Raw genomic sequence first — 288,358 nt, forward strand, 5'->3', positions numbered from 1 at the left:
CAGTGGAAACGAATCCGACTAGGTACCATGAGGTGCAGGTTTGATCCCTGGCCTTGCTCACTGGGTTAAGGATCCTGCGTGGCTGCAGCTGTCTGTGGCCGGCAGCTACAGCTCCGATTTGACCCCTAGCCTGGCAACCTTCCATATGCCTTGCGTGCGGCCCTAAAAAGACCAAAAAAAAAAAAAAAAAAAAAAGTTTTAGAGCAATTTTAGTTTCCTGGCAAAATTGGGCAAAAAGTTCAGAATCCCCCCACTCCCACCTGCCCAGCCTTCCCCACTATCAACATTCAGCACTGGAGTGAACAAATGCTATTTTGATTTTTTCCAGTTGCTTCTCTTGCCAAGGAGTTATCTCCCCCTTGACTCCATTGAGTCCTCCAGCTTGTTCTGTCAGTCTTCTAGCACTTCTCTACAGCATAACCCTGTTACTGTTTTCCTACAGTGGAAGACACAGTGTGCTATTGTTTGCTTCAGTGGTCTCTTCGGTTATTCTGTAAAGCCCTAAAACCTCTGTGGTTTCATGTGGTCCTAACACAGCCCCTGGGAGGTAGCTGGTGCAAATGAGATTACCTCCATTTTTGGGAGGAGAAAACAAGCCCACAGAAGTCAGGTGGCTCGAGCAGGTCACATAACCATTTGGGAACCAGAAGCTAAGACCCTGGCACTTTTTGGAAATCAGGTAGTTGCCCTATTTGGGTAAGTCTCTCATTCCTTTCCCTTTAGCCATTTAGCATCTTCTTAATATGGATATATATGTGTCCTGCCTGGGGTAAGAGCTAGATGTTGAGGTCCAAATGCAGTTACCAGGCCAACTTGAGTTATTTTCCCTCTATCCCAAAACAGCCTGTCTTCTCTCAGCAGTAGGTGATCCTGGGCTTGCTGCATCTTCTTGGGAGGAGCATCCCTGGTCTCCATAGGGGAGATGCTTTGCCTGGCCACAGCTCTGAGTCTGTTCGGGGCCCAGCCAGAGAGAGCAGCATGGCAGTTTAGGAGACAGGAGGGAGAATGACTGAAGGGTTAAGTCTGCAGGGGCAGCGTCAGGTCATAACCCATAAGATACAGACCTGGGTGTAGATGGCCTAAGTCGAGTGAAGAGGGACACCAGAGGTGAGGAAGACCAGGAACTAGAAGACTGAACGGTCAATAGCTTTTAGATGAAATCTAGACATTGGAGTTGGGAAGGCCAGAAGCCAGAGGTCTCGGAACTAGCTTGTGCTAATGTGGTATGTGAATGTCCATGATGCTGTGGGATTGCTCGAAGTCTAACTCCTATACATGGGGAATGAGGGACCACTAATCATGAGAGACGATGACCAGAGGTGGAGGTAAAGTGCTTTAGAAGGAGAAATGAAAACAAAGCTCCTCTATGTGATTCGGTCACACAGAAGTCAAAACAGAAAAGGTTATTAAATCTAGAAAAGAATAGAGAAAGACAATCTTTTTACAAGGAAAGATTTAGAAAATGTGGTTCAAGGTAGCAAAGCATTTAAACAAAAAGACAAATTCAGGATATCTTAAAACAACCAAATTCTTTAATTAGAAAGCAACAAACATGCAAATGGCAAGTGTAGAAATTTATTTGAACCAACATTTTCACTATAATGAAAATTACTCTTCAACATTGATCCAAGCTCCCACATCTGAAGGTTAGGGAAAATATTGCACTTTGCATTTTCTAGCACTCCTCATACACGGCAAAAAGTTTTTAAAACATTTTGCTAGTTTTGTATTACACACGCTCCCAAATTCATGCACACAATCATTTCAAATCAATGTTAGGTTATCCCCCCAAAAGGGAAAAACTCCAAAAAAACCCATAACCTTTAAAATTGCACTAAAGCTCTGTAAAGGAAAAAATATAATAAATGTCTTATACAAATTTCAGAACATCTAAGTGCTTGCCAATAAGAGTTGATTATTCCTCATCCTCATTTTCATTCTCCTGACCAGAGCCTTCCGATCTGTCACCCTCCAGTCGGTCTGGAAAACACAGATATGAGACAGAAAGAAACACCTTTAATATTACAATTAAATAATTTTCAGTGCCTTTTACTTAAAATTAACTAGAATTTATGTAATTCCACACAGCATCATGTAAAAGTCAATTCACAGCTGTGTGTAGGTAAGTTATTTTTTTTTTTTTGGCCTCTAGAGACAAAAGACTAAAGGAAACACAGCATTATTAACTTTGAGTATTCATAACTTAAAAGATATGAAAATTATTTAAAAAAAAAAGCCAAACCCTAAAGATCTACAGCAGTGGTTTTCACACTGTTCCTTGGCACCTAGGAGCCCAAGGAGGTGTATCAGTTGTCACCAAGGGGAGTTTGAGGGAAGCTGTGTGAGAGAACCTGGGGACCATTCATGAGGGTCTGTGTATTTCTGTTTATAAAAATATTTCTTAAACATCTGCTGTGTTCCAGGAGACAATGGTGACCAAAATAGTCACAGTCTCTGACCTCAAGGAGCTTATCTAGACTGAACACTCAAGTGCGCGTATAATTACAACCTGGCAGGCGGGCACAGCATGTCCTCTCGAGTTTCCTGATTTACACTTGCTGTTCCTCTGCTTGGGACACTTTCACCCAGTTCTTCGGCTATAAAGGTTCTGCTTACTCATCGCCATACAACCGTTATCCCCCTCTGTGAAACTCTTCCTAGAATTTTTACAGCACCCAACTGGCAGAATTATAAACTAACTCCTTCATTCACATTCCAGAATATTTTACCTGTACAAAGATGATTCTAATTGCTATAATGGTTAGACTGCAAATCTTCTTGCAGCCTAGTCTGAGCTCTTGGGAGAGGAGTTTTTTTGGGTTTTTTTTTTCTTCTTTTATGGTTGCACCCACAGCAATGTAAATTCCCAGGCCAGGAACTGAATCCCAACCACAGCTACAGCAACACCAGATCTTTTGACCCATTGCACCACAGTGGGAACGCCTAGGAGTTATCTCTTTTTATCTTTATTGCCTCAGAACCTATTACAAGATGGTCAGTGAAAGTTTACCAATAGGGAGTTGCTGTTGCGGCTCAGCGGAAATAAATCTGACTAGTGCCCATGAAGATGTAGGTTAGATCCCTGATCTCACTCAGTGGGTTGGGGATCTGGCGTTGCTGTAAGCTGTGGTATAGGCCAGCAGCTATAGCTTTGATTCCCCTGGGAACTTCCGTGTGCCGTGGGTACTACACTCAAAAGCAAAATAAATAAGCAAACAGTTACCAGATAAATGAATATAAGTTTTACTAAGAAAATATACATTACATTAGCTTATGTAAAAAAGGCAACAGTATCAAATCTCTACCACCACTAAGATGGAAACCTTTCTGCTACAGAAACATTCCTCCAAGGTAACCTGGGGGAAAAAAGATTAGACCTAGGGGATGTTCAATCCCACTATCAATACCAAGAGAAGACTGAATCCTGAGATTTTATTTATTATCTACAGAAGCTTAAACACTTGCACTGATTCTAGGTCAGTGACACCTTTGTACAGAATGGACTGGATGTTTAATTATCCATGTGAATTAACAGATAAATCCTCGCTATGCTGATTCCATTTTGATGTCAAACTAATGAGCTATGTATGTGCGTATGACCTGTAACCTGAATTACATAAATTGTAGTTATTATTTTGGGTCTCACCTGCAGCATGTGGAAATTCCCAGGCCAGGAACCGAACCTGTGCCACAGCAGCGACCTGAGCTGCTGCAGTGACAATGCCAGATCCTTAACCTGATGTGCCACAAGGTAACTTCAAATTTTAACTGTTATTATATAAAAAGTATTCAATACATATTTGTAAGACAAATGAACACAAAAGATTATAACAGACCTTCACAGATCTATGGAATCTCGACACAGTGGAAGACTTTCTGATCAATAAAGGGCTATTTAAGGATGTTAGTAGAAAAGAGATTATACTGTTTTTATTGTGTGATACACTTCTATAAGAGAACAAAACATGACGATGCTATTCTGCTTAACTAGAGTATCATGGGTAGGATACAAATGATGATATTTAACACACCTATTCTGTCATATTAGTGGAGCATGAGGAAGCAGTACCAGCCTTTCTTGAAATGTGCAAGGTTCCCCGAGTTCTTTTTGGTTGTCGCACTATGAACGAAGCTGGGGAAGTGGAGGGTTAAAAAATGTCACGGCTTTCAAATCAGGGAGAATTAGAATTCTCAGGAGTATAAAAGCAAGCGATAAGGAGTCAGGTGAGGGCCTGGAGTCTCTTACAGAGGGCACAGAACGACTGACAGTGGCTGCTGGAATGAAGAAGAGGGCAGAACATTTGTTCTTACATCCTTCTCACTTAACTGCTGCAGAGTCATTTCTCTCAGAATATAAACCCAATTTCTAAGAATAAATTAAATGAATCTTTTGTTCACAGAGTGCTACTGAGGTAGTAAAACTGCAGAGCAGTTCAACAGTTTCACAAATCTCTGTTTGGCAAACATAGACCATGGAGGTCTGAGGAACACTGTGTTCTTATAAATGAAACCTAGAAATAAGAATCGCTTCTATATCCACTGTTTTCAAAAGCAGACAACACCAAACTGCTTTTGTAAATAAGGTTTACATTTGCAGAAAGGTTCCTTTTATTCTCTGTTAGAAATATTTATTTAAGAAATTATGTTTTTTTTTTACCAGGGAAGATAAGATATGAAGAGAAAATAAGGTTGCTGGGAGGGTGGGGTAGGAGGGGGAGGGGACAGGGAAATCTGAAAAAAACTTTCCAAAGGAAACTTGTGTTCCACCAAAAAGAATCTAACACTCATTGTTAGCTAGAGGTTTGATACTAGAGCTTCACTCATTCATTCATTCATTCATTCACCCACCCATTTGTTCCTCAAACATCTACTGGGTACCTATCTTATGCTAGGTACTTGTCTAGCAGGTAGATATCCAGCTGTGAATAAGACAAACTAGGTCTCGGTTCTTAATGAGCTCACTTTCTAGAGGAGAAAAATAGAAAACTAATGGGTTCTCTTTCAATCTGTGTAACAAGACAACAAATGAAGAAATGAAGTTAGAGTAAGACAAAGAAAACAGACATTGCCCAGAAAGTGACAGAGTAAAAAGGAGGGTGTGAGAAGGCCTATGAAGCAACTTCATAGTGGGTGACTAGGGGAGACCTTTCTCAGGAGGTAACACTGGAGCTGAGACCTCAATTGTGTGTTCAATTATTAGGGAAGCTGGGGGACAACTTTAAGCTTTTTAGGCAGAGAAAACAGCCAGTGAAAAGGTCCTGAATATGCTAACAAGCTTCACAAGTCCAAGGAGGAGAAAAGTAGCCGTTTATGGATGAAATGTGGTAAGCTCAGGGACTCAGAAGCTGGCAGGTCAAGGTCATGCAGGACCTTGCGTGCAGACCTACATCTTGTAGACCAGAGTATGAAGTCTGAGTTTTATCTTAGGAGCCATGGGGAACCCCTGACAATTTTAAACAGGAATGACATAATCTATATTTTAAAGAAGGGGGTCAGCAAACTATGGCCCCTGAGCAAATCCACTCACAGCCTATTTCTGTAAATAATAAAGTTTTATTAGAACAGAGCCATGCCCTTCACCTATGTATTATCTATGGCTTCTCTGAACAACGTCAGAGATGAGTACAGAAACCACATGGCTCACAAAGCCTATTTCCTCTCTGGCCAATAAAAAAAACAAAAAGTTTACTGACCCACATTTTAAAAAGATCCCTCCAGCTGCTATGTGGAAATCAGACTGTATGAAGGTAAGATGAGAAGCAGGGAGACCAAGGGTAAATGGATATGATTATATTCTGGAGTAAAACTACCATAATTTACTGATGGAGTGAATTTACTGATGGATGACTTGGTAAGTGATTGTGAGCTCAACAGGATGCTAGGCTCTACAGATCCATCATGGACATGTGCCAAGATCCAAAGGTATGAAGGGATGCTTCAGGGTTTCATAAATAGTGTTAACACATCTGGACTCCATCCTAAGAGAATGGGGAGGCACAGGAGAATCTGAAGGCGAGAAACTGATCAGATTCTAATATATTCTAGAAGAGCTCAGAATATTTAACACATACAATTATCATCTCTCCAAAGCCTATCAAAGCTTCTGGGGATCTCAGAACTGCCTTTATCTCTCAAGACATTGCTTAGACTAAAAGTCCTTACTATAGCATTCTTGAAAATAATTTTGGTTCCTTTTTTAAAATGCAGAAGCTCAAACCCTATTCAGATAAAACAAATCAGAATCTTTAATGGATAGGAACCAAGTACTTATAATTTTAAAAGGGGAATTTGAAGTACACCCTTGATTAAAAATCACAGCTTTAACAGGAAGGAGCTGTCTAGTATCTATTCCCTGGACTTCTGAGGAAGCCTCGCAGAGTAATGGAGGAGCTGAAGTATTCTGTGGCTAACTGATGCTTCTTTGATCAAAGTCCACTAACTCTCCTTGAATATGCTTACATTACTGTACTTGGAATACAGGACAAAGAAGAAGATAGGAAAGGAATAGCTGACTGACTCATCAAATAAATAGATATCTTAAGGATAAAAGCAGCAGAAATACAAACTCTTGGGCCCTTTTTTTTTTTCTTTTGGCCATGCCTAAAAGTTCCTGGGCAAGGGGCTAAACCTGTGCCACAGTAGCCACCCAAGCCACTGCAGTGACAACACCAGATCCTTAACCCACTGCACCACAACAGAACTCCGTGGGTAGCTTTTCCTATCTAGTCTTTTACATAAGAGAAATAAGAGGGTGAGTTAAGCTGACTAAACCAACTAGAAATTGTCTCTTTTTGATTGCTGGCAAAAAACAGAAGAAAGGGAACCTTTATATTATAAAATATCTAATTCTAAAATCAAAGGACAGTAATAACTATTAACTAACAAACTGTTGCCACATTAGCACCCATTTAAAACAGATTCTTGCACAAATGAAGGAAAATTAGTTTCCTCTGGAAAACTCAGGAAGAGTTCTTAACTCTTAAGAACAAGCAAATTTTAGTTTTCATAATCAGTGAATGTTTTTCTTGTTCTATAAAATGCTGCCTCAAATCTGAAATCCAAATGGATGAACTTTAAGGGTTACTGTAACTGAAGAAAACAGATCAAAAGATGTTACAGTGATTAATAACACGAGAACACAGAGAAGTACTGCACAAATATTTTGTTGGACTACTAACAGTGTTTACATTTTTAGGTTTATTTTTTGTTTTGACCATTTGAAATTTTCACTCTTTCCTTGTCATAGGTTAATATTTACAATTTGAGGGTTATTTTCTCTCCAGCTCTATTTATTACAGACCTAAGAGGCTTCTTTCAATTTCTCAGATGTACTACATCTCTCCCCTCCAGGACTTGGACGAATGCTACCTACTATTTACTCTGCCTGGAATACTTCTCTCTCCCTTTCCCACTCTGAGGAAGAGACATGCAGTCTGCTGCTTATTTAGACCTGAAGGATAAGTAGAAGTTACCCTAACAAAGAGTGAGGACCAGAGGGAACAGCATGATTATAAAGATCCTGAGATGGGAAAGAGTTTGATGTACTCCCCAATTCAGAGAGTGCCAGAGGGGATGGAGTGGACAGAAAAGGAAAGCATGAACTAGAAAAGCAGTTTGAGAACAGCTCGTCCAGAGGCCTGCATGTCTTATCCATAACTTGAATATGTTCCCACAAGTGAAATTTATAGGTAAAAGCAGAGTAAACATTTGGAAGATAGTTTCAAATTCAGGCTTTACCATTTATCAGTAGTGTGACTTGGGGTAAATTATCACAAATAATCTATTTTGTAAAATGTTGGAGCTAAGAAGGGATAAATTTGAGAAATGACTAGTATCCTGCCTGATACAAGCACACTATAGATGGTGGTGGTTGTATTATTAAGTAATACCCAATATGTGAAAAAATATGTGATACCAGTGAGGAATGATAAACATTAATTGTAATATATGCATTTTATGTATCTGTGGCATTGAACCTCACAGTTTTTTACCTAAAACAAAAAAATATTGAAAAAAACACTGAACTGTTTCAACCCTTTTGGTAGCATGTTACATTCATACATTCATTTTTGTCTGGGCTGTGACTGATTTTGACTAACTCTACCATTAAGGGGTACTTACTATAACATATTTTAAGGTTTATGGTATGATCTTCCACTCTGAGAAGAAAAAGCACATTTGGTAAGTTTTCAAGTGACTTCATCTTTTCATTTTGACACCTTTCAATAAATTTGGCTCATGGGGATATAAATTACTAAGATCCAGAACTCACAGAACTCCTAGTTCAGAAGTTAAGCTGCCTTCATTTTGTAATTTATATAAATCCCTTTAAAGTAGATCTTAAATAATAATAGTAATACTTTTTCAACTCTAATAATGACTTTATTAGCACACCTACAGCTCTTACCAGCTCGGATATGATTCAGTGAAGCCAACATCCTCAACATGAAAGAGGCTGGAACTGTAATGGTATTTCTTGTCTCTTCCAGCATGAGTTCATTTCGAGTTATAACCTATGAGGCAAGTTAAATAACCATGTTAAAGACCACAGAGTAACTGAATCTCTTCCTTAAACATTAGAACAGTGAAGAATCAGCAGGTCCTAGGAGGAATTACTTCATTCTTCATATATATCTATATATGTCTTAATATCCACCTTAAGGCTACTCAGTGCCAAATAATTTAACTTGCATTCAATGGAGTAAGATCAGAAAACACGACTCTTTCAACTGGCAGAAAAACAGGTGAAACTTTGAGGCTACTTAAAACATTCAAGAATTCAATTTATTTCTACTTATAATTTGTTTTCCAGAGCAGTCTACTTTGTGTCCACTTAGTATTTTCCCCTCTAGCAGGACTGATACTTTACAGATTAGTGTTAAAATTATTATCCCTGGGGTCACTTGGGTTCCTCAAGAAAACATTCCCTTGATTAAAGCAAAGTAATCTTGAAAACAAAACCTTTGGACAAGAGTGACCAAAAGAGTGACCAAAGAGTGACCAAATGTCTTAAGTACCAAGAATAGGACTAAATGAACATCCATGAACATCTAGGGATCTGATGTATAATCACAGGCAAAGGAAAAAAGAAAAAGGAAAAGCAAAGAGTGTGGCAAAGGAAAAACAGGAAGAAAGGAAAGCATGAGAGGAAAAAAGATATTAATCTGATCAGCAGTCCTCCAGTGATATTACAGTACATTTTAAACTGATTAGGGTGCCCCTCTGGGCCTTTTACTCTCTTGCCCCAACCTGGCTTTTTAGTCCCAATGAGCTATTCTGGGTTTCAGCACACTGCCAGTTCATTTACCTGACAATAACGTGAAACATGATGATCCTTCTGTCTCAAATGTTCCTTTGCTCCTTGTCTGCCTGGCAATCTTAGTCCAATTTTGTTTCCTCTGTGAGTATTTTCCCATCCCATCTCCTCCATTTGCAAGCACAGCTGTTCCTTTCTACTGGGTTCCCAAACACCAAACATGTGTGCATCGCTGACACTGACCACACTGTCGTCTAGCCATCTGTATGCCTGTTAGTCCCACCAGTCTTTAAGTTCTGAAGGAAGGGTTTATCTTTTTAAATTCAGCACTGTGCCTGACATATACCAAGTGTTTTATAAATGTCTATTAAATGAATAAAAGTACATGTGGAAGTTTTGCTATGACCTGTCAGCTTTGGTTTAGAGTACAAGTTTTCCAACTCACTAATATTTTTAGCAATGACATTATTTTAAGAGGATGTAGTATCAAACTGAGTTGTACTCACCTCCTCATAGAAAGTAAACAATTAGTTAGTAGCTAATTAATGCAATGGACCCTTATTTTCCTAAGAAATCTTATGTAGAAACCCACAAATGAAAACCCTGGTTGAAGCTGAGGAGAAAATCCCCAGTGTTTACCTTTCATATCTTCCATCTTCCTGCTTCAAATCCTTTAAAAAACCTAGAGCTTCAGAGAACTTAGTCTGGAAACTACTGATTTAATAAGAAGCTGAGGAAAACTTGAAATATAATCATACAGGAAAAGATTCTCCAATCATTTGTTCTGCTAACTATTTGGCTATGTTTATGGAGAACAGCTATGGTAAAGCTATTTTCTTAAAAGAAAAGAACAGAGGTTTTTTTTTTTGTTGTTGTTGTTGTTGTTTAATGATTCTTCATTGCAATAAGCACAAAAAGTCAACCTATTTTTCTTAAACTACAAAACACTAAATCTATTATTACTGACAATCAATATTCTAATTAATTGTTGCCTCTCTAGTTACTGCAGTCATGTTGTATTCTTAACTTTCCTTTTTTTCTTAAAATTTGACCTCATTAAATGCATTAACTTGTTTTATGTTAACAACTAATACCAAAATGAGCTGCTTTGATTCTTTTTAAGACAGCACTTAAGGAACAAAGTGAAATATGAAATATAATAAGTATAATAAAAATCTTACTTCATCAGCAAGTTTTCGGTTAAAAATCCTGGACTCTTCTAGTGGTGACCAGATCTTTATGTCATAATCTATTCCAGATGAGGCTAGAACTAGAAATAAGATGGTCATATTAATATAAGGCTAAGAAATAAGCCATTAATTCATATAAATGTATAATGTATATATGCATGTATGTATATGTACAGCAAAATTGAGCTAGAATGGAAACTGTACCAACACATTTAACTGTTAACTGAGAATATTATTTTGAGAATTTCCTAAAAGTTACCTTAAACACAATTTTAAGATCATCTTGAAATCACATTTTTTTTTTCTTATTTACTGCTTCTTTATGAGAAATATGGGCAATTTCAAATGGAAGGCAAGAACAAGCCAATACTCCTTTGTTCTGATAAATTAATTCAGACAAGTGAAGATTAAAAGATTTGAGAATGTTCAGTTTGGATAAGTAGTAAAAAGTTTAATCAGCTGAACCTCTCACAGCTGATAAAACTTAGAACTATTAGGAAGACAAACTCTATAATTTCTTTTCCCATATTTTCTGCCAAAAGCAGGCTATAGATATCTCTTTTGTTTTAAACCCAAGAAGAGCAATACTTGATCCTAGTGGCTGCCTACTAGGATAATTTGGGTTATTCTTATATTAACACGAGAAAAGAGCTGAAGCTGATTAATCATACTAATGATTTCTAGCTCTTGCCTGATAAAACATTATCTTACTTGGGTCAAACGGATGTGGCTGCAGGCAGTTTACCACGTGATTATCAGCTTCCAGAAGCATTAAATGCTCAGCAGTGTGACGATCCCAGATGAAGATATGGCCACAGTCAGAACCACTCATTACAAAGTTAGCACCCCAGAAGTTGGCTTCTTTTATCTAGGGTTTTAAACAAGGAAATTATAAGAGAATTCAAATCAAACTTAATTTATAGTGCCTAAAACAGTACTTGGCACAGTAGGTGCTGCATTAATAACTGTTAAATGAATGGATGGGATTTCTGAATTTTAGACAGTATAATGGAAGTTTATAGATACGTTGTGGAACCTTTTCAAAATGGTCCTATTTTAGCTTTACAAGACAGTAAACACAATTCACAGGAAAAAAATGAATTGTTTCCTCCCATATTTTGCTTTATGCCAAAAGAACAAAAAGTACAGATCTTTTCATGAGCTATTAGAAGCTCTCACAATTGAGAAGGAAAGATAAATACATATTTACTTTTATGAAACAATGAGAAAAAGGATATATTCGCATGGTTATGATGGAATTTTTTAGCAGATGCACATGAATGAACCATCGAAACTCTGTGTACTTTTATCATTTTATCTGCAGCTGCTACTTTGCTATTTTTGGCAAAGCAATGAAGGGGAGCCAATTCTGTTGTTACTTGGAACTACTATTATATTTACTTACCTTCTATTTTTTTCCCATTCCTATCTCTATTTTTATTCAAAATTTTAACCAGCAAAATAAAAGAAATATAAATTGGTTACTCCTATTAATAATGAGTATTCTTTTTACAATGATTAAATTGTTACTACCAAAGTTACTGTTTGCCTTGACTCTAAATGAAGCAGATTAAGACCAATTCTAGATACTTTTTGATGACTCAATGAATACAGGAGAATACTTTCTAGATATGAATAGTTCAGAGTTACAGTTATGTTAATCATCTCACAAGATTTTCTTAGTAAATAATTAATATTGCATTGGATGTATAGACTTCTAGATTATAAAAACTTGAAAGATCTCAGAGATCAACTGGTTTATTCTTATTTCATAGTTGAGGAAATGAAAGTCAAGAAAGACGAAGTAACTAAAATCTTTACTTATCAATCTTTAAAAAAGAGTTATAATTAATCTGACTATATTTTGCAATGAACCGAGATTTCAAATACCCAAATCTTTCTCTCCAAAAGCAACAAAGGGCACTAATATAAGCTAAAAATCTACTAGTGTGAGAAAGCAAAAAAGATGCAATGGTTACTTGCACAAGCTAAAATTTTTTAAATTCTACAACAGTTCCTCAATAAGGTAGTTTTCTTGTAAAAAAATAATGGTCTTTCACAAGACATTATAGGGTGAAAACAATTACTTTGGGTAGAGGTAACTTTGAAGATGCAATAATTGTTACATTAAAATCATACTGGAGGAGTTCCTGTCGTGGCACACCGGAAACATCTGATTAGGAACCGTGAGGTTTCGGGTTCGATCCTGGCCTCACTCAGTGTGTTAAGGATCTGGCGTCGCCATGAGCTGTGGTATAGGCTGCAGATGTGGCTTGGATCCTGCACTGCTGTGGCTGTGGTGTAGGCCAGCAGCTGTAGCTCCGATTGGACCCCTAGCCTGGGAACCGCCATATGCTGTGGGTGTGGCCTCTAAAAAGCAAATAGATACATAAAGACGAAAGCAGAAATTAAAAAAAAAAAAGAATCACACTGGTATATATAAAAATAATCATTATGGAAAAAAATTCATATTATGAAACTGCAATTCTTCCAAAGAATGCCATGAGCCTTTGGTACCATTGTCCTGGAGTTGCGATGGCCCTTATAAACCATCTTTACTAGTGGCCTTCTAATGTTCAGAGTATCCAGTTCTTCCATTTCTTTCCTTTCTTTTCTCCGCCTGAAGAACTCCTGAATGCGGGCCACAGCAGAGCGTCTATGAGTTACATATTAAAAGAAAAAACAGAAATAAATTAAAAACATTCATAGGCCACTACAGAATGAAAATGAGCAAGATTAAAATACAGTAAAGTCTAGAAAATATTTAAACTAAACATTATTTCAATAAGGCATCCCCAACCAAAAGCATAAGAAGGCAGACACAATAGTGAGACTACATCAGACTAGTTGAGTTACTAAAACAAAATGTTTTAGTTAAGAGATCACTTAGAAACTTGGTACTGGTTGAGACAGTAAAGGAAATAGCATGCGGCACACTGGTTTTTAAAAGGCTACTTTATAAAAACAATACAGACAAAATATGCAATTTACTACAAATAAAATCTATTCAACGTTATTTGTCCTCTCCTTATTATGGAAATGCAAAGGCATAAAGAGAAACCAAAAGAAACTAAAGTTAATATATAATTGCAGTGGATAAATTTATGTTTTGTTTTGTTTTGTTTTGTTTTGTCTTTTGCCATTTGTTGGGTCGCTCCCGCGGCATATGGAGGTTCCCAGGCTAGGGGTCTAATTGGAGCTGTTGACACCAGCCTACGCCAGAGCCACAGCAACGTGGGATCCGAGCTGCGTCTGCGACCCACACCACAGTTCATGGCAATACCGGATCGTTAACCCACTGAGCAAGGGCAGGGACCGAACCCACAACCTCATGGTTCCCAGTCGGATTCGTTAACCACTGCGCCATGACAGGAACTCCTTTTTTTTTTTTTTTTTTAATTTACGTTTTAAGGTTTTGTTTAAAGACGTCTGTTCTCAGCAAAGAATAGACTAGTCAAGAAAAACAGAATATAAATGAATAAAACAAGGATCTTCAAATAGGATCTACTCCATATGAAATTCATATCAGAATAAAGATTTGGAGCTAATGAGGCAGATTGACTCTCCTAAGAACTGACTTGATCACAAAGCTGGAGAATCAAGAAAAATGGACTCTCTTTTAAAGACTGATTTAATTATTAGAAGAAACATTTCCAAATATACAATATTACTTAATAAGTTTGCTAGTTTGAACTTGGTATTTAAAACATTCTATTTTCACATATAATAGACCAAAAATCCAAAATATATGTCAGTATGAAAAATGAATACTATAACAGAAAAATAACTAAAGCACATGAATAAGGAAACTGCAGAAAAAATTGTTAATAAATATATAAAAAGATGCTCAGCCTCACTAATAATAAGATAAAAAATAAAAACAAATGGGTCTTTCTGTGTGTCTATCAGATTAAAAAGTTTCTACATCAGAGTGGCAAGAGTACAGGAAAATATGTTCTACTGGTAGAAGCTTGAAAGTGGTTTTATATATTAAAAAGTACATTCTTTTATATATTAAAACGTGTATTTACATTTTGTTATAAATGTTTCACTGAAGTAGAACACATATACAGGAAGCTATAAAATCATAACATATGTAGCTCGATGCATTTTCACAAAACAGACCCAGGTAACCAGCACCAGTATTGAGAAATAGCATAAACAGAATTCCCGAAGTCTCCCTGTGCTCCATTCCCATTATTATGTTCCCCTTATAGGGAAGCACTATTCTGACTTCTAACATCAAGGATTAATTTTGCCTGTTTGTGAATATTAATTAAATGGAATCATACAACACATATTTTGTGTCTAGCTTCTTTAACTCAACGTTAGTTTGTAAGATTCATCCATGTTGTTTAATTTAGCTGTAGTTCACACTTCCTCTTTGCTGTAGAGGACTACTTTGTATGAATATAACTATTCAACTATTGTTGGACCTTGGGTTGTATGTAGCTTTTGATTACTGCTGTAGTGTATTAGTAAACATATGTAGATATTTCCGTTGAGTATATGTCTAGGAGTAGAACTGCTAGACCATGGTATGTGTATATGGTTAGCTTATAGATTCTCCAAAACAATTTTTCAAAGTGGTTACAGCAATTGACAGACCCACTAGCAATATATTAGCATTTCAGTATAATATATTTTCAAGGAGAAATTAAATAATATCCATTAAATTTTAAAAATGTACTTGCTTTGAAACAGCAATTTTATCTTTTAAAAATGTATGCTGTAGAGAAATAAATATACATACACACACATATATATGTGCTTTGAGAAACACTGGAAGTAATCTAAATGTTTTATACATAGAAAGGATAGGTAAAATAAATTATGCTACATTCATATAGTGGAATACTTATGCCACCATTAAAAAATGATAAAAAAGATCTGGAGTTCCCCTTGTGACGCAGTGGAAACGAATCCGACTAGGAACCATGAGGTTGCGGGTTCGATCCCTGGCCTCGCTCAGTACATTAAGGATCCGGCGTGGCTGTGAGCTGTGGTGTAGGTCACAGACATGGCTCAGATCTGGCATTGCTGTGGCTGTGGCGTAGGCCAGCAGCTGTAGCTCTCATTAGACCCCTAGCCTGGGAACTTCCATATGCCACAGGAGCGGCCTTAAAAAGACAAAAAAAATAAAAGACAAGAAAGATCCATAATTAAGGACATGAAAAATGTCAGCATTATACTGTCATTATCTACAACATAGGTTAAAAAATAATTCATATGGGAAAACTTTACATACGTAGAAAGAGTCTAGAAGCAAAAAAAAAAAAAAAAAGTGGTGCAGCAGGTTAAGAATCCAGCATTGTTACTTCAGTGTCTTGGGTCACTGCTGTGGCATGGGTTCGATCCCTGACTCAGGAACTTCTACATGCCACAGGCACAGCCAAAAAAAGAAAAAAGAAAAAAGGAAAAACTACAGAAAACCAGACATTAAATTGTTAATAACACTTTCTAAAAGAATTATTTAACAGTTATGTAGTTTTACTTTTATAATAAAAGTTATTTTCTCTTTCATAAATGGTACATTACAAATTCTGTAGGCTTATTTTTAAAATGCTTAAAAAACTTTAACCTATGCTATGTATACTTTAAAAGGGGGAGGGGTCTAAAATTTTAAGTTAGATATTATTAGGAATTTCCAGACAGAAAGCTGACATGTTAAGTATATTCTGATTATCTCTTTCTGATTGGGAAATGATAAATGGGAAGTGAGAGTTCAAATTCTCTCAAAAGTAACAAAATATGATTGAACCTCTTTCTCTTTTCTAAAGTGTAAGAAAAAAGGACAATCAGTTAAAAAATGTGATAAACAAGAAACCAATAGAGAAAAAACTCTTGCTAATAAAGCTGAGTATTAGGTAGCAGAGGAAATAGAAATAATCCTGCTAATAAATCAAAGGCCTTAGGATCTGTAATTGGAAAAAGAAGAAATATGACGAATCAAGAATTAGATGGAAGTTCAAATCATTTAAAACAAGATGTGCGGCAAAATTACAGCTGATGAGTAATGACATGATAATAATTAAGAATTAGTGAGGATGGTATCAAATCATAAATGTTTATTTCACTTACAAGTTTGCTCTAGAATATAGTCTAATTTACTACTTGGTGTTTGTATAGCTTGGTCATCCTGATAAAGAAAAATTCTGAAATCTGGATCTCAAACTATGCAGTTTGTATTGTATAGTTCAGATGAGATATTAGGGCACCTACCACTATCCCACTGTAGACAAAGCTTCAAGTGCACAAATTTCAAATTAGATGATTAAAAAGTAACAGTAGATGCTATACTTTTATACATAATTGGGCAATGTCCAATTCAATAAAAATTTTTAAAGAAATGAATAAACTAAGAAGGAATACATGAAACTACTTTCCTGGAGGATATCCATAAAAAACACACAGAAAAAAAAATGCTGAAAATAATAAATTTAAATTATATTCCTTTGCAAATTTAATAAAATTAAAATGATATATACATACAAAGAACACCAATAGCAAACAAATATACATTAAAAGCCTATTGTGGGTTGGAAATCCTATAAAACTGGATTGTGATGATCACTACAACTATAAAGGTAATAAATTCATTGAGTAATCAAAAAAAAGGAATAAAATCATGAACGAGTCTTTAAAAAAAAAGCCTACAAGTTTCAAAGGTTTTTTTTTTGAGATATATTAGTTATCAGTTCTCTTATATGTATAAGCCTGCTTATGCTGATTTGGCATATGATTTTAAATTTATAAAAGACATTATAAAGCTAAATAAGCACAGAAAATTATAGAAGTGAATAAAACAGTAGTAATAAAGAGTACAGATTTCAACTCAATAGAGCAAAAAAAAAGGGAAAAAGACAAAAACAATTTTTAAAAAAGGATAAAAATCTTAATCCTAAAAAAGCTAGAAACAAGTCCAAAAATAGGCATGAAAATGATAAAGAGACTAAATTCACCAAAAGAGAAAAAAAAAGAGATTGTCCCAGACACACCTAAAGTATAAGGACAAGGACAAGTTTCAAGGAAAAGGATACAGTGTAGGGTACTGTGCAGATTCGTCAAATGAAAGACAGCAAAGCTTTACTATGTATGAGACAAAATAGACTGAGACAAAAAGCAGCATTAAAGGTAGAAAGAATTACTACGTATGTAGTAAGTTCAGTTTACTAGGAAGACAAAATTTAACACATATGTACCCAATAAAAAAACCTCACTTCATTAAAAAAGAAAATGATAGAACTATAAGGGCATTAAGACAGATACACCATTATATATAATAATATTGAAAACAATAGAATGCTGCTGTGATAATGGAGAAAAAATTGAAGGGGTTCAAATACATAATGTTATGAATGTAAAAGGTGGCTATGGAGTTCCTGTCGTGGCACAGTGGTTAACGAATTCGACTAGGAACCATGAGGTTGCGGGTTTGATCCCTGGCCTTGCTCAGTGGGTTAAGGATCCAGCGTTGCCGTGAGCTGTGGTGTAGGTCACATACTTGGCTCAGATCCCGCATTGCTGTGGCTCTGGCGTAGGCCAATGGCTACAGCTCTGATTCGACCCCTAGCCTGGGAACCTCCACATGACGCAGGAGCGGCCCCAGAAAAGGCAAAAAGCCAAAACAAACAAACAAACAAAAAGGTGGCTATAACTAAAGACAGAGCAGGAATTAAAAAGATGAAATAATATTATAAATTTGAAAATTCAGATGAATTTACAAATTGAAAAAAATCACCTAAAACTAACTAAAGAAGAGATAGTTCAAATAGTTCTATAACTGGTAAATAATTGAAATAATACTTAAAAACCATACCCCCCCAAAAAAAACACCAGTTCCAGATGGTTTGAAAAGTATGGCCTACTAAAATTTTCAAAGAAAAGATCATTCCAATCTTCTACAAACTCTGCCACAGAAAAGAAAAAGAAGAAATATTTTTCTACCCTTTCTCTGAGGCTAATGTAACTTTTTTTAAAAAGGGTCAAGAGAAGGAAATTCATTCGGAATATAGATGAAAAAATTCCTTCAAAAGAGGTCATAAAATCACTCCCTACAAATAAAAGTCCAGGACCAGATGGCTTCACAGGGAAATTCTATCAAACATATAAAGAGGAACTGGTGCCCATCCTCCTTAAACTCTTTCAAAAGGTTGAAGAAGAAGGAATACTCCCAAAGACATTCTAGGATGCCACTATCACCCTAATTCCAAAACCAGACAGAGATACCACCAAAAAAGAAAACTATCGCCCAATATCATTGATGAATATAGATGCAAAAATCCTCAACAAAATTTTAGTCAACCGAATCCAACAACATATCAAAAAAATTATACACCATGACCAGGTTGGGTTCATCCCAGGCTCACAAGGATGGTTCAACATACGCAAATCAATCAGCATCATACACATTAACAAAAAAAAAGTCAAAAATCATATGATCATCTCAAGAGACACAGAAAAAGCATTTGACAAAGTCCAACATCCATTCACGATCAAGACCCTCGCCAAACTGAGTATAGAGGGAACATTCCTGAATATAATCAAAGCCATTTAGGATAAACCCACAGCAAATATAATACTCAATGGGGAAAAACTGAAAGCCTTCTGACTCAAATCTGGAACAAGACAGGGATGCCCACTCTCACCACTGCTCTTCAACATCGTTTTGGAAGTCCTAGCCACAGCAATTAGACAAACAAAAGAAATAAAAGGCATCCATATAGGAAGAGAAGAGATCAAACTGTCACTGTATGCAGATGACATGATACTATACATAGAAAACCCTAAGGACTCAACCCCAAAACTACTTGAACTGATTAATAAATTCAGCAAAGTAGCAGGATATAAGATTAACATTCAGAAATCAGTTGCATTTCTGTATACCAGCAATGAAATATTAGAAAAGGAATACAAAAATACGATACCTTTTAAAATTGCACCTCACAAAATCAAATACCTCGGAATACACCTGGCCAAGGAGGTAAAGGACCTATATGCTGAGAACTATAAAAATTTAATCAAAGAAATCAAAGAAGATGTAAAGAAATGGAAATATATTCCATGTTCTTGGATTGGAAAAATCAATATTGTAAAAATGGCCATACTACGCAAAGCAATCTACAGATTCAATGCAATCCCTAGCAAATTACCCAGGACATTTTTCACAGAACTAGAACAAACAATCCAAACAGTTATATGGAACAACAAAAGACCCAGAATCGCCAAAGCAATCCTGAGAAACAAAAACCAAGCAGGAGGCATAACACTCCCAGACTTCAAGAAACACTACAAAGCCACAGTCATCAAAACAGTGTGGTCCTGGTATCAAAACAGACAGACCAATGGAACAGAATAGAGAACCCGGATATAAACCCTGACACCTATGGTCAATTAATCTTTGACAAGGGAGGCAAGAACATAAAATGGGAAAAAGAAAGTCTATTCAGCAAGCATTGCTGGGAAACCTGGACAGCTGCATGCAAAGCAATGAAACTAGAACACACCCTCACACCATGCACAAAAATAAACTCAAAATGGCTGAAAGACTTAAATATACGACAGGACGCCATCAAACTCCTAGAAGAAAACATAGGCAAAACACTCTCTGACATCAACATCATGAATATTTTCTCAGGTCAGTCTCCCAAAGCAATAGAAATTAGAGCAAAAATAAACCCATGGGACCTCATCAAACTGAAAAGCTTTTGCACAGCAAAGGAAATCAAAAAGAAAACAAAAAGACAACTTACCGAATGGGAGAAAATAGTTCCATCTGATGCAACGGACAAGGGCTTAATCTCTAGTACATATAAGCAACTTATACAGCTCGACAGCAAAAAAGCCAATCAATCAATGGAAAAATGGGCAAAAGACCTGAATAGACATTTCTCCAAAGAAGATATACAGATGGCCAGCAAACACATGAAAAAATGCTCAACATCGCTGATTATAAGAGAAATGCAAATCAAAACTACCATGAGATACCATCTCACACGAGTCAGAATGGCCATCATTAATAAATCCACAAATAACAAGTGCTGGAGGGGCTGTGGAGAAAAGGGAACCCTCCTGCACTGTTGGTGGGAATGTGAACTGGTACAGCCACTATGGAGAACAGTTTGGAGATACCTTAGAAATCTATACATAGAACTTCCATATGACCCCGCAATCCCACTCTTAGGCATCTATCCGGACAAAACTCTACTTAAAAGAGACACATGCACCCGCATGTTCATTGCAGCACTATTCACAATAGCCAGGACATGGAAACAACCCAAATGTCCATCGACAGATGATTGGATTAGGAAGATATGGTACATATACACAATGGAATACTACTCAGCCATAAAAAGGAACAAAATAATGCCATTTGCAGCAACATGGATGGAACTAGAGAATCTCATACTGGGTGAAATGAGCCAGAAAGACAAAGACAAATACCATATGATATCACTTATAACTGGAATCTAATATCCAGTACAAATGAACGTCTCCTCAGAAAAGAAAATTATGGACTTGGAGAAAAGACTTGTGGCTGCTGATGGGAGGGGGAGGGAGTGGGAGGGATCGGGAGCTTGGACTTAGCAGACACAACTTAGAATAGATTTACAAGGAGATCCTACTGAATAGCATTGAGAACTTTGTCTAGATACTCGTGTTGCAACAGAAGAAAGGGTGGGGGAAAAAATGTAATTGTAATGTATACCTGTAAGAATAACCTGACCCCCTTGCTGTACTGTGGGAAAATAAAAAAATTAAAAAAAAAAAACAAAAAACAACAGATGTTCACTCACTGCTGAAAAGAGACCAGCAAATAGTACATTCTGATTAAAAATGTAAGCTGCTTAAAGGGGAATTAAAAGGGATAGCTCTAGAAATACAATTTGGGGCCAGATTGTGAAGTACCTTGAATAGGAGACTAAGATGTTTTAGACTTTAATTTGGTGGGGTACACTGTAAACCAACTACAATGGAAAAAATAAAAATCATTTAAAAAAATATATATTAGCAAAAAAAATCCAATAACATATCCAGAAGATAATATGTCATGACCAAGTTGGGTTTATCTTAGGAATATAAGGATTGTTTAATCTGGATCCACATGCAAGAAGCTTGAAAGGTCCCACTTTGCAACTAACAAGTAAAAAGCTGAATGGACTGAAAAATCAACAACTCTTCTTGGATACCAGGACAAGGGAGGACACCAAGGCACCACAGGACTCTTGAATAGTTCCCCTCTTTCACACTTCACCACATTACCAAAGGCCTATTTACAGCAGCTCCTATTACCTAGTACATCATATACAGCTATAAAAAAAAAAAAATGCAAAAAACACAATCTGAATAGACAGAAAAGCGCTATCCTAAATACCAGGGATGATGGAATTCTCAGACTAGAAATTTAAAACAACTATGATTAATATACTAAGGGTCATAATGAATAGAGAGCATGGAAGAGCAGATGGGGGAAAATCCTATGAGAGAAACAAAAAGAAATGTGAGAGATCAAAAACACTGTTAAAAGAAATGAAAACTACCTTTGATGGGCTTATTAGTAGACTGGACATGGCTGAGAAAAGAATCTTTGAGCCAGAGGACATATCAACAGAATCCTTTAAAATGAAAAAGTAAAGAGCAAAGATTGAAAAAAACCCAAACAGAATAGCCAAGACTGTGTGATACCTATAGAAGGTATAACATACGCATAATAGGAATACCAAAGGGAGAAGAAAGAAAGGATAAGAAGAAATATTTGAAACAATAATGACAGAGAATTTCCCTAAGTTAAGGCCACATAGATCCTAGCAGCTCAGAGAACACCATGCAGGATAAACGCAAAAAAGAATTACACCTTGGTATATCATTTACAAAATACAAAAATCAAAGATGAAAAAAATCCTGGAAGAAGTCAAAGGAAAAAAATAAACTTACTGGAGTTCCCATCGTGGTTCAGCAGAAATGAATCTGACTAGCATCCATGAGGACACAGGTTCCATTCCTGGCCTTGCTCAGTGGGTTACGGATCCGGCAATGCCATGAGCTGTGGTGTAGGTTGCAGACATGGCTTGGACCCTGCGTTGCTGTGGCTATGGCACAGGCCAGCAGTTCCAGCTCTGATTCAACCCCTAGCCTGGGAACCTCCATATGCCACGGTGTGGCCCTAAAAAGTCAAAAAATAAATAAATTAAAAATAAATAAACTTACTTATAAAGGAATAAAGAATCTTATCCAACTTCTTAGAAACCAAGAAGCAAAAAGAGAATGGAGGAGTTCCTGCAGTGGTGCAACAGGATCGGTGGCATCTGTTTGATCCCCAGCACAGCACGGTGGGTTAAGGATGTGGCTTTGCTGCAGCTATGGCATAGGCTGCAACTGCAGCTCTGATCTAATCCCTGGTCCACGAATGCCATATGCTGCAGGGTAGCCACAGAGAGAGAAAGAGAGAGAGAATGGACTGAAATAATTAGAAGTGTTGAGAGAAAAAAAAACCACCAACCTAAAATTCTGTATACCCTGTTAAATTATCCTTCTAAAGTGAATGAGAAATGAAGTCCTTCTCAAACAAAAATTGAGGGAATTTGGTGCCAGTAGACTTGCCTTGCAAATGTTAGCAAATGTTCCTTAGAAAGAAGGAAAACAATAATAATAGCAACAATGCATTCCATTATGTATCCATATGTATAGCCATAAAAAACAAAAACAAAAATAAAAAAAACTACAATGTGGTATGGCCTCACAGCAGTCATAATGGCCATCATCAAAATGTCTACAAATAATAAGAGCTGGAGAGGGTGTGGAGAAAATGGAACCACTAAAAATGGAACTACCATATGATCCAGCAATCCCACTCCGGGAAATATGTTAGAAGGAAACCGTAATTCAAAAAGGTACATGCACCCCAATGTTTACTGCAGCACTATTTACAACAGCTAAGACATGGAAGCAATCAAAATGTCCATCAACAGAGGAATGGATAAAGAAGATGTGGTACATATACACAATGGAATATTACTGAGCCACAAAAAAGAATGAAATAATGCCATTTGCAGCAGCATGAATGGGCTTAGAGATTATCATATTAAGTAATAAAAGTCAAATATCATGATATCACTTATATGTAAATCTAAAAAAAGATACAAATGAACTTTTATACAAACTTATTAAATCTCTCATTATATTGTCCATTATTGTTCAATATTATATTGTTCAATATTATATTGTTCATTATACAAATGAACTTATTGAGAAACCGACTCAAGACTTTGAAAACAAACCTGTGGTTACCAAAAAGGAAGGATGGTGTTGGTGGGGAGGAGGGAAGGATTGGGAGCTTGGAATGGCACATGCACATTATGGTATATGGAATGGACGGTCAACAGGAACCTGCTGTATAACACAGGGAAACCTACTCAATGTTCTATGATAACCTATATGGGAGTGGATATGTGTATACATATAACTGAATCACTTTGCTGTACAGTAGAAATCAATACAACATTGTAAGTCAAGTAAATGTCAATAAAATTTTAATGTGACAATACCAAGTATTAGAGATCAATGAGATTACTAGTGATTGTACTAATTTACACTTAAACTTTGGAAAAAAATTTGAGATTATCTCATAAAATTAAACATTCCATTCCTAGATATGTATCCAAGAAAAACCCAGGAAGACGTTTCAGAACACTCAAAGCAACCGTGTTAGCAACAGCTAAAACTGGTGTAAAAAATTAAAAAACAGAAACCTCAATAGAGTTGGAAGACAAAGAGGGGGAGCTTTCTTTCCCCGTGACAGTAACAGCCCAATAGAAGAGGAAAGACTTCTCTTCTTTCCTGGCAAGAGCTCAGGCAATAAAAAGCCATGGACTCTGTTTACTTCCAACTTCCTTTTCCTCTCTAGAAGGAGTTTTTCCCTTGCCCACACTTGGCACCTGGCTCACCATGTTGGCAGATCCTAAAGTGCAATTCTTTGCTGATCCCAAATAAACCCATTTTTGCTGAAGAAATATCTGGCAGTCTGTCTGCTTTGCTTTAGGTCAGCATTTTGATGGCTCCAATGGGGTAACTCTGGGTGAGCAAACAGGTGCAGTATCCCCAGTTGATCACTGTCACCACTGCTTTTCTCACTAACACTAGAGTTTGAAGTTATGTCCTCTTGATCTAGCTCATGCCCTCTTTATGCTTGAAGCTCTTTAGGCTTTATTCGGGATCTATTTAAAGATTTATCTTACTGGTTAAGGCCTTGTTCTCCATGTACTCCTTTGGTGTCCATTTTGGATTTTGCAATCAGACTGTTTTCACTGAAACTAGTTAGCCTTCAGCCTAGTCCCTTCAAAACAGGGGACACTTCTCCTGAACCTGGCTAGCCTTAGACCCACTCCTTCAGAAACAGGGGTTGTTTCTGGAAACCATGCTGGGTTTTTTGTTTGTTTGTTTGTTTTAACCTTTGGCCTATTTTTTTGGAAGGGCTGTTCTCTAGAGACTGGCTAAAAAAAGTCTTTGTCCTTGCTCCTCCAGGACAAAGCTGCTGCCTTTGAATTGACTGGAACTGGCCGGTCAGTTGTTTGAATTGAGCTGTTTTGCTGTTAAACTGTCTGAAAAAATGTTTTCTCTAGATGAAAAACCTCTTAAAAATGGGATCCTGGAGTTCCTGTTGTGGCGCAGTGGTTAACGAATCCGACTAGGAACCATGAGGTTGCGGGTTCGGTCCCTGCCCTTGCTCAGTGGGTTAACGATCCGGCGTTGCCGTGAGCTGTGGTGTAGGTTGCAGACGCGGCTTGGATCCTGCGTTGCTGTGGCTCTGGTGTAGGCCGGTGGCTACAGCTCCGATTCAACCCCTAGCCTGGGAACCTCCATATGCCGCGGGAGCGGCCCAAGAAATAGCTAAAAAAAAAAAAAAAAAAAAAAAAAGGGATCCTAATTATCTAAGTATTAGGGAAGCTCCTCTTATGGGGACTGTGGCTAATTTTTATGTTTAAAAAACAGGTCCATTCTTATGAGCATTTCTAACTAACTGGATTGACCTGACCAAAGGCAATTTAAAATATCAACAGCCATTAAGGGGAACTTTTAAAATCCCCAAACTTAATTTTCTTAAAACCAAACTGGACTATAGCAGTTCAGAGTATTCCAGAATAGAGTAGATGGCTTATTTTGTTATTTTGAGGCTCCCTGACTTTACAGGAGTCCAAAATTGTCTCTCTGCAAAACAGGATTTCAAGACAAAGGATTACAGAAAGATAAAATGGCTCCCAAAGACCCAGGCTCTTCTTCCTTGGCTTCTTTGTCTCAGGCTCTGCCTTCAGCACCATTCTGCCTTTCTCCCTAGGCTCCCTGAATCCATACTGCCTCTGGTGCCATCTTCCTCCTTCCTTCTATGCCACCTATGCCTTCACCATACCTTCAAATGCCTATACTAATTTTCTTGCCAAATCTTCTCTTTTCTCTGAAATTCTCCCCATTCCCTTTTCCTCTGAACTTTACAGAAGCTGTTCTTTTCAAATGAAGTCTTCTGGGGATTTCGCATGGTGCAACGAGACTGGCAGCATCTCTAGAGTGCTGGGATGTAGGTTTGATCCCTGGCTCAGCTCAGTGGATTGAGGATCCAGGGTTTCTGCAGCTGCACCATGGATCATAGCTATGGCTGGGATCTGATCCCTGGCCTAGGAACTCCATATGCCATGGGGCAGCTAAAAAAGAAAAAAAAAAAGTTAAGTCTCCCAAAGATCCAGAGGCTAGAATTCTTTATACTCCCTGGACTAAAACTGAATGGCGAGCCACAGTCAGATTTCCCCAAAGTATCTAAAGATCTTCAAAGATTGTTGAGGAACTTAATATAGGTATTCAAACTTACCAACCTGGTTTCTAGGACCTATATAAGCTAGTTCATATGCTTGTTAGTGAAGGCCAGGTCCAGCAATGGATGAAAACTGTTGAGACCATATGAACTCATCATATGATCAGGCTCAGGCAATCACTAATTAACTTCATTAAGCAATTCCTAGGTGATAATGGCAAATACTGTGCTGGACATGCTACTGCAATTCCTTTTGATGTTGTTGAGTAGCATCTTTTCCTCTGGCTACTTTGACCCAAGAGACGGAATGATACACTCAAAGAGGATTATACCTTAGCCAAGGATAAAACTATGAACATTATACTAATAGTAGACATGCTTTTGGAGTAGCTCAAGATTTTGCAATGTTGTGGAAGCAGTGCGGCTTCCTTACTTCTAGTGGACATACAATTTAAAATGGCCCATATGGGGAGTTCTTTGGTGGTCTAGTAGTTGGGACTCAGTGCTTTCCACCATCGTGGCCTGAGTTCAATCCCCAGTCTGGGAACTGAGATCCCACATCAAGCTGCTGCATGTGGCAGCCAATAAATAAAGAACAGAAAATGGCCCCTATGTTCAGAAATTACTGAATGCAACACTTTTATGTGCCACTTTCAGCTATTATTAAGATTATGGTGCATTCCAAACTTGACTCTCTGGAGGCAAATAGAAATCACCCGGCCAGTATTTCTGAAAGGAATGCTACCCTTAAAGGACCCAAGAGCAGCCAAACCATTGTCATAGTCCAAAGGGATATTTCCTTAAATGATAACTTAAAAAACTGGCTAGAGGGTCCAAACAATCGATCTCAGAAAAGGAAAAACAAGACTGAAAATTCAACAACTGTTGGTGTGGTAAAAAGAAAAAGCTCTGGTTTAGACCAAATAACAATCCAGTTTTACCAAGGACTCAAAAATTCCCACTCACCACTGTACCTGCTTAAAACCATTGCTCCACTGCCAAAATGATAAACTTCATTAATCAATACTGATGGGGAAACATTAATAAGGCTGCAAAAAGTACCTACTTCACTTGCCCCACCTGTCCAAAGTATAACCCAGCTCCTGAATTAATTATTCAACTAATTATTATTATTAAATATTAATATATAAGATATTAGTACATATATTATTATTTGACTAATGCCATTAGTTGACTCCACTAATGGCATTATTAAAATTCAGTTGGGAGTTCCTGCTGTGGTGCAGCAGCAGGTTAAGGATCCAGTGTTGTTTCTGGGGTAGCATGGGTTTGATCCCCAGCCCAGTGCAGTGGGTTAGGGATCGGGTGTTGCTGCAGCTGTGGCAAAGGTCACAGCTGTGGCTTGGATTTGATGCCTGGCCCAGGAACTTCCAGATGCCATGGGTGCAGCCATTAAAAAAAAAAAAAAAAGATTCAATTGGCAAAGGCCTCCAAATACAGTGGCCAAAAGCACGGCTACTTAAATCTCAGGTCTGCCCCTTTTAAAATTCATAAGCTATTTATCCTTTGGGATAGTCACAAGATGTCCAACACTTGTCTCCTGCTTTTTTTTGACCTACATCTGATAAAAAGGGAGATACTCTAGTATTGCAAAAGCCTAACTGCTTCTATCAAAGATAAAGTTCTAGTAGAGCAATCTTCTCACCCTTGCCCTCAAGAGACAAAAACCTTAAGTATCACACTGCACAAGTTGGAAATTTTGTCTATTAAAAGAAAACTTCCAGCAGTTCCATTGTGGCAAGGTGGGTTAAGGATTCAGCACTGTCACTGCAGCGGCTTGGACCACTGATGTGGCATAGGCTTGATCCCTGGTCCAGGAACGTCCACATGCCACAGGTGCAGCCCAAAACAAACACTTTCAGAAGAACTCTTATCCACCTTGCGGAAAAGGCCCCTATCAAGTACTGCTAATCAACCCTTGTGCTGTCAAATTCCAAGGAATAGACTTTCAGATTCATCTGACACACCTAAGGAAAGCACTAAACCCTCACTGGACCTGCACATAATCTGGTGACCTGAAACAAAAGATTTCCTGGCACTGAAGCACATCGGATGAGACAGCTTCCCAAGACATCCAGAACAAGCCTGTTGGAAGTTTGTTACCAAATCGCTGATGATGACATAATGCTTCAGATATCTCCAAAATCGATGATCTTGATAACGTATGGACTTTAGATAAAAAGTACCTGAGACTCTTCCCTCCTAGTGACTCAGATGTGACCTTAATGGATTTCTTCTTATTATTTTTGGCATGGGGATGTGGGATCTGTTCTCAACTAGGGACTGAACCTGGACCCCAGAGGTTAAAGTACCAATCCCTAAACACCAGACCACCAGGGAATTCCCAAAAGGGACCTTAACAGGTTTCTAATCTGTGCGCTTTCCCCTGATGTGAGATGCTACATCCAGGAAAGGACCTTCCTGACACTCAAGGACTAAAAGCTAAAACTAGAAAAACCTGGACTCTTGATCATGCTTTCAGAGAAAGACCTTGATCAAAAGGAGGAAATGTAAAAAATTAATACACAGAAACCTATATTAAATACAGCTGGAGACCAGGATGGGGAGATCTCATGTCCTGTGAGCCCAACAGGAAGAAGAAAGACTCCTCTCCTTTCTAACAAAGACTCAGCCAATGAAAAGCCAAACTCTTCGTTTACCACAGCCCTCCCACCTTCCTTTTCCTAAGAAAGCATTATCCTTCCCTCTCTTGGGGTGGGGGTTGGGGAGCCACCCGCATGTGGCTCCTTGTGGTTGCAGACTCCAAACTGCAACTTTCTGACTGATCCAAAATAAACTCATCTTTGCTGAAGAAAGACCAAGCAGTCTATTTGTTACAGGTCAACACTGGAAACAACCTAAACACCCATTAATAGGAAAAAGGATAAATTATGGTATAGTCAGTCATACAATAAGTTATAATACAGCAGTAAAAGTGACTGAGCAATAGCTGTACGTAACAACATGGATCAATCTTAGTAACGTAATGTTGACTGGAAAAAAAAGATAGCAAGCCCAAGTTCCATTTACAGCAGGACATCCTTTTTTAAATAAAACTCAAAAGTAGGTAAAACAAATTAAGTAACACATTGTTTTGGCCTTTATGTTTATATGATAATTCTTCATTTTTTTTTTTTTAAGCAAGGCATTATACATATAACATTCAAGAAAGTGGTTACTGCTGGTATAGTGGGCAGGGGGACAGAATAGGGAGAAGTATAGGTAGATCTAAAGTACTAGTAATTTTCTAGTTCTTGGGTTGGATGATAGGTTCATGGGCATTTATTACATTATTAACTATATGAATAAAGAAAATGAGCCACATGTCAATCAACAATGATAGTGTCAGAAGCCAAAGATTATAAAAACATAATTCTCCCTTTCCTTAGATTAGGTTAGGAGCCCTTAATAATCCCATTGCTAATGCACCGTTCTATCACTGCAATTACTGTGTTGTAATTATTTATGCATGTCTGTGTATGCCACTGAGCCGACAGCTCAGAGAGGATGTGTTTTCATTATCCTTCTATCACCAGCATCCACAAGGGTCTGGTTCATATAGTTTACTAAATTAATTCATTAATAAATACGAAACTGATTCATCCAAGAATTTCAAAGAAAAACATCAAAGTATTAGCCGTTATTCTATTTCAAAGACAGTATTTAAAAGATGGGGAAAAAAAGTCTTTATATTTTAACACTTCATATTCTAGAAAACTGTTTCTAAAATGGTCAGCACAATTTCTTAAGATGACTCTAAGCTTAAATTTGCAAGTTATACCAATCAGAAATAATCCATATGTGTTAATTTTAAAAAATACTAAACTGGCACATTTAGTAGCTAAAAAGCTAGGCTAAAACATAAAGAGACATTCTTAAACAGCACTAAAAATATAAAAGTGAATTAATTTGCCTATTGTTTTCAACGGGAAAATCCTTCTATAAAACACCTTTACATAAAGGTAGAGTGGTACATATTAATCAGTACTATTGATCTTATTGAGACAGCTTGTAGAAGAACAAAATCTTAGGGGAGAGAAACATGGTTTAATCAGAGATTAGGAGAGAACTGATTTATTCAACCTGGAATTAAATGACTTTTTAAAAGAGTAATTCAGTAGCCAAAAGAGGTTAATATAAAAGGATACCATCCTAAGGACAGAACATGAGGACATGACTAGAACTACAGCATGTGAATTCTGAATTAAACTGAACAAAGATGTGTGAAATGCAGGTATGAAATACTGAAAGAAAGCCTAAGAGTCTCCTAGTCTAATGAAATTGATAGTCACAATCTGGAATATAAATTGTAATAACCTAAAAGAGCATTTTCTAAATTGTGGGATTTTTCATTAGGTGTTTCACAAAATATGTTTGTGTTCAAACAAATGTGGAAAACAAAAAGATTTCCTTGTTGCAAGTTTTCTCAGAGGCTTTATTTTACTAATGTTGTTTATAAATTTGAAAAAGAAGAATAGACAATGTACTATTTCCCAAACTCTGTGACATCACTATAGGGTATCAGAACACCTGTGGCAAGAGTAACCTCCACTTTGCTAATTTCAAAATTAAATTCTTCCACCTTAAAATAAACTGAGTTTGCATTTATTTTACAAAATTTGAGACTGACTTTAGGTTTTTATAAACACAGGAATGCTAGTCTCAATTCCCACATCCTCCCTTGACCTCTGCAATAGGAGAATTTCTGTAATAAATATTACATTTCTATGCTCTATTTTCAGAGCAGTTATAAAACTTTGGTACAAGAACCAAAGTTGCTATGGTATGTGTCAAAGAAAAGATAGTAAAACCAAAGAATAAGTTAAATTCTATTTATTTATGCCTCACTGGGCATGCTCATTTAACTCTGAATACCAGTACACCAAGTTCAAAAATCATAAGTTCTTTTAATTTATATTATACATACTTTTTTTCTCATATTAACTTAGTGGGTTTTTTTGGAAGAAAACCTCACTGATTTGAACCTCTCAATTTAGAATTTGTGATTATCCAGAGTTAAGCTCAAATTTACCATCAAATTATCAATAGAAAGAAGTTTGCTTGGGAGTTTCCATTGCAGTTCAGTGAGTTAAGAACCCAGCATAGTGTCCATGAGGATGCGGGTTCAATCCCTGGCCTCGCACAATGGGTTAAGGATCCAGTGTTGCCACAAGCTGAGGCACAGGTTGCAGATAAGGCTTGCATTCTGCATTGCCGTGGCTGTGGCCCATTTCAGCCCCTAGCCCAGGAACTTCAACATGCTGCAGGTGTGGCCTTAAATAAAATAAATAAATAAATAAAAGTTTGCTGTCTACCAGACAGCTGTAAAAAGGAAAATACAGCTGTAAAAAGGGAAAAAAAAAAAAAAAAGTCTGCTATCCAAACAAACCTGTGAATAATAATTTAGAAAAGATATGTTTTCTTAAAAAATAATACTTTTAAGTGCCCTAAAGCACTTATTTATAGTAAAAGCTATGTTGGTATTAACAAGTCACCTATTGTTAACAACAAGAAAGGTCTCTGGGTTGGAATTTCAGTCATTTCAACACATACTTTGGAGGTCCCTTGTGACAAAAGTGATTAAGGATTCAGCATTGTCACTGTAGTAGCTTTGGTTATGGCAGTAGCATGGGTTTGAGCTCTGGCCCAGGAACTTCCACATACCATGGGTGTGCCCCACCCTCCCAACCCAAACCACGTGTCTTTACAAGTATCTGAAATAGGTGAGTGTCTCGTTTCCACTCCTTCTGCGTATGTGCGGGGAGGTGGAGGGGGGAAGGAGGGTTGCTGAATTCTTTGCCTCAAAATGCATCAGTATGGAGATAAAGGACAGCAGGCCTAGGGCTCTATCTTTAGAAGGGGCTGTTTCCAAGGCTGGTCCTTGGCTGGTGTCTGGGAACTTGACTTTTGGAATGTTGCCTCCATTTTTCTGCCTGTGTGGGACCCTGAACCCTTCTGTACCTGCTTGCCTAGGTAGTCTGTACAAATAATGTGATTTCTGGAGAACATAGGGTCTGGAATTTAGGTAGCTGTGGTTGGGTGCAGAGCGTGCCTATGTGGCCAGCCCCCAGGAAAACTGCAGGCTTCTCTGGGCTGATAAACTATACAAATGTTACCACATTTTATTGCTGGAAGAAGATGCACATTGTATGGCCCATCTTGAGAGAAAGAGTGTTGGAAGCTTATGCTTGGATCTTCTAGGCTCTGTCTGATGTTTCTTTTTTCCCTGTCATAATAAACTATAGCCATGATTACAAGTGACTATTAGTTCTGTCTTTCTAGCAAGTCATCAAATGTGTAGGAAGGTTGTCAGACCCCCTAAAAATTCATAGCTTCTCGTTTCATTTCAAGTTTTAAGAAGCAGACTAAAACAATAAGCCAGCTACTCATCTAAAGAAATATGAATAAAAACTTAGCTAGAGTTTTAGATAAAAAAGGTACCTTTTCTTGGGCCAACTTTTATTTATATATCCATGTATTATGCTGGCCTTAAAGGTGCTTACATGTTACACAGGAAAACATATACATAGATATATGCAATGAAGTGTTACAGACAGCATAACAGATATATTTATAAAGGCACAGAGAAGAATTGTTCAGCCCTACTTGGGATTATGCAATGTACAGGCCAGGACAAGTTTCCAAAGAGAGCAGCTTAAGGTGAATGTTGTTCAAAGATGAGGTGGCCAAAATGATGGTGACAGGAGGTCATTTCAGTTAGAAGGCACAAAGTAAGTAAAGATATGGAGGCCTAAGGTGTATTTAGAGACACTCCAGATGTAGAGCATAGGAGCAATTCTTGGCAAAAGCCGTAAGCACAGGATGCCCTCCATTTCCATTTAGAGCAACATGGTACTTTTAAGTTGCAATCTTTACTGACAAAACAGAAATTGGCCTTGAATGCTTAGGCTACAAGGTGTTAATCAGAAAATTAAAAAGTCTTGAAAGAAATTCCATTCTACTGTTACTTATCTAGAAAGTGATAGCTAGCAACAGACTATTTTTATAAAAAGTTGCTTCAAATACACCTTAATGTTAAAATAACAGCACAAAAACAAAAATAATTTTGAGATTTTATATATAGGAACCCTCGTGAGAATGGGAGTTGATCAGGGATTTTTATACATCTACAATATTTTTTGGCTTCTTTCACCATTTCTGTACTCCCCATCCGGAACTTTACCAATTACACTTCTATTTGTTGCTATATGTTTTATATTCCACTTTGTTTTAGAAACAAATGATAACAAATGACATGTGCCACTAGAAGTATGTACAGGTTGATTTTGTCAGCAAACCAGGTTTAGGGTAAATGAATAATAGAACCGAAGTTCACTTTAAAGTTATATTTAAATTTTACCCCATTGTTAATCTTCAAATTATAGAATTGTCTGAGAATTATGTATCACTTAATATTTAGAGTGTGATATTCTTAAGTTACTAAGCTATTTATGAGAAAACTGCTTTATTTAAAGAAAATCAACTCTTAAACCCATGCACAAAATTAGATTCAAGTCCATTTTTTGTTACTGATCTCAAGGAGAGTGAGTATATTTGATGATACCAGAAAGTTGCTAATTATTACCCCCAATTCTTCAACAAAATATTCAGAGCAAGTAATTAATATTTAAAATATATCATTTCAGATTACAGTTACTTTATCATATGACACACTTGTAGTGAACATCAATTATATCTGCACACAGGAAATTTCTTTTCATTCTATTCCCATGCAGTGCATGCAGCTAAATACAGTTTGTGAAAAGCAACCAGCTTTACAATGCTTAGCACTTAGAGTTCAGTAAGTTCAAAGACGTAAAACTGTTAATAGGAAAGGTGGTTAGCTGTGGAAAAAGAGGACCTGGCAAAAAATTCATCATAAGGAAAAAGTAAAATAATGAAGGAACATACTGAATTACCTCATTATTCTATCACCTATTGTTGTTCCTCTGATATTAAATCTATTGAAGGGAACACAATAACTAAAGTCACTCACAAAGACTTCAAAGAATCAAATATTTAAAGCATTAAGGCCACTACTGTTATCATTAATCATCTAAATCTAAAAAACTTTTGTTTCTCTTTGTGATTTATGGTATTATGTGAGAATATGTCATTCAACTAAATGTGTATGAGGCAATTAAAGAAACAGAAACACCCACTGAAGACAGATTAGAAGGAAGACATTGCACTCAACCCCTTTAATCTTTTAAGTAGACTAGAACCTGACCCTGTTAGAAACTATACGGAACTGCACAGATTCCTATTATCAATACCATCCACTAGAACACCTACATTAGCTCCCCAGGGCTGAGCTGCTCTTTGGGAACTAAATAATTAAGACCTGAGCTGACTCATTTGTCCTAACCATAAGACTATATAATGAGCAAGCAAAGAATAACAGCTTTCAACTCCCTAGGAGTTCAATTCTTTCTCTATGATTACTCTTTTTCTCTGCAATCTTAATAAAGAATAAACTTGAATCATTAGAAATATTGTAAAAGCAATTATAATGATGACTAAATAGATAGTAGCAAATTTATAGTATACAAAGAATTTTGACTTTAAAAATGAAGGCCATATCCACAGAATCCAGAGTAGGTAAATGGAACCAAATTTCTATGCAACTAAGAAAAGCTTTTAGGAAGTTCCCATTGTGGCTCAGCGGTTAATGAAACCAACTAGTATCTATGAAAATTCGTATTCTCGATTCTTGGTCTTGCTCAGTGGGTTAAGGATCTGGCGTTGCCTTGAGCTGTGGTGTAGGTTGCAGATGTGGCTTAAATCCCGCGTTGCTGTGGCTGTGGCTTAGGCCGGCAGCTACAACTCCAACTTGACCCTTAGCCCGGGAACCTCCATGTGCTGCAGGTAAGGCCCTAAAAAGACACCCTACCCCCCCCAAAAAAAAACCAAGAAATGCTTTTTAAAATAGAGTAACAAGCAATACAGAGTTAATATCTTTAATCTTTAAAGAAACAATCTTTAGAGCATCTTAATTGAGTCTATAACTAAAAATCATTCAAAACTATGTGATAACTTATTTTGGAAGCTTACTTAGATATAAGTCTTTTTTTCCAGAGAGCAAAAAACTTGGATTTGGCAAGAGAAAGATACATCAGCCAAGCCATCATACCATGGATTTGGCGCTGTGAAAACAGTTTACATGAAGATCATCTAAATAAAAAAATATGATCACTTTTCTCTCAAGGGCCACTGTTTATGTTTCTAAGTCTAATATATAAAATCACTAAGGGAGAGTGTTCCCTGGTAGCTTGGCAGGTAAGGACTCAGCATTGTCACTGCTGTTGTTTGGATTACTGCTGTGGCTCAGGTTCGATCCCAGGCCCAGGAACTTCCAGATGCTGTGGGCATTGCCAAAAAAAAAAAAAAAATCACTAAGGGATAGATGTACTACTTTTATTTTTGTTTTTAATACCACATTAGAAAGTATATATTTGACTAATTATCTCTTTCTTCAATTTAGTTTCCATTTAATATTCTGTGCTCCTGCTATAGACAAAGTTAAAGGGGACCAAATATGTGGTGATTTACTGATTTCATTGTTTTAAACTCTGGTTATCTGTCAGTAGAGGCACTTTACCATACACTATAGCTTGGTTTCTTGCTCTAAGACCAATTTGCTATAAAACAGGGATCACCAAACTACAGTTCTTGGGCAAAATCTGGCCAGCTGCCTGTTTTTATAATGGCCCATAGGCAAAGAACAATTTTTGTTTGTAAATGGTTATATTTTAAATGATTATATAAATGCCTATAAAATACCCTTCATTTTGCCTCTTTGGCCAGCAAAGCCTAAAATATTCACTATCTGGCTTTTTAGGGAAAAAGTCTGCTGACCTCTGCTACAGAGTCCCAGTTATATTTATACCAAGACAAGCTATAGTTAATGAGAAGAGCATTCTATTTTGAAACATCTATGTTTATTTTCTAAGACATTTCCTTCTCATGCTTGATCTCAGCCCAGAAGTGAAAACCTGGGTCATATTTATTTACTCAAATTATAAGGATGCAAATCTATTAAAAAGTCATAGGAGTCCCCATCATGGCTCAGCAGTAATGAACACGACTAGTCTTTATGAGGATGAGGGTTTGATCCCTGGCCTCGCTCAGTGGATTAAGGATCTGGCATTGCTGTGAGCTATGGTAGGCTGCAGACATGGCTCGGACCATGCATTACTGTGGCTGTGACATAGGCCTGTAGCTATACCTCTGATTCAACCCCTAGCCTGGGAACTCCCTTATACTATGGGTGTGGCCAAAAAAAAAGACAAAAAATAAAAAAGTAAATAAAAAGTCATAACTTTGCATTACAAAGAACTGTTTTGATATTTTTACTAAATCTGTGTCAAAAATGGCTTAGCCATAAACTTTTTAGGTTTCATTAATAAAAATTAAATGTGGGGCAAAAAAGTTATGAGATCCACTGTATAATTCCTTATACAATTAAAGTACAGATCTAAGTACAGACTTTTACTGTCTTAATTTTGGGACCATTCCTCTGACATATCAAACTAATCTAGGTTTCTAAAATGGTGTCAAGGGCAAGGGGTGGGGGAGCTTTAAGATATGCATCCTTTTAGTTGGGCATTTCATCCAAGTGTGAAATGTATCCTTAGATTCTAAGAACCAAATGGTATGATTTTTTTTATAACAGAGCTTTGGAATTCTTTGTCCCTTTGGAAATAGAAATTCTCAAAAACCATATGCCTACTTACAAGCTGGTAGATGATTCTTTTCAGGTTCTTAAGAAGCAAAATTTCTTAAAACTTTCTCTTTAGATTAAAAGTCAACATACCTATTCCTCCAAAACTTAGAAGATAAATGGGCAGTTATCTCAAGTAAGAAGAGTCTTTAGAAAGGTACAGAAAAGTATACTTTGCATAGATAGTTCATGATTTAATGAATATGGTGCTAAGGAAGTTAGAACTATCAAAATTACTTAACAAAAATCAGAAGGAAGATTTTCCATTATTTATAATTTTTTGGTAAATAGCTAGGAAAAAATAATGCAAATTTAAAAGGAAAACTTGATATAATTGTGAAGTAGTCTATAATCACTTTAGCATTACCTCAATATGTATAATTTGGTGTGTGTATGTATATATATAAAATATTATATTTAATTTCACATATTTACTGTATGTGTATTTGTCCTCTCTTCTTCAATAAATTAGTTTTCTCAAAGGAAGGAATTATATTATTCTTCCGTTACTCTTAAGTTTACTACTATGTCCCACAGAATGAAACACAACAGTATACAGAATGAACTAAACTGAGTATAAAGAAGACTGAATAATATTTAGTTAAAAAAAAAAAAGCAGGGAAGCAAATGCAGACTCAGAGGTGGCTTCAAATCTGGCTCTAACCATGAGCACATGAATTTGAGTCCATGTGAGAAATAGGGTCACTTCCAGGCTGCGGCCCCTGATTATCCCACCTCCAAAAGATTCTGCTAGTTTAGTTCAGCACTGGGTTTCTTGGGTCATTAAGGCTATCAGAGGCCACTTTTGTGGCAGATCCAAACCTCAGGAACCCTTAAAACATATAAATCATCTAAGTATTATGAAAATGATAATGCTTAATCAAAAGATCCTCTAGTTTCTAGTAAGACAGCCAAAATAAAAACAATATGCTGCAAGATGTTCTGGATTCTCTAGGACCCGCCCTCTCCCAAAATCCTCCTTTCTCATTCATGTTTTACTACTGTGTGTAAAAAAAAAAAATCTGGGAGTTCCCGTCGTGGCGCAGAGGTTAACGAATCCGACTAGGAACCATGAGGTTGCGGGTTCGGTCCCTGCCCTTGCTCAGTGGGTTAACGATCCGGCGTTGCCGTGAGCTGTGGTGTAGGTTGCAGACACGGCTCGGATCCCGAGTTGCTGTGGCTCTGACGTAGGCCGGTGGCTACAGCTCCAATTCAACCCCTAGCCTGGGAACCTCCATATGCCGCCCAAGAAATAGCAAAAAGACAAAAAAAAAAAAAAAAAATAAAAAAATCTCCTTTGGTCTAGAAAATAAAAAACCCCTCCTAAGCACCTCAGTTTCCTCAGTTGTAAAGCAGACTAGGTGTAAGTGTTAAATAATTGGCCTGACTAGAAGCGGTAAATAATTATGATTTTTTTACAAGTGTCTATATTATTTTCTAGATATATACGATTTCTTACTTAAGCAAACAGATCTGGTAAGTGACATGATGCTTTTTACTAGAAAGTGGATACTTAAATTATATTTTCACTTATGACCTTAGTATGGTTTTTAGCTATGTGAAGTACAGAAAAAAACAGGGACATATGTTTGCTTATATACTTAGAAAGCCATAAATGTACAAGCTTAAAATAATTATAGATGTTAGCTCTCTACCCTTGGTTTTAGAAACCATCAATTTGATTTTCAAATTGTGCCAATCTTATCTGCATATATCAAGTGGTGATAATACTCTAAAGGACTCACTCTGGATATAGAAAAAAATGACATTATGTTTTACTTATCCAAAATACATACTAAGAATATTGAAGCCAATGTGTGGCAGGTAAAGAGAAGATGTTTAATTAATCTCTAAATACAAAGATAGGCAAAGATTACTTCCTCTACATTTGAAAACAGAGTCACTGCAAAGTAAACACCTTGACCAAATATGACTAAAGGAATGTACGTAATTTTTTTTTTTTTGGCCATCCCATGGCATATGGAGTTCCCACGCTAGGTATCAAATCTAAGCCACAGTTGTGATCTAAGCTGCAGCTGCAGCAACATCAGGTCCTTAACCCACTGTGCCGGGCCAAGGATTGAACCTTTGTCCCAGTACTCCCAAAATGTACCTGATCCTGTTATGCCACGGTAGGAACTCTTACCTTTTCATAGTTAAGAAAAAACAATTTCACTGAACTACTACCTATAGTTCAGGAATTCTGCTTGTCCTCTGTTAGTCTTTATCCCTAGAGCTATTCTTACTGTAACTTCTTTTTAAGTCTAAGTAGCTACAGAGAATATCTTGGTTGCTTAATAAAGCTATCATTTATTCAGTGCTTTCAATTTGGACAGGTCTTGATTGGGATTTTTTTCCTAAATTCTGACAATAATTCTAGATAATCATAACCTGAGTTTTACACATAAGGGAACTGAACCTTAAAGAGATATTAAGTAATGTGAATGACTAAATAGCTGGTAAAGGGTAAAACCAGAATCCAAGTCATTATGACCGTGATTATTACATAATCTTGCCATTCTTTAATGGTAAATTAATCTTTTCCTTCTTTTTTTCACTTGACAGAAATATCAGAATATTTCATAAACAGCCAGTTTATTGAGCATAAAAGTAAGTGAGGGATTTCCTATTGTGGCTCAGTGGTAACAACCCGACTAGTATCCATGAGGTTGTGGGTTTGATCCCTGTCCTCACTCAGTGGGTTAAGGATCTGGCATTGCCCTGAGCTGTGGTGTATAACACAGACGTGGCTAGGATCTCGAGTTGCTGACGCTGTGGCATAGGTCAGCAGCTGCAGCTCAGATTTGACCCCTAGCCTGGGAACTTCTGTATACCATGGGTGTGTCTCTAAAAAGCACGAAAAGAAAGAAAGGAAGGAAGGAAGGAGTGAAATGGTTCTTCATACCTGTGTAAACATTTTAAAGATAAAATCTGATTCTTTGGAAGAGGACATAACAAAATGAGATACGATGGCACTAGACACAAATTGTAGAAATAGTTTTAGAAAAGTATGGAATGCACTATACTTTAAAAGATTTACTTTACTTAAAAAATTAAATATATCCTTATGAATATACAAAATGAAAAATGGAAAAAGTATATGAATATGTTAGCAATTTAATTTTATTATAGTTATAATATTTGTTATTTGCTGTGATTTTTCATTTTTGAAACTAAGTTGTTCAGTTTAGTAGAAATCACAGAAAAACATGTCAAAGAGAGAACTACTACTAACACCACCTGAATCCAGCGTCACAAGAAAAGCACAAAAATTGAACACTGAAAAAAAAAAAAAAACACTCAAAACTGGTAAAGGCCAGGGTGTCTACAGGACAATCTGACAACTAAATATAACCCTAACTTTATAAATAACCTGTTGGTCATTCTTAACATTCCTTCTTCTTGATCTATAAATTGAGGAACAAGCCTTAGAGCTGAAGATACAGAACAAGGAGACTTTTTGTTCTCCTCTTAAAGCACAGTTTTCTCAAAGAATGTAATATGTGGAACCATTTACAGTTTAGAAAATTCTGTGAGTTTATACAACTGAAAACACCCTTAGAGGAAGTAAGGGTCAAAAACAGACTCCTTTAATGTGACCAGAAACAAAACCCTGTGAATTATATATATATATATATATATTTTTTTTTTTTTGTCTTTTGTCTTTTTTGTTGTTGTTGTTGTTATTGTTGCTATTTTTTGGGCCGCTCCCGCGGCATATGGAGGTTCCCAGGCTAGGGGTCCAATCGGAGCTGTAGCCACCAGCCTACGCCAGAGCCACAGCAACGCGGGATCCGAGCCGCATCTGCAACCTACACCACAGCTCACGGCAACGCCGGATCGTTAACCCACTGAGCAAGGGCAGGGACCGAACCCGCAACCTCATGGTTCCTAGTCGGATTCATTAACCACTGCGCCACGACGGGAACTCCTGAATTATATTTTTTATAGTTCATGTTGATTAAAAATTTACCAACCTATCACCAGGTGCTGCTCGATACCTTGCCCCTGGGATCAGGACTGGGTCATCGTCACTGTCATCTGTGTCCTGGAGAGCAGAGTCTCTGGCCAATGTTTCCTCCTGAGCTGAAGGTCCAACGGCTTCGGTTTGTGCCTGAGGTTCAGGATGGCTGGTAGCACTTTCAGTGCTAGTTTGATCTGAAGTTCCTGGTTCCTTGTCTTGTTCAGACAAAGTGGATTCTTCTGGAACCCCACAAGGGCCATCAAGATTGAAGTCATTCCTTTCTTCTGAGCTAGAACCCAATGTCTCAGAAGTAAGTTTATCTGATTGTGCTGTTGGAAAACAAAGTAACAATTAGTTACTTCGGCAACACTAATTATTTAATCTAGTTTTAGAGCTGACAAAGACATTTTTTAAGATAAAGTCTAGATGGAGAAGAAAATTCCACAACACATCTATTTGGAAATGATCTTAACTCTGGAGAGACTAACACAGATTAAGGCTTATTATTTTCCTATGAATTACCTAAAGAGACCAAGACAACTCACCTATATCTATATGGTTCTGTACTGTGTTTTCTGCAGATGTACCCTCCTGAAGTGTCACATCCTCTGATGATTCTTCAAGAGATTCTGGGAATTAAACCAAATTATCATTAAATCCTAAATTTGAGGAAAATAAATACCAATTTAATACTCCAGTTTTCCTATGTATAAGCAGTTCTTAACCCCTTTTGGGTCACAGACACTTTTGACACTCACATAGGAGCGGGACCTCCCCATCACCACTCCTTCCCCCAAGGTAAACACTCTGTATGTGCACACACAATTGTACAAACACTATCAGGGAAAGACGTGCAATTGTGCCCACTGCCCCTTCCCAAGGCCTATCAAAGCATGGACCTTCATGAACTCTATATGAAGAACCTCTGCTTTAGATTATCCCTCACAACTGACATTCCTTAATCTTGCTTTTTTTCCCTAATCTTCATAAAATCTAAACTTAAAACTGAGTATTTTTCTGCCCCTTTATCATGCACTTGTTCTAATTTGAACTATCATCAACAAATAATAAAGCTGACCCCACCATAAATTCTGTCAGGCCATTGAAAATACTTATTTTGGGATTTAATTCCAAGACGTGTGAAGGATCAGTATTTTTGTTTCTACCTGGACATCTGCTTACCAGACAGTTATTTTACATACATTTAAATTTCTGTAAACTAAAAAAAAAAAGGAGTTCCCATCGTGGTGCAGCACAAACGAATCCGATGAGGAACCATGAGACTGCAGGTTCAATCCCTGGCCTCACTCAGTGGGTTAAGGATCTGGCATTGCAGTGAGCTGTGATGTAGGTCACAGACACAGCTTGAATCTGGTGTTGCTGTGGCTCTGGTGCAGGCCGGTGGCTACAGTTCTGATTGGACCCCTACCCTGGGGAACCTCCATATGCAGCAGGTGCAGCCCTAAAAAGACAAAAATAAATAAATAAACAAATTCCTGTAAACTCTGTTATAATGAGGCATCTATCCATTTAATGAAAAAGAATCCATTTATTCCTCTTTTTTTTTTGGTCTTTTGTCCTTTTAGGGCCACACCCACGGTATATGGAGGTTCCCAGGCTACAGGTCGAATTGGACCTGTTGCCGCCGGCCTACACCAGAGCCACAGCAACGCCAGATCTGGGGCCACATCTGCGACCTACACACAGCTCATGGCAAGGCAACACCAAATCCTTAACCCACTGAGCGAGGCCAGGGATTGAACCTGCAACCTCATGGTTCCTAGTTGGATTCGTTTCTGCAGCGCCATGACGGGAACTCCATATTCCTTCATTTTCAAGTACTTTTTGAAAATCTACTGTGTTTTAGGCTGTCCTAGCCCCTAAATTTCATATGATTACATAAAAATATTCTACAAAAGGGTTCTAAAAACATTTCCTAAATGGCATTTCCTGTAAGAAATAGGATTCATTCATAGCCTGTTCAGATTTTATTCCTTTTTTCCCCTCCATAAACCACCTATACTCTGAAAAAAATATCAAGACAGATACTCTGGATTTCACTGCTAGGTATAAAAACGCTAAGGATAATTTGAACCAACATTTACATCTCACATATGTTCAGTACGATGACAATCTATCTTGGTAATTGCGTCCACAGAGGGGAACTGTGCTTCACTGTGATGTCCTATCTTAAATGCTTAAGGTCCTCACCTTTTGCATTTTCTGTTTGCTTATTAATAACAATGACTGTACTACTGGGGTAAAACTAATCTACTAAAAATAGGAAACAAAATTGCAGCACTGAGGTAACAGAAAATTAAGTAAACATCCAACACTGGGTTTTGTAATGACAAAAGCAAAATAACACCTTACTTATTTCAGTCTCTCCTTCTGGTGGTTGCACTGAACTCTGTGGGACCAAGGATTCCTCCTGATCCTCAGCTTTGCAGTGGCTTCCATTTCCTCTAGAACTTGAGGCAGTACTGCTCCTACCATCAAGACAAGATAAGTGATTCCATCAAGATGTTAATAAACATAAACTTAGGGTAATTTTTGTATTTTACAACTAGAGAAGTTGATAAAAAAAATTCAGACGACAAATAAAATATTTCATGATTTATTATTTTAATAGTACCTGCAAAACATCACATAAAATCAAGGTGATTATTCTAATCCACTATAATCTTTTAAAAAGACTTAAAAACTTTAAGGATCACTTCTTCATTGTTTTGATGCTTTTATGATCTGGTACATATTTCTACAAGTCTCTCAACTGAATTTTAATTTAATCACATAATCTCTCTTCTCTTCTATGGTAGAGATGGTTCACCATATCCAAATCCTTAATTAATTTACAGGCTTTGAGCACATGCCCTTTTAGACTTTGTTGTTCTAGGCTACTTTTAAATTAATACTTGAAAAGAGGCCTGGAAATTTCTTAGGTCTTTGAACACAGTCTGTGGATCACTGCCTGTTCTAGATAGTTGTTCAGATATGGCAAGTGACTGAGCGCCATGGTTTTGTAGAAGAGAATAATGTTTTCTGTTTTAGTTTTAATACCTACCTGATGATGACCATAACTATGCTAGAATTTATGGCTAGAACAGAATCCCAGACCAATTTAAATAATTTTCAATGAACACTATGTGACAAATCATGACATATGTGTAAGAAGGAGACTGTCTGGGAAAGAAAATAGAGGAAAATGTATAACAATCTGACTAAAGTTAAAATTAAATTCACAGAAATCCAACAATTTCTTAAATTTAGTAGATGTGAACAAGAAAAAGAAACTGAACAGTTACAGTAACTTAAAAAACATTAATTATAGACAAAGAGCAGTGACTCAATAAACAACTCAAAGTATCATGGAGTTTTTGCCCAACTTTTATAAAAACTCTTTTATGCTAATTGCAGAAGTCAATTTGACTTTTTTTTAAAAGGGCAAACATATATAATATGCTTTTTAAAAGACTGTATATCTATATGGGTATATATGCAGAGAAAAATGTCAGAAAGCACATTCACCAACGTTAAGTGTCATCTCAGTAGGACTACTGCAAGAGAATTTTTTCATATTTTTCTCTAGATTCTGATTTTTTTTTTTTTTGCAATGAACATGTGTTTCTTTTTAACCAGAAATAATGTATAGCAATTTTGGTAAAGAGAAGCCAATGTGATAAATAAATCTTTTTTTTCCACTGAGAAAGCTATAACACAGGTTTAAATGAAATGCGCAATGTATAATAGTTATGATAATTAAAACACTAGGGCACTGATGTAGGAACAGAGAGTCATTAGTGGCAAAGACAAAGTAATCAAGTAAATACATTAAGCATGTGTTAACATGGCATTTCAAATCACAGATAAATAACTACATTGTTTGATAAATAGTACTGGGACAAAGGAAAAGCCATGTGGAAAAATAAACTATAAGCTCTACATCATACCTCATGGTAAAATAAATTGTAAAAGGATCAAACATGTATTTTTGATATAAAAAATCACAGAACCGTAAGTGGAAAATAAGAAGAAATCTTCCCCTAATCCTGGGAAGGACAAGGAGCATGAGCTCACAGGCTGAAATCATAAAGTAAAACTACTGTAAGTAAAGTGAAAGACAAACAACAAAACTGAGAAAAATATCTGGAGCAAATGAAAGACAAATGGTATTATCTCATTCAATTCTAATTTTTTTCTCTCACTCAATTCTATAATAAATAACTCTTACAAATCAATAAGAAAAAAATAAACACCACAGTAAAAAACTGGGTAAAGGATCTGAAAGGCAATTTACAAAAAATTACAGTTGTAGCTAACAATTAATTAAAGCCTATCATGTACCAGTCAATGTGCTAAGTGCATGTACTTTTCCTGCATGTTCTCATCTTCCCAACAAATCTTTGAAGTAGCTTCTATTAAATATGCCCATTTTCAGATGAGAAAACTAAGATTCAGAAAGGTTTAACAGCTGGTCAAGTTCAGAGTCCAAACTCTTGGTCAGGGTGTTCTATTGCCTTATCTATCATCAGAGAAATTAAAAAAAAAAAGACACCACACTAGCATAGATGACAGAAGACTGCATACCTTTTTGAATTTTTTTAACAAAAATACAGAATACTTTTGCAATCAGAAAAAAAAATCTAATTACTTTTCTGATAAAGAAATAAACTAGTGAAAAGAGAATGTAATTCATGGTCAATTTTTAAAGAAAGAAAAGCGGCATTCAAAAGAAGAGTGGGACTAAAGATTTTGGTCAAAAAAATGCTCAGATGAGATTCTTTATAAGAAATCAGCCCCTCTGTGCGGAAACATGAGAATAGAAAAGACATAAAGAATAATAATGGCAATCTTCTCTGATCTTAAATTATGTATTAAGAAAAATGGCCATAGATGTCATGATTTTTAGAAGATGAGGTCAATTACTAGAGTAAATAAAGAAATTCTAATAACTGTACCTTCAAATACATATATCCAGAATCCAATCTCTTCTACTGTCTCCACTGCTCCCACTCTGGTCCAAGACAACACTATCTCTCAAGTTGCTTACTGCCAAAGCCTTTTAACTGGTTTCCTGGCTTCTACCTAAGGCCTATTCTCTACACAGCAATTAGAGATATGCTTTATCATTTTAAAGATCCTCCTCACTTACCTGGTTGAACTTATCTGCTACAACTCTCTTCTTTGGTCACTGAACTCCAGTTTTGTGGGGTTTTTTTTTAAGATGCTTGAATATATTAAGACTGCTTCTACTTCAGAGTCTTTGTACTGGCTTTCTGCCTAGAATGCTCTTCCCCAAAATATATGTGGACTTCACTTCTTACCCTTCAAATTGTTCAAATGTCATCTTCTCAACAATGCCTAACACTTCCCTAGGCTTCCCAATCATCCACTCTATTTTCCTCCATAGCACTGAATACCAGCTAACATACTACACAATTTACTTATTTATTATGTTTATTGTCTGTCTCCCCCACCTAGAATGAAAGCTCAAATGGGGCAGGGATTGTCTACTTTCTTTTTCACTGATATATTCTCAGTGTCTTGGACAGTCTTTGGAACATAGAATGTATTCAATAATATTTGAAAATCCTCTTTAATCAAAGATTTTAATATAAAAAACACACAGGAACACAAATGAAAACCAGTGAATTGGAATAAATACCATATATCAACATATAATTAATTATATATTAATAAACAACATATAACTGTATCATATATTATTTATATATGACATATTATATATTATACTAACATATAATATATAATAATATACAATTAGGTATGTTAATATATTAATTATACAGAACAATTAATATATTACTTAAGTGATTAATATAATCACCATATATTAATCACACATATTAGTATATAATTAATTATATATTAAGATGGATTATATTATCTACATATTAGTATAATAACAGTAACAAATACAAAATTTAAAGAATTTTGCAAAGAATTTAAGAAGCTCACATAACTATACTTTTTAATATAAGATTTGCCTAGATTAGTGAGCAATAAATATAATCATAAGTGTCATTAAATCTATTCAACCATTAAATATAAGGTTTAAGCACACTAGTAATCAAATAAAAATAATTTTTTAAAAAGTCAGTATATTAAACACTGGCCTGGAGACAGAAAAATGTATACCTTAATATGCTGTTAAGAGAAATGTAATGACAGATATCTTTTTGAAAGTTAATTTTATAGTATCTTTTGACCTAAACATAGTTTATTTCTGGAAAGATAGACAAAATCAATAATCTTATTTTATTTTATTTTTTTAAGGGCCGCACCTGCAGCGTATGGAAGTTCCCAGGCTAGGGGTTGAATCAGAGCTGCAGCTGCCAGCCTACACCACAGCCACAGCTACACAGGATCTGAGCCACGTCTGTGACCTACACCACAGCTCACAACAATGCCAGATCCTTAACCCATTGAGCAAGGCCAGGGATCGAACCTGCATCCTCACAGATACTAGTCAGGTTCATTAACCCTGAGCCATGATGGAACTCCCCAAATCAATAATCTTAAATGTAAGAAAAAGCTTGTAAACAAAGATATTCACCGTAGCCTTATTTGGTAAGAATAAATAAATAAATTCACTGCCTAATTAAAGGGAAGTGGTTAGGTAAAACTATGGTATATTCACTTGATGGAATCTTTTATACTGCTGGTAAAATAATACCTATGAAAACTAAGGAGTAATGTGGGAACATTTATTATAAAGTTAACGCAAATAAATGCAGGGGAGAATTGAATATATTTGGTATGATTAAAATCATATTTTAAAACTCAAACCAAAAATATTAACGTATATATACACATACACACACTGTACACATAGGACCAAGACTGCAAAAAGCTGCAAAATGTTAGGTTTATTAATTTTTGCACTAATAGTCTATAGGTGATTATTTTTATCTTTTGTATTTTCTATCAGAAGAAATATCACAGGACCAGCAATATCAGTATCACCTGGGAAGTTTCTAGAAATGCAAAGTCTCAGACCCCCACCTCAACTCTGACAGTGGGGTCTAGTAATCTGTGTTTTAACAAGCTCTCCAAGTGATCCTGAAGCACACTAAAGTTTGAGAATCAATGCGTCATTGCAAAACAAAAGATAAAGATGATGAAGTGCTAACAATAATATCTAATACAATCCTACAAAATGGCTAAGAACATCTTTACAAAAATATTAACTTACCATTCATCTGTAAAGTTCAGTTTTATTGTGCTTGTAGTTGTTCCTTCTGTGCTGTAGTGCAAACTTAAAACTGGTTCACCTGTCCCTGGTTTGGGGCTCAGCTTTTCATTATTGTTATCTGAAAATTGTGTTTAAAACATTTGAAAAAAGTCTCTGAAACCAATAAAAAGATGACATTTCCTAAAATTTTAAAACTTAAATTAGGTTGTCCTTGTCATAATTCTTTGTCACATCTGCTATGGTTCTCACTTAAAATTCCAAAGCAAGTGTTATAGAAACACTCCATATTGCAAAGTGGCACTGCATCAAATTCTGGTTTTGTGTACATGACTCCCTTTGATTTAGATGGAAATCACACACATTTGAGAACCATGTTAGGGAATCAAAGAATATTAACATGCAATGACATACTTTATAAACTGGTACTTTTATTTAATGGAATGCTCAGGATTTTATTTTTCAGTTGCTAGAATATCAAGAATGACTAACACTGGCACCTTCGGAAACACTGAGAAGAAGTAAGGGCTCCAAAAGAAGCCATTTGGTAAAAACTTTGCTGCAACGAAATGCTATCATATTCTTTCTGTTCTTTTGAATTCATAGACTATAATCTAGGGAGGGATTACAGCCTGTACTCTATTGGGAAGGCGGCAGAGAAGAAAATTTATTATGCTGTGTTATTTTCTAAAACTCTTTTTGTTATTAAGATCACATGTTTTGGTATAGTTCATCTTCTCCCCCTGACTCACCTTGCAAAAAAATCTGTTTTCTAAATTATGGAAATGGCAATACCACCTTAAGAGTCCACAAATGATGTCCACAATATATATCCATCTCAACATACAAAATCTTTGCAAAATGGCAAATAAAACCAAGAAACTCTACAGAAATTGAATACAGAATACTTTAAAGTCACCTCTCCCTTCCCCCACAAAATGAGAACATGGATATCCAAAGACAAAATTTAACAGGACTTTAAAGGTTTTCCTTTTTATGATGAGTAACAGCTTAGGGGAACATTAAAATGTATAGGGAATAAAAACTGCTTAATAATCAAACATGTAACATTTCTGCCAGTTGCTTACAGAAAGAAAACTTCTGTGACATAATTGCTTTCTAGATACAAGTTCAAGGACTTGATATAATAGTACTAAAAATAAGATTTCTGTCTAGAAAACAGTAACAACAAAAGCAGTAATAACTTAATAAAATCAAAATTACTCAGGATTTTTGGTTATTAGATTTACTTTATATTGCAATGAAGGATTTAATTCTTTCTGCATTCCTCTTGAAGACACTGGAGCACTTATTAAAAGAGAATCTGATAGAATCTCTGCTCCAGCTTTTATTCTGTGAAAGGAGAATTAATAAGACTTAAAAATACAGAACTATAGCAGAAAGGAAAAAAGATTCTCTCCGAGAGATGAGAGGCCAAGCTGATAAAACTCAGGAGCACCAATTCTTATGTCTTTACTTCTAACTCATGAGAAATCTCCTATAAGATTAATTTGAGGGGAAAAAAAGTGGGTATCAATTATAAAGCTGGCCTATCAAATGGTAAAGTCACTTTGTTTCTGTATTACTGTTGTTATGTCTATGTTCTTGATATAAACAGCCGCTGGGAAAAAAAATTAACAATCCATTACAATTTTCAAAGATTCAGTATTATATTCAATGTTTCAGAGGACATATTTTACCAAATGGGATTCTGATAAAATAAATGAATTAATAGATCTTTAGCTTACATAAAATTATCAAGAATGGGACTTTTAAAATATCTATCCTACCCTTGCCAGTCTTTGAAAACTTTGCTGTTACTCATTTGTTCACATATAGTTTTCCCTTATTTTTTAGTTATGTTGCTGAAATTTCTGTCCCGCTGCTGCCAAAATCATAGTTATCCTTAGGAATCTGCAGTTGGTGGAGACAAACAGCTGAAATATTCGATGACCAAAGAGACTAAGAGGTAACACTGGGACTACTTCTTTCATTATCTCTCACAACATTTTATAAAGTGCCTTGCTACTTATTTTCTTTTAAAGTAAAGAAGGAATAAAAAACAAAAGCAGGCCTGAGAGAATTGGAGGACTGAATTTCTTAGATCTACCTTGGTCAGGAGTTTAAGTTTTAAGAAGCCATTTAAATGTTGTATCTTGGAGAAAGCTATAGATATCTGCATACTATGACTATAGGAATATAATAGACAAAGGGCTTTGAGTAAACAAAGATCTAAGAGATCAGAATGGAGTAGAAAACATCTACCAACCTCCAAGGGCACTCCCAAACTCCAAAAGCAAGAAGCTTCCTGAGAGGATCAATGTTAATTAAAACCTTCTTCCTAGGTAATCTACCACCAAATTATTATTTAACCTCTCTTTAATATAATCTACATGTTGTAAAGCATGTAAAACACAGCAGCATTCATTTAACTTATAAATTAACTATAGTTGATAGAATTTGTTCATTTAAGTTGTCAATGAAGTCATTGGCCTCGAGTAGAATTGGCCCATCACTATATTTCTGTTAGCTACAAAAATTTCAGGCCCCCAAGTCCATCTATTTCCTTGCAGACTGCACATAAATAATGCCTCTGGCAGAAACACAATACTGTGTAGAACCTGGTTTCTTGAGGTATTAATGGGAGATTTTTTTTTTTTTTATTAAATGTGAGGTTTACAATTCATTTCCTAGCCTTGTTCCATTCTACTCTTCCTAGCTTAATACTCTTCTTCTTGATCATATACTACCTATCAAACTGAACTGTCTCAGAAATGTAGATCCCTGGCTTACTGGCAAATTAATTAACAAACTGAGTCTGATAAATGAATATTTTTAGCTAAAAAGGTCTACGAAAATCTACTTTAAAGAACTAAAAAATTACAGAGTTACCGCTGTGGTGCAATGGGATCAGTGGCATCTCTGGAGCCCTCGGATAGTTTCAATCCCTGGCCTGACAAAACAGGCTAAGGATCTATCTGGTGTTGCCATGGCTGTGGCATAGATTGTAACTGTGGCTTGGATCTGATTCCTGGCCGGGAAACTCTATATGCCTCAGAACAGCCCAAAAAAGGAAAGAAAAAAAAAAAGAAAGAAAGGAAAGGAAAGGAGAGAGGAAGGGAGGGAAGAAAGAGAGAGAGAGAGAGAGGGAGGGAGAGGGGGAGAGAGAGAGAGAGAGAGAGAGAGAGAGAGAGAGAGAGAGAGAGAGGGAGAGAAAGAAAGAAAGAAAGAAAGAAAGAAAGAAAGAAAGAAAGAAAGAAAGAAAGAAAGAAAGAAAAAGAAAGGAAGAAAGAGGGCGTTCCGGTCATGGCACAGTGGAAACGAATCTGACTAGGAACTATGAGGTTGCAGGTTCGATCCCCAGCCTCACTCAGTGGGTTAAGGATCCGGTGTCCTTGACATGAGCTGTGGTATAGGTGGTAGATACAACTCAGATCTGGTGGTGTTGTGGCCCTGGCATAAGCTGGAAGCTACAGCTCCAATTCGACCCCTAGCCTGAGAACCTCTTCCACATGCCACAGGTGTAGCCTTAAAAAGACAAAGGAAGAAAGGAAGGAAGGAAAATTTTAAACATATTTGTTTTATTTTTACTTTATTTGAAAAAATAGTTGTAACCATTTTAATTTTCACTAACTTGTTCTATGTGTTAAAAGCTGGATCAGCAAACACATTCTAAAAACTGTATTATTCAAAGTCTTACCTCATTAATGTACAAAAATATATCATTGAAATATATTGCTTAACAAGTAGAGAGTTTAAGAGCACTGAGATTTTAGAAAACCTAATCATTGACTTTATATAGAAAGCACCATCATGATAGTAACTAAAATTTATTAAGCATTGCTATGTCCTAGGATATATTAAGTATCCTTTGTAAAACCATATTACTATCTCTATTTTATATATGAGGAAACTGATGATAGATTCTTTATCTCTAGTTACCTAAGTCTCTTTCTATATAAAGATCCTACCTAATATACTATCTTGGAAATAACTTGAATCTAAAGTAGAAAATAAGATGGCTTGAATGACTATTTTAATTAAGAAATATCAATTGTTGGTATTATTATTTCTATCAGCAACTTTAATATAACTGAGCGACGTTCTGGTAGCTCTGGTAGCAAACCGTTACTTTGGTACCAGAGTATTGGAAACTATGCTCTATCTTTTCAGGACAGATCGAACTGCTTCTTCTCCCTCTCAAAAACACTGCAGGGGTCTAAAATTAACTGTCATGCACTCAGCCCAATGCAGTGTAGTGGGGGGGGAAATCACTTTTAACTTGTTTGACACTGCTAGTTTTTTAAAATGCATTCATATTGCTTTGTAATTTAACTATTAAGAATAACTAATGATGTTAGTAGCTTAGAGTGGCCTCGATCTAGACAAACTATCACCTATTTAAAACACATGCTTCCTGATGGAGGCTAATGTGAGAAAAAGACTGTATATATGTGTGTGTGACTGGGTCAATTTGCTGTACAGTAAAAAATTGATAGAATACTGTAAATCAATTATAATAGAAAAACTAAAAAATCATTATAAAAAATAAAACACATGCTTCAGAAGCACAGACATAGTCACATAAAAATCAAGTCAATATATTGTAAAAGACTTTTGTTTTTCAGATTTGGAAGTTAAGAGTCAATAACATGAGATTGTGGAAAGCACACTTAAATAGTCTTTCCAGAAAGAACCCTCAGAAAAAAAAAATCACAGAATGTGATGGAATATAATCTGAAGGCAACTTGTTTGAACATTATTTAATCTGTGCATTTCAATTATGACATTATAACCACTTGTGGTTCTTAAAAAACATGCTCAATATAGTCCAAAATATGCTATCGTGATAACTAGGTTTGTGTATCATCTAAATATTGATATGAGCTTTTGGACTTTTAGCTAGGGTGTCCCTGAAGACCTATCCTATATGTAAATTTAAACAAAGTAATCAAAATGAAGACAATTAATAGAACATGGCCATAATAATTTGTTTAGAGCCACTAGGCCCAATATCTTCTCTCTTGTCCGCTCACTATTATAACTGTAAAATCAACCATTAATCACCTGTAGTAGCTTAGATAAACTGAGATCATATGGAAATAATATATTTTTTGCCTCAGAAATTTTCTATTACACAATTAACTTGTCAACATTTTCCTTCCATTATGCCAAATGTTTAAAATCAAAATCAAATCTAAAAGGAAGCAAAACACATGACAAAATCCTCTGAAAAAATGTTGACATATCAATGATAAAGCTCAACTATCTCCCCAAATTTTGCACCCCAACTTGCCTAGCATACACAGAAGGAAAGGTGAATTTCTCAAGTATAAATTCTAGACCAAGGCAAAATTTCCACTTTTATAGGCCTCTGCATTTCAACCCAGTGAAACTGCTCTCACTAATGAGATTGATAACCTTCCCGATGATTAATTTAGTGGAGAATTTTTAGAACCCAGCAGACAACTCTCTTATATACCACTCTATTTTCCCTATTATTTCTCTCTGTAGTTGTTACTTATGTAACAGCTCTCCTCTAGTAAAATCTTTAATTCTGGAGGAGTTTTTTTTTTTTCTTTTTTTTTTTCTGATTTTTTTGGAGACGTTTTAGAGGTCTCACTTTTTATACTAATCCTAGTTGATTTCATCTATTTTCATGGCTTCAATTATCATTTACATGCAGAAAGTTCTCCAATTAACTTTTCTAGCTCTGACATCTTTGCCAAGTTGCATGACATACAATCAAATGTCCAACAGACTTTTCCACAGGTAATTGAAATTCAACATATTCAAAACCAAGCTTCTGATCTCCACCTCCTTCTACACATCCTCTCCCACATCTTCTTCCTTTTTTTGTTTTTTTGTTTGTTTGTTTGTTTTTTGGTCTCTTTGTCTTTTCTAGGGCCCCACTCGCGGCATATGGAGATTCCCAGGCTAGGCTAGGGGTCTAAATTGGATCTGCAGCCGCTGGCCTACGCCACAGCCACAGCAACGCATGGGATCCAAGCCGAGTCTGTGACCTACACCACAGCTCATGGCAACGCTGGGGATTGAACCCACAACCTCATGGTTCCTAGTCAGATTTGTTAAGCACTGAGCCACTAAGGGAACTCCTCTTCTTCCTTTTCTAGGGCTACCTATTTCAGGAAGTATCCATTCATGTAATTGTACTCAGTCAAAACTTTGGAGTTACTTTTGCTGCACTAGAAATGTCACCTGCTAATCGCTTTCATTGCCTCCCCCAAATCAACACAGATAAACATATAATCTAAGTCAAAATCCTGCATTTACAATATAAAAACAGACTTAAAAACAGCCTGGACCTGCCACTGCCAAATCATCCCCATATAGAAATTTTGGAGTTGTCACTTCAATTTATTCTCTGGACTCCACCTCAATTGTTTGTCTCATTCATCAAATTCTGTACATCTACACTCTAAGTATTTCTTGAATTTCTTCACATCTCTACCTTAATTCCATCATCAGGTCAAAATCCTAATTATCAGGAGAACCTCATAAGTGATTTAGTCTCTAATCAATCCTTTATACTCTATTCAGATCAGGCCCTATTCTGTATTTTTAAATCCTTCATTAGCTATCTACTGTTCCTTTTTTTTTTTTTTCCCTTAGGGCCACACCCAAGGCATATTAAGTTCCTAGGCTAGGGGTCAAATCAGACTGTAGCTGCTGGCCTACACAACAGCCACAGCAATGTGGCATCCGAGCTGCGTCTTCGACATACACCATAGCTCATGGCAATGCCCATTCCTTAACCCACTGAGCAAGGCCAGGGATTGAACTAAAGTTCTCATGGATACTAGGCAGGTTTGTTACCGCTGAACCATGATGGGAACTCCAGCTTCCTACTGTTCTTAAAAGAAATATAAAACCTCTAAAAGTCTAAAAGGTCCTTCTCAATCTGGACTCTACCCATCTCTCGAAGCCAAAGCACACTCTAGCCATGCTGGGATTCTTCTGGTCATTCTAACGTGATTATCTCAGAGCCTCTGCACATGCTATTTACGATCCCCTTTACTTCCTTCTCTGTTGACCTAACTTACCCATACTCATCTTTCAGATTGCAGCTAAAATGTCTCATCCTGAGGAATGCCTTATTTGGCCCCTTACCAGAAGAGATAAGACCTCACTCTTACACGTTCCCCGCGAACCTTATTTCCTGTTTTGTAATACTCATGGCACATATTAATTCTTTTCATCATCTGTCTTTAGTGTTAGATGAGGCAAAGCACAGTAGTTATGACCACAGACACCGGAACCAGTCTGCTTGAGTATGAATCACATTTCTAACACTGATGCATAGTGCGTGACCTTAGACAAGTTTCTTAACCTCTCTTTACCTCAGCTTTCTCATCTGAAAAAAGGGGATAATAATGCTACCTGCTGCATAAGATTGTAGTGAGGATTAAGTAAATTAACATTTAAAAATTGTTCAAAGTAATGTTTGGCACAAAGAAAACGCAGTATTAAGTGTCCAAGTTGTTATTATGGTTAATCAACTCTATTATTGTTGTTGCTGTTGTTACTATTAATCAACTCTATCTTTTAAGCACAGGGAGAATTGGCTTTATTCATTTGTGCATCCTGGTGCTGGGCCCAGTATTTGCCTAAAGGTAACAGGCATCTAAATATAAAGTGAATTAATGAAACAGACATACAAATATGGCTCCACCACTTAACCACAGGTTAAGTCTTCAGATGTTTCTTGGAGTCCTCTTCCTTCCTCAGTAAAATGAGGACCATATTAGTATTCACCTCACTAAATTGCAAAAAATAATATACGTAAAATCCTTAACACAATGCCAGCCACATACTAAATATCAGTAAATTTCAGGGTTTTTTTGGCTTTTGGGTTTTTTTTAGGGCCACTCTCTCAGCATATGGAGATTTCCAGGCTAAGGGTTGAATAGGAGCTATGGCTGCCGGCATACACCACAACCACAGCAACACCAGATCCGAGCTGCATCTGCGACCTACGCCACAGCTCATGACAACGCCAGATCCTTTAACCACTGAGCGAGGCCAGGGATTGAACCCACAAACTCATGGTTCCTAGTCAGATTCGTTTTGGCTGCACCACAACAGGAACTCCTCAGTTATTTTTATTATAGACAATTCTGAGTTAGAAAACAATTTAACTAGATATATAGATATTGATTTGGTTAGCAGGAGAGTGAAACAAGTGAGCATGTTCAATAAAAACTATAGTGTTTAATTTCCAAAGATCAAATATATCACTAATTGCAAGATTTTAGACTTAATAGTTGGATAAAAGAGGACTAGCTACTTCATTCTAAACAATGAAGTAATAACTAGTTCTAAGGAATACAAAAAATCTAGAATGAAGCTTTTTTCCCTACAATTTAAAATATTGTATTTACAGATATATTCCAGTGTGATGGATACTGAACCTACATTTTGCATCAATAGAGCAAATTTCAATAATTAGATATTTTATAAAAATTAGAGTTGTCAAAGTACATTTAATGGCAATTTTAAATACTGCCTGATGTAATACTGTCAAATGATACCACTAAAACAAAATTTCAAGTTGGTGACAGTGTATAATCTTAAGGGAATATTTATGTAATATATGACAGGTCAAATTTCCCCATTCCCAATCTACCCTAGCAGAATTAGTAAAGTCTATTTCACTGGTTTTTGACCATCCACAAGTCCCTTTCTGTAAGTAAACATTTTATTCATGTCAAAAGAAGTCTGCTTATATAACATCATACGTAATAGATAACTAGCATTTACATTTTTAAGGCCTACAAATTAGCATTTTTATTGCTTTAAATCTAGAATAGAAAACAAGTGTCTGACAGATGTACAACTGCCTATAGGTGTACATTTCAAATTTAATAGCATTATCAACTTCCATTTAATTATCAGTATAAAGAATACAAAGCAACTACGAGTTCCCTTCATGGCTCAGTGGTTAACGAATCCGACTAGGAACCACAAGGTTGCAGGTTCAATCCCTGGCCTTGCTCAGTGGGTTGAGAATCTGGCATTGCCGTGAGCTGTGGTGTAGGTCACAGACGTGGCTTGGATCCCGCATTGCTGTGGCTCTGGTGTAGGCCGGTGGCTACAGCTCTGATTAGACCCCTAGCCTGGGAACCTCCACATGCCGCAGGTTTGGCCCCAGAAAAAACAAAAAGGACCAAAAAAAAAAAAAAAGAATACAAAGCAACTTGCTTTAATCATGGCCAAAATTTAAACTCAGGTAAAATTATGTTCTTATACCCTCTCAAAAGTTAAATGTTAATGTAATAGGTTTCTATTGTTATTGTTAATAAAAGAAGGGGGAATTTCTGGTCTAAATATTTTTAACAGGAAAAATTTGTTAGTTTTAGTAGTAGGCAAGAGAAATATATGTCAGAGAGGATTCTTCCCTTAAAGTACAGTAGTTATAACAGAGATATAAATAAAAGGAAAAACAAACATACTCATTAACTGTATTCTTATTTCTCTATCACTTACTTCTTTAGAAAATATTTTGAGGAGTTCCTGTCATGGCGCAGTGGTTAATGAATCCAACTAGGAACCATGAGGTTGCAGGTTCGATCCCTGGCCTTGCTCAGTGGATTAAGGATCTGGCATTGCCGTGAGCTGTGCTGTGGATCACAGACGAGGCTCCGATCCCGCGTTGCTGTGACTCTGGCGTAGGCAGGTGACTACAGTTCGGATTAGACCCCTAGCCTGGGAACCTCCATATGCCGCAGGAGCGGCCCTTGGAAAAGGCAAAAAGTAAAAAAAAAAAAAAAAAAAAAAAAAAATTTTTTTTATAAAACACAATTAAAACTATTGAGGCAGCAAGGCAGCTCCATTATGATCTTAAAGTTTAGACTGAACATTTTAGACTAAATGTGCTTTTTCAAAAATTCAAGATAAACAAAAACACTGATTGCAATTAATCAGTTTAATAATGTATATAATTATTGAAAAAAAATTTTTTCAGTGACAGATGTCAATTACAACTTAAAAAATTTTGCTAGTAACATTTTTATCCTGGTAATCCCTCAAAATAAAGAAAGAAATCTATGACCTACTATGTGAAATTAAATTATGCAACACTTAAAAGCACTTGGACACCTGGGAAGATGAATACTGCCAGGTGAGGGTAAAACTGAATTATCAATTAAAAACATATTAATGTCTCTTTAAAAGTATGAAAGAAAAATTTTAAATATGCTTAAAATAATAATCATTAGAGATATATTAAAAAGAAAACCTTATTAAGTGTACTACTTTTTCCATTCTATGGGATAGAATGGAGAGTAGGGGTCTTGACAAAGATTAAAACTTGAAATATAGCATATCTGGTGATATCAGTTATCCCCTAATATCAGTTATCCCCTATAACTTTAACCTTTTCCACAAAGAGTCTAAGAGTCTTATTCTATAAACATGCTATGTTTGAAATTACAACCGCCCCTTAAACATTGCCTTTCTTCTGTCTTTACATTCTTTTTTTTTTTTTTCCCCCGGTCTTTTTGTCTTTTTAGGGCCACACCCAAGGCATATGGAGGTTCCCAGGCTAGGGGTTGAATGGTAGCTACAGCTGCTGGCCTATAACACAGCCACAGCAACACCAGATCCAAGCCGAATCTGTGACCTACACCACAGCTCACAGCAGCGCCGGATCTGTAACCCACTGAGCATGGCCAGGGATCAAACCCACAACCTCATGGTTCCTAGTTGGATTTGTTTCCCCTGCACAGGTGAACTCCTCTTCTGTCTTTTCATTCTTAATTGAGCTTATTGAAAGAGTGATCTACATATCATTGTCTCCACTTTTATTTTTTCACTCTTTCTTCTCAAACCACTGTTATCTGGCTTCTGCCTCCATATATCACAGACCTGCAGTGCCAAAGCAATCAGTAACTCACATACTGCCAGGTTAAAAAACATTTCTCTGTCCTTTGCATATTTGACATTACTGCTTCACAACACACTGCTGACCAGCTCCTCTGTGACCTTTTCTTTTCCCCTGGTTTTGGATATGACATTCTTTCTGCCTTGCCTATTTCTCTGATCATTCCTTTTCTGACTCCTGAGCCAGATCCTTTTGTCTCTTGCTTCTCGTGCAGACTTTCCTTCTTTATCTTCTTTTCCTTAACAATCTTACCCACTCTCATTGTTTCAACTGTTACCTGTAAATTGACGATTCCTCATTTTTATCTCCACCTCAGACTTCTCTGGTAACAGCGATCCATCTGTCCATGCTATTTCTCCATTTGGATGTCCATAGGTACTTCAAACTCAACGTATCAAGAAAATCTCATGTATCTTTTTCCCCTTACAACCTGTTGTTTCTGCTGAAATCCCTATCTTGGTTCATAGTATTTCCACCATCCTATCAAGATACTTGGATATCCTTCTTTCATTTCTAAAAACTATTCAAAGTCCTATCCATTCTACGTCTGAAATATTAAAAAAAAAAAAAAAAAGTCTGTCCATTCTTCTCATTTCCCACTGCTACCACCTTAGATTGGATCGCTCATAATCTCTCACTTGGCCTACAGTAAGTAATAGCCTCGGATGCGGTGTTGCTGTGTTTAACTTTACTCTCTCCCAACCAACCATCTATATAGCACTGCCAAAATGATCTAAGACATAAATCTGGTTGTGTTTCTCCCAAGCTGTAATAATTTCTATAGCATCCCACTGCTTAAGGAATTAATTTACTCACTCATTCAACAAATATTTACTAATGAAAACAGATATGGTGTTAGGCATTGAAGAAAAACATTTACAGAATACAGAGAAAGATTGGCATTAAACAATCAAATAAAATGTATGATTATAAATTCTGACAAATGCAGTGAAGGAAAATAGTTCGCAAAGAGAAAGAGAACTACTTCAGATTAGAACGTCATATTAATTTTAGCAAAGTAACACCTAAGTGAGATTTGATGAGTAGAAGCTGCTGAAGGGAAAAGCATTTTTGGTGGAGGGAACAGCATAGACAAGAGATCTAAGAGGGAAACAAGCTTAGAGTGTTAGAAGAATTGCAAGGCCTAATTGGCAAGAGCTTAGTGCGTGAGGGAAGGGGCCGGGTCACATAGGCTCTACAAGCCGAGGTATGGATTTAAATTGTTTTAAGGACAAAGGGACAATTTAAAAGTTTTAGGCAGATGAATGACATGATTAGTTTACATTTTAAAGAGTTCATTCTGGCTGCTGGTAGAGAATAGACTATAGCCTGAGTGGATGTGAGGAAACCAGTTAAGAGGTTATTTCATTAGACCAGGTGAGAAAGACAGTAATGGGAAGTTTCTGCTAACTTTTACAGTAGAAGTTATCTTTAGGTAATGTAAACTTATAATACAGAAATCCCCAGTATTTAAAAAACTAATCCTGCTGAACAAAAAGCCATGTTTAAAAGCTTAGGATTTAAATTCATCTGGATATAGTGTCATTAGAATGTTTCTGCTCAGAGAACTTATTACAAAATTACACTGATTATTATCATGTGCTATTCAGTATCTGACCTTTTATATAACATCTCTACTTATATGACTAAAAGGCATACTTTACATGGCCAGAAACCTAAAGAACCTTTCGATTTCTGCCTCTGAACTAGTCTGCCCTTGTAAATGGCATCATCCCGTTATACAGGCACTAATGCCAAACATCTGGGAGTTATCTTTTATTCATCTCTTTCGGTCATAACCCATATCATATGTAAATTAATTACCAACTTAAAATATAATATTCAATATAATTTTGTGAAAATTATTCTATGAGATTAAATAAAATATGAATCTGGCTACAAACTCTCTGGTAGTATTTACATTCATATAGCCTTAACCAAAAAAAGATTATTTGGTTAGAGAGCAATTTTAAACAGTAGTATGATATATTATAATATGGTGTTATGACTGTGTTTTACACCTTAAGGTAATTATTCTTCACTGTTAATACGTTTACAATGAATGTATCAAGATAAAACATGCATAATGTCTTAGTTCTCAAATTCATATACCAATTCATTCATTCGTTCTCAAGAACAGAAAACCTATAGCAAATAACTTGTCATCTCAGAATAATTTAAGAGTAGATGTACATAAGGAGTTTCTAATTTGTTTCAAAATTAGTTTCTGAAAATTCTCCAAAAAGATAAATTAAGATCTATTTCACACTAAATAGGTACTTCAGAAGTATTTCACTTCCTTAATACTGTTGACTAATGAATCATCCTATACATGTAAACTTTCAGGCAACTAAAGCTTATGGCTTTAGTGCTGAATTATTCTTTTTTAATTTTTTGAAAAATACTTGTAAAATCTGTCTCATCAGACTCTGCTCAAAGTTTCAAAGTTGATTCTATGTACCTCTTCTACCTCAAAAGTACAAGTGGAAGGGGACTTTCCTTTTTATTTTCCTTTCTTTTTTTTTTTTTTTTGGCCGCACCACGGCATATGTAAGTTCCCGGGCCAGGGATCAAACCTGAACCACAGCAGTGACCCAAGCCACTGCGGGGACAGTGCCAGACCCTTAACCCACTGAGCCACAAGAGAACTTCCAATTTTCCCTTTTCACTGGGGGCATTGGAGCTTATCTCTGCATTCATAATTGTATTCCATAAAATTAAAGCTGTCAGTTTAACTACCAGATAAGTGAGACATCAAAATATCATTACTACAGCCAATGTCATAATACAGAATATTTCCATGTTCAAATAACTCATTCTAAATTAGCCACTACATAATATGCTAACCTTACATCCACAGTTTCTACACAATTTTATGATAACTAGAATCTTTTAAATGGATCAGTTTTTATATCCATTATAAAACTGTTATAGGAAGAGATTTCAAAGTTGGCATAAAAGCCAAAAGTAGAAATTGGCTTACACTGAAAATAATTTGTATAGGCCAAGGAGGCCCTATTTGCATAATACCATCTAAGATAATTTAGCCCACAAAATACTGTTAGACCATAATTAAAATGAAATGCTATGAAAAAGTGAGAGAAAGCTTGGTTTATGCATTGCAATAAAACTATGGATGGATGGGCATAGCGCATCTCCTGTTGCACGCACCCTGTTGCTCGTCAAGTGACATGGATCCGAGCTGTTTGTTAACCACAGAAGAAGGAGAATCTGAAACAAAAATGAGATTTCAACTTAAAAGTAAGCAGCAGAAAACTGCACAGCAATGTCATGATCATCTCTAAGCTTAAGAAACAAATGTATAAGGGTGGGGAATAGAAGTAAGTACTGTGGTGTGTTTCCCAAGCAGTGAGTAAGCAGGGCCATGTGCTTAAGATATGTTATTCCAGGCAAGCATTTAGCAATTTTGAGAATGAGTTCAGAAAATATTCTTCTACTCCCATGCATACAACTTTTATCAAATTCTTTTAGCACAAGCACAAAGTGCGAGGTAGATAAAAGAGGAACAGGATATCTTCTTCACTAAAAAGAAGATTCTTTGTCCTTCTCAAACCCTCTCTCCAGCTCCTTAAAATGGCTTTTGTTTTGGATTGGAGGAGTCAAAGCATGAAATGAGATGCTCACTACATTGTGCTAGAAGTTATCCTGAGCTAAAAAAAGGAGGTCAAGTGAAGACATTAGACAAAGAAAATGATTTATAAGGGAAATATTCAATGAAGTAATTACCATTACAGAAACACAGATCATGTTTAAAACTCAATGGTATATGGTGCATACTAAAACTGTACTATGAAGACTAAGGTTTCTTTAGGTGCCTGGTGAGAAAAAGAAAAGAGAGGCAAGGAGAAGGCTCATGGTCTCAGCTTCATGCCTTCCACCTTGGCTTCAAATAGAAAATCTTATTTTTATCCGATTGATTCACTAAGTTTCTATGTAAATGACTTTGTTTTATAAACAAATGGGTTCTACTGTTTGAAAAACACTGGTATAAAGGAAGTCTGCATGATAAAATGGAAAAAGCATCTATCTAGAGTTACTAAGTGTTGATTCTAACACTGGTTTTGACAACAATTAGCTATATGACATAGGGTAAGTCACAATATTTTTAAGCCTCAGCTTTTCCTTCCTTCCTGGTCATCCTAGGGACCTGGTAACTAGGGCACTAGAGAACAGAAGGAGGTGCCTACCATTCCTGGCTTGGGTTCCAGTGTCTTAATAGAGCTACAGGAAAAGAGTAAATGTGCATAGCAAGCATAGCTCTCCACTAAATGTAAGAATAATTCCTGGTTTCTAATATTCTATGCTTGGATTCTTAGCAATCATTGTTAATAAAACAAAAACTCTGCACTTTTGGCTGGTCACTCTCTATTCATGTTGACACATGATTCCCCCAAAGGCAAATATACTGAGTTAACAGTGTCCTTAATTCAATAGCTGAGAATTTTTTAAGATAGCCCTGATTCTTAAGCAATTTCATACCACTTTATTGCTTCAATTTGTACATTTAAAAGTCTGAATGCTGCTACCAGTGTATCAATTTTGATTTATCTACCTTCTGAGATAACCAGTTTGCTCAAAGATTTTGTATTACTAGATTCTGATAAAGCATGATCATTACATAAATAGCTTTTACTTATCTTTACTTATCACCTCTTCATCAGAACATTCAGCTCAACAATTTTGTACTAAACAAAAAAGTAGGAATGGTAGTATTTTAATCAGTTCCCTAATCTAGCCATGCTTTACGTTCTTTTATAAGCCTTCTAAAATATCCATTTCAGAGTTAAATACAACATTCCTATGTATGTTCTTTGAGAAAAAGAGATAAATTGGTCTTTAGGAAAAAACAAAATCATATTCTTTGAAGTAAGAAAAACAATAAAAATGTGAGTCACAGTGAAATAAATATTGGAAAATACTCTGAGAAAGTCTCTTACAAAGTGTTTTTCTCATCCCTTTGGATCCGTTACACATTTCATTGTACTCTCATTAAGAACCCTCAGGAGTTCCCATCGTGGCACAGTGGTTAACGAATCTGACTAGGAACCATTAGGTTGCAGGTTTGATCCCTGGCCTCGCTCAGTGGGTTAAGGATCTGGTGTTGCCCTGAGCTGTGGTGTAGGCTGCAGATGCGGCTCAGATCCAGTGTTGCTGTTGCTGTGGCTCTGGCGAAGGCCGGCGGCTACAGCTCCAATTAGACCCCTAGCCTGGGAACCTCCATGTGCTGTGAGTACGGCCCTACAAAGACAGGGGGAAAAAAAAAAAAAGAACCCTCAGAAAAACTATCGACTCTCCAAGTGATCGTTCTTCAAATATTTAATTTTTTCATGAATATTGTGAAATGTACAAATCTTATGAAATAAAGTGCATCTTATATAGTTTTTAAATAAAATTTAGGAAAGAGTAAGTCTCTTAAAAATCACGTTAGTAAAGAATCTAGAATGCTGTCATCTACACAAAATTCTGTATTATCAAACTGCTGAAGTATTTAAAATATTAACAAAGTTTAGGTCAATAATAAACAGAAAGATAATATTAAACTAAAAGGGTTTTTCCCTTTTGGTTTTACAGTCTGTCATATAGATTCTGTATATCCGGGGATTATTTGTCATTCTTCCTATGCTGAAGACCAATCTATAAGAAGTATTCCTTCTTTTTTTTTTTTTGTCTTTTGTTGTTGCTATTTCTTGGGCCGCTCCCGCGGCATATGGAGGTTCCCAGGCCAGGGGTTGAATCGGAGCTGTAGCCACTGGCCTACGCCAGAGCCACAGCAACGCGGGATCCGAGCCGCGTCTGCAACCTACACCGCAGCTCACGGCAACGCCGGATCGTTAACCCACTGAGCAAGGGCAGGGACCGAACCCGCAACCTCATGGTTCCTAGTCGGATTCGTTAACCACTGCGCCATGACGGGAACTCCAGTATTCCTTCTTGATCATTGCTTCCATTCTATTTCAAATCTGGGGTACCATGTAACTGTTTTTGGAAGGATTATTTTCCTGTCACATAAACATTTGAAGTAAAATGTCTTTATATCACTAGACAGTCACCAGAATACATATAATTTCAAACTTACAGAAATATTTCCAAACATTAACACAATAATGAATGGAATATCTAATATTTTAAAAAAATCAAGTATTGGTTCAGGACTTATTGCTTCAGTTGTTTGCAAACTCTACTCCATCTCTCTATAAAATATCTTCTAGAAAGCACTATCACAAAATAAAAGTCTGACTATATGGTCCAATGATAATTTATTACAAATGCAATATGGTTAATCAGTTTATTGGAAGTGTTTACAATTTTTACTACTTTTAGGCAGAGCTTCCTTGCCTGCCTGCTTGCATCTCTCACAAGCGTCCTATCCTAATAAATCTATTTCTTGCCTATCAAAAAAATAAATTAAATTTTTACCATTTTTAAAGTATACATAACCTTTAAGCAAAAGCTCATTCAGTACTAAGCTCAAGGTGCCTCATGGCTAATTACTGTAAATTTCCAAAAACTTTTGTATTTTAGTTTTGAGAAAATTCTTTAGCCCCTTGACATCCAAACTTTGTCAACTATAGAAAAAAATAACAAGGTCTCTTTAGCCAGACTCCCTGGGTTCAAATCTGGCTTTTCCACTCAGTAATATCATAGCTGTGGGCAGGTTATTTAACGTCTCTAAGTCTCTGTTTCTCCATCTATAGAATGGGAATAATTACACTATTTACCACACACTGTCCTTGTGAAGATTTAGTGAGATAATCTATGTAAACTATTCAGGTATCACATAGGAAGAAAAAGTCAAACAAATAATGTTGTTAATTAGTTGCTTGTTTTTCAGAAACATGGTACTTAATGAAAAATAATGACAGGAAGTTGTTCTGAAAAACATGGAGCATATTCCCATATTTAAAGTTCTAAGAGACTCATCACTGTTTTGCTTAGGACCCTATCATTCAAAGTAGTCAAGAAGTATCTGCAAAATTAGGCCCAAATCACATCTGATTTATTAACTGCTTATGTCATAAAGACTAAAAACATGAGTCAATCGCATCTATTTCATTAGTGCTATATGTGACACATCCTAGACACTGTGGGGAACTGGATGTTGAACAGAGCCTGCTTTCACAGGATCGGGTAAGTGCTGATTTTTTCCAATATGGCTCAGTTTTGAAAAGCCCTTTTTCAAAAAATATTCACAATGTTTTATACCCTTTTGGGGTATAAAGATTACTTCTTTTTCTTTTCCAATTGGCAAAACCGTGCCATAAAGTGAAAAAACAGTTCCTACCTGACACCCTCTCTAGGCTGGCTCCATGCTCCAGTGGGGCTCTGTGGTGGTTGGGCCAGTACCAGCAGACTCCACAGGGTGTTGTCACTCTGAGCAGGAGCCAGCAACCCATGACTTCAGGGGACCTGAAATGGAAAAAAAGAGTTGGGTTTAAAATCAGCCATATGCTGAATGCCTTTGCCACAGCTGTTTACGGCATTCATATGATAAGCACACATACAGCTCATTCAAAACCCAGAGTGCATGGCCTTAATAATATGAGGACATTTTAAGGTAGTAAGTTAAAGATACTATAACTAAGATAGTTCGTTATTATGTGTACTACTCTATGTAGAAGTATAAAAACTTCATACAGTATTCGCTACCTTATGCCATCTCTATGAATTATGGCAGGCCACACTTTCCAAATAAATCAGTAATTGGGAAAGACAATTTCAGAGGCATAAAGCCAGGGACAAGAACTCATCCAGTCTAACAACCTAGGCAGTAATCTGATGAAAGCAAATTCATCTCTGTGATTTTTCTTAAGGCTAGAAATAAGTTGTGATTCATTTCCTAAAAGCCTAGGGAAAAAAAATGCCCTTTTTAAATAAAGTGAAAATATTTTGAGGTAATATATAGTGTGTTTGAAAAATAAAAATTTTGAAAGTTAGCTATGAATAATTATCATTTATAGGTGTCAAAATTCTTTTAGACCAGTGGTTTTCAAAACGTGCTTCAGGGAGCAGAGGTGGCAAGAGGCGCAAACAGTTGGGTTGTCATTTCTTAACTCTATATTAAATCACAACAGTGTCACTTTTATATATTTTATATTAGAACTTACTCATGAAATCCTGATTTCACAGCTGAAAAAATGGGGTGGAGGGAACACTTTAAATATATCCTAACATCTATCTTATACAGCTCATTTTAAACAGCATTTGGTACCTTGGAATAATGTTTCAGTTTTTAATTGCCAAGAAATACTGGAATTTGGCCTCTTCCCATTTGATACCCTCAAATGTATATTATTTCTACAAAATGATTTGATGGTTTGATCCTATTTTCCTATAGAAATGAAGTATTATAGATTCATCTTACACTTAGCCTTTCACAGAAGACTTTCCTGAGTCCTATATTTTGAAAAAAGAATAAAATATCTGCCAGGCAATGTAATCATTCAGAAATTCTACACTTGCTAACATTTCTTGGTTTCCAAATCACATTAATGTCTCCTTTGAATAATATACACCTAAAACGCTTAAATAGGTGAGAAGATGATAGAAATATCATTTACTGAGGGTATCATCACTTGCTGGGGATACTGTATAATGATATAACGGGAAAATGCGTTATGAGAATTGTACCCTCTTATATTGTTAAAAAGTTATAATCCAGAATGTTAATTTTTGTGCTACCCTCACTGATGATTTTATTAGTAGCATCTAAACATGAGCAAATGGATCAATTACTATCCATAATACACATAAATAAAATTATCTTTATATATTACGAAATATAACAAAATGTTCTGCCAATTGTTATTCAAATAAAACCTACCTTCCTGTTGAATTTCATAAATTTAATTACTATTCTGTATTTTTATAATTTGAATGTTCTGAAATGAAGAATTTTGCATTAGATCAACTCATCTTTTCTTGTCCATTTACTAAATGGCCAAAATACATAGACTTTATTAGCTGTCCTTTGTAAACAAATAAAACATTATTTAACTGCTGTTAAAGTTTTTAAATACCTGATAGTGTTTCTGACATGTGAGGACAGAATAAGATAAAAATAGCACTAACAAATGAACCCAGGGCATGTTACAGATTAGGCTTTCTAGGGTCTCTTATGAAGGCTATGATAAAAGCATATGGTATAAATGAAGTACTTCACCTTGTAGGTGAAGGTAACAACATACATTGAGTGACAGCACTAAAGGCCACTCAGTATTGGTCCACGTGGAGAGCCTCAGGGGCCCAATATGTTGTTTAATAACAAAACTAAAATAACATGTTTTTCAACTTCAAAACCAAGAAGTGCTTTGGAGTTCCCGTCGTGGCGCAGTGGTTAACGAATCCGACTAGGAACCATGAGGTTGCGGGTTCGGTCCCTGCCCTTGCTCAGTGGGTTAACGATCCGGCGTTGCCGTGAGCTGTGGTGTAGGTTGCAGACGCGGCTCGGATCCCGCGTTGCTGTGGCTCTGGCGTAGGCCGGTGGCTACAGCTCCGATTCAACCCCTAGCCTGGGAACCTCCATATGCCGCAGGAGCGGCCCAAGAAATAGCAAAAAAAGAAGACAAAAAAAAAAAAAAAGTGTTTAACTCAACTGTGGCTTTTTAAAGATCACCAGAAATAGACTAATTGCCAAACTAGATACTATTTAATAAGAATTATGCTCAGATGTTGGAAAACATCATTTTATTTTACAGAGACCATAGAATCACCCTAAAGCTTTCCGATTCTAAAAAGAACTTGCTTCAATTCAAATTGATGAACTGGACATAAAGACTGAGTGTCAACAGTTTCTTAAAATCCACAATGTACATTTCTCTACTGATACTGTAAACAGTTTTGTTTTACATTCAAATTCACTTTAATACTTGGTTGTTATCTGCTAAATTTCAGTATTTTAAAAATATTTATACACATAAGGACATTTTATCTTCCCTCTTTTTGTTTTATATGTTGAAAATTTTTAGTTTTAAAACCCTTGAGCTAGTGCTTAATACATAGCACAAAATCATAGTAAAATGTCTTATTAAATGTCACTTCTGTAATCTAAGCCAAACTCTCATGTCAGTTATAAGTATCAGAAAAGATTTCTTTACATTAAAAAAAAAGTCAGAGAAGAGTTCCCGTTGTGGCTCAGAGATTAACGAATCTGACTAGCAACATGACGTTATGGGTTCATTCCCTGGCCTTGCTCAGAGGGTTAAGGACCCGGCGTTGCTGTGAGCTGTGGTGTAAGTGGTAGACACAGCTCGGATCCCATGTTGCTGTGGTTCTGGCGTAGGCCAGCAGCTACAGCTCCAATTAGACTCCTAGCCTGGGAACCTCCACATGCCACGTGAGTGGCCCTAGAGAAAGCAAAAAACAAAAAAAACAAAACAAAACAAAAAGTCAGAGACATCTTTGCTTAACTGATATTCCCTCTATTAATAGAATATTAAATAAAAAAAATCAGATCCACAATTTGTTCCAAATATCACACCTATAATGCAGTTATTTAAATCTATTTGTATTTCACCATGGTATTATATAATACGCTTTTGTTATCAAAGCACTTAGTGGAGGCTGTCCAGTTTTACTAATACACAAGTTAATTCCAAGTAATTTAATCAGTTTACAAAGTAATTAAGCCCTAAGTTATAACTCATTAGGGTGGCAAAACTAAATCTAGCACAGTAGTGTAATCTTATTAGTATGAGAACCCAGAGACAATCTAATTCCTAAACAAAGGTTTGTAGTACCTACTATAATACCTATAGTACAGAACATATAGTATTTTATCCCATCTTGAAAGAATTAAGTTGAAAGATTATTTTATGCTATATTTTTCACAAATTCTTTGAACAAATATTTATTGAGCATCATGAGCTTTTTGGCCATTAAAAATACTGGGCCACTAAAATACTCAATGAAAAAAAGAGTGGCACAGATTATCACTGTCTTTTCAGAGTTTTATAGCATAAAAACAGGAACATAAGACTAGAGTATTTCTGCTACCCTATAGTCATAAAGTTGATGATGTGTAGGAGGAATAAATAAGTATTAAAATTTCTGAAATAATTACAGAAGGGAATGGTTGATTCAGCATGCTAGTATGGCCAAACAACATTAGAATTCTAAAATCTAGCATTACTAGGTTTATATGAGACTAGAAACAGTGGTTAACTTTCAAAGCAAAAAAAAAAAAAAAAAAAAAAAAAAAAAGAAGTAGTCATATGCATGGATATCATTTCAGCATATAGGGAATTTCAAGAGAAGTATCAATGCAGGCTCTAAATACACTAGATTATTAGATAGTAGCTCATTTGCCATAAAAGTAATAAATATTTGCTCTTATCTAAAATTACAAATAAAATAATGAATTTTTTTATATTCATCTCTCTAGCAAGTGCTGCCACCAGTTTGTCCTTCTAGCCATGTGATGATAAATTTTACCATATGCAAGAAAGGGAGGGAAAAGCTGCAAGCGCATCAGCTCTCTTTGGAAGGGGAAAAGGGAAGCCTCTTATTACACAGCAGCAATGCTAAAACCAACTCTACCAGCTGCTTAAGGACACTTGACATTAATAACCTGAAGCCTGAGGGTCCTGTGAAGAGCCCTCATGAGAAGACTGATGAGAAGTGGAAGGCTGTTTCTGGGTACGCGCAGCGAGCTCCTGCTGCCTCTGCTGCTCAGCCTTCTTAAGCCTCAGTTGTTGCAGGCGCTTACGGAGCAAAGCTATCTCAGGCCCTCTTAGAAATTCTAACACAGATAGGAAAAGAAATGTGAACAGATAGTAACAACATAGAAAATAGTAAGAATCTGATTACACATTAAAGAGAGATGGGTATATAAATAAAACACACATCACACAGAGGAGTACTAAACACAAAGCTACTCATAAAAAATTACTGGTCATTAAATTACAATAAATGATACACACACACCCAAATTCTTGTTTACCTATGATGAGTTAGACATATAGAGTTCTCTAAGAATATTTAAGTAACAGAATGAAAACAAAATCTTTCATAAGCAAAACACTTATAAGTGAACATTCCTAATTTCATTTCTTTTTATAATACTAAGAAAAACTAAAAAATATCAGGTATCCCACCTAATTTATACATAAAAAACTCCTTTACTAATTTCAATCAAATAATTAAAATTATGAAAAAGTTATGCATTTGGAAACAATTCTTGGAATTTATTAAGAAAGCCCTTTAAAAAGTAAAAGTTATATATTTTTCAGCTAAAATGTTTCTTCTTATGTTAGAATTATCATTTACTTCTTTTAAGCTGAAAAATATTTACATAATCTTTAATATTTTCTTAAACTTTATCTGAAGCAGTGGTCATAGATACAACATAACATGAAATTTTGCAGAGATTACCGACTGCCTGCTATGTAGGAGGCATTGTTTTAGCCTTTGGGGAGAAAAAAGTTCCTACTCGTTTGGAGTTTATGTTCTGAGAGGAAAACAGACATCAGTGAACATATATACATATATGTAATATCCATGTATGTATGTGTAGTGTCAAGGGGGATAACTGCTTTGAAGTAAACTGGGCAAAGTAAGGTAGGGGGGACGGAGGTAATGGGGATGTGGTGGTTGTTGTATGTATGGTCAATATGGAAGGCTTCTCATAAGATGATTTCTGAACAAAGACCTCAAAGATATGAAGGAGTAAACCACACAGAATATCTAGAGGGAGAGTGTTTCAAGGGGAGGAAGGAGCAAGTACAAATGTTCAGAGGGGCAAGTGTATCTGGATGTGGGAGATGTATTACCAGTAATGGAAGAAGAATTTGCTGATAGTTCAGATGTAGAATGATCCCAAAGTTTTTGGTGTAAATAACAGTAAAATAGGGTTGCCATTTATTGCAACAGGGAAGAATGGAGAAGGAACAAGTAGCAGTAGAGGGAAGACAACTTACAGATATCCAACTGGAGAAACTGAGTAGGGACTGACTTTAACAGTCTAAAATTCATCAATAAATCTGGATGCCACTGATGATGTTACTTTCAGCCACTTTGAGAATAAGTCTTAGAACTGAACTCTGGTACATTTCTGTGATTAAGAGAAGGAAGAACAGGAAGAGTAAGGAGAAGCCAGTGAGGAGGCTGGAAAACTGAGTGAGCCGAGTTCTGTAGGCTCAGTGATGAAAGTGTGTCAAGAAGGATAAAGTAAGCAGTTATGTCCAATGCTGCTGATAAAATGAAAAAGATACTGAGAACTAATCACACACAAGACCTTGACAAGAGCCATTTCAGTGAAATCACAGGAGCCAAAACCTTACAAGAGAAAGGGGAGGCAATTAAGTAGAGGACGAAGCATATATCCTTTTTTTTTTTTTTTTTTTTTTTTTTTGGTTTTTTTAGGGCCACACCCACAGCATATGCAGGTTTCCAGGCAAGGGGTCCAAACAGAGCTGTAAGTGCCAGCCTACACCACAGCCACAGCAATGCGGGATCTGAGCCACATCTGTGACTCACACCATGGTTCACAGCAATGCAGATCTTTTAACCCACTAAGTGAGGCCAGGGATGGAACTCGTGTCCTCATGGATACTAGTTGGGTTTGTTGCTGCTGAGCCACAATGGGAACTCCAAAGTACATACACTTTCCCTAGGAGTGTTGCTGCTAACGGAGAACAGAGAAATAGGATGAATGTTGGTGGGAGAATAAAGAGCCAAGGGAGGTTTGTTTCAGTGTGGGGGATAATAGACACGTGTGTATGGTGAGGGACAATGTTTAATTAGGAGAAGAAAGAAAGACGATGAAATGGGCAAATGCAGCAACTATGTCCTTGAGTACATCAAGGGAGATGAGCTGCAGTAGAAAAGGGGAGGAATTGGGTTTAGGCAAATGCATAACCAAAAGGGAGGCAGAATATAAGGGCAGAAGATTCAATAGCTGTAGATTTGACAGAGGGAGCACATGAAATTTCTCTCAGTGACACTGACAGCAAATTATACAACCTTTAAATAATTTTCAGCCTTTTTTACATAGATTATAAAAGTGAAAATTTTGGTTTACTGTTTCAGAACCAATCATGCCAGAGACACTAATCTCTTGTTATCATGCCCTATATTTATAAAGAATTTTATTCAATTGGCAATTAAGATTTAACAATGCAAGTATCATCACAGTCCTTCATTGCTAGTTCCTCCTAGAAAATTCTCCAGTACCAAGTAGGATAGTATTCATTAATAAATAAATTGTGATGCTCAATAGTATAGTGCCTTCTTTTTACGTCTATACATATACCATAGTCATTGTCAGCATAATAGTAAGACTTTTAGCAATATAAAATAAAGCACTGTTATACAGCCATCAAGTATTTGTCAATTTATACTTCAAAAGAAATTACCATACAGAGAGAGATTATAGGTATGTCAAGTTTTGTTAAAAATACTGAAAAAACATCACAAAAAAATTCACTCTACTTCACTGTTGTTTCAAATGCTCTCTCTTTCACTGCCAAATGTTTTATGGGGATATGAGTCTCCACCCTAGACCCATTAGGTGACTGGCAAATCAAAAGCAGGCTTTAAGTACAAGTAGTGATTCTCTGTAACTTGGAAAATTAATATTTAGTTATGATAATGTCATGAACCATTAATTTAATGCTTCTAGTGTTTTTCAAAGATGAATTTTTGGTTGTATGTAGCCCCCCGATTCCAGTTTATTAAAAAATGAGGCTAGGGAAAGAAATCATCACACAGCTAACTAGGAAAGGCAAATACTGAATTAAAAATTCCCAGGAGATACACCAGACTAAACAAATAATTCTGCTGGCAGTATGAAATATTCCAGGCACATAAGATACATACACATTACATCCTTTTAAAAAATGTATAAACAAAAATATACTGTATATGAATAAATGCTTGGAGAAATAGTTTTTTGATAACATTAGCCAAAATTAAAAGTGAATACAATGAATACTTTTGGGCTGAATTTTAAAAACAGTAACAAAAAATTATCAACAATGAGTCAGGAGCTGCTAACAGGAAATTTGTACTTTCATCTCCTGAAACTACTAACCCTATTCTTGTTTTCTTCTTAAAGACTCCAGGCTAGTCTCCACAATGGCAATTCCTACTGATATAAAAGAACAATAATCTACAGTTGATCTAACAAAGATCCATTTGGTTCTAACTTTAAGTCCTATCTTTCTTCCAATACATAGGATCTTTTGTCCTGGACTCTGGATTATTTTTATATCTAATTTGTTAGCACTCTACCTGCTTGCTATCAACTGTCCTCTACTCCTAACTTGCTCCTTTGTCCAGGTGATTCTTACGTATTTTTTTTCTTCTAGAACTGGTAACTCTTTTACTGACTTCCAAGTTCTTTGATCTCTTCTTTAGTTTCCCCAGAGTGGTCATTAGCCTAATATTTCCACTTATTTCTAAGCTATAAATTGCCTATACTTTATCTGACTAGACTCTGATCCTATTTAAGGAAACTCTAAACTAAATATCTGGGCTTTGAAAGGTTTGCTTTTCTATGATATACAACAGAGTTCTTACTTTCCCAGGAATTTTTCTACAGAGCTCAATTTAGCTATAAAGATTCTGATAGACCTAAATAAATGTGTAAATCTAAGCAGACACAATAATTTGTACATAAGCAGAAATACATGCATAAGCTATATTATATACTATCATAAAAAAACTCAATGCTCATGGTCTGAGTGGTCCATTAACTGGACCACAGGGATCCTTTAGGTGACTCACTTCTCAAGGCAAGTTCTCCCTATACAATGAATTTTGCAGGTACTGATACTCCCATTCAATCAAAAGACACTACCTCTCTAATCAAATTCTTTTATGTAGAATAAAATAAGACCAAAGCAGGTAATTAAGCTATAACATGATGGAATGACTGCTACATTTAACCCTCTCTTATTATAAGAAGCTCCTTACCATGGGGAAAAAATTACAAAAAACATAGGAAATGAAGATACTTTCAGGCTTAGTTTCAGAAACAACTAAATGTAATGTCTAATAGGCATTAGTGAGAAAAAAAAATATTTTATAGTTATTATGAAATACTTGTTATAAATAGAATTTAGTTTCAAATGGACTATGTGAATCAAAATTCAAGAAAATGAAGGGTGAGGTAAAAATTAAAAAAAAAAGAATCAACTGACTTCAGAATCTACTTGAGTATATTCATTTTCCTAATTCAGCTATAAAACCCAAAGCCAACTCTGTAGCCCCTTTAGACCCACTATTCTTCACATATGCATTTTATAATATTTGCCTCCCTGTAGCTCCACTTTTTTCCTACCTATATTTGTCTGTCCTGGTTTCATCATTTATAAAAATTATTTTAAGTATTTTTGTAAATTATCATAAAATATTTCTGGAATGATGTAAGGAAAAATATCTACTCAGTCTTGTGTGGTCTGGACAGCCAAAGGCACATAATAGATCCAAAGCCAATAAATGACTGGATATCCATTCACAGCATCTCCCCTAGACAGCATCAAATCTGGGGAGACTACTGGAAATATCCAGAACAAATGAAATGTAACTGAAACTGTAAAAACTATTATATAGCTTATACTAGCCTAAACATAACAATCTTAACAGTACGTTTGAAGAGTGACTATTGCTGGGAGGAAAAAGAGGCTTACATAGAACAGGATAGAAAATGTCTATGTCTTTATGAGAGCAAATTCTAAAAAGAGAAAATAAGTCATCAACAAATCAATAAAAGTAAAATACTTACAAATTCTAACACGTGCTTTTCAGGAAATACAGGGCTATATAAAAGAGAATAAAATTTTAAGGCAGGTAGGAAAGGAAGACGAATATATATCTAGGGTCGTTATAAGACTTCCCTTGGGTGACACATGCACTGAGAACCATGAAAAGGAAAAAAGCCAGGGGAAGAGCTCCTCTGGTACACAGATTAATAAGTACAAATGCTCAGACTCAGAAAGAATGAGATAGGAGAAAACTTGCCACATTGAAGGAACTGAAGGAAAACCAGCACAGCTGGAGTATAATGATGATTAGGAACTGAGAAAGTCGTATGAAATGAGGCTAAAGAGGCAAGCAAGGGCCTGGCCATGTTAGGTTCTTCTAGGTCCACAGTAAGGAGTTTGAGCTTTTTCCTTTTGTATTTATATTTCTAACTGCAAAGTTATATAGTTTGATTTGACATTTTAAAATACTCATCCTGGCTACTGTATGGAGAATAAATTATAAGGGAACAAGAGTAAATGAAAGGAGATCAAAAGGTGTACCACAATGATGTGAGATGGAAAGAAGTAGAACATACTTTAGATACAGAACCAACAGGATTGCTGAAGGATTGGGTGTGGAAATCAAGGAATCAATAACTCATTGGCTGTTAAAACAAGCAAATGGGAAGTAATTAAAATTTACTAAGGAATGAAATGACCAAGATGAAACATATCAGTGAAATGGGAAGGGTAGGAGGATAAATTGTTTCAATTTGGACACATTAAACATAAGACGCCTGAAGACAAAGAAAAAGAAATGTCAAATAAACAGTTGAACAAAGGAATCTTTAACCCAAGTAGAAGATCAGACTATCAATATACATTTGGGAGTCAACTTAGAGGAGCCATTAAATGCTTATGGGAATTGATGCAATTAACCAGAGATAGAATGCTTGTAGGGAAGAGAACACAGACTAAGGGGTCCTATCTACTAAAATACTGAGAAGTAATGATAGAACAAGAAACTTAAAAAATGGTTACTGAAAACCAGCCAGAGTTGGTAATAAGAGTAAAAGGGCAAAAGTGGCGTCACAGATGCCAAAAAAGGAAAGTGTTTCAGGAAAGAAGTGACAGACTGTGTTAAAAACAACTGCGTTAAAAAAATCTAGTAACACATATGAGCAATATCACACAGTATTTGTCTTCCTCTGTCTGACATTTTCCTCACTTTTAATAGTGGTTGCCTTTGAGGAGAAAGAACCCCAGTGGGTGGAGAGGGGATTTAATTTACCTTTTGTACTTTTCCATAGTTTGAATTTTATAACCTTAAACAAATATGACTTTTAAAAATTTCCAACACAGTTAAAAAAAAAAAAAATCTAGTAACAAAGAAGAATACTTTTTTTTTTTTAGGGCCGCACCCGTGGCATATGGAGATTCCCAGGCTAGGGCTAATTGGAGCCACAGCTGCCAGCCTACACCACAACCACAGAAATGCCAGATCCGAGCCACATCTGCAACCTACACCACAGCTCATGGCAACACTGGATCATTTACCCACTGAGCAAGGCCAGGGATCAAACCTGCAACCTCATGGTTCCTAGTCGGATTCCTTTCTGCTGCGCCACAAGAGGAACTCCACAAAGAATACTCTAAATTAGGTAAAACGGAAGTCACTGATGACGTTGACAAAAAGTTTCAGTGAAAAAGGAGGGTGAAAGGCAGATTGGAGTTTGCTGATAAATAAGTGGGAGATGAGGGAATTTCCTGGTGGTCCAGTGGTTAAGACTCAGTGCTTTCACCACTGAAGCCCAGGTTCAATTTCTAGTTTGTGAACTGAGGTCCAACATCAAGCTTCTGCATGCCATGAAAAATGGTAAGAAAATGGAGACAATATATGTAAAAGACAGAAGATAATAACAGAGCATGTTTGAAGCAGAAAGGAAAAACTCAGCAGAAAGGTGAGCAATGCAGGAAAAGGAGCAAAGTCCTAGAGAAGTTGGAAAGAAATGGGAACTGCACTGGCTAGCCTTTTTTAGGAGCAGACACACTTCTTCCCCAAATGTGACTGCTTCTGTCACAGACAATGTGAGTACAGTTGGGAGATTTGAAAGTAGGAAAGTGAATGCTTCCCACCCCCCACTGTGAATGAAAGAAGGTTATCTATCACCTGAGGGGTGGGATGAAAGTAAAGGATGGTGCAAAAAGCTTGAGAGAAATGAAGGTGAGAATGAGACATTTTGACCAGTTGTTGAGCAACAGTGTTCAAGACTGCTCTGATGCAGTGTTGAGTACCCAGTGAAATCTGTGGTCATTTTTCCACTAATATTCGGTGACTCAACTGCAGACTGAGAAAAGGCAAATAATTAGGTTCAATCAGAGATGGAGTTTTGCCAGGCAAGTCTTCACAGCACTGTTATCCCTCTCCTTCATGCCAGCAAAACTGACAGAGGAAATGCAAGGGACATGAACCGAAGATACATTTACATACAGAGATATGCACAGCAAGGCAAGAAGTATCCTTTTTCATTTTCTCTATCTCTATGCAAGGCAATAATAGAAATCATGGCTCTAATAGGACACTCCACCTACATGTAAAATTCCTATTATGCACAAATCCATCTGGACTTAGAAGTGAATAAAAGATTGAGAGAAAAACAAAACATAAAAAACATTAAGTCCTTACTGTTAAAATGCTAAACTCTGGGATTATGAAAGGCCTATTCCTACTGTCAAAACATTGGCAGACATAATCTTTGGATGCTATATTATATGTTCCTTAATAGCAATACTATCTTGGTAACATGGAAATATTCCAATTTTCCATAGTTTAGTCAACCAAAGTTCTTTTTATAACCTACTAGGTAAAAGTATTTCCTTACTTCCTTGGGAAAATGTTTAGGCAAAAGTGCCAAGTAATGTTCAAACAATATTATGTGATCATCACCAAAAAAAAAATGCTTTTTTTCTATTTCAATGATTCAATGACTACTGCATTTAATTCTTATGTCAAATACTTTTTAAAAATTTAGTAACCTGAAATGTAATATTAAAATGTCTTAAGTATCTATAACAAAAAGAAAAAAAGAACCTCCAAACTAAGTAGGTTACTTAGAAATGTGTTGGAGAAACAACTGGAATTAGTTAAGATTCAGTAGAATGTGAACATGAGCTAGGGAATCCTCTTGCTAAGTTTTGATCAACTTATAATTGATCAAAATCTTTAAGATTATTCCCAAGAATGCAATCACTTTAAAAAGTCTTTATTTTTAACAATTTTACATGCTTTGAAAAGCAAACTTTTAACTGAGTCCCAACTTCCCAAACCCTAAAAAAAAATATTTATTTTCTCATAACTCAAAATTCTATGTCAATTAGCGTGTGGAAAACCTAATGTTATGGCTCTTCCTTAGGTTATTATTATAGGTAAATTATACACAAGTATTAACAGTTACATAATTGACTCTGGCTTCTATTCCCGTAGAAACTGAAAATTAATTACCAAAAATGGAATACATACTGATAAAAAAATACTTAAATTAAAATACCTCATGTTTGGTGATTTGGCATCAGATTTCAGAGAAGCAAGAATAAGGTGACAACTTGGCAGTTAAACTGTTAGGAATTTTTTTATAGGCTTTAGCTTAGGCCTGCCAACTGTATCTTTAGTTGCAAATATTTTTATTATATGTTGAATAAAATACTTCCTTGGAAAAAACCAAAGAAAGATATGAATAAACAGCTTATTGGTTATTATAAATAAATAAAAACAGTTAAAATGCCAAGTAAACTACAGACATATCTGCTAAAAATTACTGATGTAAATACTAGTACATTCCACAGCTGGGGTGAAGTTTGAACATGAGGAATTATAATACTGAAAGGAAACTGTGTTTTAACAGAATTTAGGAGTTGATTTTTTTCACTAATATCAAATACCAAAACAATAAGGATTTGTAAAAAAAAAAATTTTTTTCATGTAAATACAGGAGAAACATTCTTGTGGTAAATTGTATATATTGTTGACAAGAGATCACATAAAATGCACCATAAAGAATGTATTAAAAATACTTCATGATTTGAGGAAAAATAATAAAAAAATATAAACACAAGTGGGACTAATAATAATCAGGGCTATATTTTCACTATCACTTTAATACAGACTTACAACCAAATAAGTCTAAGAGAGATATTTTGGACTATAATGGTCTATATAAAACTAACAAGTGCATTAAACTATATCAAAAGACTATCTGCTGGTACTTACATCATTTAAAGAACTGTCTTATGTAAACTGAAGATTCCTGCTATTTGTTAAAATTCATGCAAGTTAGGCACACTTGAATTTTGTTTTTAAGTTACACATTCACATATTACATGTCATTTTGATCATTTATTACAGCAAGAACAAGCTGATGTGATTTAGTATCTTTCAAAATAGCTCATAAAGAAATTTTCATTATTAGAAATCATCAGAAACACAGCTATTTAAAAAAAAACATCCTCACCAGACTGATGATGTGTATGATGTCCAGATGCTTCAACAGATTGCCTTTGTTCACTGTCTGGAGAAGGAGAATGAGGGCTTTCTGTAGAAGATGATGCCAAATGTGCCTGAGCTGATGCTGCAGATGATGTAGAAGGTTGAAGAAACTGTTCAGCTGGAGTATCTACTTCCATTGCAGTTTCACCCACTTCTGAATCAGTACTTGATGGGGCCGTAGGAAGAGTTGAAACATCTGACTGAGTTGTTCCACCTTTGAAAAACACAAGTTAATGCAAATGCCAATACTGAATGCTTGCTAAAACCATCTCCTCTAAAGAGATATGTTCAAGAAATACAAGTGCACTTGAGTGTACACACGCACATGAACACACATACACACACAGAGAAACAGATGATTTCAGGATATCAAGTACACCCACTTCCGGTTTACTAGGTCCATCTGGGTAAAAATCCATCCACGGCAAATTCTTATTAAAATAATTTTTCAAGCAAAATGCTTAGTACTGTAGCTTAACTTAGACAAAACTATACGACAGCTTATGAGATGCCTATACATAGTGCCTGGTCCCTTAAATTTGACGATAATAATTATGATTTAATAGCCAGACAACAGAATAATGGATTTATATTAACATATTTCTACTTCATAACATGAGGTCCTTGGTAAAATATTTAATAAAAAATTTTATTGACAAGTAAAGCTACAAATAGGTCAGAATAAGATTAAGTTTCTGATTCCCATTTCATTAATAGCAATGTTTTAACTGCTAAAATCACGATACAGTCATGATTTTAAAAGGCTTGAATGTTTATTATGTGTTGTGCTAGGCCTTGTGCTATCTGCAAAATTAAGAATACTCAATGACCATCCAAAATTTCCCTAATTTTTCAGCTCCTAAAGTAACAGAAATAAAAGTAAAAATAAACAAATGGGACCTAATCAAATTTAAAAGCTTCTGCACAGCAAAGGAAACAAATAAACAAAATGAAAAGACAACCTATAGACCGGGAGAAAATACTTGCAAATAATGTGACCAACAAGGGCTTAATTTCCAAAACACACAAACAGCTCATATGACTCAATAACAACAACAAAAAAAACCCAATCAAAAAGTGGTCAGAAGACCTATATAGACATTTCTCCAAAGGAGACATACAGATAGCCAACAGGTACACGAAAAGATGCCCATCATTGCTAATTATTAGAAAAATGCAAATTAAAATTACAATGAGGTACCTGAAATTGGTCAGAATGGTCATCATTTAAAAAATCTACAGATTATAAACGCTGGAAGGGGTGAGGAGAAAAGGGAATCCTCTTGTATTGTTAGTGGGAATATAAACTGGTACAGCTATTATGGAAAACAGTATGGAAGTTCCTCAGAAAACTAAAAATAGAGTTGCCATATGATCCAGCAATCCCACTCCTGAGCATATATCCCAGCATAATTTCAACTCAAAAAGATACATGCACCCATATATTCATGGCAGCATTGTTTACAATGGCCAAGACATGGAAACAACCTAAATGTCTATTGACTGATGACTGGATAAAGATGTAGTTTATATATATAACAGAATACTATTCAGCCATAAAAAAGAATGAAATAATGCCATTTGCAGAAACATGGATGCAACAAGAGATTATCATACTCAAGTGAAGTAAACAGAAAGAGAAAGACAAATATTATACGTTACCACTTTTATGTGGAATCTAAAACATGACACAAATGAACTTATCTACGAAAGAGAAACAGATGCACAGATAGAGAAGACACATTTTTGCCAAGGCATAAGGAGGGTGGGGGATGGAAGGATAAAGAGTTCGGGATTAGCAGATGCAAACTGCTATATATAAGATGCTCTTGGGACAGAACATGATAGAAGATAGTATGAGAAAAATAATGTGTATATATATATATATATATATAAAACTGTGTCACTATGCTGTACAGCAGAAATTGACACACCACTCTAAATCAATTATACTCTAATAAAAAATAAATTTAAAAAATTAAAAAATATATAGGATGCATAAACAACAAGGTCCTACTATGCAGCATAGGAAACTATATAAATATCCTGTGATAAACATAATGGAAAAGAATACATACGTATTAACTATCATAGCAGAAATTAATACAACACTATAAATCAACTAAACTTCATTTGGGGGAGTTCCCTGGTGGACTAGTGGGTTATAGATCTGATGCTGTCACTGCTGTGCCTTGAGTTGCTGCTGTAGCATAGGTTTGATCCCTGGCCCATGAACCTTGCCATGCCATAGGCGCAGCCCCCAGCCCCAAACAACAACAACAAAAATTTCACTGCATTGATTTTGCTGAAAATCTAGATTACTAAAAGAAAAATGAATGAACTAATCAAGTTCATGTCTTAAAAGATGCAACCATCTGAGTTCCCTTTGTGGCTCAGCAGTAACAAACCCAAATAGTATCCATGAGGACACGGGTTCAATCCATGGCCATGTTCAGTGGATTAAAGGACCCAGTGTTGCTGTGAGCTGTGGTGTAGGTCCCAGTAGCAGATGTGGCTTGGATCCCGCGTTGCTATGCTACAGCAAAGGCTGGCCACTACTGCTCCAATTCAACCCCTACCCTGGGAACTTTCATATGCCACCGTGAGAGCGGCCCTAAAAAAAGACCCAAAAAAAGAAGATGCAACTATCACAAAATATGAAAGTTTTTCTTTCAATCATCTTGATTTAAATACTTCTTAGTTTAAATTCAAGCACAAATTTAATAACTCTTAAGTGAATCTACTGTCTAAGAAATTTAAGTTTATATGCAGAACTTAACTGTTTATGGATGACATTCAATACAATTTTTCATTTTGGGATTTAAAACATTTAACAGTTAACTTTCATACTCCTCATTTTTGACAGAGATAGGTAATTTCCCAAAGACCAAAACTGGAAGGTAGTGAACCAAAATATTAAAACAGGTCAGGGAGTTCCCGTAGTGGCGCAGCGGAGACGAATCCGACTAGGAACCATGAAGTTGCAGGTTTGATCCCTGGCCTCACTCAGTGAGTTAACAATCCAGTGTTGCCGTGAGCTGTGGTGTAAGTCATAGACATGCTCAGATCTGGCGTTACTGTAGCTGAGGTGTAGGCCAGCAACTATAGCTCCGATTAGACCCCTAGCCTGGGAACCACCATATGCCGCAGGTGCAGCCCTAAAAAGACAAAAGACAAAAAAAGAAAACAGGTCAGCAAACACCAGAAACAATAATTAACAGCTGTTGTATATAAGTAACCAAAAGGAGAAACTATTCAGTTATGTAACATTTACATATCTATAGAGTTTTATCTACTTCCATTCTTAGAGTACATACAAAAAGAACTTGCAATGGGGAATAGCAGACTCTTACTTTTTTTGAGAAAAGCAAAAAATTAGGGCTAGATGTAGTAGAACTGGAGGAACAAATTATACCAAATACCTTTTGTCCTATACTGTCCCACACAATACAATAAGAATCTTGTGATTACTAAAGATACAAAACATGGTGCACATCAGATGATATAAATAAAACTGACCTTCATAAATAGTTTTTGTCAGCTTTCTGATAACTTCCAATTAATAAGAAAAATTACCTCTGGGTCGAGGTCTTCCTCGTCCTCTATTGCTTTGTGCAACTTCACTTGCTTCCTCAAACCACCGTGATAACATGTCAGACATTCTCTGCATCAGTGACACATTGGGACTTTGCTCTCCTATGACAACACAGGTCTTATCAGTGAATTTAGTAATAAAGTAAGATTTTTCATTAATGCAAAAACATATTCGAAAGACTTTAAAATGAAAGTAATTTTAAAAAATCAAAATTTTTAAAAACCTCATGGTTACTAGTCAGATTTGTTTCTACTGCGCCACAATGGGAACTCCCCAGTGTAGCAGTTTCTTATGCTTATCAAAGGCACTTTTTAAGGAAGTTCCCGTCGTCGTGGCTCAGTGGTTAACGAATCTGACTAGGAACCATGAAGTTTCAGGTTCGATCCCTGGCCTTGCTCAGTGGGTTAAGGATCCAGAGTTGCTGTGAGCTGTGGTGTAGGTCAGACGCGACTCGACTCGGATCTGGCGTTGAAGTGGCTGTGGCATAGGCCAGCGGCTAAGCTCCAATTAGACCCCTAGCCTGGGAACTTCCATATATTGCAGGTGTGGCCCTGGCAGGGGAGGGGGGAGCACTTCATAGGAAAAAAAATTTTTTTAATGTGCTCTCATAAAACTCTCAGGTTGGAACTGAGAGTTTTCATTTCTCTTTATGATACGTACAAAAGGCAAAAATTAAGAAGTTCAATAATACCCAATGTTTTATGTGGCAACAAACGGAACAGTCTTACATTTTGAGAGAGAATGCAAAGTAGTGCATACTTTTGGAAGGTAATTTGATTACTATCAAAATTAAAATGTACTCATCCAGTGACCCACACATTCATTCCACTTTTAGGAATTTATCCTAAAGCACACTTACTTGTACAAGTACTCTAAGATGTATATACAAAGATGTTGCAGCATCACTTATAATGGCAAAAAAATGGAAACAAGTCTAAACATTAATTTTTACATATCCTATTAAAAAAAAAAAAAGTTGACCGAAGTACAGTTACCATCTCGTTCTCTTTCACTCTCAGGCCTTGCTCGGGGTCCAGTATCTGACCAATCACCACGAAGTCTCAAACGCTTAACTGGAGGCTGTCGTAACTAAAAGATGAGAAGAAAACTCATTTGCTCAATTCTTAAAGCACACTATAAGTCTAGTAGATTCTTTCCATCTTCTCACTTTCTTTACTGAGATGTTAAATCAAAATATCAAAAAAGAGCCATAAATATCCACTGATGTTGACAGCCTATACTTATTATCTTCACCCTAAAGAGTCTGAATGCAACTTTGAAATCATGTAAATGTGGTATCTAATCCTGCTTGTATCACTTTCCAGCAGACAAGAGGAAAGTTATCTAATTATGTTGAACCTAAGTTTTCTTTTATAATAAATATAGTCTAGGTAAAGTACCTACATAACTAACTGGCAATAGGAGTTATTATTTTACTATTATTATTGACAATTTACTCTGATTCTCCCCCCAGCATCTCTTCCAACCCTGCATTACTCACCTCAATGTCTCTTAACTCTACCTTGTTGCTCTCATTCTCAGCTAGTAACTTTTCCTCCTACTTCAGAGAAAATAAAGTCAGTTCCATAGAAATGACATCAATTTCCTCAGCTACATTCTACAAACTTACACTTCTTAATTTCTTCCAACCTTTCGCAAAAGATGTATCACTTGTTTTGTTTAAGCCTAAACTATTCTTTTTCTTTCATTCCCTCAACAATTATTCTTTCTCTACCTACACTCATTTCTTCTTTCTTGGTTCTTCCTTAAAATACGCTAACAATTCTTATTTTTAATAAACAAAACACCCTAATTTCATATTTCTAATGCAGCTACACTCTTTTCTCATGCTTTCTGAAGCTTTACTGTCAAGCTTCTATTTAAAAGTTTATATTCTTTCTATTTTTTTCTACCACTCCTTCCTTAATTCACTGAAATCAACCTTACGCTCCCATTTTTCACTGAATTCATTCTCACCAATGTAACCAGTGAATGATCAATTAAGTGATCAAAAATCAATGTACAATTCAAATGTCACCTTTCAGAGCTTTTTTTTTCTTTTTTGGCTGTGCCCACAGTATGCGAAATTTCCCGAGTTGGGAACTGAACCCACACCACAGCAGAGACCAGAGCTACTGCAGTGACAACTGCCAGATCTTTAAGCCACTGCACCAAAAGGGAACCTCAGAGCTTACTCTTTTTATTTGATGTCTATATCATCTGACACTCTTAATCACTCCCTTTTACTTTTACATTTTTAACAACTTTTTATTGATATAATTAATATTAAAGTATAGAAATCAGTGGTGCATATTCACAAAGCTATGCAACCACCTGCATCACACTAATCCAGAATATTTTCATCACCTTAAAGAAAAAACCCTATACCTATCAGCAGTCACTCCCCTCGTCCCCCTCTACTCACATCTTGGCAACCACTAATCTACTTTCTGTTTCTATGGATATGCTATTCTAGACATCTCCTATAAATGAAATAATATGTGATCTTTTGTATATGGTTTCTTTCACTCAGCATAGTATTTTTTCAAGGTTCATCCACATTGCAGTATGTATCAATATTTCATTTCTTTTTATGGCACAGTAATATTCCATTTTTTTGGATATACATTTTATTTATTCATTCATCAGGTGATTAACATTGAGTTGTTTCCACTTTTTGGCTATTATGATTAATGCTGCTATGAACATACATGCAAGGTTTTGTTTTGTGTTTTTTTTAGGCAGCACTAGTAGCATATGGTGGCTCCCAGGCTAGGGGTCAAATCAGACCTACAGCTGCCAGCTTACACCACACCCATGGTAACGCAGACCCGAGCAGCATCTGCAACCTACACCATAGCTCATGGCAACGCCAGATCCTTAACCCACTGAACAAGGCCAGGGATCGAATCTGCAACCTCATGGTTCCTAGTCAGATTTGTTTCTGCTGTGCCACAATGGGAACTCCACATGCAAGTTTTTATGGAGACATATTTTCAACTTTCCTGGGTATATGTCTAGGAGTGAAAGTGCCGAATCATACAACTTCTACATTTCACTTCTGAGGACCTGCCTCTTTTTTTTTTTTTTTTTTTTTTTTTGGCTTTTTTGTCTTTTTGCCATTTCTTTGGCCGCTCCCTCGGCATGTGGAGGTTCCCAGGCTAGGGGTCGAATCAGAGCTTCAGCCACCGGCCTAAGCCAGAGCCACAGCAATGCGGGACCCGAGCTGCATCTGCAACCTACACCACAGCTCACGGCAACACTGGATCGTTAACCCACTGAGCAAGGCCAGGGATTGAAGCTGCAACCTCATGGTTCCTAGTCGGATTCGTTAACCACTGAGCCACGATGGGAACTCCTAGACCTGCCTATTTTCCAAAGCACCCGGGCTATTTTATATTCCTACCAGTGATATCTGAGGGTACCAATTTTTCCACATTTTCATCAACACTTGTCACTTTTTTATTTTAATCAATCTAGTAAGTGTGAACTGGTCCCTCACTGTGGTTTTGATTAGCATTTCCCTGATAGACAGTGATACTGAACACCTCTTTATGTGCTTACTGGCCATTTGTATATCTTCTTTGGGGAAATGCCTATTCAAATCTTTTACCAGTTTTTAAATAAGGATTTCTGTCTTTTTATTGTTATAGAGTTGTTAGGTATTCCTTATATAACATATTATGGATACTAGATTCTAAATGATAAATCAGATATATGACTTGCAAACATTTTCTCCCATTCTGTGGGTCACTATTTTCTTTAACAAAACAATCACTGATTTTTTTTCCTTCAAAATCAAGCAGATTTTTTTCTGTAAATTTATTTTCTCTAGAAAGCATACCAAGCAACAAGGAAAATGGAAAAAAATAAAACCTCTACATCCTCAGCAAAGGAAACAGGAAAAAAAAAACCCCACAAAATTTCATATTATGTATAAGTATGATTAAGAGCAACTGAGGGAGTTCCCATTGTGGCTCAGCTGTAACGAACCTGACTAGAATCCATGGGATATAGGTTCAATCTCTGGCCTTGCTCAGTGGGTTAAGGATTCGGTGTTGCCATGAGCTGTGGTGTAGGTCGCATACACAGCTTGGATCCTGTGTTGCTGTGGCTGTAGCATACGGCTGGCAGCTGTAGCTCTGATTCGACCCCTAGCATAGGAACTTCCATATGCCAAAGCTGAGGCCCTAAAAAGCAAGAAAAAAAAGCAACTGAGAATAACCAAATCTGCAGAGCAAGTCAAAAATGTGATAGAGAATAATCAGATTACAGGGTGCCTAGTGTGGCAGCTGTCTAAAATCTCAAACAATCATTTCCAGAAAGAGAGAGCCTCACCCTGCATATAAACTGCATTTAGAATAACAAACTAGAGTTCGGTTCCATGGTTATGAGAGAGATTTTTATATTACACAGGCAGAAAAGTAATGTTATATAGCCTCTGCAACTATTTCTGTAAGATCTTTAAGTTAAAAACAGCCCCAAGTTAGATTCTTTTTTGAGACATGCAAAATAGTTTAGTCAAGAAGCCTGATAATAGGTAGTTCCTGTCATGGCTCAGTGGTTAATGAACCCGACTAGAATCCATGAGGATGCAGGTTCAATCCCTGACCTTGCTCAGTGGGTTAAGGATCTGGCGTTGCCGTGAGCTGTGGTGTAGGTCACAGATGTGGCTCAGATCCCTCATTGCTGTGGCTGCAGCATAGGCTGGTGGCTACAGCTCAGATTTGACCTCTAGCCTGGGAACCTCCATATGCCGCGAGTAGGGCCCTAAAAAGACAGGAAAAAAAAAAAAAAAAAGTCCTGATAATAATACAGCATTCATTCAGTCAGTCATTCAATAAATATATTTTTAGCAACTTTTATGTGTTGAGCACTATTCTAGGTATTGGGGAAAGATCAAGGGACAAAACATAAAAATCTCCAATGTCACAGTTTATGGAATATATGAAATAAAAAAGTAAAATATACAAAGAAAGTGATCTGTTACAGAAGGGAAAAAAAAAAGTAGGAAAGGGAGATAGATAGCTAGTACCAGAAAATTAAGGATTACTATTTTAAAGAATGTGGTACGGTAGGATGTAATGGAGAAAATGACAGAAAAAGAAATCCAGATGAGACCATTTCAGGCAAAGTAAATTCAGAAGCACAGTTAGCCTGTCTGAGTAAGTAAGAAAATAGATATGGCTAGAGCAGAGGAAACAAAGGAGAGAGCAGGAGAATAAGAACCGGATGACATAAAATTGTAAAGCCACTTTAAGGACCACAGTTTTGTTTTGACCCAGGTGGGGGGCCACTTGGAGGGAGGATCAGAAAGATGGCATGATTTGACTTAGGTTTTAAAGGGTCACTTTGTCTACAATGTAGCTAAAGGATTGGAGAGAGTGGATGTAATAGCAGGGGACTAGTTAGAAAGCTACCATAATAACACAGGAGGAGAAATGCTGATGCCTTGAATCAGGATAGTAGTGGTAGAGTAGGAAGTAGAATTACAGATTTTGAATATAGGCTTCCTCCGCTATCTGAAAGCAAAATGTTCCTCTGAAAACTTTCCTAAGTCGAAATGGAATAAAGAAGCAATTACCCTAGGACATATCTTGCTAACAGATGCATAAAGTAAATCAAGATAAAGCACAGATGCTTAGAAACACAATTCAAAGCTATGGTGGCCGGATGCTGAAATAGAGATATAAGTCAAAGCTACAGCAGGTTGATGCTGAGATGCCAAGTGTAGTTCCAACGAGGGAGCTTGGCAATGCCACTTGTTGTTCAGGGTGCACACTGCAAAACAAACACTGATTGCTATTTTTGCTTTTCGCCTTTTTTTTTTTTTTTTTGGTAAAAACGAAAATCCTCTTTGGACTTCAGTTAGTGAAAGCAGGTACTAATGTAGGTCTTTAATAAAAGCAAAGTGATAAATAAGCAAGCTTTCAAAAAGTGGAGGATTCTTATAAAACTTTTAGGAGTAAATTATGGGGACCAGGAGAAAATGAGAGATTGGATTTAACAAAGCAGTCCAATAATGGGGTGGGTGAGAAAATTGTCAAAAAGATGTGAGCAAAAGTTAAATAAGACAATAAAAAGGAACACAAAAGTAAAGGAAAATGAGAAGTGGAAAAAATTTAAATAAGACACATGAATATGCTAAATAAAGGGGAAAGGTAAAAGAAATTATTAAATCATATAGGAAATAAAGATATACTTAACAAATTTAGAAAATAGAAAAATATGAAAACATAAGGAAAAAATCATAGATTAAACTTCTATTCATACCTTAAAACCCTTCTCAAGTGTTTTTTACGTGTCCAATTGAAAACAATTATTCCTTCCTTTGGTCAACTTATACAGGACATAATTCTTAAATATAACTCTATTATTTAAGTTCCATATATTAATTTATATTTTATTTATAACTTTATTCATTTATTTGTAAACTCCTGAGTCAGAGATCATGTCTTTGTCATAGTCACCCTTGATTTTTTAAAGTTTAGTACAGTGTACAGTACATAGCATATAGTAGGCACCCAATAAATATTTGGTGAGCTGAGCTGAGTCTGTCTGAATATTACCGTCAAGGACTTAGCATAAAACACTGAAAGAAAAGACAGTGAGATTGAGAGATTTTAATTTCTTCTATATACACCTGTGAACTATTTTGCTTATTACAATAAAAATAAATTATTTTTTTAATCTTAATCCATTTTTAGAATTATTGTTCCTAATTTAGTTCATTCAGAGAATACTGAGAAAAACACGTTCAGAATAAAACCAACTGTTCATGACTCAGCCTCACTGACTCTGATTATATAAACGTCTTTTGGCTAAGTATTCTATGGTATAAAAGCTAGCTGGCTCACTTAAAATGTTTCCACATTTCCCCAACTCTTTCATTATGCAACAGTCACAAAGTTTGACTGCAACTTTACTGAAGCACATTATCTCAAGAGGAAATTACATAGCAACAACAATATGACAAAGCAGATTTCATATATTCAATCAGACCAATAAAGTCAAAAGAGCTTTCACTAGCCATCGTGTCCTCTTCTTCACCAACTGCCTAATTCATTTAAACACAGTGCCACATTTAAAACACTAAAAATAAATTTATAAAGTAATTTTTATTTTTATTTTTAATTTTATAGTCCCTTCAACCAGCAACTGTAAGAACTGGATTTAGTTTTGCATCTCACTAAGAGTTATAAAATTGTCGCTGTTCTTTAGTACCTTTGAAATGTATTCATTCATAAGACTTGGGTCAAAACCATAAAGTCACTGATGATTAACAAAAAGCAATGGTTAATTTCAAAAGATATTTATATTCCAAAGAATAGCATGAATAAACATAGGATATCATAAAATAAAAAAAGCCAAAGTGGAAAACATCTTGGGGAAAGAAGCTTAACAGGTTAAAGCAAACATTTTTCTATCGCTATACTGACCAAGGCATATGATTTCTTTTTTCGTTTTTATTTAAGGATATACTATTTCTGGTTTTCACTCTTCATAAATAAGAAAACAGTTCACTATTTTAGAGTCATGTTAGGGACAATAATTCTTTCACCTATTTTTAATACAAATATATATATATAATGTATAAACTTTCAAGAGACTAAATGCTTATGTTCATGCACCAACAGGAGTTTAAGCGATTATCATTTACTATTTATAAGTGGATAAGAATCTCCTCTCTTGATTATGTACACACACCACACATACAAACACTTTATTTTGCCTTTTTCTCACTCATTCATATGTATTTTCTAAAATGTACCCAGCAATAATATCATATATCACTAGTTCATATTTGTGAAATAGGTAGAATCAGGAGAAGAACTGCTATCCACATATGAATAGTAAACATTGTTATATGAATATAAACATTTAGTCTCTTGGAAGTTTACACATCACATTTATTATTACTTGCTTTTTAGGGCCACACCCGCAGCATATGGAAGTTCCCAGGCTAGCTGAACTGGCACTACAGCTGCAGGTCTACACCACAGGCATAGCAACTCAGGATGTGAGCCGGGTCTGCAACCTACACCACAGCTCACAGCAACACTGGATCCTTAACCGACTGAGCGAGGCCAAATACTGAACCCACATCCTCATGGATCCTAGTAGGGTTCGTTAACTGCTGAGCCAGGAAGGAAACTCCAACATTTTTTATTATCTTAATTGCCCTTTCTGTAACTGTTAGAACTGTTAATTTTTCTTGTTTGCTGCTGTGCATCCATAAACTTGGAGAAACATTTTGCTACTAAATATTTTCTCTTTAAAAGTAAAAAAAATAATAATAATCATTAAAAAATTAAAAAATAAAGGGAAGTCCCATTGTGGCGCAGTGGTTAACAAATCCAACTAGGAACTATGAGGTTGTGGGTTCGATCCCCGGCCTTGCTCAGTAGGTTAAGGATCTGGCATTGCCATGAGATGTGGTGTAGGTCGCAGACATGGCTCAGATCCTGCGTTGCTGTGGCGTATGCCAGCAGCTGAGCTTCAATTCAACCCTTAGCCTGGGAACCTCCATATGCCTCAAGTGCGGCCCTAAAAAGCAAATAAATAAGTAAATAATAAAAAATAAAAGTAAAAATACTTTACAATAAAAAATAATTAAAAATATATTAAAAAATAAAATATTTCACAATACTTTAGTCTAGCACCTTATTTTTAATTATTTATTACTCCTGTTCTTTCATGTATGATTCATGTCCTTGTTCCCTAGACTACAAATGCTTTGAAAATTAACTATTTCCTGAAGCCCTTCAAGCCCCAGGAGTTATAAAATTAATGCTCCAAGAGTTAATGAATTAATGTTTTCTGAAGTGAAAAAAGAACATGGTTTTGAGTAAACTTACTTCTTCTCTTCTCTCTTCTGCAGAAGGAGTTTTAAGTTCTCGTGCTGTATCATCTTTTGGATCAAAAAGATATATGTAATCTGAAGAGTAACTAACAAGAATCTCTTGACCATCTTCACTGTAACACAGAGATGTCACCCTGCAGGACTTATTATTAAGATGGGAAGGGATAAAACGGGCGACCATTCCAGTAGTTCCTCGACCTGCATAATTCCCTAAATAAGAAAATACACAATGCTTAAAATTCATCGTTTTCTTCAAGAAAAACACTTTCAAAACTTCTAATCTGAATTGTGAGATATGTTATTTAATGTAGGAATACAAATCCAAGCTATCATATTCTATTTCTGGAAAAGACTCTTTAGTCAACAGATTTTATAAAAAAAAAAATTAAAAAGAATACAGTACAGAGATTCTTCCAAAAAATATTCATGATTTTCTAGAATTCCAGATTATGTCAATGGTTTCCTGGAAATTTATTATTTAATCTATTGAATGACTTGTGATTATAATCACACTAAATCTTTTTAAATTTCTCCAAATTAAGATAATTTTTATAATATAAATAAGAAAGCTGTAATTACTAGCATACTAGATAAAACAGCATAGTATTTTTTAATGATTTACCTTTTACTTTATGTCCTTAAAAGATTTTTGATTGTCATGAAATTCTCCACTTATAAGCTAACAGAGTGAGAATATCACTCTAATTTTAACTGTTTTGGGTATAATTAACACAACACAATATGACAGGGAAAGGTACAATTGGTACTTTGTGTCCCCTAGGCCCAAGACTGATAAATTTTAAGAATCCCACAGAGTGGTATAATTCTGCACTATGAGGTCTTGCCCTGCCAAAATGTCAATTGTGTCCCATCTGCTGAGAAATTAAAATTAAGCCTATAGTTTCTTAACATATTACATTGTTCCCCTTAAACATGCATATCCAAATAGACAAGCGTCCTCAATCACAGTTCAAAAAGAAAAAAAGATCCCATCTAGTTTTCCCATTTCAATAATCTATGTCCCCTCTCACTGGACATTGCTTGACATTGAGATCAACACTGTTAGTTTCTGCCAGGTTCACTTTTAACAACATAAAATATGCGAATATATATAAATGTGTATAAATGTATATATATTTGCTGGGTGTATGTGTGTCTGCATGAGAGAGAGAGAAATCTTAGCCTTCCTTGATAGAAAATGCTAATGGAAGTTGGCTTTGAATAGACTATTTCAGGAGTGGTTTGATTCCAAAGTGGATGAGGAACATGAGAAGTTAAAGGCAGACTCAAATTCAATAATGCAGTATCATTAACAGTACTTTAGCAAGGCTACTAAGTAGGCATAAACACAGGCTATACACTAACACACAATCAAGTCACTGTTTTTTCCTACTTTTTCTCTCTATCATCCTTACTATTATCCCCTGGATTGAAAAGACAGCACTGAGAAATTAGGAAAGCAAAGTGCTGTGGGCTGAAGAGAAATCCCTGAAAATTCATGTCCACCAAGAACCACAGAACATGATCTTATTTGGAAATAGGGTCTTTCTACATGTAATTAAGATGATATCATACTGGATTGGGGGTAGGTCTTAATCCAATATGACTGTACCCTCATAAGAAGAGGAGAATGTGGACATAGATACACACAGGAGAAAATGGCAAATAAATATGGAAACAGATTGGACTGATGCATTTAAAAGCCAAGGGATGCTAAGGATTGCTAGCAACCACCAAAACCTAGGAGAGAAGCAGGCAACAGATTCTCCTCAAGAGCCTCAAGGAGAAACCCTTGATTTCAGACACTTAGCCCCCAGAAATGTGAGAGAATAAGTTTCTGTTATTTTAAGCCATGGATTTGTGGTAATTTGTTATAAAAGCCCCAGGAAACTAATACATCAAGTGTTATAACTTTTTAAAGTGATAAAATGAAAAAACATCGCCCTGATGGTGGTCATAAAAACTTGGTGAAATCCTATTTTTTATAATAATGCATAGTATTTGAAGACATTCTATTTACAGAATTTTATGTCAAATTAATAAAATTTTAAAACTGCAATACGTCACAAAGATTTATTCTTTGACTGACCCTCTTATGTCTTTTTACCTGTAGCTCTTGTGCCCAGCATTCGCCGATCATATATTCGTACTGAGCTATCAGAACAACCAACAGCAAGATAATACGGTATTGGTGGACAAATAGCTACAGATGTGGCAGCACGTCGGCAGTTAATTAAAATATCCTACAAAAAATAAAAGAATACCAGTTACATAAGCTTAACAATAGAGAATACTCTATTTAAAACATTTTCCTTCAATTAGAAGAAGAAATTCCTTCTCAGGAATCTTAATTCAGTCAGCATGACAATGAGGGAGGAAGAAACAAAAACATGCCTCCTAAATATTCCTATACTCAGGAATATAATGAACACTGTCTTTAGAAATATTTTAAAAACTTAGAAATACTTAAAAAACTCACATATTACCTATGCAATACTTAGTCATTAATGTAATTACTTAGTCATTAATGTCATTAGAAATGCCTGCTATTATTAGTCCACTAGACAGTAAAGATGGAAGTATAATCAACCTTTATCTATGATAAGTATTAATGATTATTTTTATGGTACTCATGATATTTTAATTTTAATTATTGCTATTATAATGTAATAAAATTATCATAACCTGATTTAAAAATTTAATATTTTTCTTTCGGGGGGCTTTTTTTTTTTTCCTTTATTGCCACGCAAGGCAGTATGTGGGCATTCCTGGGCCAGGGATTGAACCTATGCTGCACACAGTAGCAACCAGAGCCACAGTGGTAAAAACACAGGAGCCTCAACCCCCTAGGCCATCAGAGAACTTCCATAAAATTTTATATTTTTCTTAACTTGTAAAATCTTCCTCTTTACCAGCTCAAAAACAATGTACACACATATATACTAACCATGTCAAAGACAGGTTTTACTATAATATCACTACTTATCTCTATAACAAGCACTAGAAAATGTAAGAACTATCACAACAAAGACGTAGAACCTTAAGATAGTCTATAAATTCTATACTATTCTGTCCTTAACTCTAACTCTTCACTCTTAAGTTATACTTATGTTAAGTTTTATAAATTCAGTTACTGTCCTCAGAACACTATTCTTTTTTTCCCTTTTTTTTTTAAATGACCTCATCTGCAGCATACAAAAGTTCCCCAGCCAGAGGGTGAATCTGAGCTGCAGCTGCAACACCAGATCCTTTAACCCACTGTGCCAGGCCAGGGATCAAACCCGTGCCTCTGCAATGACTGGAGTGGCTGCAGAGGGATTCTTACCCCACTGTGCCAAGAACTTAATGAACATTATTTTTTTTTGGCAGGGGGAAGGCTGCACTTGCAGCATATGGAAGTTCCCAGGCTAGGGGTTGAATTGGAGCTACAGCTGCTGGCCTACACCACAGCTCAGGGCAATAGCAGATCCCTGAACCACTGAACGAGGCCAAGGATCGAACCCGCATCCTCATGGATCCTAGTCGGGTTCACTACCTCTGAGCCACGACGGGAACTCCTGAACATTGTTCTTATTACACAAAATTCTTTCACAAAGTACTTCATAATTCTAAATTTTTAATATTTAAGAACTGCCCTAGTTACCAGTTTTTCTTTATGCTCTATCTCTATTCATTTTTACATATAAAGAAATCAATTATCTATTCATTTTTACTATATAAATAAAAGTTTTACTGAGGAAAAGTAACAATATTTCACTTATTAGCTTTGTTTTATTTTTTAGGTTCATGGGGGTTTTGATTATAAAAGCAAAATTAAATCCTACTATATTGTATACTGAAATACAGCTTAAAAGAATTTGATATAACAAATTTTAGTACCTATTATTTACTAAGAAACAGGTATATCAAATGCCCCTAATAAACAACTTGACATTTTAAACTTATTTCTGCTTTTAGTTCAAAGCTTTCCTAGTTATGTATGTCTGTGTGTGTGTGTGTGTATGTACATGCGTGTGTGTGTGTGTGTGTGTGTGTGTAAAATACAACAACTGAATTAATTTTTTTTCTTTTTACAGCTGTACCCGCGGCATATGGAAGTTCTGGAGCCAGGAGTCAAATCAGAGCTGCAGCTGAGGCTTATGCCACAGCCATGGAAACACCTAATCTGAGCTGAATCAGCAAACCACACTGCAGCATGAGGCAATGCCAGATCCTTAACCCACTGAGCAAGGCCAAAGATGAAATCCACGCCTTCATGAAGACAACATGGGAACTCTGACTTAGATGTTTTTAAAATTTTCTCCTGTTTCAATGTATAATTTGTTCTCCACCTAAAGCATGTTAACAATATTAACTATTAAACATGTTAACAGTAGCAACTGGATTAATTAACAAACATTTAACATGAGTACTAGTAATTCTGTTTCTTTTTTGGGGGGGGTAAAGGTCAGTAAAAATATATTTAGCAATATTTTCTTATTTCATTTATTACCCCATGATCTGAAACAAAAGCTACTGTCTCTAAATAACATTTGGGGTTAGTTGTCTGGGGCCTTAAGCTGACTGATTTCTCAGGCCTTGTTCCAAGTTTAAAATACTATTTTAAAAATTACAAAATTGAGGAGTTCCCATTGTGGCTCAGCAGTAATGAACCCAACTAGTATCCTTAAGTGGGTTTGATCCCTGGCCTAGCTCAGTGGGTTAAGATCCAGCACTGCCATGAGGTGCAATGTAGGTCACACATGCGACTGTGACCCCATACTGCTGTGGCTGTAGCATAGGCTGGCAGTTACAGCTCTGATTCGAACCCTAGCCTGGGAACTTCCACATGCTGATGAGGGTGTAGCCATAAAAAGACAAAAATAAATGCAAAATTGATAGTGAAGCTCCATATTTAGAGACGTGAGTTAAATCTGAATGAATGAGTTGATAAAACATCATGTAACTACTGAGAAGAAAACATGTAAATAATTCTCAGTTTAAAGGACGAGGTAAAAGTAAAAAGACACTAACCTACTACATGATTTTATAACTGCTACTGGTAAGCAAAAATTGTCTCCATAACATGGTAAATGGAATGAATTAATACTTCAAGTTCTCACAAGGCTAAAGTATATATCTGACAACTATATAAATTTTCATAAATATATTTGCAAGTTAGGAGTTCCCGTCGTGGCGCAGTGGTTAACGAATCTGACTAGGAACCATGAGGTTGCGGGTTCCATCCCCGCCCTTGCTCAGTGGGTTAACGATCCGGCGTTGCCGTGAGCTGTGGTGTAGGTTGCAGACGCGGCTCGGATCCCGCGTTGCTGTGGCTCTGGCGTAGGCCGGTGGCTACAGCTCCGATTCAACCCCTAGCCTGGGAACCTCCATATGCCGCGGGAGCGGCCCAAGAAATAGCAACAACAACAACAAAAAAAGACAAAAGACAAAAAAATATATATATATATATTTGCAAGTTAAATACACATTCCCTAACTTCACTATTAACATTTTAATTAAGGAGTTCCCACTGTGGCTCAGCAGAAATGAATCTGACTAGTATCCATGAGGACACAGGTTCGATCACTGGCCTCTCTCAGCAGTTTAAGGATCCGGCATTACTGTGAGCTGTGGTGTATGTAGGTCACAGACGCTACTCGGATCCCGTGTTGCTGTTGCTGTGGTGTAGGCCAGTGTCTACAGCTCCGATTCTACCCTTAGCCTGAGAACCTCCATATGCCACGGGTGCAGCCCTAAAAAGACAAAAAAACAATTGTAATTAAACTTTTTTGATTATAATATATACACTAATGAAAGATTTTATAAAAAATAAATAGTTTAATTTACCCATAAACTAATGACCTGATAGATAACATACTGTACAATTTTAATCTTAATTTTTTCATTTGTACAAAAAATTTGATTCTTACATCTTTGCAATCTTCTTTTGTGCAGCTAGTTTTGATGCGTGTATCAAACCACCTAACAGTTCCATCTTCACCACAAGAGAGAAAAGTATACGGGTCATTAGGTACAGTCATAATCTGAAAATGAAAACAAGAGAAAAGGTAATATTGAACATTTAAACCAAAGGCTCTGAAAATCACTGCTGCTATATTACAAAGTGATTTTGGAAAAAGCAACCAAAAATCATTTATTTTAATTATGACTTACTCATACCATAATGCAAAAAGTGTAATACATATAGAAATATACAAGAAGTAATTACTGAATTAATGCTACTCATTACAGTGAAGTTTGAAATTAATGTACCTTCAGACAGAAAGTTCTTTACAATTGTCTAAAAACTTGACAAAAAAATTCTACCCTAGGAAGCTTGTTCAGGCTTTGCATAGACAAATTTTTTATTTCTTGGATGTGGATTTATACTTGTGTTAGAAATACATTATAAAATTTTTTCTCTGATAATGTTTCTAAAAACCATGTGATGCTGAATTATCCTAGTACAATGGACATCCATATACAAATAAGTGAACTTGACTCATACCTTCCAACATACACACACACTTAAAATGGACTGTTGACTTAAACATATATCTAAAACTCTTACAACTTCTACACAAAAATATAGCAGAAATCTTTGTAACCTTGTGCTAGGCGACACTTTCTTAGATATCAAAAGCACAATCATAAGAACAAATTGATTAATTGGACATCATAAAAATTAGAAACTTGTACTGCTTGGGTTTTTTTTGGTCTTTTTAGGGCAGCACTTACTGCATATGGAAGTTTCCAGGGTAGAGGTCCAACCAGAGCTGGAGCCACCAGCCTACACCACAGTCACAGCAACACAGGACCCAAGCCGTGTCTGCGAACTATACCACAGCTCACAGCAACACCGGATCCTTAACCCACTGAACAAGGCCAAGGATTGAACTCGCATCCTCATGGATGCTAGTCGGATTCATTAACCACTGAGTCACAACGGGAACTCCCGAAAGTTGTACTACGTGTAAGATACTATTAGGCATGGTAGAGAGAAAATACTGGCAAATTCTATAATAGAAGAAGAATTTGTATCAAGAATATATAAAGACGTCTCAAAACTTGATGAAAAAAACCCATCATTTTTTTAAAGAGGACAAAAGATTTAAATTGTCACTTTACCAGAAAAAAAAAATGTAAAGATGGCAAGTTATATATATGGAAGAAAGATGCTCAACATCATGTTATTAGGGAAATGCAAACTAAAAACACAAGATACCACTATACACTCACAGAATGACAAAAAAACTTAATGACTGTTAAAACCAAGTTATGACCAGGATATTGAAGAATTAGAACACTCATACATGGTTGGTGGGAATGTAAGTAGCACATTCATTATGAAAAAGTTTGGAATTCCTAAAAAGTCATTCCAGGGTTCTTGTCATGGCTCAGAGGGTTAAGAACCCAGTAATGTCTCTGTGAGAAAGTGGGTTCAATCCCTGGCCTCATTCAGTGGGTTAAGGATCTGGCATTGCTGCAAGCTATGATACAGGTCACAGATGTGGCTCAGATATGGCGTTGTTGTGGTTGTGGCATAGGCCTGCAGCTGCAGCTCCAATTCAACTCCTGGCCTGGGAACTTCCATATGCTGCAGGTATGGCCATAAAAAAGAAAAAACAAAACAAAAGAGTTATTCCTACTAGGTGATCCAGCCATTCTACTCCTAGGTATTTTCCCAAGCGAAAAAAAAAAAATGTATATCCACACAAACACTTGTATACGCATATTCACAGAGCTGTATTTCTAATAGCCAAATACATGAAACCACCCAAATTCCATCTACAGGCAAATGGATAAACAAACTGTGTTATGTCCACATGATGGAATTCTAGCAGCTGAGTAAGGGCTGTTGTAACAATACCACAGACTGGGTGGCTTAAATAAACATTTATTTTTCACAGTTCTGGAGGCTGCCAAAGTGCCAACCATAGCTGTGTTTTGATTAACGTCCAATCCCTGGCTTGCAGACAGCCAACTTCTCATTGTATCCTCACATGGTGGAAAGAGGACTAGCCTCTTCCTCTTCTAATAAGGGCGCTAATCCTTTCATGAGGGCTCCACCCTCATGATGCAGTTACCACCCAAATGCCCTACCTTTACATACTATCTCAATCACGTTAGGACTTCAACATAAGAATTGAGGGGCAGAGGGAGACACAAATATTTATTCCATAAAAACTAGTCATCATTAAAACAGAATAAATGAATGATACATGCTACAACATCGATAAATATCAAAGTAATTATGCTAAATGAAAGAGCCTAGACAAAAAAATACATTCTGTATGATTTCATTTCTATCATATTCTAGATCACCTTTGTGATCAGGGATGATCATCAAAGTGAGGTTACTAAGGGTATGGAAATTTTAAGCAGTAAAGAACATGGCCATTATTTTGATGATGATGGTTTCACTGGTATAAACATGTTATCAAATTATACACATAAAACATGCGGACAAATTATTATTTTATAGGCTACTGAAAAAAATAACTACGCAATGCTGAACTGCTTTAAGCATTTAAACTGACCTCTCAAAATATTATTTTAGTAACGATGATAGTTCTATAACAATGCAAATGTACTAAATGTCACTGAACTGTACAGTTAAAAGTGGTTTGGATGGCAAGTGTTATATTACACATATTTTACCGAAATAAATATTTTTTAAGAAATGAAACATTTTAGATATTCTATATCTATCCACTTCTAGTTTAGTAATAATACTGTAAGTTTAGGCCCTCTGAAAATTGTCCTGTCCAAGATACTCCCCCTTCTCTGTGCTTAGAAGTAGAAACTACCAAATTTGGGTATTTAGCAATCCCACTTGGGGATTTTGTGCACTGATAAACAATGGAAGATATGTTATTATATTTTCAAACTTTGTACATGCAAAAAGGTGCTCAGATCCACTAGCCGTCGAGGAAATAAATACAAATTATAATCCTAAGTAAAAATCTCTACACATCACCAGAATGACCAAAATGAAAGGGACTTGATATCCCATGTCAACGAGGATATGGAGCAACTGGCACTCTCACACATTGTTGATTGGGAGTACAACCACTTTGAAAGAGCATGTGTCCAAATGAACCTTTCCACAGAAAAGAAAATCATGGACATGGAGAACAGATTTGTAGTTGCCAAGGGGAAGGGGAGGGAGTGGGACAGATTGGGAACCTGGGGTTATCAGATGCAAACTATTGCTTTTGGAATGGATAAGCAATGAGATCCTGCTGTATATATAGCTCTGGGAATTCTGTCTAGTCACTTATGATGGAGCATGATAATGTGAGAACAAAGAATATATACATGTATGTGTGACTGGGTCACCTTGCTGTACATTAGAAAATTGACAGAACACTGTAAAACAGCCATAATGGAAAAAATAAAAATCGTTATTAAAAAAAAAAAAAAAAACTATACTTCCTTTAAAAAGTCTATTCAGTTACTGAAAAGGAAAAAAAAAAAAAGAGAGAGAGAGAAAGAGCCTGTGTCAGTATCTACCAAAGCTGGTCATAAGCCTCTTCCATGACCCAGCAATTCCACTACAAATAAATGCCTTCACAAAGGCACCTAAAGATGTATACCAGAATGTTCATAGCAGCCCAATTCATGTTAGCTAAATACTTGAAGCAATCCAAATGACCAGTAAGAGACTAAAGATAGAAACTGTGATATATTCCTAAAATAAAATACTAGAGCAATAAGAATAAACACGTCATTCTCAAATTACATTAAATGAGCCATTAAAAATAAGAACAGAAGATTTCTTGCCAGAAATCAGCTGAGTAACATCTTTAAAGTAGTAAAAGTAGTAAAGCAGTATCGGGAGTTCCTGTTGTGTCTCAGCAGGTAGAGGGCCAGTGTTGTTTCTGTGAGGGTGTGAGTTTGATCCCTGCCTTCCCTCAGCAGGTTAAGCATCTGGCATTGCCATAAGCTTCAGTGAGGTCACAGATACAGCATGGATCTGGTATTGTCATGGCTGTGGCATAGGCCTCAGCTACAGCTCCAATTCAACCCCTGGCCTGGGAATTTACTTCCACATGCTGCAGGTGTGGTCTTAAAAAGAAAAAGCTGTCAAACTAGAATTATATACCCAGAGAAGTATCTTTCCCTAAAAAGGGAAAATAGACTTCTCAGAAATAAGAAAGCTGAAAGGATTATTCAGTGGAAGAGAAGCCAACAAAGGGCACTTCTTACCTAACCATTACCCACTATTTTTGTAAAAAAGAGTTTAAATGAAGCTCAGCCACACTCAATCATTTACATAGTATCCAAGTTTGTTTTTCTGATACAATGGCATATCTGAGTAGTTATGACAAATATAACATGACACACAAAGCCTAAAATATTTACTATTTCATCTTTTACAGGATAATTTTCCAAACCCCTATACTAATAGACTGGCACAATATAAAATATATATATTTTTAAATCCTTCACGTAAAAGGAAAATGATGCCACATAGTAACCTAGATTTATGCAAAGTATTAAAAGACTATAAAAAATAAATACATAAGTAATCATAACACTTTTCTTTGTTTTAATTTTTTTTTTCTTTTTTCTTTTTCCACACCTACAGCATATGGAATTTCCTGGGCGAGGGGTCAAATCAGAACTACAGGTGCCAGCCTACACCACAGCCACAGCAACACCAGATCCCAGCCACATCTGCAAACTACACCACATCTTTTGGCAATGCCAGATCCTTAAACCACTGAGTGAGGCCAGGGACTGAACCCACATCCTCATGGATATTAGTCGGGTTCTTAACCTGCTAAGCCACAACGGGAACTCCTGTTTTAAATTTTTTTTTAAATATAATTGAATGTATCTTCTTCAGAAAACTAAGAGAGATACCATATGATCCCAGCAATCCCAGCCTTGGGCATATATCCAGATAAAACTATAATTCAAAAAGATGCATGTACTCATATGTTCATAGAATCAATATTCACAATAGTGAAGATGGGAACAACCTAAATGTCTATCAAAAGATGAATGGATTAAGACAAAGTGGTACATATATAAAATGGAATACTACTCAGCCATTAAAAAGGCAAGAATGCCATTTGCAGCAACATGAATGCAAATAGAGATTATCACACTGAGTGGTAAGTCAGAAAGAGAAAGACAAATACCATATGAGATTACTTATAAGTGGAATCTAAAAATGGTATAAATGAACCTATCTACAAAACAGAAACAGACTCACTCACAGACATTGTGGTTCCTAGGGACAAAGGGGGATGGGTTGGTAGTGGGATGGACTGGGAGTCTGGGGTTAATAGCTGCAAATTATTACATTTAGAATGGATATACAATGAGGTCCTACTGTATAGTACAGGGAACTATATGGATAGACCATGATGGAAGATAATATAAGAAAGGGAATGTGTGTGTATGTATGTATGTGTGTGTGTGTGTTTATAAATGGCTGGGTGTATATACACATGTGGCTGGGTCACTTTGCTGTACAGAAGAAACTGACACATTGTAACTCATCAACTATAATTTAAAAAAAGATATATGACAACTAAAGGAAGAATATCAACAACATGTTAGGGAGGTTATAAAACATGTAAGAACTGGCATTCCCATCGTGGCTCAGTGGAAATGAATCTAACTAGCATCCATGAGGACACAGGTTCGATCCCTAGCCTCACTCAGGAGGTTAAGGATCCAGCATTGCTGTGAGCTCTGGTGTAGGTTCCAGATGTGGCTTAGATCTGACCTTGCTGTGGTTGTGGCATAGGATGACAGCTACAACTCTGATTCAACCCCTAGGCTGGGAAGTTCCATAAGCCGTGGGTACAACCTAAAAAAAAAAACAGACCAAAAAAAAAGGAAAATCAGTAAGAATATGGAAGGCTTGAGCATAATCATCAGTCACCGTGACATAACTGACATTTATGGAATACTCTACAAACAGAAGAATATGTATTTTTTAAGTGTATAAGATAATTTTACCAATAAACCATATTCTGGGACAATACAACCAGTTTCATTAAAATTAAAAGGATTTGGAGTTCCCACCATGGTGCAGTGGATTACGAATCCTACTGCAGCAGCTTGGGTTGCTGCAGAGGTGTGGTTCAATCCCCAGTGCAACATAGTGGGTTAAAAGGTTCCAGCATTGCCTCAGCTGCAGCTTGGATTCAATCTTTGGCCCAGGAATTTCAATAGACCACAGGTGAAGCCATAAAAAAATAAACTAAATTTAAAAGATTCAAGTCATGCAAATTATGTATTCTGACTGAGAATTGAACTAAATTAATTAGAAATCAGTTACACAAATGATTAAAATAGCTTTGGAGTTTCTGCTGTGGCACAGTGGGACCTGGCTTTGCCGCAGCTGTTGCACAGGTCACAGTTGCAGCTCGAATTCTGTCTCTGGCCTGGGAACTTCCATATGCCACAGGTACGGCCGTACGAGGGAAAAATAAAGCTTCAATTCCAATAACCCCAAACTGAAAAACAACTCAAAAGTACAACTATTTCAAGACATTTGGAAACTAAGTGACACACTTATCAATAAATGATAAATCAAAGAGGAAAATAATGGAAATAAGACAATATATTTAATTGAAATATATTTTTCATTTGAAACTTTAGCATATCAAAATTTGTGAAATTTACCTAAAGAATACTTAATGGAAATGTTATACCAACTTCCTGTATTAGAAAGAATAAAGGTCTCAACAGTGACTTCAGCCTCTACCCTAAGAAACTAGAAGAAAGGGAGCAATGAAACTCACCACAATAAATAGAAGAAAAAAATGGAGATCAAAAATAGAAAAAGGAGGCATTCCCATTGTGGCACAGTGGTTAAGAATCCAACTACAGCAGTTTGGGTCACTGAAGAGGTGCAGGTTCGATCAGCCTGGAGCAGTGAGTTAAAATGGATCTGGCATTGCTGCAGCTGTGGCATAAGTTGTAACTGAGGGTCAGATTCAATCCCTGGCCCAGAACTTCCATATACTGTTGGAGTGGCCATTAAAAAAGAACGAAGAAAGAAAGAAAGAACGAACGAACGAACGAAAGAAAGAAACGAAGAGGAAAACAGAGAAGAGCATGGAAACTAAACTTGGTTCTTAGAGATTAAATCTCTACTCAGATTGATAAAATAGCAAAAGAGAAAACAAGCTCCTAACAGTGATAAAGGCGACATCGCTACAGTTTCTATAGATGTTAAAAATTAAGAGAGTATTATGAACTTAAACCAACAAATTCAGCAATACAGATAAAACGGACAAGTTCCTTGACAACGATAAAATACCAAAGCTTGTTAAAGCAGAAGATGTAACCTAAATAACCAAATATCCATTTTAAGAATTAAAATATGTAGTTATAAACATTCTATAAAGAAAGCACTAGGACCAGTGGCTTTATTGCTAAATGTTCCCAAACATATATGAAATAAATATTACCACTTCTATACAAAGTTTCAGAAAACGGAAGTGGACAAATGTTCCAAGTTATTCCAACAGGTCAATCTTACACAACAAAAAAATCAAAGAAGATGCAAGAAAAGAAAGCTAAAGACCATCTCTCAGGAACATATCCGCCAAAAAAAAAAAAAAAAAAGCCCTTAACAAAATGAATACAACGTAGAAAAAAAGATAATATATCAATGTATGATGATGTAAAATTAACTCATCATATTAAGAAACTAAAAATAAAAATATAGTATTTTTTAAAACGCAGAAAGATATTTGACAAAATCCAATATACATTCCTGTTAAGTATAAGAACAGGAATAGAAAGAATTAACTCAACCTGGCAGAAAAACATCTATGAAGTATACCCACTGTCATACCTACCAGATCGAAGATCAAAACAAGGGAAGGATGTTTAGTTTTACCACTTTTATCCAATACTGGACTGAAAGTTCTAATAAATATGATAAGAGAAAGAAATAAAATGAGTCCAGATGGGAAAACAAGTAAAATTGTCTCCATATTCACAGATGACATAATCTAAGTAGAAAATCCTATGTACTAGTTTTCTTAAAGTTATTACAACTGCTAAGTGCATCAAAACTGCAGAATGTAAGATCAACATGTAAAAATCAACTGTATGCGAAAATGCTAGCAACCAATTAGAAACTGAACAGACATGAGAAAATATGGAATATTTAAGGATAAGTCTTAAGATATATAAACTGAAAATTAAAAAATTTATAAGTAATAAAATGTATTGCAAACATGGATTAGAGGATTTAAAATTGTCATCAATTCTCCCTAAATTGCTATATTCAAATAAATGCCAGGAGGAATTTTGACACTATGATTATCAAATTCATGTGGAAATACAAAAGATCTAAAGTATCTAAAATAATTTTGAAAAAGAAAGAAGAAAGAACTTATACTACTTGGTTTCAAGAGTTAAAATAAAGCTACAGTAATCAAGACAATGTGGCACAGCATAATGATAAATCACCAGAAATAGATCAAAATAGAAATGGTCAATTGATTTTTGATGATGATGCAAAAAAAGTTCATTAGAGAACAATAATGTTGGAAAACTGGATATCCATATGCAAAATACTGAACTTAAAGCAACTATCTCATAGTTTACTTAAAAACTGACACAAAATGGATCACCAATCTAAATGCAAAACTTAAAACTTTTAGGAGAAAACCTTTTTGAGGTTTGGTTAAACAAAGATTTTTTTTTTTTTTTTGTCTTTTTGCTCTTTCTTTGGGCTGCTCCTGCAGCATATGGAGGTTCCCAGGCTAGGGGTCGAATCGGAGTTGTAGCTGCCAGCCTACGCCAGAGCCACAGCAACTCAGGATCCGAGCCGCGTCTGTGACCTACACCACAGCTCACGGCAACGCCGGATCGTTAACCCACTGAGCAAGGGCGGGGATGGAACCCGCAACCTCATGGTTCCTAGTCGGATTCGTTAACCACTGAGCCACAATGGGAACTCCAAACAAAGATTTTTAAAGACAACATTGGTCCCCCTCAAAAATTATACATTTGATAAAATGGGTTTCTCCAAAATTAAAGAACTTCTTTTTGAAAGCTACTTTAAAAAAAAAAATGAAAGGCTAGCCATCAACTCTAAGAAAAAAATTCTAAGTCATTTACTTGAAAAATACACAGAACGTGTTTTTAAAAACCTTCAAAACTCAATAATAAAAAATAAAAGACAAAAGACTGAACAGACAATTTACCAAAGAAGGTACATGAAGAAACAGAAAAACATGGCTCAAATAAAGGAAAAAGTAAATATCCAGAAACCAACTCTAATAAAATGGAGATACATGAATTACCTAAAAAAGAATTCAAAGTACTGGTGATAAAGAAACTAACATGCTACAAGAGAATACAAATAAATAGACAACTAAATAAAATAAGGAAAATAATGATTAAACAAAATAAGAAAATTACCAATGAGAAACTGGAAATATGAGCAAAATAGAAATTTTAGAGCTAAAGAACATAATAAGGACATTTTAAAAGTTACTAAAGGAGGATAAACAACAGGCTCAATCAAGCAGAAAAAAGAATCACCACATTCAAAAACAAATCACTTAAAATTATTAAGTCAGAGGAACAAAGAAGAAAAAGAATGAAGAAAAGTGAAGAAAGCCTAAGGGCCTTATAAAATATTACCAAGACAATCAATATTCCCACTATGGGAGTTCCAGAAGGAGACACTGGTGGTTGGTAGAGAGTTTATCTGAAAAAATAATGGCTGAAAATTTCCCAAATCTGAGACAGAAGATGAACATCCAGATTTAAGAAGTTCAGAGGACTCCAACTAGAATGAGCCCAAAGAGGCCCAAATGGAAACATACTATAAACAATTTGACAAAAGCCAAAGAGTAAATCTTGAAAACAGCAAGATAAATGTGAAATTATTACATACAAGGGGATCCCATTAAATCAGTGGATTTCTCAGCAGAAACATTACAGTCCAGAGGGGAGTGGGATAATATACTCAAAGTACTGAAAAAAAAGACTTACAAACCAAGAATTACTAGAGCCACCAAAACTGCCCTTTAAAAATAAAGGAGAAATAAAGACCTTCCCAGATAAACAAAAGCTGAGGAAGTTTATCACCATAAGACCTGCCTTACAAGAACTGCTAAAGGAAGTTCTTCAGTTGAAATGAAAGGCAGCAACACATAAGCATATAAAAATACAAATACAGAAAACTGTAAATGCTGTAATGGTGATGTATAAATCACTTTTGAGTATAGATTTTAAAAAAGCATTAAAAATGATTATAATACTAATACTATAGAATACTATAGAAAGATGTAGTTTGTTGCACTGACAACAAAGTGAGGAAAGAATATAAATAGTAGAGTTTTTATATGTTTTCAGCTCAAGACAGATTGTTATAACTATGTTTTATATAATCCTCACAGTAGCCACAATGAAAAACCCTATTAAAGATGCCAAATGAAAACGAGAAAGCAATAAAAGCATGTCACTATTTAAAAAAAAGAAAAGAAAAAGAAATCAAAAGATTACAAAGGAAAGCAGCAAGAGGGAAAAGAGTGGCAAAATATCTGCAGGACATATGGAAAAAAAAATTTAATGGCAATAGTGAGTAATTATCAGTAACTACTTTAAATTTAAATGGTACAGTACTAAGTGGGAAAACTATGGTAATAAGATACCTATATTAAAAAAGAAAAAAGATCTGAAATTAACAACTTTATACCTCAAAGAACTGAAAATAGAACAAATTTAAGCCAAAGTTAATAGAGGAATAATAAAAATTAGAGCACAGGAGTACCCACCGTGGCACAGTGGGTAAGGATCCAACCTTGTCTCTGCAATGGCTTTGGTTGCTACTGAGGTGTGAGTTCAATCCCTCGCCCAGCACAGTGGGTTAAGGATCTAGTATTGCCACAGCTGGGGCATAGTTTACAGGCTAGGGGTCAAATCAGAGTTGCAGCTGCCAGCCTACACTACAGCCACGGTAACAATGGATCCAAGCTGCATCTGAGACTGACACCACAGCTCAGGGCAATGCCTGATCCTCAACCCACTGAACAAATCCAGGGATTGAACCAGCATCCTCATGGATACTAGTCAGGTTCTTAACCCACTGGGCCACAATGGGAACTCCCAAGAAGATAGTGATTTCTAATTTTAAGACTTCAATCTTATTTATTTTCAAAAAGTTCCCTCTGGGTAAAAGAGGAAAGTGATGAGAAGAGCAGCTGTGTGTGTTAAATTGTCCCCAGGTGAAGTGGTTCAGAGGTGATCTTTTTTTAAACTACTTAGCAATAACCACATATTGGGGTTTGAGTGCAATTTGAGACAGGTGGGAGGAGGACAAACTTTTGGCCAGACTGTTTCAAACAAAATAAAAAAAACTAAAGAGAGCACTACCATCCCCCGCCACTGCATTTCTGTAGAAAGCAACTTATTTTTTTAGACTTTTTTTTTTTTTTTAAGGAAAAGAAAAAGACCCTAGCAAGTAAAAAAATCTTTTTAAAAATGATTTTTTTTCCTATTTTCTCCTTCTCTACTTTTGGAGAATGAACTTATCATCCTGGCTTCTTACATTAAACCATAGCTGACCTTAATTTGCAATTAGTCTATTAAAGTAAAAAGAGATATTGTGAAAATAGGATTGATGTTGAACCTCAGGGTAGGGGTTAGGAACAATTTATAAAAAGGTAGTTTAGAAAAATATATTTTGGTGAACGAAAACCACAGATCACAGATTCCTCCCAATACGTTGATCTATCTTTGGACTGGCCCCTTTCTCTGACCCAACCTGTTTCCCCACAGGGTTGGGAGTGGATCTGTGAACACAGTAGAGGGAACTTCTTTGCATTCTGCACAAAGCACAAGTCTGGACAGCCTACACTCTGGCCAGCACGATTTAAACTGGAGGACTGATCCTGGACCAATTTCGCTTTTTCTTTAAAATTTTTTTCCCCTGGGAGCAAAAAAGTTAATTATGCAATTGAATATATTCCTGGATGCATTCAAAGAGGAGGAATAAGTGTACTTAAGTGTCAAGTGGGGCTATTTTTCTGTATTTGGATTTCTCTTTTGAGGTATGTACCATAAATCATCCCGCAGAATCTAATTCCCACACCTGATCCAAGGCAGACATGGGCTGGGTGTGTGTGTTAGAGGGACTCACGTTTGCCATATGTTGTTTCTGCCCAATCAGGAAAGATGTCATCCCACCTTCCCCTTGGTAACAGAGCCAGCCAAGACTGTCCTCTTCATTGGAACTGCTCACAGTTTAGAAAATTTGCTCTCTCAACAAAGTTGAAAGTCATTTATTTTCTAAATTTCATTGGCTAATGATTTAATCATTTCCTATGGCTATTAATTCTTAGACCTTTATCTGAAAATAAGTTGGTGTTAAGGAAGCAATGAGGTCAAAGGAGATCAGTTACAAACAAGGCTATGTGTATATTTCTGGACAGGGCTGGGACTCCCTTAGGGCTCAAGGCTTGGGGAAAATGCTGAAATGACTCAAAGATTAAGATAAATACTGTTTTAATGCAGTATTTTTTAAAAATTAATGCAAAGAATCTGTGATGGTCAAAAATATCAAGGGCTTAAAAAGACTGGATCCAACAGAACTGGGATTAGGGGAGGGGAGAAAAGCTGAATTGAACAAGAATGGAACTGAATCCTGCCTTTGTTTAGAATTTTGATACTTTGTTCACTGTGGATTAGTTTTGATTTTCAAAAAATACTGCACTGAAATAGTATCCTGGGGAGTTTTCTTGTAGCACAGTGGGTTAAGGGTCTGGCGTTGTCACTGCAGTGGCGTGGGTTCGATCCCTGGCCCGGTAGCTTGCACATGCCCTGGGTGTGACCAAAAAGAAAAAAATAATAATAATAATAATAGTATCTCGGTTGCTGGGTGCCCAAACCCAGCACCTTAAATTTTGTGTCCAAACTGAGTGCGCCTTGCTCATCTTACCCTGTTTCTGGGTTTAGAACAACATTGGTGAGACCACCATCTGAAGAATTTCTGTCCCCTAACATGCACCTAAACAACAAATAGTTCAAACTCACACCTAGAATTTGCACAGCTCACCTTGCTTTCCCATGGGCATCATGTGTACCATAGGACTGTGGCCTGGACCAAGAGGAAGGGAAACAGACCCAGGTTCTGCCAGGGAATAAAACCAGGGAAATTTTGATTCTCCACTGGACTCCTTTATTTGGATTTAATTTGTCATTAGATTCTAGTTAATATTTTGATTTTAAAAACTGAGGACTGGAGTTCCCGTCATGGTGCAGTGGTTAACGAATCTGACTAGGAACCATGAGGTTGCGGGTTCGGTCCCTGCCCTTGCTCAGTGGGTTAACGATCCAGGGTTGCCGTGAGCTGTGGTGTAGGTTGCAGATGCGGCTTGGATCCAGCGTTGCTGTGGCTCTGGCGTAGGCCGGCAGCTACAGCTCCGATTTGACCCCTAGCCTGGGAAACTCCATATGCCGCGGGAGCGGCCCAATAAATAGCAAAAGACAAAAAAAAAAAAAAATTGTTATTAAAAACTGAGGACAAACATGAACAAAAACGGAAACCTTGTATCATGTTTGCTTTTGCTTTGACTTACAAGTCAACAAATCCCAGTTACTTTTGACTTCTTTTCAAATAAAAAAGTTCCCACTATGCTGCAGTGGGTTAATGAACCGGCATTGTCTCTGCAGAGTGCAGGTTTGATCCCTGGCCCAGAACAGTGGGTTAAGCATCTGGTGTTGCCACAGCTGTGGTGTAGGTTCCAGCTGTGGCTCAGATTTGATTTCTGACCTGGGAACTTCTTTATGCTGTGTGTGCAACCAAAAAAAAAGAAAAAAAATGTAAAAATTCTGGGGGGTGGCCTAGAGGTGAGTATGGTAAAACAGTGCTCTAGGTTCTACAGCTTTTTTTGATTAAGAAATACATTTTTTTTTTGGAGTTCCTGTCATGGTGCAGCGGAAACAAATCCAACTAGGAACCATAAGGTTGCGGATTTGAGCCCTGGCCTCGCTCAGTGGGTTAAGGATCTGGCATTGCCATGAGCTGTGGTGTAGGTTGCAGACATGGCTGGGATCTGGTGTTGCTGTGGCTGTGGTGTAGGCCAGCAGCAACAGCTCTGATTAGACCCCTAGCCTGGGAACTCCTGTATGCTGTGGATGTGGCCCTAAAAAGCAAAAAAAAAAAAAAAAACAAACTCTTTCTCTCTCTCTCTCTCTCTATATATATATATATATATTTTTTAATTTGGAAAGGTTAAAAATAAATAAAAAGTAAGCCTTCACATATATGGTCAAATGATCTTTCAGAAAGATGCCAAGGTTACACAATGGGGAAAAACAATCTCTTCAACAAGTGGTGCTGGGAAACTGGATATTCACATGTCAAGAAGCGAGTTGGACCCTTATTTACGCCACTTACCAAAATTAACTCAAAGCAAATTAAAAACCTAAATGTAATACTTGAAACTATAAAATGCTTAGAAAAAAAACCTGAGAAAAAGCTTCATGACTTTAGATTTGGCAATGATTTCTTAGAACACCAAAAACTTAGGCAATAAAAGCAAAACCAAACAAAATAACACCTAAAAACCTGCAATCCAATTAAAAAATGGGCAAAGGACTTGAACAGACATTTTTCCAAAGACATACAGATGGATTAACATACACCAGAAGAGATAACTGAACATCACTAATTATTAAGGAATGCAGATCAAAACCTCAGTTAGCTCTCTCATCATACTTGGTAGAATGGTCCCTATTTAAATAAACAGAAAAAATAACAAGTGTTGACAAGGATGTGGAGAAACTGCAACCTATGTGCACTGTTATTAGGAACAGAAGATGGCACACCTGCTATGGAAAACAGTATAGAAGTTCCTCAAAAAAATAAAAATTGAATTATGATACGATCCAGCAATCCCAGTTTTGGGTATTTATATCCAAAAGAATTAAAAACAGGATCTTAAAGAACAATTTGCACACCTGTGTTCATTACAGTATTATTCACAACGACTAGAGGTAGAAATCCTAAATGATCACTGATGGGTAAACAGATAAAGAAAATACAGTATGAATATACATGGAATAGTATTAAGCCTTAACAAAGAAGAAAATCCTGTCATATACTACAATACAGATGACCCTTGAGGACATTACGCTAAATAAAATAAGCCAGTCACAAAAAGACAAACACTGCATGATTCTACTTCTATGAGGTATCTGTACTAATCAAATTCTTAGAAACAGAAAGTAAAATGGTAGTTGCCAGGGGCTGGGGTAAGGATGAATGCAAGAATTATTCAATGGATTTTAAAAATTATTTTCCATTCACAGTGTATATGTATTCACCAAAAAACATCTTAAGTAAAAGGATATATACTGCTAAAATATCCTTACATAGGCTGCCTCTTTTGCTTGTATGCTGTTTGGGATTGTGATTTAGTTTTCTAAGAAATGAATTATGCTAATACAAAAAAATCCATGGGGGGGGGAGGTTGACTCCTACTTCATATTACCAATCTGGTTGAATTATCTACATGCAAAAGACAAAACAATAAACTTTCTATAAGAGAACAGAAGAATGTCTCCATAACCTTGAGCTAAGAAAAGATTTTCTGAATAGTATGCATAAAGCATTAATAAAAGAAAAGACCAACACGTTAGACAACACAGAGAACGTTTGTTCATCAAAAGACATCATTAGGAGAGTGAAAATACAACCACAGAGTAGGAAAAGATAGCTTCATATGCAGAAGATGTAATAAACTCTATAAATCATTAATAATGAAATAAGATGGATGATCCAACAGAAAGAAAGATTAAGAAATAAACCTGAATAGACACTTAACAAAACAGGATATCCAAATAACCAATAATCATATAAAGAGACGCTCAACCTCAGCAGTAGCAGCAGGGAAAGGCATTTTAATCCAAAGGAAGATGACACTATATAACCCGCCAAAGTTAGAGATTAACAATACTGTCAGCAAAGATGAGGAGCAATAGGAACTCTCATATGCTACTGGTGTAAATGATATTTCACTGTGGAAAACTATCTGGCACTATCTCTGAAATAAACATGTATCTTCTGATCAAACGAATTTACTTCTAAACATAAATGTACTGAAAGTCATGTACAGGAATGTTCTCCAAACTGGAAATCAAATGTAAAATTTTTGTCAACAAAAAAACAGATTGATCAGCTGTGGTTTATTCACACAATGGAGTACTAAAAAGCAGTGAAAATGAACAAAATTACAGTGGTACTCGACAGATGGATTTCGCAAATATAAGATAAGATTTTGCTTAGCAAAAGACATCAAATTCAAAAAACAAAAACAAAAGACCATTTAATATGGCTTCATTTATATAATGTTCAAAAACAGAAAAACTACAGTGGGTAGAAAAATAAAACACTAGAAATTAGGATAAAGAGGATTCTAGGAAACAACACCTTTTATTTCTTGACCTCTGTGGTTGTTACATGAATAGATTCACTCACTTTGTGAATATTTACTGAGCCATATACTTAATATTATGTACTTATCCTATGTTGTACTTTGTAAGAAAAAAAGTTTAATGGTAGATGGAATAAGAAGGTCTAATATATAACTAATCAGAATTCAAAAAGAAAAAAAATACAGAGAATGGTAAAGAATAACTAAAGACTGATTAACTACAAATTTCCCTCATTTTTAAAGATTTCAATTTCTCAGATCAGAACATCAATAAATTCCAAGAATGAAAAATAAAAAGGAAATTCACACCTAGATACACTGTTGTGACATCAATGAAAGGAAAAAATAAAACAGCAGAGAAAAACAGAATTAAATGCATCAAGGAAGAGAGAGAAATTAACTATAAAGGGATCACAATTAGACTAACGACTGACTTTTCAACTTCAAAAGTAAGTTTAGGAGTTCCCATCGTGGCGCAGTGGTTAACGAATCCGACTAGGAACCACGAGGTTGCGGGTTCGGTCCCTGCCCTTGCTCAGTGGGTTAATGATCCGGCGTTGCCGTGAGCTGTGGTGTAGGTTGCAGATGCGGCTCGGATCCCGCGCTGCTGTGCTCTGGCGTAGGCCAGTGGCTACAGCTCCGATTCAACCCCTAGCCTGGGAACCTCCATATGCTGAGGGAGTGGCCCAAAGAAATAGCAAAAAGACAAAAGAAAAAAAAAAAAAAAAAAAAGTAAGTTTAGAATATAGTGAAATATTGGAGTTCCCATCATGGTGCAGTGGTTAACGAATCCGACTAGGAACCATGAGGTTGCGTGTTCAATCCCTGCCCTTGCTCAGTGGGTTAACGATCCGGCGTTGCCATGAGCTGTGGTGTAGGTCGCAGACATGGCTCGGATCCTGCGTTGCTGTGGCTCTGGCGTAGGCTGGTGGCTACAGCTCTGATTAGACCCCTAACCTGGGAACCTCCATATGCCGCGGGAGCGACCCAAGAAATGGCAAAAAGACCAAAAAAAAAAAAAGAATATAGTGAAATATCATCTGAAATAGAAAAACTATCAAATTAGAGATCTGTACCTATTAAAACTACCTTTGAAGAACTGACAAAAAAGATATTTTCTGGAAAATGATGAAAAGTGAAGAAGGGCATGAAAGAAAAAAAAGAAAAATAGGGAACCAAATTCTCATCTAAAGGAACTGTTAAATAATGTACCTTAGGGAGTTCCTGTTGTGGCTCAGCAGCAACCAAACCAACTAGTATCCATGAGGACGTGGGTTCAACCCCTGGCCCCGCTCAGTAGGTTAAGGATCCAGTGCTGCTGTGAGCTGAAGTGTAGGTTGCAGATGTGGGTCAGATTTGGCGTTGCTGTGGCTGTGGTGTAGTCTGACAGCTGAAGCTCCGATTCAACCCCTAGCCAGGGAACATTCGTATGCCATGGGTGGAGCCCTAAAACACAAAACAAAACAAAAGAATGTACTTTAGGTACAAAATGATCCCACATAGGTAATCTGTAATGGAGGAGCCAAAGTTATTGGTCAGTTAAGTAGGTAAATCTAAACAAACACTATTAAAACAATGATATTTTACAACAAGTGGGAAAATAAGACATAACTACATTTCTGAATATTATAAGCATATAATATTAGCAAGGGAAGAAGAAACTATAATATGATAAGGTACACATTCAGGAAAAGGGCAAAAGTATTCACTGACTTTAAAACTTTGTTAATTATTCTTGTAAAACACGAATGGCTATCATCCTTGCAAGTAGCAGAAACAAAATGGGCCAAAAAAACCTTCAAGCAATTCAAAAGGAAGGCAAAAAGAAGAGGTAAAAATTAATAATGGAAATCTTTTTAAAATAGAAAACTGATAGTAAGATAAATAAACAGATCCAAATACATCAGCACTCTCAATAAACATAAATTGAATCTCCACTTAAAAGCCAACATTGGAGTTCCCATCATGGCTCAGTGGTTAATGAATCTGACTGGGAACCGTGAGGTCATGGGTTCAATTGCTGGCCTCGCTCAGTGGGTCAAGGATCCGGCGTTGCAGTGAGCTGTAGTGTAGGTTGCAGATGCGGTTTGGATCCCGAGTTGCTGTGGCTCTGGTGTAGGCTGGTGGCTACAGCTCTGATTAGACCCCTAGCCTGGGAATGCCCATATGCCGTGGGAGTGGCCCTAGAAAAGGCACAAAAAAAAAAAAAAAAAAAAAAAAAAAAAAAGCCCACATTGTGAGAAATGGATAAGAAAACAAAATCCAGCTATAGGATACTATTTTTATAAGTACACATCATAACATATGGACAAAGAAGAGCTGAGATTCAAGTAATGGAAAAAGATATACCAGGTTAACACAAATAATGGGATGCCAACAAAGGCTTTGATACAAAGAAATGAAATGACAAGATTACAAAGGAGCATTCTGAAGAGTAAGTGATTTTTCCAAACCAAGTATAGCTATTGCTATACATATATATATAAAATATTATTATATATATATATATATAATATAATTGACATTTAGATTCATTTCACCTCATTTAATTCAGCTCAAGGCTTGAGCTTACTAATATCCTCTAAGAAATGGATTCTTTTGTCTAGTATACTAGCATCCCTTTTTGACATGCAAATATTTGATAAACACACCAGCAATGACTTTAGGCAAAACAGTGAGAAAGTAGTCATGACAATGAAGTCTAGTATAGAATCCTGTAGCACAATAACAGAAGCATCTTTAAAAGCTGATACTGTTTGCTTAGAGTGTACCTGCCCAAGTAACTACAAACCCTGTTACGATTACTCACACCTTATTTAACTTTATACACAAGTTAATCAAGAATGATTTTCTCAAATACTTTACTGAAATTTAGACATTCTGTCAACAATATCTTTACCTGTATATGCATGTGTACATACACACATACAAATCTAAACATGTACATACACACATATATCTACACACATGCACACATACAAAACATGCATTTACAAATATGTCATATATATAAATCACAGTACTACTGTACCTCATAGGTAGTTCCATAATGGCACGTAAACTGGCATTGTCTGTTGGTTTCTGCATCTTGCTCAACATTGGTATAAAATATTACTCCATCACCAGAGCAGGATACAATCTGCTTATCATTTGTGCATGGCAAGAACTTTGCACTAAATATATTTGCTCGGTGCCCTGAACGAATTGTTGTCAAAACCTAAAACACACAGAGGAAATAGTTTTTAGTAGTTTATTATTTCCCAGAAAGAAACGTTCATATTTAATACAATCATAGTCAGGAATAAATTCTCATTAACATTCTCATCTCAATGAAAAATTATTATTTGGGAGTTTTCACTGTGGCATAATGGGTATGGCGGCATCTCTGCAATGCCAGAATGCAGGTTTGATCCCCAGCACAGTGGGTTAAAGAATCCAGCGTTGCTGCAGCACAATTGGTGGCCCAGGAACTCCATATGCCATGGAGTGGCCAAAAAAAGAAAAAACAGACAAAAGTACAACTCAAAAAGATATATGCACCCATATGTTCACAGCAGCACTATTCACAACAGCCAAGATATGGAAGCATCCTAAATGTCCATCAAAAGATCAATGGGGAGTTCCCGTTGTGGCGCAGTGGTTAACGAATCTGACTAGGAACCATGAGGTTGCGGGTTCGATCCCTGCCCTTGCTCAGTGGGTTAACAATCCGGCGTTGCCATGAACTGTGGTGTAAGTCGCAGACACGGCTCGGATCCTGCGTTGCTGTGGCTCTGGCGTAGGCTGGTGGCTACAGCTCCGATTAGACCCCTAACCTGGGAACCTCCATATGCCACGGGAGCAGCCCAAAGAAATAGCAAAAAGACCAAAAAAAAAAAAAAAAAAAAAAAAAAAAAAAAAAAAAAAAAAAAAAAATCAATAGATTGAGAAAATATGGTTCATACATGCAATGGAATACTACTCAGCCATAAAAAGGAACAAAAAATGCCATCTGCAGCCACATGGATGAAACTAGGGATTATCATACTAAATGAAGTAAGTCAGCACGAGAAAGACAAATACCATATATGCGGAATCTAAAATATGGCACAAATTAACCTGTCTACAAAACAGAAACAGACTCACATAGAGAACAGACTTGTAGTTGCCAAGAGGGAGAAGGGAAGGAGTGAGATGGACTGGGAGTTTGGGGCTGGCAGGTATAAATTATTATACTTAGAATGGATAAGCAATGAAGTCCTATTGTGTAGCACAGGGAACTATATCCAGTCTCTTGGGATGGACCATGATGGAAGATAATATAAGAAAGGGAGGAGTTCCCGTTGTGGTGCAGTGGTTAACGAATCCAACTAGGAACCATGAGGTTGCGGGTTCGGTCCCTGCCCTTGCTCAGTGGGTTAACGATCCAGCGTTCCCGTGAGCTGTGGTGTAGGTTGCAGACGCGGCTCGGATCCTGCGTTGCTGTGGCTCTGGCGTAGGCCGGTGGCTACAGCTCCGATTCAACCCCTAGCCTGGGAACCTCCATGTGCCGCGGGAGCGGCCCAAGAAATAGCAACAACAACAACAACAAAAGACAAAAAGACAAAAGACAAAAAAAAAAAAAAAAAAAAAAGAAAGGGAGTGTGTGTGTGTGTGTGTGTGTGTGTGTGTGTGTGTGTGTGTGTGAATGACTGGGTTGCTTTGCTGTACGGCAGAAATTGGTACACCACTGTAAGTAAACTATACTTTAATAAAAAATTATCATTTGATTCCAAACTATTATAATTAGGGAAAAAAAGAAATTAATATTTCACATATCACATATTTTCTTCTTTTCCCTCTGAGATGTAAAGAAGATTTAAGTATCATCAATTGGAATAGTGTTGAAATCAAGTCCCCCTAAAACTGAGTTACTATGCTGAGTTCATGATTAACCTCTTTATCCAAAATATTATTTCCTTTCTTGTCCAACACCTGATCCCCTCAAGACTAAGGAGAATGAAAGAAAAGGGGGAACTGAAATTGTGCAGGACCCTATGGGGCCTTCCCAGGCATAAAAGCCTGTCCCCTATTTTTTACTGTAGGAAAAAGGCTTTCAGCCCCTAGACCTTCTCTGAGTTCCAAAGGGCAGAGTCAAGCAGGTACTAACCAGGAGACTGAAGGAATGCAGAAAAACCAAGGCACCAGATTCTGGCTCTTTTTTTCTCTGGCAGGAGGAAAAGAGTTGTGTAGAACAATTCACTACATGTCTCTGAGTTCTACAGGAACTAAGGCCTCCAACGAGGTGGAGGACGCTAACTTCAGGCTGAGCACAAGTATGTGGACCTCAGACTGGTTGGAACCAGAAAGCTGATGACTGGGATTCCTGGAACTTCAACCTGTGACCTCACCACCAGCCAACCAGAGGAGGGTTACACGGCCTGCAGCTCTCCCCCCAAATTTTGTGTATAAGAACGTCTTCCCTGAAACCCATGGGGAGACTAGGTATTCTGAGCAGAGGCCGCCCAATCTCCTTGCATGGTCCTTGCAATAAACCCTTCTCTGCTCCAAACTCCAACATTTTGGTTTGTTGGACCTCACTGTGTGCGAGTCACATGAGCTTGGGACTGACAATAGTGCCTTGAAAATTAAATAAACATATTTTCTTTCACCTACGTGGTATATCTGACACATTCATAAACTCTCAGTAAATACGAAAAAACTATCTTGATTGACTTTTGAAACTATTTACTAGACGATTATTAAGTTACTCCCTTTTAGGATGAAGAAATAAAAATAAACTGAATTTAAAAGAATCATAAAATTAAAGTAATAAAAAAAAAAAAAAAGGAGTTCCTGCTGTGGCGCAGTGGAAATTAATCCGACTAGGAACCATGAGGTTGCAGGTTCAATCCCTGGCCTTGATCAGTGGGTTAAGGATCTGGCGTTGCTGCGGCTGTGGCATAGGCCAGCAGCTACAGCTCCAATTAGACCCCTAGCCTGGGAACCTCCATATGCTGCAGGTGCAGCCCTAAAATAGACAAAAAAATAAATAAATGAAATTAAAGAAATGGTATCCATTAGAACATAGCAAAAGTATAAAATAAACGTTTTAATATCTGCAATATACACTGCAAATGACCAAATCTCCCAACAGCACATAAAAATTGAGAAGGGGGAAAAACTAATTTTTTTTAAAATGGACAAAAGATCTGAATAGATAGTCCAAAGATATAAAATGGCCCTTAGAAGTATGAAAAACTATCCAACTTCATTCAAAAAGCAAATGCAGGAGTTCCCGTCGTGGCACAGTGGTTAACGAATCTGACTAGGAACCATGAGGTTGCGGGTTCGGTCCCTGCCCTTGCTCAGTGGGTTAACGATCCAGCGTTCCCGTGAGCTGTGGTGTAGGTTGCAGACACGGCTCGGATCCCGCGTTGCTGTGGCTCTGGCGTAGGCCGGTGGCTACAGCTCCGATTCAACCCCTGGCCTGGGACCATCCATATGCCGCGGGAGCGGCCCAAGAAATAGCAACAACAACAACAACAGCAACAACAACAACAACAAAAAAAAGACAAAAGACAAAAAAAAAAAAAAAAGCAAATGCAAATTGAAAATACTTTAATATACTAATTCCTACTTTTCAAAGCAAAAATTTACCTTGACAATACACTATACAAGTGAGTATTGGGGGTGGGGGTGGGGGATCACCATACTCTTAAACAATTCTGGTGGGAATGTTAAATGGTATAAGAACCAATGGAGAGGAATTTAGCAATACCTCACAAAACCACATATACATTAACCCTCTGATCAGATAAGTCTATTTCTAGCAATGTACCCTGAAGATACATACGCCTCCAACAATACCAAGAAAAAAAAAAAGCACCAAGTTATTTACTGAGGTATTTAGAACAGCAAAACACAGGAGAATAGCTGAATAAATTATGGTACATCCCCATAATGCATATAGTATGAGAATTTAATGCAATGGGAATATACAGTGTGCTTTCAAAACAAAAACAAACAAACAAAAAAAACTGTGCTAAAAAAAAAAAGGAGTATGTCAAAACAGAAAAAAAGGTTACTTTAGTTCATTTTAAGTGTCTTATCAAACAAACTGGGGCAATTTAACATCAAAAAGAGTATCAGTGATAGATAATGACTTACTGAATAAAAATAAAACTCTAGGAGTTCCTACGGTGGCTCAGAGGTGACGAAGCTGACTAGTACCCATGAGGATACGGGTTCGATTCCCCGCCTCGCTCAGTGGGTTAAGGATCCAGTGTTGCTGTGAGTTGTGGTGTAGGTAACACACGGCTAGGATCCCACGTTGCTGTGACGTAGGCCAACAGCTACAGCTCTGATTCAATCCCTAGCCTGGGAACTTCCATATGTCACAGATGCAGCCCTAAAAAAAAAAAAATCTGTCAACTGATAAATGTAGAAGGAATGACAGAAATAAAAATCACTATTTGTAACAACATAACCACAACTAGTTAAGGCAAGAATCAATGAATACTGAAGCTGCAATATGAAATATTGTTATGGAACAAATTGTTCACTCAATCTCAACACACTACTACAGAGACAGCTTATTAATCACAAAGGGTAAATGTACCTACACACTGGAAAAACCAAACTTAACATCACCAATTAGGGGAAAAATTAATATCGTGTACTACAATGTCACCTATGAAGAATTCTTAGCAAATATGTATAATTCTGTTTGTTTTTTTTTTTTTTTTTTTGTCTTTTTAGGACCACACCCCACAGCTTATGGAGGTTCCCAGGCTAGGGGTCTAATCAGAGCTGTTGCTGCTGGCCTACACCATAGCCACAGCAACGCCAGATCTGAGCCGCATCTGCGACCTACACCACGCTCACGGCAATGCCAGATCCTTAACCCATTCAGCAAGGCCTGGGATCAAACCTGCAACCTCACGGTTCCTAGATGGATTCGTTTCTGATGCGCCATGACGGGGACTCCAAAAATATGTAATTCTAATCTACTCATGAGGAAACAATCAGACAAATCTAAATTGAGAGACATTCTTTAAAAACAACTTGACTAGTATGTCAATACAACAACAAAACAACATATCAATGTCATGAAAGACCAAAAATTTGGATGAATTATTCTAAAGGAGGCTAAAGAAATAAGACAACTAAATGAAATGTGTGATGCTGGATTGGGGGCAAGATTGAAAGAGGCATGGCAGCAATAAAAAATTGCTAAAACAAATGGGAAAATCTGAATATAGACCATATATGTATATATGATTGTGTGTTGTGTTTTTTTTTTGTGTGTGTGTGTGCGTGCACGTGTACGTAATAGGATTTCAGGATTCAGAAACATCAAGTTTCCCTCTGTTAAGTCAGAACCATTAAGTAACGCTATCTCTGAAATAAAACTATGGCCTGTCCTTTAACCAAGAATAGCCTCAATACCAAATGCTTTTTAAGGTGAATAACCACAAATATTTATTTAAATATCTTAACTATTTAAATGTGGGGAAAAAAAATACATGGACAATTTATTCTGTAAGATTGCTAATATTAAACACTTCAGTCTGCCAATCTACCATGTTCTCACTTATATAAAAATATCTGTATACTTAGTCTCCTATACAAAGTGAGAAAAAGAGCCAATAAAAATAAGAATATAATCCTAATTAAAACTTCATCTGAGGAGTTCCCTAGTGGCCTAGCAGCTAAGAATCTGGTGTTTTTCACTGCTGTGGTTCACATAACTGCTGTGGCATGGATTTGATCCTAAGCCCAGTAACTCTTGTATGCCATGGGCACAACCAAAAAAAATACAAAAACAAAAACCTTGATATGACATCAGAGTTTAATGAATTGGATATTATGAAGCATTTCATTAGAACCCAGCCACTGTTTGCAAACCAATAAAATCCAGTTTCTTAAATTGCTTGGCTGAAGATTAGATTCAGAGCATAAAAGAAAAAAAAAAAAAATCACGCTGTCATTTTTTTCCCCACAGACTGGTTTACTGAGATAATGTCACTTTGGGCAATTTTATCCACATGGATAAAATGAGGCATACTTAAATTTTCTAGGGTCAAAAGGCTGAATGAAATCTAATGTTAGCGTAAAGAAACTAGGGAACTTGTATGTGATAACTTTCAAATTATATAACAAACTTTAGCAAAATAAGGATATTCTTTACAAATGCCCACTCCACGATTATTCACTCTTTCTTGATTACCATATTCTTGATTTTTTTCTCCGATTAAGTTGTAGATTTTGAAAAACCACTTTACCTTTCTGCTGTAAGGATTACTAATTACTAACTTGGTGTCATCTGAGCCAGATAAAATATATTCTCCAGTCTCATTCCAACAGATTGTATTAACCTAAAAAGAAAGCAAAAGAAAAATTTAAGCAAACTGAAAATAAAAACAAGCATGCCATCTTCACTTAGCTGATAGTTCAAAATATAAATCACTAATGAGGTTATGTCTATGGTAAAGAGTATTTACCAGGCTACTTACTGAAAATATATACTGAGTGCCATTTAGAAAACACAATGTTCATAAATTCACAATGAAGTATGTCTTTCTTAAGTTTTACCTAAACTTATTTTAGTCTATTTTATATCCAGAGACATAAAACCAAGTCACTTAAAGAGGAATTAGAAAAGCTCACTATGGAGCTATAGTAAACAAGACTGTGTAGTACTGTCATGATCACAGACATAAAGCAGTGGAATGGTATTGAGTCTAGATGTAATGTTTATATTTTTGGTCAGGTAATTCTTGACAGGGGTCCGAGACCACTGAATGGAAGAATAATCTTTTCAACAAAGAGTGCTAGGACAACTGTATATACACAAGCGAAAGAATGAATTTGGACCTCTCCTTCACACCATAAACAAAAATCACTGAAAATGATCAAAGAGTCAAATGTAAGAGCAAAATGTAAAATTTTTTAAATTTTAAAACAAAGGTACCAATCTTCCTGAAAACTAAAACCACAATGAATTACTATTTCACATCCATTAAGATGGCTATAATAATTTAAGAAAAATAAAATACAAAATATAAGAAGAGTTAGAGAGAAGGTCAAGAAACTGGTACCCTGATCCATTTCTAGAAGGAATGCAAAGGAGTACAGCTATTTGGAAACACTGAAAAAGAATTACCATATGAGCCATCAATGCCACAAGATATATATATATGCCACAAGAGAATTAAAAAGATGTCACAAATCACTTGTACACAAACTTGTTCACAGCTGCATTATTCATAATAGCCAAAAATGGAAGCAACTCAAATATTTACCAACTAATGAATAAACAAAATGTGAGAAAAAAAAATGTGAGTAACCCACTTGCTCATAACAAAATATCCATACAATGAAGTATTATTCAGCCATGAAAAGAAATAATGATACATGCTGCAACAAAGATGAACCTTAATAACATTACGCTAAGTGAAAAAAGCCAGTCTGAAAGGCCACATATTATATGGTTCATGTACATAAAAGTCCAGAATAAGTGTATCTACAGAAATAAAAAGCAGACCAGTGACTGCCAATAGTTAGGTGGAGGTGAATGAGAATGTCTGATAATTGGTACGGACTTTCTCTTTTGGATGGTGAAAATATACAGGAATTAAGATAGTGGTGACAGCTATAAAACTTTATGAATACAGTAAAAAGGCAGTGAACTGCACACTTAAAATAGATGAATTTTACAGAATGTGAATATCTACATTAAAAAAAAAATTACTGGGAGTTCCCGTCCTGGCACAGTGGGTTAAGGATCCGGCATTGCCATGAGCTCTGGTGTAGGTTGCAGACATGGCTCAGATCCCGCGTTGCTGTGGCTCTGGTGTAGGCCGGCAGCTACAGCTCCGATTCAACCCCTAGCCTGGGAACCTCCATATGCCGCGGGAGCGGCCCAAGAAATGGCAAAAAGACAAAAAAAAAAAAAAATTACTGACTTCCACTTTCAGTCAAGATGGAGAAACAAGGACCAGATTTACCATCACATCTGAAATAACCAAAAAATAGTAGAATATACATTCTTTTTAAGCATACATGAAATATTTTCCAATATAGAAAATATTTATGGGCTATAAAACATATCTCGATATATGTAAAAGACTTTAAGTTTTACAAAATATGTTCTGTCCAAAATGGAATTAAATTAGAAATCATTAAAACAAATATCTGAAAACCATAAAGTAACAGATGATCAAAAAAGAAATCACAAAATAAATTACAAATTATTTTGAACTGAATGACAATAAAAGCAAAACAATAATTTACTCGTTACAGCTAATGGAGTGCTTGGAAATTTATACCATAAAAACACCTATATTAAAGAAGATAATGGTTCCAAAACGATAACCCAAAAAGCTATAAAGAGAAGACCAATGAAACCAAAAGTCAAAAGAAGACTGGAAGTAACAAATATAAGAGCCGAAATCAATGAAATAGAAAACAGGAAAACACAGAAAATTAAGAGAAACCAGAAACTCATGCTTTGAGAAGACAATCAACAAACCTCTCTATCCAGACTAATCAAGAAAAAGAAGGGGCAAAGAGAGTTCCCACTGTGGCCCAATGGCTGAAAGAGGAAAAAAAAAAAAAAAGAAAAAGAAAAAGAAAAAGATGGGGCAGGGAACTTATTACCGATATCAAGAATGACAGCAGTGACATCATTAACTACACATTCTAAAAATATTTAAACATATAAAAGAATACTGTGAAAAACAATTTTATTCAATAAATTCAATAATTTGGAGAATTGAAAAAAATCCTTGAAAACAAAATTTAATCGATACAAAGTCCATTTTTATTAAGGAATTGTAATTAGAATTTTCAACAAAGAAAACTCCAGGCCCAGACTGCTTCACTGATCAATTACGCCGAATGTTTTCTGGTTTGGTTTTTTTTTTGTTGTTTTTTGGGGGGGCCATGCCTGAGGGATCAAACCCACACCACATCGGCAACCAGAGCTACAGCATGACAATGCAGATCTTTACCCCGACTGAGCCACCAGAGAACTCCTGACAAATATGCATTTTTTTAAATATAATGAAAATTCTATACCAAGTCTTTTAGAAAATTAAGGAGGACCATATACTTCCCAACTCATTGGTACAAGAAAACTATGCAAAAAAAAAAAAAAAAAAAAAAAAAAAAAAGGAGTTCCCGTCGTGGCGCAGTGGTTAACGAATCCGACTAGGAACCATGAGGTTGCGGGTTCGATCCCTGCCCTTGCTCAGTGGGTCAAGGTTCCGGCGTTGCCGTGAGCTGTGGTGTAGGTCACAGACGTGGCTCGGATCCTGCGTTGCTGTGGCTCTGGCGTAGGCTAGCAGCTACAGCTCCGATTCGACCTCTAGCCCGGGAACCTCCATATGCCGCGGGAGCGGCCCAAGAAATGGCAAAAAGACAAAAAAAAAAAAAAAAAAAAAAGAAAACTATGGACCAATATCCTTAATGTACACACAAAAATTCTAAAACAAAACTTCAGAAAACTGAATAAAACAATATATATAAATAGGTAATACAATCATGACTCAAAGAGATTTATCTCTAGAATGCAAGACTGGTTTGACATTCAAATATTAATTAATGTAATTTATGACATTTAGAAACTAAAAAAAAAAAAATCATATGATCACAGAAATAAACACAGAAAAGACATCTGAAAAGGATCCAACAACAATCCATAATAACAGCTCTCAGCAAAGTAGAAAGGATTTTTTTTCAACCTGACAATGAATATCTTATTAGGAAACCATCATAGCTGGGAGTTCCCAAATGGCTCAGCAGCTTACAAACCCAACTAGCATCCATGAGGGCTCAGGTTCAGTCCGTGGCCTTTCTCAGTGAGTTAAGGATCTGGCATTGCTGTGAGCTATGCTGTAGGTTGCAGACATGGATCGGATCCTGCATTACTATGGCTGCATAGCCTGGCAGCTGCAGCTCCAATTCGATCCCTAGCCTGGGATCTTTCATATGCCACAGGTTTGGCCCTAAAAAGCAAAAACAAACAAGCAAAGCCATCATACTTAATAAAAACTGGATACTTTCCCTCTAAGAACAAAAGGAGACAAGGATGTCTGCTCTCACTTCTGTTCAACACTGTCTAGAGTACTAGACAGTGCCATAAGACAAGAAAAAGAAATAAAAGGAAACCAGACAGGAAAAGAATAAAACTATTTTTATTCTGAGAAGACATGCTTCTTTATGTAGAATAACCTATAGAATCTTTTTAAAAGGGATTGAAACTAATAAGTGGTTTAGGAAGTTTGAAGGATACAGATGAATACCATATTCCCTCCGTATCCATGAGGATTGGTTCCAGGACCCCTCGACGAATGCCAAAATCTGCAGATGCTCAAGTCCCTTATATAAAATGGAGCAGTACAGTTGACCCTCGGTACCCACAGATGAGGAACCTGTAGATGTGGAGGGATGACTGTATGTAAAAATAGCACAAGGAAACCACATTTTGATGTCACCAGATATCCATTAGAATGTCTAAAATTAAAAAGAATAACTACATCAGGTCTGAAGGAAGAGACAACAATATAATAGTAACAAACTTCAACACCCCACTTTAAACAATAGATAAATCACAGAGATAGAAAATCAATAAGGAAACATTAGACTTAAACTACACTTTGAATCTAACAGATGTACACAAAAGATTCCATTCCAGAACCAGCAGAACAGACATTCTTCTCTTGTGCACATAGAACATTCTCTAGGATAAATCACGTTAAGATCACAAAAGAAGTATCAGAAAACTTAAAAAAAAAATCATATCAAATATTTTTTCTGACTACAGTGGTATAAAAACAGAAATCAACAGGAGGAAAACTGGAAATTTCACCAGCATGTACAAATTAAGTAACACACTCCTGGACAACATAAGGAAAAAAAAATATATCTTGAGTCAAGTGAAAATGGAAACAAAACATATGGGATGCAGCAAAAACAGTTTTAAGCAGGGAGTTCACAGCAACCAATGCTTACATTAAAAAGAAAGAAAGATCTCAAATAACCTAACTTTACACATTGAGGAAATAGAAAAGAAAAAATCCAAAGTTGGCAGAAGGAAGGATTTAACAAAGATCAGAGCAGAAATGAATAAAATAAAGAATAGGAAAATAAAAGGTCAACAAAGCTAAGAGTTGGATTTTTTTTTTTTTTTCTTAAGGGCTGCACCCACTACATATGGAAGTTCCCAGGGTAGGCATTGAATCCAAGCTACAGTTGCAGGTCTATAGCCACAGCAACGCAGAATCCGAGCCACGTCTATGACCCACACCACATCTCACAGCCACTCCAGATCCCCCGACCTAGTGAGCAAGGCCAGTAATTGAACGTATCTTCAGGGATTCTAGTCAAGATGTGTTTCCACTGTGCCACAAAGGAAACTCCCAAGAGTTCAATTTTTGAAAAGATTAACAAAATTGATAAATCTTTAGATGGACTTAACAAGAAAAAAAAAGACTCAAATAAATAAAATTATAAATGAAAAAAAGACATTACAACTCATACCATAGAAACACAAAGAATCAAAGAGACTACTATGGGCAATTATACATCCACAAATTAGACAACCTAGAATAAATTCCTAGAAACATGTTATTGACCAAGACATATCATGAAAAATAGAAAATGTGAATAGACCAATAATGAGTAAAGAGATTAAATCAAAACCCTTCCAACAATAACAACAACAACAACAAAAGCCTAGGACCAGATGGCTTTACAGGATTTAAATGTTTACTAAACATTAAAAAGAATTAATTAACCCTTCTCAAAGTCTTCCAAAAAAATGAAAAAGGAAAGAACACTCCCAAACTCATTTTCTGAGGCAAGCATAATCCTTATACCAAGGCCAGATAAAGATATTACAAGAAAAGAAAACCATAAGCCAACATTTCTGATGAATATAGAGGCAAAGTTTTTCAACAAAATACTAGAAAATTGAATTCAAAAGCATATTAAAAGGATCATACACCATAATCAAATGGTGTATGATTTATCACTGGGATGCAAGAATGGTTCATTATAAACAAATCAATAAATGTAATACACCATGTTATTGGAATGAAAGCTAAAAATGATCATCTCAATAAATACAGAAAAAGCATTTGACAAAATTCAACATCTTTCATGATAAAAATTCTCAACAAACTAGGTATAGAAGGAACACATCTCAACATAATAAAGGACATATATGATAAGCCCACAGCCAATATCATACTCAATGGTGAAAGAATGAAAGCTTTTCCTCTAGGATCAGGAACAAGACAAGGATGTCAACTCTCATCACTTTTATTCAACATAATACTGAAGTCTCAGCCAGAATAATTAGACAAGAAAAAGAAATATGAAAATTGGAAATAAAGAAGTAAAACTGTCTCCATGTGCAGATGGCCTGACCTTATGCATCGAAAATCCTGAAAACTCCACCAAAAATTTGTTAGCACTAATAAATGAATTCATTAGCATCAAGATATAAAATCAACAAACAAAAAACAGCTGCATTTCTATGCGCTAACAATGAACTATCTGAAAAAGAAATAAAGAAAACAAGCACATTTACAATAGTATCAAAAACAATAAAATACTCAGGAATAAATTTGACCAAGGAGCTGAAATCTATACCACAAAGATGAGAAACACTGATGACAGAAATAAGTGACATATGTCATGTATGAGAAGAGTTGTTATTCTATACTACCCAAAAGCTATCTATAGATTCAAGGCAATCCTTATCAAAATTCCAATGGCAATTTTCACAGAAATAGTAAAGAAATCCTATAATTTGTACCGAACCACAAAAGACCACAAATAGACAAAGCAATCTTGAAAAAGAAAAACAAAGCTGAAGGCATCGAACTTGTTGGCTTCAAACTATATTACAAAGCTGTGTTAATCAAAATAGTATGGTATTTGCCTAAAAACAGACACATAGATCAACAAAACAGAACAGAGGACCCAGAAAATAACCCATGCATACATAGGGTCAATTAATTTACAACAAAGGGAAAAGAACAGTCTCTTCAATAAACAGTGTTGGGAAAACTGGGTGTTCACATGCAAAACAAAATTAACCTGAAACAGATTATGGATTTAAGCATAAGACCTGAAGCAATAAAACTCCTAGAAAAAAATATAGTGAAAAGCTCCTTCACCTTGACCCTGGCAGTGATTTTTTTGGACAGGACACCAAAAACACAAGCAACAGGAATTCCCGCCGTGGCGCAGTGGTTAACGAATCCAACTAGGAACCATGAGGTTGCGGGTTTGGTCCCTGCCCTTGCTCAGTGGGTTAACGATCTGGCGTTGCCGTGAGCTGTGGTGTAGGTTGCAGACACGGCTCGGATCTTGCATTGCGGTGGCTCTGGCATAGGCCGGTGGCTACAGCTCCGATTAGACCCCTATCCTGGGAACCTCCATATGCCGCGGGAGCAGCCCAAGAAATGGCAAAAAGACAAAAAAAAAAAAAAACACAAGCAACAAAAAGAAAAATCAGGGAGTTCCTGTTGTGGCTCAGCAGGTTATAAACCCAACCAGTATCCATAAGAATGTGGGTTCAATCCCTGGTCTCACTCAGTGGGTTAAGGATCTGGCACTGCCATGAGCTGCAGTGTTATTTCCAAAAGCCAAGACATGCAAAGAACCTAGGTGTTTGGCAGTGGGTGAATGAATAAAGAAAATATGATTCACACACACAGATATATATACACACACACTGGAATATTTTTTGGCCATAAAAATAAAGGAAATCCTAATATCTGCAATGTGGATGAACCCTGAGGGCCAGATAAAGAATGAGAAATACTATGCAATACTGCTTATATGTGGAATCTAAAAAATGCTCAACTGACCGAAACACAGAGTACATTGGTGGTTGCCAGAGGCTGGGAAGTTAGAAGAAATGAGATATTCAAAAAGCATAACTTCCAGTTATAAGTGAGTTCTGGGACCCAAGTTCTCCAGTGGCTCAGCGCAGCGACCTGACATTAATACTGCTGCTGTGGCTCGGGTTTGATCCTGGCCTTGGAACTTCCATGTCACAGATAATGGCCAAAAAAAAAGGTTCTGGGATCTAATGTACAGCATGGTGGTTACAGTTAACAATGCTGTGCTGTATATTTGAAAGATGCTAAAAATAAAACTTAAATGTTCTCAACACCATCTCCATGACAATAAAAATGCAATTATGTGAAGTGATAAATGTGTTAACCAAGCTTATTGTTATAATCATTTTGCAATTTATATATGTACCAAATCATCACATTTTACACATTAAACTTATACACTGATATACATAAATGATATGTCAATAAAGATGGGGAAAATAGAGTAGATGGATGCTCATGAAACTAAAATATGTGATTATGTGTATTAGGGAGCAGAAAGAAATGGGGTAGACAGGAACAGGAGTAAGAGCCACACTTCTCAATGTATACTTTTTTACATAATTGATTTTTATATCATGAGAAGGCATTACTTTAAAAATTAAATGCAAAAAAAATAAGAACATAATGTTTAAAAAGTAGTGCAAAAGCCAAAAAGATATCTTTAAGCTTGCAGGAAAAGTTTACCTTCCACTCATTTTTAGAAAAATATTTAAGAATATACCCAGTAAAATCTGAAAGTAAATTCAAAAATGCTAAGATACAGAATCCACAGCTCGTAAAAACTCATAAAAGCATTATACACTATACGTTATGGGAAAATTCGTTTTAAATTAACACTAGAAAATTCTCCTTTGGGTAAAGAGAAAGATTTGACCTTTGGTCCTTAAAGAAGGACATAAAATCCAACTTGCAACACATGGTTTGCCTCTTCAATAAACACTTCATTAAGTGCCAAATGTGTGCTAGCCACTATCTCTCAATTCTAGATGAAGAAAATTAATTTATGAAGATATTTTGGGGGCCAGAGTGTTAGAGTAGAGGGAGGCAAGTATATAGACTACGAACAAATAAATCAATGTATAATTTTAATGTCAGATAGTGACATGAATTACAGGGGGAAAAAACCATAGCAAGGGAAAGATGCTGATCAGGAGTAGGGAGCTATTAGAGTGGCCAGGAAAAGCTTCTCTATTAGGTAATACTTAGAGCTAAATGAAATGAGGAAGTAAGCTTCAAAGATATATGAGGAAGAGAGTTCTAGACAAAAGACATAAAATATATAAGGCAGAGGTGTACCTGGGGTACTTAAAGGAACAGAAAAAGATGAGCTGACTGAAACAAATACGTATCATGGAGAACACAGTAAAGGATGAAATGGAGAAAAAAAAAGCAAGTGCCAAATCATGTAGGGCCTCTGAAGCAATAAGGCTTTTGGGTTTACCCTAAGTAAGCTAGAAACCCATTGGAGGGTTTTGAGCCACTGAGTGTGCTCATCTATAAAACAGGTGATATATTACATAATTTTCTTCATAAATGTTCTTCCTACCCTCTCCTTATTATGAAGAGTTTAACAAAACTTAGAAATGTACATATGTGGAATTCCCAGTGTGGCTCAGTGGTAACGAATTTGACTAGTATCCATGAGGATGTGGGTTTGATCCCTGGTCCCACACAGTGGGTTAAGGATCCAGTGTTGCAGTAAGCTGCGGTGTAGGTAACAGACACAGCTCGAATCTGGCACTGCTGTGGCTGTAGCTATGACTGTGGCATAGGCCAGCAGCTGCAGCTCTGACTAGACCCCTAGCCTAAGAATTTCCACATACAATGGATGCGGACCTAAAAAAAAGAGAAAGAAATGTACATATACATAAAACTTATTAACAATGTTTACTGAATTTCAACTTTTAGAATTAATACACAGACAAATTCCAGAAAGTAACAATGGCTACAGAATACGAGGTAAATGTAATCAACATGACAACATAAAAGCATATGTAGCTGAAAGTGGTGTGAAACAGAAAGAGACAGGAAGGTAGAAGAAAGGGTGAAAGCATTTTAAGTATCTCTATTTTACAGCATCAAATACTGTCTGTGACTCGCAGAAAAAGAAAAAGATGTTTATGTATGTTGTTTAAAGTTATAGTGACCACTGGAGAGACTAAAAACAGTAACAAAATTTCTGAGAAGCCTAAATCTTAGGAAAGTGTATAAATTAGTTAATTCCTCTTCTATCACAGCAAGAAATCAATGGACAAAGCCCAAATTTGACAATTCAAGAAAAACCAGTGTAAGAATATCATATAAAGATAGGACAGCAATCACCAGAAGATGTGAAATAGAAAACAATTAAAAGGAGTTCCCATCATGGTGCAGTGGAAATGAATCTAACAAGGAACCATGAGGTTGCGGGTTCGATCCCTGGCTTCCCAGTGGGTTAAGGATTCGGCGTTGCCATGAGCTGTGGTGTAGGTCAAAGACATGGCTTGGATCTGGCGTTGCTGTGGCTGTGGTTTAGGTCGGCAGCTACAGCTCCAATTCGACCCCTAGCCTGGGAACCTCCATATGCCGCGGGAGCGGCTCAAGAAATGGCAAAAAGACAAAAAAAAAAAAGTTGGATTCCTTAGAGTTAAGGCCTAGACCCCCTTTTCACTTTGCAATTTCTTTCTGTGTTCTCTTCCTAGTCTAATGTTTTCAATTAGCAGCTATAACAGTGTTTTCCAAAGTACAATCCATGGATTACCTACATCAAAATCACCTAAAGTGTTTATCAGACTAGAGTTTTCATTGGCCTTAAAGTCAAGAGATTTGTTCTTCTTTGTTTTGGTGTCTTAATTTCTTAAGAAAAGAAAAAGAAAGAAAGAAAGGAAAGAAAGAAAGGAAGGAAGGAAGGAAGGAAGGAAGGAAGGAAGGAAGGAAGGAAGATGGAGGGAGGGAGGGAGGGAAAAGAAAAGAAAAAAGAAAAGAAAGGAAGGAAGAAAGGTTTAAAAGTAGAATTGAGATAATCGTCTTGTAATGAAATAGGTATCCCAATTGTAATAGGAATAATATATCCTTATGTATGTCAATGAATGTACTCTGATTTTCAGTAATTACTAGCCCTTGTCTATTGACTCTTGGAAATACCAAAAACCAATCTAGCAAACTCAGACCATAGAGCTTATTTGGTAACAAAGTTCCTCAACTCTTCTGCCTTTGTCACCCACACTATTGTAAAAGTCTTGTAAAGGAGAAAATAATGTAAAAGTTACATGACCTGACTTACATGCACAATCTAGGATCTGTGTATTGAATGAATTAGTGGAATAATTAGGGGACTAAAGTGGAGTAAAAGAAACCAAGTAAGAGGATACTGCAGTAGTCCAGAAAAGAGAAGTTAGCTTAAATTAGCACAAAGATAGAAGTGAATGGACTCCAGATATACTCTGCAAGTCTTATTTATTAGAGAATAGACTAGATGTAGAAGTTGAGGGTAATAGGGAGATCAAAGACAACTTGAAAATTTTTAACTTAAATAGCTGGATGAATGATGGTGCTATTTATGGAAATATAGAAGGTTATGGATTTAGCGGAAACAATCAAGTATTTGGTTTAGCTATTTGAATCCTATGATCAATCTTACCATCACTAAAAGAAGGTCACCATCTAACTCTGCATGCCTCTTTAGGCTATATAATATGAAGTGCATAGTATCACCTATCCATCTTTCTTGCCCCCAAAGATGGATCTGAATCTAATCAAACTTCTAGAAGTATCTTCCACTTACAGGAAATACAAAGGATGTAGAAACGAGTTAAATGACACCACAAAAAAAAACAAAAAAAAACAAAAAAAACAGTATCTAGAATGTGGAACAATGTATACGAAAACTGACTCAGTTTCTGCAACAAGTTAATGGGAGGGACAAAAAAAGGGTAAGATTACTCTAGATTAATAGAGGTTTAAGAGGCACATCAATCGAGGTATGGACTTTGCTTGGATCCTCTTTTGAACAAAAAACTAAAAAAGACTTTCTCTTTTTTGGCTATATCCACAGAACATGGAAGTTCCTGGGCCAGGGACCAACACCAGATCCTTAACCCACTACACCAGGCCAGAGATCGAACCTGCGCCTCAGAAGCAACCCAAGCCACTGCAGAGACAATGCCAGATCTTTAACCAGCTGCACCATGGCAAGAAAGCCTCAAAAGACATTTTTAAACAATGAGGGAAATTTGATTATGGACTGAGTATTAGATGATACCAAAAATACACTATTAATATTGTTAAATCATGTAATGGCATTTTAATTACATAAGAAAAATTTCCATTGTTTTTTGGTAACATACAGGGTCAAATGATATTATTTCTGAGCTTTGCTTTAAAATACTTCAGCCAGGAGGAAAAAAAAAAAGAAAAATGAAATGGAAAAAGAACATGTGCCAAAATCTTGGTAACTGCTAAATCCAGGTGCTGAGTATATGAAAAGCATGACTGAAGTTTTCATTAACAAAATTTAAAAACAAAAGAGTTTTGATTTGACCTGGTTAATTTTGGGGTGCTATTAGACATGCTACTGGGAATATTAATAGAGTTATAATATATGAATCTGGAGTTCAAGGAAGAAGTGGCAAGTTGGAAGTCCTGTTTTTTTAGCCACAGGCTACATAGAAACATTTAGAAAAGTGACGTGAAACAGGGTGGGAGGAGTCAAGACAGAGTGTTAGTACAGCTAACGTTTCAAAGTGGAGAAGTGGAGGAGTCAGCTAAGATGAAGATTATGCAGCAAGTAAATGGGATAGAAAGAAAACCAAGACAATGTGGGGTTAGCAGAAACCAAGCAAAAAAATTTTCAAAAAGAAAATGTGTTCAACCAATGCCTAAGGTTTCTGAGAAGTGACCACTAGATTTGCAGAAATGAAGATCACAGTACCAGTAGAGCCAAAGAGATGAAATTCATCTTCTAAATTCAAAAAATAGTTTAAAGTTTTAATGTAAAACTTATTTCTCCCATTTTATTATAGTTAGTCACAATCTCTTCTGGGAGGATTGCAGCATTTCCTCAAACATTTGAACACTTAGTATTAAAGTCCTTCACAGCTGAGAATTAACTATTACTTACACAGCCATCATGCACATTCAGGGTTGCTTCAAGTTTTAATCTTTGGATAAATTCTCTTCTTCCTGTTTAAAAAGAAACAAAGGACTAAATAAATCATAAAATTTACTGCTTAGAAAAGTATAACATGGAAGTTAAGAACCAAGAAATTGGCATGAGGTAAATTCAAGCTCTAATTTCAATTCCTTCATTTATAAGCTGAGTGACACTGGGCAAATTAATTCCTCCTTCGACTAGTTTTCTCAGTAGAGTACCTACCTACCTACCTCATGTGGTTATTGTAAAGATTAAGTGATTCAAGGACAGAATGGGCTTAACACAGTATCTGCCCCACAATAAACATTCAAATGTTCCCTTCATTTATCCATTCACTCAACAAATACATTGCATACTTACTCTCCATTCCTGGTAGTGTTCTAGGAGCTAGGAATACAATGATAATACAAAACAGAAAAATATACCTGACTCTAGTGGGGGTTAATGGAAGACAATAAACAACATGTGATTTCATGAAAGTGCTATGTGGAAAAATAAAGCAGAGAAAGGGGCTAAGAGAAGGCTGGAGGTGAGGGATAGAGTTTTCCATTTTAAATATGGTGGCAAACAGTGTTTGATAAGATGCCACCTATTTTTAAATACATCTGAATTTCAGAAATGTTAAAATATTTAAAAGTCAATTTCACAATGATGAAATGTGGCAATGAAAAAATAAAATCAGCCTAAATGTCCATCAATAAAATAATTATAATACTTCAACAGTAGAATAACTCCTTCTTTGAAAAAGAAGAATATGTTTCTTTAAGAAATGATCATCTTTACCAAAAATGGACCAAAAAGCTCATGTTTATTCAGAAGCTGTAACGAAAGGAAGCTGAATATATGACAAAGAACGGTAATTAGCTAAGTAATCAGGCTGATGAGATTTCAAAATTAAATTTAACTATGCTCTCTGTATACTGTCACAAGGGACAAATTTCTCTATTATGCTTTCTTGAATTCAATGGAAAGAGCAAGATCTTCTTGAAGCCAAATTGTTTTCCTTGTCCTTGCCTGTAAATGGTAAGACGACTAGATAAAGGATAAACATGTGGGTTAAAGATCTAGGGTTGGGAGGGTGGGTACTCTATGGTTCCTAAACTTACTGGAATAAAACAACCTGCAGAAATTCAGTATTTTCATGAATTAGGTTGTACTTTATATAAAACAGATAAAAATGTTTTAAATATTTTCCTTTTGGCTATATGTAGGTGTGGTAATCCTACTGAGTTTTAAATAAAGAGTTAAGAAATTAAGTATTCAAATCAACATGAACATCATTAAAACTCATTAAAATACTAATAAAATAGTATTAAAACATTTTTTTTCCCAAATTTTTTAAATTTGGGTTTGAAAATATGACTATAGCCATTTCCATCTGGAGAAAGTAGTGGTACAATAGGAGCAAACAGAAAATAAAGTAATTCAAGCAAGAACTCTTCTATATGAACTTAAACTTGTACATAAAAACATGCACTGAGACATCATAGCTAGAGACAACACAGCTCCCGAATGATATCCCCATATGTGATTTAGGAGATCAAAATGATTGTCTTGTCACACATTTCACAAATGTGCTTCTAAAACAACCTAGTGTAAAACCTCTACCTTTTTGGTAATTAAATGCACAACACCAAGAAATAGGAGCTGAAAGCTAGCATGGAATAAGAACTGTAAGCTAAAAAAAAAAAAAAAAAAAAAAAAAAACCCTGAGCCCTCTTAAAATAAAAATAAACTCAAACCTCTTACCAAGAACTGTGACGAGTCTGGCCTACTTGCAAGCTAACAAATTACCTGCCACCATTTCATGGATGTTGGCAGAAGATATAAGACTCCTAGGTCAGAGGCAAAGGATTTTACTACCGGAGCAGAATAAGCTTCAGGTTCACACTGGTTCCCTTTGCCTGCTAATTCCCACAGGGTGATACAGAGGGGCCTGGCAGGGTACTGCACTTGCAGTGGGTTTGAATCACAGCTGGGGAACTCTGAACTGAGGGAACTCAAATCTTATCTCAAACAAATGTGCCTAATCTTTGTCCCAAAGGAAGGCATTATCTTCACTATCCTGGACAATAAGTAAATCTGTCCTCTGCTCCAGAGGGAGATACTATATCTCCCAAGGCTGTTCCCTAAATAAACATCCTTGAAAAGATAGTCCAGAACAAAGCGGCCAGTGCCACTGCTCTGTGAAGAAATACAAAAGAGACAGGGAGAACTACCTCCAAAAAATTACATATTTGTTATGGATGAATTTACCTACAACTGTGGCTTCCTAATCAAGTCTTTCCTGCAGCCCGAGCTGCCTCATTTAATTCTGTCTCTACTTTAAATTCTATTCTATATTAATAGACAGTAAGCTCCATTAAAAAGGGGAACATCTTCTGTTCACCTAAGTATCCTAAGTGCCTAGAATAATGCCTAGGAAAAAGTAGGCACTCAATATACATTTGCTGAATCAGTGAATAAATGAATTATAACATTGATTCTGTTCTAACATATTTTCACTCAATAATAAATGATAAACAACTTTCACTGACAATAAATATAGACATATGGCTCATTTTTAATGGCTTTGTAACTTATTAAACAACTTCCTAACTTATTTATTCACAAACCTATCTCATTAGAATACGTTGCTCAGAACAAGAAATAAGAAGTATTTGGTTTAAATATCTAATTTGGAACATGTTACACATACACCAGACAAAACTGAGCCTCTTAGAGCCTTAGTTCTACATTTGTAAAAATGTAATATTTGATAGGAATAATAGCATCCATTTTACGAGGCATGTTGTCAGGAGTAAATTAATTAGCATATGTAAAACTCACAGATGTCTCTGATAGACTATAGACACTTAAGGTTAGCCCTTGCCCTATGTACAGGTGGGATTCTTCTAAGTTAATACTGTCTGAAATAGAGACAGAATAGTACTTTAACAAAAATTCTCACTTTACTTGAATCTATTGCACCTTTGAGCTACTTCTCTTTAATGTCAAACTTAACTGTCTAGTCATCTATAAATGCTGCCTTCTCTAGTTCGTTGTCAGATCTTCCTTTTCCTGCACTGTTTTGCCCTCTTTTATCCATGACTTTGTTCTCAGAAATCATGGGGTATCAGTAAACCCAATGGTCTCTTTCAAGCCACATTTTTCATGACCTCATAGTATCAGCTGTCACAGTAACTGTGTCTCCTTGAAATATTCTTCTTCTTTGGCTCTCAGGACATCTCACCAGATAACCAGGAGAACTAAAAATTAAAGAGTAACAAACTCTGAGAAAAAAAAAAAAAAAAACCCTGTGTTTTCTTTGACAAAACACAGGACAAAGGACTGCTACCAAAATGTGTGAGAAAACAGTGAAAACTCAAATGAATGTTTAAAGGACAACTGTGGGCTAGAGAGGCAGTTTACAATCTCTGGGTTCTCAGGCACAAGCTAAATCTACATTTAGTTACCAGCTCTTTTCCATGACCCTCCCTCAAATACTCATAAGAAACACTGAAAAGAGGGAGTTCCTGTTGTGGTTCAGCAGTAACAAACCCCACTAGTACCCATGAGGACGCAGATTCGATCCCTGCCCTTGCTCAGTGGGTTAAGGATGTTGTTGTGAACTGTGTTGTAGATTGCATATGTGACTTGGATCCCACGTTGCTGTGGCTGTGGTGTAGGCCAGCACCTGCAGCTCCAATTGGACCCCTAGCCTGGGGACCATATGCCATATGTGTGGCCCTAAAAAAAAAGAAAAAAAAAAAAGTAGAGGAAGAAACACTGAAAATAGCAGGGGGACTGAGAGAGTCCTTATCTTGTAAGACTTAGAAAGGAATCCCCAGTCACTTTTCAGGCTTCCCTTCTCTCCTGAGAAACAAGTCTTAAGCCGCAGGGGAAACCCTAATTAAAAAGAGCCTCAGCAAAGGTCTACTAGCTTTAAGAGAGGCAGGAAACCCTCATATCCATTTCAGGCAAAGGCAGTGAACAACCAGCAGCAATAAGTGCTGTGCCTTTGAAATGTGTCAACTCACACTGAACCACGTTTCCCAAAATTTCTTCCCCATATGTTTCATGTGACTTGAATTATCAATCATTTCTGCACAAGACTGGCAGGTGGAAATAAAGCAACAGTACTGATTTTTATGCTCAGAAGGCAGATTCTTAGGTTGCGTGTATATATATATATATATATATACTTGGCTGGTTCACCTTGTTGGAATGAGCAGCAGCCTGGCCTATAATTATCCTGCCTACCCATGGATCCTCTTTTAGCTTGCTGGAATACTAGGCCATGTTAAGCTCCAGGACAAAGGGTGGCAGTTTCTCCTATAGAACATGTACATCTGTAAGACTGGAGATAGTCAGAACTGGCATAGATCCTATGCATTCATGGGTTCAAGCTTGTCCTTCCCACCCCCCATTACCATCATCCCTTCCCAACTGTCTATCTTGAGGATGTCAAGCACCAGCAAACAATATGAAGAGAATAACTTTACAGTTTAAAGAGTTCCCACAATTATATAAAGTCAAATACCAGTAACATATCTTTGTATCTTTGTATGTATGTGTATCTCTCAGTAATTCTGCTTCTTACTCTCATTCATGATTAACACTGCCAGCAAACTAGCAAAAGAGGGAGGGAGTTCCGGTGGTGGCGCAGTGGTTAACGAATCCAACTAGGAACCATGAGGTTGCGGGTTCGGTCCCTGCCCTTGCTCAGTGGGTTAATGATCCGGCATTGCCGTGAGCTGTGGAGTAGGTTGCAGACGTGGCTCGGATCCCGCGTTGCTGTGGCTCTGGAGTAGGCCGTTGGCTACAGCTCCGATTCAACCCCTAGCCTGGGAACCTCCATATGCTGAGGGAGCGGCCCAAGAAATAACTAAAAAGACAAGAAAAAAAAAGCAAAAGAGGGAAACTCCCTCAGTCTGATAAAAAGCACCAATATAAGAGCTAAAACTTACATTTAATGGTAAAAGACTGAACCCTTTCCATATAAAGTCAGGAAAATATAAGGAAGTCCACTCTCACCACTATTAGTAAACACTTTTAGCCATTGGGATGAAGTAAGAAGAAAAAAAAAGATTGGAAAGGAAGAAATAAGACAGTACCTATTGAAAGATGACATGATTTTCCATGTAGAAAAAAAATCTCCTGGAATATACCCAAAAACATCCAGGAATAAGTGAGCTTATTTAGCAAGGTTGTAAGCTACGAAATCAACACAGACTCAAAAAAAAAAAAAAAAAAAAAAAAATCACACTTATATACTATGTGGAAGCTGAACTTAAACACAATCCATTTTAAATTGCTCAAAATATTAAATATTTAGACATAGACATAATAAAACATGCTGAGGATACATATCCTGATAATAACAAAATGCTGATGAAAGAAACCAAAAAACTAAATAAATAAATGCAGTGATATACTGCTTTCATGGATCAGAAGATTCAACATAGTAAAGAGGTGAGTTCTTCCCAAAATGATATATTAAGTCCAATGCAATTCCTATCAATTCCCAGCAAGATATTCTGAAGATATGGACAAGCTTACTCTAAAATTCATATAAAAAAGCAAAAGATCTATAAGAGCTAAAACAATTTTGAAAAAAAGAATTAAGGAGGGAAAAAGTCAATCAACCTGATGTAAAAACTTACTACACAGTAATTTTTTTTTAATTTTTTTATTTTCCCACTGTACAGCAAGGGGGTCAGGTTATCCTTACATGTACATAGTAATTTTTAATGAAGATGCAAAAGCAATACAATAGAGAAATACAGCCTTTGAAACAAATGGTGCTAGAGCAAAGTGGACATTCATAAGCACAAAAAATGAACTTTAAGCTAAACCACACACATCAAACAAAAATGAACAAAATGGATCCTGGATTTAAAAATGTAAAACTATAAAAGTTTAGAGAAAAAAACATAGGCGGTAATCTTCAGTACCTAAGGATAAGTTAGGAGTATTTAAACATGATACCAAAAGAATAATCCACAAAAGAAAAAAATTGATAAATGGGACTTCACCAAAGTTAAAAACCTTTAATTGGAGTTCCCGTCGTGGCGCAGTGGTTAATGAATCCGACTAGGAACCATGAGGTTGCGGGTTCGGTCCCTGCCCTTGCTCAGTGGGTTAACGATCCAGCGTTGCCGTGAGCTGTGGTGTAGGTTGCAGACGTGGCTCGGATCCCACGTTGCTGTGGCTCTGGCGTAGGCCGGTGGCTACAGCTCCGATTGGACCCCTAGCCTGGGAACCTCCATATGCCGCGGGAGCGGCCCAAGAAATAGCAACAGCAACAACAACAACAACAAAAAGACAAAAAGACAAAAAAAAAAAAAAAAAAAAAAAAAAAAAAAACCTTTAATTTACTCCATGAAAAGAAAAAAAAGACAAATTACATACTGGGAGAAAACATTTGCAAACTGCGTATCTCACAAAGGCCTAGTATTTAAACTATATAAATAAGTCTCAAAATACAACAGTTAAAATAATAATAATCCAAGTAGAAAATGAGCGAGAGACAAGAAAGATATATCACTGAAAATATAAAGATGGCAGGACCCCTTCAAGCACCAAAACACCAAAAGTCAGCTGCACTAGGACATGGCCCCACCTGTTAGTGGGCCAGCAGCAGCCCCAGAACTCCCCCACCACACAGCCAGCTACACCATGACCCAGCCCCAGCCACAAGCAGCTGGAAGTTTCCATACTATTCAGTCTGAAGACCAACTGGGGTGGGAGCCAGCCCCACCTTCAAGAGTGCCACAATAGTCAGCCCCATGACAATGAAAAGGCCCACACAACCCACATGGGGGTACCCATAGATCACACATACAGCTCTGGTGACCTGAGGGGAGTGTGCTTATTAGCCCCACAAGGTATCTCATATTAGACCACTTTTCCAAGATCAGAAACAAAATGGATCTATCTAATACATAGAAATAAAAACAGACAATTAAGCAAAAGGAGACTGACGGAGAATTACATTCCAATTGAAAGAACAAGACGAAATCCCAGAAGAAAAACTAAGTAAAATAGAGATAAGCTAAGTGAAATAGAGATAAGCAATCTACCTGATAAAGGGTTCAAGACAATGATATAAAGGTGCTCAATGAACTCTGGAAAAGAATAGATGAAGAGGAGTTCCCATCGTGGCCCAGTGGTTAGTGAATCTGACTAGGAAACATGAGGTTGTGGGTTCGATCCCTGGCCTTGTTCAGTGGGTTAAGGATCCAGCGTTACCATGAGCTATAGTATAGGTTGCAGACGCAGCTCGGATCCTGCCTTGCTGTGGTCCTGGCATAGGCCCGCAGCTATAGCTCCAATTAGACCCCTAGGCTGGGAATCTCCATATGCCACAAGTGTGGCCCTAGAAAAGGCAAAAAAAGACATTAAAAAAGACTGGATGAACACAATGAGAAGCTTGAACAAAGAGTTAGAAAATATGAAGAAGAACAAAACAAAACCAAAGAGTACAAAAACTGAAATAAGTACACTAGAAGGAATCAGCAGTTAATATGATGATACAGAGAAAAGGCTTAGCAGACTGGATGATATAACAGTGGAAATCCCCAAGCTAAACAGAAAAAAGGAAAAAGAATTTTAAAAAGTAAAGACAGTTTAAGAGACCTCAGAAACAACATCAAGCACAATAAAAATCATATTACAGAGAAGAGAGAAACAAGCAGAGACTTTATTTTAAGAAATAAAAACCGAAAATTTCCCTAACCTGGGAGTAAACAAAAAAGAAACCAAGGTCCAAAATAGCAGAGTCTCAAACAAGATCAACTCAAATAAATCCACACCAAGACAAAGAGCAATGGAAATGTCAAAAGTTAAAAAAAAGAAGAAAATCTTAAAAGCAGAAAGGGGAATGCCATCATGTCTCAGTGGTGAACAAACCTGACTAGTATCCAGGAGGACACAGGTTTGATCCTTGGCCTTGCTCAGTGGGTTAAGGATCCGGCATTGCCATGAGCTGTGGTGTAGGTCACAAACAGGGCTCAGCTCCTGTGACACTGTGGCTGTGGTAGGGGCCAGAAGTTGCAGCTCTGACTGGACCCCTAGCCTGAGAACTTCCATATGCCGCAGGTACGGCCCTAAACAAACAAACAAAAAAAGCAGAAAGGGAAAAACAATTAGTTTTCCACAAGGAAACTCCCAAAAGTCTATCAGATTACTTTTCAGCAAAAACTATATAGGTCAGAAGGGAGTGACAATATATATTTAAAGTGATGAAAGGAAGTGGTTAGATTTATTTGACTGTAAAATTATTTATATCTCTCAAGCCTGTCTTTTTATATATATTGATTTCTATATATAAACATCATACTAACCACAAAGCAAAAAATCTATAATAGGAGTTCCTGTCATGGCTCAGCGGTTAACGAATCTGACTAGGAACCATGAGGTTGTGGATTCAATCACTGGCCTCCCTCAGTGGGTAAAGGATCTGGTGTTGCCATGAGCTGTGGTGTAGGTCACAGACATGGCTCAGATCTGGCATTGCTGTGGCTGTGGTGTAGGCCAGCAGCTGCAGCTCTGATTCTACCTGTTGCCTGGGAACCTCCATATGCCACAGGTGCCGCCCTAAAAAGACGAGACAAAAAAAAAAAAAAAAAAAAAAAAAAATTCTATAATAGATACACACACAAAAAAAGGATGCTAAACACTAAAGACAATCATCAAATCAAAAGAAAGCAAAAGAACAACACAACAGGAGTTCCCGTCGTGGCGCAGTGGTTAACGAATCCAACTAGGAACCATGAGGTTGCGGGTTCGGTCCCTGCCCTTGCTCAGTGGGTTAACGATCCGGCGTTCCCGTAAGCTGTGGTGTAGGTTGCAGACGCGGCTCGGATCCCGAGTTGCTGTGGCTCTGGTGTAGGCCGGTGGCTACAGCTCCGATTAGACCCCTAGCCTGGGAACCTCCATATGCCGCAAGAGCGGCCCAAGAAATAGCAAAAAGACAAAAAAAAAAAAAAAAAAAAAAAAAAAGAACAACACAACAATTACAAAAATAACAAATAATTAACAAAATGGTCGTAAGTACATATTTATCAGGAATTTTGGGGGAGGCCACACCTGTGGCATGTGGAAGTTCCCTGGCCAGGTATAGAACCCACATGCTAGATAATTACCTTGCTGAGCCACACAAGAGCTGCTCATAAATAATTTCTTTAGGAGTTCTCACTGTGGTACAACAGGATTGCACATCTTGAGAGCGCTGGGATGCAGGTTTGATCCCCAGCCCAGCATAGTGGGTTAAAGATCTGGCACTGCCACAGCCATGGCTTAGGTTGCAACTGTGGCACAGATCTGACCCCTGGCCAGAGAACTCTACATGCCACAAAGCAGCCAAAAAATAAATAAGTGAAAAAATAACAATTATTATTATTATTATTAATATTTTGCTTTTTAGGGCTGTATCCATGACACATGGAGGTTCCCAGGCTAGGGGTCCAATTGGAGCTACAGCTGCTGGCCTATGCCACAGCCACAGCAATGCAGGATTCGAGCCTTGTCTGTGACACCTCAGCTTGTGGCAACGCTGGATCCTTAACCCACTGAGAGAGGCCAGGGATTGAACCCACAACTTCATGGTTCCTATTCAGATTGTTTCCACTGTACCACAACGGGAACTCCAATAATAATTACTTTAAATGTAAGTGGACTAAATGTTCCAATCTAAAGGCAAAAAAAAAAAAAAATAGATGAGTGGATAAAAAACGAGACCCATGTACATGCTGTCTACAAGAGACATTTCAGATCTAACAACATACAAAGTCTGAAAGTGAGAGGATGGAAAATGAATTCCATGCAAATAAAAACAGAAAGCTGGGATAGCAATGCTTATATTCCACAAAATAGACTTTAAAACTAAGATTATAAAGAGACAAAGAAGGAAATTACATGATAAAAGGATCCATACAAAAACATATACAATTATAAATATATATGTTCATAATATAGGAATACATAAATACATTAAGCAAATATTAACATAAAGAAACTGAAAGTAACATAATAATAGTAGGGAATATTAACACTCCAGTTAAATCAGACAGATCATCCAGAAAGAAAACCAGTAAGGAAACACTGGCAAAAAATCCTCAACAAAATATTAGCAAATCATATTCAACAATACATTATAAGGATCATATACCATGATCACATGGGATTTATTCCAGGGATGCAAGGATGGCTCAACATCTGCAAATCAACCAATGTGATACACATTAACAAACTGAACAATTAAAAATCAATGATCATATCCATATATGCAGAAAAGCTTTTTAAACAAATTCAATATCCACTGATTAAAAAAAACAACTCAACAAAGTGGGTATAAAGGGAACACATCTCAACATAATAAAGGCCCATTTTACTGACAAGTACAACACTAACATCATACTCAAATACTTAGCATTTCCCTAAGATCAGGAACAAGACAAGGATGCTAAATCTCAACATTTTTACACAACAATCAGACAAGAAAAAAAATAAAAATAAAAGGAATGCAAATTGGAAAGAAGTAAAACTGTCACTGCTTGCAAATGACATGATACTATCCAGAAAATCCTAAAGATGCCACCAATGAAACTATTAGAATTACTGAATACAATAATGTTATAGGATACAAAATTAATGTACAGAAATCAGTTGTTTCTACAATCAACAAACCACCAAAAAGAGAAATTAAGAAAACAATCCCATTTACAACTGCATCCAAAAGAAAAAAATACTTAAGAATAAATCGAACCAACAAAATAAAAGAGTGGAAAACTATAAAATATTGATAAAAGAAAATGAAGACGACAAAATTTTAAAGATATAATGTGTTCATGGATTACAAGAACTAATATTTTTTTGTCTTCTTTTTATTTTAGGGCTGTACCCACAGCAAGTTCCCAGGCTAGGGGTCCAATCAGAGCTACAACTGCCGACCACAGCCACAGCCACAGCAACAAGGGATGTGAGCCGCATCTGTGACCTACACCACAGCCCCTGGCATTGCTGGATCCTTAGCCCACTGAGCGAGGCTGGGATCAAACCCGTGTCCTCATGGATACTAGTTGGGTTCATTACCCCTGAGCCATGATGGGAACTCCAGAATTAATATTATTAAATGTTCATAGTACCCATGACATTCTACAGATTCAATGCAATCCCTATCAAAATACCAATGGCATTTTTCACAGAACTAGAACAAGTATTGCTAAAATTTGTATGGAAATACAAAATACCCCAAATAACCAAAACAATCTTCAGTAAGAACAAAGCTGGAGGTATCAAACTCCCTAATTTCACTATACTATAAGGTAAAGCAATCAAACAGTATGGTATTGGCAAAAAAACAGACATATAAATCAATGGGATGAAACAGAAAAGCCAGAAATGAACCCACACGTAGATGGTCAATTAATCTACAATAAAGGAGGCAAGAATACACAATGAGTAAAAGATAGCCTCTTCAATAAATGGTGTTAGGGAAACCATACACCTACATGGAAAAAAGTATCAAACTGAACAAACTTTGTTACATAATATTAAAAACTCAAAATGAATTAAAGACTTAAACGTAAGACCTGAAACTATAAAATTGTCTAGAAGAAAACACAGGCAAGATGCTCTCTGACATCAGTCTTAGTAATATATTTTCAATATGACTCCTCAGCAAGTGAAACAAAAGCAAAAATTTAAAAATGGGACTACATCAAACTAAAAAGCTTTTTGTATAGCAAAGGAAACTATCTACAATATGAAAAGGCCACCAATTGAATGTGAAAAGATTTTTGTAAACAATATATCTCATAAGGGGCTCATATTCAAAATACACAGAGAAAAAAAAACGCAATTACAAAAAGGGCAGAAGCCTCAATGGACATTTTTCTAAGGATGACATAAAGATAGACGGTCAACACACACATAAAAAGATGATCAATGTCATTAAACATCAAGGAAATGCAAATCAAAACCACAATCAGATATCACCTCACACCTGTCAGAACGGCTCTTACCAAAAAGACAACAAATAAGAAGTATAGGACAGACACAACTTAGAATAGATTTACAAAGAGATCCTGCTGAATAGCATTGAGAACTTTGTCTAGATACTCATGTTGCAACAGAATAAATGGTGGGAGAAAAAATGTAATTGTAATGTATACATGTAAGGATAACCTGACCCCCTTGCTGTACAGTGGGAAAATAAAAAAAAAATATTTAAAAAATAAATAAATAAATTTAAAAAATTAAATTAAATTAAATTAAATTTAAAAAAAAGAAGTATAGGAGAGGGTGTGGAGGAATGGAAACCTTTGTTAACTGTTGGTAGGAATGCAAACTGGTACAGTCACTATGGGAAATAGTATAGAGTTTCCTCAAAAAAAACTAAAAAGAAAACTACCATACTATCCAGCTATTTCAATTCTGGATATTTTCCAGAAGAAAACAAAAACACTAATTTGAAACATATGCATTTATATGTTTACTGCAGCATTATTTACAGTAGCCAAGATATGGAAGCAACCTAATTGCCCATCAACAGATGAATGGATAAAAAAGATGTGGCATATATATACACAATAGACTATTACTAAACCATAAAAAAGAATGAAATCTTGCCATTTACAACAACACAGGTGGACCTAGAGGGTATTATGCTAGGTGAAGTCAAAGACAAATATATGATTTCATTACATGTGGAATATTAAAAACAAAACAAACAAATGTAACAAAACAAAAACAGACTCATAGATGGTTGCCTGAGGGGAGGGGGCTGGGAGGGGCGAACAGGTGAGGGAGACTAAGAGTTACAAACTCTCTTATGAGATCCCATTGGTGGCTCAGGGTAAGAACCCAACTAGTATCCATGAGGATGTGGGTTCTACCCCTGGCCTCGCTTGGTGGTTTAAATATCCAGCATTGCTGCAAGCTGCAACGTAGGTTACAGACACAGTTCAAATCATGCATTGCTGTGGCTGTGGTATAGGCTGGCAGCTGCAGCTCCCATTCAATCCTTAACCTGGACTTCCATATGCCGCACATGCAGCCCTAAATGGGGGGGGGGGGGGGGGAAGAGTTACAAACTTCCAATTCCAAAATAAATGAATCACACTGATGAAGCAATGTACAGAATAGTAAACATAGTCAATAATATTGTAATAACTTTGAATGATGACAGATGGTAACTAGACTTCTCCTGATGATTTTGTAATGTACAGAAATACTGAATCACTATGCTGAGACCTGGAAATAATATAGTGTTGTAGGTCAATTAAATACTTCACCTAAAAATTGATACTTCAATTTAAAATAAAATCCTTCAATTAATACAACACTTCAATTTTAAAAAAAGAAAAAGAAAATTAAAGGATAGTTTTAAAAAAGCACATAAAAAGATATTCAACATTAGCAATTAGGGAAAATACAAATTTAAACCACGAGTTATCACTACATAGTTATTAGAATTACTAATTTTTTTTTAAAAAGTGGCAACACCAAATGCTGGTGATAATGCAGAGAAACGGATTACTCATGCATGGGTGATGAGAACATAAAATAGCTCAACCATACTGGAAAAAAGTATGGCAGTTTCTTACAAAAATAAACAATGCACTTATCATACAGTGCAGTAACTATAACTACAATTCTTTTTGGCTCTTTTGGTTTTTTTTTAGGGCAGCACCCAGGGCATAAGGAGGTTCCCAGGCTAGGGAATGAATTGGAGCTGTAGCTGTTGGCCTACATCATAGCCACAACAATGCAGGATCACAAAAATGCAGCATCCGAGCCATCTGAGACCTACACCACAGCTCAAGGCAACGCCAGATCCTTAACCTATTGAGCAAGGCCAGGGACTGAACCTGTGTCCTCATAGATGCTAGTTAGATTCAATAACCCATGAGCCATGAGAGGAACTCTAGTAACTAGCATTCTTGGACATCTATCCCAGAGATTTAAATATATGTTCATATAAAAATCTGTATGTGGATGTTCATAACAGCATTATATTTAATAGTCAAAAACTGGAAATAATACAAATATCTGTCAATCAAATGAATGATTAAATAGTCATACATCCATATCATGAAATACTGACAATAAAAAGAAACTACTGTTACACGCAATAACTTGGATGCACCTTGTACAGAGTGAAAAAAACCAATTTCAAAAGTTAACATACTAGTTATTTATAATATTACATACATATTGTTTATATAACATTCTAGAAATGCAAGAATTATAGAAATGGAGAACAGATTAGTAGTCACCAAGAGTTAGCAGTGGGAGGAAAAGATGTAGCTATGGCTAAAAACAGTATCACAAAAGACTATGGAATTGTTCTGTATCTTAAATGATATTAACCACATCAATTAATCAAAAATTAACACTGATTTACTAAAATTAATTAAAATCAATGTTAAAACTGCATGGAACTAAATATATACCATGCAAAATCCATATATAATTGGAAAAAATCTGAATAAGGTTCATAGATCTATATCACTTTCCTGATTGTGATGTTTTAATATACTGTACAAAATATTACCATTGGGGAACTGATCAAAAAGTACATAGGAATCTCTTTGAAATATTTCTTATAACTGCCAGTGCATCTACAGTTACCTCAAAATTAAAAGTTAAATGCTACCAAACAAAACAAAACCTCCCCACAAAGAAAATTCCAAGCTCACTCAAATGGCCAATGATGAATTCTATCAGACATTTAATGAAAAGGTATTTCAATTCTATACAAACTTTTCAGAAAAAGAAAACACATTCAACTCATTTATGAGGCCAGCACTATCCTGATTACAAAAACAGGCAAAATATAACAAGAAAACCATAAGCTAATATCCCTAATGAACGAAATACAAAATTCTTACCAAAAGTGAAGCTAGCAATATACAAAGGATAACTTATCATAACTAAGAGGTAAATCAATTTAGCCCAGGGAGTGAATATTGTCTCAATATTCAAAAATAAATCAATACATTAATACCTCATATTAACATAATCAATGAAAGAGAAATCATATAATAAACTCAATAGATGCAGAAAAAAAACCCTGACAAAATTCAACAGTTAGTCATGATAAGCACTCTTAGCAATTTAAGAATAAAAGAAATTTCTTCAACAGTTATCTACAAAAACCTAGTCAACAACATACCTACAGTTAAAGACTGAATGCTTTCCAAGATAAGGAATGAGGCAACGACATCCATTCTTACCTACTTCCTTTCAAGATTCTACAGGAGTCCTGGCCAGTGTAATTAAGTAAGAAAATGAAAAAAAGCTAAATACATACAGATGAAAAACTAAACTGTCTTAATAAGCAGTGACATAATCATTCACATAAAGTTTTTTAAAACTTGCAAAAACAATGTTTATGAGAACAAATGAGTAGGGTGAGTAAAGTTGCTGGATGTAAGACCAATTAAAAAATAATCAATTACAGAAGTTCCCTGGCAGCCCAGAGGTTAAGAACTTGACATCACTGCTATGGCTCGGGTTCAGTCCCTGGCCCAAGAACTTCCATATGCTGTGGATACGGCCAAAAAAAAAATCAATTATATTTCTATATATGCATGATGAATAATTTGATATTACTTATAAACTACCTAAAATAATATTTAAAACATTAATATATAAATATAGCAAAATATGTACAAAATTTGTACACTGAAAAATATAAAACATTTCTGAAAGAAATGAAAGAATATCAAAATAAATGGAGAGAAGCCACTATCACGAACTGGAAGATTCAATATTGTAAAGACTACAGTTCTCCCTAAAATAATGTATAGATTCAGCACAGTATCAGTCAAAAACCCAGCAGTCTTTTTTGTAGAAATTGAGATTCTGAAATTTTAAAAATGCAAAGGACTCAATAGCCAAAATAACTTTGAAAAAAAGAACTAAGTTCAAAATATCACACTAGGGAGTTCCCGCCGTGATGCAGCAGAAAGGAATCCAACTGGAACCACGAGGTTGCGGGTTCAATCCTTGGTCTTGCTCAGTGGGTTAAGGATCCGGTGTTGCCCTGAGCTGTGCTGTAGGTCGCAGACGTGGTTAGGATCTGGTGGGGCTGTGGCTATGGCTATGGTGTAGAAGGGCAGCTGTAGCTCAGATTTGACCCCTAATCTGGGAACCTCCATATGCTGCGGATGTGGCCGTAAAAAGCAAAAAAAAAAAAAAAAAAAAAAGAAGAAGAAGAAGAAGAAGAAAAAAAAAATCACACTGGCTTATCTCAATACTCACTATAAAGACCTGAAGTACTGGCATAAAGATAGACACCTCCATTGACGGTATGTGTTAAGAGAAAATGACTTACATACATGTTACATGGTCAACTGATTTTCAACAAAGGGGAAAGGACAGTCTTTTCATAAATGGTGTTGGATCAACTGCACATTCATATGCAAAGAAATTAAATTTGACCTTTACCTCACAACATGTATTAAAACTAATTCAAAATTGTTCACAGACCTAAATGAAAGAGTTAAAAATAGAAAACTAGAAAAAAAAGCATAGTATAAATCTGTCTCTTTGGGTCAGATAAAAATTCTTAAATAGGACACAAAAAAGCATCAACTATGTAAAAGACACCATGAAGAAAAAGACAAAAAAATGTGCAAAAGACATATCTGATTAAGGACATGTATCAAGAATATAAAAAAGAATTCTTACAATATTAAAGAGGTAAATCTAAACATTTAACCAAAGTATACAGATGGCAAATAAGCCATAAAAATATATTCAAAATCATTAATCATTACAATCAAATCAAATGTAAATTTTTTAAATAATAATGCTACCATTATACCTATATACCTACTAGAAAGGCTAAAATTAGGAAGACTCAATGTCAAGTGCTGATGAGAATGTGGAACAAATGGAATTCTCAAACACTACTGATGGGAATGCAGTATGGTACAATTATTTTGGAAAAGTTTGGTAGTTTCTTATGAAATGACACACATTTACCACACAACTCAGCAATCCCACTGTAGGAATTACTCAAGAAATGAGGATTTAAAAATGTCCTACCCTAGTATTTTTTCCAAAGTATAAATTAAAAGTTTGTCTTCTTTATTAGCCACCAGCAGTACTCAAAAAAATTTCTGTTTTCATCTGCTGCAAGTACTTGGGAAACCCACCTACCCTAACCTTGAAGTCAGTAACATTTAATCACGGTTATAAAAAAAAAAATACATACCATCTAGTACAGCTCTGCAAACCCCAAGCCAAGACTCATTAGTGGATATTCCACTGAGTCAATGCCAACGTTTTTAACAACATGATACGGAACAGAAAACAGAATGCCCCATACCTAGTAAGCTTAAATACTATTTGGGGAATCTTTTATTTCAACTATGTGTGTGTTCACAAATTGCCATGTAAATGTATTTTTACTGTGGACTGTGGTTGAACATCTGAAAAATGCTGACATAAAACATACCTGTAATAGAAATTCTATGCTACCGGAAGTTCCTATCCCTTTAAGCACTTTCATCCTATACCAGAGAGGAATTTGAGACCTATAGTAGAGCTATTCAATTGTCTGCAGCTACTATGATTAAAATGTGTTTCCTATCTTCAGGAATTATCAGCATATTCTATTACATGTATTTGTCATATTTGACTGTCCTTATTCACTAAGAAATTCAGACATTTTTCAACTTCCACTGAGTTTTTTTTAGCCACACCCTTGGACCAAAGTTCCTTGGCCGGGGATCGAACCCACACTACAGCAGTGACCTAAGCTTCAGCAGTGACAAAGCCGTATCCTTAACCTACTGAGCCCAGCAGGGAACTCGATCATTGAGATTATAAGAGTAAAAAATATATATACAAATATTTCACTAACTTTTCCATGGTAGACAACAAAGACACAAAAGTCAGAATTTAGTGACCCTCATTAAAATATATTGTAACTTGACAAAACTTTATCACTAAATAACCTGTTAAGTCTAAATGTAGATGTATTCAGGATATGCTAAAGACTAAATGCAAAATTATCCATTTTAATACATATGAGTCTAATGATATTCAAGTGACACAGACTTCCTAATCACCTCACAAAAAGAGATCTCAATCTCCAGTATAAAGTTGTCACTGGCTTTGTGGTATAGTCTGAATGTTCCTGCCCTGCCACCCCCAACCCTGACAAATTCCTCTGTTGAAATCCTAACCCCCAAGGTATTAGGCAGTGGGATCCCTGGGAAGTGATTAGGCTTAGATTAGTACCCTTATAAAAGAGACCCCAGAGAATTAGCTCACCCCTTTTGCCTGTGAGGTTACAGTGAAAAGATGGCTATGAACCAGGAAGCAGGCCCTCTCACCTGACTCAGAACCTACTCATGTGAACACCCTTATCTCAGCTTTCCAAAACTGAAAAATAAATTTCTGCTGTTTATAAGACACCCAGGTTATGGTGTTTTGTTATAGCATCCCAAGCTGACCAAGACATTGCCTAGTCACAGTTCAAACACTTTATATTAAACACATAATACATTAGAGCAAACAGCTCCCTTGAAAATTTCCCTTAAATTGCTTGTTTTAAAAACTGTCTTTAATTTATAAAGGTTAGAAAGTATCAATTCAAATTGTAGACAAGTCCAATTAAAATGAAAGAAATAGGAATGGATAGAAGAAATGTACAGAAACGTTAGTTTCTTTTATAAGCAATGTTTACCTCTATAAAACTGTAATGAAATATGTGTGGCTAATAAATTATTACTATAACAAGCACTGAGTTCCGAAAACACTATTCTATAGCTAGCATATGGTAGTTTGAGAAACTCTGAGACCTACAGGTGTCTCTGACTCTGGACTTTGACAATTAGTCTTTAGAAAAATTAATTCTCCATTGAAATTTAGATCAGACTCATAAATACGTCAATCCCTGGAATGGCCTCTGAATCAGTGCTAGACAAAACAACACTCTACTGGTTCAGGTGCATCTTGTGAATTTGGGGATTATAAGTAAACATATATATACTTTGCCGAAATAACATAGGACAAATTGATTATCTTCATTCCAACTTTTTTTTTTTTTTTTTTTTTTTTGGTCTTTTTAGGGCCACACCCACAGCATAGGGAAGTTCCCAGGCTAGGCCTCAAATCAGGGATACAGGTGGCCTACGTCACAGCCACGGCAATGCCAGATCCTTGACCCACTGAGCAAGGCCAGGGATCAAACCCACGTACCGGTTGGGTTCTTACCACTGAACCACGACGGAACTCCTTTTATTTTTTCATTCCCACAATATAAAAGGATATTTTGTGAACTGTAATTTTCTTTGATTGGAGGAAAAAAAGCAATTAATGACATTTAAATAAAACTACCTGTAAAAATTTTTTCTTAATTACAAAAGAGAAATCACCTGTAAAGCTTGAATACTACTATTGAAAAGACACATGCTATGGTTAACTTGAAATGTGTCTGTTATAAGGAAACCCTGTAGGAGTTCCTGTTGTGGCTCAGTGGTTAACGAATCCGACTAGGAACCATGAGGTTGCGGGTTCAATCCCTGGCCTTGCTCAGTGGGCTATGGATCCAGCGTTGCCGGAGCTGTGGAGTCGCAGACGAGGCTAGGATCTGGCACTGCTGTGGCCGTAGCATAGGCCGGTGGCTACAGCTCAGATTAGACCCCTAGCCTGGGAACCTCCATGTGCCGCGGGTGCAGCCCTAAAAAAGGACAAAAAGCCACACAAAAAAGGAAAAGAAAAATCTGTCAATTCCTTCCATCCCAATTTTACTGTTATTTAGAAGTAATTCATTACCAGAAATACAAAAAATGGAAATTAGAAAAATATTTCATCTACACCACTCTAGATAAACAATCAAAATATTTAAATACTGAAGTCTCCAAAAAAGAAATATATTTACTTTTTAAAACTCTTGGACTTGGACTTTTTAAAAAGAAGACCTTATAAATGTACTTCGAAATATCATTTTTTTAAACATCTCATTAATTCAGCCACTATCAATATGGATTTTTCTGTTTCCTGGATGGTAAGCCAAAATTAGCACTGTGAGTGTGGAAGAGTTGGATAAATGCAAGGTGTAAAGATGGTCTCCTAAGGCCAAGAAATTACAAGCTATTTTCAAATACTTAAAAAACCACTTTTAAGGAAGCTGCTCCAAGAATGTGCTAATTATAATGTATATATTACTAACACATTTAAAATATTATATAACATGGAATTCTCTGTATGAATATACATATATTTGAAAATCTGTAATTTAGACTTTCAACAATAAACAGTGGAATCTTACTCAATTCCCCCTCCACCCAAGACACAAACGCCACTCTCATTAGGGAGCTAAAAGAGGAAGAGAAAAAGAAAACATATAGTTTTATTATATTTTGACTCTATCACAGATACAGCTGAACTGAACCAGACGAAGCATTAATATATAAACCTGCATATAAGTACTACTTATTTAAATGCTCCAACTAATTGAGATAAAGGATCAAATGTAAATTCATTCATGCAGGACAGTGTTAAAGTTCTTTCTCTGCAAGTAAATATTAAAAGAAATACTGCACATCTTTTTAGGTTAATGATTTTAAAAGCACTCTTTACCGATATTTAATTTTAAAATGATTAATCACCACTCCAGGTACTTATCCTAGAACAAATGCACAAAAAGCTTGTACCAGGATATTCCCACTGTAGTGCTGTTGGGGTGATGGGGGGGGCTGAGTCTACCATGACACCTTCATACTGTTAAATATTATGCAATAGTTTAAAAAGCTGAATAGATCTATTTTTACTGACATGGAAAGAATTCCAACATGTACACATGTGCTTGTTAATTCAAAGGAAAAGGTCTGGAAGACTATTCAGGAAACAACACTGTTACTTCTCTAAGGGGGTGTGTGTGTGTGAAATTGGAATGGGAGGAATAATAAGGATTTTTGCTTCATTCTTACTAAGTTTTTACAAGGAGAACATATTCATGTCACTTGAGACACCAAAAAACAAGAGCAAGGGAAAAAAATGCTTGCTAACTTTTCTCAAATAATTCACAAACCAGAACTGTTAGGCGTAATGAGATGTCATTTTCTTTTGATTCTAAGGCAAAACCAAATAACATCAAAAAATACCTAGCAAAAAGCGACAGAATTGGAAAAAAATTAATGCTGTCATTTTCAAATTCAAAGAAAAATTAAAAGAGTAATGAAAAGATTTGCAGAGGAAGAAATAAAATAAATTACTAAATCCGTCCACTTTTAGCTCAGGCGTGACCCAGAATCCTCACAAATCCACTTTCCCCAAAACGAAAAAAAAGTGTAATACTGTTCCCTCAAGTATCAAGGTTGTTTTTAGAAAGCTTAACTAAGAAACAGTAAATGCCAAGTGTGTTTCACAGGGGGGGAATGGGAACGTGAAATCCTACACCTCCTTAAAGCGGTCAAAACGACTGAACACCAGAGTCCAACTGGGAATGCGCGCGGGGGTGGGGAGAGCTCAGCTATCACTTTTAGGTTTGGCTCGGAGCCGCAGGACAGTTTACATAGAGTCTGTTTGGAGCGTAAAGTCCCCGAGGGTGGTCAACGCATCACTGGCGACACCTAAGCCCTCCCGAGACTGTAGGGGAGCGGCGGTCAACACAAACTTAGGTCCTTCGGCGGAGCGAGGACAGCGCTGGAGAAGAGCTAAAGCGCCAACTTTTGCTCTAAACGCTGCAGCACCGGGAGGTTCGACAAGTCTTCTCCCGAGTCCCACTCCAGAAGCCACCCTAACACCAACCTTAGCCACTACTGTCTGCCCCCGGTCCGACCCCCCGAGGAAAACCCAGCAAGGGCGGCGGCTGGCAGCATGCAAAGGGGAGGCTTGGCCGTGGGAGGACACGGGCGCAGAATCCGACGGCCGAGGTCCACCCAGCATCCCTGAGTCTCCGGGGGACCCCTACCAGGCGCTATCCCACCTCCAACAGCCCCCGCGGCGCGGCCCCCTCCCCCACCTCTGGGCGGCGACCTCAGCGCCTCCGCCCCGGGGCCCCTGCTCACCCAGGTAGCGGCTCCGCAGCCGGGAGGGGTCCTCCAGCCCGAGAGACCTTTTCCTCACGTCCCACAACAGGTGTGGGCAGGAACCACCCCGAGACATGGCTCTGCCGGGCCGGGGGAGGAGGGGAGACCACCGCGTGGGGGAGGGGAGGAAGGGGAGGGGACACGCGGCTCAACACCCCAGCCGCACCGGCACCATCCGCGCGCCGAGCCTCGCGGGCGCAGCGAGTTAGATGGCGGCGGCAGGATCGACCCGCGCGCCTTCGCCCCCGAAGCCTGGCCGCACCCGGGCCAGAGCTCGCCTCATACTCTCCCTCTCAGACTACCCAGAACATCCAGAGATCAGCAACAGTCCCCTCCCTCGGCCCCCCTCCAACAGGAGGAGACCGAGGAGGCGGAAGCGGCCTCGACTCCTCCCTCTCCTCGTTCTCTACACCCTCCCTTCCAAGCCTTCTCGCGAGATAACGACCACCTTGGGGACTGAGGCAGGTGTGCGCCAACGCTGCCCTTACCCTAGAAAAATGGGTTCAGACCACTCTAGCCAAATCCTTTATGCTTTTTGGATAAATGAGGACTAGAGGGAGAAGGAGTTGAAATCAGAAGTTTTTCGCTCACGAGTCTCATTCCAAAGGAAGCAAGAGAATTGTGCGGCGTCATCTTTAGTCGGGGCACGGGAAGGCCCGAAAAGCCCATTTTAACTAGGGGCCTCCTTAACCAAAGTGAAAGGGGATCAGAAGCGGTGCAGCTTCACTTTCCCTTCTCCAACATGGCCTCCAGGGCAGCAAGGAGAAATTGGAGGTTTGCTCTGGACCCCGCCCGCGCCTCGGGGCTGGCCAATCACCGCGGACAGTTCTAGTTGCGCAAGCGCACTACAGGTAGGACGCGAGGTTGATTCGGTGAGGCAATCCTTTTGCCACCTGTTTCCATGACCCCTCCTCCTCTTAGGCGGTGGGAGGCCAGTAGGCGGGCTGGGGGCGGGCCATCGCAGTGTCTCCGCCCCGTCCACCTTCTCTGGGTGCGGGCCCGCGGGTAGTTGGAAAGAGGTCAGGCAGAGCTACGGGAAGGGCACCCGGAGGAAGAGGAGGGCGAGAGGCGTTGAGGCAGGGGAGAGTGACGAGGTGCCCTTCATTGTCAGCCAGGGACGAGCACGCGGCCACTCTCCCCTCACTCCGACTGCCCACGATCACTCGTCCGCAGAAATGTCAGCCGCCGGCGCCCGGGGCCTGCGAGCCACCTACCACCGGGTTCTCGATAAAGTGGAGCTCCTACTGCCTGAAAAATTGAGGCCGTTGTACAACCACCCAGCAGGTAATGAACCCAGAGTGGCTCTCACCGAGTCCTTCCCTCCCCGTCCCTCTAAGAGACGTTTAGAGGCCCGCTGACAACTCTGCCGCTGGAGGCGTCACCCACAGCCCCATCCCCTTCCCTTTAAGTGAAACCGTGTACTCTTTCTTGCATTTCACGTTTTCTTTTCCAGCATCTTTCATCAACTCCTAGTTTTCAAGCAAGCGCCCTTTGCGACCTTGGTTGCACCTCATCCCTTAGGCACCATTCACACCCGGACCAGGCCTCTGGGTTTCATCCTTCTCCGTTTCTGCGGCCAGGAAAGGGTCTTGGGCCATTAGGAAACCTCATTTCCTCTTTTCCTCCAAGAGTAGTGGTATATTGACCCACGCGGAGAAGAGCTGTCGTACCGCACCGGCGGATTTAGAGTAAAGGTCGTACTTCCTCAAACTCCAGCTGACAGGCCTGCAGATGTGTTACCCGGGTTTCTGAGTCAGTGTCATTCCTTGTCCCATAGGCCTAGTTTTTTTAAAGTTAACCTTATTTATTAAATTACTACTAAACCAGCTCTCCCTAGACCTTTTTGTGCGGACGGACCTGGATTTAATTCTGCTCAGCTTGCTTACTATAGGTGTGACCTTGGGCGAAATCTTTTATCTTAACTTCTGTAAAATCTGATCGATGTGAGAGTTAAAGATAGCATATGTGTCTGTTTCTTTATAAATTCTCCATAAATACTAGCCCCCTCTTTAACCTATTGGAAAACAATGTTCTTGTGGTTGAAAAAAAATAATTCTATAAGAAACTGGAAGATTCCTAATTCCTCCAACTCAATTTAAGGTCCAGAATTCTGTTACATTGTCTATAAAATGGTTAGTAATAATACTTACTTGGCTGGGAACTAAAACCAGATATATTCTGAATTCACTTTTGAGCCTCAGACTTAGCAAAGGAGAAAATGTATTATAAATGGAAAGACTGAGTACAACTCCAAAGCGGCCCATTTTTCCTACTATCTAAATCTATCTCTGCAGTTGGTGTCATTAGGAAAGCTGTCTAAGTCATATATCTGACTGAAGCAGCTTTTGGAAGTCTGAGATGGTTACTAAATCTGATTTCCAGTTTGATAATGGAATGAATTGTATCTTGGAATTTTACTTTAGTATAATGTAATTTATTGCAGTATTGTATGCTTTATAAAATTGGTTTTTAAGGAGAGGTTTTTGTTGATAAAGAATTTCAGTTTGTTTATCTTTTGATTTTTTTTTTTTTTTAACACTCAATTTTTTGGAATTGTGCTGTTTCGTGGCAGAGATTTTCGGATGGAGAGTTGAGCAACACTTCTGTAATAATCTGGGTTTTAGACTCAACAGAATTCTATGGAGTCCACCCTGACCATTGTTAAGCTTTGTGTTTGGGCTGTAGGATAAAGACAGAGGAGTTTTAAACTACTTTAAAACTGAATTGGAGGGTAGTTCTGTAGTGATCTTTTCCAAGGCCTTGGTTTTAACCACTTAAAATCATTGTTTATAATACTTTATTCAACTTTCAAAATAAAAGTTATTGTAAACCTTTTTTCAGTGTAGTGGAAGGAGCATGGGCTTTGAAGCCACCTTGACCTGGGTTTGAATCTTGGCTCTGTGACCCTGACCTTAAATCCCCCAATCCTTAATTCTAATCTATAAAATGGAGATAATAATCATCACCATTTAAGGATTGTTGTGAAAATCAAGTGATGGTATTGTCTGTAAAACATGTAGCAGTGTTTGCACTTCAACACTCAATAAATGTTAGTATTTGTGCCCTCTTAAGCTTTTCACCAGTATACAGAGTAAGTATATGTATCAGTGCAAAATGATTTGATTAAAAAGTTGTAGGCACACCAATGTAGAAATGAAGAAACATGAAAAATATAACTTGAGATTAATATTGAATAAAATCTGAGGAAAAATGAGTTATCAGACTGAATATTCAAGGTTTTTATGTACTATTTTGCATAATAGTATGTTTCTGGATCATCATTTTATTTCTTTTTTTTTTTTTTCCGGGCTTTTTAGGGCCTCATCTGTGGCATATGGAGGTTCCCAGGCTAGGGGTCTAACTGGAGCTACAGCTGCCGGCCTACTCCAGAGCCACAGCAAGCCAGGTCCAAGCTCCGTCTGTGACCTACACCACAGCTCACCTACACCACAGCTCATGGCAACACCAAATCCTTAACCCACTGAGCGAGGCCAGGGATCAAACCTGCAACCTCATGGTTCCTAGTTGGATTCCTTTCCGCTGCGCCACGACGGGAACTCCGACAGTCACTTTCTTACCATGGTTCAACTTTTTTTCAACTTTATGATGGTTCAAAAGAAATACGAATTTAGTAGAAACAGTACTTTGGATTTTGAATTTTGATCTTTTCCCAGGCTAGTAATATGTGGTATGATGCTCTCATGGTGCTGGGCATCAGCAAGGAACCACAATTCCCAGTCAACCATGTGATTAGGAGGGTAACAACCATTCTACACCCATATCGCATATTGTTTTTCACTTTCAGTACAGTATTTAATAAATTACATGGCATATTCACGAGAAACAGTTTATTATAAAGTAGACTTTGTGTTAGATGATTTTGACCAACTGTTAGCTAATGCTAGTGTCCTGAGCATGTTGAAGGTAGGCTAGCTTAAGTGTGATATTTCAGTAAGTTATTAAATAAATTTTAAGCTTATGGTATTTTCAACCTTCAATGGCTTTGTCAGGATGTAATCCCATCATAAATCAAGGAAAAATCTGTACACAACTGAATTCATGGATTATACACACACAAACTATATATATATGGAATATATGCTCAAATTTTTTTTACGATGGGGCAATGTGTTCAAAAATAAGTTAGGAGACCACAACTCTAAAGAGTCTAAAAATTATCCTAGAAGGTGATCACAGAGGTACTGATGCCCAGTTATAAGATAAGTAAGTTTGGGAGAATGTAATGTACAACCAACATGGTGACTATGGTTAACAATGCTGTATCACGTATTTGAAAGCTGCTAAGAGAGTAGGTATTAAAAGTTCTCATGACAACAAAAAAAGTGTAACAAAGTGAGGTGTTAGATGTTAACTAAGCATAATAATAATTTTGCAATATATATGTATATCATCAAATCATTATGTTGTATACCGTAAATTAATACTGTATTATGTTTCAATTATATCTCAAAACTGGGTGGGAGGATAAAGTAAGAGTCAAATAAATAATAAAAATGAATTAAAACTCTCCTTCAATTAAGTTGGCCCAGAAAACAGGAACTTGAACCGTAAAATTGTTGTTTACTATAGCTTTGCTTCTATTGAATTAAATTTTAGCTCTGTTGTTTACTATAGCTTTGCCTCTATTGAATTAAATTTTAGTTAAGTGGAAGAACTTTTAAAAGAAACTTGCTGCAGTGCTTAGTTTGCTGTTGCTCAGAATATCATTCTCTAGAGTGCATGATGTTCTCTCTGTGAAAACTCATGGGAAAAGTTACTTTATGGTCTTAATAATAGGAATATTCGCATTTTTCCTAGGTAAGAGAATTATTTTTTCTTTTTTATCTTTAGACCTAGAGAATATTTCTTAAATAAAAACACACTAAATGAACTATTACTAGCAATGTAAAAGCAAGCCCTAAAAAAAGTTGTACATAGTTTGTCATTTCCAAGTCGTGTAATAATATTAATTTGGGCACAACAAGGTCCTACTGTATATAGCACAGGGAACTATATTCAGTATTCTGAGGTAAACTATAATGGAAAAAAATATAAAAGAGAATGTATAAATATGTATAACTGAATCACTTTGCTATACAGCAGAAATTAACATTGTAAGTCAACTATACTTCAGTTTTTTAAAGTTTTAGTAAAATATTAATTTTGGCTGTAAGAGAGTGTCTAAAGTGTTTAAACTGTGGTATGGCTTAATAGAAAGAGGACTAGGCTTAAAGAGGTCTATATTCTGGTCTTTGCGTTATCTGGGACTACCCAAGAATGAAACATTACCTAATTTTTAAGTGCCTTTTCTTTTTTTAATATATAAAAATAAAGGAGTTTGGATTTTCTTTAAGGTCCTTTCCAGCTGTAATAATCTACAACTTGGTATTTCTATTATTTCCTAGTTTCAGAGACTTAAAAAAACTCAGATTTCATTGAGGAAAAGCCTATAATTATTATTAGAATTGATTTTAAGGATCTAAGTTTTTATCCTTGCTGTGCTATGTATTTTACACATGTAATTTTACCTCTCTGGACCTCTATCTGGTTTACAAGATGATTGTGTGAACTAGATGCTTTCAACGATCGTTCTAAATCTAGAAGTTATTGATTTCTTGTTATCAAAAAAACATGTAAATTTAGAGTTCCCATTGTGGCACAGCAGAAACAAATCTAACTAGGAACCATGAGGTTGTGGGTTTGCTCCCTGGCCTCACTCAGTGGGTTAAGGATCCGGCATTGCCGTGAGCTGTGGTGTAGGTGGCAGATGTAGCTTGGATCCTGTGTTGCTCTGGCTGTGGCGTAGGTGGGAAGCTGTAGCTCCAATTAGACCCCTAATCTGGGAACTTCCATATGCTATGAGTGTGGCCCTAAGAAAAAAAAGAAAAAAAAAAAAAAGTAAATTTAAAATATATCAATCCTAAAATGCATAATAGCTATCAAAGCTAGTCTCTTCATCTGTATTTTTCTTTGGCATTTTCACCAAAGCCTGTTTTCAAACAATATCTCGTTTTTATTTTGTTTATTTACTTATTTTTTGTCTTTTTGTCTTTTCTAGGGCCGCACTCGAGGCATATGGAAGTTCCCAGGCTAGGGGTCGAATTGGAGGTGTAGCCACCAGCCTACACCACAGCCCACAGCAACTCCAGATCCTTACCCACTGCATGAGGCCTGGGATCAAACCCACAACCTTGTGGTTCCTAGTTGGATTTGTTAACCACTGAGCCACGATGGAAACTCCCCCAAACAATATTTTAAAAAGTATCACAGTCCCATGATGTTCTGGGTACTATTCGAGTGAGCTCTTTCCAAGGAATATGTACGGATAGCCAATGAGCACATGAAAAAATGCTCAACATCCCTGATTATTAGAGAAACGCAAATCACAACTACCACGAGATACCACCTCACACTAGTCAGAATGGCCATCATTAACAAATCCACAAATAACAAATGCTGGAGGGGTGCAGAGAAAAGGGAACCCTCCTGCACTGTTGGTGGGAATGTAAGCTGGTACAACCACTTTGGAGAAAAGTATGGAGGAACCTTAAAAAACTATACACAGAACTACCGTATGACCCAGCAATCCCTCTCTTGGGGATATATCTGGACAAAACTTTCCTTAAAAAAAGACACATGCACCCATATGTTCATTGCAGCTCTATTCACAATAGCCAAGACATGGAAACAAGCCAAATGTCCATCAAAAGATGATTGGGAGTTCCTGTCGTGGCTCAGTGGTAACGAATCTGACTAGGAACCATGAGGTTGTGGGTTTGATCCCTGGCCTTGCTCAGTGGGTTGAGGATCCGGTGTTGCCGTGAGCTGTGGTGTAGGTTGCAGACGAGGCTCGGATCTGGCATTGCTGTGTCTTTGGCGTAGGCCAGCAGCTGCAGCTCCGATTAGACCCCTAGCCTAGGAACCTCCATATATTGTGGGTGTGGTCCTAAAAAAGGACAAGAGACGAAAAAAAAAAAACAGATGATTGGATTAGGAAGATGTGGTATATATACACAATGGAATACTACTCAGCCATAAAAAAAGAATGAAATGATGCCATTTGTAGCAACCTGGATGGAACTAGAGACTCTCATACTGAGTGAAGTAAGTCAGAAAGAGAAAGACAAATACCATATGATATCATTCATATCTGGAATCTAATATAAGGCACAGATGAACCATTCCACAGAAAAGAAAATCATCGACTTGGAGAATAGACTTGTGGTTGCTAAGGGGGAGGGGGAGGGAGTGGGGTGGTTGGGGAGCTTGGGGTTAATAGAAACTATTGCCTTTGCAATGGATTAGCAATGAGATCCTGCTATGTAGCACTGGGAACTATGTCTAGTCACTTATGATGGAGCATGAGAATGTGAGAAAATAGAATGTGTACATGTATGTGTAACTGGGTCACCATGCTGTACAGTAGAAAAAAAATGTATTGGGGAAATAACTATTAAAAAAAAATTCAATATTTGTGTGTGTGTGTATGTTTGCATGTATATAAAAGTAACTTATTCTGGAGTTCCAGTTGTATCTCAGCAGGTAATGAACCCGACTAGTATCCATGAGGATGCAGGTTCGATCCCCGACCTTGATCAGTGGGTTCAGCATCCCATGTTGCTATAAGCCATGATATAGGTCCCAGACTCAGCTTGGATCTGGTATTGCTATGACTGTGCTGTAGGCCAGCAGCTGCAGCTCTGATTCAACCCCTAGCCTAGGAACTTCCATATGCCCCAGGCGTGACCCTAAAAAAATTTTTAAAGCATAAAATGAAAAAAATAAAAGTAATTTACTCTGTTTCAAGAAGTTGGTCTTTCCCTAGGGATTTGTTTCTGCTGAGCCACAAAGGGAGCTCCTCTTTGTGTTTTTTGTTATGCCTGAAAAGTTCATAGTTTTACAGTAAATCCTTGTTGCTTATCTACATTATGTATAGTAGTTTGTATCTTTTAAATCCCATACTCTTAATTTTTCCCTCCCCCTCTCCCCTTTCTAACCGTACATTTGTTTTATAGAATAGTTCATAAAGGGTTTTTTGTTTGTTTTGTTTTACTTGCTTTTTTAGGGCAGCACCGGTGGCATATGGGAGTTCCCAGGCTAGGAGTCGAATCAGAGCTATAGCTGCCAGCCTAGGCCACAGCCACAGCAACGCGAGATCCTTAACCTACTGCGCAAGGCCAGTATCCTCATGGATGCTAGTTGGGTTTGGAACCCACTGAGCCACAACAGGAATCTCTATAAGTTTTTTTGTTTGTTCTGTTTTGGGTTTTTTTTTTTTGGTTGTTTGTTTTTTGTCTTTTGTCCTTTTTTAGGGCCACACCCCTGGCATATGGAGGTTCCCAGGCTAGGGGTCGAATCAGAGCTGTTGCTGCCGACCTGTGCCACAGCCACAGCAACGCCAGATCCGAGCCGAATCTGCGACCTACACCACAGCTCACAGAACGCCAGATCCTGAACCCACTGAGCGAGGCCAGGGATAGAAACTGCAACCCTGTGGTTCCTAGTCAGATTCATTAACCACTGAGCCACTACGGGAACTACCCCCTATCGTTTTTTTAACAATGAAAAAAAACTGCCTGTTTGCGTTTATAGATATCCAACTCTGATTTCTGTCAGTTGTCAGGACCCTCTGATATCTCAGAAAAATTAGAAATTTAGAATGTCTTATTAATATGTATTTGCTACTAATATTTTTAAATTCAGTGCTTAGCATTTGTTAAACTAGTTTAGGGTTTGGTTAGTAGTTTAAATTATTCACTAACTAAAATATTTATACTTCCCTTGGCCCACATTCTAGCAACCATAATTTCATGTCTGAAGTTTTTATGTGATCAGTTGTATGGGAGAAGGGCTGTTAATATTTTAAAACTATCACCTAGCTCAGGGCAGTTGAGTAAATTAGTTACCAAGCAAACTTACTGAAAAGCTTGACTCTTCATTAACCCTGAATGGTCAACTCTTTCAGCGTGTAAAGAAACCAGAACCTTAGAGGCATTGCTCACAAAACAGTTTTTGGGGTGGCAGAGAGGAAGTGTCATGTTTAAAACAGGAAGAAAGGAGTCTGTTGAGAAATTCAAAGCCAGGGACTAAATCAATGTATTGGCTTAACCTTGAGTAATGAAGCCAAGATTCATGCAGGAATGAAAGATAAACTTAGTAATTGGTACTTCCTATGACCCTAAGATTTTGTATGTGACAAAGAAAAATAAACCAGGTGTGATGACAGGAATCTCAGAAGCTCAAGCTGAATAAAAGTTTGAAAAGATTGACTTATAAGATTCAGTGCATTATGGCCTCAGATTCATGGGAAGAATTTTCAAGAGCTAAACGGAGGAGTATCATGGTCTGAGAGCAGAGTAACTAATGGATAAAAGTCGGTAAAAGCCCTGATGTAAAGGGAACATGATGTCCCTAGGGATGAGTAAATAGGAATTCTACCTTCAGGATGAAGTAGTGTGGAAGCAAACCTGCATCAGATGTAAAGTTCGAGTATCTTTTATTGCCATCTCTCCTGGATAAGGTTAATACAATTCATTTCTGTTCAAATATATTATTTGTCAAGGAAAACTTAAAAACAGGCTGACTTCAAGACCTTGTCTAGTGAAAGATCAGTTTAATTGTTAAGTGCAGAAAACAATAAAAGAATAGGCTACTTTGGGAGTTCAGAGAAGGAGCATTTAATATAACTTGGAGCTGTTAAAGAAGGCTTCCTTTAGGAGATGAAACCTACAATGAGTTTTTGAAGGATATTAAGAGTTTGCCAAAGACAAGGCAGAATATTGGAAAGGGACAGTGTAAACTAAGGTTTAGAGCTGTAAAATGGCATGAAACTAGTTGCATGTTTGCCTAGCTTGTTAGTCCAACTAGGCCAGGATTTCTTAACCTTGCACTATACACATCTGGGGGGCTGTGCTATGCATTACAGGGTGTTTAGCAGCATGTCTGGCCTCCACCTAGTAGGTGTCAGTAGCAGCAGCACCATCACTATAGTTGTGACACTAAAAATGTCCCCAACACTACCAAATGTCCCCTGGAGGGTAAAAATCACTCCTGGTTTGAGAACCAGTGACCTGGGCTAAAATTTAATTAAATTAGGATTTAAAATTTATAATCTGAAACTCACTGCTTTTGTGTTTTCTGTTCTTTCAGTTTCTTATTTAACATTTTTTTGAAATTCCAACCTAATCTTAACCAGAGATTTCCATTATCTTGTTCAAATATTGGGAGGAAGGGATCATGTGGCTAGAGTTCTAGAGATGTAATGGTAGCTATGATCACAACAGTACAAAGTTTAGGGGACTGGGTAAAAGTTCAAGTATAGTAACTCAGAAATTGAATATAGGTAGGTAAAAACAACAAAATTTAGCACTCCTCAATGGTTTAATTCTCCCAACAACCATTTCAGCACTGTCTCCAGATTTGCTCTGCAATGTAAAATATAGAAAACTTAAAGGTACACAGTAAAACATGAAAATGACTAGCTTTCACATGTATGTGAGAAGATGAACAATTGTTTTGGCCCATAAAGAAAGACAGGGTCTGTGCCATGATATTCTAGTGTTTGAAGAATTTCTAGTTTAAAAATGGTATTCTGCTCCTTTGAAGATTGAGAAAATAAGACTTAGACTGCAGAAGTACTTTAGGATTAGGTTTAAATATTCTAGGGAATCAGTAAGCTTACTTAACTCATAAGTATAATAAGCCAAACTTATCAGTATGTAGGAATCAGGCTGATAAAAACACTTTAGGATTTTGGAGTTCCCACTGTGGGACAGTAGCTTGGGTCTCTGTGGAGGCACAGCTTCAATCCCTATCCTGGCACAGTGGGTTAAAGGATCTGACATTGCCACAGCCGTGGCTCAGATTTAGCCCCTGGCCTGGAAACTTCCATATGCCATAAAATGGGTGTAGCCATAAAAAAAAAAGAAAGAAAGAAACATCATTTTAAAGAATTTTTTAGTTATTTGCATATGTCTATATATACCTAGATATATGCATATTATATATACACATACTAATTATATATATATTAGTCTAAGCTCCAGTTAATAAATTGCTTCCAGCTATGCTAGCTCTTTTTTTATTTTTTTTTCTTTTTCTTCTTTTTTTTAAGTTGGCATGCAATACTATATTAGTTTCAGGTATACAACACAGTGAGTCAACATTTATATATACTTTTTTTTTTAGGCAAGAAATAGATTTATTAAGATGCTTGTGAGAGATGCAAGTGGGCAGGTGAGGAGGCTGTGACTATACTTTTCTTTTTATTCAACATCTGTTAGGTGGTAGGGATATAAATATGAATATTATTTAGACACTAGCCTCAAGTCATAATTTTGATGCGCAAGTGGATATACAATTAACTACAGTAAAATATTAGTACAATATTAATGAATATTAGTAGTAATGTATCTGATAGATTTTTTTTTTTTTTTAGGGCCACACCCGTGACATATGGAAGTTCCCAAGGCTAGGGTTCTGATAGGAGCTGTAACTGCTGGCCTATATCAGAGCCACAGCAACGCGGGATCTGAGCCACATCTGCGACCTACATCACAGCTCACGGCAAGGCCAGATCCTTAACCCACTGAGTGAGGCCAGGGATTGAACCCTCAACCTCATGGTTCCCAGTAAGATTCGTTAACCACTGAGCCAAGATGGGAACTCCATATCTGATGGATTTTTAAATCCCATTATATTAAAATAACATTGAATTTTTAATGAGTTTAGCCGTAAGAACAATGCAAATTAGTTTGAGAGGAGTAAAAAAAAGTACCAAGAACTGTGTTGAATGATAGTCCAAAATGTGTAACACTGCCATCACTTAATAATGCTGGAGTTTCCTGGTGAGTTAAGGACCCAACGTTGTCACTGCAGAAGCTCAGGTCACCATGTCATAGGTTTGATCCCTGGCTTGGGAACTTCCACATGCCATGGATGTGGCCAAAAACAAAAATGCTAAAAGCGAGCAATGGTTTATACTATTTGATACTTTTCTAGAACTAATTAATAAGCAAAAGTTATACAGGCAGCAGATGCTGTTTTTACATTTCTCAAATTTCTCTCATTATTAAAATTAATGAACTACGTTTGATAATAATTCAGCCAGAAGGCACCCCAAAAAGGAGTATTATCACTGGGTTCCTTTTCACTCTGGGGGGGGTGGATTACCTAAGTGAGAAACTAAAGTGGCTTTGATGAAAAACCCTTTAGAATTAAGTTTCCATAAAATGTTTTTATACAGCTTCCAGATATGATTTTATTTAAACAACCTACCTGTGCTTAGGTCATTAAAAGCCTGATGGCTTAGTAGACTTGACATTATCACTGCTGTGGCATAGGTTCAGTCACTCCTTAATCCAGGAATTTCCACATTCTGTGGGCATGGCCAAAAAAAAAAAAAAAAAGCCAACACTATATTTTATTTACCAGTGTATCTCCAATGTATCTCCAGTACACGATAAAGCATGCAGTGAATGGAGTTCCCATTGTGGCTTTGCAGGTTACAGACCTGACTAGTATCCATGAGGATGCTGGTTTGATCCCTGGCCTTGCTCAGTGGGTTAAGGATCCATCATTGCCTCGAGCTGTGATGTAGGTCACAAAGGCTGCTCAGATCCTACATAGCTGTGGCTGTGGGATAGGCCAGCAGCTGCAGCTCTGATTCAACCCCTAGCCTGGGAACTTCCATATGCCTCAGGTGCAGCCCTAAAAGCAAAAAAAGAAACAAAAACAAAAAACCCAACCATGCAGTAATTGTTATGATTGAATGAATGAATGGTCTTCTCTGCAACAAATTAAACCCAGCACTACAACTGGATCTTAACTTAGGTGCTTTTTCAATTTCACTATCTTTTGCTTCTAAATAATAGGTTTAGGTATTTTAAATGTTGTGTCTGAGCATGTGAACCGAAATATTCCTTTATTATTAATGACGGTGATTGCTCACCTAGTGGGGGGAAAATAAATAAATATATCTTTAACTGATGATGCTATTGAGAAATATTATTGGGAGTAGATGAGAAATAAGTGTGTTACATTTGGGTGATTATGCCATTTTAGATGTGATTTTTGTTATCCATAAAAACAAATAGTTTATTCTTACAAAGTAAAGTGGAATGTTAAGGCAGAAATAATAGTCATGAATATAATTAGATTTTTTTAAAGTCTAAATTTGCTTAAAAATCACTATTGTCTTACTTGAAGTTGATCTATTTTTATGTTAAGAAATAAATGTGTTTTGTTGAACCAGTGTATTGAAAGCGTACATACCCTATTAAGTGCTCTGAAATGTATTGGATTTAGCTTTTAACTTGCCATAGCAAAGCCTATTTCTTTCCTATCACTTATCCCCTGGAAAGTTAAGAGAGACATATGATTTGGAAGAGTTAAAATTGGGCAGAATTAATGTTATGTGATTTAAGAGCACTAGTTTAAGAGTTAAGAGTGGCACAGCAGGTTAAGGATCTGGCATTGTCACTGCAGTGGCTTGGGTTGCTGCCGTTGCATGGGTGTGGCCAACAACAATGACAACAAAAAAAAGGCAAAGTTAGAAGACTGAAGTTCCAGTCATAATTCTGGGCTTACTGGCTGGCTACATGACTTGAGTAGATCATGGAACTTCTCTGAGCCTTATCAGTAAAATGAAGAATTTAGATGTGATCTCTGAGTTTCCTTCCAGCTCCGAAACATCATGCTTCTCAAATCTTAGGTTATCTAAGAAACCAGAATTGTTTTCAGTATTATCAACATATATTGAACATTTTGTATAAGGCGGATGATACCAGGATAACTAAAACAAGTACCCTGCTATAAGGAGCTTATGAATCTAGTCTTTCCTCTTTCTCATGTGACCTTTAAAATTGGGTGTTTGGGGTTTTTTTTTGCTAGAATATATAGAATTTTTACAAGAACTTCGACTAGAATAGATATAGTGAAGTGTCATTTATAAAAATTAATGCATATATAAATATCTACTGAGGCTTGTATCCCAAAATTGCAAAATTTGTCATTTCCCCAACTTGAAGACTATCCATAAGTAAAATAACATTAAGTTGCAAGTTCAAGGCAAAGCACTGAGAATGGTTTCCAAAACCATTTCCATTACACTTTAGCTAATTTTAATAATTCATAAAAATAGAAATAATTGACAGAGATCAAAATAACTTAAATATGAAGTATTCATAAAGTATAGTAAAAATTATTAGAAATAGATTGATAAACCTTTAAGTTTTTTAAATGTAGTGATATTAAAAGACACATAGAAAATGTGTCTCCCATCATGGCGCAGGAACCATGAGGTTGCGGGTTTGATCCCTGGCCTCACTCAGTGGGTTAAGGATCTGGCATTGCCGAGAGCTGTGGTGTAGTTCACAGCCAAGGCTCGGATCTGGCTTTGCTGTGGCTCTGGCGTAGGCCGGCAGCTGTAGCTCCAATTATACCCCTAGTCTGGGAACCTCCTTGTGCTGTGGGTGTGGCCCTAAAAAGAAAAAAAAAAAGACGTAGAAAATAGTTGGGTTTATTGATAAAAATTTTTCCTTTTTCCTTTTTTTTTTTTTTTACTTTTCAGGTCCCAGAACAGTGTTTTTCTGGGCTCCAATTATGAAATGGGTAAGTCTTGAGTTTTTGCAGAAGGTACTGAAAAAAATATTGTTTAAAGGAGCTTATTAATTTGAAGTAACTTTTCTGAAGAATGTACTTCTAAATGTTTATGGAATGCCTTGAAATAATTTCATACAAATACTCTCAGATGTACCATTTGTACACATAAAGCACACTATGGACGGGGTTCCCAGTTTGACTCAGCGGGTTAAGAATCCACAACTGTAGCGTAGGTCACAGGTGAGGCTGGGATTCGATCCCTGGCCTAGGAACTGCCATATGCCACAGGTGCAGCTGTAAAAGAAAAAATAAAAAAAGCCTTTGGGGAGCTTACTGAACTATCAATGGAATTGTTGGAATATATGGTGATTCTATATTTAATCTTTTGATGAACTGTACTGTATTCCACTGTGGCTGCGCTATTTTACATTCCCATCAGCAATTCACAAGGTTTCCAATCTCTCTGCTTCCCACCCAACAGTTACTTTTGTTGTTGTTGTTATTTATAATAGCCATCCTAATGGGTGTGAAGTGGTGTCTCATTATGGTTTTGATGTGCATTTCCCTCATTGTTAACCCACAGTACCTGATATGATTAGTTATGCTGAGCATCTTTTCATGTGCTTATTGACCATTTTTACATTTTCTTTGGAAAAGTATCTATTTAAACTCTTTGTCATGTTTTTTCATAAAGTTTTCTGTTGTTGTTGGGTTGGAGGCTATTTTAATTCTCTTAAATGTACTGTTTTAAATTGTTAGAGTAATTCAGAAACTCAGTTGTAAAACTAAGTAGTTTAAAATGTTAGAGCTGGAATTAGCTGTCCCTCAATTTTATGGCCTTAGTTAGGCAAATTCAATCTCTGCCCTTTTGTCTCATCTATAAAATGACAAGATTAAATTAGTGGATGGGAGCTGTATTTTAGAGAGAACTAGAGAGCAGTTCTCTTTTTAGATTTATATGTTGAGAAAAGGTGCCAGCAGTTTAAAATCAATATATCATCTTTAATGATTGTGCTCACACTCTCAGCATTTAAAAATAGTGTGCTATTTTAAGGGGAAAAAAAAGTATTCTTAAAGGTATATTCCTATTTTCTTCTTCTCTCCCTACCACACTTAAAATTATATATCTATAAAGTGGAATTAATTGCAGAAATATTGTTTTTAGGACCATTATTTGAAAAGTAAGAATGATTTAATGTATTTACAGTATATTTGGTGGTCAGGAGACTACTATTTAGAAGCACTGAATTTACCAATAGCTTTGGTGTTTTCTTTGATCTGGTCTATCAGCGTTTTAAAACACTGACAGTATTATATACCCATAAGTGCTTTCTTGACTGTCTCCTTTAAAAAACATCTATTTTAAGTTCATGTTGACATCATACATAATATCCTGATGACAGCACAGCAATAGAAACTTCTGTGTCTTGCTCTCTGGTGGGGAGACTTGTTGATATTTACCTTATGCTTTCCTTTCCCAGAGCATTTGATAGTAATTAATCTATAGTAGCCTATACATGATACATGACAGTTGCTGCTACAAGCCACACAAGTTCTACATTAAACTTTATTAGACTATACTTCTTTAGACATTTGACTGTGGTCAAATCCTTCTTAGCCACTTTAGTTAAAACCAAATAATTCATCATAAAGGTCCAAGTAAATAATCCTAAAAATCAATACTACATACCCTTAAATATTTTAACTTAAAGGATATAAATTATATTCATTTGTCAATCATTTACTATAGGGCCAAAGATTTTATGTATAGATACACAGATTTTGAGTTCTACATCTTCTATCTTGGATGAATTATACCATAGTACATCTTACATAATTTCAGTTTAGTTTTCATTAAAGCGGAGCAAGTTCATAGACCCTTCATAATAGTTACGTCTTGTTCACCCCAAATTTGACAGCAAGTTTTAAAAACTTGCCTTTATTTAGTCTTTCCAAAACTTTAGTTTTCATAGAAATAACAACCCTCATTTTGTATTTTACCTGTTTACATAGTAGTTCATTAAATTAGGTAGATCTCAGTAACAAGTAAAACTGGTATAAACATGTTTGAGGACAAACACAGTGACCTGACAAAAACTAGTGAGAGCAAAAATGCATGAGTGCAGTACGGAATAAATAGCCTGCTAGCCTTGGGTATTCAGCCCCTGGCATCTGTTAGCTTGTTTACAGAAGGAACGGAGCTCATTGGCTACCTGGGGAAGCTTTTATGTGAAGGTCAGTTAACAGCTTTTCTTTTTGTTCATAGTCTTTTTACACAGACTGGGTCATGTTTAACTCTGGAACAATATTCCATTTGGTATAGCTAATTTTTCTGTTTTCTCCTCTCCTTAGGGATAAGTCAGACTATTTCAAGATTATCTGTGCAGATTTTTAATATCTATCTACTTGTTTTTCCAGCTGGAAGTACTTTTATACACTAATTCACAGTTTAAAATCTTGAGGGCTTTGCTATCTCTAAGCATTTTGGAATTGGAATGTTCCATAGTGGTGTTTCATTTTTATAACATTCCTCTACAAGTGTCATATGACTTTTTTTTTTCCTAAAGGAGAAAATATTGGAAGGAAGGAAGGAAAAAATGTTTTATACTATCTGATGAGTATTTACTCCACCCAGTGGAGATAACCAGATGCCAAAAAGAATCACACACATTTGAAAACCATTTTTTAACCGATGGAAACAGAGTGAACTAACTTGAATCTACTAGATGTCAAACAGTCTGTATCGGGTTAAAACATTATCTCATAGTTAATTTTTACCAGGAAAAAAAAAAAAAAGGGAGATGTAAAGGATACTGACGCTCAAAGAACTAGAACTGTTGTGACAGTCAGGATTTGAACCTTCAGATCTAATTTGACTTCAAAGCTGAGGCTCTTAGATAAGCAATGAGGTCCTACTGTATAGCACAGGGAACTATATCTAGTCACTTGTGATGGAACATGATCAAAGATGATGTGAGAAAAAGAATTATGTATATGTATAACTGGGTCACTTTGCTGTACAGCAGAAATTATCAGAACATTGTAAATCAACTCTAATAAAAAGAATTTTAAGCTGAGTTTCTTAAAGACATACATGACCCTCTTTAAAATATTCACCGTGAATCTTTCTATAATAGGTGCTTTCTTCCTATTTTAGGGAGTATTTTACATAATCCTGTGGTATACTTCAAGCATTCTGACTCCACAGTCCTATTTTCTGAATAAAGTTCATAATAGAGAAGAAAAGAAACATAGACTTTCTGTCCCTGAGGCTAGTAATGGCAGGAAACGGTACAGAGACCAATATCCCTTTATCTCTGCTTCTCTAAAGATATAAGCTACCGGAGTTCCCCCGTCGTGGCGCAGTGGTTAACGAATCCGACTAGGAACCATAAGGTTGCGGGTTCGGTCCCTGCCCTTGCTCAGTGGGTTAACGATCCGGCGTTGCCGTGAGCTGTGGTGTAGGTTGCAGACGCGGCTCGGATCCTGCGTTGCTGTGGCTCTGGCGTAGGCCGGTGGCTACAGCTCTGATTGGACCCCTAGCCTGGGAACCTCCATATGCCGCGGGAGCGGCCCAAGAAATAGCAACAACAACAACAACAACAAAAAAGACAAAAAAAAAAACAAAAAAAAAGATATAAGCTACCATTTGTTGTTGTTAATAATAATATTTCCCAGTCACTATACTAAAACACATTTAATCACATGTCACTGGGTAGCTATTAATATTCTTATTTTATACATGAGGAATTTAAGACAAAGTGTTATGTAGCTTAACCAAAGTCACAGAGCTAGTAAATGGCAGAGATTAGATTAATAAGATTTTCTATGATAGGAGTTCCCATGTGCCTCAACAGTAATGAGCCTGACTAGTATCTTTGAGGATGCAGGTTCAATCCCTGGCCTTGCTTAGTGGGTTAAGGATCCAGCGTTGCCATGAGCTGTAGTGTAGCTCACAGACGAGGCTCAGATCCCAAATTGCTGTGGGTGTGGCTCTGAAAAAAAACCCAGACAAAAGATAAAGTTGAGGGAGTTCTCACTGTGGCTCATCGGGTTAAGAACCCAATTAGTCTCTGTGAGGATGTGGGTTTGATCCCTGCCCTCACTCAGTGGGTTAAGGATCCAGCATTGTCTGAAGCAGCGGTGTCAGTCGCAGATGCAGCTTGGATCCCGCATTGCTGTGGCTGTGGCAGAGCCCAGCTGCTGCAGCTCCGATTTGACCCCTAGCCTGGGTACTTCCAAATGCCACAGGTACAGCCATTAAAAAAAAGAAAATTGAAAGAAAAAAGTTGGAGAACCTAGTATTCCACACTCATGCTTTTTTTTTTCTTTCTGTATGTTAATGTGTATTTCCAGGGGTTGGTGTGTGCTGGCTTGGCTGACATGGCCAGACCTGCAGAAAAACTCAGCACAGCTCAATCTGCTGTTTTGATGGCTACAGGTAAATTAAATGAGTATTTCCTTACAGGGTATTCAATAGTTTTGTTTTACAGCAATTTACTTAACTGTTTAGTGTTTGAAATACATATACACACACAAAGAAATTAACAATGTTATCTCTAGGAAGTTACTAGACTAGAGCTGAAGAAGGCAGAGGAGGGTCATAAAGATTTCCCTTTGACGTAAGAACTGAGTATTTTGTGTAATGCTTTTATTAAGGATTCAGTATAAAATGTCTGTCTTATCTTGTGTTGTCTTATTTGTAGTTATTTTACTCTAATATTAAATGTTCATATAAGATTTCAGCAGTACCTATGCTTTTTTAAAAAGATATTTTATTTCAACAGGATTTATTTGGTCAAGATACTCACTTGTAATTATTCCAAAAAACTGGAGTCTCTTTGCTGTTAACTTCTTTGTTGGGACAGCAGGAGCCTCTCAGCTCTTCCGTATTTGGAGGTAAGCTTACCATAGATGTAAAAAAAAAAAAAAAAAATTCTGCCTCAGAAGCCACCCAGCTAGCAATATGTTTTTCTTTTTCTTTTTTTTTTTTTTAAGATTCACACACAGGAGTTTCCTTCATGGCTCAGTGGTTAACGAACCTGACTAGTATCCATGAAAATGCAGGTTCAATCCCTGGCCTCACTCAGGATCCAGCGTTGCCCCAAGCTGTGTTGTAGGTTGTCCAGCGTTGCCCCAAGCTGTGTTGTAGGTTGCAGGCTTGGCTTGGATCCTGTTGCTGTGGCTCTGATTCAGTGCTTAACCTGGAAACTTCCATATGTTGCAGATGTGGACCTAAAAAGAAAAGAAAAAAAAAATTCACACACAACACTAAGACAGACTGTGCCTGAAGCAGACAATTAATATTTCTAGAAAGTCAGGGGGGTTGAGTTAAAAGTGTTAATAAGCAATATGGTTTTAAATCTGTGTATTATATAGATGTTTAGCCCTTTCATAGAATCTTTTATTAGGATAAGACAACATATATAATTTATGATATATTAGGTAATTTTCTGCATGAACTTTTTATCACTTTAATTATATATAATAAAGTGAGACTTAAATGTATAGTTACATAATATTGGAAATGATGTTTAGAGTGAGGCTGCTTGTTTCACTGGAAAGTAAGTATTCTATGAGCATTAGAAATTTTTAAAACTTTATTCAGTAATTAATTATTTGTCAGTGACTGGTTAACACTGCAGTGAGTTTATCTTAGATGAAGCTCGGGCTTTATCTGAATCATGGAAACTTCCTAAATTATAAAACAATAACAACTTTATTTGACTAGAAAAATTTAGTTATCTCAGTAAAGAAATAGGAAACATTGAGGTATATAATTCACCTTCCTTTCAGAAGGCATTCAGTGCTACAGAATATAGTATATTTTAATTTCATTCATCTGCACCATCCCCAGCTTTTCTAGTAGCTTAATGTAATCTCTTCATAATAATCTAGCATATAAAGATAGTTTAATAAATAACTCACTCATTCTACAGAATGCCTGAAAGCCATTTTTAGGGCTTGCCTACATCAATTTAAACTTCAGTTTGTACAGTGATTTTTTTTTCACAGTACTTTTCTCATACACCATCTCAGTTTAACCTTACATTAACTCATGATAGAGTAGAATTATGAAAACACTTAAGTGCCACAATTAGAACTATTATTTCTAATATCAGAAATTCAGGAATTCCTGTCATGGCACAGTGGAAACAAATCTGACTAGCATCCAGAGAACACAGGTTCAATCCCTGGCCTTGCTCAGTGGGTTGAGGATCCAGCACTGCCGTGAGCTGTGGTGTAGGTCATAGACACGGCTTGGATCTGGCGTTGCTGTGGCTGTGGTGTAGGCCAGCAGCTACAGCTCCAATTTGCCTAGGAACCTCCATATGCCTCATGTGCAGCCCTATTAAAGAAAAAAGAAAAGAAAGAAATTCAGATACAGTTTGACAAAAGGATTTTTGATCTTTTGGTTTCAATAGCAGGTTGGTGGAAGATCTAGTTAAAAATACAAGTGCTGAACTCTGGAGCACTTAGGAAAACACTGTTGAATATTTGAAATCAAATCTTTCTGAGAAATTTAGAAGGTGTGATAGGCTTCATGGAATAAGTTCCTTCTTGTGCTTATTCAGTTTTCCCACTCCACTTTAAGCTGAGAACAGTAAGTGGAGCCCAGGGTACTGTAAAATGGAAAGACTCTGGGGCTTTGTGGTTAATTCTTCTTTGAATTAATGAGAATTTAAGAACTCGTCCTTAGCTTCAGAAAACTTAAGTGTTACAACCTGTTAACTCAATAGTAGCCTGCCTGCATCACAGAATTATATTTTATTTTTATTGGTTAGACAGGTCCATTCCCAATTGATTTTATCCCCAGGAAAAATGCTTTGTGAGTATAAAATTAAAAGTTTTATTTTATTTTTTGGGTTTTTTTTGTTTGTTTTTTTGCCATTTCTTGGGCCGCTCCTGCGGCATATGGAGGTTCCCAGGCTAGGGGTTGAATCGGAGCTGTAGCCACCGGCCTACTCCAGAGCCAGAGCAACGCAGGATCCGAGCCGCGTCTGCAACCTACACCACAGCTCACGGCAACGCCTGATCGTTAACCCACTGAGCAAGGGCAGGGACCGAACCCGCAACCTTATGGTTCCTAGTCGGATTCGTTAACCACTGCGCCACGATGGGAACTCCAAATTAAAAGTTTTAGATGACTATGTTTTGGCAAATTTTATACATAGGTTCACATTTGTTATACTCTTGTATCGTTCAAGAAGGAAAATAATCTTAAAGTAATATCTTTGTATAGAGAACTGTATGTCAGTTAAGTTGGCAAGATATTTTGATATGTAGAAGCCAAATGCAAATAAAGCCCTTGGGTTACTTTGCTGTTTACCTGTTTCTACCTACAAGCCCCTGGGAAGATTGTGTAGCCTCTTGACTAGTGAGAAAGAGGAAATGGAATATGCTTCCCATTCCTTTTTTATTATAATGTATCTATTATGATGCATGATTATTTTTCTGTTTTCTTTATAGATATAACCAAGAACTAAAAGCTAAAGCAAACAAATAAGAGTTCCTGATCACCCTAACCATCTAGATGTGGACATAACCACTGGGACCTAGTTTGATTTATTATTCGGTTATTGTAACTGTGCTAATGTTTGGAAGGCATTTTTAAAAATCTAACTGTAACTGGGAGATAGTACCTGATTCAACAGAAAAATAAAGCAAACTTTTAATAATATTGTCTCTTTACATATGACTTAAAGAATTTATCTATGGATATTAGTAACACTTTTTTCTACTATTTGTCCATAATAAATCATACTTGCTCATACATATCACTGGCCTCTGTTCTAGTCAATCAAAGTTGTATATATAAGAGCAGTCACATTCCAGTGAGTCAAAGATAGTTGAAAGGTTGTACAACTGTTATACAGTGAAAGATGATGAAGTAACTAAAAGTGAACGGAAACAGCTAAAGAGATTGAGAAATGGGTCATGAAATAACTAGCAACATTACCTCAAACCATTTTAAAATATTCTAACTTCAAATAAAGAAACCTGTGAATAATTTTCTTTTTGTATATTGTATGAAATTCTTTTACAACTATAAAATAACAAAGGACTTGTAAATTTTTGAAATGCATTCAATTTCTGATAAAATGTGGCAGAAAACTCTAGAGTCAGACAGACGTGAATTTGAATCCCAGCTCTGTGATTTATAATCTCTGACTTTGGGCAAGTTAAGAAGTGCCTGGGACATAAGTCGGCTTTCTATAAATGTTTGTGACTTTTGTTCCCACTATGAGGAAAGACTGGGCATAGATTACTCCATACTAGAAATAATCAACAGCCTATTTGATTCAAACTGCCATTTAGAGTACTGTGCTTTCTTCTGAAAATTGTAGTAAAACCAGTCCTGGTAAGAACTGTAGTCAGAGGAATCAGCAAAGAAAATTATTTCTAAATTTGAAGAAGCAAGTGACAAAAGAACTTTTTGAATAACAACATAGTATAACTGATCAAAATGTGTCAAGTAGCAATTGAAGAACTTGCACTTTATTTATTTATTTATTTTGCTTTTGTGCTTTTTTAGGGCCACACCTGTGTCATGGTCATTCCCAGGCTAGGGGTCACACCACAGCCGCAGTAATGTGGGATCTGGGCCGAGTCTGTGACCTACACCACAGCTCACGGCAACAATGGATCCTTAACCCACTGAGCGAGGCCAGGAATCGAACCCAAAACCTCATGGTTCCTAGTCAGATTTGTTTCCACGGCACCACAACAGAAATTCCCAAGACCTTGCACTTTATATTTTATCCCCTCAACGTAGTCCATCTTTGAGGAGAAGGATGAAAGAATTTGACACAGGCAAAAATGAAGAGATCCTGAAGGCTCAAATTATTACTGCTTGGCATGTGTGTGCACACATGTACATGTTTCCCAGGGTTAAGCATTTAGAAAAAACATCTATGAAGAAATATGGCATTGACACAAAGTTTATTAAAAATAGTATATGCCAAACAGGTGTTTTGCTTCATTAAAACCTGCTCTTTCCTATATGGGTTCTAAGCACCACTTGTCAGTCAAAGTAATTGTAGCATTTAGATACAATCACAGTCCTCTCGGTTCTCAGAAGCGCCAGTGATAAACTGTCTAATGCTTCCTTTCTGTCCAAAAACTTTCCTCTATCCCATTATTTAATCTTCATAATAAATTTAATGTGTGTCAAATCGAAAACTGCCGGTGATCAGTTTCACAACCACTCTCAAAAACTTAGAATAATCTGTATCCTCAAAGTCCTTACTGTCAATGTAGCTACTAAACTCCATAAAAGAAACTTTCACAATGGTAAAAATCACTTGATCAACTAGTTGAGCTGAAATCTATATCAAAATTTTCTAACAAATTCTTATTGATCACTCCATTAAGTAAGTTTTCTCAAGGCCTGGTCTGACAGGCCTGCATGTCAACTCAACTCTGCCACATATTAGCTGTGAGACCTTGTTAATGTTTGTTTCTGAGCTTTAGTACTTTCAAGAGTAAAGTGGGGATAATAGTACTTACTTAATAGGATTGTCATAAAAATAACTGAGATAATATTTTGAAACAGTGCCTGCCATGAAGGATGTTAAATAAAATGTAGACGTTTTCAGAAATTGGTAAGTTTATTAATTAAAAATAAACCTAAAAAAATAAAAACAGGAGTTCCCGTCGTGGCGCAGTGGTTAACGAATCCGACTAGGAACCATGAGGTTGCAGGTTCGGTCCCTGCCCTTGCTCAGTGGGTTAACGATTCGGTGTTGCCATGAGCTGTGGTGTAGGTCGCAGACGCGGCTCGGATCCCGAGTTGCTGTGGCTCTGGTGTAGGCCGGTGGCTACAGCTCCGATTAGACCCCTAGCCTGGGAACCTCCATATGCCGCGGGAGCGGCCCAAAGAAATAGCAAAAAGATAAAAAAATAAAAATAAAAATAGGAGTTCCCGTCGTGGCGCAGTGGTTAATGAATCCGACTAGGAACCATGAGGTTGCGGGTTCGGTCCCTGCCCTTGCTCAGTGGGTTAACGATTCGGTGTTGCCATGAGCTGTGGTGTAGGTTGCAGACTCGGCTCGGATCCTGCGTTGCTGTGGCTCTGGCGTAGGCCAGTGGCTACAGCTCCGATTTGACCCCTAGCCTGGGAACCTCCATATGCCGAGGGAGCGGCCCAAGAAATAGCAACAACAACAACAACAACAAAATAAATAAATAAATAAATAAAAACAGAACAATTCCTATCATCCCACCAGAAGGAAAAATAAATAAACCTGAAAAGCACTTTCTTAGACAAAGGAGTTTTAATTTAGCTGCAAAAAGGATATACTGTGTTAGCCTATTTGCACTCCTTCTAAGCTAATAACTGTTGGAACTTTTGAGACTTTCACGGATTAAAGCAGAAAGCAAGTCCTTGGGTGGTGGGGTAGAGAGGGCTCAATAAGAGATAAATTCTTAACCCAATGTGTTTTGTGGTTTGGTATTCATTTCAAAGAAAACATTGATCCAAAGTACATCAATATTGTTTCTCCATAGTAAACAGATTGTTTTTTTAATTTGTTAAAATGACGGTGAAAGGTTGGATCTTAACAAGGATTGATCTCAAAGCCCAGATTCCTGGAGTTCCCGTTGTGGCGCAGTGGTTAACGAATCCGACTAGGAACCATGAGGTTGCAGGTTCCATCCCTGCCCTTGCTCAGTGGGTTAAGGAGCTGGCGTTGCCATGAGCTGTGGTGTAGGTCGCAGACGCGGCTCGGATTCCATGTTGCTGTGTCTCCGGCGTAGGCCGGCAGCTACAGCTCCGATTCGACCCCTAGCCTGGGAATCTCCATATGCCACGGGAGCGGCCCAAGAAATGGCAAAAAGACAAAAAAAATAAATAAATAAAAAGCTCAGATTCCTCTCTGTAAAACAGTTTCTACTGCAGCTTGTTTATGTAATGAAACAAAGTACTGGTATTTATTCCAATTGGCTTTCTCCCTAAGGGGACTGTTTAATTATATGAGGTATGATTTTAATAATATTAAGACTCGTTTCCACAACACCAGAAAATTCACTCAGCAAACACATTAAATGAGCCTTTTTCTCCTCCCTTATTAAGACAACTATGTTTTATCACATTTTGAAACACACAGTAAATTTTAGTTTTAGGGCTGGGCTTTATTTGAGAATGTCTGCTTGTTTTTCCAGCTCAGCTTTTTTTTTTTTCTAACTTTTTTGAGGGCCACACCCATGTCACATAGAGGTTCCCAGGCTAGGGGTCTAATCGGAGCTGTTGCCGCCAGCCTACAGCAGAGCCACAGCAACGCCAGATCCGAGCCGCCTCTGCAGCCTATACCACAGCTCATGGCAACACCAGATCCTTAACCCACTGAGTGAGGCCAGGGATCAAATCCACAACCTCATGGTTCCTAGTTGGATTCGTTTCCACTGTGCCACAACAGGAACTCCCAGCTCAATATTTTTTAATTGCAGTTTTAAAAATATGACATTAAATATTAATTGCAATTGTGATATACATAAGAACAACTAGGAAATTGTAACTCAGTTTAAGCTGTTAGAAAATATGACCCTTGGAGTTCCCACTCTGGTGCAATAGGATTGGCAGTGTCTCTGGAGTACTGGGATGCAGGCACAATCCCCAGCCAGCACATTGCTTTAAGGATCCTAAATTGCCACAGCTGTGCAACTGCAGCTTGGATCTGATCCCTGGCCTGGGAACTCCATATGCCATGGGAGGGCTGGAAAAAAATTTTTAAAGTAAGATATATAAAAATAATAATAATAAAAAAGGAAATATGCTCCCCTCCATAAGGCCTAAGCAGACATTTCTCCAAAGAAGACATTTCTCTAAAGAAGACATTTCTCCAAAGAATACAGAAAGCCAACAGGTACATGAAAACTTCACTTATTAGAGAAATGCAAGTCGAAACTACAGTGAGGTACCACCTCACACCCATCAGGATAGCCATCATTAAAAAATCCATAGGAGTTTCCACTGTGGCACAGTGGGTTAAAGATCTGGTATTGCTGCAGCTATAGCACAGGTCACAGTTGCAGCTAGGATTTAATTCCTGGCTTGGAACTTCCATATGCCATGGGTATGGCCAAGAAAGAAAAACAAACTACAAATTACCAATGTTGGAGAGGGTGTAGAGAAAAGGGAACCCTCCTAGATGGTGGGAATGTAAATTGGTACAGTTACTGTGGAAAACAGTATGGAGGTTCCTCAAAAAACTGAAAACAGAGTTGCCATGTGATCCAACAGTCCCACTCTTAGGCATATATCCGTAAAAGATGAAAACTCTAATTTGAAAAGATACATGCACCCCAATGTTCACAGCAGCACAGTTTACCATAGCCAACACATAGAAACAATCTAAATGTCCATCAACGGGATTTCCTTTTATGGCATAGCAGGTTAAGGATCCAGCATTGACTCTGACGCAGCCAGGGTTCAATCTCCAGCCCAGCACAGTGGGTTTAAGGACCCAGCTTTACTGTAGCTGTGACATAGGTCACAGCTGCAGCTCAGATTTGATCCTTGGCCAGGGAACTTACATATGCCATGGGTGGAGCCAAAAAACTAAAATATTTTTAAAAATTAATGTTCATCAATAGATGAATGGATAAAGAAGATGTGGTACATATATACAGGAATACTACCCAGTCATAAAAAAGAATGAAATAATGCAATTTGCAGCAACATGGATGGACCTAGAGATTATTATATTAAGGGAAATAAGTCAGAATGAGAAAGACAAATACCATATGTTATCATTTATATGTGGAATCTAAAATACAACAAATTAACTTATCTATGAAATAGAAATAGAATCACAGACATGGAGAACAGATTTGTGGTTGTCAAGGAGGAGGATGAGTGGTGGAGGGAAGCAATGGGAGTTTGGGATTAGTAGATGCAAACTATTCTATATAGAATGGATAAACAACAAGATCCTACTGTATAACACAGGAAACTATATTCAATACCCTGTGAGAAACCATAATGGTAAAGAATATGAAAAAGAATGTAAAAATAACTGAATCATTTTGTTGTACAGCAGAAATTAACACAACACTGTAAATCAACTATACTTCAATAAAGGAAATTTAACATGAAAATATGCCTCCCTTGTTTTTTGTTTGTTTGTTTTAGTGTTGGTTTGGTTTTTTTTGGCTGCATCCATGGCATATGGAAGTTCCCAAGCCACTGATCAAACCCGTGCAACAGCAGCAACCCAAGCCACTGTAGTGACAGTGACTGATACTTAACCTACTGCACCACAAGGGAACTCCAATATGCCACCCTTCTAAAACACATTTTGGGAGTTCCCATCATGGCTCAGTGGTAACAAACCCTACTAGTATCTATGAAGATGTGGGTTCAATCCCCGGCCTTGCTTAGTGGTTTAAGGATCTGGCATTGCCGTGAGCTGTGGCAGATGTGGCTTGGATCCCTAGTTGCTGTGGCTGTGGCGTAAGCCGGCGGCTGCAGCTCCACTTCAACCCCTGGCCTGAGAACCTCCGTATGCAGCCCTAAAATGACTAAAAACCAAAAACAAACAAACAAACATACACATTTTGCCCATGTCCAGTGGATAAAGAAACAAATCTAGTGCCATACTGAATTGCAAATTATCTTTGGGATGAATCTGATTAAAAATATGCATGTGACCAGTCATCAGGACAAGTCAAAATTTTTTCTCACAATGGAGTTCCCATTGTGGCTTACGGTAACAAACCTGACTAGTATGAGGATGCAGGTTCCATCCCTGACCTTAATCAGTGGATTAAGGATCCGGCATTGCCATGAGCTGTGGCATAGGTCACAGATGCAGCTTAGATCCTGCATTGCTGTGGCTGTGTCATAGGCCAGCAGCTGCAGCTCTGATTCAACCCTTAACCTGGGAACTTACATATGCCACATGTGCGGCCCTAAAAAGAAAAAGAGAAAGAAAAAAAAAAAAAAAATATATATATATATATATATATATATCTTACAAAAATCTCTGATGATAAGTATTACAACTGGTAAATTTCATAGACCTAGTAAAAGTCACAATCATCATTGACCAAAATTGGGTACTTACTCGGGAGATGCTTATCTTTACAATAATTACCTACCAACTATTGCCTAATTTCAACCACCCTCCACACAGGAAGAGAGTTGTGAAGTCTACTTTGGGGTCATATTATTCTTCCTGACTCTTGCCCCAAATATCCAGTCAAGAGAAACTGAAACAGTCTCTGCACAAGCCATTGGCCACTGGGACTGAAGGGGGAGGGGAGGGCAGTGCCAGCCAATCAGAAGTACTATCAGTGCCCGTGAAACAATGAGCTTCTGATGAGGGTGTGGTCAGAAAAACGGCTTTTATACAAAACTGTCATTTTATGGGTCAGCTCTAGACTGACATGGCACTTCTGCTGTCTTCAGAATAATGTCACCAGGCCCCTTTCCTGTTCTCTGCACTCCTGAAAGATCTAGTCCCTAATCTAGGCTCTGGCTTTTCCTCAGCCTTGGAGAAAGAGGAGGTATGTGGCAAAAGAAGTCTTAATAGAAAGAATGGTTGCAGAGCTAAAGATGAGGGCAACCCTCAGGGAAGAAGACAGGTTTTAGAGCTTAGAGAAAAGTAGGAAAGCCTTGCGCTAGGAATGGAGGTTCAACTTGTTCATATCTGTGTCAGTCCTTTAAGTGAGGTTAGAAGGTTGAAGGTTTCAATGTTACCTCATCCTACTTATCCTAAATACTCTATTTTTCTAGCTTACTCTCTGTTTACCTCTCTTTTGCAACTTCTCACATAATCCTCATTATTATCAGTCTTCAAAGAGCAAATGCCTATCATGCGAAGGGATTCTAAGAAAATGCTGAGGAAGAAACAGAGATATATATATATCTATATATAGATATATATGTATCTCTTTGTAGATATATATATAGAATGTGATCTCTAAAACAGAGAAGCTTACAATTCAGAGGAAGACATAATATAAACAAATCAGTAGATAATCAAGGATTTTTTAAATGGATAAAAAAGCACATAGGTTAATGGACATCTGTCCTGGTATATCTTTGGGGCCTTGCTCTTTCACTCTGTCAGATATGCTCATTCCTAGATGTTTTTTTCCTGCCTTCTCAGTGCCCACTCTGTTTAAGCTCTGTTATTGACTATGACTGAATTGGCCAAATAATTGATAAGGGCACCATCAACATGCATTGAAAGTACTCTCAAATTAAATACAGATTTTCTGTAGGTCATAAACATCCCCAAAGTATCATAAAATATATAAATGGGGAGTCCTGTGGTGCATCGGGTTGGGGATCTGGTGTTGTCATTGTAGTGGCTTGGGTCACTGGTGCGGGTTCAATCCCTGACCTAGGAACTTCCACATGCCATGGGTTCGAAAAAAAAAAAAAAAAAACACCATATATATATATATACAAATGGGATGTACCATGGTATAATAAAAAGAGCATAGACTTTCAAATTCCACAGACCTGGGCTTTACAGCTGTGTGACCTAAGGTAAATTCATCTGAGCTTCAGTTTCTCTATCTATAAAATGGGGTTGAAGCCTACTTCACAGTGTTGTTTTGAGGATTAAATGAGGTAACCTAGGTAAAATGCTTCACCTAAAAAGATCTTAATAAATTATCATTACAATGTGGTATGTGTCATATCACTAATCATTTTCTGATGTTGCAGAACTTAAAGCAGAAAACTGAGTCTTCTGAAATAGAAATTTTTGATTGTCTTTTTTTTATTTTGGGGGTTTTTTTTTAGCTGCCACACCTGTGGCTTGTGGAAATTCCCCAGCCAGAGATCAAATGCTAGCCACCAACAGCTAGGCCACCAGGGAACTCCTCAATTGTCTTCTTATGGATATTCATAAGAAAAGTTCAGGTATTCATTTTAGATATCTTTGCCTCTTCAGCCCTGGAGCAAATAATTTTGTTATTCTCGTTTCCCTTCTACCCATTTATCATTTTAATCTCTAAATGCATCTATTTTCCTTGCCTAGTAATCATAAACTTTAGAAAAATCTGGAGTTCCCTTGTGGTGCAGAAGGTTAAGGATCCACTGTTTTCATTGCAGTGGCTTGGGGTGCTGCTGTGGTGCAGGTTCAATCCCTGGCCTGGGGAACTTCTACATGCTGCAGATGTGGCAAAAAAAAGAAAAATCTGTCCATATCCTCAAATCACCTTATATAAAACAATACACAGGGAGTGCCCTAGTGATCTAGTGGCTAGGACTCAGTGTTTTTGCTGTTGCGGTCTAGGTTGAATCCCTGTTCTGGGAGCTGCGATCCCACATCAAGCCACTGCATACTACAGCCAAAGAAAAAAAGACAAGACCCAAAATAATCTATACACAAAACATTTTAAATCAACTATACACAATTTTTAAAAAACAGAATCTTAGCAATCATCTAATTCATCTTTCCACTAAAGACAAGAATCACCTCTACAGTCTTGCTGGCAGAAAGACATACAGTCTCTCACAAGAAATCCAATACTTTCTAAGACTGCCCCATTCAAATATTCATCCTTATATTGTTTAAATTTGTCTCCCAGTGATTGCCAGCCATTGATCTTACTTGATTCTTTTGGAGCAAAAAATAAATAAATCTAACCTGTTTTGGTTTTAGTGTTAAAACTAAAGCAAAACAGTCTGTACTGTGCATGTGAGGAGGGTGTGGTATTACCGAGATGGACGGGGCTGGTAGTAAGGTTGCTAGATAAAAATGCAATATTTGTGATATATTTATACTACAAAATGATTCGCTATTTCAAATTCAATTTGATATCCTATTATTATTTGCTAAATCTGACACTTTTTTTTTTAATTTTTTTTTTAATTTATTAATTTATTTATTTATTTTTTTGTCTTTTTGTCTTTTGTTGTTGTTGCTATTTCTTGGGCCGCTCCCGCAGCATATGGAGGTTCCCAGGCCAGGGGTCGAATCGGAGCTGCAGCCACCGGCCTACGCCAGAGCCACAGCAACGCGGGATCCGAGCCGCGTCTGCAACCTACACCACAGCTCACGGCAACACCGGATCGTTAACCCACTGAGCAAGGGCAGGGACCGAACCCGCAACCTCATGGTTCCTAGTCGGATTCGTTAACCACTGCGCCACGACGGGAACTCCTAAATCTGACACTCTTAACAAGTGATAGTCAAAGAGAGCAAAGTTGAGGAAGTGAACAGGGGCAGGAGAGGGAGGAATACAGCTACACCCTGCTCAGCTCTGCTCAGTTCTCTTTTCATGTACCACTCGGCACCTCTGTGGAAGCCTCCTACAGAAATCATACTATTTAAGGTGGCCTATTCTTTGATAAACTAGTTCCCTCCGATGAGGAAAAAGAATACCAACTTTGCTTTCCCTTTCAACTCTCCCATGAACTTTATTCTTGCCTAGCCAAATCCATTCCCTACCTGAAGGGAAAAGTAGGGGAATTCTTTTACTAAATGCAGGGATCTACAATAGACTTTATACATGCATCTCATGGTGACTCCACAACATTCACAGTTCACTTTAAATATCAGAAGACAACTACCATTTTCACCCAAACATCATCATCTCCTAACTCAATGTTTCCAATCTCTCCCATCCCTCCTCACATTCCATAGACCATGAACTTCAAATAAAGTGGGCAGAACTAAACTCAGAACTCAGAATCAGATTTGAACACTGCTTGCATACCATAAGATTTGCACTGCAAAATCCAAATGGCCAAAAAACATATGAAAATGTGCTTAATTTCATTAGCACCACAAAGGAAACAAAACCACAGATATTACCACTCACCTACCAAAATGGCCAAAATTTTAAAAGACTGACAATAGCAAATGTTAGCTGGGATATGGAGCTTCTGATTGCTCATATCTTGCTTGTGGGTATAAACTGGTACAACACTTTGGAAATATATATATATATTCCACGATCCAGCGTTTCCACTCCTAGCTATATACCCAAGTGAAATGCATACATACATATATTCACCAAAATACATTTATGAGAATGCTCTTAGCAGCATTATTACTAATAGCCTAAAACTGCAAACAACACATAGGTCAATAATAAAGGTCAGGATAAAATAATCTGAGTATAATCAAGTGATACCATACAGCACTGAAAGAGAAAGATTATTGATATATATACATGAACAGCATAAAAATATGTATATATATATATATATAATTCCACTTATATAAAGTTAAAAAATAAGGTAAAGGTGATCTACAGTGTTAGAAGTCAGGAGATAGATTATCTTTGGGGAGAAGTGGGGGGAAGGACTGGGAGATGGCAGAAAGGGGCTTCTGAAGTGCTGGTCATGTTTTGTTTTGTTTTTCCCCTCCCGAGCCACATCTGCAACATGCACCACAACTCACAGCAATGCTGGATCCTTAACCCACTGAGCGAGGCCAGGGATAGAACAGTCGGGTTTGCTACTGCTGAATCATGGCAGGAATGCCTCTTTCTTAACATAGTAAAGATTACATGGATTTGTTTACTTTATAATAATTCATCAAGCTATCCACTTAGGAATGGATAGCTTGCTTTTTTCTGCACATGTGCTATGCTTCAATAAATGTTTTTTTAGGAGTTCCCGTCATGGCGCAGAGGAAATGAATCCAACTAGGAAACATGAGATTGCAGATTCAATCCCTGGCCTAGCTCAGTTGGTTAAGGATCCGGCATTGCCGTGAGCTGTGGTGTAAGCTGGCAGCTATAGCCCCTAACCTGGGAACCTCCATATGCAGTGGGTGCAGCCCTAAAAACACAAAAAGACCCCCAAAAGAATGTTTTTAAAAGATAGCACTGAATTTGCAGTAAATCTAGGCTTTAACACCATATGCTTATACATTTGATTTTGTTAAAATTCTAAGTACAGCACTTATTTGCATTTATTCTTTTGAAATTTCATTATTATTTCAGTTGATGAAGATATTTTAAGATCTTGATTCTATCATTTAGTACACTACCTCTCCTCTAGTTATATCTTTATCTGAGTCTTCCAGGACACTCATGGAGGCTCCTTCTGACTGGACATTAGAACACAAATCAATATCCTTTAGGTCTAATTGTTAACCAGCTAGCTATATTTTCATCACTCCTATAATTTTGTATGGTGTTCACAAAGAGTTGAGAAATTTGGCCAAATGCTTGCCAAAGTCAAGATATACTTTGTCTACAACATTCTCTTGTAAAAATTTTAATAAATCTTCAAAAAAGGACATAAGGCTGGTTTGTTCTTTGCTCTAAATCCATTTTGACTTTTTTGAATAACTTCTTACTGATAAAAGTGCTCACATATTATCAAATATAACTTACAAATATTCCAGCTCTCACTTCCAGTGCACACATGGTAGGATTGCACTTTCCCACTGAGGTGAAATTAGATGTGTGTTATAACTCGCTTTGGCCAATGTCATCTGAGTATAAAATATATCACTTTCTGGGAGAATACATTAAGAATGAGTCTGCTCATTGAATCCGCTTTCCCCACTATCCTGGCAAACAGAATGTCCCAGCCTGGATCCCAAAGTACAAGCAACAATAGTGGGGCCTCAAGCAACCTACAGCGGGCCTTTAGTATGAGTAAGAAATGAGCTTTTGTTATCTCAAACCACTGAGATTTTGTAGTTATTCATCAATGAAGCAAAACCTAGCTTATACTGACTAATATATTATGTTCAGCAGACTCTTTTTTTGTGTGTGTGTGTGTGTTTTTGCTATTTCTTTGGGTCGCTCCTGTGGCATATGGAGGTTCCCAGGCTAGGGGTCGAATCGGAGCCATAGCCACCAGCCTACGCCAGAGCCACAGCAACGCGGGATCTGAGCCACGTCTGCAACCTACACCACAGCTCACGGCAACCCCGGATCGTTAACCCTCTGAGCAAGGGCAGGGACCGAACCTGCAACCTCATGGTTCCTAGTCGGATTCGTTAACCACTGCGCCACGACGGGAACTCTAGCAGACTATTTCTGAAATCCACATCTAGACTCATCTTTTGAAACCTGGAAGAGGATATACCCATCTTTAGCTTTCTAGCCCACCTCTCATTCTCCATTACCTTTTGGTACTGACATTACACCTATTAGTTCTTTCCCTGTATTTCAGTGGATAGAGGTTATCTGGGGATGACTACTGGAATTTAATGACTGGGTGCTTCATCACTGCTTTCTTATCTCAGACTTCAATTCTTTGTTAACATCTGTCATATTTTCAATTCTCCATAGTAGAAAAGGCAAAAACAAAAAAGAGTTGTGTAGTATATCACAGTTAAGCTTTGTCATCATTCCTCTTTTATTAATTACCTTGCTTTCATAAAGTCTAAAGCCCCTCTAGGTATTCTTCACTTCAGCATTTTTCCTAAATCTCAGCTCATTCTGGGCATTCAATTTCCTTCTTCATATTAACATTTATTGAATTCACTATTTGAAATTATTTACTTGATGTATTTGTTATCTATTGATTGTTCCTGGCAAATGCTGTCGCATAACGATGCTTTCTTTTTTAAAACTTAGTTATATGCTTCTCCTTCTACCTTCTGTTCATTTCTTAACATTTGCATTTACCAAGGTTTTTCTTTTCAAAGGTTATCTATTAAGCACCCATTTTTAGAGGTCTCTATTCATTTCAATGTTTGTTAAATATACTATATACTAATATTTTCCCTGATTAAAAAAAAAATACTTCCCTAGAGTCTAAGATATATGTTAACTGTCTCACTTTTTCCTTCTAATACTCTTACATACCCCAGAATGACCAATATCTGGCTGAATTTACTAACCAGTTCCTCTGTGTTGGTGAGTATACGTTCCTTTTTTTTTTTTTTTTTCTTTTTTAATTCACTTATTTTCTGTATCACTTACTCCAGGAACTTGGATTGCTCTGAAAATATTGGCTGCACTATTCCTGTTCAGGGTGGTAGAACGTGATTTTCACAACATTCAGGCATGAGCATTTCATCAGCCCCAGCAGCTAAAGGAAGGCCTTAGGAAATCCTAATTTTCTCAGAACTGACTGGGTAACAAATTAAAATTTCAACATTTCCTTCTACTTATAGTTTGAAGCCTTTCACACCACATAACTCCTTCTAATTCTTTCCCTCTACTTCTATAAGACTATGTCATAAAACACTTAATCATTTGCTTATATATAATATTCCACTTTGCTATTCACCTTTATATAAGTGTTCACATACATAAACTCATGTCTACACTTCCTTTTTTTAATTTTGAAAAAGGAGAAAGAAAAGATGTGAGACAAAAAGGGAGAGGGAGGAAAAGAGGGGACATGAGGACAAAAGGAAAAGGGGCCTGGACTGAGGACTGGTATTACTAGCCCCTCTGCCAGAGCACTTGCACCTGAGGGTTAGATAAAGCAAATAGCGAAGAAGAAATAGGAAAGTGAGTGAATTGCCTCCATTCTCAGCTTTGCTTTCTAGAAGGTCTGTCTGGGGACTGACTGCAGTGACCATAAAATCCTGAACATTTGCCTTGAACATGAACCCTCGAAGAGAAGAATCACAGGACCGGGCCATCGTCAAAATAGCAGCTCATTTACCAGACCTCATTGTCTATGGAGAATTCTCTCCAGAGCGACCCTCTGTGGATTATTTTGATGGAGTCTTGATGTTTGTTGACATTTCAGGCAAGCGCAAAAGGGATGTTTAATGTGGGTGAACAACAGGCTCACAGTGGAATCACACGCCAGGGTGGGGGTGCCGTTTTTGATTTTTTGTGCTGTGACTTTGAATCCTACTGAGAAAACAGGAGCGGGGAGGGGGTAACCTGTGGGCCTGGTTCCCTCTCATTTTCCCTTACCCCTCATGTCCAGTCATGGGCAAATCTTTAAGATGCTCATGTCCCAGGCCTGGAATTTCAGGCTCCAGTATCCCTGTCCCAACTTCACTGACCTAATTCCCCAAGCCCCACACACACCCAGGCAAAACTGACCTCAGGAAACTGTCTCTCCAGATGTTGTTTACAGCTAACAGTAAAATTACCACCTCATCATAAGTCTTTGAGTTTTGCATATTTTCATTACCATGAAATGGAAATTCTATACCTAGTTACAAAAATTGCAGACATCCCTGTACACATTGAGAAATGTGGAGGGAAGAGTTATCTGGAGCCTTTCCTTGACCCCTAAAGCAATAAACATATAAGAGGCCCAATATCTGACACCTGACCAGCTTCAAAGATCATTCAAAATAAACTCTGCCAAGAGGAAAAAAAAAGAAAGAAACTCTGCCAGTTCTTAAAAGTTGAGGCCCCCTGTTCACCAGTTAGTCCTCTTCTCCTGACTCTGTTTGGTTCCTCGAAACACCCAAACTAGCTGCACATTTGTTACAGGTTTTACTGCAATGACTGAGAAGTTCAGCACAGCCATGTACATGGACCGAGGGGCTGAGCAGCTGGTGGAGATCCTCAACCACTACATAAGTGCAATAGTGGAGAGTAAGTGTCCCCATAGACTTCTGGCTTAAGCATATTTTATTGTTTTTCTGTAGTTGTTATAACCTCATAGAGTACTGTTGCTTAGCATGCTTCACTGTCCCTTTAGAAATGTATGAGAAACCAGTCTTCTCTGAAATATAACACAGTATGAGTGAAGCAATGTAATCAAACCTTACCAACACAGACTATTTGAGAAATTTGTTTTGCATTAGTTACAAGACTACTTTTAAAATAACTGTTTTAGGGGAAGTTCCCATTGTGATGTAGCTGGTTAAGGATCCAGTGTTGCCTCTGCAGTGGGCACGGGTTAGATCCCCAGCCCAGTTAAAGTTTGGTGTTGCCACAGCCTATGGTGTAGGTTGCAGATGGGGCATGGATTCGATCCCTGGCCCAGATACTTCCATTTGCCACGGGTACAGCCAAAAATAATAATAATTTTTAAAATAAAAGAACTGTAGTGGTAATACTACTTTAATACTTTTAGGTTTTTTTGTTTGTTTTTGTTTTGGTTGCACCCTCAGCATTTGGAGGTTCCCAGGCCATGGATCAAACCCAAGCCACAGCAGTGACACTGAATCCTTAACCGCTAGGCCACTAGGGAACTCCAGTAATATTTTTAGTTATATTCAATAACTCTAAAAGCTAACATCAGTATAACTCAAAGATAGTCATTAGAAGACTATAATATCAATAGATGAGTGATTTATAACTATCAGTAATTTATGTCCTAATAATGGATTCTGAAGCACTTATAGCCGACTGAAAATTTGCTCTCCTTTACCACCTCTGCCTACCATCCTGTGTGCATGATTAATCTGAACTATTAGTGAAGAAAAGGATTTATTCTATCAAGGTAAAGTCTAGGTCTAGTCTATTATCAGGCTCTGAATTCCCTAGTGATATCGCCCCCTAGACAAAATTTAACCCTCATTAAAAGCAGAAATTGTAAGTTCCTGTCTTGGCGCAGTGGAAACAAATCCGACTAGGAACCATGAGGTTGCGGGTCCAATCCCTGGCCTCGCTTAGTGGGTTAAGGATCCAGCGTTGCTGTGAGCTGTGGTGTAGGTTGCAGACACGGCTCAGATCTGGCGTTGCTGTGGCTGTGGCTGGCAGCTACAGCTCCTATTAGACCCCTGGCCTGGGAACCTCCATATGCCATGGGTGCTGCCCTAAAAGGACAAAAGACAAAAAAAAAAAAAAAAAAAAAAAAGCAGAACCTGTACGTAATTCCTTTCTTCAGTGCACTCAGCATGGCAGTGCTCAACAAATATGTGATGAGGCAAAAATAAGAGGAAAAATGTTCATGCATGTAATAAAGCCTAAATAAGCAAAATCCAAGTTGGTAATAAAACCAGAGTTGACCACAGTTGTGTTTTCGTTTTTGTTTTGGTTTTTTTTTTGTCGTTTAAAGCCATACCTGCGGCATATGGAGGTTTTCCCACGTCTGGGACCTATACCACAGCTCACAGAAATGCTGGACCCTTAACCCACTGAGCGAGGCCAGGGATTGAAACTGCAACCTCATGGTTCCTAGTCGGATTTGTTTCCACTCCACCAAGACAGGAACTCCCTACCGCAGTTTTGTTCTTTTCTGATTTTCAGTTCTTATGGTGTCCTACCATTCATCCACTCAGCTACACTCACTCAGGCCCCTGCTGATAACATACCTAGATCAGTAAAGAGTGTTCCATTATCATGCGAGCAGGGTATCTGCCCTTAGGCCTCATCAGAAATCTCCCTTTCTTCTCTCTTATCTTTTTCCATTTACAGAAACACAGCATGTACATAGTCTAGTTCACTGTGCTCATTCCGCAGTTGAGGAAACAATTCAAATGGGTTGAAATGACTTGTCCGAGATGACCTCTTTAGTATAAATCTATTCTCTTAATTGCTCTTCTCCTGACCTAATTCCTATCCCACTGTTGAAGAGTGAATTCTTTTTCTTTTTTTAAATGGCTGCACCCAAGGCATATGGTCCCAGGCCAGAGACTGAATCTAAGCCTCAGTTGGGGTAAGGTGTACCCTTTAACCCACTGGTCCAGGCCCAGGATTGTACCCTTGCCTCTGCAGCTACCCGAGCACCTGAAGTCAGGTTCTCAACCCACTATACCACAGCAGGAACTCCTCTTTTTATTAGTTTTAAGAAATCAAGGTTATGCTGTACACCTGAAACTTAGATAATTTAAACAGAAAGAAACCGGAGTTTGATTTTACCTTATTTTCTTTTTTTTTCTCAGAAGTGCTGATTTTTGGAGGAGACATCTTAAAATTTGCAGGTATGGGGGCTTCCTGAGAGGGCAGGGGTAGGAAAGGCATGCCCAGGTGTCTGTGCTCTGACAAAGGAGGCATCTCAGTGAGAGCGGTGGCCAGCACAGTGGGTGAACGAATGCTTGAAGAGTGAGTCTCTGTACAAATTACATACAAAATAGGCTGGTCAGGTCAGAAGCCAACGGTGTGTCTCTCTCTTCAAGGTGATGCGCTGCTAGCCCTGTGGAAGGTGGAACGGAGGCAACTGAAAAACATCATCACCGTGGTAATTAAATGTAGCCTGGAGATCCATGGATTGTTTGAGACCCAGGAGTCTGAAGAAGGCCTGGATATCCGAGTCAAGATAGGTAAGCTTTTGAGAAAGGAGAGATACTATAGCAGTTTGATGTGGGTCCTGACTCCTTGAGGCATCTCCCTCCTAAAAAGAAAACAATGGAACATAGTGACTCAGGCCCACCATCCTGTCTTGAGCTTTGGAATTAGGCCCACCAGAATGTAGATTCTGTTTGAGCTTTGGAATTAGGCCCACCAGAATGTAGATTCTGGTTCCCTTACTTATCAGGTAGGAGAATTCAAGTTAAATCCTAACATCTACATCATAAACTCTTACAAAAAGTAAATTTAAGTGTTTAATATAGAACCTGGCACATGGTAATCACTCCATAAAATACTCTTCATCATTACCATTGCTGTTGTTACTGTTAGGTCTTGCTACTGTCAACAATAGGCATCATTAAGTACAAATAAGGAGCAGCTTGTGAGTATACAGATTCAGCAATGTCCTAAGCATTGTCTTCTCCCACTTCATAAGAATCATGTGCAAGAAGAGCTTAAAAAGTCGGCTTGCAACACAACTCCACTTAATGGAGGGTTTCTTAAATCCACACATGCAATAACAATCACTCATATTTCTATACTGTGTTGCAGACTTTACACACACTGTGTCATTTCTGATTCACCACAGTCCTGAGGTCTAAGCCACATAGGCTCTGTTTCACAGGTGGGAAATGAGCTTCTGAAAGGTATAAATGATGAGTTACAGCTGTTGGTGCTGATGGTGTTAGCTTGTAAACTTTAGAATTCTTAAGTATCAGAGGTGATGAGAAGATCAGAGGTTACCCAATTAACTCTTAGTCAGTTTTCTTTAAGTTACTTAGCTTTTCCAAATAAGTTAAATCTTCTGTTGAAAAGATCAAAGTGTTGTAATACTACATCTTTTTTCCAAGGTAAGATCTAGAGAGTTGATGTATTATCCTTCTAGAAAATGATGGGGACCCTTCAGTTGCATGTTTACTGGCTATTAGAGAAGTGGTGTCAGTACCTTTTCTTTTAATGAGCGTAAGCATCAGTGTGCTTCAGAGGGAAAATAAACCATATGTATACATCAGGGGAAATCAGCCTTGACAAATCAGCTCTGCAGAGAGCAAAGATAGAAAACAAAACAAAACAAAACAAAACAAAACCCTTGATTATGTTAATTAGTCATTTAAAAAGACCGTGTATCACTGATGGTTCATTTATACATATATTTTGTATACATGCCATATTTGACAACATTCTGTCTTCAGCTGCTTTGGTACCCAAAACTTCAGCACCCAACTTGAAAACAACCAGAGGACATATTCTTGGGACAGGACATTTGACAGTCAAAATACCAGCTCCTGTCCCCACCTTTCTGTCTACGGCTGTTGCTTGACATTCCACCCTAAGGATTTCTTTTTGGCTAAAGCTTCAATATCTGATAAAATGCAAATCTTTCCTAAACGGAAATTATTCAAATTGTCTCCTGAATATATAGGTAAAGTATAAATCAATTGACGAAAAGCTAAAATAACCTTGGGGACTGACAGGGCCATCTAGGGACCAAAATGTCACAGAAAGGTGAAAACAAGTAGCTAACAATCTAGCTTTAGGAGAAAAGGAGTTTTGGAAGGCCTGGGCCCAAAGAGACATTCCCTGATTTCTATGCAAAGTTTTAGAAACTAGATCGTTGCTCAGAGATGTTCAGGACTCTGATTTTTTTAAGAATCTATATAGCTGGGGGATAAGCCAGAACTTCTCATGCGAACCCACTGCTTGCGCCTCCTCAGGACTGGCTGCCGGCCACATCACCATGTTAGTTTTTGGAGATGAAACTCGCAACTATTTTCTAGTGATTGGTCAGGCGGTGGATGACGTGCGCCGCGCACAGAACATGGCGCAGATGAATGACGTCATTCTCTCGCCTAACTGCTGGCAGCTCTGTGACCGCAGCATGATTGAAATCGAGAGGATTCCGGATCAGAGAGCAGTTAAGGTATGTGCGATGCTGCCAGTCTGTGCCGGGGGTCTCCTGTCAGCAAAGCCACGGATGGTACTGGTTCAATGAAACTTCTGGGCTGGGCTGGAGACTCAGATGGGGTCAGTCTGGGTTAGATTTACGAGGTGTTGTTCCGGGACGCCTCCTCTTGGGGAATCCAAGACAGGTGAGTTTGAGACTTCTCCGTGGTAACTAAGGATGTGGAATTTGGGTATGGAGGCCTTTTGGGGGACTAGTGCCCTTGCCTAGTGAAAGGAAAGGTGTCCTGGCTGTTGCCTAGAAGCAGAGAGGTAGTTTTGAGGGCTGCCATTGGCTCTCATGTTCTCTAGTCAACATTCTCCTAACTCAAGGCCAGAGAGCACCCAAGATTGGACATGAGAAGGGTCAGCAAAGCTTAGTGAGGAAAGAGAGACATTTCCCATGGCTCTGCCCAGTAGAAAATGCTGTGGTTAAGTTTAAGATTGACCATAAGCAGAACTACCCTTCAGATATAGCCAATTAGAGAGAGGAGATGTGTACTGCTAGCTGAACCAGGAACAGGACTGCTTGGTAGATGGAAAGAAAAGATGCCAAACCCATGGAATTGCTGGTAAGGACAAAAGGCACTCCCAACCCCAATGCACTGTGCATCAATCTGTAACCTTCATAGCCCTCCCCTACTCACTCCTCCAGTAATATGCATGCCGGCTGCATGACCTAGCTGGCTGATGGCAATACCCTGTTCCCCATCTCCTTCAATCATTTCTTATACCTATAAAAATTGTTTTAATTTTTATATTTTAGACTCATGGGAAAGTTCAAAAATAATAAAAGAGTGTTACCAGGTGTTCCCATCATGGCTAAGTGGAAACAAATCTGACTAGTATCCATGAGGATGCAGGTTCAATCCCTGGCCTTGCTCAGTGGGTTAAGGATCCCACATTGCCGTGAGCTGTGGTGTAGGTCACAGATCTGGCTTGGATCCTGCATGGGTTAGACCCCTAGCCTGGGAACCTCCATATGCTGTGGGTGCGGCCCTAAAAAGACAAAAAATTAAAAAAATTAAAAATAAAAGTGTTTCCATACATCCCTTACTCAGCTTCCCCAAACAGTAATATTTTTCATAACCAGAGTGCAATAGTCAAAACCAGAAAATTGGGAGTTCCCGTTATGGCTCAGCGGTAACAAACCTGACTAGTATCCATGAGGATGCTGTTCCATCCCTAACCTTGCTCAGTAGGTTAAGGATCCCGCATTGCCATTAGCTGTGGTGTAGGTCGCAGTAGTGACTTGGATCCCACATTACTGTGGCTGCAGTGTAGGCCGGCAGCTACAGCTCCAATTTGATCCCTAGCCTGGGAACTTACATATGCCACTGGTGTGGCCCTCAAAAGACCAAAAACAAACAAACAAACAAAAAATAGATAATTACCATTGGTAAATAATAATCAGTAATTAAAGGCCTTTGCATTTTATCAGTTTTCCCACTAATGTCCTCAGTGGAGGGTTTTCAGGGTTCTATCCATGACCTCACATTGCATTTTTGTTGTTGTTATTGTTATTTAGTGTCCTACAATCTGTAAAACTGTTCTTTAGTTTTTCCTAAAGGAGTGTTAATCAGTTATTTTGTGTGTATGTCCCTCTGTTTGGTTTTGCCTATTTTTTCATTACTGAGCTAAGGTTATCCATTTTTTTGGAGGTAAGAATATCACAGAAATGAGGCTGTACCATTTTCCATGTATTATATCTTGGGGTTCATGATCTTGATATGCTTATTACTGGTGATGTTCCTAATACTTTTTGGGAATCAGCCCCCTTTATCATTTTACATCTGTAAGAAAGAAATGGTATACAGTTTAACCAGGTTTTATTGGAATTAAAATTAATAAAGGGAAAAAACAGGAGAAGAAAGTTCTAAGAGTGGAAGAGTGTACAGGTTAGCCCATGGAATGGCCTTCTGTGTATATATCAAAATTGAGGTTTTAACGACTAATTGGAGAGATTTAATATAGTCACATCCAAATTAAAAATCTCCATTGTTTAAGTATGCCAGTCTCTGTTAATCATGCTGTGAATATTTGAATGTATACTCCCTGCCCTTTCTGTTGAGAAATTACATTCAAAGGACCAGACAACCTTCAAAATAACCAAAAACTTTTCTCTCTCTCTCTCTTTTTTCATTTAGGTTAATTTCTTAAAACCGCCCCCTACTTTTAACTTTGATGAATTTTTCACAAAGTGTATGTCTTTCATGGATTATTATCCTTCTGGTGACCATAAAAGTGAGTACCTTCCATGGACAAGAGCCTTTGCCTCTGCCAGTAGTCAGTATGGTCTTATTCTAATGCCAAAGTTTCCATTACAAGTGGTTGCCCCCTCAATACAGCTCCTAGTCCCAAGCAGCACACAAAAGGGACCCCCTTTCCATTCCCCATAGCAGCTGTTCTAAGTACAGCCTTCCTCATATCCTTGACCTCTCCCTCGGCAATGACTCCTTTCCTTCATCTTCCAAACATTTGCAAGTGTTCCTCATGATTAAAAAAAACAAAAAAAAAACCCAAAAAACCCTTCTATGAACCCTGTTTTCCCTTCTAACCTCCACCACCAAACTTCTCAGAATCTAGTTTCCATCTATCCTCTCCTCTCTCTTCTCATTTATTTATTCACCCAATAAGCATTGATTGCATTTACCTTGGTGGGTGGGGGGGGGCATGTTTCTCCCTACCTATCAGTCTTGAGCCCCTGTAGCTTCTGTCTGCTTCTCCTCCCGACTCCTGGGATTGTTTATGTTAAGGCCTCTAATGATCATCAACTTATCAAAGCAGCTGACCTCTCTTCAGGCCTCATCCTAGGTGGTTGGCCTTAGATTACTCACTTTTTATGGACACTACCCTCTCTTTCCTTAGGTTCAGGAATATTCTTTCCTAGCTTTGCTTTTAGCCCTCAAACCACCCATTTTCAGTGCCCTTTTTATTCCTTAAATGTTGGTGATTCCAGGGATCTGTCCTTGACTGTCTGGTTTTCCCTGCTCACCTTCTGGGGAACCATTAATCTATGCTGGACATCCCTATGATGCCCACATGGGCTGGGACTAGGGCGAGGAAAGCAGGAGCCCAGGGAATGAAATGTAAGGAGGCACTACTTCCAAAGAATTGCAGACTGCTTGAACCAGCCCTAACAGCTGGAATTCAGGCCAGACTTTTGTCCTGATTTCTAAACTAAAAGACTGTCATCTTTCCTGGATGTCAGCCAGGCATTCCAACATTAACATGTTGTTTAAAAATGGTTAAAGAAGACAATTTTGGTAATACAAACTTTATATCAAGTTTGACATGAAGTTGACAGTCTTCTTTTAGAAAACTACAAAATAGGGTGGAAGGCAAGAAGCTTTATAAATAAAGAATACAGACGAGGAGTTCCTGTTGTGGCGCAGTGGTTAACGAATCCATTACAACCATTACAAGTGGTTGCCCCCTCAATACAGCTCCTAGTCCCAAGCAGCACACAAAAGGGACCCCCTTTCCATTCCCCATAGCAGCTGTTCTAAGTACAGCCTTCCTCATATCCTTGACCTCTCCCTCGGCAATGACTCCTTTCCTTCATCTTCCAAACATTTGCAAGTGTTCCTCATGATTAAAAAAAACAAAAAAAAAAACCCAAAAAACCCTTCTATGAACCCTGTTTTCCCTTCTAACCTCCACCACCAAACTTCTCAGAATCTAGTTTCCATCTATCCTCTCCTCTCTCTTCTCATTTATTTATTCACCCAATAAGCATTGATTGCATTTACCTTGGTGGGTGGGGGGGGGCATGTTTCTCCCTACCTATCAGTCTTGAGCCCCTGTAGCTTCTGTCTGCTTCTCCTCCCGACTCCTGGGATTGTTTATGTTAAGGCCTCTAATGATCATCAACTTATCAAAGCAGCTGACCTCTCTTCAGGCCTCATCCTAGGTGGTTGGCCTTAGCTTACTCACTTTTTATGGACACTACCCTCTCTTTCCTTAGGTTCAGGAATATTCTTTCCTAGCTTTGCTTTTAGCCCTCAAACCACCCATTTTCAGTGCCCTTTTTATTCCTTAAATGTTGGTGATTCCAGGGATCTGTCCTTGACTGTCTGGTTTTCCCTGCTCACCTTCTGGGGAACCATTAATCTATGCTGGACATCCCTATGATGCCCACATGGGCTGGGACTAGGGCGAGGAAAGCAGGAGCCCAGGGAATGAAATGTAAGGAGGCACTACTTCCAAAGAATTGCAGACTGCTTGAACCAGCCCTAACAGCTGGAATTCAGGCCAGACTTTTGTCCTGATTTCTAAACTAAAAGACTGTCATCTTTCCTGGATGTCAGCCAGGCATTCCAACATTAACATGTTGTTTAAAAATGGTTAAAGAAGACAATTTTGGTAATACAAACTTTATATCAAGTTTGACATGAAGTTGACAGTCTTCTTTTAGAAAACTACAAAATAGGGTGGAAGGCAAGAAGCTTTATAAATAAAGAATACAGACGAGGAGTTCCTGTTGTGGCGCAGTGGTTAACGAATCCGACTAGGAACCATGAGGTTGCGGGTTCGGTCCCTGCCCTTGCTCAGTGGGTTAACGATCCGGCGTTGCCATGAGCTGTGGTGTAGGTTGCAGACGCGGCTCGGATCCAGCGTTGCTGTGGTTCTGGCGTAGGCCGGTGGCTACAGCTCCGATTCGACCCCTAGCCTGGGAACCTCCATATGCTGCGGGAGCGGCCCAAGAAATAGCCACAACAACAACAAAGACAAAGACAAAAAGACCAAAAAAAAAAAAAAAAAAAAAAAGAATACAGACGAGACAAATAGAAAATATTTGATTGGCTGGGATCACATAGTAAATCTTGTTTGGGGTGAAAAGGCCCAGAGTTGGCTTGGCATCTGGGGACTGACTGCGTTACTGCATTTCTGGTTAAACAGAGCATTTATAGGGACACAAATGTTGCTTAAATCTCAGTATGCTTACATGGCATCCTGGGCAGGGAGCAGTTCCATCTTGGGCCTAGAAATTTATTTCTATAATGTTGCAATTCTATGCTACTTATCCTTCCCTAAAAACTGTTTCTTTATACAAACTAAACACATCAGAAATATCTTTGAATCCTTCTTCTTCCTCATCATTTATGTATAGGTCTCAAATATTTCGAACATCATAAATAGTAGACCATAATTTTATAAAATTGCAATAGGGTTGGAGGGGAGCTGAGGGGAACTGTAGGAAAGTTGACCAGGAAAGGCCAAGAACCCCCAAACTTCAGAGATGGAGAAAGTGTAGTGATGCTCCTTGGGCTCTACCCCATTCCATTTCCTAGATCTTTTTTTTTTTTTTTTTTGTCTTTTTGTCTGTTTTTGTTGTTGTTGCTGTTGTTGCTATTTCTTGGGCCACTCCTGCGGCATATGGAGGTTCCCAGGCTAGGGGTTGAATCGGAGCTGTAGCCACCGGCCTACGCCAGAGCCACAGCAACGCTGGATCCGAGCCATGTCTGCGACCTACACCACAGCTCATGGCAACGCCGGATCGTTAACCCACTGAGCAAGGGCAGGGACCGAACCCGCAACCTCATGGTTCCTAGTCGGATTCGTTAACCACTGCGCCACGACGGGAACTCCCATTTCCTAGATCTTAATGGTGCCTTCAACAAAGGATTTCTTTAAGCCTTAATTTGAGCACTGCAATACCATGCGCTGTGCAGTTCTGGTGCAGCTAACCTGGAGTTAGCATAAATAGGTTGAATCCTCCATAAGACTCACTTCAGACACCAGCTGCAAGTTCTGAGATCACTAGGCCACTTGCATTTCTGACCAACTGGCTACAACTCCTGCACTCTTCGCCTGTCTCCATAGTCTGTTCAGTGTCATTTCTTGTTAGTCTCTAATACTCGCAGGAGATTCTAACCAGGCTAGAGTCTTCACCAGTTCTTTAACAAACTCTGCTCATTCTTGGGTTTTTGGTGTTTTCTAATTTATTTATTTTTCTGTTTTTTCTTTTTAGGGCCAAACTTGTGGCATATGGAAGTTCTCAGGCTAGGGGTCGAATCAGAGCTACAGCTGCTGACCTATGCCACAGCCATAGCAACATGGGATATGAGCCACATCTGTGACCCACACCACAGCTGATGGCAAAGCCGGATCCTTGACCCACTGAGCAGGGCCAGGGATCAAACATGCATCCTCATGGATACTAGATGGGTTCGTTTACCAATGAGCCGCAATGGAAGGAAACTCCCAGTTTTTTTGTGGGGTTTTTGTTTGTTTGTTTGTTTTGTTTTGTTTTGGCCATGCCCATGCCATGTGGAAGTTCCCAGGTCAGGGATTGAACCCATGTTATAGCAGGAACCTGGGCCGCTGCAGTGACAATGCCGGATTCTTAACCCCATGCACCACAAGGGAACTCCTATTTTTGACTTTAACCTACTCAATTCCTTCTGCTAGGCAGGCCCTCATCAATTCTAGTAAAAAGCCACGAGTTATTCAAGATTTAGTAAAATTCCTAGTTCTTCTTCAAACCCTTTTCTTTTTTTTTTTTTTTTTTTTTTTTTTTTGTCTTTTTGCTATTTCTTGGGCTGCTCCCGCAGCATATGGAGGTTCACAGGCTAGGGGTCCAGTTTGAGCTGTAGCTGCCAGCCTATGCCAGAGCCAGAGCAACGCAGGATCCAAGCCACATCTGCGACCTACACCACAGCTCACAGCAGTGCCGGATCGTTAATCCACTGAGCAAGGGCAGGGACCGAACCCGCAACCTCATGGTTCCTAGTTGGATTCATTAACCACTGTGCCACGACGGGAACTCCCTTCAAACCCTTTTCTGATTAAACCAGTTTGTCTGGACTACTGTTTCCTTTGACTTTCTCTGGCCTTTATAATCTTTTAGCCCATTTGGCCTAACTTTTTTCTATTTAAACTTTGTATTCATATTATACTTGAGTATCCTTAAGTAAGTGACTCCAGGAAAAAGCCCAAGTTTCCTAATAACTTTTTAATTCCCACACAGTGTCAAGCGTGGCATTTTATATATACTAGATTTTGAATATATTCAATAAACACTTAAAATTTGCTTCTTAATTTATATCCCTTTCAGACTCCAATTTTATTTTTCATCTAATTTTTTTTTTACATTATCATTATTCTCTTCCTTGATGAAAACCTACCATTATTTCTTCCTATTTTTTGATTTCTTCAAGCTCATTTTTACCACCTCCTGTAAGTCTGTCCTAGAGTATGGAACTATCAACCATTATAGTGAAGAGAACCACAGTGATAATTAAACTCCAGTGCTTTTTTTTCCCAGATGAGGAAATAGGAGACAACTAGGGCAGTGAAGTAACTTGTCCAGGGTTACACAGTGAGTTGGTATCAAACCTGGCATTGGAAGCTAGCCTCCTGAATCTTATTCCTGCTCCTCTTTCAATGCTGTCATCGCCTACATTCTGTTTCCATTGTCCTCTAGTGTCATTCCGTCACCTGTGGCAATATTTTCAGCTCAGGTATGGAGGTGAAAGTCTCCTTAAGTTCTGAAGTGTGGTGACAGTTAGAAAAGCATTTTCAGCTACTTGCAACTGAATTTTGGGAAACCCTCAACTTCCAAGGACCTCTTACTGGATTTCCCTTGGCCCTATTTGGCCACTAGGTAGCCCAGAGTTTCCTAACTGAACAGTGATGACCACTCACTGCCCAAGTGACTGGGGACTGGAGGTGCCTCTCCTAACAGTGTAGAGCCAAGCTTCCCTTTTTGAGCCTGCCCCTTCTCTGCCCTCTTAGACCTCCTGAGGCTGGCTTGCATTCTGGAGTCCGATCCTGAACTGGAGCTGTCCTTGCAAAAGTATGTAATGGAAAGCATATTGAAGCAGGTATTTTCATAAATTCATTCATTCACTTTGGGGGTGTCAGGGATCTTAGCTATTAAAATCAAGAAAATCAGTTTGGTTTTTTTTTTTTGTCTTTTTGTCTTTTTTAGGGCCACACCTGCGGCATATGGAGGTTCTCAAGCTAGGGGTCCAATTGGTACTGTAGCCGCTGACCTATACCACAGCTCACAGCAACACCAAATCCTTAACCGACTGAGTAAGGCCAGGGATCAAACCTGTCTCCTCATGGATGCTAGTCAGGTTTGCTAACCACTGAGCAACAACAGGAACTCCAGTAGCTTATAAATATTTACTGGAAATAAAAAAAGGTGGTGCTGACATTCTCCATGTGTAGGTGACTAAAAATCCAGTTGTTCAAATCAGGATAGTTTTAAGAGTTAAAGGGGGCATTAATCATAATTACACTGTGGCAACAGGCATGAAGTAGGACTGTGTCGTGTTATACCAACTGGTCAGACCAGAACCGCCCAAGCATACCAGACCAAAGGGGTTACCCTTTCTCCATGCCACACAACAGAAAGATGTCAAGTGAAAGATACGGTTTCTCTTAAGTCATTGACTTAGATCTTAAGCTTTGAAAGTTAATACAGATAATTAGAACTCTCAGAACCACCTCTAGCCCCCAACCACTTTCTTTTTTAATCACTTATATCTGGGCTCTCTTAATGTATTTCTCAAAATTCACTGTACACCAGACACTACTCTTTCATGCATTTATTCTTCACAATCCTAGGTAGATATCTCTAGTCCATCTATATGAGAAAACTGGAGACCCAGAAGGATATCAGGAACTTTCCTGAGGTTGTCAAGTAAGAAATGTAGCTAGGATTTGAACCCTCTTCTCTCTGAACCCTACATTTTTTTGGCCACACCAAGGTATGCAGAAGTTCCCGGGCAGGGGATCAAACTTGTACCACAGCAGTGACAACACTGGATCCTTAACTGCTAGGCCACCAGGGAACTCCAGAATCCTACAGTTTTTGTATAGGCTATGCTCCCCATAATGTGTGCCTCTTTCAATACTTAATCCCAACAAAACACAACTGTATCTAGGAGAAAATCTTTTTAGGACAAGCCCGATCAGTGGGCAGCTTACTTCACAGGGTGGGTTGAATAGCTATCAGAATGCTCTGCTCCAGAGTTCCCGTCGTGGCTCAATGGAAGTGAATCTGACTAGCATCCATGAGGATACAGGTTTGATCCCTGCTCTTGCTCATGGGGTTAAGGATCCGGTGTTGCCGTGAGCTGTGGTGAATTTCACAGACGCAGATTGGATCTGGCATTGCTGTGGCTATGCCATAGGCTGGGGGCTACAGCTCCAATTAGACCTCTAGCCTGGGAACTTCCATATGCCATGGCATCCACCCTAAAAAGAAAAAAAAAGAAACACTGTTCCACCTTCAGCCCAATTTAGAAACACCGCCTCTAGTGCCTGAAATTGTTTGACTCTTTTAAGATTTTTTAAGTTCCAGAGAGCCACCCCGTCTTCCCCTCCCTCCCTTTGAGATATAACAACTTAGGCTTCTTCAGCTGCAACCAGCTGAGAGCAAGGTCTACAGGAATCGGATATGAGAGAGTCTCCATGAGTCATTGTGAAACTTGTGGGTAGGAAAGATGCACAAGAGGTAAAGAGAAACAACTAAGGGGGCTAAAAGGAGGCAAAAGACAATGCTTTACAGCTTTATCAAGGCCTGTCCCTGCACTTAAAGAACAGAGATGATGGAGTTCCCTTGTGGAGCAGCAGGTTAAGGATCCAACATTGTCATTGTAGTGGCCCAGGTTGCTGCTATGGCCCAGGAATTTCCACATGCCACAGGTGCAGCCAAAAAAAAAAAAAGAACAGAGATCCTTAGAGATAATATGGTAATATGGTTGCATTTTCCAAACCAAATGTTACATGGCCTGATAGAATAACTTTTTAATATTTAATTAATTTATTTAACATTTAATAGTTAATTTTATGTATTTAATATTTAAATTATTATGTGTACTTAAATCATATATTTAATAACATTTAAGAAATTCATTTGAAAAATCTAAATTATCACATTGGTTAGTTAGAAATGATTAAACCACCTTTTATGAAAGGACTAAAATTGTATGAAACTAGGACTATCTCAGCCAGTTAGGAAGAATGGCTGCAAGATTTCCTATACAGAATTTACTCTTTCATCCAGAAAATGTGTTTCATATTGTTAATGGAGAATGTGACACTTTTGTTGCTATCGGGGTGAGAAAAAAACACATTTTTCCCCTATTGTCATTTAGTTTAACAAAATTTAGAGCTGATGATAAAAGACAGGGATAGCTTGGGAACATTCTCCCTTTCCCTGTGCCTGTTATAGAAAGACTTAGAGATAGATGAATGCTGAATGAAATATACTACCCTAGAGAGGCAGGGGAGTATTGAATGTTGGACTAGAAGTCCATAGATTGCATGCTTGTTTGCTACTGTTTCTCCATGTGCCTTGAGAAAATTGTTTTGTTTCATCATCTCTCAGTTATCTAATTAGTAAGATGGAGATAATGACACTGATTTTATTTTGTTTGAGGATAAAGTAGGATAGAATATGAAAATATAAGGTTATGGAGTTCCCTTGTGACTCCAGTGGTTAAGGAGCCAGCATTGTCACTACAGTGGCTCAGGTCACTGCTGTGGCGCAGGTTCAATCTCTGGCCCAGGAACTTTTGCTTGCCACAGGTGTAGCCAGAAGGAAGGAAAGAAAGAAAGAAAGAAAATATAAGGTTGAATTACATGACATGCTATTGTTATTCTTAAATTGCAAGAGAACCAGAAGGAACAGTAGTCTTTTCTTTTATTGTGATATTGGCATAAGGGAGCTAGCAGTTGGGCAAGGGAGTGGTGGTTGCCACCAAAAATTAGCAGGTGTGTAAGTTTCTAGTGGCAGAGATTTGATAGTGCATTCCATTTCCACCTTTTGACTTTGGGCTGGCTCTGTGGTATTGTACCTCCCAACTTCAGCTTCCCTAGAGAATCTCAAAAGGTTAGTTCCCTCCCAGTGATAATTTAGGGTGTGCAGTGATGTCGGGAGGAAATATCCACTGCCAAGGACACATGTAAAAGGAGAACTTCCTTCTACTTTGCAGATTGATGACAAACAGCTTCGGGGTTATTTGTCTGAGCTTCGCCCAGTGACAATCATGTTTGTGAACCTGATGTTTAAGGACCAAGACAAAGCAGAAGTCATAGGTTCAGCCATTCAGGATGCCTGCGTGCACATCAATTCTGTCCTGAGGGTCTTCCGAGGCCAAATCAACAAAGTCTTCATGTTTGACAAGGTAAATATGAACTAGAGGTGTGGGAACCTACCAATAATTTAAGCTTAGCATTCATGTCCACGGACATGTGGAAGAGGGAGGGAAGAGACACCTTTAACCTAGAACTATCAGTCTTTATTTATAGTTATAACAACAGCTCACATGGTGGGTATGGCACTGACTATGTGCCAGGCATTGTTTTCCACACCTCACATACAATATTACTCATTTCTCTTCATGACTTCTCTAAGAGGTAAGTACTGTTGTTATTGCCCCCATTTTACAGATGAGGATGTTGAGGTAGAGATGAAGGTGCTAAGACTAAATTTTGCTCAGTAAGTGGTGGACTGGGTTTCAAACTCAAGTAGTCTGCCTTCTTGGTGTGTGCTCTTAACCGCTATGCTTGACTAGCTTTCACTATACATATATCTCCAATCCAGGCTATAATGTATCCCTCAGGGGTTTTAGGTCAGGTTTCTAGTAACTATCATAACCCAGAAGCTATAATTTCCTATAATCACCACCTGCCATAACTTTACTTCCAGTTCCCTTTCAGTTTCATGGGACTTGAGGTGGGAGTGGGGTGGGATCACCTCTAGCATTTGGTGTCTTCAATCTGCTCTTAAGCAACTCGGAGAAAAATGATGTGATAACTAATCACAGAAGTGCTAGTGAGAATTGAGCCCTCATCTCAGAGCAATTAATTACTGCCCCACACTCATTCATTTACTAATTCAATAAGCATTTATTGAGCATTTTCTAGTGACTGAAAGCTAGGGCTGGGCTGTAAAGATGAGTAACTTACACATGTTGTTACTCAGCCAGATGGAAAGAACTAATTTTTTTGTACGAAAAATAAACTCTGTGCTACTGATGGAGTGGCGCTGTCCAGCACAGCATGCTCTGGTACTTTCTTCCATATTCATTCATTGGTATTATCAGAAAAGAGATTAGAAGCTGAGAATAGTCTTTAGTGTCTTGCAGACACTTCAGACAAATCCTAGAGAGACAATTCCTGATTCCAACAATGTGAGCTTAGCAAGTCATTGCACTTCTCTGAGACTGGTTTGTTCTTAAATGAAAATAGGGAAATTATTTAAGTGGGGATAATAGTTGCCTCAGATGATTGCTGGAAATTTTAAAAGATATGTTTGTGAAGTGCTTGTTGGGATGCCAGGTCACAGTCAGCGCTCAGCAGAGAACTACTAGTCTCACCACCAGCACACGACCTTGCCAAACCACAGGGCACAATTTCTAGGCAAAGCAGACCCACTGGTTCCCCCAAAGGGGCTGCTTTCTAGTCTCTTAGATCTGGAATCAGGGAGGGCTCCCCTCTCTCGTTATAGCAGAGCCCAGTGCCAGTTAGCATCTAATACTTGGTCAGATTCTTTTTCAAGAGGGTTGAAGAAATTGAAGCATTTTACTTTCTTTTGCATTTCATCAGGATATAACATATATAGACTCAAGTTTTTAACCCATTGGTCTTTATTCATTATGCCCTTTTCTTTTTTTTTCCCTTTCTTTTTAGGGCCACACCCGCAGCATACGGAGGTTCCCAAGGTAGGGGTCTAATCAGAGCTACCTGTGCTGGCCTACACCACAGCCACAGCAACACGGCATCTGAGCTGCATCTGCGACCTACACCACAGCTCACAGAAACACCGGATCCCCAACCCCCTGAGTGAGGCCAGGGATGGAACATGCATTCTCATGGATACTAGCCGGATTCATTTCTCCTGAGCCATGATGGGAACTCCTCTTATGCCCTTTTCTTACAGAAAGCAGCTTCTAACTGAGGTCATTTATTAAGTGACTGATGGTAACAATGCCAAGCTTTAGAGTTTAATCTGTGCTGGAAAGAGTTAATTTTATGCCAAGAAAAACCACTCCCAGCATAAGCCTTTATCCTTAAGAAAAATGAATAACAATATCTGAAAAGAACTTCAGAGTTTATAAAGTATATGTGTATATATGTGTGTGGATGTATATATAACACATTAATTCTCTCAGCAGTCAAACCAACCTCAGCAAGTCTAGGTTATATCCATCCTCAGATTGATAAACTGAAGTTCATGGAATGTAATTGGCTTGTCCATGTTTCTACACTTGGGGTGTGGCCTGAGAACACAGATTTCCTGATTCCAGAGCTGCTACCTCTTCCACTGCTCTGTGCTGTTTCTTGGACTTAAACTTAGTACTTTGCAGCCCAAGACCTTGGCCACAAGAGAGAGTAGATAGGAGGGTGCACACAGGTAGCTCTGTATAACCCACTATCCCTGGAGCAAAAGCAAGCCCCTCTCAGGCTCCAGCTCTACTGCTGATGATGCTCTAGGGGTTATACGAAGTTTACTAAAAAGAAAATAACATATGAGAGAAGTCGTGATGAAATTTGTTTCAGAGAGTGAAAATTGCTGCCTACCCCCCACTGGGCCTTCTAGATGTTCCAGTTTAAAGCTAACTGTCCACCAGCTGTGTTTATTCTCTCCCCCATAGGGCTGCTCCTTTCTCTGTGTCTTTGGTTTCCCTGGGGAAAAGGCACCTGATGAGGTCACTCATGCCTTGGAAAGTGCTGTGGATATATTTGACTTCTGCTCTCAGGTTCACAAAATCCAGTGAGTATTGACCCTGATTCCATCTGGTCCCTAACCCTGTTGTAGGTAGGGGGACACAGGACAAGAGTCAGGGAATAAGAAGGCAGGAGAAGGCTGTCCTTGACTGGGTGCCCTTCTGTCTGCATTCGTCATTCACTTAATGTACAGGCAGAGAGAGCCAACCTAGACCTGACACAGTAAGATGGGGGATGGTCAAGGCCAGATGGAAAAAGGACACTCCTAAAAAGTCAAAATGCATCAGGTTTGTACTGGGTTGTCTCTCTATTCTTCTGGCTTACTTCCTATTAGAGGTCGCACTCCCAATACCATGTTGGAATCTGGACTTGATTTTTAATAGCTGGGAGATAAAATGAGTCTTTTGGTTGGAAATTTATATATTGATCTGGCCTCAAGAAGATCCAGTGAGTAAAACTGTTAAGATAAGGTTTACCCACCTATTGTATAGCACAGGGAACTATATCTAGTCACTTGTGATGGAACATGATGGAGGATAATGTGAGAAAAAGAATATGTGTGTGTGTGTGTATATATATATATGGATCATTTTGCTATACAGCAGAAATTGACAAAATATTGTAAATCAACTATAATAAAAAAATTTTTTTTAAAGATGAGGTTTACCCATCCTCAATCCCAGCTGTCCAGGAGCCTAGTGCTCTCAGGCACCCCCTGCATGGGCATCCCTAGCTTAAGCACCCAGATGACCCTGACTTGCAGCCTACTCTGGTCTCCTCTAATAGATAACACTCCGTGCCCTAAATATTCCATATTCTCAGCCTTTAATCATCTCTATATGCAGCCATCCTGTGTATTAGCAAAGTTAGCTTTTGATGGCACACATTATATCTGAGCTGCTTCCTTTCAAATTAATGACTTTGTTCTTCCTAGCAATCACAAAATATAGTTAACTTGTTTACAACCACAGTCACTCTACACTGAAAGTCCATTCAGGGTGACCAGGTTATTGTCCAGAAAAATAGCAAAGATAAATATCAAAAATAGCAGAAAAGTGAACTGAGTTATCACTTTTAAGAACTTAGTTCTAGGTCTCAGGCCATGTACAGTTGCCCTAAACTAGCTACAAAGGGAAGAGAGTTATTTCTTAAAAATCCTTTCTCACCGCTCCCCACCCCATGCATCACCCTGTCCCTACCCTCCCTGCCTTCCCTGTGCTCATTGTCTTTATCTCTTTCCCTACAACTCTTTCTCCCCGGAGCCAGCACCGTTTCCATCGGCGTGGCCAGCGGGATTGTCTTCTGTGGAATCGTTGGACACTCTGTGAGGCATGAGTACACAGGTGTGCTCTTCTCCATCTTCCTCTCAGCAAACACTGTGCCTCGCCAGTAGGCTTTGTGGGAGGAAAGACAAAGACAGTGAGAGGTGGGCCCTGCCCTCGTAAAATTTATAATCTTCCAGATGGAGCCAAGCCACATGGAGCCTTGCCCCTTGACAGTTCAGTGATTGCAAAGTATACATTTCTGGGACTATAGTTGATTGTAAGAAACATACAGTCATTAGAGGGGAGCAGTGGGAGACCATAAGCTTATGGAACAATGAGCCCATTGTTAATTTCCAGTTAACATTAAACAGCTACTCCTCTTAATTCCTGGGATTAGGTTAGGACTGCTTCTTAAAAATTATGTCTATTGCCGCTACTGCTATATAGTATTAATCTTAAAAGGAAATAGTAAGTAGGTGTTATCTCAAGGTTTTACTACTCTTACTTTCCTTTTCAATCCTATTAGGATTCTAAATGTTCAGAAATAATACATCGAAAATACTGAATGTACCTAAAATTCTGAAATAGTTGTGTCTCAAATGATACAATGTCAGATCTTCAAAATAATATGGGGGAGAGAGTAGGAGAGACTGGGAGTTTGGGATTGGGATTGGTAGATGCAAACTATTACATTTAGAATGGATAAACAGTGAGATCCTACTGTATAGCACAGGGAACTATATCCAGTCTCTTTGGATAGACCATGATGGAAGATAATATAGAAAGGGAGTGTGTGTATAGAAAGGGAGTGTGTGCTATATAGCAGGAAGTGGCACAACATTGAAAATCAGCCATAGTTTAATTTTTTAAAAATGGAAAAAAATAATACAGAGGGAAGAGTGGATGGGAGTGAGGATGAGGCAGGACTGGCCATGGGTTAATGGCTTTGTGACTTGAGTGATGGGTATGTAGAGATTCGTGATACCATGCTTTATTATATGGTCATATTTCCCCTACAGTATACTGTTTCTTTTTAAAGGAATATCTTAATCAGGAATATTCAAGTTTATCTTAAAGTACAGCATTTATTAATACCTAATTAGTAGTAGTATTAACTGAGGGATTACTAGCAGCCCAGCACTGTTCAGAGTCCTTTATGTGTATTAACTCATTCATCTTCATAAATTATGTCAACCTCATTTTATAGATTAGAAAAGTGAGGCATGGAAGAGTTCAACTATTTTGTCCAAGTAATTTGCACATAGTAGCTAGAAGTAGAGCTGAGGTCCAAACCTGCACAGCCTGGTTTCAGCTTCTGTACACTACCGAAGCTACATCTGTACTACATCTCTTAAAACACCCCCTGAACCAATCCTATACAGATACACCCCTTCACCCCTTCCAGCCCCATTTACCCACTCTTAAAAAAAAATAACTAAATGAAGGTTCATCATGCACAGGAACATACAGACCCAATTTTGTGCCTCATTTGAAAGTCAGTGTGCCACGCCCAAGCTTGTGCTTATCATCTTATAGCAGAAGACCAACTATACTTAATCTGAGGGCCCTCAGGCCGTGTCCATTATCTCACTTGCAGAATCCTCTCTTTATTCAAAGCCCTTCTATCCCTGAGCAGATCGTCCCCTTAGCCCCCTAGATGGCCAATTGAGGTAACTCCCTGTATATTCTATAATAGCCCTTGGCTGAATCTGGGTACTTGAAGTTGAGATTGCTGTGTCATCCATGAGAGACAAACAGCATAAAGGGTAAAAATGCCATTTGGGGACAGTATGCCTGAGGTTACACCCAGTTCAATGGCTGTTTTCTCCCTGCTCCTTGTCCTTCTCTCTCCTTTCTATTATAGTCATTGGTCAGAAAGTCAACATAGCTGCCAGGATGATGATGTACTACCCAGGAATCGTGACTTGTGACTCCGTCACCTACAATAGCAGCAACCTACCAGCCTACTTTTTTAAAGAACTTCCAAAGAAAGTTATGAAAGGTGTTGCAGATTCTGGACCAGTATATCAGTGTTTGGGCCTTAATGAGAAAGTGTGAGTGTGGGGTACTGATCTTGCAGTATTTTTTAGTAAAGAAGTGGAGAATTATACAGCAAAACAATACATCACCATTTCAGATTCAAAGCCAGTTCATGGAATTGAAATCTGTTCCTTCTCCTGATCAAGGCCCATATTTAAAATTCCTTCAACTCCTCCATCCTGCTGATGGTATAGCATGGTGGAAGATCCTATTCTACCTTCAGTTCTGAGACTATGAGGATAATTCTTCAAAGGTTGTACAGAGGGAATAGAAAACCCCCTCATTTGCTCACCTATTTGGACCCAGATGGACTGTTAACTGTTGATCATGTCAATTGCATGCTCAGGCATTGATAAGGCTAAAAGAATAGAAGATATTACTCCTCCCCTAGGGGTTTAGTGAAAGACATTCCCCCAAATCCCAACTCTGTCTCACTTTGGGGCTTAAAATCTCTCAGTATCTTCCAACCATTTTCATGATAATGTTCAAATTCCTTGCAAGGACATGCAAGGTAATCACCTGCTTTTCCAACCTCCTCTCCTTCTGTGCCTCTTCCTCTGGGGAGTCTAAGGGGATCATCCTCTCTTTTACTCATTCCATCCCCAGTCTACAGGGAAAATCACATCAATTTCTGAAGTCCAGCTCAAGGATCTGTTCCCCTCAGAAGCTGCCTCTGGAGGCTACCCATTCCCAGCTGAGACAGTTTAGCTCTTTCCTGCTCTGTGCAACTCTGTAGCACACTAGAACACTCACTACTCTCCTCACAACCACTGACTTGAGTGCTTTCACTTACTACACTGAGAGCTTTTTGAGGATAGTGATTACTTCTTGTTCATTCTTATATCCCCAGTAGGCATCGGTAATGATGAATACATGAATGAACAGCATAGAAAGCACTGCATAGTAGTGCTTTGTAGACGGAAAGTGAAAGGACATTATTCTTTACATTAGCAAGTTAGAATCTAGGTCTTAAAGGGTCAGATAAGAGAATCAGGGCTGTAATTGGTTCACCTTTGTATTCCCAGGGCTCAGCACTGTTCTTGGCATGTGTAGATCATCAATAAAATGCTGTTCAAATAAATTAATGAAGAATAATTTTTTGTGAGCCCTTATTAAATATTAGGTACTTTACTTCAATATCAACTATATAATGTAGAAACTATCATTAATCCCATTTTAAAAATTTAAATCCTGAGACTCAGAGATGTTAAATGACTTGTCCCTGGTCATAAATCTAGTAAGCAATGGAGCCAAGTTTCAAACTGCCACAATAATGCTGCAAAGTAGTTACCCACAAAACCTCAGTGGTATACAACACTAAATGTTTACTTATCTCAAGAATATGCGGGATTCAATTGATCTTAGCTGGATTTGACTGATCTTGCCTAGGCTTGTTCACATGCCTGGGGTTCAGTAAGTTGTTGGCTGATACAGGATGACTGCCCCATGAGATAACTGGGAATTTTGGCTGACATAACTGGGACAATTTGGCTCTACGAGTCTCATATTAGGCTAGCCCAGGCATGTTGTCATGGCAATGTCAGAAGACCAAGAAAGAGCGAGCCCAATGCACAAGCATTTTTCAAGCATCTGTGTTGTGTTTGCTAACAACCCACTGGCCAAAACACTCACAATGCTGAGCCCAGAGTGGGTGGGCACTGCAAAAGCACATAGCAAAGAGCATAGATACAAGTAGGGGTAAAGCAGTGAGGCACTTAATGCAGTCACTATACCACAAAAACTATCTACACTTTCTGAAACTACCAGGACTGTCTGATCCCAACCCTGCCCTCTTTATGGGTTCTCTGTCCCATCTCTGTAAATAAGAGGCTGTAGAAATACACATAAAATATGAACAGAGAGAGCCTGGTTCCTATCCTGAAATCTAATAGGAAAGACCAACATACACAAAATTGGCTGTATATAATTACATGGGAGACTTTGGTATGCGCTGTAACAGAGGCATAACAAAGTAGTATGATGGTGTAGTGAAGAGAATGAGCCATTAGTCTGAAAGGGCCCCTGCGGGAGATGATGATATGCAGTGGGCAAGCATACGCCTCTGGCCTAGCCACTAGCCATGGGATCTTGTACAAGTTCAACTCTCTGTACCTCAGGGTTTTTTTATTTGTAAAATGGACACAATAATAATAATACCTTCTTAATAAGGTTTTTTATCAGGAGTAAAGGAAATAATACATAATAAAGCACTTGAAACTGTGCCCGGCACATAGCATGTTCTCCACGAAGGTGAGCTATTATTGTTTGAGGAATTAGTGAAATCTTTCCAGGATGTAAAAGAGTATAGCACATCAAACTTTACTGGGTCCCACAATGAGTGTCTGATTTCCCTAGAAAGGGGTCAGTTCTACCAAGGCAGACTCAACAAGTATTTTCTGAACAAGGTACCAGGCACTATGGTAAAGGCAGCTATATAAGTTATTTGGAGACTCTGTTACCAGGTAAGAACTTCTCCTTTCCCTTCCTCTTGGCATCTGTACCCCTTGAGTTGGAGGATAGACTTTTCTTAGAAATTGAAAAGAGGCTTTCTGGGAATTAAGAACTAGTCCGTCAGACCCTCAGTATTTCCCTGTTTAGACTCTAACCTCTTTTCTTTTCTTCTCTTCAGCATGTTTGGGATGGCATACCTCATCTGCAACAGAAATGAGGGTTACCCTTTGCTGGGTAGGTAGTGGGCCTTGATTTTTAAACCTCTTTATTGAACAAAACATACAGAAAAGTACACCAATAAATCTTCAGCTTAATGAGTTATCACAAAATGAATGTATAATCATCATCCAGGCCAAGAAATAGAAAAATAGAAGTACTCTGGCAACACTTACCTGCTTTATCCCTTTCCCTTTCCCCAAAGATTTCTAACACCCTCAGTTACCTTGGCCAGTTTTAAAAATTTATGTGGATGAAATCATATACTGTGTAATTACATAAGCCTTCTTTTAATCAACATTATGTTGTAGAATTCATCCATGTTGTTGGATGTAGCTATAATTCATTCATTTTCTTTTCTTTTTTTTTTTTTGTCTTTTTGTCTGTTTTTGTTGTTGTTGCTGTTGTTGCTATTTCTTGGGCCGCTCCCGCGGCATATGGAGGTTCCCAGGCTAGGGGTCCAATCGGAGCTGTAGCCACCGGCCTACGCCAGAGCCACAGCAACGCGGGATCCGAGCCGCGTCTGCAACCTACACCACAGCTCACGGCAACGCCGGATCGTTAACCCACTGAGCAAGGGCAGGGACCGAACCCGCAACCTCATGGTTCCTAGTCGGACCCGTTAACCACTGCGCCACGACGGGAACTCCCATTTTCTTTATTTTATTATAGTTGATTTATGATGTTTTGTCAATTTCTGCTATACATCAAAGTGGCCCAGATATGTGTGTGTGTGTGTATATATATATATATATATATATATATATATATATATATATACATTCTTTTTCTCATATTGTCTTTCATCATGTTCCATCACAACTGATTGGATTTAGGTCCCTGCCTTATACAGCAGGACCTCATTGCTTATCCACTCCAAATGCAATAATTTGCATCTACTAACCCCAAACTCCAGTCCATCCGACTCCCTCTGCCACCCCCTTGGCAACCACAAGTCTATTCTCCATGTCCATGAGTTTGTTTCTTTTCTGTAGACAGGTTCATTTGTGCCATATATTAGATTCCAGATATAAGTCATATCATATGGTATTTATCTTCCTCTTTCTGACCTCACTTAGTATGAGAATCTCTAGTTGCATCCATGTTGCCACAAATGGCATTATTTTGTTCCTTTTTATGGTTGAGTAGTATTCCATTGTGTACATGTACCACATCTTCTTAATGCATTCATCTGTTGATGGACATTTAGGTTGTTTCCATGTATTGGCTATTGTGAATAGTGCTGCAGTGAGCATAAAGGTGCATGTAACTTCTTAATTCATTCATTTTCAATGCTATATAGTACAGTCGGCCTTCTGTATCTGTGGGATCTGCAACCATGGATTCAAACAACCACAAATCAAAAAATATTTTTTTTTAAATTTCAGAAAATTCCCAAAAGCAAAACTTGAATTTGCTGCACACTGGCAACTATTTTATTATATTTCCTATCATAATTAATTTTGAGATTATTTAAAGTATACAGGAGGTTATGTATAGGTTATATGCAAATACTGAACCATGTTACCTGAGGGACTTGATCATCTGCAGATTTTGGTATTCCCCAGGGCTCCTGGAACCTATCCCCTGTGAATACTGGGGTGGTTATATTCCATTTTAGAAAGATATAACAGTGCATTCATTCTGCCTTCATACCACATTTGAGTTGTTTCCAGTTTTGGTTGTTATGAATAATACTACTGTGAAGGTTCTTGTACAAGTTTTATGATGAACATATGATGCATTTCTGCTGTTGAGTGTGTGTGTGTGTGTGTGTTTGAATGTGTATATACCTATGAGTGATACTGGGGCAAAGGGTACAATTTTGTAGATATAGATGATGCCAAATAACTTTCCAAAATTTTGTATTTGGTTATAGTCTAACCAACCGTGTTATGAAACTTCCAGTTGCTTTTCATTCCAACAACTTAGTTTTATCAGTCTTTACAATTTTAATAATTCCATTGGGTTTATAGTGGTATCTCATTGCAGTTTCCATCTGTATTTCCCCCATGTTGTTAAGTGTCTTTTCTAAATGTTTATTGGTCACTTAGAAACTTCCTTTATAAAATGTATTAATCTTTTGTCTGTTTTTCTCTTGGGTTATGTTTCTTTATAGATCTGTTGGAATTATTTTAATAATCTGAAAATTAGTCCACTGTCATCTGTTTTTACTGTGTAACTTTTCCCATTCTCTGCTTGCCTTTTTACTCTACTAGTGATGTATTTAATGAACAAAATTGTTTATTTTAATGAAATCAACTTTATCAATCATTCCTTTTGTATAGTGTTTGAGGAACCTTCCCTCAAATATCATGAAGATATTTTTCTAGCTTCTCTTCTAGAAATTGTGTTTTACCTTTTATGTTTAGATCTATAATCCACCTGGCAGTGATATTTTTGTGACTCTGTGTGATAGGGACCCTAACATAAGAAAGCTAACTCAAGACTAGAGAGGGAAGGAGACATAAAATAAGGCAGGAATGCACTCTCTGAGACAAGAGACCCACATAAAGATTGGCCAGGGAATTCTGAAGGCAGACATTTCTAGTAACACTTGTAATTTCCTTCCATTAGACCTGAACATCCATACAAGTATCATTATAAATTAAATTCTGGTCACAACTGTATTAGAGCACTTAAGAGGAGGCTCTGTCCCATGCTTTGGTGGAATATCAGACAGAATCTTGAAGTCAGCAGAGCCTAAAAGAAGGCAACAGTTTAGAACTGCAGAGAGCACTTGAGCCAGTAACAATGCCCCATTCTCAGTTCATTCAGGTAGTTTTCAGAGTCTGTAAGCACCTCACTTCTTGTTAAGTCCAGATCCCCAAACTCCTGAAGGCTAGAAGGTAGGAGAAATACCTCACTGAGGCTTCACTTTCCATCATAGGGTATGTTTTTTTATGATAATGATTGATAGCAAACGCTTTTCTACAAGATCAAGGACTCAATAATGACAGTCATATTAGAACACACTGGCACAGTATGCATATATTTCTCAATCTGGTCTAGTTGCCCTTTTGCTCAGATTTCACCAATGTGAGATAATTAACAGGCCCACATATCTTTCGTTAAAGCTATAACCAAAACCAGACTATAGGCGCTAGGAGTAAGAGAAAATACCCTTCTTTTACAAGAGCTCCTGTGAATGAAATTGTATTTGTTAACCAACAACAAAGCTAAGATGAAACCCACAGCCAATATAATACTCAGTGGAGTAGTTCCCATTGTAGCTCAATGGAAACAAATCTGACTAGCATCCATGAGGATGCAGGTTTGATCCCTGGCCTCACACAGTATGTTAAGGATCTGGTGTTGCTGTGAGCTATGGTATAGATTGCAGACATGGCTCAGATCTGGCATTGCTATGGCTGTGGTCTACGTCAGCGGCTACAGCTCCGATTTGACCCTTAGCCTGGGAATGTCCATATGCTGTGGGTGCAGCCCTAAAAAGACCAAAAAAAAAAAAAAAAAAAAAATTACTCAACGGAGAAAAGCTGAAAGCCTTCCTACTAAAATCTGGGACAAGATAAGGATGCCCACTCTCACCACTTTTATTCAATATAATATTGGAAGTCTTAGCCACAGCATCAGACAAACAAAGGAAATAAAAGATATCCAAATTGGAAGAGAAGAGGTAAAATTGTCACTCTATGCAGATGACATGATACTATAGATAGATAACCCTAAGGACTCCACACAAAAACTATTCGAGCTGATAGATGAATTCAGCAAAGTAGCAGGATTCAAGATTAACATTCAGAAATAGGTTGCATTTCTGTACACTAATAATGAAATAATAGAAAAGGAATATAAAAAGCAACACCTTTTAAAATCGCACCACCAAAAATTAAATACCTAGGAATAAACCTGACTAAGGAGGTGAAAGGCTTATGTGATGAGAACTACAAAACCTTAATCAAGGAAATTAGGATTCAAAGAAATGGAAAGATATCCCATGCTCCTGGATTGGAAGAATTAATATCATTAAAATCACCATACTACCCAAAGCAATCTATAGATTTGTGCAGTCCCTATCAAATTACCCATGACATTTTCCACAGAAGTAGAACAAACAATCTAAAAATTTATATGGAACCATGAAAGACCCAGAATTGCCAGAGCAATCCTGAGGGAAAAAACAAACAAACAAAGAAACAAAACAAGCAGGAGGCATAACTCTCCCAGACTTGAGAGAATATTACAAAGCTACAGTAATCAAGACAGTGTGGTATTGGTACAAAAACAGACATACAGACCAATGGGACAGAATAGAGAGCCCAGAAATAAACCCAGATATCTATGGTCAATTAATCTTTGACAAAGGAGGCAAGAATATAAAATGGGAAAAAGATGGTCTCTTCAACAAGTGGTTCTGAGAAAAATGGACAACCTGCATGTAAATCAGTGAAACTAGAACACACGCTCATACCTTGCACAAAAATAAAATGACTTAAAGACTTAAACATAAGATACCATATAACCCCTAGAAGAGAACATAGCCAAAACATTCTCTGACATCAACCATACAAATATTTTCTTTGGTCAGCCTCCCAAGGCAATAGAAATAAAAACAAAAATAAACCAATGAGACCTAATCAAACTTACAAGCTTTCGCACAGCAAAGAAAACCATAAAAAAGTGAAAAGACAACCTCCAGAATGGGAGAAAATAGTTGCAAATGGTGCAACCAACAATGGCTTAATCTCCAATATATATAAACAACTCATACAACCCAATTGAAAAATTGGCAGAAGACCTAAATAGACATTTCTCTAAAGAAGACATAGAGATGGCCAACAGGCACATGAAAAAAATGCTCAACATCACTAATTATTAGACAAATGCAAACCAAAACTACAATGAGGTACCACCTCACACTGGTCAGAATGGCTATTATTAATAAGACTACAAATAATAAATGCTGGAGAGGGTGCGGAGAAAAGGGAACTCTCCCACACTGTTGATGTGAAAGTAAATTGGTACAACCACTGTGGAAAACAGTATGGTTGTTCCTCAGAAAACCAAATACAGAACTATCAGCAAGCTCCTACTCCTGGGCATTTATCCAAACAGAACTTTCATTGAAAAAGATATGTGCACCCCTCTGTTCACTGCAGCACTATTCACAATAGCCAAGACATGGAAACAACCTAAATGTCCACTGACGGATGAATGGATTAAAAAGATGTGGTACATATACACAGTGGATAAAAAAGAACAAAATAATGCCATTTGCAGCAACATGGATGCAACTAGAGATTCTCATACTTCATAAGTGAAGTAAGTCAGACAAAATACCATATGATGTCACTTAAATGTGGAATCTAAAATATGGCACAGATGAACCTATCTACTGAACTGAAACAAACTGACAGACATGGAGAACAGATTTGTGGTTGCCAACTGGGTAGGGGAGGGAGAGGAATGGACAGGGAGTTCGGGGTTAGTAGATGCAAACTATTACATTTAGAATGGATAAGCAATGGGGTCCTGCTGTATAGCTCAGGGAACAATATCCAATCACGTTTGATAGAATATGATGGAAGAGAATATGAGAAAAAGAGTCACTTTGCTGTACAGCATAAATTGACAGCCTTGTAAATCGACCAGAATAATAAAAAATTTTTTAATTTAATAAAAACAAACTTTAATGACCAAAATGTGCTTTTTTTAGGGTCAAAAATACATACAACAGCCTCAGATATTAGGGCCTTGTTTTGGGGGTTTTTGTTCTTGTTTTTGTTTTTTTATTGCACCTGCAGCATGGGGAAGGTCCTGGGCCAGGGATCAAACCCGTATCAGAGTTGTGACCTACATCACAACTTTGGCAACGCTGGATCCTTAACCAGCGCCTCACAGGAAACTCCTGATTAAATAGAAACAAGCACTTTAAGTCAAGTTAAGTTAACCTCATTTTAGAATCTAGCTAAAAAGATAATCCATATTACCTACATGTGTTCTATATAAATAGAACACAAGAAATTAGAAGATTGTGCTATGCAGCCTTCTGTGCTTTACCTTCTGAGTTCCTCTTAAGCTTTAGGCCAAAGAAGAAAATCATGTATCACAAAACTGAAATTCAAATGCATTTTCTCAGAAAGGGAATGTTTTGCCCTAAAGAAGCAAAACAGTCTAGAGAGTAGTTCTTACTAAATCTTACCCAGAAATTTACATTACCAAGTAAACACTTATCTTCTTTGTATGAAACATCTGAACTTAGGGTGGTGGTCTTGGTTTTCAATAGACTTTAGATAGCACCTAGGTATGTATTTACTCTATCAATAGATTTAAAAAAGAAAAGAAAAGAAAAAGGTCCGCCACAGTGACCTATCCAGCAAAGAAGGAACAGTCAGCCCTAACTTGGTTTCCAAGTTTCCAACTCTCCACAGAAATTATAGTTCTGCCACTTCCTTCCTCTTCATCCAGGTTTCAAAGATTATAGGCTGAGTTTCAGATTTCAGTCTGGCACCCTGTTACACACATTTAAAAAAGCACATTAGAAAAATAAGGGAATAGGGTTGTAATCCAAGAAGACTTTTATTTTCTTCTTTTTTAGTTTTCTATGTTTTCTACAGTGAGCATGTGTTAGTTTTATAATCAGAAAAAAACTTTTTACTAAGGATTTAGGTTCTTATGATCAAATTAATTGATATATGAGTTTTTTTAAAGCAAATTGTATTTTCTTGTCACGGATAATGCTTCTAGTAGCCCTGAGTTAAGTATAATTTCTCATTTACGAAGAACAAGTGTCCTTAACAGAATCATAAATAAAAATATTTTATCCATATTGTTCAGCATGGGAACCCTAACTTTAATAAGTTCCTCAGGATGAATTGGGAACTTGGGGTTAATAGATGCAGACTGTTGCCTTTGGAGTGGATAAGCAATGAGATCCTGCTGTGTAGCACTGGGAGTTGTATCTAGTCACTTATGTTGGAGCATGATAATGTGAGAAAAAAGAATCTATACATGTATGTGTAACTGGGTCACCATGCTGTACAGTAGAAAATTGACAGAACACTGTAAACCAGCTATAATGGAAAAAAATCATTGTATATAATAATAAATAAATAAAAATAAATTCATTTTATAATGTGATAGTCTGTAGTTACCTCTAGTGTGCCATAGAAAAAAGGAAAAAGGAAAAGAAAACAAGCAATAGGGTCAAATAGCTCTGGTTTAATTCCTGGTTGTGTACTCTAAGCAAATCTTCGTTTTGTGCAGTAAAATTAAATGGACATCATAATGAGCATTATAAAAATACTTTCCCCCACAGTTTGTGGGAATTAAAAAAAAAAAACCTGTCAAACCACATTGTTAACTGGAAAGTTGTAGAGAAAGGTTTTTTTTTTTAAATTTTGAAGTGCACAGGACCTCAAGAAACTCCATGAACAATGCCATGGGAATGCCAAAGTTATTCTTAGAAGTGGTATCACTCTGTGCTTTTTTAAGTCTCTAGATTATTTTATGTTGATTGGGTTTGCTCCCTTTTTAAAAAATAAAAATAACAGGACGTGATAAGGAGATCAAATACTTCATGTGTACTATGAAGGAATATTTGATGTCTAACTGCAGCCGAGTCCTGATGTATGAAGGATTACCGGGATATGGAAAAAGCCAGATACTTGTGGAAATTGAGTACCTGGCCCAAGGTGAGAACCACAGGTGAGTGTCTTGCAATGACCATTTTTTGTGTGTGTGAGTCCAGAGAATCTTGACATCCTGAAAAGTTTCATTATTTTAATTGCTCCTCTCATTTTTTTAAATTGCCTTATGTAAACTATCCATAATCTCTTTTCTTTTAAAAAAATTGTATTATAGTTGATTTATAATGTTCTGTCAGTATCTGCTGTACAGCAAAGTAACCCATTTATCATATAAATACATTGTTTTTCTCACATTATCTTCCATCATGTTCCATTACAAGTGATTGGATACAGTTCCCTGTGCTATACAGCAGGACCTCATTTCTTTTCCACTCCAAATGCAATAGTTTGCATCTACCAACCCCAAACTCCCAGTCCATCCCACTCCCTCCCCCTTCCTTTTGGCAACCACAACTCTGTTTTCCATGTCCTTGAGTTTGTTTCTTTTCTGTAGATAGGTTCATTTGTGACATTTTATTAGATTCCAGATATAAGTGATATGATATGATGTTTCCCTCTCTCTCTCTTTTTTTTTTTTTTTTTTGTCTTTTTAGGGCTGCTTCTAAGGCATATGGAGGTTCCCAGGCTAGGGGTAGAATCAGAGCTGTAGCCTCTGGCCTAGGTCATAGCCACAGCAAAGTCAGATCCGAGTCACATCTGAGGCCTACAACACAGCTCAAGGTGACACTGGATCCTTAAACCCACTGAGCAAGGCCAGGGATCGAATCTGCATCCTCATGGATGATAGTCAGATTCATTTCCACTGGGCCATGATGAGAACTCCTGTCTTTCTCTGATTATTTCACTTAGTATGAGGATTTCTAGTTCCATCCATGTTGCTGAAAATGACATTATTTCACTCCTTTTTTATGGCTGAGTAGTATCATAATCTCTCAGTTATTATTAGGTGTTATGCCTCTTGTGCTAAATAAATAATTAATGATAAACATATTGAACTGAGAAAATGAGGAACTAGGCTGACCCCTTGAGATCCTGATTTAATACCAAGAGGGGCTTAGATATTGATATTTTAAAGTTTCCTAATGTACAGACAGTTTGAGAACACCTAATATAGTTGTTGAGAACAAGGCTAGATTGGGTTTGCAGACTGAGCATGTAAGTTTATCCATATTGCCAACAGGGAATCACTAGTTCAGATCATTTAGCCCTGACAGTGTGGTTAGAGAATGAAAGGCCTCCAGATTTTCCTTTGAAGGCAGAACTAGTGTACTTATGTTATGCTGTTGACCTCTCTTCATATAAGGAATATCATGAGGGCTGTCTTTGGGACAGCCTATCTCATGGAGGTGGACAGTATAGTATTCAATACAGTAATGATGACCAAGACAATGGTAGTGATGTCTCACATCCATACACCATCTAACGTTAAGGCTTTAAGGGGAAATTTCTTATGAATTTAATATCCTTTTTAGCTGTGTTTCTACTCTTTTTTTTGTTGTTGTTGTTGTTGTTGTTGTCGTTGTTGCTATTTCTTGGGCTGCTCCCACTGCATATGGAGGTTCCCAGGCTAGGGGTTGAATCGGAGCTGTAGCCACCGGCCTATGCCAGAGCCACAGCAACGCGGGATCCGAGCCGCGTCTGCAACCTACACCACAGCTCACGGCAACGCCGGACCGTTAACCCACTGAGCAAGGGCAGGGACCGAACCCACAACCTCATGGTTCCTAGTCAGATTCGTTAACCACTGCGCCACGATGGGAACTCCTTCTACTCTTTTTTAATGTCAGGGCTGAGAAAGCCTAGTTTTTAATTATCTTTATTTACTGATTTATTTATTTAGTCTTTTTTTTTTTTTTTGTCTTTTTCTAGGGCCATACCCGTGGCATATGGAGGTTCCCAGGCTAGGGATCTAATCAGAGCTGTAGCTGCCAGCCTATACCACAGCCACAGTAATGCCAGATCCGAGCCGCTTCTGCAACCTACACCACAGCTCATGGCAATGCTGGATCCTTAACCCACTGAGCAAGGCCAGGGATTGAACCCACAACCTTATGGTTCCTAGTCGGATTCATTAACCACTGAGCCACCACAGGAATTCCAGTTTTTAATTATCTTTAATGTGGCTGAGGGGATAATTCAAAATAACCAGAAGATGTTCATTTATTCGTTTATTTCATCACTTTAAAAGTTTTATTGCCTAATAGAAGATAATATGAGAAAAAGAATGTATATACATATATGTATAACTGCTCACTTTGATGTACAGTAGAAATTAACAGAACATTGTAAATCAACTATAATTTTTTAAATTGAAACAAAATAAAAAAAGTTTTATAGGAGTGTACTTGATTTAGTGTTGATTTAGTTTCAGGTGTACAGCAAAGTGATTTAGTTATAAATATGTACATGTATCCATTCTTTTTCAGATTCTTTTCCCATACAGGTTATTAGAGGATATTAAGTAGCATTCCCTGTGCTATACAGTAGGTCCTTATTGGCTTACTGCTATGTAGATAGTAGTGTGTATGTGTTAATCCCAAACTCCTAATTTATCCCTCCTTTCATGTTCCGTCACTAACTGAGTACCTGCTGTGTTCCAGGAAGTAAGTGCTGTATTAGTTTGCTAGAGCTACCGTAACAAAGTAGCACAAACTAGGTGGCTTAACCAACAGAAGTATACTGTCTCCATTTACAAAAGGGTAGAAGTCCAAGATCCAAGTGTTGCCGAGTTGGTTCCTTCTGAAAGCTATGAGGGATGGTCTGTTCTGTGCCTCTTTTCTAGCTTCTAGTGGCTTGCTGGCAGTCATGGGTGCTCATTGGCTTGCAGAAGCATCACCCCAATCTCTGCCTCCATCTTCACATGATGTTCTCTGTGTATGTTGCCTGGGCCCACATTTCTCCTCCTTATAAAGATACAGTCATAGTGGATTAGGGGCCCACCCTATTCCAGTATGACCTCATCTTTTTTTTTTTTTTTTTGTCTTTTTGCCATTTCTTGGGCCGCTCCCACAGCATATGGAGGTTCCCAGGCTAGGGGTCGAATTGGAGCTGTAGCTGCGGGCCTACGCCAGAGCCACAGCAACGCGGGATCTGAGCCGCATCTGCGACCTACACCACAGCTCACGGCAACGCCGGATCGTTAACCCACTGAGCAAGGCCAGGGATCGAACCCGCAACCTCATGGTTCCTAGTCAGATTCGTTAACCACTGCATCCACGACGGGAACTCCTGACCTCATCTTAACTTGCCTACTACATCTGCAGCGACCCTATTCCCAAATAAGGTACTGAGTGCTAAGACCAGCATGTGAATTTGCAGGAGGTGGGCATAAATCAATCTATAACAAGTTCCAAAGTCTTGAAGACAATAAGATCTGATCCTTGCCCTAAGGAGCTCTCACAAAAGAACAGGAGAGAGAGCAAGAGCAGTGGAAATGGACTGTGGTATGGACAATGATAGAAGCATCCCAAAGAGTATTGTAAAAGCTAAGAGAAAGAGAAGTATGTAACCCAACCTGGGGAGGTCAGAGAAGATTTCCAGGAGACTACTCCTGAGCTGAGATTTATAAATGAACAGGAAACAAGGAGTGAGGAGGGACTGTGAGAAGTGGTAACACTCCAGGCTGACCTAAGCAAAGGCATGGAGGGAACAAACAGCTGGGTGTGAAGGGAACTCTCACTGGTTTGTTGGTAGAGGGTACATTGCTGGGCAGAGAGTGGCAAGAAATGGCAATGAGGCCTTGGAAAGCCTTATATATCATATAAAGGAGTCTAGACTTAATCCTGTAGGCAGTGGGAACCACCGAAAAATGTTAAAATAGAAGAGAAGATTTGCAACTATCTGGACACCTCAGGCTTGTGTAAAAATTATGTGTTCAGAGTCATGGCTCTGAGCAGGGGTAATAGTATGTGGTGATAGTAGTATAGGTGAGAGCATGGGGGCCTGAACCAAGGCAGTGGTGGTAGGACTGAAAAAAAGGGGACAGCTAGGTTAAATTTTCAGCACTCAGGAACACAGTGGGGTAAGGGACTGTATCCAAAGCACAAGTAAAAAGCAGCTTCTAGATAACTTGGGAAATCTGTCATTACAATTGAATATATGAAGAGTCAGAGCTTTCCTTCAACCTTTACTGTTTTCAAAAAATGTATTTAAAAACTCTCTCTGATTCCTGGCTTTCTTATAAACAGGACTATTGCTATTGCTTTGACTAAGATCAGCTTCCATCAAAATTTTTATACCATCCAGATACTCATGGCTAATGTACTAGGTCTGGATACTTGCAAACATTATAAAGAACGACAGACCAACCTTCAAAATAAAGTCAAGTCACTGTTGGATGAAAAGTTCCATTGTCTTCTTAATGACATTTTCCATGTACAGGTAACTAGCACATTAGACTTTTTCAAGAAATAGTGATGAGTCAGGCACGGCCACTCCTCCCTGATGCTTTATAGCTTTGCATCTTTGGGGCCTTTATTATCTTTTGCTTTTCTCATCTGGAGCATCCGCATGGTAAGGAAATGGCTCCCAGTCATCCTTGAATGAGCACCCACTTTCCTAGGATATATTGGAGATATCCAGAAATTCATACTCAAGAAAACCCAAATAGCCATCTGCTGATTTCATTTTTGTTCCCACCTTCGCATCATAGCTGAACTGTACTAGCTGGCCCAGGGCACAGAGTCACTCCGATGGGGACTGCCAGTGCAAAGACAAGAGTGTGACCTGTTCTTTCCTGTATCTAATAGATTCAATGACACAGAGTATTAGAGCTGAAAGGGACGTTATGCATTATCTAACACATGAGGATTTTAAGGCACAGGACAGGAAAGTGATTTTCCCAGAGTCATACAACTAGTAGTTCCCTTTGTTATTTTCCAATACTCAGTATTCTCATAATTCTTTATACAGTTTCCTATTTCACGGGAGGTTTCCAAGATGAGCACCATGAGGAAGCAAAAGCACTTGGAAACATTGTTTATGAAGATCTTGGAGCAAGTAAGAGCATCTTTGGGTCAAGTAATGGGGAGGGAAAAACTGGGCATCTTTCCACAAAGCGGATGACCCCAAGGATTCAGACTCCAATGGGCAAGAAGTTCTAAAATATGTGAAAGCTTTAACCTAAAGTGTTTCATTTTCCTCCATCCTTCTAAACCTCTAGCTAAGAGTCTGTCCAGAATTTAACTGTACTTGGAAAGAGTCCTTTAACATTATTCCTAGGAGTTGACCCTCTCCTTAAAACCATTCCCTTTTTTTTCTCCCTCTATATGAGATGCATTCTACCAAACTGGCTATGTATGTGGGCTCTGCAGTCAGACTACCAAGGTTTGAACCCTTAGGCCTATCACTTGCTCCCTTGGTAACCTTGATCAAGTGACTCAACCTGCCAAAGCTTTTGTTTTATATCCTATAAAATGAGGACATAATGGAACCTAGCTTACAGAGTTCTAAGGTTTGTTTATTTATTTATTTAGTCTTTTTGCCTTTTTCTTGAGCTGCTCCCGCAGCATATGGAGGTTCCCAGGCTAGGGGTCTATTTGGAGCGGTAGCCGCCGGCCTACACCAGAGCCACAGCAACGCTGGATTCCGAGCCACATCTGTGACCCACACCACAGCTCACGGCAACGCCAGATCCTTAAGCCACTGAGCAAGGCCAGGGATCAAACCCACAACCTCATGGTTCCTAGTCAGATTTGTTAACCAGTGTGCCATGACAGGAACTCCCAGGGTTCTAAGGTTTAAAATGACTAGATGATGTGTAAAAAAAAGTTAGAATAATGCCTCTTTCATCAGAAACAACCAATGTTAGCTCTTTGTCTCTGAGTAACCTCATGACTGTCTTTTAAATATTGGTGATCACCAAATTTATATTCCGTTCTCCAGCTCTTTTATAAGCACCAGAACCATATTTCCAAGGACCATCTGTATATTCCACTGGGATACGTGACTCATACTCAGTTCAGTATCTAAATTCATTTTTTTTTTTTTTTTTTTTTTTTTTTTTGTCTTTTTGCCATTTCTTGGGCCGCTCCCGCGGCATATGGAGGTTCCCAGGCTAGGGGTCCAATCGGAGCTGTAGCCACCGGCCTGCGCCAGAGCCACAGCAACGCGGGATCCGAGCCGCGTCTGCAACCTACACCACAGCTCACGGCAACGCCGGATCGTCAACCCACTGAGCAAGGGCAGGGACCGAACCCGCAACCTCATGGTTCCTAGTCGGATTCGTTAACCACTGCGCCACGATGGGAACTCCTAAATTCATTTTTTTTTCCTATTCCAGTGCCCTATCTTCCTCATTCTGACCCTTGATTTAGTTAATAGCAAATTCATTCACCCATCATTCATTCATGCATCTTTGCTCCCTTCCTTACCAATTGCCACATCTGCTACATTTACTCAGCTGCTGTTATGTCTACCTCTGTTCCCACTGTAGTTTAAGCTCTTTCCCTTACTGGAATATTTCCATAGCTTTTCAACTAATCTCTGTGCCTCATACCTTTCATCTCTAATTCATCGTCCACATTACTGCCAGAATATATGAAAGTTGCTCCAAGCCATGCTTTATACTATCCAGATAATTAATGCTAATGAGATAAAAGCCAAATGGCCTTTTTTGGCCACACCATGGCATATGGAAGTTCCTGGGCCAGGGATCAAACCCACACCACAGCAAAGACCAAAGCCATTGCAACAGCAATGCTGGATCCTTAACCCACTGTGCCACAAGAGAACTCAAAGGCTTTTTTTTTTTTTTTCTTTTTTTTTCTTTTTTTCTTTTTTTGCTATTTCTTGGGCCGCTCCCACGGCATATGGAGGTTCCCAGGCTAGGGGTTGACTCGGAGCCATAGCCACCAGCCTACGCCAGAGCCACAGCAACTCAGGATCCGAGCCACGTCTGCAACCTACACCACAACTCACGGCAACGCCGGATCGTTAACCCACTGAGCAAGGGCAGGGACCGAACCTGCAACCTCATGGTTCCTAGTCGGATTCGTTAACCGCTACGCCACGATGGGAACTCCCTTTTTTTTTTAACCTAGAAAAATGTTGCTCATCCTTCAGTGTCACCTCTTTGGTGAGAGCTCCTCCAAAATCACAATGCATGACTAATTCCTCTTCCATTGCGCTTCTGTAACACTTTGAGCATATTTCTTATATTTATCATACTATATTGCAGTTTGTTATGTATATGTGTGTCTCTCTCCCTCAGGAGATTGTGAGCTTCTTAAGGAGAGGGAGCCTCTTACTCATTTTTGCATCACTATTGACCTGCAGAGTGTCTGGCACATAATAAACAATTCAAGTTTGTGGCATTGTACTCTTCTCTACTGCAGGCAAATAAGCAAGGCTATATCAGCAGTTTCTAAATGTCAGGCTTTGAACTATTTCCAACGCAAGTATCCAGGAAGCTTCTTAAAATGTATGTATTTATCAGTTCTATCCCAAATTTATAAGGGAGTTAGTTCTCTTGTGCTACAGCAGGTTAAGGATCCACTGATTTATTTGGTCCCTGACCTGGAAACATCCACATGCAAGGTGTGGCCAGAAAAAAAAAGGAGGGCCTAGAAATCTGTTTAGCTGTTTGTTTTTGTTTTGAAACCTCACAGTTGGTTCCAATCCACAATGTAGTTGGAAGCCATGACCAAAGCTGTGCTTAGACTCAGTGCTGTGACCACAATCTTTGGGGTCATTTACTATCAATTTTTTATTTATTTACTTATTGGCCATAGCATGCTGTGGCTTGATGTGGGATCTCAGTTCCCAGACCAGGAATTGAACCCAGGCTGCAGTGGTGAAAGTGCTGAGTCCTAACCATTAGACCACCAGGGAACTCCTTAGATCATTTAACTTTCTCTATGACCTTGGGCAAATGACTTAACTTCTCTGTGCCTAAATTTTCTCAGTAAATAGGTTCAATATACCACCTCCTGTGAATGTTATGAAGGTTAAATGAGTTAATTTATCAAAGTGCATCACACAGTACTGGAAACATAGTAGATTCAGCGTACATGATGGCTTTTATTCACATCAGAGAGGACTCGATTCCGTCTCTTCATTTTAAATGTGAAGGAGTTGGGGCCAATGATGTACCACTGAATTCATGTGGGTTTTTTTGTACTTGCTTTATTCTCAGTTCACAAATAATTCACTGATAAGGCCATCCTACAACTAGAACTCACATTTACATCTGCCCCATAGTTTTGTTGTTGTTGTTGTTTATGGCTACACTTATGTCATATGGAAGTTCTTGGACTAGGGGTCAAATCTGAGCAGCAGCTGCAGACCTATACCACAGCCACAGCAATGCCAGTTCCAAGCTGTATGTGCAACCTACAACACAGCTTTCAGCAATGCCAGATCCTTAACCCGCTGACTGAAGCCACGGATTGAACCCACATCTACGCAGGTGGACACTATGTTGGCTCATATGTTATGTGAGCCACAACAGAAACTGCTTTTTTTTTTTTTTTTTTTGTTTTTCTGACCAGACCTGCAGCATGCAGAAATTCTGGGGCCAGGGATCAAACCTGCACAACAGCAGGAACCCAAACCACAGCAGTGACAATGCTGGATCCCAACCTGCTGAACCACCGGGGAACTCCTGCCCCATGGTTTTAAAGATATTAGTCAAATACAAAACAAAACAATAGGATGCTAAACCTATTCATTAAAATGTTCTCAGGGTCAGTGAAGAGCAAGTGATCTGATGACAGAATAGGGCTATACGAGGAGACATTGAAGTTCCCTTGTGGTGGAGTGGGTTAAGGATCCAGCATTGATGCTTCAGTGACTTGGGTCACTGCTGTGGCATAAGTTCAGTCCCTGGCCCAGGAACTTCCACATGCCATAGGCACAGCCAGAAAATAAAATTAAAAAAAAAAATAAAAGGAGACTTATGTGTATGTGATAAGACAGGCTATAATATTTTATAATGATCATCTTTTGGAATCTGAAATTTGAAAGTAGCCTTTGTTGCTTTGGTTATAAAAACATTTAGAGGGAAAGAATGGGTTAACCTAATCTCTTCTCGAAGGGAACCAAAAGAAGCCAAGAGCAACCTGGAGCAGTACTAGTGGGGAAGGTTTTCTCCATTTAGACATCTCACACGATGGAAATATTAGGCCCACTATGCAGGGGCTTACCCAAAAATAAAGCTCTATATTTTGTCTAATACTGTATCCCCAGCACTTAGTACAGCACATGACCCTAACAGATGCACAATAAATGCTTAATGAATAAATAAATTATTCAGAATAGTTAGAGAAAGTCCACACAAGAAAGGGAACACATGATCTGTTTAAGTATAGCATATGTCACGGTTCAAGCTAGAGCAGTATAACTGGCCAGCAGGGCAAGGCCAGGTCAGTTCCTCTCAGTGCTCTGTATCCAGCACCTAGCCCAGTGGGTGCTTGGTAAGTATGCGTTCAATATATGTTGGTTGACTAAGTGTCAAGTAGCTATTTCCAGAAGACCTTCATTTTGTGACTAGATTAGAATGATTTGTAGTAAACCTCAGTTGTTTTTACATAATTAGTGTTTTAACTTGGCTACAACCTCATCTATACATTTGAACTTTTTTTAAGAAACTGTTTTTTTTTTTCTTTCTTTTTTTTAATGACCGCACCTGTGACATATGGAATTTCCCAGGCCAGGGATTGAATTTGAGCCACAGCTGTGGCAATGCCAGATCTTTAACCCACTATACCAGGCCAGGGATAGAACCTGCACTTCCGCAGCCACCTGAGCTGCTGCAGTCAGATTCTTAACCCACTGTGCCACAGCAGGAGTTCCAATTGCATTATCTTTCCAGAAAGATTTGACCATGTCTATTCCAGCCAGTTCTGTTCCAGTTTCCACAGATTCAGGTTAGCAGAATCTAAATTAACACAGTTTGCCGCAGGAGCGGCCCAAGAAATGGCAAAAAGACAAAATAAATAAATTAATTAATTAATTAATTAACACAGTTATTGGAAAGAAAAGATTTAACTTAGCTCCACCAAATGTAATGGATACACCTGCATACCCATACACATGTATAAAAACCCAGAGTCCTACAGCATTTCTCTTTCTGTTTCTCTGCCTTGTCCAGACAGTGAAAGAGGAAAGGATTATTTTCATCATCGATGAAGGCCAGTTTATTGATTCCGCCTCCTGGACCTTTATGGAGAAACTTATCCGGTCTGTTCCCATCTTCATCATCATGTCCCTGTCTCCCTTCATGCCCTGTGCAGCTGCCAGCGCCATAATGAAGAACAGGAACACCACCTACATCACCCTTGGAGCCATGCAACCTAAGGACATCCGCAACAAGGTCTGCCTAGACCTCAGTGTCACAGGGATCCCCAAAGAACTGGATATGTGAGTAACCTATTTCTATCCAGAGGCCTTGACATCTGCATTCATTCCTCAGGTCCAGACTTTCATCAGATTCCTTAAGATGTATCTGAAAGTGCCCATTTCTGTATTGTTGTTGGTCCCACATTTCAAAGGGCCCAGTTGGTAGGATGAGCACAGTTGGCAGGATGCACGCTGTTCACCTTTTCCTTATTATGGCCCCTGTTACACCAGCTCTAACTTTGCTTAGTGACCTCAGTTTTATTTCTCTTTCATCATGCTGGGTATGGTTACAGACACTAACCCACAGTGACTAAGGGCACCATTGTGGGCAAGTGACATGAGAGGCAAACTGGTAAACATTAGAGACCACAACCCACAGCTGCGCAAACTCTTGGTCAGCTGGCAGTAATGTGGTCTGGTACTGTCGTTCGCTGTCATGGTAGATGTTGAGGTCATTGCTTTCTGAGCTTCCCAGTGACTCCTCTCCTGGGGTCTTGACAGCAGTTCCCTTAACACAATGACTCTTCCTTAGCTGGATGTTTACAACCCACCTTGGTATCTGTATCTGTTCTTTCTAATAAGGTTGCCATTCTTCTGGAAGGGAGGTGACTTGGACAAAGTCTCATTTAAGTAGTTCCCGTCGTGGTGCAGCAGAAATGAATCTGATTAGGGACCACGAGGTTGTGGGTTTGATCCCTGGCATTGATCAGGGGGTTAAAGATCCGGCATTGCCTTGAGCTATGGTGTAGGTCGAAGAAGCGGCTCAGATCTGGTGTTGCTGTGGCTGTGGCATAGGCCTGCAGCTGTAGCTCCGATTGGACCCCTAGCCTGGGAACCTCCACATGCCATGGGTGCGGACCTAAAAAATAAATAAATAAATAAAATAACTCCATGGTGGAGAGAAGTTGGGGGGTGGGGGGATGCGCTGCGGGTGTAGGATGGAAATACTATAAAACTGGATTGTGGAGTTCCCGTCGTGGCGCAGTGGTTAACGAATCCGACTAGCAACCATGAGGTTGCGGGTTCGGTCCCTGCCCTTGCTCAGTGGGTTAACGATCCGGCGTTGCCGTGAGCTGTGGTGTAGGTTGCAGACGCGGCTCGGATCCCGCGTTGCTGTGGCTCTGGTGTAGGCCGGTGGCTACAGCTCCGATTCAACCCCTAGCCTGGGAACCTCCATATGCCGCGGGAGTGGCCCAAGAAATAGCAACAACAACAACAACAACAACAACAAAAGACAAAAAAAGACAAAAAAAAAAAAAAAAAAAACTGGATTGTGACGATCAATGTACAACTATAAATGTAGTAAGTTCATTGAGTAATAAAAAATTTTTTTTAAATAAAAAAATAAAATAACTCCATGGAAGTTCCCTTGTGGTGCAGTGGGTTAAAGATCTGGCGTTGCTGCAACTGTGGTACAGGTTTTAGCTATAGCACAGGTTCAATCCCTGGCCTAGGAACTTCCACGTGCCACGTGCCAGGAACTTCCAGGTGCTGCCAAAAAAAAAAAAGACTAAAACAGAGACTTTAAAAAAAAAACAAAAAATAAAATAACTCCAGGTAAAAATTTGGCATGCTCTCTCCCTTTGTCTCTCTGTCTGCCTCTCTCTCTTCTCTCTGTATTTTATGTGTATATCATATATATAATAAATGTATATATTTGTTTTATATATATATATGTATGTATATATATACACATTTATACATATACAAACACACAGAAACATCTTTTAATCTAGCCTTCCCAATTCTAGGAATCTATCTTAAAGATATAGTCAAAAATATGAAGTGACAGGAGTTCCCGTCGTGGCACAGTTGGTTAACGAATCCGACTAGGAACCATAAGGTTGCGGCTTCGATCCCTGGCCTTGCTCAGTGGGTTAAGGATCTGGCGTTGCCATGAGCTGTAGTGTAGGTTACAGACGCAGCTCGGATCCCACATTGCTGTTGCTCTGGCGTTGGCCAGTGGCTGCAGCTCCGACTGAACCTCTATCCTGGGAACCTCCATATGCTGCAGGAAGCGGCCCTAGAAAAGGCAAAAAAGACCAAAAAAAAAAAAAATATATATATATATATATATATATATATGTATATATATATGAAGTGACATATGGGCAGTTTTTATTGAGGCATTATTTGTACTAGCGAAGGACTGAAATTAATCCAAATGTCTGTCTCTAAGGGGATAGTTAGAATAAAGTAGGATGCATCCACATGATGGAGCCCTGCATAGCTATGCAGAGAAATAGAAAGATCTACTGATGTGGATGGATGACCAGGATGCATTGCTGAGTGAAAAAACAAGGAGCAGTTTAGTGTACGGTGTCGGTGTATATATGTGCTGTCTTTTATCTAAGGAAAGAGGTGAAATACATGTGTACATTTCTGTAGTTTTTAAAAGAAACATTAAAAAGGTAAACTAGTTATGCACAGTTACTTATCAGGTGAAAAAGTGAAGCAATACTGAAGATGTACCTTATTATATTAGTTTTGACTTTGGAAAGATTTACATGTTCATGTAATTTTAAAAATGAAAGAAAAAGAAAAAAAAAAAAAACAATCCCTCAAAATGGAAAACAAACAAATGGAGAAAGAGAAGTGATTATTTTCAAGTGATCGAGAAGATTCAAATGTTTTTCCTTCCTTAAAGATGGTTCTTTGACATAATTAGGTTGCCCTATTTCCACTACAGTTACCTGGCAGAGGGAAGCTGTGGGATTCCACTTTACTGTGAAGAATTGCTTAAAAACCTGGACCATCACAGGGTACTCGTTTTCCAAACAATGGAGTCTGAGGAAAAGACAAATGTGACCTGGAATAACCTGTTCAGTAAGTCTCATAATGATGGTTCTTTCTCCCTCTGCCCTGTGAAGAGGGTGGCTGCTTCCTGTAAGGGTCAGAGGGTTTCGGGGGGGGTGGGGGGTGGGAGTGGAGTGGGGAACACTGGACTGGATAGTGCAGATTGTAAGAAAACTTAACATTGCCTGGGACTCACTGGATTGAGAGAAAGAATGTAGACCTGTAATAGAAATGAAAGAACACCGGAGAATCTTAAAGCCCAAGATCCAAACTGATAGATTTAGATGTTGTTATCTGGGGAAAAGGATAACTTGTTTCCAGAGGTAAAATGATTAGCTCAAAGTGAATTATCAATAAGGTTACGTTGCTACAGAGAACTACAAAAGGATGAACTTTGAGACCGAAGTACAAACAAGTACAAACAGGCCGGTTGGCATGTTTACGCAAATAGTTTTAGTGAAGGGAGAAGTGTAGAGATTGGAAAATGGGATAAGAATGCAAGCTGGGAGGTAGAGGATCAAGGTTAATGTGAATGACACGAAAATGTCTGTGGTATACTAGTTGTTTAAAGAGATGGTAGTGATGAAAAGTAAAACTCATATTCAAGAAAAAGAAAGAAAGAGAGGGAGGAAGGGAGAAAGGACGGAAGGGAGGGAGGAAGGATGGAGGGAGGAAGGAAAGAGAGAGAGAGGAAGGAAGGAAAAAAAAACTATGTTTTGACACAAAGGAAACCATGGAGGTTTAAAAGATAGTATCTCTTCCATGAAAAGAGAGAACATAAAGATGTAATCAGAAGAAAAGTTTGACCTTTAGGAGTCCAGAATTCCAGTTCCACAGACGCCATTTAATAGCTAGTATTTGGGACTAGTCACAACCTTTATTGCCAGGTAACTGCTCTAAAATGGAGGTAAAGGAGCTCAACCCTTTCTTATTTATTCACTCAACAAACATCTACTGAGCACCTTCTCTTGTCTGACACTGCAGTAGGGGTTCTAGGAGCCTCTTCCGGTTTAAATGAGGTGATCGAATATAATAATACTTTGCTGCCTCATTTTTTTTTAATTAAACTTTTTGAGGTGATTATAAATTGACATGCAGTTGCAATAAGTACCATAGAGTCCATGTACCCTTTACCTAGTTTTCCCTAGTAATGAATCAGCAAAACGATATATAATATCACAACCAGGATACTAATATATATATATATATATATATATATATATATTTTTTTTTTTTTTTTGTCTTTTTGCCATTTCTTGGGCTGCTCCCGTAGCTTATGGAGGTTCCCAGGCTAGGGGTCGAATTGGAGCTGTAGCTGCTGGCCTACACCAGAGCCACAGCAACGCGGGATCCAAGCCGTGTCTTCGACCTACACCACAGCTCTCGGCAACACCGGATCCTCAACCCACTGAGCAAGGCCAGGGATTGAACCGGCAGCCTCATGGTTCCCAGTCAGATTTGTTAACCACTGAGCCACGACGGGAACTCCAGGATACTAATATTGATATAGTCAAGATACAGAACATTTCCGTCACCTCGAGAACCCCTCATGTTGCCCTGTTATAGCCACCCCCACTTCTCTCCCACCTCTATTAGCTTTTTTAACCATTGGTAATCACTAATCTCCCACAATAGCACTCCAGCAGTCCACACACTGTGGCTTAGCCACACTGGTCTCTTTACAGTTCTCTAAATTGCAAAACGCTTTGTGGCTTCTGTGCTTTTGCATTGATCGCCCCTCAGTTTTCCAGTTGGATTATCCCTTCATTCTTTTTTTTTAGGGCCAACCCATGGCATATGGAGGTTCCCAGGCTAGGGGTCTAATCGGAGCTACAGCTGCCGCCCTAAGCCATAGCCACAGCAGCCCCTCAGTTTTCCAGTTGGATTATCCCTTCATTCTTTTTTTTTTAGGGCCAACCCATGGCATATGGAGGTTCCCAGGCTAGGGGTCTAATGGGAGCTACAGCTGCCGCCCTAAGCCATAGCCACAGCAATACCAGATCTGAGCCGCATCTGCGACCTACAGCACAGCTCACAGCAACACCTGATCCTTAACTCACTGAGGGAGACCAGGGGTCGAACCCGTAACTTCATGGTTCCTAGTCGGATTCGTTTCCTCTGTGTCACGATGGGAAATCCCTCTCTTCATTCTTTATTTTTGTCTTTTTTTTTTTTTTTTTTTGGTCTTTTGTCTTCTTAGGGCCACACATGCGGCATATGGAGGTTTCCTGGCTAGGGGTCCCTTCGGAGCTGTTGTTGCCAGACTATGCCAAAGCTGCAGCAACGGCAGATCCAAGCCACAGCATATGGCAACATGGATCCTTAACCCACTGAGCAAGGCCAGGGGTAGCACCTGCAAGCTCGTGGTTCCTAGTCAGATTTGTTCCTGCTGTGCCACGATGGGAACTCCCCTCCCTTCATTCTTTGAGTTTCAATCCTCCTCAGTGAAGCCTTTCTGAATCCACCAAGATAATTCATTGTTCTTTGTTCTCTATTCCTCTTTGCTCTTTAGATCTTAAGTTACTTTTCCTGTATTATGATTAATTACCTAAATATCTGTTTCAATAAATTTTAAGATCCCTGAGGGCTGAAAGCATGCACTGGCCACATTTATAGCCTTCACAGTTTATGGTGGATGAAAATTCTGTACTGTGTTGATATGAACTCTCCAACACTTACTGCCTATACCTACTCATGTGGCATTTGTTTACTGTCTGGGAGTCTAGCTCTTTGTGTATGTATCTTTCTAGGAAGGCAGGAGTTTAGTTATATTCATTCTCATATTTCCACATCACCTATCACAGAGTCTTGCAACTCAATTGTTAATGTAGGACTGGAGGCACAAATAAGTAATGCATTTGGGATTACCAGGAGAAAAAGTATTAGGCAAGCTTACTATTCACATTTCACCATTTTTAGTATCTCTTTCTGACAATAACAAAATCTTAAGTTTAGTCTCCTACCGAATGTGTTTGCATCTGAGTGTGGGTATTTCAATGTGCATCCAAGTATAAGGTACCATATATTATAAGATACATTCTGATGACCTTTGAGTCAAGTTTTTATAAAGCTGCATGCATTATTGAAGATATCCAGTAGGAGGGAGGAGGAAAAACACTTTTTGAGTAAATTTATATTTTCATATATCAGTTTTACTTAAAATACAGCATTTCAGAATATTTGAGGGGCCAACACACATCTCTGCCTAGTTTTTCAGGTGAGACACATCTGGAAGTTTATTGGAAAATCAAGATAATAATAGGACAGTGACTCTCAACTTTTCTTTGCTTTTATCTCCCTGTAGAGAATTTTGCCAAGCCAACAGAAGACTTAAAAATATTTACTTTAGGTTTTGAGGAAGGAAATGAAGAAGTCTGTAACCTCGCTAGTGGTGTCAGATTGAAAAACTTGTCACCACCAGCATCATTAAAAGGTAAAGAAAATTTGAACTAGTGTTCATTTTCCAGGACCTACATTCCCTTTCTGCTTTCTCTAGGATGCCTCCAATAAAGGCACAAGGAAGATAGCCTGGTTTGTCTGTTTTGTGTTGCCCAGGCTGTGGGAAGTCTCCATTGTAGGTCTGGCTTTTCTGTTCCCAAATGGGAACCACCTTCTCCCTGTGTATATTCTGGAGTCTGATTTGAACAAAATTTTATTCAACTGCATAAAAGAATGAGGTATAGTACATTTTTAATTAAAAATCAAATAATGAGAGAGAAAATTTAACACTATACTTTTTTCTGCTATCTATGTTTTAAGAAATGAAAGACAAGAGAATTTATATCAGAGGTGTACTGCTATTAATTTCAAGAAAAATTAATTTCAAGCGGTGTTGCAGTATGCTTTCAGTTTCAATCCATGCCATCTATAAAATGTTCAACTTCTGGAGTTCCTGTCATGGCTCAGTAGTTAGCAAACCTGACTAGGAACCATGAGGTTGTGTGTGCGATCCCTGGCCTTGCTAGGTGGGTTAAGGATCCGGCATTGCCATGAGCTGTGGTGTAGGTTGCAGACATGGCTCAGATCTCTGGTTGCTGTGGCTGTGGCGTAGGCTGGCGGCTACAGCTCTGATTAGACCCCTAGCATGGGAACCTCCATATGCCTTGGGTGTGGCCCTAGAAAAGACAAAAAGACCAAAAATAAATAAATAAAATAAAATGTTCAACTTCAGAGTTCCCTGGTAGCCTAATGGTTGAAGATCTGGTATTGTCACTGAACCAGCCTGGGAACATCCACATGCCACAGGCACAGCCAAAAAATAAATAAATAAGTAAATAAATAAAGTTCAAATTCAAATGTTTAACAGGATGACATAGAGACCTCAAGTTCTCAGTCTTTAAAGGAGCAGCATTTGTGTTTCATTTACTATATCTGTTAAAGTAGCAGAGTGGACTAGCTTGGTTTCTACAGTATTCTGTGGACAAGTTGAGAAGTTCGTATTTTGTCCCTGATGAGGGTGATGTAATTAAAGGACATCCTGGTCAAGATTTCCAGGAAACCCTGTGAGTTATGACACTCAAGCATAAATGAGGAGATGGAATTGGAGCTAGGAATTCTCTGACACTTGGTCATGAACATAGAGATGGTAATGGGTTATCATAAGACTAAATGAATCCCTGTGGCAGATAGAGAGGACCCTTAATGTTGGGAGTGCCAGGAGAAGGAGTAGCCAGTGAAGAAGAAAGAGAATGACCAGGTGGAGAAGTCAGCATAGAACAACAATGGCAGGCCTTGCTCCTCTGACTACTGTGGCCCCCCTGTGACCTCTTCTCTTCTCATACACTCTTGTCACACTTTAGCACAAAATCAGAACACCTTGAAATCAGTCTTGTTGTCTGGCCAGTAGTACTTGGTATTTTTATATCATAGTATCTCCATCTTTTGTACTCCCAGCGCAAGTAGGTACTAAACAAATACTTCTTTTAGCTTAGTTAGTTTAGTTTAGCTTAGTTAGCTTAGATTCTGTGAACAAGAACTGTGGAGCAGGACAGTTATCCATCTCTAGAATGTATCTGATAAAGACAGGTGACTAGTTCCCTGTCATATGCCTTTCCGCCTGCAGAAATCTCTCTGGTCCAGCTGGATAGCATGAGCCTGTCCCACCAGATGTTGGTGAGATGTGCTGCCATCACTGGCCTGACTTTCACGACAGAGCTGTTGTTTGAGATTCTCCCTTGTTGGAACATGAAGATGATGATCAGTGCCCTGGCAACCTTAGTGGAATCCAAGGTCTTTGGTTGTTTCCGGAATGGAAAAGAGCTCAGGTTGGCCCTGAAACAGAATACGGCCTCTTTTGAGGTGAATTATCGCTCCCTCTCTCTAAAGCCCACTGAAGGAATGGGTGAGTAGAACCTGGAAGGGACCCATATTTCCTTTAGTTAAAGGCACATCTCAATACCAGAACTCATCTGTGTTTTGTAGCAGGGCCCGACTTGTCGCCCCGAACCTTGCTGAAAATCCCTCTCTGTCCCCTTTAGCCCGAGGCGAGGAGGAGGATCACCGTGAGCTGGAAAGCCAGGTGATTGAGTACCACATCATTCGATTCTGCAAGCCAATGATGCAGAAAACAGCTTATGAGCTGTGGCTGAAGGACCAGAAGAAAGCCATGCACCTGAAATGTGCCCGCTTTCTGGAGGAAAACGCCCATAGGTGTGACCACTGCCGAAGTGGTGACTTCATCCCCTTCCACCACTTCACAGTGGACATCCGGCTCAACACTTTGGACTTGGATACCATTAGGAAGATGGCTAAATCCCATGGATTTCGAAGTAAACTTTCTTTGTTCCTAATTAGTCCTAACTATTCCTTGGGGAACATGGGGGCTAAGACCTAGCAGGCGTGGGTCTGGACCACAAGGGTTTCAAGTTCTCTGAGGGCTCAGGCACCACAAATACTGAGATTTCAGCAGCATAGGGCAGTGAGACAGGAAGAATCCGGGAGTTTACCTGCAGCTGCATTGGCAAAACCAATCTCACTGTGAGACTCTCGGGATTTGGGGATAAAGACTCTGGCAAAATGGGGTGTGACCAGAGTTCACATTAAAATGGCCAAAGGGGAGTTCCCATTGTGGCTCAGCAGGTTAAGAACTGACATAGTATCTGTGAGGATGCAGGTTGGATCTGTGGCCTCACTCAGTGGGTTAAGGATCTGGCGCTGCCATGAGCTGTGGTTTAGGTCACAGACACAGCTTGGATCTGGCATTGCTGTGGCTGTGATGTAGGCTGGCAGCTGCAGCTCCAATTCGAACCCTAGCCCAGGAATTTACATATGCTGCAGGTGCAGCCCTGAGAAAAGAAAAAAAAGAAAGAAAATAAATTTTTAAAATGTCCAAAGAGGTGAAACAGACCCAGCTTCATTCACACCACGAGATGGAGTCCAAGGAGGGTAGGGACTAGGAAGTCAGTGGAAGAGTAAAGCCCCTAAGGGAGTGGTGTTTCTTGGCAGATAAGACTGTTGTTGCAGGAGTTCCCTGGTGGTCTAGTGGTTATGATTCAGCATTTTCACTGCTGTAGCCCAAGTTCAGTCCCTGGTCTGGGAACTGAGATCCCATATCAAGCCACAGTATACTGTGGCCAAAACAAACAAACAAAAAGAATATTGGGAGTTCCCATCATGGCGCAGTGGTTAACGAATCCGACTAGGAACCATGAGGTTGCGGGTTCAATCCCTTCCCTCGCTCAGTGGGTTGACCATCCGGTGTTGCCGTGAGCTGTGGTGTGGGTGGCAGACGTGGCTTGGATCCGGCGTTGCTGTGGCTCTGGTGTAGGCTGGCAGCTACAGCTCCCGATTCGACCCCTAGCCTGGGAACCTCCATATGCTGCGGGAGTGGCCCAAGAAATGGCAAAAAATAAAAAAAAATTTTTTAAAAAACAACAAAAAAAAACACCAAAAAGAATATTGTTGCTCTGTCGTCTAGTTTGAAACAAAGTTCCAGCAGAAAAAAGAGTATAAGTGGGAGAGAATTATCCAGGGCTAAGCAGGTCAGGGCCCCAGAAAAGAGGGCTTGGGTTCAGGGCAGGGATTTAAGACCATCTGAGATGCAAGTAAAAAAGTTACAAACTGATAGCACAAACTGGCCACATAATCAGAGAAAATGTAATAGCAGATTCAAGGGGTTTAGGGCCCAGAGACCCGGTGACTGCAGGCATGATGAATGTTGGGGCAGCAACGCCAGCTCTAGCCCTCATTTTGGGGTGGTCAGGGAGCACTCAAAGAGCTGCCTGCCCTAGTCACAGGGCCTCGTTGATTATGGCTAAATCTGGTCAGGAGAGCAGAGGCTACAAGTAGAGGACTCCTATATTATAAGGACATACAAATTGGGAAAGAATGTATGTAAAGTGCCTATCACATAGTAGGTACAAAATAGATATTCTCATTAATTCTCTGTTTTACCTGCATTCTTATTTCATCCTCTTACAACCCTCCAAGGTGGAAGGTTTTTTTCATTTTATAGGTAAGAAAATTGAGGTTCTGGAAGATTAAATAACTTGCACTGTGCCACAAAACAAGTAATAGTCTTTACTCAGTCCCACGTCAGTCTAATTCCTGAGCTCATGCTCTGCCCATTGACACTTGAGCTTCCCAAAGTACAGGACTGAACTTTTAGGTAATACTGGCCAAGGAGGTTGGAAGAGGTTCAGAGATACAGTATTAGACATTAATCAGAGTGTGAGGAAGGTGATTCCCTTTCAATTCTTGATCAGGGAAAAAGCAGCTTTGTACTGTGGTTTGTGCTTATTGTTGACACTGCACTAAAACTTGCCAATTTCCCTTTTTAAAAAAGAGAAATCAAACTTTCAGTTCAGAGCCTTAGAGTCTGTATATATATAGAGAGAATCTATATATGAAGGTTTCAAGTCCCCAAGGGTGTGGACACAAAGATAATGAAACTTCAACAGTAGTCTCATTTCACTGGGGCAGGGAGGATGTCAAGGGAACATAGCTATAGCTGAGCCTAGTGTTTTAATAAAAACATTTTAAAAACATTTTTCCTCAGGCATTATATGTTTCCAATATTGGAAACATGCTATTATTATTATACTATTCATAGTATGTGTGAAACATGATGTTGAAATTGAAATTTGTACGAAGCACCAAGATACAATGGATGTTGCAATCCAAAGGGAGATAAATAGATAGATATATGAACTCTGTAAAGGATATAGCTGATAATCTTGGATCCTTCATCTACATTCAAAACATAAAAATGGGGGCGTTCCCTGGTGGCTCAGTGGGTTAAGGATCCAGCATTGCCATTGCTGTGCCTCAGGTCACTGCTGTGGCACAGGTTCATCCTCTGGCCTGGGAATTTCTACATGCTGCAGGCATAGCCAAATGTTAATAATAATAATCGAGGAGGTACTGTGTACCCTCCTCAAGTGGGTTCCCTCCTTCATCACATCAGCCCTAGGAAGGTGTCTTCTTTGGAATTGAAGACCTCACACCTAAGGAGGCCAAAGTGGCCTGTGGCTGCACAAGGATCAACCTGCCCTCCCAGAGTTTGGGAAAGGATGTGAGGGTTTCCCATAAATCAGATATAACTCACCTGGGAGAAAAAGCCAGCCTGGAGATATTTTAAGTTGTTCCCAAGAGTGTTCCTGGGAGTGTGAAAAGACCCCTGGGAGTGGACTGCTGGAGTAGAATAGGCACTAAGAGGGCAGGCGGTGGAGAACTGGAGGATGGGTATCTGAGCCAGGGAGCTTCCATGAAAGATCCCAACACAGGACTATAGCCAGAGAGCACCAATGAAAGCATGCATAGCAAAGAGGTGACTAACAGAGATAATGGGAAAGAATATTCCAGACTGTGTGGGATCAGTGAGTGTTACTTTATATATCATATATAAAACATATAAAATATGTATTAATAAATTATATATAAAATACACATATATGTGTGTGTTTTAATTAACTTATTTGGTCAGAGGTAAAATCAGCTGGCAGCTAACAGACAGTTTAGTCTGAGCAGTTAGTTGGTCTTAAGCAGGCTGGACAGGGCCATCAAAGACAACTCCGGGTATTTTGGGGTCTCCAGTGTACCTTGATAGTTTGGCACTGGAACGTATGTGACCAGATGTCTATGAGTAATGTCTGCTGATATCATTCTATCAGCATCTCCACCTGAGGCCAAGGCTCTACCAGTTCCCTTAGCAGAATTTTTCACCTGTTTAAAAAGGCTATCTACTAGGAGTTCCCGTTGTGGCGCAGTGGTTAACGAATCCGACTAGGATTGGGTTTTTTTTTTAATATATATTTTTTTTATTTCAGTGAGTATATTTCTTAACAAGAGTTTATTTTGGAGTACCCTATACCCTGTGTTCAGTAGGATTAGGATCTGATGTTGTCATTGCTATGACTCTACTCACTGCTATGGTGTGGGTTTGATCCAGGCACTTTTGCATGCTGTTGGTGCAGCCAAAAAAAAAGGGGGGGAGGAGAGAGGAAGTTCCTGTTGTGGCTCGTTGGTAATGAACTCTACTCATATCCATGAGGACACGGGTTTAATCCCTGGCCTTGCTCAGTGGGTTAAGGATCCATTGTTTGCCATGAGCTGTGGTGTAGTTCGGCTTGGATCTGCTGTTGCTGTGGCTGTGGCTGCAGCATAGGCCGGCAGCTACAGCTCCAATTAGACCTCTAGCCAGGGAACTTCCATATGCTGCAGGTGCAACCCTAAAGAAAGCAAAAAATAAATAAATAAGTAAGAATTTTTAGGAGTTTCCGTCATGGTGCAGTGGAAACAAATCTGACTAGGAACCATGAGGTTGCAGGTTTGAACCCTGGCCTCATTCAGTGGGTTAAGGATCCGGCATTGCCATGAGCTATGGTGTAGGTCACAGACACAGCTCAGATCTGGCATTGCTGTGGCTGTGGTGTAGGCTGGGAGCTATAGTTCCGATTTGATCCCTTGCCTGGGAACCTCCATGTGCCTCAGGTGCAACCCTAAAAAGAAAAAAATTTTTTTTTGAAAAGAGTTTATTTTTCCTAGAGTTTCTAGGAAACTTTTCTTTTTGTAGTGTCTTCTTTACAATATTCTGCTTCAATCTCCATTGGATACTCTGTCCATTACCCCTCAATCTCCCAAAGGGTAGGGTATGGTTTCAGGTAATACTGGAAAAGAACATAATTGTAAGAGATTCAGAGACACAGCATTAAGTATGAATCAGAGAGTGAGGAAATTGATTGCCTTTTCAATCCTCTTTCAATCCTCACATTCTTCCTAAAAACTTATTTTCTGAGTCTTGATCCATTCCAAGGGCCTACAGCCCATGGGCTCCCTCCCTCCTGGGCCCTTTGCTTCCACTCGCTCCACCTAATTCTTCTTAGTTCTTCTTTTATCTTCTCAGCATGTGATGAAATCTCAGCCGGCATTTCATTTATTTATTCAGCATATATTTGTTGGGTTTCTGATCTGTGCCAGACATTGCTCTAGGCATCTGAGATACATCAGGGAACAAAAGAGCATTCTACTGGGGAGAAGCAGACAATGGAGAAAAAAACAACAAAGAAGTAAATTCTATAGTATATATAAGTGATCCCAAGGGGATAACCAGAAAAGGGCGGGGGGATTAGGAGTGCAGAGCCATTAGGGTCGCCCTCAGTAAGAGGTAGCCTTCATGGAAAGGCAAAGGAAATGAGGGATCCTGTTGTGTGGATGGCTGAGGAAGAGCCACTGTAGGCAGAGGGCATGGCCAGCGTAATGGCCCTATGACAGGAATGGACCCCTTCTATCCTGTACATTGTGAGTTTATGCTTTTAAAAATTAGGAGTTCCCATCATGGCTCAGGGGTTAACAAATCTGACTAGGAACCATGAGGTTGTAGGTTTGATCCCTGGCCTCGCTCAGTGGGTTAAGGATCCGGCGTTGCCATGAGCTGTGGTGTAGGTCGCAGACATGGCTCAGATCCCATGTTGCTGTGGCTCTGGCGTAGCCCAGCAGCTATAGCTACCCTAGCCTGGGAACCTCCATATGCTGCAGGTGTGGTCCTAGAAAAGACAAAAAAAAATTTATTTTGTTATCTTTTTAACAGAGTGAAATGTCCTGAGTGTGGAGATCAGGAGGTAAATAAAAGAGGTCAGTTTTTCACCTTAAACATGAAGTCTTATTTCTGGGTCTTTGAAACCACGAAGTGAACAAGTAGTATCTTTGCTTTTCTTCTTTCTTCTGAGAATGTACAGGTATTTTGTATGTTTTTTTTTCTTTTGATTTTTTTACAGGTCCTCTTTGAAGTAGGGGACTTTTAGTATGTATTTCCTTCATAAATGAAGAAAGTCAAGAACTCAAAATAATGTGATTCATGTTATTTTTAAGTAATATGACAAAAATCATATTTTGTATACCTATTTGATTTATTTAGGCAATTTTGCTTTTTTTCTGCATCTCATTCTAGCACTATTACAATTTGAAATATAAAACAAAACATATCTATTGGTAAAGGAGGAATAACATTTTCTTCTTATATATTGGATTTTTTCAACAAATATGCATTTATTTAGCAAATATTTATTGAGTATCTACTATGTGTCAGGCAGTGATCTAGGAACTGGGGATATAGTGTTGAAAATGGTAGATGTATCTATTCTCATCTATTTTAACTTTAATGGAGGCCGATAGACAATAAACAAATTATTTAATAAAAGCATCAGGGAGACTTGTAGTCCTTGAGAAATAGTCTGAATTTTATTCCAAATGGATTAAAACACATTGGAGAAGAAGTGTTGATTAGAATTAGTATTGGCTGCATATAACAAAGACCCAGCTTAAATTTATTATTAAATTCGCTGCATTTATTTCTCTCTCTGTAAATTGCTTGTCTCATCATTGGGACTGATATGAGACTCTGTGATCATCAGAGACTCTTGGGCCCAAATGGCTGCCGGAATTGCAACAGTCATATTCACATTTACCACTAGAAGGGGGAGAAGAAAAACCCAAAAATGAAAGGGATGCCCCTTCCCTTTTCAGGAATTTTCTAGAATTTCTGCCCAGTACTCCCTCTTATATCTCAGTGACCAAAACTTAGCCACATGGTTATATCCTATTGCAAGGTAAGCTGGAAAATGGAGCTGCCCTGAGTAAAATTGAGTTCATTTACTAAAAAGTAAAGGGGTAATGGAAGTTGTGATAGGAAACCAGGAAACCAGCAATTTCTGCCATGGAGATCTGAACTGTGTGTGTATGTGTGGGGTTTTGGGGTTTTTTTTTTTTTTTGGCTTTTTAGGGCCACACTCGTGGCATATGGAAGTTCCCAGGCTAGGGTTGAATCGGAGCTACAGCTGCTGGCCTGTGCCACTGCCACAGCAACTCGGGATCCTAGCCGCAACTGTGACCTACATCACAGCTCACAGCAATGCTGAGCTGTGCAAGTCCAGGGATCAAACCCACATTGACATGAATCCCAGTCAGGTTTGTTAACAGCTGAGCCACAAAGGGAACTCCCTGAATTGTGTTTTTAAAAACTTACTCTGTCAGAGTTGTGGGCCAGCAGTAACGAACCGGACTGGTATCCGTGAGGACTCAGGTTCAATCCCTGCCCCCGCTCAGTGGGTTAAGGCCCCAGAGTTGCCGTGAGCTGCAGTGTAGGCTGCAGACTCGGCTAGGATCTCGTGTTTCTGTGACTGTGGCCTAGGCTGGCAGCTGTAGTTCCAATTCAACTTCCATATGCTATGAGTGTAGCCCTAAAAAGACCAAAAAAAGAAAAAAATATTACTCTGTCTTCTCAATAGAAAACAGATTGAAGAGGATAGGAACAGAAGGGAGATCAGTTTTTCACACTTGTCTTGATGAAATTTGGTGATGGACAGGATGGTGCTATAGTAAAGGTGGCCAGAAGATGGATTCATACAGTTTCTGGGGTAGAGTAAATGAGACTTTCTGATGTACTGAATGGGGATAGGGGTGAGGGAAAGAAAAGACTCAAGGACATTGCCTAGGTTTTTGCCTTGAGAAAATGAATAGTAAGCAGTGATGCTTACTAAGGGAAAAGGTTGGTGGAATAAGTTCCTGGAAGAGAAATTCAAGAGTTCGGTTTGCATCATGTTAATGTTTAAAGTAGGCATCCAAGTGGCAGTTGCCAAGGACGCTTGGATGTTTCAAGTCAGTAATTAAGGGTAGATGTCAGGTCTTGTAAAACCAAGTCACTGACGCATGGATAAAATTTAAAGTCATGGACAGATGAAATTATCTAGGGAGAAATTTCGATGGAGCAGGGAGTCCATGATCAAACTGAGGCTTACCAGCATTTGGAACTTTGATGTTGATGAGTAGGAGCCAATAAAGTGGGCAGCCAATGAGGGAGGGAACCAAGAGAGTGGGTGAAAAGAAGGAGTGGTCAGTTGTAGCAAATGCTGCCAAGAGGTGTAATGAGATGAAGACAAAGATGTAACCTTTGGATTTGGTAATTTGGTTGTCACTGGGACAAGACACAGTTTTAGAGGAGCAGGAGGATAAGGCATGAATTAGTTTATTCAGCTTCTGGTCACTAGAGATAAGCCAGACAGCAGACTAGGAGAGGTGAGCAAATCAATCCTTATACAGTGTGATAAAGGACTGTGATGAAGATCTGCATGGGGTCCATGGGCACACACCCAAGTTGGGGAACTAATTCTATGAGGCAGGGTCACAGAAGGCTTTCAGAAGAAGGTGATAACGGATGCTCAAATTGCATGAGGTAAATTACACCATCTGTGGAGTAAGTATTCACCTTGGAGCCAGGAGACCTAGGTTCTAGTCTTAACACCAGCACTAACGGATCTGAGACAAGTCCCTTCCCCTCTAGGAGTCCTGCTATTCCCTGAATGGAGAAGCGGCTAGATTCGATAATCCTCATTTGCTTTCTGTTTTAAAATCATTATGGAATGTTCTAACCTATTGAAGTCCAGATAGACTGAGGGTTTTAAATTCAAGATTCTCTGCCCTTAAGTTCGCCTTTTGAGGTATTACATTTAAATGTCTATATTTCTCCATTAGAAGCTCGAGTCACTTTCTTCAACATCAGTAATCCATAGTTTGAGTTATTGCTTGGTAAATTAGTCAGGACAATGTTATCATCTGAAACAAACCTCAGGGTCCAGTGGTTAGGATTTGGCACCTTCCCTGCTGCAGCCAGGTTAAATCCCTGTTCTGGGAACTGGAATCTCACATCAAGCTGCTTCATGCCACAGCCAAAACATTAAAAAAATAAACCCAAACATTTCAATGGCTTAACACAATAGGATGATAATTTCTTCCTGCTCGGGTGATGATCCAGTGAGCATTTTGACAAATGGCCTTAAACACAGTCAGTCGGAGGCCCAGGTTCCTTCCATCTTGTGGACTTGCTGTCCCTTAGATCCCCACAATTACTTTATTTTCCTGTGGATGGAGAAGGTGGTGAAGATACATAACCCTTTAAACTCAGAGGTGCTATATGTTACTTCTGATTGAATCCCATTTTCAAACACAGCTTAACCTAGGATGCCGAGGGGACTGGGAAATGTGAATCCTGGCTGGGCAACAAAAACGTGACTGTGAAAGGGGAGCAGGACTCTTCGATGGACACCAGACATCTCTGCCACATGAGCATTTCGGTGACCCTTGCAACTCATGTGTTTGTTTATTTTCCAGCTGAAGAAGAGATCACCTCTTCCAGAATGGAGATTTCTAAGAGATCTGAAATGTTTTCGGAAAATCTCAGGTACAGGCATCTATAATCATTGAGGAGGGAGAGCATGAACAATTTGCATTAAATTCAGAGCACTGTTAGAACCACTTGTCTGGTCAGTGTTTTGGGTCTTTTAGGTACAAGTGGGATATGTCAGGGAGTGTGTGGTGTGTTGATTGGTTGGGTTTTTTTTTTTTTGCCTTTTTAGGGCTGCACCCACGGCATATGGAGGTTCCCAGGTTAGAGGTCAAATTGGAGCTGCAGCTACTGGCCTATACCACAGCCACAGCAGTGCCAGATACGAGCGGCATCTGCGACCTACACCACAGTTCACAGCAATGCCAGATCCTTAACACACTGAGCAAGGTCAGGGATCAAATCCGTGTCCTCATGGTTGCTAGTTGGGTTTGTTAACCACTGAGCCACAATGGGAGCTCCATGTGGTGTATTTGATCAGTAGTTATGGTAACTGAGCAGGACCCTATGGGGACTTCCCAGGACAGGTTCCTCCCCCCAAATCTCTGCTGTAGCTCCTCCCTGAAGTACCTAGAAAATGGTATCTGATGCACACTACCTGAGTTGTTTTACAGATGCTAAAACCACCACCAGATGGAAGAAATCTACATTAGGTTTTCTTATTATGCTGTTTTATTTGTTTTTAAAGATATTTTCATACCAAAATCTATACTGTATCTACAAGTTATTATTTCTGCATTTGGACAGTTCGGAAGAAATAAGAGAAAAGATCTTGAGATTCCTTGACATCATTATAACAAAAATGAGGACACCTGAGGAGGACATCATCCCGCTGGAATCTTGCCAGTGTGAGGAGATCCTGGAGCTTGTGATCATGCCTCTGGCTCACCACTTTCTGGCTCTGGGGGAAAACAATAAAGCCTTATATTACTTCCTGGAAATTTCATCTGCCTATCTCATCTTGGGTGATAATTATATGGTAAGCTGTTTCTGCAGATCCCTTCCACCCTTGAGACAACTTACAGACCGCAGAACCAGAAGGGAAGCTCTGGTGTTTTCTTTTGTTTTTGTTTTGTTTTTTTTTTGGATTTATTTATTTATTTATTTTTAATTTTTTATTACTCAAGTGAATTTATCACATCTATAGTTGTATAATGATCATAACAATCTAATTTCACAGGATTTCTATCCCACAGCCCAGGCATATCCCCCCACCTCCCAAACTGTCTCCTCTGGAGACCATAAGTTTTTCAATGTCTGTGAGTCAGCATCTGTTCTGCAAAGAAGTTCATTGTGTCCTTTTTTCAGATTCCGCATGTCAGTGAAAGCATTGGATGTTGGTGTCTCATTGTATGGCTGACTTCACTTAGCGTGATAGTTTCTAGGTCCATCCATTTGCTAAAAATGCTGGTATTTCATTCTTTTTAATGGCTGAGTAATATTCCATTGTGTATATGTACCACATCTTCTGGATCCACTCCTCTGTCGATGGACATTTAGGTTGTTTCCATGTCTTGGCTATTGAAAATAGTGCTGCAATGAACGTTGGAGTACATGTGTCTTTGCGAGTCATGGTTTTCTCTGGATAGATGCCCAGGAGTGGGATTGCTGGATCAAATGGTAGTTCTATGTTTAGTTTTCTGAGGAATCTCCATACTGCTTTCCACAGTGGTTGCACCAATTTACAACCCCACTAACAGTGTACTAGGGTTCCTTTTTCTCCACACCCTCTCCAGCACTTATTGTTTGTAGACTTTTTGATAATGGCCATTCTGGCTGGTGTAAGGTGGTACCTCAGAGTGGTTTCTATTTGCATCTCTCTAATAATGAGTGATGTTGAACATCTTTTCATGTGTTTCTTGGCCATCCATATGTTTTCTTTGGAGAATCAGGTGTTTAGATCTTCTGCTCATTTTTTGATAGGCTTGTTTGGTTTTTTTTGGTATGGAGCTGCAGAAGGTGTTTATAAATTTTGGAGATTAATCCTTTGTCAGTCGATTCACTTGCAAAGATTTTCTGCCATTCTGTGGGTTGTCTTTTTGTGTTGTTTAGGGTTTCCTTTGCTATGCAGAAACTTTGAAGTTTGAGTAGGTCCCATTTGTTTATTTTTGTTTTTACTGTCAGTACGCTAAGAGGTAGATCTGAGAAGACATTGCTGTCGTTTATGTCAGAGAGTGTTTGGCCTATGTTTTCCTCTAGGAGTTTTATAGTGTCTGGTCTTATATCTAGGTCTTTAATCCATTTGGAGTTTCTTTTTGTGTATGGTGTTAGAGAGTGTTCTAATTTCATTCTTTTCCATGTGGCTGTCCAGTTTTCCCAGCACCACTTACTGAACAAGCTGTCCTTTCTCCATTATATATTCTTGCCTCCTTTGTCATAGATTAGTTGGCTGTAAGTGCGTGGGTTTAATTCTGGGCTTTCTATCCTGTTCCATTGATCTATACGTCTGTCTTTGTGCCAGTACCATGCGGTTTTGATGACTGTTGCTTTGTAGTATAGTCTGAAGTCCGGGAGCCTGATTCTTCCAGCTCCATTTTTCTTTTTCAGGACGTCTTTGGCAATTCTGGGTCTTTTGTGCTTCCAAACAAACTTTAAAATATTTTGTTGGAGTTCTGTGAAAAATGTCCTTGGTAATTTGATAGAGATTGCACTGAATCTGTATATTGCCTTAGGTAGTATAGTCATTTTGATAATATTAACTCTTCCAATCCACGAGCATGGTATATCTTTCCATCTATTTGTGTCATCTTTGATTTCTTTCATCAGTGGCTTGTAGTTTTCAGTGTACAGGTCTTTTGTTTCTTTAGGTAGGTTTACTCCTAGGTATTTTATTCTTTTGGATGCAGTGGTAAATGGGATTGCTTCCCTAATTTCCTTTTCTGCTCTTTCATTGTTAGTATATAGAAATGCCGTCGATTTCTGTGTATTGATTTTGTATCCTGCAACTTTGCCAAATTCGTGGATGAGCTCTAACAGTTTCCTGGTAGAGTCTTTAGAATTCTCTAGGTATAGTATCATGTCATCTGCAAATAGGGATAGTTTAACTTCTTCCTTTCCAATTTGGATTCCTTTTATTTCTTTTACTTCTCTGATTGCTGTGGCTAGGACTTCCAGAACTATGTTGAAGAGTAGTGATGAGAGCGGACATCCTTGTCTTGTTCCTGATCTCAGCAGGAATTCTTTCAGCTTTTCACCATTGAGAATGATGTTTGCTGTGGGTTTGTCGTATATGGCCTTTATCATGTTGAGGTAGGTTCCCGTTATGCCCACTTTCTGAAGGGTTTTTATCAGAAATGGGTGTTGGATTTTGTCAAAGGTTTTTCCCGCATCTATTGAGAGGATCATATGGTTTTTATTCTTCAGTTTGTTAATGTGGTGTATCACACCGATGGATTTGCGGATATTGAAGAACCCTTGCGTCCCTGGGATAAATCCCACTTGATCATGATGTACAATCCTTTTAATGTATTGTTGGATGCGGTTTGCTAGCATTTTGTTGAGGATTTTTGCATCGATGTTGATCAGTGAAATTGGCCTGTAGTTTTCTTTTTTTGTGGAATCTTTGTCTGGTTTTGGTACCAGGGTGATGGTGGCCTCATAGAATGAGTTTGGGAGTTTCCCTTTCTCTGCAATTTTTTGAAATAGTTTCAGAAGGAGAGGTGTTAGCTCTTCTCTAAATGTTTGATAGAATTCGCCTGTGAAGCCATCTGGTCCTGGACTTTTGTTTGTTGGAAGTTTTTTTTTTTTAATTTTTTTATTTTATTTTTTTTATTATTATTTTTTTTTGGTCTTTTTTGTCATTGTTGTTGTTGTTGTTGTTGTTGCTATCTCTTGGGCCGCTTCTGCGGCATATGGAGGTTCCCAGGCTAGGGGTTGAATCGGAGCTGTAGCCACCAGCCTACGCCAGAGCCACAGCAACACAGGATCAGAGCCATGTCTGCAACCTACACCACAGCTCACGGCAACGCCAGATCGTTAACCCACTGAGCAAGGGCAGGGACCGAACCCACGACCTCGTGGTTCCTAGTCGGATTCGTTAACCACTGCGCCACGACGGGAACTCCTGTTGGAAGTTTTTTAATCACAGTTTCAATTTCAGTTCTTGCGATGGGTCCATTCATCTTTTCTATTTCATCTTGGTTTAGTCTAGGAAGATTGTGCCTTTCTAAGAATTTGTCCATTTCTTCTAGGTTTTCCATTTTATTGGCATATAGTTGCATATAGTAGTCTCTTATGATCCTTTGTATTTCTGTGATGTCCGTTTGTTACTTCTCCTTTTTCATTTCTAATTTCATTGATTTGAGTCCTCTCTCTTTTTTGCTTGATAAGCCTGGCTAAGGGTTTATCAATTTTGTTGATCTTTTCAAAGAACCAGCTTTTTGTTTCATTGATCTTTTCTATGGTTTTCTTTGTTTCTATTTCATTGATTTCTGCTCTGATCTTTATGATTTCCTTCCTTCTACTAACTTTAGGTCTTGTCTGTTCTCTCTGGAGCTGCTTTAGATGTAAAGTTAGCTTGTTTATTTGAGCTTTTTCTTGTTTCCTGAGGTGGGCTTGTATTGCTATAAACTTTCCTCTTAGAATGGCTTTTGCTGCATCCCGTAAGTTTTGGAGTGTTGTATCTTCGTTGTCATTTGCTGCCAGGTATTTTTTAATTTCCTCTTTTATTTCTTCAGTGATCCATTGGTTGTTTAGTAGCTTGTTGTTTAGTCTCCATGTGTTTGTGTTTTTTGAAGTTTTTTTCTTGTTGTTGATTTCCAGTCGTATAGCATTGTGGTTGGAAAAGATGCTTGATATGATTTCAATTTTCTTAAAGTTACTGAGGTTGGATTTGTAGCCCAGGATGTGATCAATCTTAGAGACTGTTCCGTGTGCACTTGAGAAGAATGTGTACTCTGTTGCTTTTGGATGAAATGTCCTATAAATATCTACTAAGTCCATCTGGTTTAATGCTTCATTCAGGGCCTGTTTCCTAATTGATTTTCTGTCTGGTTGATCTGTCCATTGCTGTAAGTGGGATGTTAAAGTCCCTCACTATGATTGTGTTATTGTCGATTTCTCCTTTTAAGGCTGTTAGCAGTTGCCTTATATATTGTGGTGAACCTGTGTTGGGTGCATAGATATTTAAAATTGTTACATAATCTTCTTGGATTGATCCTTTGATCATTATGTAATGTCCTTTTTGTCCCTTAAAATATTCTTCATTTTAAAGTCTAGTTTGTCTAATATGAGTATTGCTACTCCAGCTTTCTTTTGATCCCCGTTTGCATGAAATATTTTCTTCCATCCTCTCACTTTCAATTTGTATGTGTCCCTAGAAGTGAAGTGGGTCTCTTGAGGACAGCATATATATGGGTCTTGTTTTTGTATCCATTCAGCAAGTCTATGTCTTTTGGTTGGGGCGTTTAGGGTAACATTTAAGGTAATTATTGATATGTATGTTCTTATTGCCATTTTATTAATTACTTTGGATTTGTTTTTGCTGCTCTTTTTTCTTTCCTTCTTCTCTTGTTCTTTTCTGCCTAGAGAAGTTCCTTTAGTATTTGTTGTAAGGCTGGTTTAGTGTTGCTGAATTCTCTTAGCTTTTGCTTACCTGTGAAAGTTTTGATTTCTCCTACAAATCTGAATGAGAGCCTTGCTGGGTAGAGTAATCTTGGTTGGAGATTCTTCCCTTTCATCACGTTGAGTATATCATGCCACTCCCTTCTGGCCTGCAGAGTTTCTGTTGAAAAATCTGCCGATAGCCTTATCGGGGTTCCCTTGTATGTTATTTGTTTCTTTTCCCTAGCTGCTTTCAAGATTTTCTCTTTGTCTTTAATTTTGGTCAGTTTGATTAGTATGTGTCTCGGGGTGTTCCTCCTTGGGTTTATTTTATAAGGTACTCGTTGTGCCTCCTGGATTTGAGTGAGTGGTTCCTTTCCCATGTTAGGGAAATTTTCGGCTATTATCTCTTGGAATATTTTTTCTGTCTCCTTCTCTCTCTCTTCTCCTTCTGGCACCCTTTAATACGGATGTTGGTGTGTTTAACGTTGTCCCAGAGTTCTCTGAGACTCTCTTCATTTGTTTTCAATCTTTTTTCTCTTTTCTGTTCTGCATCCGTAATTTCCACTAATCTGTCCTCCGCCTCACTTATTCGTTCTTCTGCCTCCTGTATTCTGCTGTTAGCTGCTTCTAGTGAATTTTTTATTTCAGTTATTGTATTTTGCATCTCTTCTTGTTTAAGTTTTATATCTTGTATCTCTTTGGTCAGTGTTTCCTGGAAGTTATCCATCTTTGCCTCCAGTTTATTTCCAATGTCTTGCATCATCTTCAGCATCAGCAGTCTGAAATCTTTTTCCTGGAGGCTAAGAATCTCCTCCTCACTTAGCTGTTTTTCTGGGGTTTTTCCTTTCTCCCTCATCTGAGTTATAGTTCTCTGTCTTTTCATTTTTATAGGTTTTTGGTGTGGTGACCTTCTTACAGATAATAGAGTTGTAGCCTCTCTTACTTCTGATGCCTGCCCCCCTGTAACTGAAGTCAGTATGGGGGCTTGCTGTAGGCTTCCTGATGGGAGGGGCTGATGCCTGCCCACTGGTAGGTGGAGCTGATTCTAATCCCTCTGTTGGGTGGGGCTTAGTCTCTGGATGGGATTAGAGGCAGCTCTGTGCCTGGGGGGTCTTTAGGTAGCCTGTTTACTGAGGGGCGGGGCTGTGATCCCACCTGGATTGTTGTTTGCCCTGGGGCTTCTCAGCACTGACTGATGGGAGGGGCCAGATTTTCCCAAAATGGCCACCTACAGAGAAAGGCACTGCTGCCGAATATTCCCAAGAGCTTTGCTTTCAATGTCCTTCCCTCACAACAAGCCATGTTTACCCCTGTTTTCCCAAGATGTCCTCCAAGAACTGTGGTCAGGTTTGACCCAGATTCCCTTGGAGACTTTGCTTTGCCCTGGGGCTCAGTGCACATGAAAGTCTGTGTGCGCCTTTTAAGAAAGGGGTCTCCATTTCCCCCAGTCCCGTGGGGCTCCTGCGCACAAGCCCCACTGGCCTTCAATGCCAGATGCTCCGGGGCTCTTTCTCCCTGTGCCAGATCCCCACACGTGAGAGTTTGATGTGTGGCTCAGAACTCTCACTCCTATAGGTGAGTCTCTGTGAACCAGTTAGTTTTCAGTCTGTGGAGCTTCCCACCCAGGAGGTATGGGGTTGTTTATATCACGAAATCGCCCGTCCTACCTCTTGATGTGTCTTCCTCTTTTTGTTCTGGAGTAGGGTATCTCTTTAAGGTTCCCGGTCCATTTGGATGAAGAGTGCTCAGTCTTTAGTTGTGAATTTTGTTGTTTTTAGGAGAGAAGTTGAGCTCAAGTCCTTCTATTCCACCATCTTAATCCCACCTCTTTTCTTCCCTTTGTGCTTAGTCTAGTTGCACTTGCTCACAGGGGGCCGAGGGCAGAGGCTTCGTGGACCACAGACCAGCTTCTCCAGACCAGAGTTCCTCTTTTTTTGTTTTTTTAATTACTTCATGTTCTTAATTCCTGCCAGCCGTCCTTTCCTTAGAAAATCAAACTGTTCAAAAGGGAAATGACCTGAGATTGAGAAAATAAAGTCAGAACAAACTTCAAATACCATTATACATCATTTAAAATATTGCCACTTTTAGAAACCTTGAATTGTCTACCTGTATGAGACCCCTGCTTTCAACTCTTCTGTTTCAGTAGACTCCTCCTCAGTAATGGCCTAGTGGCATTTGCCCTCTGTCCTCCCCAAATATCTGTTAGCACAAATACCTGCAAGTCTTTCAGTAAATGCAGATCTGGTTGTAAGCTTGGGATCCCTGAAAGAAGGGGTTCACTCACTTCGGTCTTCATGTCCTTTGTGTTAAGTAATCGTACATACCTTTAGGCCACCATAGCACTAGATAATTGTAATAACTGTAAATAAGTTTCCAGGGCAATATGCTCTTATAAATGAGGGCTTTGGAGTTCCCATTGTAGCTCAGCAGAAAGGAATCTGACTAATATCTGTAAGGATGTAAGTTCAATCCCTGACCTCCCTCAGTGAGTTAAGGATCTGGCATTGCCATGAGCTGTGGTATGGCTTGGATCTGGCTTGGTGTGGCTGTGGTGTAGGCCAACAGCTACAGCTCCAATTAGGCCCTAGCCTGGGAACCTCCATATATCAGTGGGTGTGGCCCTAAAAAGACCAAAAAAAGAAAGAAAGAAAGAAAGAAAGAAGGAAAGAAAAATCAATGAAGGATACATACATATAGTGAAGTAAAATGAAATTCAAAATTCATTGGAGTTCCCAGCGCAACAAGATCAGTAGCATCTCTAGAGCACTGGAACACAGGTTTGGTCCCTGGCCCAGCCAGAAGTATGGCTCAGATCTGATCCCAGCCGGGGAACTCCATACTCTGTGGAGCATCCAAAAAAGAAATAAAATGAAAATTTTAAAAAGAATTCATTGTTAATTTGGGAAACACAGCTGAATAAAGCTAAATAGGTTTCTGTGCTACAGACATGTCAGGACCTTAATATGCTAAGATACATGGAAATCTCCCAGAGGCCTGGACTAGGACTGGGCCATATTGTTTCTCTCAAGCTTACTTGACCTTAGATCACTTTTCATAGAGCAGCTGGCTGGGCTAAGCGTCCATGCATTCACTTGAGGACATGCCTTTCTGGGCCCTGCATCATCTGACTCCAGCCAGCCTCAGGAAGAGCTTCCTTCCCACAGCCAAGTGGCCATGACAGCCATCTTTCCTGCTTGCCCTGGTAGTCTGTTCCACATTTTACAGCTGCTGTTTATCACAGCAGCCTAGATAGCCCCCACACCTTCGATTTATATAAAATTTTAAAATTAAACCATTAAAAATGTCAGTAAGCCCTGGTTCTCTCAAGTTTTTTGTTAAGAGTAAAATCCTTGAGGAATTCCCATTGTGGCTCAGTGGTTAATGAACCTGACTAGGATCCATGAGGATGCATGTTCGATCCCTGGCCTCACTCAGTGGGTTAAGGATCTGGCGTTGCTGTGAGCTGTGATTTAGGTCACGGATGTGGCTCAGATTCCACATTGCTGTGGCTGTGGTATAGGCTGGCAGCTGTAACTCTGATTTTACCCCTAGACTGGTAACCTCCATATGCCATGAGTGCAGCACTAAAAAGCAAAAAACAAACAAAAAACAAACAAAAAAAAACCACAATAAAATCCTTGGGAGTTTCTGTTGTGGCTCTGTGGTTAACAAATCTGACTAGGAACCATGAGGATGTGGGTTCATTCCCTGGCCCTGCTCAGTGTGTTAAGGATCCAGCATTGCTGTGACCTGTGGTGTAGGTTGCAGACATGGCTTGGATCTGGCATTGCTGTGGCTGTGGCCGTGCCATAAGCTGGCAGCTTGTAGCTTTGATTCAACCCCTAGCCTGGGAACCTCCTTATACTGTGGGTGTGGCTCTAAAAAGAGAAAAAAAAAAAAGAATAAAAGCCTCCTGTGCATATTTTATAAATATATGTGAAGAAGAAGGTGATGGTGATATGGCTAGTGAGTCGTAGGAAGAGAAGGTTGAGGTAGCCTTGCAGGCCAACTTGCTGAATCTGTGCTTACCCCCATCTTGCTCTGCGGGGAGAAGTGAATGGTCAGGAAAACAATGATTGGAAACAGAGCTCCAGAGCAAGGTCCCTAAATGTGCCATTTGCACCCCCTTTCCCAGCAAAGAAAATCTGGGGCTGGTGTCCACCTCCTGTCTCCCTCATTCTGCCTCCCACATGTACCCCTTTGATTGCATGAGACTTGGGGGCATTGCCCCACCTTATTTATTTATTTATTTATTTGTTCTGTATTTGTCTTTTGTCTTTTTAGTGCCACACCCACCGCATATGGAAGTTCCCAGACTAGGGGTCAAATCAGAGCTACAGCTGCCGGCCTACGCCACAGCCACAGCAACGCCAGATCCGAGCCACTTCTGCAACCTTCACCACAGCTCACAGCAACGCCAGACTCTTAACCCACTGAGCAAGGCCAAGGATGGAACCCGCATCCTCATGGTTCTTAGTCAGTTTTGTTTCCGCTATGCCTTTATTCTTTATTCTTCAAGTCTGAGCTTGCCTCCGTGTTCACAAATGCCAAGACCCTCCCAACAATGTCATAGGACATTCAAGATGAACTGAGGAAGTTTGTTCAGGGCCTTATCTTCTTCTTCTACCTCCTAAAGATGGCCTTGGCAAAAGGAATGGGAATCATTCATAATTCCAAAAGTAGAGGCTGGCTTCTTCTTCTTCTTCTTCTTCTTTTTTTTTTTTTTTTGTCTTTTCAGGGCCACACCTGCAGTATATGGAGGTTCTCAGGCTAGGGGTCGAATTGAAGCTGTAGCTGCCAGCCTATACCACAGCCACAGCAATTCCAGATCTGAGACGCATCTGCGACCTGCACCACAGCTCATGACAATGCCAGATCCCCGATCCACTGAGAGAGGCCATGGATCAAACCCACATCCTCATGGATGCTAATCAGATTCGATTCCACTGTGCCATGAAGGCAACTCCATGAGGCTGGCCTCTCATAGATGTGGGGGTGTTATCGGGGCCATGAGTACACTGTTGGAAAAATCGGGAGGGTGGGGATGGAATTACTCAAAGGGGAAAACTACCCTGGGGAAAACTTCAGGTAAGAACACTTACGTGACAGCATGAGGAAGGAAGGAGGTGTCTAGATTCATCTTCTAGAATGAGAGATTTATTGAACCAAGATAGACATGAAGGTGGCCTGTATCTTCAGTGGGAACTTTCCCCATCCTGTCTGTCTTAGAGTCGAGGGCCCTTTCTGATCAGGACCTGAAGGCAGAGGTGGAGGCGGGAGCAGAAGTGATCCTGCTTCTCTTCCTTCAGCAGAATCTGGAGTGATGGCCCCTCTGTGGTTTGGATCCCTGCTGACTCAACTGACCTTCTATTCCTTGTGCTGGTTGCAGGCTTACATATATTTGAATGAGGGAGAGAGGTTGCTGAAAACCCTCAGGAAGGAGAAATCTTGGAGTAAGACTTTTGAGTCGGCTGCATTTTATACCCTCAAAGGTCAGGTAAGAGAGAATTAACAACATGATTACTCTGCTATTTACTGTTGGGGCTTTACACAGAAGTAGACGTCATCCCTCTACTTTCCACATCCTCCTCCCATCCTCTGCCACAGATCCTTTCCAGGACTCCAGAACCCCAAGCCCTGGGACGCAAACCTCCTCACCACCACTTGCCAGCAGCAAGATCTTCCTTATCCTCTCAGTTGACATCTTTATGAAATATTTTTCTAATAACCTTCAAACGTGGACAGGAATGGTAAACATTTTCTCAGAGGCAGATGACAAACGACAATGCTAACTCCTAGTCATTCAACAATCCTTCCATCCTTCCTATCCAATAAACATTTACAATTGTGCCAAGTAGGATTTTATTTCCTAGGCCTAAAATGACCTATTTTTGATATGATTCCTAAACTATGTATTTTTGGACCATGTCAACCAAGCCCAGAACCATTGCTTTTCTTCTTTTCCTCTCTTACCCTTTCTTCTCTTTGTAGGTCTGTTTCAACATGGGCCAGATGGTGATTGCCAAGAAAATGCTGAGGAAGGCCTTGAAGCTCCTCAATCGAGTCTTTCCTTCCAACTTAATCTCCTTGTTTCTCCAGACCCATGTTGAGAAAAACAGAAACTTTCATTATGTGAATCAGAATCAGCAGGCCCAGGAGAGCTCACCTCCAGGGTAAGGAGGGAGCTGGGGAGAGCTGAGTGTCTCATCTTCTTCCCCAGAGAGAAACCTACACATAGGCCAACAGTCAGCCCCCAGAGCCTGGGCCTCTAGGGAGCATGTGGAGTCCTGGTGGCTCACTGGTGGGAGAGGGAGTGAGGGGGGGTGGGACTCCCAGGCCAGGGCTGGGTTGCCTGAGAACCACTTAAGAGGCACCTTTTGCCAAAGGGAGTTCAGGTGACAAAAACTTAAGGGAGCCCTGTGCCAGGTGAGCTCAGTGCCCCTCCATACTCATTTCACCCACTAATACTTCTGGCCATAATGTTCCAATAGGAACTTGCACCACCTGTTCATAGAGCCTCAGTCACAAACCCTTTTCCAATTCAGTGCTAGAACCTTGGGTGGTGTCCACAACCCCAAGAAAAGGGGCAGGTCCTTGAAACATTTGCCCAAAGACAAAGCGGCCCACCCATTTTTGTATCTCTGTAGATAAGGTGGGTTACATGGGGTATCCATCCATCAAGCTTATACCATTCAGAGTTGTGCATTTCAATGTACGCAAATGTTACCTATAAAAGAACTATACACAATAATGAAGTGGGGGTAAGGGAAAAAATATATTCTACCTATTTAGCAATTGATACTGAAGGAGATGCCAGCTAGTTGGGGATCTGGAGAGCTGAACAGTGGATAGATATTTCATCCATCTTGGGAGAGGCCAGTAGCAATATTCCTTCAGGTTCTGCCCAAGATACAAACATCAGTTTCTGTGAGCAAGTTGCTGCAATTCTTTTGCAACCCCCACCCAAAAGCTGCCTTCCTCAGTTTCCCAAAAGCATTCCCTTGACTGTGGGGGTGGCTGAGATGGAAATGAAGTAGAGCTGAGCCCCTTTGCAGGGTGGCAACAGGTTCCTGAATATAGGAGTTTCTCCTGCAGCCTCAGGTCACACCAGGAGGGGAGGGGCTAGAAGAAGTTCTGCAGAGATCTGAGAGATAAGAGAATTGGAATGTGGGTCACACAGAGAGTTGCCAGAAGAAAATAGGCTCTCCAGTTAAATTTCAAGTTCAGAGCAATATGAATGATTTTTTTTTTTTTTTTAGTATACATTATTTCACACAAAATATTTAGGACATGTGCCTTCTCAAAGAATTGTTTTGAACTTCAAATTTAACTGGGCATCCCATATTTTCATTCCCTAAATCTGACAAGCCTAAGGTAAAACCACATTTTGTAAAAGGAATAAGTCCCTGAACAGGAAAAGACAAAAAAATGATGATCAGGAAGAAACTCAGAACTAGTTACTTAAAAGACTCTCCAGTCAAAAGGTTCTCATCTCAAGAATGGGGACAACAAGAAACAATATTAAATGCCAGAGTTTCTACAGCTTCATGAACTCCTATGTTCTAAGGGGTTTTACCTTCTCCACATTTCCATAGAGTCTTTAAAAAATAATTTCCACAACAGAATGAATGTCATCAATGTCTAAACCGAAAGTACCCAGAATTCCTCTTTAAGAAACTCTAGGGCATCTCTTTTTTCCTTCTCATATTTATTTAAAATCTGTTTTTTTGATAGATATTTCTAATTATATTTTGTTTTCTTGGTGTTCTTAAATTACTAATACTGTAGCTAGTTTAGGATCCCATTTTTTTAAATCACAAACAGTGAGGACCAAGGGTTACATTGTGGAGGCTGAGACTAAGACCCCAGTTATTCCTGGTAGGTGGCCAGCCATCCCCCTTGAATACTTCCAGCGCAGGAAGTTCACCATCTTCTGCCACATTCCATTCCATCACCAGAATGTGTTTTACTCTGTTTGGGGTGCTATAACAAAATACCACTGACTGGGAGGCTTATAAACAGCAGAAGTTTATTGCTCACACTTCTGGACGCTGGAAGTCAGGTCCAAGTGCCAGTGTGGCTAGGCCAGGGCCCTCTTCAGTGTCACAGCCCTCTCCTCCTGGTGAAAGGGTGCCAGGGAGCTCTGTGGAATCTCTTCTATAAGAGCACTAATCCCATTCATGAAGCTTCCACCCTCATAACCTAATCATGGCCTTGTCAACTTAAAAAAAAAAAGCACAACCTGAAAGCTGAGCGTTAAGTTTTATCTGGGGCAATATTAGGACTTAAGTCCAGGAGACAGCATCTCATAGCTCTGAGAAACCACTCTGAGGAGGTGAGGTGGGAGCTAGGTTGTACAGGAGTTTTTGCAACAAAGATCAGGTAGCAGGAACAAAAGAGGCCTGGGCTCACTGAAATCATTCCTTTGATATGCACCTCTGCTATCAGGGCCAGTATCCTGAGTTTTCACAGCTTGCAGGACTCACCAGTTCTCACCATTTGGAGGTGACTGCATTCACAGATGACCGTGACATTCTTTGTTTTATCTTCAGCTACAGACCGGGCGGCTATTTCAGAGCTATCTGAAGTACCACCCAAAGAGGAAAAGGGGGAATATCAGGATATGATAAAGGTGAAGGGGCAGGTACATGCAGCTGTACACACATTTTACAAAAGTTTCCTGCTCCTGCTGATATCCTCAAAATTACTTCTAGTCACAAGGAGCAGACATCACCATGAAGGATTTTAGTATTTTTCTAGATATGAGGAGATGCAAGAATTGGGCACATAAAATCTTCTCCTAAAAATATCTAATTATCTGAAGAACTGTTCTTCCAGTTTTCCCAGAGCACAGAGGGCCTCACTCCTGATTTTCATCCTGAGCTCCACTCTGGATGCTGTGGATCCGTAGCTGCAGTGGGTTATGATTTAATCCACGTAGAGGCTGGTGGCAAGAGCCAGACTTCAGTTGACAGCCCAGGAGCCCCATCTACTTTGACCATCACTTTGAGGAGTTAGAATTCAACCTGTGAATTTTGGGAGGATGCATTCAGACCACAGCAGTATGAAATTGTTTAAAATGTTCTTTTCAAGAGTTCCCCTTGTGGCCCAGAGGAAACGAATTCAACTAGTACCCATGAGGACATGGGTTCAATCCTGGCCTTACTCAGTGGGTCAGAGATCCAGCAATGCTGTGAGCTGTGGTGTAGGTCAAAGATGTGGTGGATCCCATGCTGCTGCAGCTGTGGTGTGGGCTAGCAACTGATTTGACCCCTAGCCTGGGAACTTCTATATGCCGCGGGTGTGGCCCTAGAAAGCAGAAAAAAAAAAAAAAAAAAAAAAAAGGAAAGAAAAGGAAAGAAAAAAAAAGCTAATTTCTTTGGTTGCGCTGAGGTCTAGTGCCTGACAACAAATACACTGGACTGATCAGGCTGGAGGTGGACAGGGCTGAAATTCTGGCCCCATCACATTCTAGCTGTGTGACTTTGACTTAATTATTTAACCTGTCTGAGTCTTACCTTTAGCTTATGGAAAATGGAACTGATCATTCCTTCTTTTCTTACAGGGTTGTCATCAGACTCAAATGTGGTAAATCCTATAAATGTGCTTTTTAAATAATTTCATTTAAATGGCAGTGACCTGAGAGGGGGCAGGTGATTAACATAAATATTCTTAATCATCACAAAGTAGGTATTATGGTCCCCATTGTACAGTGAAGAAAAATGTTCTTCGTAAAAATTAATGTGCATGTTAATTTCCATGTAAAGGAAACAAGCCTCGAACTGAAGTCCGTTTTGACCCCCCCCTTATGAGGACGCTGCACCTGCGCTTCCCTAAGTCATGCTGGTGATGAAACCGTCTTATGTCCCGTGTATGTACTTTATCTAATAGGAAGAAGAGGCTAGCACAACTTTACCAGCAAACTACCTGCTTCTCCTTGCTGTGGCAGATCTGTAGCTTAAATTATTTTTTTCACTACAAGTATTATAGCCACCTGGCAGCTATGATGCAAGTAAATACTGCAATGGAAACTCAGGATGATTTCCAGGTATTTTGTGGCTTCTTTTTACATTTCTGAATCTCATTTGGAGAGAAAAGCCTAGGGAAGGCCAACCAAAATTCAAAATCATGAAGATATAATGAAAGCCCTCCAGGCTGAATTGTTCTGCTGAGGCTAGCAGTCCTCAAACATTTTGTTTCCAGGATCCCTTCATATTATTAATAATTAAAGACCTTGGAGTTCCCCTTGTGGCTCTGTGGGTTAAGAACCCGACATAGTCTCCATGAGGATGTGGGTTGGATCCTTGGCCTCACTCAGCGGGTTAAGGATCTGGCATGCAGAAGTTCCTGGGCCAGGGATCAAACCCTAACCACAGCAGCCACCTGAGCCACAGCAGTGACAGCACCAGATCCCTAGCCCACTGAGCCACCAGAGAACTCCACATTTTTGCAGATATCTTCATTTCTGACCTCACAAAAGTGAGCTGGATTCTCAAACTGCTTCCATCTTCATCCCTTGTAGTATCATGTAATTCTTCCCTGGAAAACTCCACATTTTACTTGTGAGAGGAAGAGAGTGAAAAAGGAAAATGTAAAAGGATAATTCTTTTAAAAAACATAAAAACATGAGTCATACAAACACAAAAAGAACATGTATCAAAGATTTTATTGAGCTCATTATAATAGTGAGAGAACCAATAAGGAGTTAACAGCTGTTTCTCATGAGAGTTTAATTTATGAATGGGAGTTCCCATCATGGCTCAGTGGTTAACAAACCCGACTAGGAACCATGAGGTTGCGAGTTCTATCCCTGGCCTCACTCATTGGGTTAAGGAGCCGGCATTGCCGTGAGCTGTGGTGTAGGTCGCAGACATGGCTCGGATCTGGCGTTGCTGTGGCTCTGGCATAGGCCAGTGGCTGTAGCTCTGATTGGGCTCCTAGCCTGGGAACCTCCATGTGCAGTGCATACAGCCCTAGAAAAGACAAATAATAATAATAATAGTAATAATTTATGAATGGGAGTTCCCGTTGTGGCTCAGTGGTTAAGGAACCTGACTAGTATCCCTGAGGATGCTGGTTCAATCCCTGGCCTCGCTCAGTGGGTTAAGGATCTGGCATTGCTGTGAGCTGTGGTGTGGGTCACAGACATGGCTTGGATCTGGCATTGCTGTGGCTGTGGCTGTGGTAGCTACAGCTTTGATTCAACCCCTAGCCTGGGATCTCCCATAAGCCTTGGGTGTGGCCCTAAAAAGACAAAAAAAAATTATTAATGCATGCAAAAGTACTCTAGTCACAAGGGCAAGAATCACTGAATTACTTGTATCCCACCAAACATTTACATTTCTATGAAAAAGAATCATTTACATTATTATCAACTTTTTATTGCCTACAGAATTGTAAAGTAGCTCAAAAATAGTGAAAGGCAGAGATAACCCTGATGAGTGAGCTAGATGGACACCCACTGAGTTTTTTGGTTTGGGCTCATTTCAAGGTCTTTCACTATTTTTCCTGACACATATAATCCCTTGACGTTATGAAACTAGCTTTGATCTTGTCACACCCTGAGTTCCTAGGATGGTGTTTGGCACGTAGTAGGTTCTCAACAAATATTTATTGAATGAAATGCTTTACTTCTTCACTCTTGGGGCTATCTCCTAAAAAGCTGGTGGAGTCAGGGGCAGGGGAGGCTAAAATAGAATTGGAAAAACAGAAGTGGAAAAACAGTATTGGAAAGTGAATCAAAAGATGCTTGTTAACACAATGGCTGTGACAGAAGGCAGAAGAAGGGGTGTTCAAAAGCAGATGAGGTGCTCCATGTAGGATAAGAGAAAGAACCAGAATAATTGCCAAGAGAGGAATTTCCAGGACTCCATCTATCTCTGGTGTGACCACGAGCAAATCACATAACCTCCGAGCTTTATATTTTCTCTGTAAAGGGAAGCAGATGGACTCAGTTCTCTTGGTCCAAATCTAGGAAGAACTAGGCTTTATACAGCTTTGCTTTTTCATTTGCTTGACAATCCCCTCTTCCACCACTATTTCTCCCCTTCTGGAGACTATTTGAAACACGTTCTAAACAAAGAATGAAGGAATTCCCTAAGAATGATTTTGTGGTTTAACAAGCACCCACAAAACTGCCTATGACACAGAATTTTTGGACTGGTTATTTTGTGTGATTTGAGGAATTTCAAGAAAAAAAGTCCCCTTCTCCAAAATGCCTCCCCCATCATTCTACCATTAGGGATTCTCTATTTCTTCTATTTGTACTTTTCAAAGCAGTTTTATGTATTCTGGGTTTGCAGTGGAGGGCAGGTTTTCAGTGTTGGTGGTGGTGGTATTTTTTGTTTTTTTCTTTTTGATAATAAACTCTGTCTCTAGCAGGAAATATTTTCTCTTCACCCTTCTCCAAGTATGTATATCTTGAAGCACCTTTATCATTCTAAAGGGTTGTTTGAAGATTAGCCAACTTCTCTTAAATCTTCCAATTAAGTTTAGAACTAGTCCTTACATTTTTTTAATTTTTTGAAGATTTTTTATTTTTTCTATTATAGTTGATTTACAATGTTCTGTCAATTTCTGCTCTACAGCAAAGTGACCCAGTCATACACACACACACACACACATTCTTCTTCTCACATTATCCTCCATCAAGTTCCATCACAAGTGACTAGATATAGTTTCCTGTGCTATACAGTAGGATAGTCCTTACATTTTTTTCAAAGCAAATTAAACCAAACTTCCTTTATTGTTTTTTTTTTTTTTTTTTTTTTTTTTTTTTTTGTCTTTTGTCTTTTGTCTTTTTTGTTGTTGTTGTTGTTGCTATTTCTTGGGCCGCTCCCGCGGCATATGGAGGTTCCCAGGCTAGGGGTTGAATTGGAGCTGTAGCCACCGGCCTACGCCAGAGCCACAGCAACGCGGGATCTGAGCCGAGTCTGCAACCTACACCACAGCTCACGGCAACGCCAGATCGTTAACCCACTGAGCAAGGGCAGGGACCGAACCCGCAACCTCATGGTTCCTAGTCGGACCCGTTAACCACTGCGCCACGACGGGAACTCCCCTTTATTGTTAAATAACAAAAGTTAAGATGCTTGTTATAACAAATTAAACATCACAGAAATGCATTAAATAAAAACTCCCTCTTCTCCCTCAAATCTCTCCTCCAACCGCAACAAATAGGTAACTGCTTTTTAAAGTTTGGAGTGAATCCTTCTAGGCTTTTTGATAAACAGTCATATATCCACATATATGAGTTATTACTTTTATTTTTCACAAAAATTAAAATTCTTATATTTTGTTTAAGGACTTTGTGTGGACGAGCAAGCCCTTGACCTTGTCTTGGATCATGCATTAAATAGGTGGCAGAGGGGAGCTCTCTTGTGACTCAGCAGGTTAATGATCTGCATGGTCACTGTAGTGGCTCTGGTTGCTGCTGCGATGTAAGTTCGGTCCCTAACCCAGGAACCTCTGCATGCTGTGGGTGCTGCCAAAAAAAAAGAGATCATAGAAACTTAGTTTCTGTGTCTATCCCATCATGTAGCCAAATGTCCAGCTCCACTCCCAAGCTTAATAAATCCATGTTTACTGGCAGGCATTATGTGATACACTGGGCTTTCTGCTTTGGGTTCCATCCCAGCCTTGCACTGTCTCTCCTTCTCCCCTCCACTGCTGCCATTTCAGATCGTTAAGGCCTACCTGGACTATTCACTGTACCACCATCTGGCCGGCTACCAGGGCGTGTGGTTCAAATACGAGGTCATGGCCATGGAGAAGATTTTCAACCTCCCCCTGAAACTCGAGAGTATTGAGATCACGACCTACGTGGCAGATAAGCTTGGCTACATCAAGCTGCTAATGGGTTACTTGGACTTGGCCATTGACTTAGGTAAGGGCTGGCTGGTCAAGAAAGGATATGCAGATACAAGTAATGCCTGAGAATATTCTGGAATTACTTTCTTCCCAGGCTCGCGAGCCCACAAGATGTGGTCATTGCTTCGGAATCCCAACAAACACTGTCTGGTCCTCTGCTGGCTCTGTAAATCCCTCTTCTTGAAAAGCAGGTATTTATCTCAAGACATTTTCCAAAATTAGGGAAAGAAAGCCATATTAATGGAACGTCCAGGTTTCCTTTACCTTGGCCATAGGATAGGGAAGGGAGGAGGGTTTACTGGGAGCAGATGTAACTCCCAATCATCATCCTTTGGATACCACTGCTCTTTCATAGGATTCCTTCACTGGCATCTTCCCTAACCTGGTTGCTCTGGCCAGTGACTGAAGGAGCATCAGACCATCACCCCCCACCCCCACTGTGGGAATCAGGCTTCCATCACTGCCAGGTGGCAGAAAGGGAATAGTCGCATAGGGAGGCAAATGCTTAGATTCTGGCAACCAGGACCAGAGGCCCCAGCCAACATGACCTCATTCCAGCCACCCTGATAGGTCCATGAAAGAACAGTTTGAACAAAGAGCTGACTTGAGATTTCAGAATGGGTTTGAAGTCTGTTTAAGGATTGTATATGGGAATTCCTGTTGTGGGTGTCCATGAGGATGCAGGTTCAATCCCTGGCCTTGCTCAGAGGACTAAGGATTCGGCATTACTGTGGCTGTGGCTCAGGCCAGGAGCTGTAGCTCCAATTTGACCCCTAGCCCAGGAACTTCCATATGCCACAGGTGTAGTCATAAAAAGAAAAAAGAAAAAAAAAAAAAAAAAAGCAGGATTGTATCTGGTCCTGAATTACTGGGCAGACTGAGTCCAGGACTGAACGTCCATCTCTCCTCTCTACCACTTTTAAATCCTACCACCTTCTCTTTGCCATAGAAACAAGCAATTGATCCAGGTGCTGGGGTGGCTGTGGGATCTCTCCATAGCAGAAGAGCACATCTTCAGCAAGGCATTTTTCTATTTTATCTGCCTGGACATCATGCTTTATTCTGGTGAGCATGGCCTTGGAATATATAAGAAACTGGGGATAGGAGTTCCCCAGTGGCTCAGTGGATTAAGGATCTAGCATTTTCACTGCTATGGCTTGGGACGCTGCTGTGGTGTGTGTTTGATCCCTGGCCTGGGAACTTCCACATGCCATGAGTGTGCCCCCCCCCAAAAAAAGAAAAAGAAGCTAGGGGTATGACATTGCGTTGGTAGGGTTTGGCAGCTGTTAGTGCTAAGATTTTGAGGCCATTGGGTTTCTGGCTAGAAAGTCAGACAGGACAGGGAAGGGGAGAGCCTAGAGTTAGGAGCTGAAGAGCCATCTAGAAGGTATACGGATTTTAAGGGACCAGAAGGAGAGAATTTAGAATTTAAGCTGCCAGTTAAAATGTCAGATCATTTTACACACAAGTGATAGTGCTGACAGTGTTTTACTATGTGCCTTTTACTAGAGTATTTCATTTCTAGCAGGATAGACTTAGAGACTTCATGCTTTAAAGTGAAGTACTGGGGAGTTCCTGCCTTGGTGCTTTGGGTTAAGAATCTGACTGCAGCAGCTTGAGTTGCTGCAGAGGTGTGGGTTCTGTCCCAGACCCAGCACAGTGGGTTAACGGATCTGGCATTGCTGTAGCTGCGGCGTGGGTTGCAGCTGTGGCTTGGATTCAGTCCCTGGCCCAGGAACTTCCATATGCTGCAGATGTGGCCATAAAATAAATAAATAATTAAATAAAATAAAATGAAGGATATTGCTGCTACAAGTGAGGGTTCTGGGCACTGGTAGCTATTGGTGATTTGGAAAACAAGCTCTTTCCTTAACCTCAGGTTACACCAGGTATTCAGGCCTCAGCGTACATATTAAATCAGAGAAGCCAACCTGGGCATTCTTTTTCCCATGCATATTTTTATTTTATTGTATTTTATTTTTCCTCCAACCATTTACCTTTGTTTGTTTTATTTCCCACTCATATTTTTAAAGGGGATGCAGATATTGCTGCCAACAAGGGAAGTCTGAATGGGTAGGTTAATTCCCAGGCTGCACTGAGGCTGGTTCCCTGGGCTCAAGCAGGAAGGGTTGAGCCCACTCCTGCCTAGTTGAGACTATGAACTTGTATCATATATGCATAACCTTCCACAAAAGCAGGGACTCAGAAAACACAGGGCAGTGCAGTCACCTGGTTGTTGTGATCTGTGAGACCCTTGGATTCATAAAATACTCAGGGGGTGAGGCCTGTCCCCACAGTGGGAAATACTTCTGGGAGCTAGTAGGCCAAAAGATGACAACCACCTCCCACTCCACCCCCAGCCCCCTATCCACTAGCTTCTCCTCTTTCTCTCTGGTATTTGTTTGTTTGGCTGTGCCTGGGGCATGTGGAAGTTCCTGGGCCAGGGATCAAACCCACTCCATAGCAGCCACCCAAGCTGCTTCCATGACAATGAGGGATCCTTAACCCACTGCACCACATGAGAACTCCATACTCTTTCTCTCTGTTTTAGGCTTTGTTTATAGGTCATTTGATGAATGTTTGGATTTCATATACCAAAATGAAGACAACAAAATCCTCAAGTTCCAAAGTGGAATGCTCCTGGGACTTTACTCGTGTACAGCCATCTGGTAACAATATACTGCACATCACTGAATTCCCAAATTTGAAAATGTTTAATCTTGAAAGAGTTCTATGAGATTTACAAAAAAGAAAAGTACTTTAAGTTTATACCTGAGGGAGTTCCTGTTGTGGCATAGAGGTAATGAACCCGACTAGTAACCATGAGGATGCAGGTTCGATCACTGGCCTCACTTAGTGGGTTATGGTTCAGTTTTTTTGTTTTGTTTTGTTTTGTTTTGCTTTGTAGGGCCACACCTGTGTCATATGGTCATTCCCAGGCTAGGGATCCAATGGGAGCTGAGGCCACTGGCCTACACCACAGCCGCAGCAATGTGGGATCTGGACCGAGTCTGTGGCCTACACGACAGCTCATGGCAACACCAGATCCTTAGCCCACTGAGTGAGGCCAGGGATCAAACCCACAACCTCATGGTTCCTAGTCAGATTCATTTCCGCTGTGCCACAATGGGAACTTCACTCAATGGGTTATGGATCTGGCAGCGTTGTGAGCTCTGGTGTAGGTCACAGACACGGCTCAGATCTGGCATTGCTGTGGCTGTGGCGTAGGCCGGCAGCTGCAGCTCTGATTCGACCCCTAGGCTGGGAACTTCTGTATGCCTCAGGTACTGCCCTAAAAAAAAAAAAAAAAAAAAACGCACAAAAAGTTTATTTATTTTTTTAATATTTTTTTTTATTTTCCCACTGTACAGCAAGGGGGTCAGGTTATCCTTACATGTATACATTACAATTACATTTTTCCCCCACCCTTTCTTCTGTTGCAACATGAGTATCTAGACATAGTTCTCAATGCTATTCAGCAGGATACAAAAAGTTTATACCTGAGACAGACTGAAGGTGACAGAGAAAATTTGTGCTGAAAGACACACTTTGGGTTCATCCCCCTCAACGGAAAGTAATGCCATCTCAGTTGTGTTTGATGCAACAAGCATTTACTGCATACTTAGCATGTTGTGGTGATACAGATATGAATAAGACAAGAGCACTTGTTTCTGTGAAGTGTTGGGGTTTGAAGGAGACTAATAAATAGCACTGCCTGCCCCCTCCCCACCCCCAAGATCTAATCATAATCATTGCTACTAGGATAGAGCCGATGTTGGAGTATATGACTTATATCTGCAGGTAGCAAGAGAGCTTCCTAATGTTGAACTTCAGGACTAAGACTTACCCCCCAGCAGCAGACAGTTCTAGAAAACTCCACGCCACTCCCCACCCCACTGAGGGAGACAGCACCATGCTCCCTGTGGGTCTCACTGGCTCTCAAGTTGACAGAGAGCTACACCTGCCTAATTCCTCTCCCAAAGTCACCACCAACCAAGTCCACTGGAGGAGTGACTGAGGCCAGGAAAGAAAGGAGCTCTGCTCCAGTGGTTCTACCTTACGTGGAAGAAAACTGCTGGAGGATGGAAGAAGCAGTCTTTGTGTTCCCCATTAAGCCTGAGGCTTAATCTCTTTAACCCGTATCATTTTTAACTCAGTAAGCCCACAGCTATGGCCTTAGCTCCAAGGAAGTCGATCAACAGTAAGGCTGCAGAACATCAACTAAATTACTTCCACATTCATTCCCTATTCTACTTCCCATCTTAAATTATATATGCAGCCATGTTGACTGAAAATCATTCCCTATTCTACTTCCCATCTTAAATTATATATGCAGCCATGTTGTCCAATATTGAGAGATTTTGTGCTAAGATTAAATGACAATATGAAGACCTTCCTGTATAAAGTGTCACAAACTAGAGCAAACTTGAATAGGAATCTCCTCTTATTATAAAATTCGTTGGGAGAAGTTAAAATCCAAAAATCATTTACCCTTGCCAGTTAAAGTCTAAAGAAATTAAATTTCTAAGTCAAATGAACTTGTCCTGCCCATGCGAGTTAGAGTTCAAGGAATCCAAAGTGCAAAAATCACCCTAATTTCTTATTTTTTATCTCACCTGAAAAGTTTTACTTCCAACAGCTGTAGCCTAGGCCAATACTGCTCACACTCTGTGGGCATAGGAGTCACCTGGAGAGTTTGTTAACTAAGTAAGATTCCTGGCCCCATCCCTGGAGTCTGTCTGATGCAGTAGATCTGGGTGGGACCAGAGAGCTTGCAGTTCTAAGGAGCACTGGGGTCATACTGACAAAATTGAGCAGTTTCTTTAAGCCCCCCAGTTTATAGCTCCAAGGGCCTGATCCTGCTTCATTTCTTAGAGTCCACATTGTTAAGTGGAGGCTAATACTGCCCAAGTGTTCCCCTCAATTCTATTCATTTCAAATCATCAAGGAAATCTATTCTGTCCCGGAATGAATCACATAATTTTCCCTGAACGTAGTAGGCTTCCCAAGGCCCCAGGGCACTGGGAGTGACTCCTCTCAGAGAGACCCATTTCAGGAAAGCAGCCCCTTCCAAGGGGGACATTGACCTCTGTTTTTCTCCTTTGGTGGTGCAGGTATGCCAGACTTCAGGAGTGGGACACCTTTCACATATTTTCCAATAAAGCCAAAAACCTGATGTCAAGAAGAACTCCGACAGCTCTTTACTACATAGGCATGAGTAGGTACATGGAAGGGCAAGTTCTCTACCTTCAAAAGCAAATTGAAGAACAATCAGAGACGGCTCAGGACAGTGGAGTCGAGCTCCTCAAGGTAAGGCCTATTCTCTCATTTCCAGGAAATATAAAAAATCCATTTTATAGGCTTTCTCTACCTCCTGTGATAAATATTTTCTCTGATCACAGAAATGAGGTGTTTATAGCATAAGTTTTTTTTTTTGCTATTTCTTTGGGCCGCTCCCGCGGCATATGGAAGTTTCCAGGCTAGGGGTCGAATCGGAGCTGTAGCCACCGGCCTATGCCAGAGCCACAGCAACGCGGGATCCGAGCCGCGTCTGCAACCTACACCACAGCTCACGGCAACGCCAGATCGTCAACCCACTGAGCAAGGGCAGGTACCGAACCCGCAACCTCATGGTTCCTAGTCGGATTCGTTAACCACTGCGCCATGACGGGAACTCCAATATAGTATAAGTTTTTGAAGGCAACTCCCTCCGCAAAGTTAGAGTGTAAATTGCCCATAACCTTACTACTCAGAGATAACCACTTTATACATACTGAGACCTTACTTTTCAAGTTTTCTTCCATGTGTGTGCATGCATTTCCATTTTAAAAACTTGCTGCTAAATGAGATATATTTATGAGTATCTCCCTGTCATTAAATTGTTTTCTACACCACTAAAAGGAATCCTAGTGTTTTATCTTATAGATTTGCTATTAGATGATGTTACCAAATTATTCTGAGATAGGACTTCTCTGTAGTACTTTACTGCTCTTGCTGTGGTAAACATCTTGGTAGATAAACCGTTGTGTGTAGAAATTTTAAATATTCATCTGATATATAGTAGGCACCTGGTACTAGGTGCTGGGGTACAAGAGTGAGCAAATTAAACCTGGTACCTGCCTCCCAGAGTTTACAGCCCAGCATGGGGCAAGCTCCCTAAGAGAATGAAGGGCTGAACCTCTGGGGTCATCTTAACACCTGTTCACCTTGTTCTCTTAAAAACTGAATGCAGGGAGTTCCCGTTGTGGTGCAGTGGAAATGAATCCGACTAGGAACCATGAGGTTGCGGATTTGATTCCTGGCCTTATTCAGGGGGTTAAGTATCTGGCGTTGCCATGAGCTGTGGTGTAGGTTGCAGACGTGGCTCGGATCCTGTGTTGCTGTGGCTGTGGTGCAGGCCAGCAGCCTCAGCTCCAATTCAACCCCTAGCCTGGGAACCTCCATATGCCATGGGTGTGGCCCTAAAAAGTAAACAAAACAAAACAAAAACAAACAAACAAAACCTGAATGCAGGTGTATTTATTTTCTATCACTGCGTCTCCAAGTACCACAACTTTAACAGCTTAAAAGACCCCACTTCTTATTTCCCAGCTTAGCAGGTCAGAAGTTGGACGGGCTTGGCTGGATTCTCTGCTCATGCTCTTGCAAGGCTAAAATCAAGTGTTGGCTGAACTGTGTTCTCATGATCTAGGGAAGAACCTGCTTCCAAGTTCCTTCAGGTTTTTCAAACAACATCTGGCAGAATCCAGATGCTGACAATTTTAAGGTACATCCCTGTTTCAGAGATGTAAAAGTGTTTCAAAATAAGGCATCACAGGACCAGTGAGGTATAGTTGCTCATTTAATCCTCTGAGGCATTGTTTTGGGCTGGGTCTTTTCCATTCCTCTTGGTTAGAAGTCTTAGATTTGCCCATTTGAGAGCTCGCTCCCTACCACTCTCATACCACGCTCAGCCTCAGCATCTCTTCTTGGAATTTGTTCACAACAGGTGACTAAATCACTAAACACACAGGTTCATGGTCATCACTGCTTGGAGGTATGTACTTTTTTACAACAAACATGTATTTATATCTGATTCATAAAACATTCTACTGGCTCTCACTCAGGATGTTGAAATTGATGATAGAAGACATTATTTTGTCTTATATAATTATTATGTATTCCATATGACCTATGTAATTATATTATGTAATTTATTCCATATAATTTGATAAAGCAAATGTCTTTCTTTAAGAAAATTACTTACAGAGGATTTAAAAATATGCTTAACTTAATGTTGTTCAGAAAAAAGTAGATTTTTTTTTTACCATCTTAAACATGATTGGGAGTTCCCATCGTGGCGCAGCAGAAATGAATCTGACTAGGAACCATGGGGTTGTGGGTTTGATCCCTGGCCTCACTCAGTGGGTTAAGGACCTGGCATTGCTGTGAGCTGTGGTGTAGTTTGCAGATGCAGCTTGGATCTGGCCCCATGATTTATTTCAACAGTCTCTTTTTCCTCTGAAATATCAGGCACATTACATATGACAAGAGAGTTGATTATCACTTTTAAATATTGATTGAGGGAGTTCCCTTCATGGTGCAGCAGAAACAAATCTGATTAGTATGTATGAGGATGTGGGCTCAATCCCTGGCCTCGCTCAGTGAATTAAGGATCCAGCATTGCTGTGAGCTGTGGTGTAGGTCTCAGATGTGGCTTGGATCCCGTGTTGCTATGGCTCTGGTGTAGGCCAGCAGCTGCAACTCTGATTCAGCTCCTAGCCTGGAAGCTTCCATATGCCACTGGTGCAGCCCTAAAAAGAAAAATATATGTATATTGATTGAGCTCTAATAAAGGGGCACCACAGCTTTGGCCAACATGATATATAAAAATCCATTAGATAAATTAGCAGATGTTTAAAAGAAAGCTCCTCTTTATTTAATGAGTAGTAAAGTGATAAAACTCACCTATCCCAAAGACAGTACAGGTTAAAAACACAATAGGTGCTATTTTCAAAGATGAATAAAACACTGTCTTTGTCCTTAAGGAGTCTGTGATTTGAGTTACAGAAGGGAGTGGAGACTGGAAGACCAGGAGTGGGAGTGAGTGGTGGAAGTGGGGAGTAGAAAGAAAACAGCACAAAGAGAACACAAAATCAAACGTGGTATCTCCCACAGTACACAAAACAATGCCTTGTACACATGTTACCAAACCAAACTTGAGTCTGCTCACCCATGTGCAGAAAAGCCAATCTGCTGACACTGGGTTGTGGTGAAGGAAGTGCAGCATTTACTCTAAGGCACCAGATAAGGAGTCCAGGGCAGCTAATGCTCAGAAGACCCAAACTCCCTGATGGGTTTCAGGGAAGCGTTTTTAAAGGCAAGGTGAGGGAGAGGAGTCACACGGTATGTGATCAGATCATGCACATTTCTCTGACTATGAAATAACTTGGCAGTGTCACAGGGGTTAACATCATCGTGCTCATGAACATCAAGTAGTTAACCTCTTCCATTTGTTGGGGTTCTAATATCTATAAAACAACTCAGAAAATGTACAGCAGATACCGTTATCTAGGTACTTCAGGGAGAAACTAAAGATTCTGTGACTACCATATGGCTGATTTAAATTGTTACCAGGTCTCCTGGCCCAATTGCCATTTTTATCACTACCTGTTTACATCCTTTCGATCATTAATTCTTGAGCCAGGCTTTTATGACTCAGAGGAGGCCTAGGAGACTACAGCTTTTCTACAAAGAAGAGGAAGACAAAGGACATACAGGGAGGGGTCTGTTCCAGGAAGACCCCACAGGGTCCCACTTGATTACACATAGTCCATGTTTAATTTCTTGAATCAATTGTTAAGAGACAAAATAAACATGCAATAATTATTAGAAAAACTTAATGTTTTAATTCCATTTGTATGATACCAAGTAAATGCAATAAAGGAATAAGACATTGTTTTATTGATCACCAAATTAGCAAAGACATGAGAAAAGATACATTCATACTCTGAAGGACTCTCATAAAGTTTCTGGAGAGCATTCTGGCAAAATTAATAAATATCTTTAAAATGTACACATTATTTAATTCTCCTCCTAGGAGCTATCCTAAGGAAATAATCAGATAGGAAATAAAAATTAATCTGTAAATATGTTGATCTCAAGTTTATAGCATTAAAAAAATCTAGGGGAAAATAAAAACTGTATGCCCTTGAAAAGTATTTGTTAAGCCAGAAATGTTTTTTTGTTTTTGTTTTGCTTTTTAGGGCCACACCTGCGGCTTATATGTTCCCAGGCTAGGGGTCTAATCAGAGCTGCAGCTGCTGGCCTATGCCACAGCAGCAGCAATGTGGGATACCAGCCATGTCTGCGACCAACACCACAGCTCATAGCAATGCTAGATCCTTAACCCACTTAGCAAGGCCAGGGATTGAACCCACAACCTCATAGTTTCTAGTCAGATTCGGTTCTGCCACACCATGACAGGAACTCCCCACAAATGGTATGTTTAAACATTAGGATATTTTCCCATTAAAAAATCTGGAGTTCCCTGGTAGCTCAGTGAGTTAAGGATCTGGCAATGTCACTGCTGTGGTACGGGTTCAATCCCTGCTTGAGAACTTCTGCATGCCATGAAGTGGCCAAAAAAAAAAAAAAAAAAAAAATCTGAATTTCTGACTCTTCTTCTGAAAACTGGAGACGTTCCCATGTGGCTCAGCAGGTTAAGGGTCCAGTTCAGGTTGCTACAGTTCAGGTTGCTGCTGTGGCATGGGTTTGATCCCTTGCCCAGGAACGTCCATGTGCCATGGGTGTAGTCAAAAAGAAAAAAAAAAGTTGGAGCATGTGTTGACCCTAGAACCCAATCCTAAAGGGCAGCTATTGGCTGGAATTGACAAGGGGTGACAGGGCACACCAGCTTCAGGATGACATAGTCCCCTCTGCTTCTTATCTTCCTACATTCAGCCTCTTCTTTAAGTTACTTGCCTGGCTTCTGTCAGCATTTGAATTTGTGAGATATGATGTAAAAGAATCACATCATTGAAAAAAAAAAAAGAATCTTCTTCATAACTTGATGCTAAATGAGGAAAAAAATGTTGTCTTATAGGTGATTAGTAGGATTCCAGTTGTGATGGGGGAGAGAGAGAGAATGAGAATAAGGGATAGGCAGTGTCAACTGAAGTAAAACACACAACCTAAAGGTTGCAAATTAAGTTTTCTTCAGGGATCTTACTGAGGACTATAGCCCTAGCCCAGAGGACAGCCTCTCAGAAAGCTTTTGAGTAACTTCTCTGAAGAAGCAATGAAGGAGCCAGGATATATTGAAGTTTTTTGCTGGGAAAAAACATCAAAAGATTACTGCTGATTACAAATAACAGACATGTCAAGTTAATGATTTTAGTGCTTTTCTATATATGGAAGACCCAAGGATATGGGTTCATTGAAATTATTCCCAAGATTTGCATCTTAACACTCTAGGACCAGTAAGTATCCAAAGCACAGAATTCTTCCTTTTTTTCTCAGGTGCACCATGGGTGGGAGGCTGCAGTGGCTAATGGCTTGATTCTTGTAGGTAACATTCCCTGTCCACAACAGAGAAATAAAAAAAGTGGGAGAGTATGTATTCAAATGTCAAAAATATTTCTCTTTAGGTGTTAGGGTTACAAGTGATTTTTAAAAATCATTTCCCCCCTAAAGTCTATTTGTTTGTCTGTTTTGCTTTTCCTTTTTTCTCCCTTCCAGTATTTACATTTTTTCAATTAAGGTATAGTTCCCTAAATTTTGAAAATTAACTTATATTGCTTTAATAATCCAAAGAAAATGTGTGACCACTTCTGAGAGGCAAGTTTATAGCAATGCAATCATATCTCAGGAAAGAAGAAAAAACTCAGGTAAACAACCTAATCTTACACCTTAAACATCTAGAGAAGGAAGAACAGACAAAGCCCAAAATTAGTAGAAGGAAAGAAATCATAAAGATTAGAACAGAGGGAGTTCTCATTGTAGTGCAGCAGAAATCAATCCGACTAGTATCCGTGAGGATACAGGTTCGATCCCTGGCCTGGCTCAGTGGGTTGGGGATCCAGCATGCCCTGAGCTGTGGTGTAGGTCACAGACGCAGCTTGGATCCCATGTTGCTGTGGCTGTGGCATAAGTTGGCAGCTGTGCCTCCAATTCAACCCCTAGCCTGGGAACTTCCATATGCCATGAGTGTGGCCCTAAAAAAGAAAAAGAAAAAAAGAAAAAAAGATTAGAGCAGAAATTAATAACATAGTGACAAAGAAAACAATTGAGAAGATCAATGAAACCAAAAGTTGGTTCTTTTTGTTTGTTTGTTTGTTTTTTTGCTATTTCTTGGGCCGCCCCTGTGGGAACTCCCAAAAGTTGGTTCTTTGAAAAGATCAACAAAAGTGATAGACCTTTAGCCAGACTCATCAAGAAAAAAAAGGAGACGGTTCACATCAATAAAATAAGAAATGAGGAGTTCCCATCATGGCCCAGTGGAAACAAATCTGACTAATATCCATGATGATGCAAGTCTGGATCCCTGGCCTTGCTCAGTGGGTTAAGGATCTGTCGTTGCCATGAGCTGTGGTGTAGGTCGCAGATGCGGCTTGGATCTGGTGTTGCTGTGGCTGTGGTGTAAGCTGGTGGCTGCAGCTTCAATTTGACCCCTAGCCTGGGAATCTCCATATGTTGTGGGTATGGCCCTAAAAATAAATAAATATATAAAATAAAATAAGAAAGGAAAAAGGAGAAATTACAACTGATGCTGCAGAAATATAAAAGATCGTAAGAGGCTACTATGAGCAACTGTAGGCCAATAAAATGGACAACCTAGAAGAAATAGATTCTTGTACAAAGATACAAGCTACCAACACTGAACCAGGAAGAAATAAAAAATATGAATAGACCGATCACAAGTGCTGAAATTGAAAATGTGATTTAAAAACTTCTAAAAAAACAAAAGTCCAGGACCTGATGGCTTCTCAGCTAAGTTCTACCAAACATTCAGAGAAGAGTTAACATCCCTTCTTCTGAAACTTTTCCAGAAAATTGCAGAGGAAGGAACACTCTCAAGCTCATTCTATGAAGCCACAATTACCCTGATACCAAAACCAGTCAAAGATCCCACAAAAAAAGAAAATTACAGACCAATGCAATTGATAGACATAGATGCAAAAATCCTCAACAAAATATTAACAAGTCACATACAAATACATATTAAAAATATCATACACTATGATTTATCCCAGTTTACAAGGATTCTTCAGTATCCACAAATCTATTAATGTGATACAGCACATCAACAAACTAAAAAATAAAAACCAGGAGTTCCTGTCGTGGCACAGTGGTGCCATCTGACTAGGAACCATGAGGTTGCAGGTTCGATCCCTGACCTTGCTCAGTGGGTTAACGATCCGGCATTGCCGTGAGCTGTGGTGTAGGTTGCAGACATGGCTCGGATCTTGCGTTGCTGTGGCTCTGGCATAGGCCGGTGGCTACGCTCCGATTCGACCCCTAGCCTGGGAACCTCCATATGCTGCAAGAGAGGCCCTAGGGAAAAAAACAAACAAAAAAAGGCAAAAAAAATAATTATTAAAAAAAAAATAAAAAAACCCATATTATCATCTCAATTGATATAGAAAAAGCTTTTGACAAAACTCAACACCCATTCCTGATAAAAACTCTCCAGAGAGTGGGCACAGAGAAGACCTACCTCAATGTAAGAAAAGCCATTTATGACAAACCCACAGCTAACATCATTCTTAGTGAAAAACTGAAAGCATTTCCACTAAGATCAGGAACAAGACAAGGATGTCCTCCTTCACCAGTGTTATTCAACATAGTTTTGGAAGTCCTAGCCATGGCAGTCAGAGAAGAAAAAGAATAATAGGATTCCAGGAATTCCCATTGTGGTGCAGCAGAAATGAATCTGACTAGGAACCATGAAGTTGCAGGTTCAAACCCTAGCCTCTCTTAGTGCGTTAAGGATCCGATGTTGCTGTGGCTGTGGTATAGGCTGGCAGCTGTAGCTCTGATTTCACCCCTAGCCTGGTATGCCAT

General features: G+C 38.4%; 3 protein-coding genes and 1 non-coding gene across 24 annotated transcripts in view; 3 read left to right on the forward strand and 1 right to left on the reverse strand.

Annotated features, from left to right (window-relative positions):
• DCAF6 (DDB1 and CUL4 associated factor 6) lies at positions 1,513-159,655 on the reverse strand. Of its 20 annotated transcripts, none has more exons than XM_021089449.1 (23): positions 159,225-159,604; positions 137,173-137,234; positions 128,460-128,588; positions 124,437-124,529; positions 118,223-118,408; positions 98,686-98,799; positions 94,881-95,016; positions 92,769-92,983; positions 84,906-84,999; positions 83,892-84,011; positions 80,281-80,529; positions 70,657-70,827; positions 62,241-62,300; positions 48,170-48,287; positions 43,327-43,442; positions 41,499-41,582; positions 40,967-41,282; positions 34,186-34,227; positions 12,964-13,102; positions 11,158-11,314; positions 10,438-10,526; positions 8,408-8,513; positions 1,513-1,980 (listed from the first exon to the last, which is right to left on the reverse strand). In XM_021089449.1, the coding sequence occupies exons 1-23, from the start codon at positions 159,319-159,321 to the stop codon at positions 1,916-1,918; spliced, it is 2,958 nt and encodes a 985-aa protein (XP_020945108.1). In that variant the 5' UTR covers positions 159,322-159,604; the 3' UTR covers positions 1,513-1,915. The 20 variants fall into 20 exon arrangements, with proteins under 20 accessions (XP_020945108.1, XP_020945109.1, XP_020945114.1 ...); XM_021089450.1 differs by having other exon boundaries at positions 40,991-41,282; positions 159,225-159,553; XM_021089455.1 differs by lacking the exon at positions 128,460-128,588 and having other exon boundaries at positions 40,991-41,282; positions 159,225-159,606.
• MPC2 (mitochondrial pyruvate carrier 2) lies at positions 159,851-181,624 on the forward strand. The gene is made up of 6 exons (XM_003355070.4): positions 159,851-160,096; positions 160,419-160,529; positions 173,815-173,855; positions 178,203-178,287; positions 178,634-178,745; positions 181,317-181,624. The coding sequence occupies exons 2-6, from the start codon at positions 160,421-160,423 to the stop codon at positions 181,351-181,353; spliced, it is 384 nt and encodes a 127-aa protein (XP_003355118.1). The 5' UTR covers positions 159,851-160,096; positions 160,419-160,420; the 3' UTR covers positions 181,354-181,624.
• MIR9810 (microRNA 9810) lies at positions 160,300-160,394 on the forward strand. Its single transcript, NR_128495.1, has one exon. It is a non-coding gene; the product is annotated as a microRNA 9810 (primary transcript).
• The window catches only part of ADCY10 (adenylate cyclase 10, soluble), a 101,248-nt gene continuing 6,594 nt past the window's right edge, over positions 193,705-288,358 (forward strand). The window contains exons 1-30 of one of the 2 annotated variants that reach the window (NM_001204392.1): positions 195,336-195,483; positions 196,188-196,292; positions 198,530-198,568; positions 198,764-198,907; positions 200,651-200,856; positions 203,024-203,120; positions 208,617-208,705; positions 211,832-212,023; positions 214,496-214,614; positions 215,835-215,911; positions 217,698-217,887; positions 220,503-220,558; positions 228,055-228,208; positions 232,338-232,530; positions 233,062-233,148; positions 238,241-238,509; positions 241,178-241,314; positions 244,589-244,717; positions 246,347-246,625; positions 246,762-247,052; positions 255,886-255,955; positions 256,646-256,877; positions 266,835-266,942; positions 267,437-267,618; positions 271,337-271,493; positions 275,126-275,330; positions 275,409-275,505; positions 276,264-276,379; positions 277,866-277,983; positions 280,429-280,624. In NM_001204392.1, the coding sequence (NP_001191321.1) occupies positions 195,336-195,483; positions 196,188-196,292; positions 198,530-198,568; positions 198,764-198,907; positions 200,651-200,856; positions 203,024-203,120; positions 208,617-208,705; positions 211,832-212,023; positions 214,496-214,614; positions 215,835-215,911; positions 217,698-217,887; positions 220,503-220,558; positions 228,055-228,208; positions 232,338-232,530; positions 233,062-233,148; positions 238,241-238,509; positions 241,178-241,314; positions 244,589-244,717; positions 246,347-246,625; positions 246,762-247,052; positions 255,886-255,955; positions 256,646-256,877; positions 266,835-266,942; positions 267,437-267,618; positions 271,337-271,493; positions 275,126-275,330; positions 275,409-275,505; positions 276,264-276,379; positions 277,866-277,983; positions 280,429-280,624 (4,482 nt within the window). Of the gene's footprint in view, positions 196,293-198,529; positions 198,569-198,763; positions 198,908-200,650; positions 200,857-203,023; positions 203,121-208,616; positions 208,706-211,831; positions 212,024-214,495; positions 214,615-215,834; positions 215,912-217,697; positions 217,888-220,502; positions 220,559-228,054; positions 228,209-232,337; positions 232,531-233,061; positions 233,149-238,240; positions 238,510-241,177; positions 241,315-244,588; positions 244,718-246,346; positions 246,626-246,761; positions 247,053-255,885; positions 255,956-256,645; positions 256,878-266,834; positions 266,943-267,436; positions 267,619-271,336; positions 271,494-275,125; positions 275,331-275,408; positions 275,506-276,263; positions 276,380-277,865; positions 277,984-280,428; positions 280,625-288,358 lie in introns of both variants that reach the window. The other variant, XM_021088594.1, reaches the window with a different exon arrangement.

Source organism: Sus scrofa, chromosome 4 (assembly GCF_000003025.6).
Source record: "Sus scrofa isolate TJ Tabasco breed Duroc chromosome 4, Sscrofa11.1, whole genome shotgun sequence".
NCBI lineage: Eukaryota > Metazoa > Chordata > Mammalia > Artiodactyla > Suidae > Sus > Sus scrofa.

Coding starts and splice junctions, on each gene's coding strand:
- DCAF6 (XM_021089449.1), bottom strand. CDS start 159,321: ATGTCTCGGGGTGGTTCCTGCCCACACCTGTTGTGGGACGTGAGGAAA. Junction 41,283..41,498: donor ACAGAACCATATAGATATAG/GTGAGTTGTCTT, acceptor GTTTTCCAACAG/CACAATCAGATAAACTTACT. Junction 10,527..11,157: donor GCCACATCCGTTTGACCCAA/GTAAGATAATGT, acceptor TCTTATTTCTAG/TTCTAGCCTCATCTGGAATA.
- MPC2 (XM_003355070.4), top strand. CDS start 160,421: ATGTCAGCCGCCGGCGCCCGGGGCCTGCGAGCCACCTACCACCGGGTT. Junction 160,530..173,814: donor GTTGTACAACCACCCAGCAG/GTAATGAACCCA, acceptor TTTACTTTTCAG/GTCCCAGAACAGTGTTTTTC. Junction 178,746..181,316: donor CAGCTCTTCCGTATTTGGAG/GTAAGCTTACCA, acceptor TTTTCTTTATAG/ATATAACCAAGAACTAAAAG.